We start from the raw sequence: 288,358 nt of genomic DNA, 5'->3' as shown, positions 1-288,358 counted from the left end.
AGAAAGGAATATTATCAGAAAAGTGTACCTCCATAGCCAATCATCTGACACCCTTTAAGTGATCAAAATTAAGGATATTTAAAGCATGCATTAATCGTTGATTTCCAGTTAGTTTTATCCTATCAGGGAGTAATCCCCCTTTTCTTTCTTTCTTTTTTTTTTGTTATCTTTAATCTACACTTACATGAAGAATATTATGTTTACTAGGCTCTCCCCTATACCAGGTCCCCCCTATAAACCCCTTTACAGTCACTGTCCATTGGCATAGCAAAATGTTGTAGAATCACTGCTTGTCTTCTCTGTGTTGTACAGCCCTCCCCTTTCTCCAACCCCCCAATGCATTCTAATCTTAATACCCCCTTCTTCTTCCCCCTAACTTATCCCTCCCTACACAACCATCCTCCCCAGTCCCTTTCCCTTTGGTACCTGTTAGTCCATTCTTGGGTTCTGTGATTCTGCTGCTGTTTTGTTCCTTCAGTTTTTCCTTTGTTATTATACTCCACAGATGAGTGAAATCATTTGGTATTTCTCTTTCTCTGCTTGGCTTATTTCACTGAGCATAATACCCTCCAAGTCCATCCATGTTGCTGCAAATGGTAGGATTTGCCCTCTTCTTATGGCTGAGTAGTATTCCACTGTGTATATGTACCACATCTTTATCCATTCATCTACCAATGGACATTTAGGTTCCTTCCAATTTTTGGCTATTGTAAATAGTGCTGCGATAAACATAGGGGTGCATCTGTCTTTCTCAAACTTGATTGCTGTGTTCTTAGGGTAAATTCCTAGGAATGTAATTCCTGGGTCAAATGGTAAGTCTGTTTTGAGCATTTTGATGAACCTCCATACTGCTTTCCACAATGGTTGAACTAATTTATATTCCCACCAGCAGTGTAGGAGGGTTCCCCTTTCTCCACAGCCTCACCAACATTTGTTGTTGTTTGTCTTTTGGATGGCAGCCATCCTTACAGGTGTGAGGTGATACCTCATTGTAGTTTTAATTTGCATTTCACTGATAATTAGTAATGTGGAGCATCTTTTCATGTGTCTGTTGGCCATCTGTATTTCATTCTTGGAGAACTGTCCAGTTCCTCTGCCCATTTTTTAATTGGATTATTTGATTTTTGTTTGTTGAGGCGTGTGAGCTCTTTATATATTTTGGACGTCAAGCCTTTATCAGATCTATCATTTACAAATATATTCTCCCATACTGTAGGGTTCCTTTTTGTTTTATTGATGATGTCTTTTGCTGTACAGAAGCTTTTCAGCTTAATATAGTCCCACTTTTTCATTTTTGCTGTTGTTTTCCTTGCCCAGGAGATATGTTCAAGAAGAGGTCTCTCATGTTTATGTCTAAGAGGTTTTTTCCTATGTTTCTTTCCATGAGTTTAATGGTTTCATGACTTACATTCAGGTCTTTGATACATTTTGAATTTACTTTTGTATATGGGGTTGGACAATGATCCAGTTTCATTCTCCTACATGTAGCTGTCCAGTTTTGCCAGCACCATCTGTTGAAGAGACTGTCATTTCGCCATTGTATGTCCATGGCTCCTTCATCAAATATTAATTGACCATATATGTTTGGGTTAATATCTGGAGTCTCTAGTCTGTTCCACTGGTCTGTGGCTCTGTTTTGTGCCAGTACCAAATTGTCTTGATTACTATGGCTTTGTAGTAGAGCTTGAAGTTGGGGAGTGAGATCCCCCCTACTTTATTCTTATTTCTCAAGATTGCTTTGGGTATTCAGGGTCTTTGGTGTTTCCATATGAATTTTTGAATTATTTGTTCCAGTTCATTGAAGAATCTTGCTGGTAATTTCATAGGGATTGCATTGAATCTGTATATTGCTTTGGGCAGGATGGCCATTTTGACAATATTGATTCTTCCTAGCCACGAGCATGGGATGAGTTTCCATTTGTAGTGTCGCCTTTAATTTCTCTTAATAGTGACTTGTAGTTTTCAGAGTATATGTCATTCACTTCTTTGGTTAGATTTATTCCTAGCTATTTTATTCTTTTTGATGCAAATGTGAATGGAATTGTTTTCCTGATTTCTCTTTCTATTGGTTCATTGTTAGTGTATAGGAAAGCTATAGATTTCTGTGTGTTAATTTTGTATCCTGCAACTTTGCTGTATTCTGATATCAGTTCTAGTAGTTTTGGGGTGGAGTCTTTAGGGTTTTTTATGTACAATATCATGTCATCTGCAAATAGTGACAGTTTAACTTCTTCTTTACCAATCTGGATTCCTTGTATTTCTTTGTTTTGTCTGATTGCCGTGGCTAGGACCTCCAGTACTATGTTAAATAACAGTGGGGATAGTGGGCATCCCTATCTAGTTCCCGATCTCAGAGGAAAAGCTTTCAGCTTCTCGCTGTTCAGTATGATGTTGGCTGTGGGTTTATCATATATGGTCTTTATTATGTTGAGGTACTTGCCCTCTATTCCCATTTTGCTGAGAGTTTTTATCATGAATGGATGTTGAATTTTGTCAAATGCTTTTTCAGCATCTATGGAGATGATCATGTGCATTTTGTCTTTCTTTTTGTTGATGTGGTGGACGATGTTGATGGATTTTCGAATGTTGTACCATCCTTGCATCCCTGGGATGAATCCCACTTGGTCATGGTGTATGATCCTTTTGATATACTTTTGAATTCAGTTTGCTAATATTTTATTAAGTATTTTTGCATCTACATTCATCAGGGATATTGGTCTGTAATTTTCTTTTTTGGTGGGGTCCTTGCCTGGTTTTGGTATTAGGGTGATGTTGGATTCATAGAATGAGTTTGGGAGTATTCCCTCCTCTTCTATTTTTTGGAAAACTTTAAGGAGAATGGGTATTATGTCTTCTCTGTGTGTCTGATAAAATTCTGTGGTAAATCCGTCTGGCCCGGTTGTTTTGTTTTTGGGTAGTTTTTTGATTACCGTTTCAATTTCTTTACTAGTAATTGGTTTGTTTAATTTTTGTGTTTCTTCCTTGGTCAGTCTTGGAAGGTTGTATTTTTCTAGGAAGCTGTCCATTTCTTCTAGGTTTTCCAGCTTGTTGGCATATAGGTTTTCATAGTAGTCTTTAATAATTCTTTGTATTTCTGTGGAGTCTGTCGTGATTTTTCTGTTCTCATTTCTGATTCTGTTGATTTGTGTTGATTCTCTTTTTCTCTTAATAAGTTTGGCTGGAGGCTTATCTATTTTGTTTAGTTTCTCAAAGAACCAGCTCTTGGTTTTATTGATTTTTGCTATTGTTTTATTCTTCTCAATTTTGTTTATTTCTTCTATGATCTTTATTATGTCCCTCCTTCTGCTGACTTTAGGCCTCATTTGTTCTTCTTTTTCCAATTTCTATAATTGTGATGTTAGACTATTCATTTGGGATTGTTCTTCCTTCTTCAAGTGTGCCTGGATTGCTATATACTTTCCTCTTAAGACTGCTTTCGCTGCGTCCCACAGAAGTTGGGTTTTGTGTTGTTGTTGTCATTTGTTTCTATATATTCCTTTATCTCTATTTTAATTTGTTCATTGATCCATTGATTATTTAGGAGCATGTTGTTAAGCCTCCATGTGTTTGTGAGCCTTTTTGTTTTCTTTGTAGAATTTATTTCTAGTTTTATACCTTTGTGGTCTGAAAAATTGTTTGGTAGAATTTCAATATTTTGGATTTTGCTGAGTCTCTTTTTTGGGCTAGTATGTCGTCTATTCTGGAGAATGTTCCATGTGCACTTGAGAAGAATGTATATCCTGTTGCTTTTGGATGTAGAGTTCTATAGATGTCTATTAGGTCCATCTGCTCTACTGTATTGTTCAGTGTTTCCGTGTCGTTACTTATTTTATGCCCGGTGGATCTATCCTGTGGGGTTAGTGGTGTGTTGAAGTCTCCTAAAATGAATGCATTGCAGTCTATTTCCCCTTTATTTCTGTTAGTATTTGTTTCACATATGCTGGTGCTCCTGTGTTGGGTGCATATATACTTAGAATGGTTATATCCTCTTGTTGGACTGAGCCCTTTATCATTATGTAGTGTCCTTCTTTATCTCTTGTTACTTTCTTTGTTTTGAAGTCTATTTTGTCTGATATTAGTACTGCAACCCCTGCTTTCTTCTCTCTGTTGTTTGCCTGAAATATGTTTTTCCATCCCTTGTCTTTTAGTCTGTGCATGTCTTTGGGTTTGAGGTGAGTTTCTTGTAAGCAGCGTATAGATGCGTCTTGCTTTTTTATCCATTCTATTACTCTGTGTCTTTTGATTGGTGCATTAAGTCCATTTACATTTAGGGTGACTATTGAAAGATATGTACTTATTGCCATTGCAGGCTTTAAATTCATGGTTACCAAAGGTTCAAGGTTAGCCTCTTTAGTATCTTACTGCCTAACTTAGCTCGCATATTGAGCTGTTATATACACTGTTTGGAGATTCTTTTTTTCTCTCCCTTCTTATTCCTCCTCCTCCATTCTTCATATGTTGGGTGTTTTCTTCTGTGCTCTTTCTAGGAGTGCTCCCATCTAGAGCAGTCCCTGTAAGATGTCCTGTAGAGGAGGTTTGTGGGAAGCAAATTCCCTCAGCTTTTGTTTGTCTGGGAATTGTTTAATCCTACCATCATATTTGAATGATAGTCGTGCTGGATACAGTATCCTTGGTTCGAGGCCCTTCTGTTTCATTACATTAAATATATCATGCCATTCTCTTCTGGCCTGTAGGGTTTCTGTTGAGAAGTCTGATGTTAGCCTGATGGGTTTTCATTTATAGGTGACCTTTCTGTCTATAGCTGCCTTTAAAACTCTTTCCTTGTCCCTGATCTTTGCCATTTTAATTATTATGTGTCTTGGTGTTGTCCTCCTTGGATCCTTTCTGTTGGGGTTACTGTGTATTTCCGTGGTCTCTTCGATTATTTCCTCCCCCAGTTTGGGGAAGTTTTCAGCAATTATTTCTTCCAAGATACTTTCCATCCCTTTTCCTCTCTCTTCTTCTTCTGGGACCCCTATAATATGGATATTGTTCCTTTTGGATTGGTCACACAGTTCTCTTAGTATTGTTTCATTCCTGGAGATCCTTTTATCTCTCTCTATGTCAGCTTCTATGCGTTCCTGTTCTCTGATTTCAATTCCATCAATGGCCTCTTGCATTCTATCCATTCTGCTTATAAACCCTTCCAGAGTTTGTTTCATTTCTGCGATCTCCTTTCTGGCATCTGTGATCTCCCTCCAGACTTCATCCCATTTCTCTTGCATATTTCTCTGCATCTCTGTCAGCATGTTTATGATTTTTATTTTGAATTCTTTGTCAGGAAGACTAGTTAGGTCTGTCTCCTTCTCTGGTGTCTCTGTGATCTTTGTCTGCCTGTAGTTTTGCCTTTTCATGGTGATAGGAATAGTTTGCAGAGCTGGGACGAGTGACAGCTGGAAGGACTTCCCTTCTTGTTGGTTTGTGGCCCTCCTCTCCTGGGAGAACAGCGACCTCTAGTGGCTTGTGCTGGGCAGCTGCGCGCAGACAGGGCTTCTGCTTCCTGCCCGGCTGCTATGGAGTTTATCTCCGCTGTTGCTGTGGGCGTGGCCTGGCTCGGGCAGCTACTCCAACATGGTGGAGTCGCGCTGGAGCAGGAGCTGCTGGGAGGCTATTTATCTCCGTAAGGGGCCTCCCTGCTCCCTGCAGCCCAGGGGTTAGGGTGCCCAGAGATCCCTGGATTCCCTACCTCTGGACTAAGTGTCCCGCCCTGCCCCTTTAAGACTTCCAAAAAGCACCCGCTGAAACAAAACAACGACCACAAAAACAAAAAAAAAATGGCCGTTTGCTTTACTTTTGTTCTCCGGTGCTGGCCTCTGATACTTGCTCGCCGGTCTTGCTGCCCTGTTTCCCTAGTATTAGGGTCCCTGTCCCTTTAAGACTTCCAAAAAGCACTCGCCACAACAAAACAACAACATCAAAAAAAAAAAGTGGCTGCTCACTTTTCTTTTGTTCTCCGGCGCCAGTCTCCGATACCCGCTCGCTGGTCTTGCTGCCCTTTTTCCCTAGTATTGGGGTCCCTGTCCCTTTAAGACTTCCAAAAAGCACTCACCGCAACAAAACAACAACAACAAAAATAAATAAATAAATAAAGATGGCCGCTCGCTTTTCTTTTGTCCTCCGGTGCCAGCCTCCAGTACCTGCTCACCGTTCTTGCTGCCCTATTTCCCTAGTATCCAGGGCCCCGCGCATGCACTGTGTCTGCGCTCTGGTCCAGATGGCTGGAGCTGGGTGTTCAGCAGTCCTGGGCTCCCTCTCCGTCCCGCTCCAACTCCTCTCCTCCTCCTGTGAGCTGGGGGGAGTGGCGCTTGGGACCTGCCTTGCCGGTGCTTGTATCTTACCCCCTTTGTGACTCGCTGTGTTCTCTCAGGTGTGGATGTGGTCTGGATGTTGTCCTGTGTCCTCTGGTCTTTATTCTAGGAAGAGATGTCTTTGTTTTATTTTCATAGATATACGTAGTTTTGGGAGGAGATTTCCGCTGCTCTACTCACGCCGCCATCTTCTGTTGCAAGTTTCTTAATTCTATAATAGTAATTTTAATTTAATTTGACTATTTAATTTCCATTAGTGTTATATCTTTCTCATTCATATGCTTTTGTTTTCAATTTGTATCTCTCTTTTTCTAACCGCTGTAGTACTAACATGTATGTAAATTGAGTTATAATATTTCCCCATTAAAACTCAGACCTTGCTCTATCTAATGAATTTTAAGGTTTCCTTGAACTATGATACTAGTTATTTTGGGATTTTTTGAAACCTGATTTTTCCTGAATGGATGTTGATATGGATTGAATTGTATCCCCTACATAGTTCACATGTTGGCGCTCTAACCCCCAGTGTGAGCATGTTTGGAGAGAAGGCCTTTATGGAGGTTAACTTAGGTTAAGGGAGGTCATAAGGGTGATGCCCTAATCCAGTAGGACTGGTGTCCCTGTAATAAGAGAAAGAGAATCCAGAGGCTCTCAGAGGGCAGAGGCCACATGAGCACACAGCAGACAGGGGACTGTCCGTGACCAGGAAGAGATGCCTCATCTGGCATCAATCCTGTCGGTCCTAGCGGACCAACACAGATCCTCTTGAGCTTTCTCTTTATACTTTCTCCTGAACTAAATAAATTTAGGAACATCTGTTATGCATATGAACAGTCTACATTCTCCTGTCTCATTGTTTTAATTTTGTTTCTTCCTCTGCATTTAGGAAACAGTATTGAAGTTGCTCTCCACCTCACTATCTGATTTTTCTTCAGAAACATTTCCATTCTTTGTTGCCAGTATGAATCTCCATTTTAATATTGTACTTTTACTTATTTGAGACCCTTATTTTACTTCATCTATCTCCTTTTTTTTGACCTATTCTGTTACTTACACTTCCATTTTGTTCACTTCTCACCTCAGTTCTCTCCACATGACCTGTTGCCTCTTTGCCAAGGAGGACTGTATTTATTTATTCTGTGCATTGTCCCAGATACTTTTCTGGTATTTTTTTCTTTCTTGGTATCATTAATATACACTTACATGAGAGACACTGTGGTTACTAGATTCCCCCCATTATCAAGTCCCCCCCCCCACATACCCCATTATGGTTACTGTCCATCAGTGTAGTAAGATGCTGTAGAATCACTGCTTGGCTTCTCTGTGCTATACTGCCTTCCTTGATTTTTCTGGAATTTTTATAGATTCCAGAATACATCACTTTTGGAGTTTTGCTTTTCCAGAGTTCCAAAAGAGGGTTTTTTCCCTCCTTATTCTGCAATGATTTTAATAGCCTACCCTTAGTTTCTATCCTTACCCACTCCTGAGCTAAGGAGACCTATACAGACAGAAATCATTTCATTCTCCTCAATCCTTGCTCCTGCTCACTGTCCTCATATATGCAGTTGAAAGATGGTTGATGTAATCTAAGAACCTTTCTCCTAGTTAATCTGCTTCTTTCTTTTACTTCCCAGTTCTCTGATACCTAAACTGACAAAGGGGAGGAAAAAAATAAGTTTCCCAGCTTGTCCTTTTACTGGGTCTGATGTTCCAGAATATTCTCTCCCCACACTCCATTCCTATTTCCTTTCCAGAGGTGTGCTGGAAGTTTTGCACTTCTCACAAGCTGGAGAAAATCAACCAGTGGAGAGATGAGGGGCAGGAAAAACGGTATTTTCCTGTCTCACTGGATAACAACAAAAGGATATAGAGAAACATTCACCTTTCTGTCTACAAGTAATAATTCTCAATTTCTGAATCAGAGATATTCGGGAGGCATGGACAGAGATTCTCTCCTTGACCAAACTCGACTGAGGCCCCTCTGTACTGTCCTCTTGACTGGGCCCTAACTTCCAGGCTTTCCTATTCTTCTCTGCAGTGTCCACTTTTAAATCCTGCTAAGTCAGTTTAGCCAGAGGCCCCACCCTGGATACCTGATCAAATTCTGAGTGCGCCGCCACCCTCCAGGGGATGTCTGACCACACTGCTTGCCTACAGTAAAAATTCTTGTTAGGTCAGTGTAACCAAAATCTCTCCTTCCCCCTCATGTTCCCTCTTAGCAGCTTTCCATCCATCGACCGCATGCACACACCCTGCTGCTTGGCTACACATTTCCCCTGTTCCTTGTCTTCGGAGTTGAAGCCAGTCTCTCTTCCCTGCTGTACAACCCCGTGAAGCAGTCCCTAGATCTATTGCACGTGGTCCTCCCGAGTAAAGTCAGCCCCACCATTCCTTAACAAGTTTCATGAATAATTTTTTCTTTACCATCCCAGACCCTCTTCTTACTTTTCAGGTGGTCAGTTTTATGAAGTCAAGGTGGGCTGGGTTGTATGCTGTACCTAAATAGTGTGCGTGCCCGTGCGTGTCATTGCGTCGATTCATTGCTTACTAATGTAAAGAAACATTTTGCACCAGAAACTTGTTACTAATGATAGGGGAGATTTTATTTGAATTACTGTAGTAGAGGAGAGAGACTTCAGTTCAGTTGAGTTCAAATGAGAACTGAGCTCAATTCTGAATACAGCAAAGACAGCTGGGGATTTACTGCCTAAGAGCAAGAATAAAGGGGTCCGTGGAAAAAAATTTCTAGGTGGAGACATCAAGGGTAGCGGGACTTTTGCTAAGTGGGTTTGACAGGTTTCTTGCTAAAGGCAGACGAGCACCCAGGATATCAAAGGTGGGGGCAGGGGTGAGGAACTTGATCACATATCAAGGATTAGGGGATTCTCATTAAAACCTGGCTCAGAAAGCCACAGACTCAGAAGACCAAGGTGAAGGCCTCGCCATGAATAGGGTTCAGAGGAATCTGACTCAGGTTTGGTCAAGGAAGGGGTCTTCGTCAGAAATGGCATTAATTCCTTCTAGATGGCATCATCAAGCTATATATTAGTCTTATTTTTAATGTTGTGTGTGTTCCTCCTGTGCTATATTCTCATGGATATGCTAATAAGAATATAAATACTGAGAACAGATAATCAGATATCCTTTCCCAGAACTTTACAAGCTTTATTAGAAGGCAACAAATGTGCTGTCAGTGCCATATTTCTTTCACTGGAATTTAAAATAAAAAGAGGAATAGGAGCTCAAAGTTCAATAACACATTCAGGATGATAATTTTATTCCTTTTTCTGCTTTTAGCTCTTCCCTGTAATTAATCAAATAAATAATTACCTTTTAAAATGCTTCCTCAAGTCACTTTTAATTATTTTCTTCCAGAAATAATTCACAAACTTAAAATTGTAAATAAAAAACATGATGGCATAAATGGTATAGATATTATAGATTTAGATAGATAATTGAGAAGAACCATATATATGTGTGCATGTGAATATACCAGTGTGTTTAGACAAATGTTCCTTTTTTCAGAGCACATATCTCAATTTGCAGTTATGTATACATCAGTGCAGGCATGTAATGGAAGGCTATTTTACAATGTCATAAGAGCAGGGATCATATCTGCTTTTACTAATCCCTGTGCCTGGTATATAGTAGGCACTCACTACATAGCTGTTAAAAGAATGAACAATTGAATGGATGAATGAATCAGTGAATTCAACTAGTATCTATTGTGTTATTTCTAATGAACAAAGTAATATAATGATTAAAAAGCAAGCTCTATTATTACTAATGAACTGATAGACTGACCAGATATGTTGGGATTAGACAGAGCTGAATAGTGACAGGATAGCATAAATTAATAAATTATATGCATATGTATAAATTAATATTTAACAAATAAATATACTGAGAAAGCATAAATTAATAAAGAAAAGGAATATAGGAGGGAATACTTATTAAAGAGAGATAACATGATGTGTTAAAAAAAAAAACTAGCTTTAATTTGAAGTCCTGTCTAGTTGTCAGTCCCAAATTTGTGTAACATCAGCCCGAAGCACCTGACCTTCTCAAAATGCAGTGTTCTGGCAAAGTTCCATTTGCCCTTTCAGATCCACTGGTCCTTCACCACCCTGCTCTGTAACTTAATGGGGTGGCTATTGTGGAGTACATGCTGGGCTTGCTTGCCCTGGCTCCCAAATGACTTTGACTTATGAAGCAATAGTGGTAAATCAAAGACAGAGAGGATGGATGTGTATTTGTTCCACTGGCTTCATCTCAGTTGAATCTATATGGCCTGGCTGCATCCCTGAACCAGGTGGCAGTCCGGTAAGGCAGCCTTCACCCTCTGGATTCAGGTAACCCCCTCTCGCTGCTCTTTGCTCCTTCAGGGTAGAAGGGACCAGTGACTTCTGCAGTTGCTGGCTCTGGGGTAGAGCTCTGTCCCATGGGCTTTCCTCACATAGAGACCACACACCTGTAAGCAAAGTATCGAATGAGCCACATACTTCCTGCCAGGACTCTGACCGCCATACCCAACCTTATTAAATTGAAATGGGGATAATAAAATCTGCTCTGTCTAATTTCTGGTATTGTCAGGGGGAAAACCCACATAATGTAATGTTTTTAATGTAACTGGAGGATGATAAAATCATACACGAAAGTCAAGGACTGTCATTATAAAGAAGATCAGGCCAGGCACATGGAAAGTATTCAATTTGCTGAGTGCATTAATAATGTAATGTAATTCATGGTCTCATGAATAGTATGAGTAGACTGGCCTTTAAGTATTTTTTTAAGAGCACCAAAAATAACTCATCCACTGCCTACTTCAGATTGCTGAGATCATTAACAGAAATGGTAGCCTGCAATTATCAGTTCCCTAGGACTCTCCCAGGCCCTGCGTGGCAGTGTCTCCAGTAAACACAACAACCCCATTTCTCAGATAAGAGAAATAATATTCAGAAACATTGAACAGCTTGCTAGTAATGGATAGAAAGGGTTTAAAGCAAAGATCAAGCTGGTTGCAAAGCCATCATTCTGACTATTTCTCATACTACTATTTTGGCATTACTTATTCAAGTTGGAATTATCCTGTTATCTGAAGAGTGTGCATTCGTTTTATTTATCAGCAGATGTGAGTTAAATAGATTAGTATTCAGAGGAGGTGTTCTCTCCTGAGTTCTTGAAAATATGACATTAGGAGATAATGTGAAGCTGGAGCTATGGATACTGGTTTACCACGAGGATTATGGGATTATGAAGGGCATGGCTGGAATGATGCAGAGACAAGATTTTGCCTCTTTGTTATCGCAAAGCCAGTCTTGCTTTTAGCTATGCATATGCTTTTTAATAACCAGGTAGAGCTTTCAATCTTAATATAAGATGATTGTCCTAATGCATTTCATCTGCATCACATTTTCATAATGCTATCAGAATTCTAAAATAGAGCCAGGCAAATTAAAAAATCCTTATCACTGCTTTATCCTTCAAACTCCAACTAAATAGTTGAGCTCAAAGCACTTATAACAGTCACAGAATAAAGAAATCTCTTTCAGGATGACATTAGCCATAAAAAATTAAGAAACATACCAGATACATTGGAAAAATAAAAGCTGCTTAGAAATGTAGTGAACAGAAGCATGTGCTGACCAGACTGAATGGCCTCAAATTTTCACCCTCTTTTGTTTTTATCTGATGCAATAAGTGGTACATGCCAGCTGCTAGACAAGTTTTACCCTTTCTGAACTTTGTAATGATCTACTATTCTTTGTTCGTGTAACATAATTAATACAATTACAGCGACACTACTAATAATTAGTGTGATGTTTTAAAGCCAACACAGAACTTTTCGGGACTCTGCAACTTTAGAGATTATTTTAATATTTCATCTCAAAAGGCTAATTTGATTTTCTTCAAGCTTTTAAACAATGGCAAACATATTCTTTTTAATTTGCCTGTTTTCTGTTTTCCTTCCTCAATTGTAAGTGGCAAATTGTTTAATAATATCAAAATTGCAACCAGCTTAAATTTGCTGAATAGAAAAAGATAGCAAGAATTAATAGCAAGATGAAAAATACTGTAAGAAAATATATATTACTCTAGGAGTCTGAAGACCTGGTTTGTACTTCAGACTGTGCCAGTTCCTAGAAGGGGACATATCACTTAACCTCACTCGGATTGCCATTAGTAAGATGATCTTACAGCTGTGAATGGAGGGAATGTAACTTGCCAACTGTGAAGCATGATAGTAAGTGATTCATTTTATTATTAAAAAGTATGTATTTTTCCAAAAAGTCCAGGGGTTTTGCAGCTAACTGTCCCTTCTGCTTTCCGTCACAGAGCAAATAAGGAATGGAATCAGAATTTGAACACATCTTTAACCTAAATCATCATGCTCTGTCCTTCCTATTGCTTATGTGAAGAGCCCAAACAATTAACTAAGTTTTCTTAACCTCAGCTTTCTGTGCATAAAATGGGGGTAAAAAATAATAGCTCACAAGGTTATTTTGAAGATCAAGTTAGCCAAAAAACAAAAACAAGCAAAAACCAGCAAAGCAGAGGGCTGGAACATGGTGGATGCTCACCACTGGTTGCATCTGAAATTCGGAAGGGTAGCAGATTGTGTTTAACAAAGATGGATGAACCAATATCCACTCCATCGCACGTGCTCTCTGGGATTACAATCTGACACTGGCATCATCCGGTCCAGTAGCGATCTCGGTCCCTTCCCTTTCATCTCAACCAATAGCGTGCAGCGGAAGTGACCGGAGTGGCTTCTGACGCTGGGTGGTAAACGGCAGAGTGGTTCCTACTTGCTTCCCTCAGTCTTGGACCACTCCTGAGAAGTAAAAACACGTCCACAGAAAGGCGTGTACAAAATACTCACAGTTGCTTTACTTCTAATAGCCCTGAATGGGAAAACTTCCAAGGATCCATCAATAGGTGAATGCATTTTGGTGTATCTGTTGAATAAAATTCTATTTTGCAATAAAAAGGAATGAATTCCTAAAACACAACATGAGCAAATGCCCAAACCCCGTTTTGAGCAAACAAAGTCAGGCAAAGTGAGCATATACTGTATGATTCTATTTCAGGAAATTCTAGAAGTGGCAAAAATTAACTGAGAATGCGAAACTGTGGATCAGAGGATTTCCAGGTCCTGGCATTCGTGTGTATGTGTGTGTGTGTGCACGTGTGTGTGTGCATGGGTTGGGTTGGGGGGTTGACTGAAAAGAGACATAAAAAGAAATTTGGGGGATAATAGAAATATTCTCTATTTTTCTTTTATTTTGGTATCATTAATCTACAATTACATGAAGGACATTATATTTACTAGGCTCCCCCCTTCTCCAAGTCCCCCCCACATCCACGTTCACAGTCACTGTCCATCAAAATAGTAAGATGCTGTAAAATCACTACTTGTCACCAAGTTAACAGTCAATGTCCTTCAACATAGTAAGATGCTGTAGAAACACTACTTGTCTTCTATGTGTTGCACAGCCCTCCCCGTGTCCCCCCAACACTATACATGCTAATCTTAATGCCCCCTTTCTTTTCTTCCCACCCTTATCCCTCCCTTCCCACTTATCCTCCCCAGTCCCTTTCCCTTTGGTAACTATTAGTCCATTCTTGGGTTCTGGGCTTCTGCTGCTGTTTTGTTCCTTCAGTTTTCTTTTCTTCTTATACTCCATGTATGAGTGAAATCATTTGGTACTTGTCTTTCTCCGCCTGGCTTATTTCACTGAGCATAATACCCTCTAGCTCCATCCATGTTGTTGCAAATGGTAGGATTTGTTTTTTCTTAGGGCTATGTAATATTCCATTGTGTATATGTACCACTTCTTCTTTATCCATTCATCTACTGATGGACATTTAGGTTGCTTCCATATCTTGGCTATTGTAAATAGTGCTGCAATTAACATAGGGGTGCATCTGTCTTTTTCAAACTGGAGTGCTGCATTCTTAGGGTAAATTCCTAGAAGTGGAATTCCTGGGTCAAATGGTATTTCTATTTTGAGCATTTTGAGGAACCTCCATACTGCTTTCCACAATGGTTGAACTAATTTACATTCCCACCAGCAGTGTAGGAGGGTTCCCGTTTCTCCACAACCTCGCCAACATTTGTTGTTGTTTGTCTTTTGGATGGTAGCCATCCTTACTGGTGTGAGATGATATCTCATTGTGGTTTTAATTTGCATTTCTCTGATGACAAGCAATGTGGAGCATCTTTTCATGTGTCTGTTGGCCATCTGAATTTCTTCTTTAGGGAACTGTCTATTCAGTTCCTCTGCCCATTTTTTAATTGGATTATTTGCTTTTTGTTTGTTGAGGTGTGTGAGCTCTTTATATATTTTGGATGTCAAGCCTTTATCGGATCTGTCATTTTCGAATATATTCTCCCATACTGTAGGGTACCTTTTTGTTCTATTGATGGTGTTCTTTGCTATACAGAAGCTTTTCAGCTTGATATAGTCCCATTTGTTCATTTTTGCGTTTGTTTCCCTTGCCTGGGGACATATGTTCAAGAAGAGGTCACTCATGTTTATGTCTAAGAGATTTTTGCCTATATTTTTTCTAAGAGTTTTATGGTTTCATGACTTACATTCAGGTCTTTGATCCATTTCGAATTTACTTTTGTGTATGGGGTTAGACAGTGATCCAGTTTCATTCTCTTACATGTAGCTGTCCAGTTTTGCCAGTACCATCTGTTGAAAAGACTGTCATTTCCCCATTGTATGTCCATGGCCCCTTTATCAAATATTAGTGACCATATATGTTTGGGTTAATGTTTGGAGTCTCTAGTCTGTACCACTGGTCCGTGGCTCTGTTCTTGTGCCAGTACCAAATTGTCTTGATTACTGTGGCTTTGTAGTAGAGCTTGAAGTTGGGAAATGAGATTCCCCCACTTTATTCTTCCTTATCAGGATTGCTTTAGCTATTTGGGGTCTTTGGTGTTTCCATATGAATTTTTGAACTATTTGTTCCAGTTCATTGAAGAAAGCTGTTGGTAATTTGATAGGGATTGCATCAAATCTGTATATTGCTTTGGGCAGGATGGCCATTTTGACGATATTAATTCTTCCTAACCAAGAGCATGGGATGAGTTTCCATTTGTTAGTGTCCTCTTTAATTTCTCTTAAGAGGGACTTATAGTTTTCAGGGTATAGGTCTTTCACTTCCTTGGTTAGGTTTATTCCTAGGTATTTAATTCTTTTTGATGCTATTGTGAATGGAATTGTCTTCCTGATTTGTCTTTCTTTTAGTTTATCCTTAGTGTATAGGAAAGCCACAGATTTCTGTGTGTTGATTTTGTATCCTGCAACTTTGCTGAATTCCGATATTAGCTCTAGTAGTTTCAGAGTGGAGTCTTTAGGGTTTTTTATGTACAATATCATGTAATCTGCAAATAGTGACAATTTAACTTCTTCTTTACCAATCTGGATTCCTTGTATTTCTTTTTTTTTGTCTAATTGCCGTGGCTAGGACCTCCAGTACTATGTTGAATAACAGTGGGGATAGTGGGCATCCCTGTCTTGTTCCCGATCGCAGAGGAAAAGCTTTCAGCTTCTTGCTGTTCAATATAATGTTGACTGTGGGTTTATCATAGATGGCCTTTATTATGTTGAGGTACTTGCCCTCTATTCCCATTTTGCTGAGAGTTTGTATCATGAATGGATGTTGAACTTTGTCAAATGCTTTTTCAGCATCTATGGAGATGATCATGTGGTTTTTGTCTTTCTTTTTGTTGATGTGGTGGATGATGTTGATGGATTTTCGAATGTTGTACCATCCTTGCATCCCTGGGATGAATCCCACCTGGTCATGGTGTACAATCCTTTTGATGTATTTTTGAATTCGGTTTGCTAATATTTTGTTGAGTATTTTTGCATCTACGTTCATCAGGGATATTGGTCTGTAGTTTTCTTTTTTGGTGGGGTCTTTGCCTGGTTTCGGTATTAGGGTGATGTTAGCTTCATAGAATGAGTTTGGGAGTATTCCCTCCTCCTCTATTTTTTGGAAAACTTTAAGGAGAATGGGTATTATGTCTTCCCTGTATGTCTGATAAAATTCTGAGGTGAATCCATCTGGCCCGGAAGTTTTGTTCTTTGGTAGTTTTTTGATTACCACTTCAATTTTGTTGCTGGTAGTTGGTCTGTTTAGATTTTCTATTTCTTTCTGGGTCAGTCTTGGAAGGTTGTATTTTTCTAGGAAGTTGTCCATTTCTCCTAGGTTTCCCAGCTTGTTAGCATATAGGTTTTCATATTACTCTCTAATAATTCTTTGTATTTCTGTGGGGTCCGTCGTGATTTTTCCTTTCTCATTTCTGATACTGTTGATTTGTGTTGACTCTCTTTTCCTCTTAATTAGTCTGGCTAGAGGCTTATCTATTTTGTTTATTTTCTCAAAGAACCAGCTCTTGGTTTCATTGATTTTTGCTATTGTTCTATTCTTCTCAATTTTATTTATTTCTTCTCTGATCTTTATTATGTCCCTCCTTCTGCTGACCTTAGGCCTCATTTGTTCTTCTTTTCCAATTTCGATTATTGTGACAATAGGCCATTCATTTGGGTTTGTTCTTCATTCTTTAAATATGCCTGGATTGCTATATACTTTCCTCTTAAGACTGCTTTTGCTGTGTCCCACAGAAGTTGGGGCTTAGTGTTGTTGTTGTCATTTGTTTCCATATATTGCTGGATCTCCATTTTGATTTGGTCATTGACCCATTGATTATTTAGGAGTGTGTTGTTAAGCCTCCATGTGTTTGTGAGCCTTTTTCCTTTCTTTGTACAGTTTATTTCTACTTTTATGCTTTTGTGGTCTGAAAAGTTGGTTGGTAGAATTTCAATCTTTTGGAATTTACTGTGGCTCTTTTTGTGGCCTATTATGTGGTCTATCCTGTTGCTTTTGGATGTAGAGTTCTGTGTCTATTAGGTCCGTCTGTTCTAGTGTGTTGTTCAGTGCCTCTGTGTCCTTACTTATTTTCTGTCTGGTGGATCTGTCCATTGGAGTGAGTGGTGTGTTGAAGTCACCCAGAATAATGTATTGCATTCTATTTCCTCCTTTAATTCTGTTAGTATTTGTTTCATATATGTTGGTGCTCCTGTGTTGGGTGCATATATATTTAGAATGGTTATATCCTCTTGTTGGAGTGAGCCCTTTATCATTATGTAATGTCCTTCTTTATCTTTTGTTACTTTCTTTATTTTGAAGTCTATTTTGTCTGATACTAGTATTGCAACACCTGCTTTTTTCTCTCTGTTGTTTGCATGAAATATCTTTTTCAATCCCTTGAATTTAAGTCTGTGCATGTCTTTGGGTTTGAGGTGAGTCTCTTGTAAGCAGCATTTGGATGGATCTTGCTTTTTTATCCATTCTATTACTCTGTGTCTTTTGATTGATGCATTCAATTCATTTACATTTAGGGTGATTATTGAAAGGTATGTACTTATTGCCATTGCAGGCTTTAAGTTTGTGGTTACCAAAGGTTCAGGATTAGCTTCTTTACTATCTTACTGTGTAACTTAACTCACTTATTGGGCTATTAAAAACACGGTCTGATGATTCTTTATTTCTCTCCCTTCTTTTCCTCCTCCTCCCTTCTTCATACGTTGGGTGTTTTGTTCTGTTCTTTTTTTAGGAGTGCTCCCATCTAGAGCAGTCCCTGTAAGATGCCCTGTAGAGGTGGTTTGTAGGAGGCAAATTCCCTCAACTTTTGCTTGTCTGGGAATTCTTTAATCCCTCCTTCCTATTTAAATGATAATCGTGCTGGATATAGTAGTCTTAGTTCGAGTCCCTTCTGTTTCATTGCATTAAGTATATCATGCCATTCTCTTCTGGCCTGTAGGGTTTCTGTTGAGAAGTCTGATGATAGCCTGATGGGTTTTCCATTGTAGGTGACCTTTTTTTTCTCTCTGGCTGCCTTTAATACTTTGTCCTTGTCTTTGAATTTTGCCATTTTAATTATTATGTGTCTTGGTTTTGCCCTCCTTGGATCCCTTGTCATGGGAGTTCTGTGTACCTCTGTGGTCTGAGAGGCCATGTCCTCCCCTGTTTTGGGGAAGTTTTCAGCAATTATTTCTTCAAAAACACTTTCTATCCCTTTTCCTCTCTTCTTTTTCTTTTGGTACCCCTATAATGTGGATATTGTTCCGTTTCAATTCATCACTCAGCTCTCTTAGAATTCTTTCATTCCTGGAGATCCTTTTATCTCTCTCTGCATCAACTTCTCTGTGTTCCTGTTCTCTGTTTTCTAGTCCATTAATGGTCTCTTGCATCTCGTCCATTCTGTTTTGAAGTCCTTCCAGAGCTTGTTTTATTTCTGTATTCTCCTTCCTTAGTTCTTGCATATTTCTCTGCAAGTTCATCAGCATGGTTATGACTTTTGTTTTGAATTCTTTTTCAGGAAGACTGGTTAAATCTATCTCCCCAGGTTCCTTCTCAGGGGAAGATGTAGCAGATGCCGAAGGTGTCTGGGTTAGTCTTGTCTGGATCATATTTTTTTGCCTTTTCATGTTGATAGGTGCTATTGACTGTCGGCTGGGAGGGCCAAGCTTTTCACTTGCTACTGGCCTTTCTTTACTGGGACAACTGCGACCCCTAGTGGCTTGTGTTGGGCAATTGCGTGTAGACTGGGTCTTTGTGTCTTGCCTGCTGGTATGGAGGAAGCTCCCTTGCTGAGGGCGTGGCCAGCCTCAGGCTGCTTCTCTGCTATGGCCACGCCCTGGAGGTGTAATGGACGGGGGGAGGGGCTGTTTGGCTGTTTACCTCCGTGAGGGGTCTCAGAGCTGTTGCCCAGGAGGTTAGTGCGCCTGGGTTTCCCTGGAATTTCCAGCTGCTGGACTGTGACCTGGGTTGTTTCCATCCAGCTGTGGCATCCCTGTCCTTTTAAGACTTTCAAAAAGCACTCGCTTTTCTTTGTCACAGGGGCATCAGCTTCGGGACCCGCTCAGACGTCCTGCTGCCCTGTTTCCCTAGTTTCCAGCCCTCCACGCATGCACTGTGTCTGCGCTCTGGCCCGGATGGCTGGGGCTGGGTGTTTAGCAGTCCTGGGCTCCATCTCCTTCCCGCTCTAACTCCTGTCCTCCCGCTGGGAGCTGGGGGGAGGGGCGCTCAGGTCCCGCCAGGCCGGGGCTTGTATCTTACCCTCTTCGCGAGGCGCTGGGTTCTCGCACCTGTGGATGTAGTCTGGCTGTTGTCCTGTGTCTTCTGGTCTCTCTTTTAGGATTAGTTGAATTTGTTGAAGCTCCAGTGGCTCAGTCGGTTAGCGTGCAGTACTTATACAGTTGTATTTGTTGTATTTTCAGAAGTATATATGTTTTTGGGAGGAGATTCCCACTGTCCTACTCATGCCACCATCTTGGCTCCACCCTCCAATATTCTCTATTTTGATTGTTGGGTTGTGGTGGTGGTTACACAAGGTGTACATTTGGCAAAGCTCAAACCATGTAATTAAAGTGCCTGGGTTCTAGCCTATTTAAATATGCCTTAGCAAAGTTGTTTAAATTTTTTTTAAATGAGCTGACATGTTAGCCCCCAATCACACTGAATTTAACTTATTTGGTGTGGCCACATTCCAACCCACATATGACCTATGTTCTTTATAGGTAGAGAGATAGATGTAGGAATATATAGGTATATATATGTGTGTGTGTGTGTGTGTGTGTGTGTGTGTGTGTGTGTATATAGGTGTATGTATTTATGTAGGAATACATCTTGTGAATGGAATCAACCTGTTCTCTGTAATGAGAAAAGTTACTCCAGTACCAAAGCATCATTTTCTTTTCATTTTATAGTAAAAATATGGATGTGTTGGAAAAGGAGGCCTGGTGCACTGTTAGTGGGAGTATCAGCTGGTGCAGCCACTGTGGGAAACATTATGGAGGTTCCTCAAAAAATTAAAAATAGAATTATATATGGTCTTGCGATTTCACTTTGGGGTATTTATCTAAAGAAAATGAAAACACTAACTCAAAGATATATGTACCCCCATGTTCATTGCATTATTATTTGCAACTATGGGGGGTGGTGTATGTACACAAGGCATTTTTGCCCATAAAAAAGATTAAAATCCTACCATTGCAACAACAGGATGGACCTCAAGGATATTGTGCTAAGTGAAATAAGTCAGAGAGAGAGAGATAAATTCTATATGATCTCTCTTATATGTGGAATATGAAAAAAAACTACAGATGTCTATTAAATGTTAGTTCAGCTGCATTAAGTTGTATGTTTTATAATAAATGCTAAAGAAGATTGTCTCACCTATGATGTGCTGCATTAAGTGTAGCAAGATATATACAGATAGTTTATAAACTTCTGATTGTGATGATGCCTTAAGAAAAGGAAAAATTAAAACATCTTTATCTCTGATATGAATCATATGTTTCCATCTTTGATTACAAAATAATGACATGCACCCATCTGTCACACACAAAAAATTAAATACTATGAAATCTCTTGAAATACTTCACAAGCAGTGGCAATTTCACACTGAGATCTTTATATGACAGCTGATGTCATTTCATATCTAAAGTGCATACTCATAAAAAAAAAGTACAGAGAGTAACAAAGGGCTAGTTACCTATACGAGAATAAAATTCACGTACTTCACTATTCTCACTTAGGCATTTTTACTGCAGTAATGACACATGTATCTTTGAAGCCCCCGCATCAAGTATTTGCACAATCCTAATTCTTTTCCTGGAGAAATAAAGGAAGGAGGGAAGCAGGGGAGGGAGGAAAGAAGGCAAGAAGGAAGAAAAAAATCTAGAGCAACTGCATAGCCCTATGGGGGAAAAAAAAAAGCCTGGGCCATCACTTCACACTACCCATAAAGGTTAACTTCAAATTGATCATAGACCTAAACACAAGGCCAAACTATAGATTTTTTAAGAATGAAACCTGAAAGAAAATGTTTGTAATCATGGGGTAGGCAAAGATTTCTTACAAAAGACACAAAAACATGAACTATAAAAGAAAAACATATTGGACTTCTTCTTTGAAAGACACTTTTGAGAAAATTAAAAGGCAAGCTACAGACTGGGAGAAAATAATAATAAAAAGAAAAAATGGCATGGAATATAAAAGACTTAACAGACAAGAGAAGCAATGATAAAATGTTTTTGTTTTTAAAGCTTACTTCTAATGGAGCTAAGGTAAGACACTGCAACTCTATAAAGACATCCACAGGGAGGGGATGGGACTGATTTGGCAAGAATAGGGTGAGTTCCAAGAGGCTATATTTTTAAGAAGCGTGACACATTTTGAAAAATACTAAATCATCGGACAAAATAAGAATTGGTGACATTAGAATCTTGTACTGTCCAATGTGATAACTACCAGCTATTTAAATTTAAATTAAAAAATTAAAACTTTAATTCCTCAGTTACATTACTTATGTTTCAAGTATTCAGTAGTCAAAGGTTGCTACTAGTTAATATACTGGACAGTGCAGAAATAATTCCATCATCTCAGAAAGTTCTGCTGGACAGCTGTGGCTTAGATATTTGTCATCTAAGCCATTTAGATATGTGTCATCTTTAGACAGAGAAGATACTCAAAGATAATCACTGTGTTTGTAGGATGAGCTAGGTAGGTGGAGGGTCCAACATTTGGAAAAGGGGATGCAGGATTAGAAGCAAATTCCTGAGTGTTGCCTATCATCTTTCTGTGTCAGTTCAACAAGCATTTATTGTCTACCTGTGTAATAGCTACTGTGTAAGTGCTCAAGAGAATATCTAACAAATATATTACTCAGTCTGCACCCTTGAGGAGTTACACTCCTGTGTGTGTTTAGACTTATAACTAAAATCCAACAGAGAAAAGAATTAGAGAAAGCAAACTAAACCCAAAAGCTAGTAGAAGGCAGGAAATAATAAAGATTAGAGTAGGGAAAAAAAATGAAACTATAAAAATGCAAAAGGATTAACACCATGCTCATATATTAAATAAGAAATTCAAGGATAGAGTAAAATTATTTATTTGAGGATTGAGTCATGAGCCCCAGTCAACTAAGGAAATCGGAACGATTTTAGGAGCACTTACTAGGCAAGGTGCTATATAAACATCTCAAATAATCCATTTAATCATCACAACAACCAAATTAGATATATATTTTAATTATTCCCATTTTATGCAGAGTACAAGCAAGACCTAGCAAGCTAAGGATCTCCAGTTAGGTGTTGCTAGGGAATGGAATAGCTAGGATTGGAACTCAAGATTATATTGCTCCTAAAATATATTCTTTCCATCATATCACATGGCCTCTCACATGTAGTGTTGTCTGGCTTAGAGAAATGAATATAAAATAATTTGCATGAAATTTTCTTGCCAGTGATTTTTTTCTTAATACAAGTGCTCTTATTTTCATTTTTCAGCTATTTCCAAACTGAAAAACACTCTCCTGAAAGAATGTACCATTGTTCTTGGAAGAAGACATTTTCTATTTATTACCATTAAAAATTGTTCTTCACTTCTGAGATCAAATATCATAAATTTACTCAAATTTTTAGGGAGGAAGTGAACATTCACATGAATGAACCATACTGTTATGAATTTATATCTGTGGAATTTATTTTCAGTTCCTCTGATTTCATATCATAATTTGATAACAATTGACAAATTTCAGTGTTTCTTCTGTCTATGTACAGGAGAAAAATATTAATTAAAATAGGCTACCCTGTTCCACCAGCTTATAATCATAGCAAATAAATATTTAATTATTCAGTAATATATGTGAAACATATAAGATAATCCTTAGCTTTGAGAAAATTTGTGTATTTCTAGTGAGAATATCTGGTAGGAATCTTTCAAGCTGAAATTAGCCTGTTTCAAGTTTCATATGGAAAAAGCAAAGTACAAGTTTCTCTAAAGTATGCCTAAAACTTGATCTGCCTTTCCATGGTGAACTTCCAAAATGTTTGCCTCAAATGATTTCTGCATTTTAAAGCCTAAGAGATGGCAAAGATTTTCAAACCACAGATAGATAACTGGCCACAAAAATACATTTCAAAAACTTTGTCATCCACAAGGTTGAACTAAAGGTTCCATATCATACCTACATCAGTTTATGATATTGCTATGAATAAATCATTTATGCAAGTGACTTCTGGAGGTGTGAATTTTGTCTCTGACCATTCCTTCCATTATGGACAAAAGTATTTTCAAAGTAGTCAAAACCTCTTTTGTTATCTCAGTTTCCTTCCTAAGTATTTGCCAAGCCCAAGCTTTCTGTTTAGAGTGGGACATCAAAATAAACCTTTTTTTTTCCTGAAATAAAGCTCACCTCATTGATGTGCAGGCTGGACTAAGGATCTATGCAAGAAAGTAATTAGCCTAGGACCCTCCAGTTGTAAACTGAAAATAATGTCAGTTTAAGATTTTTACCTTCACGTGATGTCAGTTACCTTTCTGCCTCTAAAAATCAAGGTCAACTTTATTATGCTGTAAAAGTCTGTTCAAATATTTTTATGCAATGAAATGGCAAACGCATTACAAATAGGCAGAATGCACATGTTTACAGAAATATGTTCACGGATCAGACACAAACATTAGTTTATTATATTTGAAGTTGTATCTGAAATTGCACATGAACTGTATATCTGTACCTAAAGCAAAACCTGAAATAAGTCACTGAATTTTCGCCTTAATGTTATTTACATAAACTACCTGACACAGACATTGTTTCATTCCTTCATTCCTTCCAGTACAGACTTTGGAATCAGCCAGATCTGGAATCTAATCTCAGCCATGACCCTCATGTCAACCTGAGTGAATTTCATCTGTTGAGTCTCAGGTTGTTGTGAGAAATAATGTTTCATTCTACAAATTGTTCAAATACAAAAAAATAGAGATAAAAGAAAAAAATTATTGAGCCTTTTCTTGGCCGTGGCATCAATAAACAGCTTCCCAAACAAACTACTGAGAACTAATCTATACAGTTTGTTTTCCAAAATATTTGCCTGAACATGTCTATCAACCAGGGATGAGAAAAGGCAATCCATTATAGTTTAAATTTGCAAAGGAAGAAACCAAAAAGTTATATTCTCTTAATAAGCAGATTTTGTTAAGGGCTCTGGAAAGCAAAGAGCTGCAAACTGAAAATGTACTGATTTTTTATGACCTTCAAAAAAGAGTAAGATTATTTGAAGTCTTTGTTGCGCCTATCTCAATAAACACCCACTTTCATATACTTTGCTCTTAATATGACAGAAATGATACTCAGTGGATTAAAATGTTACTCTCTCCAGGAATATTTGCATCGACATGAGGCTTAAATAGTGGTATCTTAAGTTTGAGCCAATGAATTGAGTCATAAGGGTGCTCCCTGTACATCTGAAATGTTACTACAATTGGCCAAATGATTAATTCTTATTAGAGAAAGCACCTGTGGTGAAGTTCTGCCACTTTTTTTTAAGGTTTGCATTTTTTTGTAGCACCCTATATAGATTGAAGTAGGAATCCAATATATTTTTCTTTTTTTCATGCAATACCAGCTGTTTTAAGATAGCTTTTTTATCCTAGTGACTTACGGTGTCCATTCCATGATATTTCGAATTTCTTAATGTTGTATACACTTATTTGGAAGAGCTCTGTTCTATTATACTGATCAGTATGAGCCGCAGTCCCATTGTCTGGATTAGTGTAGCTTTATATTATGCCTTGCTATCCTCAGGGAAGTTCCTCTGCCTTTATTCATCTTTTTTCAAAAGTGTTAAGCCTCTCATATCTTTAATCTACCATGTAAGCTTATCATCATATTGTAAATTAGAAAAATTCTGTTGGAATTGGAAGGGAATTGTACTGACTCTTTATATCAATCTGGAGAATAGCCCTTTTCAGTATGCAGTATAATTTCACCATCGATGTTATCTCTAAAAATAGTCAGATTTTCCCCTGGTGGAGAATGATATATGTATCAGGTGTTCTGATGCACAGAGGCAGATCCATAAAGCCAGTAGTGGGACTCTTTAGATTTTAATAGCTTTCTACCCGTTAGTAATCAGGAAAATGCAAATCCAGACCTTAGTGAAGTGCTGTTTCATCCCTCATCAATGGCTGAAATTTTAAAATTGGGTAATATGAAGCTTACTGAGAATATGGTCCAGCAGGAAAGTTTATACAACACTAGTGGCAATGTAAATTCTTAAAACATTTTGAAAAATAATTTGGCACAATCTCACAAAGTTGAACATGTGAAACCCCTACAACCTAACAATTCCAATCCCAGCTATAAACTCTAAAGAACCTTTCACATGTGTGCACCTGAATGAAATACACAAGGATATTCAGAAGAGCATCAGTAGGAGAGTAGAGGAATACAGTGGTGGTATATGTGTTCACTGAAATATAATACAGTGGTGAAAATGAATAAATACAATTACAGGTAACAATATGGATGAACATTAGAAAAATAATATTGAATTTTAAAAGTGGGTCACAGAAAACTGCATATACTCTTATATCATTTTATACAACCTGAAAATAAGCAGCACTAAATAATGTAATATTTAGGAGGCATATGCATACAATAAAACCACTTTTTTAAAGTAAGAGACTGATAAACAATAATAAACACACAATTTACTTCTGGGAGGTAACAGGGAGATGGGATATGAAAGGAAACACAGGTTAAAAATAAGGGCATTGATAATATTCTCTTTTCTTCATTTGAGTGATGTGTTCATAATTATGTATGTTATGCTCTTAACGTATATATACTATCTATATTTTGTCTTTATTATTTACTAAAAATATTATAATTTATTGACAGAATAAGTGACAGAATAAGTGTGTGTTGGTTCAGGGTATATTTCTGTGAAGTAACACCTTTGGAAAAATAAATCAGTGTTATGATTATGTGAAATTAATATTTTTAGAGCCTAGGTGCTGGATGGTGAGCCAGGTGGTTCAACAAAAGACCACAAGAGAAACTGAAGTAGAGAAGTTTATTACTGAGGAGTCTGGACAAAATACATAGCATACCTCGTGGGGCCACATGGGGAGGTCAAGGCAGGATGCAGGCAGAAGGTGGGGCAGAATGAGGGCACGGTCTGTCATATTAGGGTCCGTGGGTGGAGTCCTCTGGGGTTCCAAAGCTGAGGCTGGCTTGGTCAATTCAAACCAAAAAGAGTGAGATTTTGGAAAGCTCCACAGGGGACTCATCCAAGGAGCCCAGAGGGGATGCCAGGGCGACAAAATCATGGAGTGACTCAGCTAAACTTTCAACAGTCAGTGCTCTTTGAAGAAAAATTTATATCTTTAGTTTTTAATGTACATTGGGTAAAACTCACTATGTTGGTACATAATCCTGTGGGTTGTGACAGTGCATAGCAGTGTATGACCACCTCTACAATGAATATACAGAAGAGCTTCCTCTCCCCCTAAAATTCCCTGTCCCACTGTCCTTCCTCACCCCCAGTCCTTGACAGCCACTCCTGTGTTTTCCATCTCCATATTTTTCTTTATCCAGAATGTCATGAGAATGGAATCATAATGTATACAACCTTTTGCATCTGATGTCTTTCATTTAGCATTTGGAGTTGAGCTTCATCAATAGTTTGTTCCTTTTTTATCCTGAATAATATCCCATCATATGGATCTGCCATTTTAGTTATATTTCCCCAACTGAATGCATTTGGAGGTTTCTCCACTTTTGGTAATTATGAAAAAAATGCCATAAATATTCATATGCAGGCCCTTGTGTGAACTTAATTTTTAACTTTCCTTGGATAAATCCCTAAGAGAGGGATTGTTGCGTCCTATGGCCCAATATACTTAACTTTATGAGATCTGCCAACAGAAATTGTTTTCCAAGTAGTTCTGTTCTGCATTCTACATCTGCATGATGTCATAGAGGTCCAGTTGCCCTGCATCCTTGCCAAGACTTGGTTTTCTCAGGGGATTTATTATTATTGTTGTTTGGTTGGTTGGTCTTACTATTCCAATAGGTATGAAGTTATATTTCATTATTATTTTTTAATTTGCATTTCCCTAGTGACTAATGGTATTAAGCCTCTTTGCCCATCTGTATATCTTCTCCGGTGGAGTGTCTAGTCAAATCTTTCACCCTTATTTTTAATTTGGTTGTTTCTTATTATTGATATTTGAGAGTTCTTTATATATGCTGTATACAAGTACTCTGTCAAATATGTGATTTGTAAATATCTTCTCTCTGTGGCTTGTCTTGTATTTTCTTGACTGTGACTCTCACATATAAAAATCTTGCAGTTTGATGAAGTGAAATTTAGTGATTAAGTAATTGGGTGGAGAATCCTATTGATGTCAAATAGGTGAAACTGGTTGATAGTGTTGAGTCTCCTGTTTTTTCTATCTGCTTATTCTGTTGACTACTGAAAAAACAGAGCGTTAAAGTCACCAAGAATAACTGTATTTACTGCCTCTTGGTTCCGTGATTTCTAGCATCAAATTTAGAGCCATTCAGGTCATTGTCTCCATATAAATAATGTGTTATTTTTCTATTGTTACTACCAAACATTTTTCTTTGGTTTTTAGCAGTTTGGCTATGATGTGTCTGAGCTTAGGTTTCCTTGAGTTTATCCTGTTTGGCATTCATTTTTGCTTCTTGAACCTATCAATTTATGACTTTTACCAAATTTGGGGATTTTTTAACCATTATTTCTCCTAATAATTTACCTCACCCATCTCTCCTTTGAGTGATTCCACACTCTCCAACCACAGTGATTCCAATTACATTAATTTAGGACATCTTTGTATTGTTCAGTTCTTTTTTTTACCTCTCCGTTCTTCACATTGGATGGAATCTATTGATTTCTCTTCCATTAACTTCTTCCTCTCTGATCTCCATTCTGTTATTCATCTAATTCAGTGATTAAAAAAAAATTCACAGTATTTTTTGGTTAAATTGTCCATTTGATTATTTTCATAGTTTCTATTTACTTGATAAAAAGTTCCAACTTTCCCTTCACTTTATGTGCTTTTATCTCACTGGAACATATATTCTTCTCAAATCATGGTCTGATAAGTCAACATCTAGGTCATCTCAGGGTTAGAATATGACTCTCTCTTCTCTTCAGAATTGGTCACTTTTTCTTGGTTTTATGCTGAGTAATTTTGGACTGTATCCTATGCCTTTTGAATACTATGTTTTAAGACTCTGTTAAAATCCTCTGCAAAATTCTGATGTTTCTATTTTAGCAGGGTTCAAGAAGGTTAGGTTCAGAATGTAAGTCTTGCCTTCTATGGCAACAATCATAATGTCAGTTCAGCTTTCAAAACCTTTCCTACACAGCTTTGTGTTCTAATTATGTGCACTAAGGCAGTAGTCTGGAACTTATTATTATAGTTCATGTCTCAGCCCCTTTGCTGTGTCTCTTTGGGTTTGTCCCAGGTATGTTCAGTCTGACATCTGTGCTCATTTATACTCAGAATTAGAACATTTGTTTCTCCATCTCTAAGATTTTCTCCACATCCTTGGATCGCAGTAGGCTCTTTCCCCAGACCTTTGGCCTTCACTCAGAAAGATGGCCCTTCACTCGGAATTTTAGCTGATCGTGCTGCCAATGTACAGTTTACAGTGCCTATGGCCACTCATAGGGCAAAGCAAGAAACATAAAAGGTGAAGGAAAAATAACACCACCTCCCACATACACTCTTCAGATTACAGGGACCTTTTTCTGGTTTCTCTGGTCAGAAAGATGAGGTTTCTCCCAGTATTTAGCTGCCTTCCCCACTGCTGTGCAGGCCCATTACTGGGACTGCCTTCAAGCAGGCCATGAGAGAAACAGAGGAAAAGTGGACATTTCCCACACTCTTTGCTCGCAGTGGCCCTCTGCCTGGTCCTCTCCCCAGAAAAACAAAACAGGTGGGGTTTTGGCTGTCGGTGCTCATCGCACTGTTCTGCAACTTGGACTATCACCTGCTCAGCTCTGGGTGAGGAAAGAGGAAAAGACAAAGCAAAACCACTTTCCTACAATTGTTTCTTCAAGTGTTGACTCTCCTCCTTGCTGTGCCTACCCGTCCGTATTTCTCAGTGTTCTCAGGTAGTTGTTTCTTATTTTGTCCCAAGTTTTAGTTGTAGAAGGCTTACTTGGCACTGAGTTCTTATTTGAGACCCTTCCCCAGGCAGTTCCCACAGGGCAACACAATGAAGGCCAGACGTTTACCTGTGCTTCTGGTGGACGTACCAAAGAGAGGACACTCACATTAAAGGAGACTCTGATCTTTGTAGGTCACTGCACATCTTCCCCTCCAGAGATTTGCAGAGAGAGGTAGACTGATTACTCTCTAGCCTGAAATGTAAGCAAAAGTCCCCAGGAAGTAGAGGGAAATTTTACTATCCTTGAATCTCTACCTTTAGGGAGACAAAATCTTTAGCTCCTAAGGCATGTTTGCTGTTCAAACATGCCCTTTGTTTAGAAGTCCCAAATCATGCAGAAATGTAAAAAAATTCAGGCAGACTTGTCTCCCAACACCAGGAAGAAAGGAAGGGAGGGAGGGATAAAAGCAGAAAAGGAAGAAAAGGAGGAGGAAGAGGGGTGGGGGGAAGAAGAAAAACAATGTAGAAAGTGGGCAGGTCCAAGAAGAATTAGGCTGTTTTCAGAACCACAGCCAAAACTGCATCACGCAAATCCACTCCAGTGAGGACACTGAAGGTGCCACCAATAAATCCAGACTTCATATCATGTCTCCTGTTGGTTCTGGAAACCAGTTGCTAGAATGCTAGAAGTGATGAAACTACGGAAAGTCTGGTCCTGGAAATATGATATTGCTGCCACTTTTGCCAACAACTGTCCCAGACACATACGCTGCTAGCTCTGCAGCTTTGCACCAAAAACTCTAGATTCAAAATCTGGGGGGAGTGCCCCTGAGAAGAGGAAGATGGGGCAGGTGCGCCTCCCCAGCCTGAGAAAGGGAGTGTCTGCCATCTTCAGGTTCTGGAGCCAGTGGAGGGCACTGTGTTATGCCAAGAAGAAAGATGCCCAAGTTAGAGCAACTCCCCAGACATAAGAAATGCAGCAGCAAAGGGCCAAATAGCTACTACAGACATTTTCTTATTACTCAAATTGCTCAAACATAGGTTAAAACCAAAATATCACTATCATTTCCCACATGTAAGAGTAAAAATACTTCTTTTGGCAGGTTGAGTAGGTTATTAGAGAAGAGAAAACATTTACTGACACAGTCAAAACAAGTTAGATGTTAAAATATGCTTGTCTTAGTTGAGCTTATGTATTTTGCTATATCCATGGCTCTTGACAGAAGGAAATGATAGTCAAATGATATTTTACGGCAGCATCACTGAAATAAAAAGTAAGTGCAAAAAACATATGCTCTTTCGGATATTTTATCAGGAAACAATCAATTATCCATAAAAATAAATAAATGCATATAATATACATATATGCATATATGTACCTATCTATCTATATATACACATAGAAAATCATACTTGTTCTAAGCAGGTCAGTAAGACCCTTTTAAAAAATGTTTCTAAGTCAATGCTTTTCTTGAGTTGAAGTCCAGTACGAAAAGCCTTTCCTCCAACAACTGTTCCTGAATAGTTTTGATTTAATTATTGAAATAACATTGTTAAAGCTATGGATGCTTAATTTTTGCCTGACGTTTTAAATTCTCTGCCTTTCTTTCAGAGTAGGAGAGAGACAAGAGACAAAGAAATTGTGTCAAAAGTATCAGCTAAGTAAAGAGAGAAGTTTAGTACTTGACTATTTGAACCAAACAGAATAGAGGTTCCCATTTTATATGCCGTGTTCTATTGAATCTAAGATCTGCCATGATCCTTTAACAATGTTCCCTTCAGAATTCTACATTTTATGTATTTCGATGTATTATATGTATATATATATATATATATATATATATATATATATATACATATTTCATATTTCTTTTTCAAAATGGTAGGGATCTAATCCATAACTACAAAAGCTCTTATCCTTGAGTCATGCAGCATTTAAATACCTTTTTAAATATTCTTGATGAGAAATAAACACAAGTCTGAAAAGTCTGTTTTCCTGGAATAGAATTTTATGTTTCTTTTCTTTTTTATTTCCTTTTCTTGTGGGGAACGGCAGGCCAGATAAAATCATTAGTACGCGCTCCAACACCTCACCTCGGAGACTCAAAAGGAGGGAAATGACTTTAAACTAGCCGCTCAGAAGGGGGCCACCCCAGAGAAGTGGGGGGAGGTGATCTGGATGACAATGATCAGGAACTACAATAGTTGACTTAAAAACAAGTCTTGAAAGAACCCCTGTAGAGGGATGAGAAGAAACTCTGATACTGATAAGTGACTTTTGCGTATAAGCATCACACATGTGACACCTCCTAAAATCGTTTCAAGAGTCTGCATGAAGAATGGATATAGTTTTGTCATCTTACAGATAAGTAGAGTTTCAGTGAGGCTAGACACCCTTCCTAATGTTATCTATTCAAATGACAGAAGTCAGATCCAAACCCATGACTATTTGGGGACAAGGCCAAATGTAAGGTCTTTATAGCATCTGCTGCCTTCATGCAGTTGGATGGAAAGAATCCCAAGTTGGGCCTGTGTTCCTCGTTCTTTTTACTTTATCCCATATAAACTCTCACCTCTGAGCTCACATCCATTTTCAGCATGGTGAACTGTTAATATTATATTTGGAAGATGTGGCATTCCTAGCCAACTTGTAACTCTGATCAAAACAAATGCTGAGGAGGAGGAGGGGTACAGCCTCGACCCTTTAAACAGTTAGAAAAATAATTTCTGCTCAGTTTTTCTGAAAAGAAATATTCCAGCCCACACTCTGTCCTTGCGAGTAGAATAAATGCCACTTTCATGTGAAAATATTACAGAAAAAAGCTGGCTTCATCTGCACCTGCTCTTCAAGTAGAAGTCCTGTTGGCAGTGTCACTCAAAGCATTGCTTTGGAGTTCTGGGCTCATAGGACAAGCAAAAATCTCCATTTTTACTCTGCAGAGACCTAATTTCACTAACACAATAATTGAATTTCACTAGGAGCAGCAATTGGAACAAGTTGAGAGAATGCATCATGCTTCCCAGAACTTAACTCAAATCTAATGCACATTTTACAGCTGGGGGACTTTGGGGAGTGGGGGATGACACTTATTAACAAGTAAATATATGTATTTATATTGTCATAGTACAAAAACTTAAAATTGAGTTTTCAAGGAAAGAACAAAATATGGTAAAGAAAAAGAAGTAAGTGACACAACAGGAAATGTAGATGGTTTAGAATTTGGGATTGGTTTCCTCATCTCACTTCTATTCCTCCTTTGTACTCATACACTCACACCCATTCTCATCCCACTCCCACCCTAGGGATCCCTGCCAGCTCTCTACAACCTTCATTAGCAGAGTGTTAAGTCACCCTGCTAGGGAAGGAATTCTTCATCGACTTTGAAGCCACCCCTTTTCTGTGACACTTGTTGATACAGAGGTTCATTTACTCTATTTTGCTATTACCTGCTTAAATGTTTTGGTAGTTGTCAACTGCTACAATCCAATGACTGCATTTACGGGTGCCCCTTTATACGTGATATGTGCTACATTATAATGATAGCTAATTGTCCTGAGCAGTCATTACATTGTCAGGCACTGCTCTAAGGATTGAAGACTTAAACTATCCTATTTACCTTATGAGGCTTATATGATCACTAGGTCCATTTTATAGATGAGGGTAGAGATATGAAGAAAGTTGCCTAATGTTATAGAGCTGGTAAAGGACAGAGCTAAGACCAGAGTCCAGAGCAATTTACCATCAGAGATAGAGCTATTATTCTACCCTTGTTTCCCTGCCCTTTTGTATAGAGCTTACAGTTAAGGAAGCAATTGAAATAATTTTTAGGTAGTATCTTTGGATTCAGTTAATTAGTACCAACATAATTCTTCCCATCTGTCAGCTCTCTGTGCATCTCTCAGCCTCTTAACCAAATCCCCAAAGCAATTTTTAAATTCTCCTAGATAAACTTTGAGATCAGAAACTGTTTAACCCTGTAGATACTTCCATTTTTATAGAATTGTAATGAAAATATAAATAAATAAACTGGAAAATTGGTACTTTAGAGTACTCTGGGAGACATACCATTACAATAGCTATTTTTTTAAATAAACTCATCATTTTTGTTTTATATGACAATTACCTTAAGTGTGTTTTTGTTGTCATTTAAATTGTGCACATTAATATAAATACGCAGAGCAAAGAGAAGTAAGTAATTTGCATTTTGTAAATGTAATTAGCATTAATAGCATGTATGCACTCTGAAATTCTAGATGATATAGTTGCATTAATTCTCTTCCCCTGATAGATTTAAGTGATTCCAGAATATATTCCTTTCTAATTAGATTGTTCTAACAAGGATAACTCAGTTTGATGAACATTTAGAGCTCAATAGAACAGAACTTCTGGAACTCTAACAACATAATGAGATATTTTTTAGCTTTCTGTACATCAAGCTTTCAAAGATAGCTTTAAAATTATTCGTATAATACTTGTTTGCTCCTGCTTAGAAATTTCATTCTGAATAAAGTGAATTTTTTTAACATACCAAAGAGCAGCATGTACCCAAGGAATGACTAAGTAATTGTGTGATTTTTCAAATAGGTTTTATGCTCTTATGTAAGAAAAGAATCCATTTAAAGAATGAAAAAAAGCTCAGTTAGTAGAATTCGATGTGAACACTGAGCATAGTATAATTTTTTAAAGATCTTCAATAATTCCCAAGAAATACATTTAATCACCAAAATGTGTATCTTATTTATTAATGTTGTATTCTTTTCTGTTCTATTATACCTTATCTTTTTTATATAGTTCAGAGGTTAATAGAATATCTGACTTTAATACACTATAGCCTTTTTATTTATTAATTAAAGTGATTCTTAACTACATCACCAAAGCTAGTAAATCCTCAGATCTTAAGATTTAAGATTAAGATCTAACTTATATTTTTAAAATGTTACTTACAAGGGACTTTATTTTATATTGTGCTCAAAAATTGGAATTTTCTAATTCCATTGACCAGAAGGCACATGTGCCCCCATCTGATTATCTGTGAGGTTTTATCTCCTCAACCCCTTTTCCCTTTTTTAAACTTTTCTAGGATGGTCACTCAAGAAAATTTGCCCACAACCTAGCATGAAATTTTCATTGTAAAGACAGTTTACTTCTGCAAATAATGATTTGCAATCAGTTAACTAACTTGGAAAACTGACCCCACTTTTCACATTGGACAACTTACAAGAAATAAATATAGGGAGAAATACATTTGTGTATATGCATATGGTGTTTTCACATAAATTGTCAAAGGATTCTAGATCATAAATGATATTGGCTAATTTTTTTCCTGCCTTATTTATGTTTTATTTTCTCTTCCTTGCCTATTTCCCAATTAAGTTCAATAATGCTATACAAATCAGTAAAATATCCACGGGAACTTTTTGAAGAGATGCTGTATTTCACTTGTCTTAGTCTCATAGGGCTATTATAATGTTATGGCTTTTATAACTGGAATTTAATTTTTCACAGGCTGAAGTCCAAGATCAAGGTGTTGGCAGGGTTGATGTCTTCTGTGGCCTCTCTCCTTGGCTTGTAGATGGCCACCCCCAGGGCCCCCTTGCTCCATTGTGACATGACTGCCCCTCTGAGCACATGGTCCTGGTACTTCTTGGTATTCTAATCTCATCTCATAAAGACACTTGTCAGATTGTATTATGACCTTATTTACCCTTAATTACTTCTTTAAAGGCCCTGTGTCCAAATGCAGTCACATTCTACGCTACTAGGTTTAGGACTTCAACATGTAACTGTGTGTGTATGTGTGTGCGCGCTCATGTGTGTTGGCAAGGAGGGGAGTGATGCAGTTCAGCCCACAATGTGACTAATTATTTTTGTGCTGAAGAATCCACTTTCCCTCACACTAGTACCCTTCCAGATGGAGAGATTATCATTATACATTCCTGCCTCTTGGTCCTTGAAATGGTCAACGATATGTAAGCAGAACTTTTAAACGCCACCTTGTGGCTCACATTACCTTTTCCTTGGGCAGCATTACGGATTAAGGCTGTTGTACTTGTCTGGTTCCTACAGTAAAGATGATGTAGACCAATCAGCCACTCACCTTCAACAGATTTCTATGGTGAGCAAGAAACACTTCGTTGTTGATATAAGCAACTGGTATTTGGGGGATCATTTGTTTGTGTAGCCTATATCTCTTTCTGATTAAAGTGCATGTGCATATACATCATTGATAGGTTATTAAATCCTGCCTGGTTCTTTATACCCTAACAGTGAAAACTGAGTCCCTGGTCCCTCATTTTGTTTGCATTGTTTTTTTAAACAGGTAATCAAATTTTTTTATTGATTGATGAAATGCGCTTATAATGTTTTATAATTAGATGTTTCACTTTAAATCCCAAATCCTGTGCATTCAGCCGTCTTCTCGAAGGCTTCCTTTTTCAAGACATGTAAAGAAAACAAGTTACAGCTTCTACTAGTGATTTCATGGTTAAAAGTGAGTATAAGCAAGAAAGAAATTGAGTATCAGCATGCTGATCACTGTTCCTTTAACCTATGTTTGAACCACTACAGAATATTCAAGGCTATTTCTGTAACTGTGTGTGTTTGAGATGTATATGTATGAGATGTTCTGTAATTTCAAGTGTATAAGGTGTTCAATCTAAATTATGGTACATATACTTTTATTTTGGTATATATAAATTGTGGCATATATAATTATATATATGTATATATATGCAATCATTAAAATGATATTTGTAGTTTCTATGACAGGGAAGATCAATGCTGTTTTAGAGTAAGACATGATATATACAAAATAATGACAAATTTGTCTATACAAAAATTCTTAGGAATAGGAAAACAATTGGAAAAATCTAGGAAACCCAATTTTGATTGCAGCATCTTTGTGTAATAGGACGAGTGACTTTTTTCTCCTTTTCCAACTTTCTTATGTGTTTCCAAATTTTCGCATTGAGCACACATTACTTTTAAAAATAACTTTAAATAAAAGTAATACTTGTGCAAAACACAGATATTCAAATCATACAAAAAAATGTTTTAGAAGTCACTAACTGTAAACAAAGATTGAAAACTACCCTAAACATTTGCAAAACATACAAAATATTTATCTGCTCATATATACTGAACAGGAGAAAAGGAAGAGGAAAAGAGAATGTGTTAGTACAATGTATTTCTTTTAAAGTTAATTCCTATTAAAATTTATTAACTGTATTTTATTGTATTTCCAAAAAAAAAAAGAAACTATACTAAAATTGAGTGTGTTTCTCAATTTCAGATAAATATTTTTAAATGACGTGAGTTAATTAGCTTCTTTAAAAAATGCCCCTGAGGGCATTATGATTAGCACACATAATGTAGTGGGTGGGGGGCATGGGGAAGGCAGTATAACACAGAGAAGACAAGTAGTGACTCTATAGCATCTTACTACGCTGATGGACAGTGACTGTAATGGGGTATGTAGGGGGGACTTGATAATAGGGATAGTCTAGTAACCATAATGTTCAAGTAATTGTACATTAATGATATAAAAATTTAAAAAGATGCCCCTGAGAGTAAGAATAGAGAAAAACCATTGTGAGTTTTCATCACATGTCGTTTCTCTACTCTAAAAAATGCTGCCTTTGCTGTATGTTCCTCTTCTTTCCTCTCCCAACATCCTATCATGTATATTATGTCTCCTTGAATGAGATTTCTAATGCTTACATTTGGTTACACAACCCAAAATTTTCAAATTGAATTTGCTTTTGCTCCAAATGGATTCTGTGTTCCCCACCAGCCCTTTGTCATACACTTTCCATTTCTAAACTCTTTTAGTTGGCTGGGAGTTTTAACATCAAACAGTTTTTTTAAAGGAGGGATTTGTCCATGATCTATTATCTGAGATTTTTCATGTTCAAGGAAATCTGCCTTTTGGATAGAGACATTTACTCTTGGGTCAGGCTTTCTTTCTTAGGAGGATTTGCTTGAAGTGTGTGTTGCTGTGAAAAAAATTGAAAGCCAGTCTGATTTTCATTGCTTGGAGGTGACTTGTTTTAATTTCCTAGAATCCTGAGGAAGTTTTTCATTATCACAGGTGTTCAATTCCTTAATAGGATATACAGCAATGACAACTTTTCTGGGTATAAACGATGCCCTTTAGAACTGTAGAATCAGTTTTTCTGAGTTTTTGAAAATTATGCCATATTATATCAGATAACTTTTTTTGTTAAAGTATCCTTGATAAACAATCTTATGAAGATTTCACATGAGTAACATTGTCGTTTCAACACTTACCCATATTATCAAGTCCCTCCCAGACCCCATTGCAGTCACCATCCATCAGAGTAGTGAGTTGCTATAGAGTCATTACTTGTCTTCTCTATGCTGTACTGCCTTCCCCTTGACCTACCGATAATGTGATTGCGAATTGTAGTGCCCCTTAATCCCCCTCTCCCTCCCTCCCCACCCAACCTCCCCTCCCTCCCTAGCCCTTCCCCTTTGGTAACCGCTAGTCCCTTCTAAGGATCTGTGAGTCTGCTGCTGTTTGGTTCCTCCTGTATCTGATAACTTTTTATGTTCCATTTTTTGGAGTCAATACATCAGGAACCCCATGTTTATTTCCAGCCATCTTTTATCTGTTGTCATAAGCTTTTGTTTTATGGGATTCCTATTCTTTAAAGATTTTCTGTTTACTACTTGAAACATTGTAGGATTTGTCTCTATTCCTTGATCTATCGTTCACAACATGCTCCTTTTTATTCTTTTTTTTTCTTTCTCATTGTTGTGTCTGTAGTATGTTCACATAGTTACCATGTAATCTGATACATTTTCATGGTAAAATAAAGGCAGCTCTGTGCAGACCAGCTTTTTTCTCAAATACGCTAGATGAACTGTCTTTGACACGCTTCCCATTAATTAGAAAACTATGTATCATCTCCTATGAGCTGTCATTTGAAGATTAGGTATTATTCCATCCCCTTTTCCAAATTTCTTTTCTGACCCCTCTGCTCAGGCTCCGTCAATAGCTGTCTTTACTCCCTTATCCACACCCCCATGTAAGTGCACCAGTGCAATGCTGCCACCTTCAGGCTCCAGGTTACATACAACTGGAAATTATAAATTGATGCCTTCCTTAAAGGAATTACGTTATTTCCCTGTAGAGTGTAAATTAAGTCAGGTTCAAAAACAGTATTCCTAGGGTTCATGCTCTCCTTCTAATTCCTAACTGTTTTTCTAGCCTTTTGAGTTCAGCATATGTTTTGCATGGTCCTCGGGAAGCAGTCAGTGCACCCTTGGTGTTCTCACATCTGCCTGATTCCTCCCTTGTTATGACGTAGGGACTGGCCTTTGGAAGGTTATGCATTTGTCTCCAGGTGACCTATGCTCTCTTGTCTGTGGACTCCCAAATGTTTATTTGCATATTCTGGAAAACTCTTTTGCTACCCTGTGCCCTAGGAATATCAGCTATAGAGACAGAGATAATCACCATTTAGGATTTCATGCTGATGCAGTGTGTCTCCTTTCTAGAATATACTTCTCTCCACTTTTCCACATCCTTCTCATGATTCTCATCTTAAATCCCCACTCTGCTCTAAGCCCAATTCCCCAGGAAGCCTATCATCACATTAATCTCTCCTTCTCAGCAATGAGTATAATTGAACGCTTAATTGTTTTCAGGTTGCTTCAGTCGTGCTCATTTAGATTTATGATTATTTTTAAAGCTATTGAAGCAAACACTTCTTTCATTTTCTCCAAATTTTCTAGCGCACCCAGTAAATACTCAATAACTCCATTAGTGTTCTTTATGTTAGGTACATCTAAGCATTCAGTAAAAATGAGAACTAACATAGTTATCCCTTTCTCATTCCTTAGCAGGACATAGAGGAAAAGTAATATTAATCTTGAGAACTAACTCTTCATAAAAGTAACCTGGCAATATGCTATATTATTCTTAGTACATACAAATGTAGGTAGCTTTTGCTTTACACAGTAGTGCATAGTTGTAAAAATGTGCAAACTGAAACCATGCAAAGCAATCTTAATAACTGGAAAAATTATGCTTGTCCAATGACCTTTAATGTTTTTATCAAAATAAACACTCTTACTATCGTTATAAATATACAGGGAAATAAAAAAAAAAGTAAAATGTGTGCATTTTGTACATTGTAATTTAAAAGAGAAAATTAAGAAGTAAAGTGTTTTATTTCTTTGCAAAAAAAGAAACCTTAAGAGTAGTTTGAATAGTGCTTACTTTCTTCTCACTGTATACTTCATGATACGGAACAAGTGTCTTTTCTGTGCCTTGGAGAACTATAATACTCCATTCCAAGTTTGGACCACTTAATTTATTTATCTGTTACACACTCAGTGTTACAAAATATCTCCAAGAGTTCCTTGAAAGTGAAGTTATTTGTCAGCATCACTTCCTCTAGGGCACTTTCATCCCTTTTCTCACAACCACATTCCTCATTTGTGTCTGTAAATTCACCTTCACAGACTTCCTCTGCCTCCATCTCCAGTCTTTGGAGTAGCAAAAATGTCAGCGTTCCTGTTACCAGCTAGTTTTTCTGTGACCCCACTTTTGTTTGGTGTGAATCTCACTTCCTGTGTTACCACATCTTGTGTCTTTACTGCACTCTTATCTTTATCGGCGAAATCTCTCTTCCAGTGACCTTTTTGCGAAATATAATACGGGTTTATCACTGGGAGACACACTTTGCTGTCTGTGCAGGAAATGACTAACCTGCATAGTGATCAATTACCCACAGATTTCAGGAGAAGTGATGTTATTGGTCACTGATTAGGATGTGAATCTTCAATATAAGTAGCGATTGGTGGACTGAAGGACGAGCAGCTAAGTTTATACTTGATGCAATTCTTCACGGTTAACATAAAGCAGTAACTGAGACTTGAACTGTGGTGCTGGGGGACTTAACGAAAAAGCAGTAACTGAAATGTGTGTACATCTGGACTATACAAAATGAGATTGCTTGTCCTTGGTTGCAATACTTTTTAGATTGGTCATTCTGTAATTTCCAGGAATAAGCTTCTTTCTCTTCTACAAATTCTAAGATAATTGATCACCTCATTTTATTTAAATATCTATTTTGTCCTGGTGAACTTCTATTTACTGAAATGCTTCACATTTAAAGAAAATGCTTAGCATGCAAAGAAAACACCAGTTCTCTTTTTACTTTATCAATATTTATTTTAGCTCAGCACTTAAACTGGGTGCCATGCCACCTATTCTGTTATTCCAATATCGGCACAACTTTCTTCATAAGCTGAAGCACCTGTTTACTTAAGTAAATTCTAACTTCCCACATTTGCATAAAAAATCCAGTTATCCTGTTATTTCTATCTAAATTATATCTCTCATGTTAAGTGTTTCCAAGAATCACCTTATTTGGGGCACAATTGTCTTAAAATTTCAAAGCAAACATCACTTAATTTATTTTCCAGTCTTAGTTTATTGTTCTCATCACTAGACTCGTCAATATGTTGGCAAGGACATTTTCCTTGCTAAAATGAAGAGTAGCAGTATGGAGTCGTTGCAGGCACAGTCATCTAGAATTCAGGTGATCTGAATTCTACTCCTTGCTCTTTCTGAGCAGAAACTCAATTTTCCTGAGCATCTGTTTCCTTATCTGTAAAATGATGTTCATTTGGGAAGGGAAGGAGTCTATAAAGTAGACAAGTTCTATATTTCATTGACTCTGTGTCCTATCCTGATTGAAGTTACCTTTTCCTGTGATACCTAAAATTTTTCTTTAGTATCAATCTTGAAAACATGCACTTATCTCTAAAATATCTCTGGTAGCCTCTTCATCTCAACTAGGAGTATGAATATGTTGACTTTGAGATGCGTGCCCTGCCCCCACAATGATCTCAATTATTCTAAGCACTCCTCACATTCAAAATATAGCATATAATAACCCAGTCTATTCCCAAAAAATCAATCATATAAGTAAAGATTAATTCTGATATAACCAGACAATCATAGATTGTTAAGTTGTGTGGCCCTGTTGATTCATACACAATCAATAGAAAACACATTTTTCTTTTGTTTCACTTAGGACATTGTATCAGAGGCTATAATCAGAAAGACAGATTCCTCAACAAGTATTTACAACAGAAGGGATTTATTGCAGAGATTTCATTTTACATGGATGAGGAGGGCTAGGAAGGTAATGGTGAGTAATCCTGGATATTAGGACCAACACGAAGCCCTCACCACCCCGAAGCAGGAAAAACACAGAAGAGGCAACTGTTACCACAGGGCAAGGGCCAGAGTCACATCCAAATGCAGCTGAATCATGGCAGGACTGTACATGGGGAGCTGGAACCGCAGAGAAGGAACGGCCCCACCATGTTGATGCCGGAGGAGGGGGGAGGAAAACACCCTTGCTTTCTCCTCTCTGGCTGCACCCCTCAAACCCTGTGATCCTACAATTTCTAGCAGTTCCTTAAATCAGCTTGTACTTCCTAGAAAAATGATCAGATTCTACAATGAGTTCCTCAAAGGGAGACTTTCTTTACATTTCAGTTCATACTGCACCTTACACTATCGCTGAACATCACACTCAACAATGGCTAAGCATGAGCTATGTCATAAATGTTTCATCTTCAATTATGTATTTCCATATTTCGTACTTTTTTTTCTCCTGAGACATAATTGACAGATGCCCACCAATGTTGTTGATACATAGTGAATGTATGTCATCATAAAATAAGAGTAAGTAATACAGTTTTACAGTTTTAAATTTCATTTTTATACAAATGTATATATGTTCATTTATACAATTCACATATAATAAAATGTGTCTTTCTAAGGTATATAATTCAGTGAGTTTTGTTACCATCACCACTATCCAATCCCAAAATATTGTCATGACTCCCCACAGAAAACCTGTATGCATTAGCTGTCATTCCCGACCCTCCCTTGTACCCAGCCTCTGGGACCCACTCGTTTTCGGACTTCAGAATTGACCTATTCTGTAGAATTCACATACATGGAATCTTACAATATATGGCCTCTTGTGTCTAATTTCTTTCAATTAGCGTAATGTTTATGTTTATCTCTGGAAATCTCCTTTTCTAGTTTTATGATTTGACCTTTATAATTATTGTCTTTTATCTTTGAAAAGAAAGCCTTTTATACAATAACATGTGCTTTTAATTTGATGGCTCTTATAACAACCTCAAATTATACCTGTTATGGTTTTATCCTGATAGTATGTGCTGTGATATTGAGATTAAAAAAAGTTGAAAATTAAATTGAAAATAGAACAATAAGATAAATATTATCAGGCCCCTTTCAAATTTTTATCTGTTCTCTGTAATGGAGGGAAGATATATATATTGATATAATAATACATTATAATATGTTAATATGTAGAATATATAAACATTGTTATTATATAGAGTAATTTTCTTTTTAATTAGTTGAATCAGATTAATATATCAAGTCACTTCTTATCAAAATATACCCTGAGTTTCCATATTTTTTTTTCATAAATTGTAAAATGGCATTAAATAAGCTATTTATTTATAGGAATGGTTACCAGGCATGGTAGTAAATTTGAACTTTGAGGGAAAAATGTAGGGTTAAAACAGCATTATGTCACTAAACATTTATTAAGGAGTTCTTTTAACACACACTTCAAAGAGTACTTAAAGTTATCAGTGATAACAATTCCTCACCTTTTCATAAAACTAAACATAAGTTTTATGCTCAAATTTGCATCCAAATATGAAGAAATAATTCTATAAAAAGTAAAAAATACAATCAATCTAAATTACATTGTTCTCTCTTCTCTATTTGAAAATGTTTATTGAACTATGGCCATGACATTACAAGATTATCCTAAAATTGAATCAATAAATGAAATCTCTGTATGCAAATAAGTCACAAAATAGCATTTGCTTATACAACGAAAACATTATTACAACAGTGTTATGCAATCCCGTATTTTGGCTCATTGATTTGCTTCCCTGCTCACTTTCATATGCACATCTGCTGACATAAGATTTATCATCCATCTTTTAATTAAATTGTTGAAGCATGATGGAGGAGTCATGATTGCAAGAGTAATGATTGCATTTTATTCTCTTATTTGGCTAATTTTAGGACAGTTTGAAAACTTTTTTGGAGATAAAAGCCTAATTGAAACTTATTAAAGTTTGCAAAGACATTAATATCTTTTGATATTAATCCCAGGAGTATATTTTATATAACTGGCATTTTTCATATTTCCTATGTTATAGCTTATAAACTTTCAACTAGTTTATTACTCATAAATTATAAAACCTCAAAGCTATAATAGACTCAGTGGTCATATAGTTGTAGAAAGATCTATACCTACCATCAAAGGCAACTGGATGCTTGTTCTATTGTAAAATATTTTTATGTATAAAAATTCTCTAGTTCTTTGACCAGTCTTTTCAATATACATGATAGTTTTGGCATGTTATTATATCCACTATAACACTCAATATGCATAAATGCTGAAACTGGAGGTACCTACAGATAAAAGAATTAGGTGCCTCTCTGCTCTCTGGGGGCTCAAAAATTGCCGCTTTACTGATACCATTCTTGCAGCCACAACCCCACCTTATACCTAACTGGAATCAGATGGATTCTGAGATTTAATCCAGTTTATCACTTCATCCTGCTATCCTTACATCTCTTCATTTTTTTCTAGTCACATGGTATCTTTTTTAATCATGCTTTAGATGAATTTAGATTCAACAAATACTTTCTTTCTGCACAGCATAATGGAAACACAGAGAGGCAATATTGGGGGGAATGACGCGTGGGCTCTGTCAATAAGGATTCCTGATTTTCTAGGTAAATAGACATGTTTAAAAGTATCTTTAACACTATGAAGACTGAAATTAGTGCTACAGTAAAATTGGATTTTACTTCCAGCTGTACCATTTAACATTATGACCTTGAGTAAGACAGTAAATCTCTGAAAGCCTTCATCTCCTGATTTGTAAATGAGATAACCTATGCAAACCACTTCATCTGGTGCCTGTCACACTTCTGGAAAAAAAAAGCCACTCTTAGCTACTTGTTATTTAAATATTAATCTGTATTACTATGAAATCAAGAGTACTATAGGATGCTATGAAAAATTCCTTCCTCTGTATTTTATGAAATGTCTGCATTATATAATAACTAACTAAATTTTTATTGTGTGTATTAGAAATACATAGATATAGAAATGATAGGGGAGATTCATGGGTTTATCATGATTTTTCACATGCATTCATGTTTCTCTCTACCTATCCAGTACCAGCCTGTGACCTGTTACTGCCTTTACCCATAGGAAATTTCCACCAATGCTATCATTTATTCAACAAAAACACAGTAAAATTTTACTGTGTACTAGGACTAGATGTAGAAATGGGTAAGTCTAAATTTGTGTCCTTATAGTCTTGGTGGGAGAGTAATAAAAATGTAAACCAAACACTGGTCGTGTACAAGGGGGATGTGCTGGTTCTAGGAACCTTCCAGATGATTGTTGAAATGGCTGCCTCCAAGTGCTTGGAGTTTCTGGTTGACTAATGACTTTCCCTTGTCTCTTTCCCTCATTCTCCAGCCATTCTGCCAATACAGGACAGTTCAGAATTTTTCCTTATCAAAGCTATTTCCTCCCAAGCAGGGGTTGTTTCCTACTTCATGCTATGCTGAGATCTGATCCAGGGTATAGGGCTGGAGACAATGAGGATGAAAATACCATCTTCAAAGCATTTGCTCCAGGTAGAGTTTTTGCAGTGTCTCCAGGCAATGGGCAACTGCTGTCCTCCAGCAAGGGGATTGCTTATGCCAACCTCGAGAGTTCTGATGGTTAAAAATTCTCAGGCTTGTTCATACAAATGCCATATTTCAAGGCTTATGTGCAGATAGTTTACTTGGAAAGTGATTTCAGGTAGCAAGAGACAGGGGGCAGTGGAAGTGAAAGAGGGAAAGGATGAAAGACAACACAAAGATGTATCATCAAGGAAGCCACGGCTGGAGGAGACTGATGCTCAATCCTGGAAGGCCACGTGGCTTTTATGAAAGATTCAGAATGATCTTCCAGGATGACAAAACGGAAGCATCTCTCCATCGGCTCTCATCTCCCAGTCGTCAAGGGTCTCCTGTAGTGTTCATGTATCTGAGGGTATCTCATACCCTGGCGTGAGGCACGCCCAGAGGCAGTGAGAACTACATGGGACAGTCTGAGCTGAGGCTTTGCCCAATGCACCAGTGTAAAGCTTGGAGGGATTGATCATTAAATGTGTGGCTGAACGGCTGTGTGTGTGGAGATTTGGGTGGAACAGAGAGAGGTGTCTGAGTGTGCTATATAATAAAGGGGTGTGCTCCTATTCACCATTTCCCACTATATGATACATATTCCCTAGTATCATTTGTATTCTTACTCCTTATACAACTTTCATGAGTACTTGTTTTGTCTTGCAAAAAATATATAAGCTCTTCCAAGGCCAAGATTTATTATTTTTTTTACATATTTAAATTCTAAGTTCATCCGGCAATATACTCTGTTCCCGATAGTAGCATGTTAATTAAATATATAGCTATATATAATATATAGGTACATATAAATTTTATATAATGTATATAGAAGCATGTTGATTAAATGTGTAATTAATATATTTCCAACATCTCAGATATTTTACTTCCCAAATAATTTACTTTAAGAAACTTTTTAAAAATATATATTATCTGTTCAACTAGGCCATAATCCTAACACTTTAATAGAAACACTTTTTTCTTTGCATATGTTAACTGTTGTGATCATACTGTTACTGGAGACGGGTTCTTGGTCATCAGTCTCCTCCAGCCGTGGCTTCCTTGATGATACATCTTTGTGTTGTCTTTCATCCTTTTCCTCTTTCACTTCCACTGCCCCCTGTCTCTTGCTACCTGAAATCACTTTCCAAGTAAACTATCTGCACATAAGCCTTGAAATATGGCATTTGTATGAACAAGCCTGAGAATTTTTAACCATCAGAACTCTCGAGGTTGGCATAAGCAATCCCCTTGCTGGAGGACAGCAGTTGCCCATTGCCTGGAGACACTGCAAAAACTCTACCTGGAGGAAAGAATTCAAGAACGAATACAAAAGTGGTTAAGCTTTAGGAGTTTATTGAAAAATAAGAGTTTGAAGAAAAGCAAAAACACACACTTGAGTTGCACGTGGGCAGATTCAAGAGGGAGATGCCCGATGACACAATATGGAGCTTTCTTATGTAAAGGGAGAGGAATATTTACTAAGTGGAAATAGAGTTCCAAGGGAACAGGCAGAGTCCCTTCTGAGTTCTGGCTTACTCCCCCCTCACACAGGATGGGGGAATTTTTGGCTGTATTTGTTTTGTTTTTCTCTGGAACTGTTGGGGCAGCCATCCCCTGACAAGGGGTGTCAAATTCACAATGCCAGTGTCATGGGAATGGGAGAATAATGCATTTTCAGTTGATATTTGAGTCATCTTCTCCATATTGAAACCAGCCAGTCCCAGCCGGTTGTTACCTGCATTCTCCACATTCCGCTTAAGCCGTTCAAGTACCCATTTCCCACTCCCTGCTCCTCTGGCTGACTACCTACTCTAACAAAGCCATATACTTAACTTTGTGTTCTTGAAAGTAGAAATATTAAATAGGAATTAATTAGCACTTTTAAAAAATAGTAAGCATATTTACCATAACATTTCAAACATAATAGTAGTGAACAGTTAGGATAATTAATAGACTAAATTATTAGTTACCATGTCTAATGGAAAAGAGTTGTGACTTAAGTAATCTCTAAAATCATTTATCTTTGATTTTGGAATATATTAAAAACAGTGTCTTGCACTTAGGTAAATTCAAGAGTTTTTGCTTAAACTGATATTAAAATATCTTTTTTCTTAAATTAAGAATAGACCTTGTGAAAGTGATATCCATTATTACTGTTGAGAGGAATTTAAGATACAAAACCACACTGAGGGTAATCCATGCTTAAATAATTGTGGCCATATGTAATTTCCCTGTTTCTTTCATTTTTTTCACAAGTAGATAGAGATGTAGACAGACCTAATAAAGAATTCATTTTTACATACCCAAACTTATGGTTTAATCTACAGTAAAACTCTTTCCACTATCATTTTGTCATGAGTGTAAGGTTGAATTTTCCAGAAGTTATATGACGTGTGGTATCACAACAGATTAAATGCATAAACAGTATGAGAATATAGCTGTCTTCTATTAAGCCAGACATTAAGAAGATGGGCAAAAATGTAAAACAATGTCACTCTTTCACTAATATTTTTAAAACACAGGATCAGGCAAGTTTAATTTTAATCATATTGGCTTTAGAAAGCCAGTGAAGGTTTTCATGCAGTGACATAAATGTAATTCCTCTTGGTAATGGATTGGGTTTATATAGAGGGAAACTAGTAGAAATGTTATTATAGGAGTCCATATGCAAAATGATAAGGACCAGTGCTAGCATTTTAGGATTTCAAGCCTGAATAATGGAGAAGAACAGAGTAGCATTAAGGGAAACTAGAGCTAAGAAGTAAAGATAAAAATATTAATAGTGATGATAAACCACCACTGGATATTGAAATGGCTTCTGGGTCATAACTCCTAAATTATATTTGGTATAATTTAAATACTAAGTGTCTTTTTTTTATCATATTAGGATATTTAATTTTGTGATTTCATAAGCAAAGTATATGAAAAGTTTAAAAATTAATTTGAATAACTGTTGAAATCTCCATTTTCAATTATGCCAGATCACTAAAAGTTTATTATAATTTCCACATTGATATACACTATTGGTCTATTTCATTTAATGGTACAGAAAATACAGTTCTTGTTGATTTAAAATTGTTAATTCACACATTATTATCCCCTTTCTATGTGAAGCTTGAATATTCCTGAAGTTGCTTTATTCTTAGTTGGAATGGAACTATCTATGCAGTTACTAAAAGCCACTGCTGAACAACAGCTTTTATATCATTGTACAAAATAAATCCCTCATCCTGAAATGCTTTTCCTCTTAATCTTTAAACATTCCATATATGTTTCCCTTTTCCTGTCCTTTATGCATTCATTTAGATATAATTCTAATGAGTACGATGATTTTTGTTAGTAATAAAATCAATGTAGATTAAACAGCATTAACTAATAAATTAGGGTACTTAAATTTAGAGCTTTTTGGTAAGTCCTGGTTTTAGCCCAGAGAAATATCCTCTGACATGTTTCTTATTAATTTAGCTCCTGGAATGTATGATGAACTCTTGCAGGAAGCCAACTGACTTTGTCACAATATTCTACCAATATAATTTAACGATTGATTGTAATTCTAGTTAAAGACTTATTTTTGTTAATATGATAAAAACCCACACTTAGCTCAGAACTCGTGTTTTCTTTTCTTAAACTATCCATTCTTTCCTTGGAAACAACAAAGTTAAAATGAACATTTAATGAAATACAATTACTGGTATGTGAATACAAGCATCTAAGTTTGCTTTATTTAATGGGTTTAAGAAATAAATTGGGAAGTAAGTTGTGCACCTGGAGATTCAGTATATAATTTACTTGTTAATTTTAAAAGTTCAATTCAACGTTTTACATATAAATTCAAAGGAAAAGATAATTGAAACAAAGAAAAAGATAAGTTAAATTGGTCACTTGTATCCCAATAAAGTGCAGCATTTTTAAGCCATGAGAGCCACAAATAAAAATAGCATTGTTAAGTAAGTATTCTGCAGCTAATTTACCTCTGTCTAAACTCAGACAGTTTGTTTGGCATAACAAAGATAGTGAAATTATCTCTTCTGCTCACCTGGCTTCATGGATTCCGTTCTGGTGTTTTTCTGGCTCTGTGGAACACGTCTTCAATTATTTGAGAATTTCAGACATATTGTCTACACACTTCTCTGACCCTTTTGGATTCTTTTTCCTTTTAAAAAAAATTTCTACAAATGGCTTGAATTAAATAGCTTTGGTAATTTGCCATTATTCCTACCTTTCTTTTATATCATTCCATTAAGATCAATTGCATTTTCTTAGTGAGTCTAGAAAACCCTGGAAGCATTTTGCCAAAAAATCAGCCAGACTTTGGAGTTTAACCTCAGAGCATCTGAGATACAAGAATTCAAGAAAATAGTGTCCTCCTCCCTTCCTACCCATAGTGGCCCCCCACTTACTCACAGTGAACAGGTCTTTGAAGCCACGTGTCTGGCCTTGACATATGCTCCGTTGGCCTCTCCAGAGGAACTCTCCTTTCCTACTTGGAACATGCTGAACAAATAAGCAAGATGCTGTTTGCGACAGCCAAATGTTCAACATACAATCAAACCATATGCTGGAGGTCGTTTCTGAAAACATCCCAAACACAAACATAGGTTCTAAAATGTAATTGCTCAGGTGCCTAATCTTTAGTACTATAATTCCATTTGGTGAATCTTATACTAGACTATTTGCTAACACTGTATTTCAAATATGAATTTCTATTGACTTCAATAGAAATTCTAGGGAAGAAATCAAACAATAATGACAAGATCATATGCAAAGGGTTTTTATAAACACCGCCAAATTATATGAATAAGTTATATGAATAAGTGTTTTAATACTATGGGAAGTGATGTTAGGTTGAGGTTTAACAATATTTCATAAAAATAATCTAATTCTTGCTGACTATACATAGTTCTTCCAATATTTTAGTTATTAAGATACAGATAAAAATAATTGAATGTAATTTATCAAAATATACAAAATCACTTTTATTCTGGATTATTTCTAGGAGTCTGTGGGTAAAATTACAATATTTCCAGAATCTCTCACCAGGCCTTAGTGCATCTCCAAATCAATAGGTGTTTCCAAGGGGGAATGAGGGCATATCAGGACCGGAGAGCTTGGGTGGGACCCCGTTTTTTGCAGCCAGGTCACAAGAGACACAGGTGAGCAGAAGTGGATGACTCCTTGTATGCAATAAATGGGTTTCTCCCACTTTATTTCTCTCTTTGTCTTATTTTGGTTTCAAAGGTAATTTGTCCCAGGCTGGGAGACAAATTTTCTGCCTGGAGTTATAGACTTATAAAAAACTTGTTTTAAATAGGCAATGGTTTGAAAAATACTAAAAGTACTTATATATACTAACAAATGAATTTGTCTAGGAAAATGAAAAAGGGCAACTGGGATTAAATACCAGGGCCTAATATTTCCAACCATTGGATTTTAAACTGTGTTTCTTGAAGTTCTAGGGGTTTTCCCTTTACACTTTCCTCTGCATGATCCATATGGGCATCTGTATAATAGTTTGGGGCAAAAAATGTTGTTATGTGCCTGTATTACACCATATCACTGGGAATGTGGGACTGAAGTCTCTGCACAATTCCTTCTCCCTGATGGGTCTTATCTCCACATAGCTGCTAGCCCGTTCCTCCCACGGAAACATGCTGCATACCTACGCATGTTTCTGAGATAAGGACTGTGCCCCGTCATTTCTTTCTTCACCCTACCATTATTTCCCTAGTGTCTGGTAGAGCAGGAGAGTTCATGTCTGGATTCAGTTTAATATTTATTGAGCACTTATGATCACAGTGGGAGTTGATATATAACATTTACAATATTAAGCACTCTTCTAAATACTTTGTATGTATTCACTTCTTTCATCTTTATGGTGCTACTGCTATCCTCGTTTTACAGATAAATAACCTGAGGAGTAGAGAAGTAATCTGATTATGGTCACACAGCTAATTAAGGTAGGGCAGGGAGTATCAGCTCAGAGCCCATGCTCCCACACACTCTGCGGTGTTGGTGTAGGGAGTACAGAGATAAATATAGCTCAGGCTGTTTACTGTTTAATAGGAGGGAAAACAAACATATGTTCAGTATAATGTTAAATGATGATGACATTAGCAAATATTAATAGTTTATATGTTCTGAGCTTGTAAGAGTCTCCTTATATGTATTATTTAATCCTCACAATAATCATATGATTTTTTTTTCTAGGAAATTAAAACTATGTTGCCAAGATGATAAAGAACAGATTAGCACCTGACTGCAGTTAGCTTAGCGCTGATACGGCTCTCACAGGCCTTTTAGTGTTCCTCTCTGGAAAATTTTAAAAAGTCACAGACCACCAACAGCAGACAAGACTACTTGGTGACAGTGACAGAGCAGCACAAAATGAGCCCCTTCCAGAATGCTGTTCATTTTTTGATCAACTTTAATTTGTAGCTTTCATTCATTCTTTTCACCTTCTACACAATGATTAGTATGGTATCTTACCATGGAGCTTCCCCTGCTGACAGGTCCCAGTCAAGTGCAAAACCACACTTGCTGGCATCCTCCCCAAAAAATGAAAAGCAAGCTTAACTCCTATAACAGATCTCTCCCAACACCCCGTTACTGGGACTCCCCACAGCTCCTCCTGGTGAACTATCTTCCTTATCTGCAATGAATCAATAAACCTACCTTTTATTTCAGGTGTGTGTTCGGCAGGCGGATGTTAACAGAAATGGGGATTCTACCAGTGAACGGCTGAGATTCTCACGGTTGGCCCAGGATGCTAGACTCAGTCATACCATGCACATTGGAAGCCTCTTGCCATCTCTGCCTGTTCAGGTGTTCAAGGTGTCACCCTGGCCACAGATGGGAGGTAAGTTTCACTCCAAACTGAGCTCTGATTAGTATTTCGTTGTGTTTGTTCAGGTCTGGGTTTGTTTTGTTTGTTTGGGAACTTAGGAACGAGTTCTCATGGGATGTTTTGGTTGTATGATCAGATTTATACTGTTTTTGAGTTGTCTGTCTGGCTTTGTAATATTCACTTCTATGGTCTGCTTGTTTGGTCTATACGAGGAATAGGCTTTAAGGAGGGGAGGGACAGAGACTTGGTAAGTCTGTTCTTAAGACAGCGCTGTGGAAGGAGGTGTCCAGAAGGTGTTCTCAGACTGGTGTTCTTGGGTAAAAGTTGCTTTAGACTACCATTTCAAACCTTGTAAGGCATTCCCTCTCTGTCTTTCAGGAAAACATTTATTTGGATTTATCTGCCCAGGGTCAGGGGATTTTGTCTGGCCCTGATCAGCGCCAAGTTCCAGAGTAATAGGTTGCACAAACACTAACGTAGCTGACCACAGGCACTCTCATGGGGCCTTCTCAATCTAAAACCCCACATCTTTGGGGCCAAACCCAGTTTTTAAAAATGTTTCCTAAATATAATGTAAAATTTCCCAGAGATAATTTGGAATTGCAGTGAGTACTGGGGGGAATTTTGGATGTTAGCAGAATGTTTATTTGATGGCTCGCTTAGAATGAAAGGGGAAAAAACATTCATGAGGAGATTGTCTTGCCTACAAAAAAGATATTATTTTATTTGATGTAGAAGACTCCTCTTCTCTTCTATCTCTATACGTCGGTACCTCAGGGTTCCATAATCCCTGGCTTTTAAATTGTCTAGCTTGATAAAATTGTCAAGAAATTCTCTGTCTTGTGTGTGTGTGTGTGTGTGTGTGTGTGTGTGTAAATGGGTCAAATGGGTTTTTCTGAATCTGAACTTGTCTTTCTACTGAATGCTAGAGTTACAAATAAGAGAGGAAGACAAATTTCTAAGATGCTGTGTGATGGCTCGCTTAGAATGAAAGGGGAAAAAACATTCATGAAGAGATTGTCTTGCCTACAAAAAAGATATTATTTCATTTGATGTAGAAGACTCCTCTTCTCTTCTATCTCTATACATCAGTACCTCAGGTTCCATAATCCCTGGCTTTTAAATTGTCTAGCTTGATAAAATTGTCAAGAAACTCTCTGTCTTGTGTGTGTGTGTGTGTGTGTGTGTGTGTGTGTGTGTAAATGGGTCAAATGGGTTTTTCTGAATCTGAACTTGTCTTTCTACTGAATGCTAGAGTTACAAATAAGAGAGGAAGACAAATTTCTAAGATGCTGTGTACGCAGAGTAACTTAGAAACTGAATATGGGTGGTAGCATGGCTGGGCAGAATGAGAAAAGGTAATTAACAACATGGTGGCATCATTAATTTCAATAAAGAATTTAAGACAAGTTTGGGGAGGAAGGAGCAGATGATAAATTTTGATAATGTTGAGTATATCTTAATATAGATGTTTAGTTGATATAGACCTTAAATTCACTTGTCTGCAAATAGACCAAAGTGAAGGCCACTCTCACAGTTTGCAAGGAAAAAGCAAGTAGCTCTTTATTCTTTTGGGAGGGGTGGCTGTATGGGCAAAAAGGTGCACATAAAAGTGAGAGATTGAAAACCCAGGAGGTAGATTTATTTGTAAATTCCTTTTTTAAGAAGGCAGCATAGCAGAGTATATAATAATGGCTATGGAGCTAGACTGCCAAAGTTCACATTCCTGCCTTTTCTCATTATAAACTGAGTGAGAGCTTCTGGACTTCATTTATCTGAAAATTGTTCTAACAGGACTTATCTGATGAGACTGTTGGGGAGCAGGAGTTCTTAATCTGGAGTCCATGAAATTTCAGGGCATTGGTGTGCCTTGAATTGAAAAAAATTTAACCTTATTTCTATCAACCTCTTAAGAAAAGCTTTGCTTTTTTAATAATGAAGGCAGAGAACAAACCATGGCAGTGTTAGCAGTACATATGTCTATTTCCTGTAAAAATTGCCAGCATTTCTTATCAAAGTCCAATGGTAGCAGATATTTTGAAATATTATCATCACTACTGCAAAATTACTGTATTTGTTAGAATTGTCACTAGAAATGCTGCTAGATCATGTGATTGCAGAATTTGTTTACATCCCTCATGCCACTTAGCTGGCCAACCATTTCACAATTCTCTGCCTCTTAGTCAATCATAATCACATTGAGAAGCGTAAATGTGTATACGTTGGTTCTCACTTCTGCCTTTCTTTCTAGCATTCCCAAAATGTTTGCTGACCACCAGGTGAAAGGTGATTGTTTCAGTTAATAGTATTTAATTGTAAGTGATTCCTTTATAATCCTATGATTTTAATTTATGTTTTACTATTTTAAGACTGGGTCAATTGGCTTCATTAGACTATCAAAAGTGTTCATGATACAGTTAATGAAGAAATCTTGGGTAGAGGAATAAAAGGGTACATATGAGGAACTAGAACACTACCTGGCCTCTATCAAACATTCAGGTCTGCTGCAGTTCTTTAAATGTTCACAGGGCAGCAGCTCAATTAAGTCGTACTAAGTTTTGCGTTCAGAATGTCTAGTAGAGCGCTCTGCCCTTTGGCTCTCCGTGAATGCTGAATGAATGAAGGAAGTGATGTGTGGGTTGCTCCTTGGGCCCCTCGGGTGCGGCTGCAAGGAACAGCTGTGAAGTTGTGGGCGGCTTCTATGCATCCAGGGGACTCTGGATTATGTCGCAGGGCTTCAGAGGGCACAGTATGTGAGCCACAGCTGTGTCCCCCCAAAATGACCCAATGGTAAGGGAGATGGCCTTTGGCTCAGTGGGGCTAATTTCTTAAAGATCTCCTGCATCATCCAAGGCGGCAGTTAGGCTTGTCTGAGGCTCCAGGTGAAGTGTGGGACTAACAGGTCCCTCGCAGATTCCTGGGACCTACTTAGTGTGGTGTCAGGAGCAGGGCGGGGCTGGGGTAAGGTGGGCGAGGAGCCCCGTCATCTCCCCGCCGCGCGAGCGCCGCACGCGCGCCCAGCCCCTCGCCACGCCCACTTCCTGCTATTTCGCGGGCTTTCCCAGGTCCCCTCTCCCGGTGAACCGGATGCTCAGGCAGTTTCCTCTCCGCGTCCTCTGCGGCCGCCCGGGTGCCTGGCGTCGCTGCGGGAACCCACGAGGGCTCAGGCGGGGGCTCCCGGCGGCGGGTCCGCAGGTGTAGGCGCCGGGAGGAGCTGGGCGCCCACGGCTACCGAGCGTGGAGGAGACATTGCCCTGCGGCGATGGGGGCCAGGGGCGCTCCTTCACGCCGGAGGCAGGCGGGGCGGCGGCTGCGGTACCTGCCCACCGGGAGCTTTCCCTTTCTCCTCGTCCTGCTGCTCCTCTGCATCCAGCTCGGGGGAGGACAGAAGAAGAAGGAGGTAGAGCGGTTCCCCTTGTCGTTCCTTGGCGGGCTGGGACGGGCCTCGTTGCCAGACAGCGTCGCCGCGTTGCTAGGCAGCCGGGCCGCGGGGCATGGGCGGTGGCGGCCTCAGGGCCGGAGCGGAACCCGTGCGCTACCTTTGCGCGAGTCCTTTGGGCCCCAGAGTCTCAGGTGTCGGGTGAGCGCAGCGCTTTTTCGTAAACAGCCATGAGGCATCCTCTTAGACTCTGCTGCTTAGCACCGCACACCTTTCAGTCCGAGGGCGTTTTGATCTCGGAGGCCGAGCTTTCAGGCCCTGGAGTCAATAAAAGGTGTCCTGGATGTGAAAAAACGCTTTAGGTGTATTTGCAAACCTAATGCCCGTTACCCTGCTCTCCTGGTTATCCGTTTCAAGATGCAATAGAGCATGCTGAGTATGTTTTAAGTTATTCTGTCTTCTTAACTATGCTTTTAAAGTTGTGTTTATTTTTCTTTATGTTGAACTCAGTGTATGATTGTGAGAATAATAACCTCACATTACGTTGTGCTTGAGTGTGATGTTTAGATCACCTGATTTCAATCTTCTAATAACTTTGATGAGGGCGAGGTCCTTGAAGTGACTTGTTTTTAACGGAGCGTTGTGAATATCAATTCAGTTAACCTGGGAGAGTCAGTCAAGGAGGATCAGAAAAAAGTTGTTTTAGAAATGTAAGGTCCTAATTTGTACATCGTTTTAATAAGAATATTCTCTCTACACAGTTCAAGATGGTTTTTCCAGGTGAAGTTCTACACACACGTGGCTCAAAATCTTACTCGGGTTTAAAACACTCCACAAAACAGCCTCATTAGCAAAGTAATTCTTTGTCTTTCTCTTTATTCTTTTCCTGGAACAACCCTGAATTCAGTATTAACTTCTTCCCTTTAGCTTTTTTGTTTTAACATTAAAGTAGGCCAGAGAGAATTCTTGGGGGAATTCTGGTAAGAGGTTTAGAGAAGCACCACAGTTAACACTGTATTTACAAATATATATTAAAGATGTATTTTCTAACATTTGGTATATTTGTACACCACTTTTCAAGAGTTTTAGATTTCATAGTTTTTTGTGAGAAAGGACATTCAGAAGTAGTACTGTTTTTGTTACTGTTTTTGTTCTTTGTAGATTACCAGAGTAGAAAGCAATAAAAAACGATGGGAAACTCCATGGAAATTCTGATGTTTTCTGTCCTAGAAAGATCCCTGTGACCACAATAACTTGCAGTTGAAAGCAAAAACACCCAAAAAGAGGTCTAAAAAGAGTTTTTCTTCAAAGCATCTTAGCAACTGCAATTGTAAGGCTACTTTAACATGTGAAAATATTTGTTGTTTTAATATAATTGTAAATAATGATAGCATCTGTTTCCACTAAAAATGAAATGTGGTACTTTTCTAGGGGTATTCTTGGGTTGTTTTCATGATATGGGGCTCTTTCTTCTTGCTGAGTTTAGAACCTGATTCCCAGTATAAGATTTGACACCATTGACCCAGAAAGTAGAGCAGTTGGAACTTAATTTCTATAGTAAATATTACTGGCATAAGTACCAGAGTATTTGGCATGAACGGTATATTCCTTCCTTCTGCGGAGGCCAGATTTAAATGTAATGTAGAGCGTGGAACCAGGAATGGACTTAAGTTGCTTTTAAAAAAAGTAATAGTTATGGCAGTAATAGTTACCACCATGTTTTTGAGTCAGACAGATGGTCCATTTACAACTCAACTCCTATCTAATTGTGATATCAGGCAAACCACTTAATTCCCTGAATTTTAGTTTCTTTATTTTAAAATACAGATATAAAACCTACATCTCAGTATTGTCATTGGGATTAAATAAGACTTTGTCTATCAGTGTTTAGTGCAATGCCTATAACATGTCAAATGATCAATAATTGTAGCCATTATTATGTGTTCCTCATTTGAATGAAGCATTAGACATGATGAGACCCTAAAATGTAATAAAAACATTAAAAAATTTTTTTGCTAAATAAGTCAACTTTAGAATCATTGCAAATTATAAAGTTACTGGAATAAATTGTCTATTACCTATTAGCTGAGCTTTCCAAACTCTTACATTGTTTGAGAACTTCCCAGGAGGAGATTTTGCATCGTTTTGGAATTGGTGTTATTTATGGATTTGTGTGCGTGTATGTGTCTGCATATGTTGTACATATCTGTTTCTTCAGGAAGACATTTTCATTCATTAAAAAATAGTTTTGTTATAGTCTCTATTTAAGAATATAGTCAAGAGTAGGCAAAAAAACTGGAGATTTTTATAGTCACTTTCCTTAATTTCAATGAAGACAATCATTAAAAACAAATATTTGGATCGTTACTCATGTTAAGTGATATGAGTTTGTGGGAGACTTTAGCTTCTTAGTAACTATCATTTGCATTTCTAGTGCATCATGCATTTCTTTTATTGTGTCAGTTTCTGTTTCTTACATTGTTAACACTTATCAGTTAATCAGCTTCAGTTAGAATTGTTTTAATGACCTCTTCTGATAATATAAAAAGAACTCAAATTCTGTAATTCTTTCCAGTGGACTTACTGACTGCCGTCATCAAAAGTAGCTATTATAATTTACATTTTCAGCAAAGAAAATGATTAGCTAATAGTCTCTGACATGTAGATGACAATGAACACTCAATACAAAAAATTGAGCAGCTTATAATTATTTTTTAAGAGAGAAGTAATATGGTTGCCTAAGTGAAATGAAATATTTCTATTGCTTCTGACATCTGTATGTGTGTCATTAATGTTTTTAAGTACATTTTACACTGAAATGTATGTATCCAGTTATTGTTAGTGGCATAGTCATGGGATAGAGACTTTACATTCTTAGAAAGTGACAAAAAGGGAGAGGATGGCGCTAAGCAATGGATTTTACCTTTCAGCAAAGAAATTAAGTGAAAGAAGTTTGTAAACATACGAGCAGGCCTTTAAGAAATGCGTAGTAATTATACATTGACGCATACGGAGATTATGCTGATGTCAGGTAGCTGTTTCATAGAGGTTAGACGTTGTGCACAGTAATTCCTTGAAGAGTGATTGGAAATGACAATTCTTCTTTCAGGAGCCAAAACTCCTTGCCAAGAACTGTGAAGGCTTAGCCTGCTGCAGTTTCACTGATGATGGCAGAAGGCATGGGATTCCTGGGTCACAGGTGGACGGTTTAGTACAGCAGTAGACTCGCCAGAGTGTCAGCATTTGTGCTGATGATGCAGGCCAGGTGACACCTGCAAATGTCAGGAGTTTTGTAGCAGGAGAGGAACTTGGAGTTCAGGGAACTAATACCTTTTATAATGGGCAGTAAGCTTGTTTGACCTCTGCACTAGAGAGAGACATTATCTTTATGAAGCTGGAAAGTAAACAAACCTGTTTTTAGGATACTGGCTTGTAAGGCTGTGTGATATATGCAAACATCCTTGAAAAGATGGTCCAGAATAAAGTCAGTCAATACTTCTGCTTGCAAATTCAGTAGAAATGCTTGAAAAATAGTTTTTCTAAGAGACACTAACTTTGTCAAAAGGGAACATCTCAGAATATTTGCCTCACATACATATACCACCACCATGTTCTCTCCATGTGTGTGTTCTGTTCTACCTGGAAGACACAGAGAGGAAAGAGCGGAAACATGTAACTGGAGCCACAGATTCAACAGCTGTTTTAACTTTCTGCCACATACAATTCTGCATTTTCTCTTTAGTGTTCTCTTAAGTTTTCCTAAATACTTAGTATTTCTCTTAAATATTCAGTGAGTTTGGATGTGTGATCTGTATGTCTGTAACTGACATTGGCTACCTTAGTAAGCTCTGGGGTTTACTTGGTGTTTCAGACTATCTTATGATTGTTTCTTTCCATAAAACTCCCTCCTGGAGCCTTATGTTAATCCCATCAAATAGATGATTTACCTTTGGCTAAGTGTAGGAGTGACTATGTCTGCCTGCTAGAGAACAGGCAGATGATAAGCAAATGTGTATTGGTTATATAATGTTAATGTTTTGCATACGTGTGTGTGCATGTGAGCGTATGTGCATGTGAGCATGCATGCAGATCAAATAAGTAATAGTATATCCTCTATCCAGTTATATTTTTTTCCATTTCTCCATATCTGCAGCTTTCACACTGAGCATATCTAAAAGAGGACTCTACCCCTTCCTTCTGCCTCTCTGGCCCATCTGTTTTCTCATTGCTGTTAACAGTGCTGTTTAATGGGGAACAATTTTTAACATCCTCAGACCTCATGTTTTAAGTAATTGTTAGCCAGTATAACTTCTCTTTGTAATTTTTATCTTGTATTTTGCTCATTGTACATGAGAGACTGGCTTCACATAATTTCTTGGGGAGTTGTGCATGGATTTAAAGGGAAATCTTACAATAACAGGATTCTTCTATTACACATAGGTATGTAAATATATTTAGTTTGAGTATTAAAACCTCCAAAATGTTATTCAGAAAATAGCTAATACAGTTTTTCATAAAAGTTGATATGTTTGCCTGCCTGCCTGCTTGCCTAGTTGTCTCTATTTTTATTTAATACCAGAATAAAAGGCAAAAGTGAGCTTATAGAGTGCTTCAAATACTATGACAGAAATCTTGACATAGGAGAATAGCATCCTGAAGCCATTAAGGAACTGAAAGAAATTAAGAATAAAAGGAAGTCTTTACTAGCATATTTATTATTACAGTTTTGATTAATCATATAAAGATACCCAATTAGTTTGGCATTTGGGGATAAGAAGAAATTTTCTATGACTATTATGAGAGCTCAACTACCTTTTATAACAAGGGGCACTTGAGAATAGATAGGTTAGATGAATTGTGGTATTGATGTTATTAAATGGAACTCTGTTTATTTTAGAAGTATATTTTTAGACATGGCTTAATATGTTGTCAATCAACCCAATGTGTAGAAATATTTTGGTTCAGTCTTCTCTGCTTGGAAACAAAGCAGACCATTGGAAAGTTCATATAGGTTTTGTAGTAAAACTTAAGGTACAGAACTGAGTATAAATTGTGGAATCTGTTTACCATTTTTGTTAAATATTAAGTTAAATGATATATCTTAGTATAATTCATTCACTTTAACAAACTTGGAAGTGGGAAGTAAGACTAAATTATATCAGAAAATGGGGAAAAAAAGATAGCAAGAGAGCAGATAGAAGTTAGAAAGCCAGGCATTTCGCACATATTCTACATAATCTTCATAGTATCTTTGCATGGATTGTGGCAGACAGTTTTGTTTGCCTTACCTTTGGTTTGATTTAAATATTAGGAGAAACTGGGATTGTCCCAAGCCCCAAGCATTTTATTAGGCAAAGATTATCATGATTATCCAGTACCTTGCGAATTACTGGTTTAGGACTGAACACGTGGTACAAGTAGGCAGGGCTTTTGGCTAGTTCCCTCCTTCCTCATAAAGGACACGGTGAGGATGAATGTGGATATGTGTATGAGAATGTGATGCTTAAGTTGCTGAACCTGTCTTGTAACCTGAAAATGCAAGCCTGAGGGCAAAACCACCAAGTTCAGGCTGGCAGGCAGAAAACTGGGAAGGGTGTGGGTACTCAGTGACATGACTTAACTGGCCTTACTGTTGCTCTGGCTGTGGACGCCTTGCTTTGTGAATTAGTACATTTCCTTGTTGTTTAAGCCATTTTGAATTGGATTTCTGGTATATCTGTATTTAAAGGCATCCTAATGAGGAAGGTCATCTTGGATTAAGGGCTTTACCTATGATTCTACGCTTCTAGTAACTTAAAAATTACCTAGCTATCTGCCCCTCTTTGTCAACTAGATATTAAATAATAGGAGATGATAAGTATATAGAGCTCTTCCTTATCTTTGAACATCAGTGGTCCGTATTAGATGAAATCTGTATGTGTTTTGGTGTCTTTGGAATGAATTTTCCATGTGTTCCATTTACTAAATTGCCATTGTTTTAATTGTATGGATTGAAGTTCTCAATTTAAATATAATTTGTCCAAAAAAATTATAGGGAAGAAGTTGGGAATAAATTTATTATGTGCCTTGAAAGCTCTTAGCCCAAGAACGAAGTGGAAGAATCAGTTATGACTCAGATACATTTGCTGTCTGCTGTTTTCTATGTGAATACTTAAAAAATACTCATTTCTTTTCCTTTAGTGTAATGGATTGGTGCGTAGTTTCATTTTAAAGACATAACAAATAAAATATAGGAAGATACTTCAATTTCAAAAATGTTCATATTTTAATAATGTTGTTTTGGTTAACATTTGAGTTAAGATTTAGTAAAAGAAAAATTGGGAGGAGAGTTTTGTGCGATGCAGATGGGTCCATGTTCTTCAAGAGCTGGAATTTCCACAGGGAATAAGGGATTATTCTCATACGTGTGAGAGGAGTGGGTGTGCTGTGTCTTGCTGTTGTTTCCTGTACATTTTTCCTCTTGGAGACTTTATGGGGAGAAAGTGGCTGAGTCAAGGTACAACACTGTCATAACTGTTCTGTAATTCAACTTAGCATCCTGTTGATGGCTGTGTGAGTCACCTGCTCTGGTGTCAGAGCATATTCCGAATCATAGGGTAGAGTCACTGTAGATGTGGTGTTTTCTGTCTGTGTGTGTGGGGGGGTGTTGTGTTGTTTTTTGTTTTTTTGTTAAGACTGCATTATAGATGTTAGAGCAGGAAAATCAGGTTTCTGGCTAAAAACCAAAGTACAGAGTAGAAATTAAGTTTTCTGCCACCAGAGTTTATATTTCTATATATCCATGCTCAGTTATACTGTCAGGTTCTTTATTTTTTCTTCCCCTTTACTACTTTGATGAGACAATCCCTTTTTCTGTTTTTCCATAGCTCATGTTTTATGAACTTTGTCTTCATGGGTACTTGTTTTTTAAACCCTAAAACAAAGATTTGGCAGATGTAAAGCAAACCTACTAATACTGCTTAGACTTGACCCTTCCCTCTGAGAGCATAGTTTACATTTATGTTCAAGCCATCTGTTTATTCTTAAAACTGATTTAAATAAAATAGACTAAGGAAAGCCTACATCCTAAGAGTCAGAACTCTATAACCTACATGGGTTAAGAAAGTATGAGAGTATGTTTCTTCCCATTTTCCTTCCAAAACCTGTGCCTCCTACAATCCTGAAAACTAACTGAAGCAATTTCATGCATCTCTGTGCCAAAACCAGAAATCTGGGCACGTTTCATTTAGTCTCAAACCTTTACTCACTTGTGACATTTTTTTGCCCTCCTCTTCCCCCACCCCAGCTAACGGTATCCCCTGAGACTTCTCTGACCAGTGTTGTCTTTAAGGAGTGGGGTTGTGTGTGGACAGGACACACAGGGCCCTTAGGGTGCCCACAGGCCAGTTGGGGGAATCTGTGGGTGATGCTTTCTGGCTGGTTTGTATGCAGGCTTCCTGATGGAATATGCAAGATAGCAAGGATTGCTTCCTTTTACCTTCCTGTAACTCTGGGGGGAAAATCCCGGTCAAATACTTTTGAAACCAAAATTAGTCAAAGGGAGATAAGCAGTCGTCCACTTCTGTACCCCTGTGTCTCTCAACGACCAGGCTGAAAGAAGCAGCTTTCACCCAACCTCTCCAGACTAGATAAGCCCTTACTCGCCCTAGTAATTACTTATTATTATTGTTTTTATTAAAGAATCATTGATATACAATCTTATGCTCAGGTTTCACATGAGCAACATTGTGGTTACTACATTCCCCCTATTATCAAGTCCCCACCACATTCCTCATTAGAGTAACTGCCCCATCAGCATAGTAATTACTTATTGGTATGGACATGGACTGCTACTCTCCTTCCCCTGGAAGCACCCATTTATGGAGATGCACTAAAGCCAGGTGAGAGATTCTGGAAATATTTCAGTTTTACCCACAGTCCCAAACAACATTACCAACGTTTTATCTGCTGCTCTCTTGATTTCCTCCCTCATTCCAGTCATGGATATCCCCATTTAATGCTCTGGACGCTGCGAGAGAGAAACGAGTTTCTTTGGCCTCACCTCCCGCAGCTGGGGAAGCTGGTCACTCACCTGCTGTCCCCCTCCCCGCAAGAGAAATCATGGGCAAGAGGCCGTGGTGAGCCCTAAGCTGTGCCATCGTGGGAAAGGGGTGATGCGCACAAAGTTAGGCTGTTCCTCTTACCTACTCCAGGCCACCCAAACTTGAGGTTTTTTTTTTTTTTTTTTCTGTAATGGAATGCTGGAACTTCTCTGGAAACTGGGGCTTCCATAAGGGCCCTTTCATCTTTGGGTGATTGTCGAGTCACTGTTCAGCAGCTGCTCCTGGGTTGTGGTCAAGAAGGGCTACACTGGGTCACAGGCCCCTACAGTATCCCAGCCAAGGCAGAAGCCTGCTTGCCTGTTTCCCGATGCACAGATGGGCGAGACCCTCCTGGGTGCCTGAGCATGTGGGGTTGGACCCCACAGCTCCCACAAATGCACTCTGGTTTGTGGATGGATGCTTAAGTTTTTTCGTTGAGGGGAGGGAAGGATAAAAATGAGAGGCATCATAGGCTGAATGATGCTGATGTCATTCCAGTTTCCTTCTTTTTGAAACCTTACCATGATTGGCTTTTGTGACTTGACTCTTAACTGGCTTTATACCGGAATGATGGATAGCATAGATAATTACGATACCACTATCTCCTCTACTATATAGTTTGCTATTGATTTTAATTGTCATTTTTCATTGGCCTCTAATCGACATTCTGTATAATTTGGTTTCCTCCCTTTCTGGTCATTTGCTCTCTCATTCTTTCTTATTTTACTGTTTGGTATTGTTATAATGGAATTAGAATGGGTAAAGCAGGCAATGTGAATTCTAGCCACATTGTTTATCTTTGCAAGTTTCTATTTGGACCACAATTTCTTTCTCTTTTTTTTTTAGATAATTATTTTTTATTGAAGGGTAGTTGACGCACAGTATTACATTACATTAGTTTCAAGTGTACAACACAGTGATAAAACATTTATATACATAATTCTAGGTTCCAGCTATCACCCTACCAAGCTGTTACAATATCTTGACTATATTCCTTATGCTATACATTACATCCCGGTTACTTATTTATTTTACCATTGGAAGTCTGTCCTTTTTTTTTTTTTTTTTTTTTTTGTGAGGGCATCTCTCATATTTATTGATCAAATGGTTGTTAACGACAATAAAATTCTGTATAGGGGAGTCAATGCTCAATGCACAATCATTAATCCACCCCAAGCCTAATTTTCGTCAGTCTCCAATCTTCTGAGGCATAACAAACAAGTTCTTACATGGAGAACAAATTCTTACATAATGAATAAGTTACATAGTGAACAGTACAAGGGCAGTCATCACAGAAACTTTCGGTTTTGCTCATGCATTATGAACTCTAAACAGTCAGTTCAAATATGAATACTCATTTGGTTTTTATACTTGATTTATATGTGGATACCACATTTCTCTCTTTATTATTACTATTTTTAATAAAATGCTGAAGTGGTAGGTAGATACAAGATAAAGGTAGAAAACATAGTTTAGTGTTGTAAGAGAGCAAATGTAGATGATCAGGTGTGTGCCTGTAGACTATGTGTTAATCCAAGCTAGACAAGGGCAATAAAACATCCACGTATGCAGAAGATTTCTCTCAGAACGGGGGGGTGAGGTTCTAAGCCTCACCTCTGTTGATCCCCAATTTCTCACCTGATGGCCCCCCTGCGACTGTGCCTGTCTTAGGTTGTTCCTCCCTTGAGGAATCTTACCCGTCTCTGGCTAACCAGTCATCTTCCAGGGCCATACTGGGAAGTGTAGAGTTGGTAAGTGAGAGAGAAGCCTTATTGTTTGAAATGGTTAGCTTTTTATTTCTTTGCGTATTTATGCCCTGTAGCTTCTATGCCCAGCATTTGTCTTGAGGTATCTTTACCACTTGGAAGAATTATGATACTCGGTAAATTTGATATGAGGCACGAATTCTATTTAAGGGTTGTAATTAGGAAGGAAGAAGAAAAGCTATAGAAGTAGCAGGCGGAAGAAAACATGGGAAGATTGATTATTTCTGTGACATATCTTCTTGTAGAGTAACTTCAGCATGTATAGGTTTTAAGCTACTACTTAAATTGTGCACACACAATAACATAATAGGAGTATAGTTACATAACCAAAGCATATCTGTAATTACCAGCCATCTCCAGTGAAACCAAGAAAACCAGTTAGGCACCTTAGGCATTTGTGAAAACTTATCTATGATATGGTGGATATTGTCCAACTGAACTTGAACAGTCTGAGAGAAATCAGACAAATTAAAACAACCCATTCCTGGGGAATGTTCACATCCCTTATGTTCTTTTAACAGTAAATAGTCTGTAGTTGTAAGATTTTGGAGCGCTACAATTTGCACTTCTCCTAATTCTTGGTTGAGTTCCAACAGTATAGATCCAGTCAAATTTGTTGTTTTACTGTATGCACAGGCCAGCTTAGATATCTCCTTCCTCATTCCCATGGCAAGTCCGGGGCTGGTGGGATGAGTGCATCTACAGCTGTAGCAGTGCGTGGATCTTTGTTGGGGTTTTTTAATGACCATCTTCTGGCATGAGTCTTCCAGAGAGTGCTGATGTTGGAAGTTCTCTTTCATATCGTATCTTAGTTCATTTTCGGGGTAGCCCAATTAGGCTTTGATCTTCTGTATAAACGCAAACAGACCCTTTGCCTACACTTTTATATGCCCTTTATACCCTTGTGTAGAACTCATTGGAGGTTACCACACAGGAACTGCCCTTTTTTTTTTTTTTTTTTTTTGTTTTGTTTTGTTTTTGGGTATCACTAATCTACACTTACATGACGAATATTATGTTTACTAGGCTCTCCCCTATACCAGGTCTCCCCTATAAACCCCTTTACAGTCACTGTCCATCAGCATAGCAAAATGTTGCAGAATCACTACTTGCCTTCTCTGTGTTGTACAGCCCTCCCTTTTCTCCTACCCCCCCATGCATGCTAATCTTAATACCCCCTACTTCTCCCCCCCTTATCCCTCCCTACCCACCCATCCTCCCCAGTCCCTTTCCCTTTGGTACCTGTTAGTCCATTCTTGAGTTCTGTGATTCTGCTGCTGTTTTGTTCCTTCAGTTTTTCCTTTGTTCTTACATTCCACAGATAAGAGAAATCATCTGGTATTTCTCTTTCTCCGCTTGGCTTGTTTCACCTGGCATAATGCCCTCCAGCTCCATCCATGTTGCTGCAAATGGTTGGATTTGCCCTTTTCTTATGGCTGAGTAGTATTCCATTGTGTATATGTACCACATCTTCTTTATCCATTCATCTATCGATGGACATTTAGGTTGCTTCCAATTCTTGGCTATTGTAAATAGTGCTGCGATAAACATAGGGGTGCACTGATCTTTCTCATACTTGATTGCTGCATTCTTAGGGTAAATTCCTAGGAGTGGAATTCCTGGTTCAAATGGTAAGTCTGTTTTGAGCATTTTGATGTACCTCCATACTGCTTTCCACAATGGTTGAACTAACTTACATTCCCACCAGCAGTGTAGGAGGGTTCCCCTTTCTTCACAGCCTCGCCAACATTTGTTGTTGTTTGTCTTTTGGATGGCAGCCATCCTTACTGGTGTGAGGTGATACCTCATTGTGGTTTTAATTTGCATTTTTCTGATAATTAGCGATGTGGAGCATCTTTTCATGTGCCTGTTGGCCATCTGTATTTCTTTTTTGGAGAACTGTCTGTTCAGTTCCTCTGCCCATTTTTTAATTGGATTGTTTGTTTTTTGTTTGTTGAGGCGTGTGAGCTCTTTATATATTCTGGACGTCAAGCCTTTATCGGATGTGTCATTTTCAAATATATTCTCCCATACTGTAGGGTTCCTTTTTGTTCTATTGATGGTGTCTTTTGCTGTACAGAAGCTTTTCAGCTTAATATAGTCCCACTTACTCATTTTTGCTGTTGTTTTCCTTGCCCGGGGAGATATGTTCAAGAAGAGGTCACTCATGTTTATGTCTAAGAGGTTTTTGCCTATGTTTTCTTCCAAGAGTTTAATGGTTTCATGACTTACATTCAGGTCTTTGATCCGTTTTGAGTTTACTTTTGTATATGGGGTTAGAGAATGGTCCAGTTTCATTCTCCTACATGTAGCTGTCCAGTTTTGCCAGCACCATCTGTTGAAGAGACTGTCATTTCGCCATTGTATGTCCATGGCTCCTTTATCAAATATTAATTGACCATATATGTCTGGGTTAATGTCTGGATTCTCTAGTCTGTTCCATTGGTCTGTGGCTCTGCTCTTGTGCCAGTACCAAATTGTCTTGATTACTATGGCTTTATAGTAGAGTTTGAAGTTGGGGAGTGAGATCCCCTCTACTTTATTCTTCTTTCTCAGGATTGCTTTGGTTATTCGGGGTCTTTGGTGTTTCCATATGAATTTTTGAACTATTTGTTCCAGTTCATTGAAGAATGTTGCTGGTAGTTTCATAGGGATTGCATCAAATCTGTATATTGCTTTGGGCAGGATGGCCATTTTGACGATATTAATTCTTCCTAGCCACGAGCATGGGATGAGTTTCCATCTGTTAGTATCCCCTTTAATTTCTCTTAAGAGTGACTTGTAGTTTTCAGAGTATAAGTCTTTCACTTCTTTGGTTAGGTTTATTCCTAGGTATTTTATTTTTTTTGCTGCAATTGTGAATGGAGTTGTTTTCCTGATTTCTCTTTCTGTTGGTTCATTGTTAGTATATAGGAAAGCCACAGATTTCTGTGTGTTGATTTTGTATCCTGCAACTTTGCTGTATTCTGATATCAGTTCTAGTAGTTTTGGGGTGGAGTCTTTAGGGTTTTTTATGTACAGTATCATGTCATCTGCAAATAGTGACAGTTTAACTTCTTCTTTACCAATCTGGATTCCTTGTATTTCTTTGTTTTGTCTGATTGCCGTGGCTAGGACCTCCAGTACTATGTTAAATAACAGTGGAGAGAGTGGGCATCCCTGTCTAGTTCCCGATCTCAGAGGAAATGCTTTCAGCTTCTCGCTGTTCAGTATAATGTTGGCTGTGGGTTTATCATAGATGGCCTTTATTATGTTGAGGTACTTGCCCTCTATTCCCATTTTGCTGAGAGTTTTTATCATGAATGGATGTTGAACTTTGTCAAATGCTTTTTCAGCATCTATGGAGATGATCATGTGGTTTTTGTCTTTCTTTTTGTTGATGTGGTGGATGACACAATTTCTTTCTTTATAATTAAGGGATAATTCCTTGCACAGGTTTTTGAAGGCCAAATGAAATAACATGCTAACTTCATGAAATATTAAGGGCTTATAAAAGTTCTAGAAAATGAAATATGGGTCTTGTTCCTTAGATGTAAACGTGTTCTTGGGCAAGTCACTTAACCTTTGAAGCATCAGTTTGCTCAAATGTAAAATGAGAGCATTGAATAAGATTAGGCTTTCTGAACCTGGAGAAGTTTCCCATTGGCCCTCTGAAATTATATGTTTTTCATTTGTAGCATAAGTGGGTTTTTCTGCAGTGAACATCTGTAATGTTTATTAGATATTTTAAAAGTTAGAAGCTATCAAATCAAACATTTGTTTAGACTTTCTAAATGTGTGGTTATATGAAATTTAATAGAAGAATTACTTATGGTACTTTTTTCTATAAATTAAAGGTAATTTTATGTCTGAGAGCTTGAATCATACTAACAGTTCTGTTCTGATTTGATTACAATGTCCATATCATAAAGAAGCTTAATATTAATTTTTAACAACTTGGGTTACACGATCCATAGAGAATAACTAAAACTTACTGTGACTGAGTGATTTAAGTTTTTTTACTTGACTATAAAATATCAATTAGATTTACACTTGACTTATCTTTTCTTCTTTCAAATATGTAATCTAAAATGCCACAGATTTTGTACATTGCTGTAGTTTTCCAAGTACTGCATTGGTGCTGTATCTGCAGTAACTCCTGATGGACAAAATATAGAGGGTTAGTCATTTGTTTGAATACAATCCTAAGCACTGCACTGGTCTCTAGTGTTCTAAGTACATATTGACAATAGAAACATCATTTTATAATGTGAAGAGGAATCGGTGAGGGAAATAAGGTATTGCTTTCCTTTTCTCTGTGCCCCTTTTCCTTGTGAAGCTGCTTCTGTACAGTTAGGTTAGCCTTATGTCATTTCTCTGCACAGATTGTAGTCTTTTTGTTTTTGCATTTTCAGAGGATTCTGTCATGTCATGGTAAGTAGGTACCTGTTCCCAGTGACCTGGCTATATTGTGTTTTGTTACTCAAACCGAAACTTCTTTGGTGTGGGGACTTCCTAGTTGTGTCTTGCCTTTGTAATCATAACAGAAACCCAAAGTAGATGAGCCTTTTATTTTTTATGACTGGCTGTTGATTTGATAAGTATGTTGTAAATGTTTTTCACATCATGTCTTTCCTTATTATTTTAAGTAGAAATAATATTTTTGAAGTAAGCAGTAAAGAATAAATTTGAGGGTTGTCTCTCTGAAATATGGCATATTTTCTGAACAAAGGGGCCAAGTACTGATGTTTCTCTAAAATGTAATCTGTCATTCCGTTTTTTTAAACAGATATTTGTTGATGAATACTACATGTGAGACACCATGCTGGGTTTGGAGGCAGAGTGGTGAATAAGATAGCCACCTGATATCTCCTCTAGCTGACACCTCCTATAGCTCCACAGCCCAGTGAGAGATGCAGACAGAAAAACAGGCAATTAGAAGGTGTGAGAAATGCATAAACTGGGACCATTGAGTGATAAGGTGTTACGGTAGCACATTGGGGTAAGCTGAAAATGGAAGAGATGCACATAGGAGGTAACCTAATGAAGGGGAGAGTGCTGTAGGCAGAAGAAGTAGCACCAGAAGTATGAAAAAGCACAACAGATTCAGGGGACTCAAAGTCATTCAGTATGGCTAGGCTGAGAAAGCACAGGCTGGCAGAGGGACAGGGCTGAGGCTGGAATGGAAGTCAGAAGCAACTCCTTAAAGAGCTTGCCAGCCATGGTAAAGAATCTAGACTGGATCCTGGAATCAGTGGGAGGAACTGAAAAGTTCTGTCTCGGAGGTGAGGAGATGAGGTTTATATTGAGAAGGATTGCTCTGGCTGTGCTGTGGAAAACAGCTTGGTTGGGATGCAAGGTGGGAGGAGGGGCAAGCAGTCTACTCAAGAGGCTAGTGCGGAAACCAATGTGAGAGGCAGTGATGACTTGACATAGGCTGTAGCTTTGAGAATGAAGAAAAATAACCAGATTTTTGAGCTATTTAGGAGCCAGACGAGACAGTTCTTGGTAATAGATTGTGTTTTGGATAAGGTAAAAAGGATACAAGAATGACAGCTATATTTATTTGTAAGAGGACTATTCTGTTTACTGAATGGGAAACAGGATAAGGAAGGGATTTTGGAAGGAAGATAATATGTTCATTTTTACCACGTGAGATACCTTTGCAAATCTAAACAGAGATTTTGAGAGGCTGTAGAATGTATGGATATGGACTTTTGATGTGGGCTGAAGACAGAAAGGATTTGGAAATCATTAGCATAGGTGGGAATTTAGGTGGTTAGAAATCAGCCAGCCAGGGCATGTACAATGCAAATAAAAGAACTAATGCAAACCCTCAAGGATACCAGTATTTCAGTGCCCTGCAGAAGGCAAGCTTGCCGAAGAGACCAAGACTGCTACCAGAGAGCTAGGAAGAAACCAAGCAGGGTTTGGCTGTCACCAGAGACTCCCTCAAGAAGAGAGGTCACAGTGATAAATGGTGACTACTGAGAGGCTCAATAAAAACTGGCAAGTCCTTTGGATTTAGCAAGAGCAGTTTAACTGCAGTGTTAGGGTGGTCACGGGAATGTAGTGGGTTAATGAGTGAGTGGGTTACGAGGAGGTGGAGATAGCTGCGCTTCTTATCTAGCACTTTGAGGTTAATGGGTGGAACGTTAAGGGAGTTGAGAAGAGGCTGAAATGAAGAAAGTAACTGTTTTAGAGCCAGGTGGCTGAGAAGGTAGGAGGAAGGAATGGGAATTAGAAAACTCTCGGTGGAATTGGCTTTCTATAGGAATGTGGTAGTTCATAGGGCTGTTTATAGAAATTTGACATGCACATGATAGCGTTGCACTTTCCCACCTTGTGAACTCAGGCCTGGTTGTGTGACTTTCTTTGGCCAGTGGAATGTGAGCAGATGTGTTAAGTGTCAGTTCTGGGCAGAAGCTCCAAGAGCCATTTCATGCTTTGCCGTATTCTGTTTTCCTCTATCACAGTGATGGAATGTTTGACATGGTGGATGCTTATCAGCCTGGTCCTTGAGTGACTAGGATGAGCAGAGCCTCTCTGCCAACCCAGAAGATGGAGAAGTTCACCTTTATTTTTTTATATACTGAGATTTGGAGCTGTTAATGCACTGCATGTAATCCAGGCTGTTTTGATTGTTGTAAGGAGTATTGACCTCTCTCACATTTTGATGGGAGGAATGGCTAAAAGAAGGGGATGCGTACAGGTAAACTGTTCACTTGTTAAGGCAGAGACCTCGATTTTCTCTATGAGATGGGAGGAATAAGCTGGCAAGACTGGGACAGTGGATATAATTTTAAATGGCTAGAATGGGTAGTAGATGATTTATCTAGAACTATGTTAAATAGCTAGAATAAGTGATTTTACTCAGAAAACAGAAGCATTGCTAAATCACAGGAAGGGCCATTTAATCTGGGAAATCATGTGTTTAATACAATCCTTGTTTGATTTTCTTCTTTTCCTCTATTCAGCTTAGAAGGAGAGCTAGAGGGACAGGAAAAGTAAATTGGATTAATCCGGGGTTAGAAATTTTCAGGTGGGTGAGATAGAAAGAATGGAAAGGAGAGATGAAGATAGGCTATGGAGTGAATGATGTGAAAAATAAAGACAGATCTGATAGGAGAGCAAAGGTGCTCATGGGAGTGGAGGGGTAGGTGTGTTGTGGGGGGAACAAGAATGAGAGAACTGGAAGAATAGGTTTTTGTTAGTAGTAGCTTGAATCAGTTTATTGTTTCAGAGATGAGAGACCCTGGTGGGTGACTGACATGAAGTTGAGGTTCATTACTGGCAATGATGAGGGTAAGTGCTGAAAGGCTGGGGTGTAAGATGGTTTAGTGGACTCCATTCAATACACAGAGTGACAGGAGAAGACAGGGTAGTGACCCTGGAGTTCATTAGATGAGCAAGGTGGAGGATGTTCTGTTCTGAAGGTATGATTCACTAGGGTCAGGAGTTGAACGTGAGGATACAGAACTACAGCTCACTCTTTCCTTGTCTCTGAGTGGAAGTGAGGAGAAAGAACGGTTTCCATTTTAGTAGCTCTGAAGGTTCTAGCAAAGAGTTTAAGGGAGTTCTCATCACAGATACAGAGCTGTAAGGAATTAGTTGTGATTTTGGAAATTTCACCTAAGCTTTTCTTAGGAGACAGTATTGCAATCTGAAAATGAGAAATTGTTAGGCAGTTAACGGTAACCTTCATTTCTTTTGTATCTTCCTTCCAGTGATTCAAACGTTACGACATTTTTATGGGTCAGATAAACTTTTTCATATTTGTAGTATTTCACAGATGAATGGCATATTGCTTCTGTTTAAATGATTTTGTGGAAATTTGGCAACATTTGCTCTTTAGCAAATTGCAGCCCTTTATTTAGCAGCATCAACTATAGCTAAATTTCTTAGACTGCTTCAGGTGTGGATCACTTTATGAGCCATAAGCCAACATGAATTAATAATTATACATAGTTCTCTGATTAAAAATATATTAATAATGTGTGATTTTTGGATATAAATGACCACAACCAGTAATAAATACAAGTAAGAGTAAATTTTTAAGTAAGCTTTCATACCTAAGAAGGAAACGGAAGAACAGCAGCAATAACAACCAGGTAGCAGTCTCAGGCTTCAGAGATCTTGGAGACAAAGTCTCTTAATAGCATTTTCTTATAACCAGGACTGTCATTACAGAATTACTGCATGAGGTTAAATATTCAGTGATTTACCAACCACCATTGATTGTCTCATGGTTTTCTTCTGAGATGTTATCATTTGAAGATTGTATAAAAAATGTCCTGTTCTGGAATAATTTTATTTCTTAGAAAGTGTGGGGTAGCTAATAACTGCTTTGCAATTTATCTTTTCTATCACTCTTGTCTCCTCCTCTGAAGCTGAATAATCCCCTGTAATCATTAAGAAACAATATAAGTACAAAGGTGGTTTGTGAGTATATTAGTTTTCAATTGATTCATAACAAAATACTGCAAATTTAGTGACTTAAAATAATGTTCATTTTTTATCTCATAGTTTCTGGAGGCTGCAAGTCTGGGCACGGCATAGCTAGGTTCTCTATGCAGGGTCTCCCAGGGCTGCGGTGCAGGTGTGGCTGGGCTGTGCTGTCATCTGGATCTCTAGGTCCTCTTCCCAGCTCATTCAGTTGGCAGGATTCAACCCCTGCCTATTGTAGGTTTGAGTTCCTGATTTTCTTGCTGGCGATGCCCTGGCAAGTCTGTGAGACTACCCTCAGGTCCTAGCCATGTGGCTCCTCCACAGGCTGTTCAAAACATGGCTGTTTGCTTTCCTCCAGGCCAGGAGGGCTGCCTCTCTGACACATCCCCATCTTCTAAAATGCTCACCTGAGTAGGTCAGGCCCACCCAGTATAATCTCCCTTTTGAGTAAGTCACTTAACTGATTAGGAATTCTGTATCTGCAAATCTTTGCCTTCTAAGAACATAATTATGGGAGTACTCTTCCAGTCTATTCACAGGTCTTGTCTGGACTCAAGGGGAGGGAATTACAAGGGCATGGGTCATTGGGGATTATTTTAGAATTCTGTCTACTAGAGGGGTGGAGGGGGTGGCAAGCTTGTACTTCTAGAATTTAATACAATTTTAAATGTTGGCTTAAAAAAATCAACATGGATATGGTATGACAGTCAGTGTATATATAGGACATTATTTTATGTAAGGTATTTAGCAGTGACTATAAAAGTAAAGTGGTCATAATATGTATGTATGTCAGTCAGGGTTCAGTCAGAGAAATAAAACCAAAAGAAAATGCACATGATGTATGTATGTACATATCTGAATTTGTTACAAGGATATGACCTTATGCAATAGAGGGGGCTGCATAACGTAGTCTCTGCAGGGATACTATTTGCATGTTTGCTGCTGGGGCTCTGGTCCAAGGGCAGGTGGGAAGAGAATATGGCTGTAAGATGGGGTGGGGAAGAACAAGAACAAGCTGCAACCTGGGAGAGTGGAGTGAAACCATTCTCAGCGTGAATGGATTTAAGGCTTATAGTTCTGAAATTGCATAGCATTGAGAAAATAGTTTACAAAATAAGTAGCTGGAAATGATAAGAATTATTTTAAATAACTCATTTATTTTGTAGGTGCAGGATACCAGTTAAACTGATAAGTTTGGAAGACTAATAGTTTCTTAACAGGGGCAGCTAACAATTAAAATTTAAAATTAGAAATTGTCAGTCTGTCTAAAATTTATTTGTTAGGTAGAATATATTTTATTTATTTATTTATTTAAAGAATATTATGTTTACTAGGCTCTCCCCTACCCCAAGTCCCCCCCCACAAACCCCATTACAGTCACTGTGCATCAGCAAAGTAAGATGTTGTAGAATCACTACTTGTCTTCTCTGTGTTGCAAAGCCCTCCCCATTCCCACACCCCCCACATTATACATGCTAATCAAAATTCCCCCTTTCTTCTTCCCCACCCTTATCCCGCCCTACCCTCCCATCCTCCCCAGTCTCTTTTCCTTTGGTAACTGTTAGTCCATTCTTGGGTTCTGTGATTCTGCTGCTGTTTTGTTCCTTCAGTTTTTCTTTTGTTCTTTCCCTCCACAGATGAGTGAAATCATTTGGTATTTGTTTTTCTCCACTTGGCTTATTTCACTGAGCATAAAACCCTCTAGCTCCATCCATGTTGTTGCAAATGGTAGGATTTGTTTTCTTCTTATGGCTGAATAATATTCCATTGTGTATATGTACCACATCTTCTTTATCCATTCATCTACTGATGGACACTTAGGTTGCTTCCATTTCTTGGCTATTGTAAATAGTGCTGCAATTAACATAGGGGTGCATCTGTCTTTTTCAAACTTGAGTGCTGCGTTCTTAGGGTAAATTCCTAGGAGTGGTATTCCTGGGTCAAATGGTAAGTCTATTTTGAGCATTTTGAGGAACCTCCATACTGCTTTCCACAATGGTTGAACTAATTTACATTCCCACCAGCAGTGTAGGAGGGCTCCCCTTTCTCCGCAACCTCGCCAACATTTGTTGTTGTTTGTCTTTTGGGTGGCAGCCATCCTTATGTGAGGTGATACCTCATTGTGGTTTTAATTTGCATTTCTCTGATAATTAGCGATGTGGAACATCTTTTCATGTGTCTCTTGGCCATCTGTATTTGTTTTCTGGAGAACAGTTCCTCTGCCCATTTTTTGGATTATTTGTTTTTTGTTTGTTGAGGTGGGTGAGCTCTTTATATATTTTGGACATCTAGCCTTTATCAGATCTGTCATTTACAAATATATTCTCCCATACTGTAGGGTACCTTTTTGTTCTATTGATGGTGTCCTTAGCTGTACAGAAGCTTTTCAGCTTAAAATAGTCCCACTTGTTCATTTTTGCTTTTGTTTTCCTTGCCTGGGGAGATATGTTCAAGAAGAGGTCACTCATGTTTATGTCTAAGAGATTTTTGCCTATGTTTTTTTCTAAGAGTTTTATGGTTTCATGACTTACATTCAGGTCTTTGATCCATTTTGAATTTAGTTTTGTGTATAGGGTTAGATAATGGTCCAGTTTCATTCTCCTACATGTAGTTGTCCAGTTTTGCCAGCACCATCTGTTGAAGAGACTGTCATTTCCCCATTGTATGTCCATGGTTCCTTTATCAAATATTAACTGACCATATATGTTTGGGTTAATGTCTGGAGTCTCTAATCTGTTCCACTGGTCTGTGGCTCTGTTCTTGTGCCAGTACCAAATATGGTTTATTGAGTATTTTTGCATCTATGTTCATCAGGGATATTGGTCTGTAATTTTCTTTTTTGGTGGGGTCTTTGCCTGGTTTTGGTATTAGGGGGATGTTGGCTTCATAGAATGAGTTTGGGAGTATTCCCTCCTCTTCTATTTTTTAGAAAACTTTAAGGAGAATGGGTATTATATCTTCTCTGTATGTCTGATAAAATTCCGAGGTAAATCCATCTTGCCCAGGGTTTTTTTTCTTGGTTAGTTTTTTGATTACCATTTCAATTTCTTTGCTGATAATTGGTTTGTTTAGATTTTGTGTTTCTTCCTTTGTCAGTCTTGGAAGTTTGTATTTTTCTAGGAAGTTGTCCATTTTTTCTAGGTTTTCCAGCTTGTTAGCATATAGGTTTTCATAGTAGTCTCTAATAATTCTTTCTATTTCTGTTGGGTCCATTGTGATGTTTCCTTTCTCATTTCTGATCCTGTTGATGTGTGTTGATTCTCTTTTTCTCTTAATAAGTCTGACTAGAGGCTTATCTATTTTGTTTATTTTCTCAAAGAACCAGCTCTTGGTTTCATTGATTTTTGCTATTGTTTTGTTCTTCTCAATTTTGTTTATTTCTTCTCTGATCTTTATTATGTCCCTCTTTCTGCTGACCTTAGGCCTCATTTGTTCTTCTTTTTCCAATTTTGATAACAGTGACGTTAGAGTATTCATTTGGGTTTGTTCTTCTTTCTTTAAATATGCCTGGATTGCTATATACTTTCCTCTTAAGACTGCTTTTGCTGCGTCCCACAGAAGTTGGGGCTTTGTGTTGTTGTTGTCATTTATTTCCATATATTGCTGGGTCTCCATTTTAATTTGGTCATTGATACATTGACTATTTGGAAGCCTCCATGTGTTTGTGAGCCTTTTTGCTTTCTTGGTACAATTTATTTCTAGTTTTATACCTTTGTGGTCTGAAAGGTAGGTTGGTAGGATTTCAGTCTTTTGGAATTTACTGAGGCTCTCTTTGTGGCCTAGTATGGTCTATTCTGGAGAATGTTCCATGTGCAGTTGAGAAGAATGTGTATCCTGTTGCTTTTGGATGTAGAGTTCTTTAGATGTCTATTAGGTCCATCTGTTCTAGTGTGTTGTTCAGTGCCTCTGTGTCCTTAGTTATTTTCTGTCTGGTGGATGTATCCTTTGGACTGAATGGTGTGTTGAAGTCTCCTAAAACGAATGCATTGCAGTCTATTTCCTCCTTTAGTTCTGTTAGTATTTGTTTCACATATGCTGGTGCTCCTGTGTTGGGTGCATATATATTTATAATGGTTATATCCTCTTGTTGGACTGAGCCCTTTATCATTATGTAATGTCGTTCTTTATCTCTTGTTACTTTCTTTGTTTTGAAGTCTATTTTGTCTGATACTAGTACTGCAACTCGTGCTTGTTTCTCCCTATTGTTTGCAGGAAATATCTTTTCCCATACCTTGACTTTTAGTCTGTGCATGTCTTTGGGTTTGAGGTGAGTCTCTTGTTAGCAGCATATAGATAGGTCTTTTTTTTTATCCATTCAGTGACTCTATGTCTTTTGATTGGTGCATTCAGTCCATTTACATTTAGGGTGTTTATCGATAGGTATGTACTTATTGCCATTTCAGGCTTTAGATTCGTGATTACCAAAGGTTCCAGGTTACTTTCCTTACTGTCTTAAGAGTCTAACTTAACTCACTTAGTATGCTGTTACAAACAAAAGCTGAAGGTTCTTTTCTATTTCTCCTCCTTTTCTATTTCTCCTCCTTCATTCTTTATATATTAGGTATCAGATTCTATAGTTTTTCTCTATCCCTTGATTGGCTTTGGGGATAGTCAATTTAATTTTGCATTTGCCTCGCAATCAGCTGCTCCACCCTCCCTACCATGGTTTTACTACCTCTGGTGACAGCTGTCCAACCCTCGGAACACTTCCATCTATAGCAGTCCCTCCAAAATAGACTGCAGAGATGGTTTGTGGGAGGGAAACTCTCTCAGCTTTTGCTTATCTGGAAATTGTTTAATCCCTCCTTCAAATTTAAATGATAATCTCGCCGGATAAAGTAATCGTGGTTCCAGGCCCTTCTGCTTCATGACATTAAATACATCATGCCCCTCCCTTCTGGTCTGTAAGGTTTCTGCTGAGAAGTCTGTTTTTAGTCTGATGGGCTTTCCTTTGTATGTGATCTTATTTCTGCCTCTGGCTGCTTTTAACAGTCTGTCCTTATACTTGATCTCCCCCATTTTAATTACTATGTGTCTTGGTGTTGTCTTCCTTGGGTCCTTTGTGTAGGGGGATCTGTGGATCTCCATGGCCTGAGAGACTATCTCCTTCCCCAGATTGGGGACATTTTCAGCAACTACCTTCTCAAAGACACTTTCTATCCCTTTCTCTCTCTCTTCTTCTGGTATCCCTATAATGTGAATATTGTTCCGCTTGGATTGGTCACAGTTCTCTCAATATTCTTTCATTTTTAGAGATCCTTTTTCTCTCTGTGCCTCAGCTTCTTTGTATTCCTCTTCTCTAGTTTCTATTTCATTTAATATCTCCTCCCCTGTATCCAACCTGCTTTTAATACCCTCCATCGTGTTCTTTAATGATTGGATCTCTGACCTGAATTCATTCCTGAGTTCTTGGATGTCTTTCCGTACCTCCATTAGGATGTTGATTATTTTTATTTTGAACTCCCTTTCAGGAAGAGTCACGAGGTCCATATCATTTAAATCTTTCTCAGGAGTTGTATTAACAATTTTACTCTGGACAAGGTTCCTTTGGCGTTTCATGTTTGTATATGGCGCCCTCTAGTGTCCAGAAGCTCTATTCTGGAGCTGCTGAGCCCCTGAAGCAATGTCAGGGGTCGCAGGGGTGTGGTACTGGGGGTAGGAAAGAGCTGTTCCCCACCTCCCGGCTGCTGTGCCTGTCTCCACTGCCTGAGCCAGTGGGCCAGGCACACAGGTATAAGTTTTTGTCCCAGAGCAGCCGGATATGGATCCCTGCTTTCCACAGGCAGCCGGAATCCCAGTCTCCCCAGGAACTCTGCCTGTATTAACTTTCCGACCCAGTAGTCATGTGAGTCTCATGAAAGCACTATGAAATGTAGGTTTGTGCTCCTAGCGCAGATCTCCGGAGTTAAGCATTCAGCAGTTCCAGGCCTTCCACTCCCTCCGTGCTCCGTTTCTCTTCCTCCCGCCAGTGAGCTGGGGTGGGGAAGGGGCTTAGGTCCCACGGAGCCACAGCTCTGGTACGTTACCCCATTCGGTGAGGTCTGCTCTTTTCTCCAGGTGTGCAGTCTGACACCGACCTCTTTCCTGTTGCTCTCTCAGGATTAGTTGCGCCAATTAAATTTTCTTATTGTATACAGTTTTAGGAGGAAGCCTCTGTCTCTCCTGTCACGCCACCATCTTTAATTCAAAACCTGGAATATATTTTTTAAATACATTTTCCTACATGAAGAAATTTATAGAGTTGTTTCCCTCCCCACCCATCCCATTATAGGATAAAACAGTATTCTATCAGATACATACTTGCAGTTGCAAAAAAGAAAAATGATTTATTTAGAGTATTAAGTTCAGGTGTGTTTTATTTTTATGGTTGAAATTTCATGTATCTTTGTAAGGCCCATAGATGTAGACCCTGCATAATCAAATTAAGTGTATTAATATTTTAGAGAATATTAAGAGGATAACTAAGTTTGGGATATTTTTCAGTTAATATTTCTCTATCAGCTAAAATAATAAGAATAAAAATGATTTCTTTTCTGTCTTGAAAGATTCATTCTAGCACTTTACCTTCATTCAAATGCAAACAGACTGGTATTATAAAAAAGTAAATTATGGAATCCATTGTCTACATTTTTATTACTAAGTCTGAATAGTGTAGAATTTAAAGATAATAACCTAAATAAAAGTGACAATTTATATGGTTATTGGCCTGCTTTGAACAATACATGCATCTTTTTAATAGCTTCTTTTGTTTGTACATATGCAGTGACTACCTGAACATATTTGTCAACAACTTTTAGGGGAGCTACTTCTCATGCTGCTTTCTTGCTGTGTCTTTCATAATTTTTTTTTAGATTTTATTATATTCTAAATTCTTTGATGATTGTCAGAGCTGTTTACCCAATTTGTTTTTCTTCTTCATACATACAGGCTGAGCTACATATTCCAGCTCCCTGCACATGTATTTAGGTCCATAGGATAGCGTTCTGGGTGGTAGAATGTGAATGGAAGTGATCTGGGTCATCTCTGGCCTGCCCCATAAGTCCCCCAGGCTGTGCTAATTGTCCACTACCACCTTGTTCTTGGTCGGAGGACTCCCCTGTGTGGTGTCGTAGCTTCCCTGTGAGGGTCTGTTTAGTGCCGCTGAGGTCGAAGGTACCTACCTTTGGAAGGTGGAAGAGGAGAGAGGCCACTGCTCCTCAGAAATAGTTGAAGCAGATTCATGGACAGATGCAAGGTTTGAAGCATCATTCAGGGAACTCCCGGATGACCACTGTGTTAGTTTCCTATTGTTGCCGTTGTGAATTATCACACACTTAGTGGCTTAAAGCAACACAAAGTTATTTTCTTACAGTTTTGAGGTTCAGAAGTCCAGAATCGGTTGTATTGGACTGAAATCAAGATTTCTGCAGGGCTGATGCCTTCTGAAAACTCTGAAGGAAGGATCCTTTTTTTTTTCCCCGTCTTATTTCAGCTTCTTGGGGCTGCCTGAATTCTTTATGATTCCTTCCTTGCATCATCCCAGCTTCTTGCTTGCCTCCTCACATACACTGTTTACTGATGCTCTGCTTCCCTAATGGACTGTTTGGGGTCCACTTGGCTAATAAAGGAAACTCCCCACTTCAGGATCCTTTACTTAATCACATCTGCACAGTTCTTTTTTACCTGTTGAGGCTGGGGTTCTTGTGGAGTCAAAGAATGAATTTTGCCAACACCCAAGGTAGGAGAGCTAGAGAGAGACTTTTACTGAGAGATACAGTGAGAGGACAGAGCTCCTGGCTCATGCCAGGAGGGGACAAGAGAGCCCTGGGGTGGTGTGTTGTCTAGGGGACTTGTAGGCTGTTGAGGATTTTGGGGAACTGAGGGCTTAGGGTGTGGACTTGTATCACCTGCCCTGCCCTCAAGGTGGGCTGGGTTGTCTGTTTGCTAGCGCTGTTTACAGTGAAGTCATGGGTTATGCTGAGATACCCTTGCTGAACACTCAAACATTCCAGGCCAAGTTGCTCCTGGCCTTTTGACATTTAACTGATCTCTGAAGATGTCTGTATCCCTAGTCTGATATCTTTACCCTAGAGAATTAGTGTGACCTTGACTTTGCATAATACTTAACAGTTTTGATAGGGACTTCTTTACATTGTTACATTGCTTTGACTAAATACCCTGCCTTGCTTTTTCTGGAGGCCCTCACCCTACTCTGACTATACCCAAGGTCCCTGTCTCACTGTGATATAATTAATTAAAAGAAATACATATTTTGTCATTCAGATGACCAGGTATATAATTCCCAGGTATATTAGGTCTTCATCCACAATTCCTGATATACATCAGAGCCTTAAAGGTGAAATGGGTGTCTTGTCATGTTAATGAGAGACTCCTGGACCCGCTGGAGGCTGGAGGTTGAAATCAGTCATTGGCCATGGTTTAGTCAGTCATGACTATGCAGTGAAGCCCTCACAGAAACCCCTGGGAACAACATATCTGTTTCTTGCTTCCTGTATCTCTGTTGAAGCAAGCTATGCTTTGGGAACTAGAAAGCTTCTACATGCCACCTAGCCAGGCCCTGAGCTCCACGAGGATAGAAGCCCCTTTATTTGGGAACTTGCCCTATGTAGCTCTTCATCTGGCTGTTAACTTGTGTCCTTAACGGTATCCTTTATTAAACTGGTAAATGTAAGTGTTTTCCTGAGTTCTGTGAGCTGCTCTAGCAAATTAATTGAACTCAAGGGGGAGGTCATGGCAACCTCCAATCTGTAACCGATAATGAAGAGCACAGGTAATTGCCTGGGGCTTGTGACTGGTGTCTGGAGTAGGGGGTAGAGGGCAGTATTATAGGACTGAACCTTTAACCTGGGGAATCTGGTGCCGTGTCCAGGCAGATAGTGTCAGAATTAAGTTGAATTCTCAGACACCCTGCTCGTGTTTGAGAATCGGTTGGTGTTGTGCATGGTAAGACCCCCTCCCATACACACACATGCACAGGAATGAAGTCCAGGAACCTAAAAGGGTTTGTACTGCTGTGTATGAAAAAACATTACCACGTGAGGAAACATGCTCCATGTTCCTGGGAATTAGGATATGAACATCTTGTGGGTGTGGGGATTGCATCGTTTAGCTTATTGCAACTACTCACTTAGCTGTTTCAGACCAAGATACTTGGTGGAAGCCTTAAAGAAATCTAAGGGCTTCTGAGAATTGTCTGCTTTGGTGCTGTACACTAAGACATTTGGTACCAGCTTTCCTTACTTGAGTTACCTGTACTTCCCAACACTGTTCTAAGCTTCTTCTAATTCCCTGTATTAAATATCTTTGTATTTGTAATTCATGGAATGGTTTCTGTTTTCCTGACTGAATGTGACTGTTAACAAAGCTCTGTCTGTATGCCTGTTTAGCAGTGTAAAAAGTGACCCAGAAAGCCATGTGTTGCAGAGGGCAGAGGGGGCATCAGCCTAGGTGTCTGGGAGTGGAGTGCTCTCCCCGCTGTCCTGAATTCCTCTCTGGACTGATACATGGTTATAAGCCACTAAAATTTTGTGCTTTATTTGGTACTACAGCATTGCAGTCTAGTTTATTCTTATTAACAGAGATGTATGTTGAAAACGAAACACTAAAACATTTCATCTTTCTGTGTATTAAAACACACCTGATTTAGAGTAGTAGATTTTCCTTGCATTTACATTTATAACTCACTATCATACAAGAAAAACAGACTCATAACATTTATCTCCATTTATTAAAAAAATCACTGTCTCAGCCTCTTAACTAATTGGTATGCATTCCCAGTTTCTTCTCTAGATTATGTTACCAGATGATGGTACTGTTTGCTTATTTAGAACAAGATGTGCATATAATATGCTGTAGGGAAAATGGAACTTTTATGGCCAGGATTCTTGCTTGATTCTAATATTGTCTGTTGTGTACATACTTAGCTTGCTTGCATGCCCACTGGTGGTGAGCTGTTTACCAGCTGACAGAGCCACCTGGAGTGAACAGTCAGTCACAGAAGTGTCGGCTGGGGGAAGGACAGAGGGGAGCAGGAAGCAGAAGTAGCAGAGCCCATGCTGGGAAGCAGGAGAGAGCGGAGCCTGGCTGAGGGAAGCCGTGGATCACCAGCCTAGAGAGAAGGGCAGAGGGAAGCCACAGAGCCCCTTGCAGAGGGCAGGAGGGAGCAGGAGTCAAAGCCATGGTTGGAGGCAGTGCCTGGGGAGCAGAGGCTGGAGCTGGGGCCAGACCCACATGGGGCTTGCCACTTGTAGACAGCCGGGTGACCACTGTGAGAATAAGGCTTGGTATGATCCCCTTTTTACCCACAACATGTCTTTGTCATTATTTGGTCTTATCGAATTCATAGTAAACTTGCCCAGAGCGGGGAACCCCTCCACCTAGAGCATCATAACATTTTCCAATGTCTAGACTAAAGCAGATAACTCGAGCTATTTCTTGCATGATACACCCCTTACTCATGGGGGATCCAACTGTTTGATTGACAGGGTATTTTCATCATCAGATTAAGAATTTCAGATTTCTGGAAATCATAAGCAAATTTCAGTGGCTAGTTTTGAGGAACACACCTTTAAAACCATTGTATTGTCTCATTTATTCTTCTTGGGACCACATTAAGATGAGACCACTTGACTAAGTTGAGAGATTTTTGTCCCAAGGTGACATATCTGACAAGGGAAAGAGCTGGACCTCAAATGCTGTTCTTCTTTCTGACTCCGAATTCACTACTTTTTCCATCCAGTATGCCTCAGAGCAGGCATATCTTCTTATTTCTTTTGCCTCACAGAAGACACATATTCCTGACAGCTGTAACATGCAGCACATTTTGTTGTAATTTGTATTGTGTTCCCTGTTGGTCTTTACTTAGTATTGGCTACTGGGAGGGGCATTTATTGAATGCGTCTTGACTAAGACAATGGTTTGGCCAATTTTGGGAATACCAAAGCTTCTAGTTATAGCTCTTTCAACTCTGTCCTTTGGTTAAGTCACTCTGTGTTTCTGGGTCACAATACTTTAGTCATTTAAAAAAATTAGAGTTGAGCAAGATCAAATATGGCTTTCAACTCTCACATCTTACCAATCTTTTTAGTGAAAGAATTGAAAAATACTTCAGGGCAGTAGGGGAAGCTTTGTTTCCAAAAAGAACACTGAAGTTAATATTTTTTCAATTAAAAAAATATTTCCTTTTTCTTTAGTTAGCTACAGTTTATCACTATCCTGGTGCTATCATAGTATGTTTTTTTCTCTCTCAAATATTAGCACAATGTCCTTTATATTATTCATCTCCAAACTTCCCATTGAACTTAGTCCAGTATCTTGCCCAAATTAGGTGCTTACTTAAATAACTATTTGTATAACAGAGTAGTTACAAACATTTCTTAAATATACAAGGTCCCCCTTCACTGAAATTAAGTAGCACTTGAAAAGAGAACAGTTTATTAATCTAGTTTAAATGATAAACAATATTCCATAGAATTGAAAAAAACTTTGGAGTTATCTATGTAAAATCAAAACTATGAAAATTCATTCAATTGATCATGTGCTTAAAATTTAGCTTTTAATTGCAAGTCATGACTTGTGAATGAGTAATTGCTGACATATTTTGCTGTGATTTTTCTCAGTAAAATTATAGCATAATAGGATATCTTCAATTAATGCTTGGCTTTTGGAGCATGATTCTAGTGGTCATTTTCACAAAAATATTTTCCGGTTTACCAGTTTTCTCAGGGGCATCTCTCAGTTCTTTGCTACTCATAACATTCTTTTTTGAAGTACCTGATGTCATCCTTGTTGTTTTTCTCTTTTCATATGTTAATTGTTATAAACTCTGACAGATTCTTATTTGTCAGTGGTTTTGCATAAAATTTGAGTAGTTCTTCTGCATTAGTTTTTAAGAACCAACTTGATGAAATCCTTTGTCTTTTATAAGATTAAAGTCAAGTGAGAATGACCAAGAAATCGTGACATGGTGTGTTGGGATACAGGCGAGGGTGAAGAAGGGATGGATGTCTGCATAGGGACTACTTGTCTAAGTAATTGGTTCCTTAGTGAATATACTATAAATAGCTTTGCCTCTGTGCAGCTTTGCATTGTTTTGTGGGCCCATATTGAGCACTTAGGTCAGGAGGACCCGTAGCGCATGCTGGGCTGAAAGCTGCCATGAAGTTGCTGAGGTGAACGGCTTGTTTGTGTTTAGGTTGCCGCTAACGAAAGGACACATTAAATAGGATGTGGCACCTGTTATTTTTCTCCTCCGTGGGTGTTGCTTTTTCCCTCCTCTCTCTCTCCATCTTAACAACCCCCTCCTGTTGACCACATAGCTGAGTACATTACTGTGTGAGGCTAGTCTTACCACTCATCCCACTTGTCATATTTGGCACAGGGTTGGACAAGGGGCTTGGAGTCATTCACTGGGATTTTTCTAAGTGCAACTTGCAAAGTTATCCTGCTAATTAGTACATGAAATTGGAATAATGTCACTTTAGGTAGTAGCCTTTCCCTTCTGGCCCAGAATACTCTGATGTACAGAAGCTGAATAGATACACAAAAAGGAGATTTTGACCAATTCAGTAAATACTTGAGCACTAACTTTGTACCTGTCTATTCTAGAGGTCACCAATACAGAAAAAAAAACACAAAACACATAAAAATTGTCTTCCTAGAGCTTCTGTGGCTGGAGGACTGACAACAAATTACTGGATCTAGTCAGCCTGATGCCAGATCTATCTCCAGCCTTCCTTGTTACCTGCACTTATATGGTCCCTTCTGGCCCAAGCTAGATTAAATTAAGCTTATATCATTTGTAATTAAAGGCACTTTAATAAATATGAAAATGTTTTTTATAATTTATTTCAGCTTTTATTAAGATAATACAAATTTTAAAATGCATAAATTCAAATTGGCAAATTTGGATAAAACTTTGATATATACTTCATACTTCTTTCTATTTTTGGTAAATGGGGATTGCCTTGGCCTTTATGTTTTTCTCATGTTCCATTCTGGGCCTTAACCTCATGGTTTTCTGGTAAAGCTCTTTGGTTGACTGCTTTCTTTAGTCATTCAGGAAGACATAACTGTAAGATGAATTCTAACCAAAATAAGCAGGCAACGAGAGGCAACAAAGAGCCAGGCAGTTTATTTGAGCGCAAAGTTCTCTGGTCTGGCTATCACAGGCCGGGGAAGTCACGCCCAGGAGGGGAGGCAGGGAGTTTTTAAGAGAACGGAAGGGAGGGGGAAGTGGGCCGCGCTAGGGGTATGTGGGGAATTTTTTATTGGCTCAGGGTCGGGTGATGGACAGCCAGAGGTCTCCTTCTGGATGGAGGGGGTCTGCATCTGGGGTTTGTCGGCACATCATGGGACTAGAATCCAGGAAGAGCTGTTCATTCCTTCCCCATACGGCACAGAGCTACTTGGTGCTGTCTCTGCTGCACCTGCATTGTCCTCGCCCTTCTCCATCCAGTGCCTCCAGCCTTATAATAACTATTTGTTTAGTAAATGTTTCCAGGTAAACCTGCTTTAGACTTGATAGTTATTTGGTCAGTCATTTTTGGGGAGTATTGTATGAGTACTTGTGTATTAAATAAGACACTTTTGAGAAATCAGTATAAAATTCAATTCCTTAATTTCTTTTATTACTATATGATTAAGAATATGTGAAACACAAGCCTATTTGAAGTCTCACAATTAAGTTGAAATATTTTTTTCGTAGTTGCTTCTTTAGATGCATTTTGTTGGTATGCTTCAATGTAGTTTATAATAAGGCAATGATAATTACTGCCATTTATTAAATACCTACTCTGTGCTATGCTCTGAATGTTTTTTATATCATCTCATTTAAGCACCACAACAACCTAGTACAGTTTTATTTTATAGATGAGGGTCAGAGAGTTGAAGAATTTGCCCCAAATCGTGCAGCTAGGTTGTGCCCATATTCAAATGCAGAGTTGACTTCCAGCCAGTTCCTTTTAATTAACTGCTGTTGTATCTGTGCCTTTTTATACTGGAGCCAGAAATGTAAGTGCTTATCTCTAGTGATCTGTAGGTGAACCTCAAGCTGCCTGATTGTTCAAAATGTCTCTGTGATCTCATATTTTGTATTACAATATTTTGTAAACTTTGGTTTCTATTCTAACATGTTAGTTTTTTTGAAAAATATTTTTTAAATGTAATTGTCTATTTTTTGTACTTTCTATTGTTGAATATAACTACTGCCTCAGAATAATATATACCATGTTTTTCTTGAAATACCATCATCAAGTCACCCCTATGGTGCCTAAGTTTATTCTCTTTGAGAAACGAGAGAATCAGAGCTATATTGCCTTCCAGTAGAATCCGCACCAAAAGTTACTACCAGCTTCAGTCATACAGAGTTTGTATATGTCAAGCAGTTTAATAGTTCCAAAACAGCAGTGTCATGGCACCTGTTAGGTTGATTTGCTACACTTCCATAGGTTCTGCTGGATAGGAGACAGGTTGCCCAAATGGATTCAAGGAGTTTATTACTCCAGACCCAGCGGGCAGTATGACTTCAGAGTTCGAATTCCCTTCCCCCTCACATCCCTTGGGGGCGCTGCAGAGGTGGGCCTGGTTGACGCAGTGGTGCACTGAGTGGGGCTGTGTCACTGCTGTGGAACCCTGAGTTTGGGAAACAGCCTTTTAAGAGGGGGTGCTGGCAAGCAAGTATAACCTTTCGCTGCAGGAGATGCATCTTTATTATTCTGATTAGGAAATAAATCAGTCCTCTGACCCAGGGGGAGACCCTCTCTCTACCTTCTGAAACTTTGTTTTACAAACATTACTGAAAAGATATCCTGGAAGAAAAGCTGTCACAACATGTGCAGAAACTGGAGATTTGTCTCCCAAGTTCATGCCATCTTGTGACTTCCCTGGTCCAAATATGTGAGGGAAATTTTTTTTAACATTTTGCATTCCTCATTGTTGCTAGCAAAAGTGTACAATTATAAATACAATAACACAACTCTGTTAAAATATGAATTTCTAGAAATTCGTATTAACATTTTAAATGACAAAAGAAAGGTTAAAGAAAATAAAAGTTAAAGATGCTATCCATAACTTGTAAAGATACATATAGCTAAGTGGCCTAGTAATTGATCATCAGAATTGAAGCATCTTCTGGAATGAAAGGGAATGCTTGTAATAATTACCCCATGAGAGATAGTATGAATAAACTGGGACTGTTTTAAGCTTATCTGATGCAAATAGCCTGAATGATGGTATTTCCCAAAGACACGGTAAGTAGTATATTTTGGTTTAGATAGTTCTAAAAAGCAAGTTTGCCATCTTACACAGTGGATCTTAGAGTTAACAAGCAAAATAAAAATCAAAATAACACTTTGTTAGCTGTTAATCATGTCAGGACAGTTTGCTCCATGCTAGATTTTTTGAAGTAGAATGCAAGTTTTGAACTATCTGATTTTCATTTGGTTATGTTGTATGGTTTGTCTTTTTATTCTTTATTTGGTAAGTTATTGTCATCTTCTTTTTCTTGTGTGTGTGTGTTTGTGTGTGTGTAGGTGTGCTTTAGTTCTTTGAACATACTTAAAAGACATCTTTGAAGTCTTCATTCAGTCCAGTATCTGGACCCACTGCGAAGCAGTTTTTCTCTCACCTGCATTTTTTTTTCCCCTGTGCAAGGGTCACACTTTTTCTTTGCATTTCTTTTTGTTATTCCTATGCATTTTGTTAAAAACTCAGTTTTTTTAGATATTTTGGCAACTCTGGATTCTGACTAGCCTTCTTTCCCCCAGCTTATTGTTTTTATTTTTTGTTTGTGTAGTGGCTTGCATGGATTAATTCTCTGGAGTCTTATTTCCCCTGAAATGTTCAACCCCTAATTTTAGCGCTTAGTCTTTTTCCTCCTTGTTCTTATTTTTAAGCCAGGCTTTCTAGGAATTGCCGGTGATTGGTTAGAGGTTGTGATGAAGAGCCCAGACCCAGTAAGTCTTCCACCCTTTGCCAGCGGAGCTGTGGGTGGTTTGAGGAATGTTTTCAAAGTTGAGGGAGTTTTCCTGTCTGCTCTGCCATGGCCAGGGATCAGCAGCTGGTGAGTGCTTTCCTGGTTATTCCTGAGAGCGTGAAGTATGGTGTATATGTGCAGCTTTCCAGACCACTGGGATTGGGTGTAATCTTAGCAAGGCTCTTTCTGGCTGCCTTTCCCTGAATCTCTCTGCTAAATTTATGACTACTGTATTGTTTTCCTTGCTGCTGCTAGTATCTACTTTTTTCCCTAATTGCTTGCCAGTTTAACTTCTGTTGATTTATGTAAAACCTCCTGCAGTGCCCTGGAGCTGCTGTTTCTCCTGTCTTGCTTCTCTTCTGTGCACAGCCTCTGTTGTGCTACCTTGGGCTGGGGTGGGGGAGGTGGGGGCCTGTTTTCCCCGAGTGCCTTCCACCAGTAAGGGCTGGGGCATGGTTGTAGGCCCTGGTCTTCTCGGCTTGCCTCTCTTGTGAGCAGCGACTGGGCAAGTGAAAGGAGCTGCCGCCTCCTCTTCCTTCCAGGTTTCATCTGCCCAGGTGGAACTTCTGCAGCACAAAGCTGGCGTGGGAATGGGCGCAATTTCCAGTTCAAATGCCACAACCTCCTGCTGATCCTACCAAGATTCAGGAGATTTTCTTGAATAAATGCTTCTCAAATTTTTACATGCCCTTAGGTCAATTTCTAAAGATTTTAATGATTGTTTTTGGTAATTTTTACCACTTTTCATTCTGCTTTGCTGAGGACGAAGGTCTGCCAAACTCCTCTCAGAGCCATTGTGGAAATCCTGATTCTAGAAGGCATCTTAGAGATACACTAACATGCAGCTGACAGATAACGAAATTAATACATGGGAAGCTAAGGGACTTAATAATTCTATAAACTCGTTGGTTTAGATGAATCTGGCCTTGTTTTTTTCCCTCCTCAATTTAGGTTCTACTCATTCTGTAATTCTAGGGGCTTCCAAACTATTATTAACTTGCTATCAAAATTCAAGACTTTGAGATAGTGTGGTACATACTGAAACCAAACGAGCTAGGATGCGGCTGACAGAGCTGTGAAATCTTTTCCCTGAACGTGAGGGTTGGTCTCAGAACCTAATTAGTGTGCCCTCTTCTTCCACTGTTCCATGGGTACTGTTAGCTCCAGGATGAGTTTTCTGCCAGATAGGGGAGGTCACTTCTTTTGTTACAAATATAATATATATGATGGCAGTGCTGCCTCACTAAGAATGGCCCGATTAAAGATGGTAGTGCCTATTAAAATCGTTTTAGTTTATGAATAATTATAATAATAGTTAATTTTTTTAAATAGGAAGAACAACACTCATAGTCTGTACCTTCTCATAATTGCTACTTCTGCATATTATTTCTTGAGTTTAAGACATACACAGTTGACATGTTGAAGTTAAGGTTTTTACATGTTCTTGAAATTAAATGTAATAATACTTGAAAGACAATCAAGATTTTTCTACTTAGGATTGGCTTGGCTATTTGTGGTCCTCTATGGCTCCACATGTGTTGTCGAGTTGTAGAACTGTTTTTCTATTTATATGAAAATGCTGTTGAGACTGATAGGGGTTGCCTATCAGTCCTATCTATGAATCCATAGATCACTTTGGGTAATATAGACATTTTGAAAATATTAAGTCTCCCAATCCATGAACATGAGATGTCTTTATAAGTTTTGGGGTTTTAATTTCTTTCATCAGTGTTTTATAGTCTTATAGTCGTCAGATACAAGTCTTCCCACCTCCTTAGTTAAGCTTGTTCCTAAGTATTTTATTGGTTTTGGTGCCTTTGTAAATGGATTTACTTTGCTATTTCCTTTTCAGATGGTTTGTTGTTAGAATATATAGAAATGCACACCATTGTTGGGAATGTAAATAGAGTAGCCACTATGGAAAACAGTATGGAGGTTCCCTAAAGAACTAGAAATATAACTACCATATGATCCAGTAACCCCACTTTTGGGTATTTATCCAAAAGAATTGATAACAGCATTTCGAAGACATGTATGCACTCCAGTGTCATTGTAGCACTATTCACAATAAACAAGATGTAGAAATAACCTAATGTCCATTGACAGATGAATGGATTTTAAAAAGTTGTATATACATTCAGCCTTATAAAGAAAAGGTGACAACATGGATGAATCTTGAAGACATTATGCTAAATGAAATGCCAGCCACTGACAGACAAATATTCCACTGATGATGAGGGATCTAAAATAGTCAAACATATAGAATCAAAGAGTGAAATGGTGGTTGCCATGTGCTGGGGGAAGAGCGAATTGGGGAGGTATGAATCAATAGGCATGTTTCAGTTAAACAAGATGAATATAAGCTCAAGGGATCTATTGAACAACATTGTACCTCCAGTTAACAGTAATGCAGTGTACCTTTTACAATTTTGTTAAGAGGGTAGACCTCATGTTAAGTGTCCTTATCATAATAAAATTTTAGCTCTCACCAAAAAAGAGATTATTCTAAGCACCAATAGCAAACAGTTATGAATGAAACAGACCTGACTGATGGTCCTGTTGCATTAAGGTACATCCTAGGCTGTGCTTCCTCACGTCCCTAAAGTATGTTTTCTGACTTCCTACTCAGGAAGCATTCAGTAATGTCAATTGACTAGGCTGACAGGACTGAACACCTCTGGTGGGAGGACTTGTCGCTGCTGTTGTGGTTTCCCGTTTCCTGCAGCCTACCCTACATTCCTTCCCATCTTGGAAAGTTGAAGAGCAATTTCTTTTTTTTTCTGAAGATGCCTTAGAATTTCTCTATAGTGTCTCTTGATTCTAATGATCTTGTGATCCTAATTTGGGTTATAGCTGCAGATTGGGAATAGGGCCCTATAATTTCTGGCAGATTCTTAAACTTCAGTTTTTAGCAGATTGATATTTAAGAAAGTAAAACAGTGTTTAAAAATCCAGTAATGAATAGATAAACTATTATTACACGGGATTATATACACACATTTCTGTATCATTCTTTATCACTCTAAAGATAATGAACAATGGATTGGTTAATTTTATTTGTCAAATGCTTATCTAGTTACTACTATGTGACAGACACTATTGTAAGCATTTCACAAATACAGACTTAGCACTCTGATTTTCTACTCATTGTAATGCATTAAGCATTTAATATTTAATGACAATAATTATAGGATTCAGTACTGTTGCGGGTTCTCCTCTAAGTTTTCTGTTTAAACAAATTCATCATCACTTTATAATAAAATGGAGAGCAAATAAAACTTAAATTTAAGAGCTTGAGTCAGTACAGAGAAGATTGACAGTGACAGTAAAGAGACAAAGCCACATTACATGAGGGATGTTGAAAGTAATTTGGCAAGTTTAGCTTAGAAAACGAAAGATAAAGGCTCATAGTTGTCCCCTTTGATTTTAAAAATGTGTCTCCATGGTCAGCTCATTCATTGTAGCTCCAGTATGTGACACACACTCTCTCTCTCTCTCTCTACATATATTTATACATACTAAATATAAGAAAGTGTGTATATACCCTCAATATAAGGAATATATATGTATACACAGTCAGTATAAGGAGGTTTGTATATACATATACTCAAATAGAAGGAGTGATTTTGAAATATTAGCACTATTTTGTAATGAAATCAGCTGTCGAGATAACAAGCTAATTTTGACTAGAAGTGTTCACCTTTGATGATAAACTGTCAGGATATTGTACATGCAATATTGTGTGGGAGGGTTAATTAAACTGCATCTATTCCAGTACCAATTGTGTTCTTTTTTGGGGGGATTGGTAATGGCTTATTTTTAAAAAGTGAAAATTCTTTCAGTTGTCTTTCTTGGACAACTCTTTAAAAGGGTACACTATAAGAAACATGAGCTATTCATGTATTCCAAGCCAAAAAAACCTCTATTTGAAAAGAGAGTTCTATTAAATGTGAGGATATGTTTTTGGGAAGGAAAAATAATAAGTAGGAATTAAGAAGGGGAATATCACCTTAGTAAGCGGAAGTGCTAAATCAAATCTGACAGGTAGCGAAACTAGAGGCCCTGTCTAGTAACTGGGCAGTGTTTTTCAAGAAAATGTTGTTGTAATTAGCTACTTACAGGAAGTGTGATCAAACACAGAGGCACGACTGATTAATATTTCTGTGGGATTTCAAAATATTTAGGTGCTTAATTGGTAAAAAACTTATTTAATATTTCTTTAACATATTCTCAAATGTGAACCTCATAAATATATTACTATAGTTAATTTCAGTAACTAGATAGAGGACATAGGTGTTTATCAGTGAATAGTTATAAAATTGTTAATCAGCAAAGCATTGACAAAGGAAAATCATCAGTGAAGACAGGAGTATTTTGGTTTTTTTAATTCTGTTTATATTGTGAAAGTAGAAAAAGATTCCATTTACATGTAAGAATTGTCTTATTTTATCTGCCTTGATTAATTTATTGATCATTAAATGTGTACTAGCACTCTTACGGGTATTTACATATTTAAAGGCAATCTAAAGGTACAGAAAGTACATCCTATTTTAGAGACTCTTTAGTGAGGGAGACATATAAAAACTGTCAACAGTGTGATAAGTGGTAGGTAGAATCACTTTATGACCTGATGAGAATAAGTTCATTTCTGCATGGTAACCAAAAAGACTTCTGAGTTAGGTAATTGGCTGTGTTTAGTTTCGACTGTCAAGGAGGAGTTTGACATGTTGATGAAGGTTTTGCATTGGTTCTGGAATATGTGTTTGTGCTTGTGTGTGTGTGTGTGTGTGTGTGTGGTGGTAAAGGGAGGTGAATGGAGAATCCCTGTGTGTGTGTGTGCATGTGTGTGTGTGTGTGTGTGTGTGGTGGTAAAGGGAGGTGAATGGAGAATCCCTGGTGGTAAGAACAGGTCTCACAGATGTACAACAATATGAAAGTATTGAGTTCAGGGAATTTCAAATAGTGAGACCTTTTGCATGTGCAGGGTTCTGTTAGGATTGACGTAAAGTGAGGTTGGATGGGTGTAAATGAAGGCCAAAGCATGAATGGTCTGAAATAATGTTCACAGCTTTTGAAATTTGCACTGTGGGAGATGTGAAGATGTTGAATAATATACAAATGTGTGAGACATTACATATCTGCATTTGGAATGATAATTTATGGTAGTGTAGAAGGATTTGGGGTTGGGTAGGTTTTAAACATAGGACTCCTAGAATAAAGGCCAATTAAGGCTGTGAAAGTACTAGTTTGGAAAAGATAATGAAAGGCTGCTGGTAATATGGCAAAAGGAATGAAGAGAAGGGAATAGAGTAAAACATTTTAGGAGGTGACATGGCTGCTAGGGTATAAGGTGTAAGGAATGAAGGCGAGTGGGGATTGCAGAATGGATTCTTTGTTTCCGGCTTAGGCAACTGATGAACTCACTGGCATTTGGAATACAAGGGTAGGAAGTATATTAGGGTACATGTGAGTTGAACTTTACACACATGGCATTTGAGGTCCTTGGCAATTTCATTTAAAGTTCAGGAGAGAGGTATAGATTTGGGATCTGTAATAGGTGTTATAAGTGTGTAAACTAATGGGTGAAACCATGAATGTGGATGAGATCACTGGGAAATTCATATAGAATGAAGGGACCAAAGAACCAGAATTTCAAACAAAACCAGTAATGAAGGCTGAGAAGAAAGAGTGAAGGAGTTAGGAGGAAAACTGGGACAGTGTGGTGTCTCAGAAACTAGGAAAAACATTTTAAGGAAGGAATGACGAATGGTGCCAAAAATTATGTTCGAATAAGGGAAAGCCAGAAAAGTATACACCATATTCACTAGTTCATTTTTAGTTTGTCAAGGACAGTTTGAGTGAGTGATAAGTGTGTAGGATTGAATGCTGCAGTTTAGGAGTGAATTCAAGATAAAAATACTTTACCTTTTAAGGAACAGGGAAGGGAGGAAGAACACAGTTAAGTAGAAATAAATATGAGTTTGAGGGAGGAATTTTGTTTTTACTTATGGTTTTAATGGGAGAGACTTGCCAAACAAGAAGATGTGTCTATATAAGAAGAACATCAGAAGGAGCCAGTAAGATTCGATGAAGATATGAGGGTGCAGTAGTAGAGGGCTAATAATTAATCAAGGTCCTGGAATGATCAGATTCACCAGTAAAAGGGTTATCTCTGAGCCCTCAGGAGATGTACCTCTGGATGAGGACAGGAGTAGTTAATGTGGATGCAGATGGTTTGTGGTGAGAAGTTGAAGAACTTTATACAACATGACCTCACTTTTCTCTACAAAGTAGTGACAAGTCATCTGGGTGCCAAATATTATAGATCAAGGCTAAATGCATCTATTGCTGTGGGGCCAAGGCTGATAGGAACAGGCAGTCGGGGAGGAGAGGCAGTAGGCATTTAATTGATGCCAGCATTAGTTTAATGCAGTGGTTCTCAGGGTCTTCTTTAGACCAGTAGCTTCAGCATTACCAGGAGCCTGTTAGAATAAAAATTCTTGGGCCAGACTGACCTACTATCCTTAAAACTCTAGACTGAAAAAAAAAAAGAAAAGCCCTTCTAATGATTCTGAAACCATGCCAGAGCTTGAGTACTGCTTGTTTTATACTCAGCCAGCAATTAACTATACTTTGACTACTTTGAAAACCACTGCTTTTATCTTTTCTTCTTTTACTGAGTATAGATACACAATATATTGGTTTCAGATGTACAACATGGTGATTTGACAGTTACCTACATTATTAAATGCATACCCTAATAAGTGTTGTTACTGTCAACATACAAAGATACTACAGTATTACTGACTATATTTCCTATGCTGTACTTTTATCCCTGTGACTAATTTTTATTTTAATTGGAATATTGTGCCTCTTTGTGTCCTCTATCTATTTCACCCAGCCTTCCACCTGACTCTATGGCATCCATAGACACAGTCTCTTCTGTGTCTGTGAGTCTATTTCTTTTTTTTTAAAATTTGCTTTGTTTTGTTTACTTCTTTTAGATTCCACATACAAGTGAAATCATGTGGTACTTGTCGTTCTCTACCTGGCTTATTTCACTTCGCAAAATACCCTCTGTGTCCATCTGTGTTGTTGCAAATGGCACACTTTCATTCTTTTTTATGGCTGAGTAATATTCCCATGTCTGTATGTACTATATCTTCTTTATCCATTTATCTATTAATGGATACTTAGGTTCCTTCCATATTTTGGTTATTGTAAATAATGCTGCAGTAAACATAGTGCATGAATCTTTTTGGATCAGGGATTTTCAGATAAATTCCCAGATGTAGAATTACTGAGTCATATGGTATTTCTATTTTTAGTTTTTTGAGAAACTTCCAAACTGCTTTTCATAGTTACTGGACCAATTTACATTCGCACCAACAGTGTGGGAGGGTTCCCTTTTCTCCATATTCTTGCTAACACTTGTTATTTCTTGTCTTTTGGAGAGTGGCCATTCTGACTGGTGTGAGGTGGTGTCTCATTGTGGCTTTGATTTGCATTTCCCCTGTGATTAGTGATGTGTGGATCATCTTTTTGTGTGGATCATCTTTTTATGTGCCCATTGACCATCTGTATGTCTTCTTTGGAAAAATGCAGTCCAGTCCTGCCCATTTTTTAATCAGATTGTTTTTTTGATGTAGAGTTGTATGGATATATATATATATATAGTATATTTTGGATATTAGCTCCTTGTTACATACAGAATTTGCAAATATATTTTTCCATACAGTAGGTTGCCTTTTCATTGTTTTTGTGGTCCTTTGCTGTTGAAGAAGCTTTAGTTTGATGTAGTCCCACTTGTTTATTTTTGCCTCTGTTTCCTTTGCCCGGTCAGACATAGTCAGAAAAAATTAGTGTTGCTAATGTTCAGTAGATTCCTGCCTGTATTTTCTGCTAAGAGTTTTACAGTTTCATATTTCACATTTAGGTCTTTAATCCATTTTGGGTTTATGTTTGTGTTTGGTGTAAGATACTGAGCTACTTTCATTCTCTTGCATAGGACTGTCCAGTTTTCCCAGCTCCATTTATTTAAGAGGCTGTCTTTTCCCCATTCTTACCTCCTTTGCCATATATTGACCATATGTATGTGGGTTTATTTCTGGGTTCTCTATTCTGTTACATTGATTCATGTATCTTCTTGTGCCAGTGCCATTCTGTTTTAATCACTGCAGCTCTGTAGTATAGCTTGAAATCAGGGAGTGTGATACCACCAGATTGGTTCTTTTTTCATTGCTTTGGCTTTTTGGGGTCTTTTATGTTTCCATTTGAATTTTAGGATGGTTTGGTCTAGTTATATCATTGGTATTTTGAGAAGGATTGCATTAAATCTGTAAACTGTATTGGGCAGGTTGACCATTTTGACAATTTGAATTCTTCTATCCATGAGCATAGTAAAGCTTTCCATTTAGTTGTGTCTCTTCATTTCTTTCATCAGTGTCTTATAGTTTTCAGAGTATAGGTCTTTCACTGACTTGGTTAGGTTTATTCCTAGGTATTTTATTTTTGATGCAATTGTAAATGGAATTGTTATCCTGGTTTCTCTTTCTGCTAGTTTGTTGTTAGTATGTAAGAATGCAGCAGATTACTGTATGTTGATTTTATATGCTGCAATGTTGCTGAATCCAGTTATTAGTTCTAATAGTTTTTTGATGGAGTTTTTAGGATTTTCTGTATATAGTATGTCTTTAGCAACTAGTGACAAGTTAACTTCTTCCTTGCCAATTTGGATGCTTTTTATTTCTTTATCTTGTCTGACTACTGGGGTTAGGACCTCCAGTAGTATGTTGAATAAAAGAGTGGACATCCATATCTTGTTCCTTATCTTAGAGGAAAAGCTTTGAGCTTTTTCCCATTGAATATGATGTTAGCTGTGTATTTTTCATATGTGGCCTTTATTATGTTGAGGTATGTCCCACTATACCCATTTTGTTGAGAGTTTTTACCATGAATGGATGTTGAGTTTTGTCAAATGCTTTCTCAGCATCTACTGAGATGATTGTATATTTTTATTCCTTTTGTTAATGTGAGGTATCACATTGATTGAGTTGTAGATTTTGTACCATCCTTGCATCCCTGGAATAAATTCCACTTACTCATGATGAATGATCCTTTCGATTTGAATTGGGTTTGCTACTATTTTGTTGAGGATCTTTGCATCTAGGTTCATTAGGGATACTGTTCTGTAATTTTTTTTGTAGTGTCTTTGTCTGGTTTTGGTATTAGAGTAATGCTAGCCTCATAGAATGAATTTGGTAGTATTCCTTCTTCTATTTTTTGGAAAATGTTAAAAAGAATAGGTTTTAGCTCTTCTTTAAATGTTTGTTAGTATTCACCAGTGAGACCATCTGGTCCTGGAATTTTCTTGGTTGGGAGTTTTTTGATTACCAGTTCAGTTTCACTACTAGTAATCAGTCTGTTCAGATTTTGTATTTCTTCCTGGGTCAGTCTTGGAAGATTGTATTTTTCTACAAATTTATCCCTTTCTTCTGGGTCATCCAATTTATTGGCATTTAATTTATCATAGGATTCTCTTGTAATTCTTTGAATTTCTGTGTTATCAGTTGAAACTCCTTTTTTTGCTTCTGATTTTGTGTACACTTTTCTTGATAAGTCTGGCTACAGGTTTGTTTGCTCTTGGTTTCACTGAATTTTCTCTTGGCTTTTTTAGTCTCTTTCATTTATTTTTGCTCTGATCTTTATTATATATCTCTCCTAACTTTGGGCTTTGTTTTCCTTTTTCTAGCCTCTTTTGTTGTAACTTTAGATTGTTTATTTGAGATTGTTGTTATTTCTTGAAGTAGGTCTGTATTGCAGTGAACTTCCCTCTGAGAACTGATTTTGCTGCATGCCACGTATTTTGAACCATTGTATTTCTGTTTCCATTTGTCACCATGTATTGTTTGATTTCCACTTGACCTGTTCATTTATCCATTGCATGTTGATTAGCCTTCATGTATTTGTGGTTTTCTTCCAGTTTCTTCCTTGTAATTGGTTTCTAGATTCATACAATTGTGAGCTGAAAAGTAATTTATATTAATGCTTCATATAATTAAAATCTTCTTTAAAATATAGAGACTTGTTTTGTGCTGCCCTAATATGTGATCTGTCTGTGTAATGTTCCATGTGCATTTCAGGAAAATGTGTATTTTGTTGATTTTGGTTGGAATGTTCTGTATATCTCTGTTAAATTCATCTGGTTTAATGTCATTCATTGGCACTGTTTCCTATTGGTTTTGTGTGTGGATGATCTATCAATTGGTGTAAGTGGGATAGTGATATCACCTACTATTATTATGTTGCTGTCAATTTCTTCTTTTAGGTCTGGTAATATTTGCTTTATATATTTAGGTGCTCCTATGTTGGGTGCATAGATATTCACAATTGTTACATCCTCATGTACTAATCCCTATATCATTATGTAATGCTCTTTGTCTTATTACTTTCTTTTTGAAGTCTATTTTGTCTGTTATAAATAGTGCTTCTCCTGCTTTTTATTTGCTCTGTGTAGAATCTTTTTCCATCCCTTCACTTTTAGTCAGTGTATGTCTTTGGGTTTGAAGTGAATCTCTTGTAGGCAGCATATAGATGGGTCCTGTTTTTATTTTTTTATCCATTCTGCAACTCTGTGTCTTTTGATTGGTGCATTTAGTCCATTTACATTTAGGGTGATTTTTGAGAGATAGGTACTTACTGCCATTGCAGCCTTTATAAAGTTTTGTGGTTATCAAAGGTTCAAGGGCAGCTTCTTTACTATCTATCTAACATTCTAACTCAACTTGCTTATTATGCTATTTCAGAGGTTCTTTTTTTTTTCTCTTTTTTTTCCTCCTCCACTCTTTACATATTAGGTGTCATATTTAGTACTCTTTGTGTGTTCCTTGACTGCTTTGTGGGTAGTTGGATTTTATTTTGCATTTACTTAGTAATTAATTTGTCTAATTCCTTTACTGTGGTTTTATTTTCTCTGGTGACAGCTACTTAGCTTTAGGAGTACTTCCATCTAGAACAGTCCCTTTAAAATTGTGGAGATGGCTTGTGGGAGGTAATTTCTCTCAACTTTTGCTTATCTGGAAATTGTTTAATCCCTGCTTCAAATTTAAATGATCTTGCCGAGTAGAGTATTCTTGGTTTGAGGCCCTACTGTTCCATTGCATTAAATATATCATGCCACTCCCTTCTGGCCTGTGAGGTTTCTGCTGAGAAATCTTATGATAGCCTGATGTGTTTTCCTTTGTATGTGATCTTTTTTCTCTCTGGCTGCTTCAATTTAGAACCATAAAATTTCCTGATTTAGGATAGGTATAAGTACTCTGGGATTTATTATAAGATCTAAATATAAGATATACACATACTCCTGGGTTATTTTATATCTGTATCTATCTATCTATCTATCTATCTATCTATCTATCTATCTATCTATCTATCTATCTATCTATCTATCTATTCACACATACATATACATACATACATACATATGTAGTGTCAGTACTTCAAATTTGTCACTCTGCTTTCTTCTTACTGGAATTATTTCTAGTTAGAAATGTGCTGTTGTCCTTGTCTTTGTTCTTTTGTATGCAGTGTGCCCTTTTTACTGGCTGTTTTTAAGATACTCTCTCTAATACTGGTTTTGAGAAATTTGATTATGCTGTACTTTGGTGTAATTTTTTTCGAGTTTCTTGTGTTTGGGATTTGTTGCATTTCCTAGATCCGTGGATGCGTAATTTGGAAAATTTCAACCGTTTATTTTTTTCAAAAATTTTTTGTCTCCTTCTGTCTCTCTTTGAAGACTGTGATTACCCATTCTTGCTGCCACTTTAAGTTGTCCCACAGCTCATTGATTTTCTGTATGATTTTTACACTTTAATGTTTTTTTCTCTGCTTCAATGTAGACATTTTCTCCCTCTTTTATTGGCCTGTCTTCAAGTTTACTAATCTTTCTTCTGCATTCCCCCATCTGCTGTTAACCCCTAATCATTGTGTTTTTTATCTCAAATATTGAAGTTTTCATCTCTAGAAGTTCACTTTGGGACTTTCTAAAAATATCTTTGATGTCTAACATTTTGATCAGAGTTAATACAATATAATGTGCTTCTCCACTAATTTTAACATTTCTCTCAGTTTTGGGTTGGTTTTGATTGATCAATTTTTCTCCTCATTGTGAAGTGCTTTTTCTTGCTTTTTTACATACCTAGTAACATTTGGATTTCAGACATTGAAAATTTTACCATGTTGGATGCTGGATATTTTGTATTCCTATCAATGTCATTGAGCCTTGTTTCAGGATTCAAGCATTTTATATTCTTCTTGATCTTTATTATAAGATATAGTAGGTAGTAACCAGAGCAGCATTCACTTTAGGGATCATTCTGCATTACTGAGGCAAGACCCTCAGAGTACTCTGCTGCATGCTCTGTTAATTAGGAGTGTTTCAGTCTGGCTGGTGGAAACAGGCACGATTCCTGACCCTTGTGAGAGTGGATATTGTTATCATATGGCTAGATCTTCCTGGCTTCAGGTAATTTCCTTACATGCACGTTTTGATCAATATTCAGTTGAATACTTAAGACACACCATTAGTAGACCCTTAGGTTTCTCTCTATGTAATTTTCTCCTCTCTAGTATTCTCTCTTGTGATTCTAGCTGGCTTGGTTACCTGAACTTTCAGTTCCTTCTGTGTAACTCAGGGAGTCATCTGAGCTGCACCCAAATCCCTCCTTTCTGTGTCTCAATCTTGAATCTCTCTCAGAGTGGTAAGGTGGAACAGTTACACTGCTTATTATTTTCCTGTCATTTCAGCATCAAAAAATTATTGTTCAATATATTTTATTTGCTTTTGTTTGTTTCGGGGGGTTGAGTAAGTATAGTCCCTGTTGCTTATCATTGCCAGTGATGGAAGTATTATATTTGTTTGCTTTCTGAAAAGCATTGTAAGATTGATAGAAATCTTAGAAATTTTTAAGGGAGTTAGTCTTCAGCATAGTGCAGTACAATGAACATTCAAATTCGCTTTATATTTCTCTGCAGTTGTCTGAGAAATTCAATGTAAGTAAAGGTCTTTCCATTATGTGTATGGAAATCAAAGTAGATTTTAAATAAATTCTTTTAACCTTACAAATTGTACTTCAGCCCTCTTTGCTGTTAAGAATTAAAATGACAATCTTAATAAGTTCAAGGTATGCTATAGGGAGTTAGTGATTTTAACGAATGACTGTAATTTAACCAATTTAATAATAAAGCACCAAGGGTATATCTTTAACATATTTTTCCAAGTCTTGAGAATAAAAGTTTTGTGTAATAGAGCTTCAAGATGATAAGCAGTATTCTCTAGACATAGTTGGACAGTTTCTAATCTCTCACCTAAAGTGATATAACATTTTCTCAGAATGAGTTTACAATAGGCAGTTAAAAAAAACCTAAGTATTCCTTCCTATTTTATAGTCACATCTTCTAATTGGGAACATATAATCAATCTATAATGATGAGATGAAGTTTCTGAAATGGATGTCTTTTTTAAAGTTGATTTTATTTGCTAACATAAAGAATAATTGTGTGTTTAGGAGCATTTTGCTGAAAAATTATTTGGAACTTCAGTTACTATGCTTGTAATAGTAGTAATTATAGGCTAGTTATGGGGTACATTTCATAAGTTGTAATATTAATTTTTATACAGTCTATTTCTAATGTCCTCATATATCAATTACAGTTATATTTTCCCTATAAAATCCCAAGTTTCATCAACTTGTAAAGAAGTTTTTAAAGTAGGATATACAGTGTGGATATTGGGAAAATTTACTTTAAATGAATAGATACCATTTTTTGTTAGGGATTAAATATAGTCATTATTCATAGCTCCTTTTGTGTCTTCACTGTTCCATGAAATGAATATTTTCAATTCAATCATCATTTCAAATAATAGAAGACATGTTTTAATTTAACATATTAAATTGTCCATCATAGATTGTGATGGAGGCTGTGCAATAAATAGGCAGCAGGGTTGATAGTCCAGTTCAAAGCTTGGTCAGGTGGCAGCAGTTGAAAATAAACAGTTAGTCGTAGAAGGCTAGGAGAACATGGAGCAGTTCATCAGAAGTAAGAAATGTTGCCTGAGAACATAAACAGGAATAACGGGTAGCACAGTGGGAAGAGGTCAGAAATACAATGAAAAGTGAAATATGGAGACCAGTTAGCACCTTGCTCTAGGTCAGAATTTTGACAGTGCCAAAAGGAGCTAACTTAATAATAGAGATATGCTGCAGATTTAATGGCAGTAACTTAAGTCTCAGTCCAACCCAGGCATTGTCTATACTTACCTAGAAGGCCTTTTGAACCTAGGAGATTCAAACTAATATCATTTGGTTTATCTGATTATAACCTGGGAAAATATTATTTTGAAGGTAAGCTTTCTTGGGCCAGTTATGTTCTGGGTTCCTGAAATATTGGTTGCTGGTTTCAGTTTATCAGTATGCTTAGTAATTTGCTGACTTAATTCATGTGTTTTTAAATCTTTCTTTAAGTTATTCTTTTCAATACAATGAACCTTGAGTTAAATGAAATTCTTTGCTATCGTTTTTTAAGGGATTGAGCATATAAAATACTAACAACCTAAAGTATTGGTTTCATAAGCTTAGTACATTGCAATATATAATCTAAACATATATTGAAATTAGACTGACACTAGTTAGAAAAACCTTTATGAATGCGTTCTTGGAAAATGGTGACCAGTTATCTGTCATTGGAATTAAGGACATGTACTGAAAGCATATGTCTAAATCTTAATTTCTTGCCCTCCAGCTTATTCTGTACTTTATTACTGGTCAGATTTGGCTTAGATCTTTAAAGCAATTGGAATTCTAATTTGGTAATAAGGGAACAAACCCTTTAGTCAACATTGTGCATCCTTTTTAGATTATAGTATATTATAAATGTTTATTGGTCACTAATATATATATGTATGCATAGTCACACACACAAATGCTTATTTTCTGGCCCATCATTGACAGTTTCCAGGTGCTTTTCACATAAGGTTGTGTTTTCTAGGTTCAAGATATAATTGACTGTGGGCATCTAGCTCTTTGTAAATTTCAAGAGTTTCTGGTTGGAGGAAGGTTTTGGAGAGCATCGTATAAATTGGGGTGTTATGTAATTTTTGTCATACAATCTAAAACCTTAACCTCTCCAACACTTTAGCCAGATGCTTGTTCATTAATACATTGAAAGTTTCTCTCTTAACTCTTCTTTTTCATACAAACTATCCCTTTTTACTGAAATTTTAATTGAGTTACATGACCTTTAAATTTATTCTAGAGATGTCATATTTTGTTACAACTTTTATTTTACTTTATAATCAAAACTAACGTTTTTTTTTGTTGTTCCATTGCATAATGTACCGTAAGTAGAAGTACTGAAGTGGATTTTCCAATCTTTTTTTCTTTCTATACTTGAAAACAGATTTGAGCAACTTTTTAAAAGTCAGTTAATTTCAAGTTACTCTTCATTTAACCAATATGCAAATATAATTCAAAAGTTTGCCATTGACTTGATAGTCAATATATGCTGCATTATTTAGGACATCTTAATCAATATTTTCCATTTTTACATATGGCTTTCCTCTTACAAATGTTTAATTTTAGTATAGTAGGACAAAATTTCATGAAATTACGTAGGATATGTTCATGTTGCAAGTGCTTTTGTTTTAAAAATTATTCTGTAAATATATGTTTGACCTATAAAATTCTAATTTGTTGTCTAAATATAGATTCTGTTAGAAAGCTATAGTTAGTCCATTCCATGGAAGAACATTTAGCTGGCAATGAGGGGGATGCTGTAGTAATAGTGATTGAGAAAAATGTTGAATGATTAAATTAGAAAAAATATCTGTGCTTGTAGTTAAGGATAAATAGGCTTGATTAGGATTTAGGTAGGTTTAGGGAACGTAAAAAGAATGTTAATTAATTTTAAGGAGAATTCGAGATAGATAATTTTCCTTGATTAAATTTTATCATTGTGACCCTCAAATGTGTTAGGCATATAGACAATATTGTTTTGTTTTCTCTTAGTGAGTTACAGGTTAAAATAAATTGGTTGGACAGTGGTGGAGAGTTGAAGAGGTGATTCAGTATTGGTCATGAGTTATGAGGTGTGAGATATTGTTTGGTCATGTAAGTTACGAGCTGAAATCACTCTATTCTCAAACCCTCTTTAATAAACATTTCAGCAAGCTGCTCTAAATTCTGCACTTTTTTGTTTGTTAGTATTGTTGATTTTTCTAATAAAGAAATTTGTCCTTGGTAGGTTGGTTACATGTAATATCAATGTGAAATTGCTTCATAACAATAGAAGTGACTGATCTGAATTACTTAATAATAGCAATGATACATATTGAGAGTTTATGTGTGCAAGTACTGTATGAAATACTTTATGTGTTTGGTGGAAATATATTTTCTCATTTCATTTGGGAGAAACACAGGGTCACTGAATCCAGGAGAAGCAATTAAAACTATAGGTCTGCACTGCTTACAAACTCTAAGATCTGGGCTGGCTTTGGTCATCAGGGGTTCCTCCTCACAGGATCCACAGGTAGCAAGTCTCAAATGGGGTTATTAACCGGAAGATTCTTACGAGCATGCGGTTTTAAGCTATTTTAGAGGACTGTGATTTTAATAAACAGTATTTGCATTTATTCATTAATTATAGTGGCTGTCTACTTTGTATTTGTCAGTGTATAAAATGCATTAACAACCCCACCCCACAAAAGAAAACCACAACGTTTCCCCAAACTATTCTGTGACCGGGCACTCAGAGTAGGGATGGAAAGGACTTTGAAGCAAAAGGTTTATAGATTGAGGGGATCTGAGGAGAGATGTTAGCCACTGAGAAAGGGACCATAGTGTGATACTCCCACCTGGCAACCCAAAACTTTGGAGCGAAGCTGAGGTCCCATTCTTTGGAGAATTTTTTTGGTTTTTAAAAAGGTAAGCCACAGATCACACAACTGATCAGAGCTAGAACGTGGGTTATTGAGCAATTTAGCTTTAAATTTGATACTTCCTATATACATTTATTCTTATCCACTTAACAAAATCTGTGGTTCTGTGGCGTGGAGACACATTGCTTTAATGTTAGGTTCAAGCTAAATCTGAGGAGACTTTATGAAGGAAATAGCGGTTGAGTGGTATTTTGAATATAGTGATGATTCTAATGTATTGAATGCTACCGATTAAGCGATTGCCTGAGTTTCTGAAGGAATGATGAGTTTGGGGAGTGATGATTTTTCTAGGTTTGAGGATAAAAACATGGTAAATGTCCCATATTTCTGCTACGATTCCTATAGCTATACCTGTCACTATACCTGTCATTAAAGTATGAGTTTTTATTGGAATGCATTTATATTTTTTCAGTGGTGATACAAATTATATTAACTGAAACATATGATTTTACTATGTGTGACTATAATGTTTGAATTCCTTCAGTTTACTACATTGCTCTATGATTTGGGCAATTTTCCCTTAGGAAGATTTGTTTTTCCACATGCACTGTGACTGATTATAATTTTTTAGGAAGTGGTACATATTTATTGCATTTTGTGGCTTGCTTTGTACCAGATTTTATGAATACAGCCCTACCTTGGAGATACTGTGGGTTCAGGTCCAGACCACTGCAGTAAAGCAAATATTGGAATAAAATGAGTCTAATGAATTTTTTAGTTTGTTAGTTCATGTAAGTTATATTTATACCATACTGTAGTCTATTAAGTGTGCAATTAGTATTATGTTTAAAAAACCAGCATACATACCGTGAAAACATTATTGCTAATAAATGCTAATCATCATCTAAGCTGCCAGCAAATCAATCTTTTGTCATAGAGGGTCTTGCTTCGATGTTAATGGCTGGTGACTGGTCAAGGTGGTGGTTGCTAAGGGTTGGGATGGCTGTGTCAGTTTCTTAAAATAAAGGCAACACTGAAGTTTGCCATACTGAGTGCCTCTTCTTCTCACAAACAATTTCTCTCTAGCATGTGATGCTGTTTGATAGCATTTTACCCACAGTAGAACTTCCAAAATTGGAATGAAGTCTTGCAAATTCTGCTGCTGCTTTATCAACCAAGTTTATGTAATTTTCTAAATCCTGCTGTCATTTCAATAATCTTCACTGGGAGTATAATCCGGCTCAAGAAACCACTGTCTTTGCTCATCCATAAGAAGGAACTCCTCATCTGTTGAAGTTTCCTCAGGAGATTGCAGCAATTCAGTCACACATTCCAGCTCTACCTCTAAACCTAGTTCTCTTGCTATTTTTACCACATCTGCAGTTACTTCCTCTTCTGAAGTTTTAACCCCTCAAAGTCACCCATGATAGTTAGAATCAACACTTTCCAAACTCATATGAATGTTGATATTTTTATATCTTCCCATGAGTCATGAATAATCTTAATATTTTAGAATGGTGAATTCTTTCCAGGGATTTTCAGTGGGGACAGAGGAATCACTGTTTAAGGCAGCTATAGCCTTAGGAAATGCATTTATTAAATCGTGAGACTTGAAAGTCAAAATGACTCCTTAATCCATGGGCTGCAGAATGGATGTTGTGTTAGCAGGCATGAAAACAACATTGATCTCATTGTACATCATCTCCATCAGAGCTCTTTGGTGACCAGGTACACTATCAGTGAGCAGTGCTATTTTGAAAGGAATCTTTGTTTCTGAGCAGCAGGTCTCAACAGTGGGCTTAAAATATTCAGCAAACCATGTTGTAAACAGATGTGCTGTTGTCTAGACATCATTTTTCTATTTACAGAGCATAGGCAGATTATGTAGCACAATTCTTAAGGGCCCTGAGATTTTCAGAATAGTAAATGAGCACCGGCTTCAACCTAAAGTCACCAGCTGCATTAGCCTTAACGAGAGTCAGCCTGTCCTTAGAAGCTCTGAAGCCAGGCTTGACTTCTCTCTAGCTATAGAAGTCCTAGGTGGCTTCTTCTTCCAACAGGAGACTGTTCAATCTCCAGTGAGAACTTGTTGTTTGGTGCAGCAGCTTCCTTAGTGATTTGGGCTGAAGCTTCTGGATGACTTGCTGCTTCTCCATCGGCACCTGCTGCTTCACCTTGTGCTGTCCTGTTACAGAGACGGCTTCCTTCCTTAAACCTCCTGAGCCAGCCTCGGCTAGTTTTAAACTGACGCTTCCTCACCTCTCTCAACCTTCATAAAATTAAAGAGAGTTAGGGTCTTGCTGTGGATGGGGCTTTGGCTTAAAGGAACATTGTGACTTGTTTGATCTTCTATCGAGACCAGCTCAGTCTTTCTCCATATCAGCAATAAGGCTGTTTTGCTTCCTTACCTTTTGTGTGTTCACTGGGGTAGCACTTTAAATTTCCTTCAAGAGTTTTCTTTTGCATTCACAACTTGGCTGTTTGGCTCAAGAAGCCTAGATTTTGGTCTGTCTTGGCTTTAGACATGTCTGCATCACTAAGCTTAAATCATTTCTAGCTTTTGATTGAAAGTGACAGATGTGTGTCTCTTCCTTTCACTTGAATGCTTAGAGACTTTTGTGGAGTTATCGTTTTGTCTCGGAATAGGGAGGCCTGACGAGAGGGGGGACTGCCCATCAGTGGAGAAATCAGAACACGTGCATCATTTATCAGTTAAATTTACCATCTTATATAGGTGTGGTTCATGGTGCCCTGAAACAATTATAATAATAACACCAAAGATCACTAAGTACATATTACAATAACAAATAAAATAATTAAAAAGTTTGAAATATTGTGAGAAGTACCCCATATGTGACACAGACACACAAAGTGAGTAAATGCTATTGGAATAATGGCATTACTGGACTTGCTGGACAGAAGGTTGCCACAAATCTTTAACCTGCAAAAAATGCATTATCTACAGAGCACAAGAAAGCAAAGCTCACTAATACAAGTCTTGCCTGTATCTTTGCTTTGTCTGCATATACTATATAAGAATTTGTTGATATGATATTGTGGTTATTTTTTATTGTGATTTGTTTTTTAGTTGCCAGAATTAAGTGGATTACCAGTATTCACTTTTACATTGCAATTTGTATTATATGGGACTTCATATTCTAATACATTTATTGTTTTATTGCTTATTGTTCACACAGAACTACTTATTTCCTGTGGATTCTGTGTAGACTATATGATAAAATTTGAATCCTGTGGATTCGGTGCGGAATATACAATAAAATTTGATTAAATGAATTTTAATACACATACAATGAAAAATGTTTAATAGGTTTTACTTCCCTACAGTTTGTCAAGTGGATTGTATCTTTTTCACCTTTATATATTATACTCGTTTCAAGTATTATTGAGCTTATTTAGAGGCAGTTCCTCATGGTGGCCTAAGGAGGTAATGCAGTGGCCTGAGATAAGTAGCATAGAGTTTGCAGTCAGCACAAATAGCAATATTTTGGTCTTGTGCAAATTTTCTAATCTCTGTAACAATACACATGCACACACTCACAATATCTCTTAATACAGTGTCTAGAATAGTATGAGTTCAGTATATTTTAGCTGTTTTTATTACTTGTTATTGTTAATTATATTTGTTTTATACAGAGAAAAAAGTCAAAGTAATCCATAGAAAAATAAAATTAGATTACCTCATATAATAAAAAATAAGTGTAAATAAAATTTTAGTGTTACTAGATTAGGAGAATATTCTATGTTAGAGTATACAAATTATTTTTAGGTAAGATACAAAGATGTACAGATTGTCAAGGAACAGATTGAATCTGACCACAATAAAAAACATCTGTATGACAAGTCACATTTATGTCAAGTCCTAGATAATAGAAGGTAGTTGCCAGTCATGTAAATGATTAATATTAATTACTAATAATCACTAATTACTGTTACAACACTAATACAAATTCATAAGAAAAGACAAGTCAGTTGAAAAATAGGTAAATGATCTGTGAACATGCACTTCATAGAGGAAACCTGAATGGTTAATAAACTTACTAAACTGCATATAATATAATTGAGGAAGATTGAGGTGTCATTTGTTACCCACCAGCCTGAAAAAAGTTAAAAGTCTGACAGTTGTAGTGTTGATTAGGATGTGGGAAAATGGGGTCTCATACATTGCTGGTAGGAGTGTAAATTAGTATAATTAGCTTGAATGAGCAGTTTGGCAGTATCTTGCAATTGGTTACTAACTTTTGTGTGCTGTGGGCAAATTTGATACACACTTCCTTGCAGAATAATTTTTAATTGAATAAAGTATATAGTAATATAAAGGAAAACCACATTGAAATATCGTTATCAAAATATTTTTAAAATGTGATGCAGTAGTATGTTTATGAGATCATTTTCTAACAAGACTCTAAAGCTAGGTCTGATAACTATTGTAATTTCAAAGTAGTGATGAGTATAAATAATACCTAGAGTTATCAGCAACAAATGGAACAGAATAGGAAAATAACTGATTTCTATTGGTTTGAAAGTCACAGGTACTGTTAATTCTACTGTGTTTTGTTGCCTGCATTTATAATTGAAGTGTTAAATTTTATATGGAGACTTTTGAAAATAGACATGTATTTTTCCCTTTCCAAGTGAATGATCTCCTTGAATTGTAATCATGGAAACTGTAGAGACCCAATTTAAGACCCAATTAAGAACTCTTGTAGAGACAGTCTCTAAGTCATGAAAAATGATCATGATTGTAGCATTGTTTATAAGAATTAATAAACAAGTGGGAAAAAACTATATGGCCATTGTTAATGGAAATAGAAAAATGTAATGTGATATATTAACATGGAATTCTCTATAACGATGAAAAGTAATGAATTATACCTATATGAGTCAACATGCCTACGTTCTAAAACAAAAGTTTGACCTAAAATTTTTAATATGATATTGGAAGAGAATATTATGCAAATTAAAAAACACCTAAAGGAGTATATTGTATATTGGTTGTGATTTTATGTACCTGTTGTATGTGTATAGATATAAAAATAGATGGGAAAGAAATACTTTACTTGAATGATAAGATACTACAATGTTTTAATTCTTTTAAAAAACCTCAAATATTTCAGATTGTTTTCAAATAAACCTTACTCAGCAGCAATTGTCGTTTAGAAAGAGTGGGTATATAAGTGTTTGCTTTGTTATTCCTTGTATTTTTATGAATGAAAGCAGTTCTCAAAATTCTTAAAATAAAAATTATAAAGTATGATAGTCATTATAAATAGACATTGTAATAAGGCGGTGGTACAGACATAGGTTAGTTAAAAAGGGGATTGATGTGTCATTTGCTTTGGTTGTGTGTGGGTTACTGATTACACAGTTGACATTTTGTGATTAATAAGAGGATTTGTTTGCTTTTTGCTTTTCTTCTTAGATTGTAAAAGTAAGCCTTTGAAGACTGACTGGTTGATATTAATGGTAGCAGAGTGGAAACTCTATTAACATGGTTAGGACTGTGTTACTCTGCAGTAACTTAATAGCCCTAACTGTGTCCCTTACTGTCATGTTTATCACCAGAAAAGCTCAGAACTTTATCTTACTAGACCCAGGAAAGGGTTTTATTTGTTAGGCTTTTACTGGTTTCTTGTATCTCTTCTCTCTGATGGTTCACTAAATTAGATTTGAAATGTTGGGAATTGCTTTCTTCAGTTTCTTAGTAGACACATAAAATCCTGGTTATCGAAGAACTTTTGATACATACTCCAGGTCTTTTTTACTGAAATGAAATTAGGTGTTCATCAATAAAGATGCTTGTAGTGGTAACTCTGCAAGTTAGAACACAAGAGTCCCCCGCTTTCCGTGGTTTCAGTTACCTGTAGCCAACTGCAGTCTGGAAGCAGAAGATCCACCTTCTGATGTAGAGACAGAAGGTCATTAGTAGCCCAACACTGTGTCACAACGCCCAAGTCATCCATCCGACTTCATCTCATCCAGACATTTTATCATCTCACATCACAAAATGGGTGAGTCCAGTACCATAAGATATTTTGAGAGAGACCACATTCACATAACTTTTATTACAGTATGTTATAATTGTTCAGTTTTCTTACTAATTATTGTTAATCTCTTCCTATGCCTAATTTACAAATTAAACTTTATCATAGGTATGTATAGGAAGAACATAGTACGTGTAGGGTTCGGTACTAGCCGTGGTTTCAGGCAGCCACCGCAGGTCTTGGAATGTGTATCCCTTGCAGATAAGAGGGGAATTCTGTGTAATGAAATGCCCTCATTTTCTCAAATACCAACCTGACCACAAGTAAGGGCTGAAGTGAAGTGAGCACAGCTCCCAGGAGAGTGGAATCAATCACTAGATGGGGAGATTAGTATAGGAACCGCAGAGGCAGGCAGTAACTGATGCAACATCTGGCTGTGGTAAATATTTCTTTCTAGAGGAATCAGAATTTCTTGTCTTTTAGCTTCTCTTTTGAGTATCTTTTTCATTGTCTCTTTCCACTTGGCAGTAACTGTCATTCTGCTATATATAAAGTAATACTGGTGAACATTTCAAACAAAAATTTATAAAGCAGAGATAAACATATCTCTGTAATTTTCTCCTCTAGAAATAAGCCATTATTGATTTGCTATATAATCCTTTCAGATATGTAGCACGTATGTAAAATAAGTTGCATGGAAAGGCATATATATGTTTTTTAAAAATATGAAATAGTACTTTAGATGGTGTACTGTCTAAATCATATTGGATTACTTAAAGGTAAATTGTAAATATCCTTTTAGGAAATCTGTCTCATCTTGTTAACAACTATAATAGTGTTCTGTTTCATGCCATATTATGATGTAACCAATCTCCTTTTTATAGGCACACAAACTTCCAAATATTTGCAGTTAGAAAACAATGTGCAGTTAATATCCTTTTACGTAAACGTGTGTCCCTTGTCTTCTTATTTCTTTAGGATAAATTCCTAGAAATTCCTAGAAATTACAGTACTAAAGGACAGACACATTAAAAATGTATATGTATTATTAGCATGCCCTTGAAAGATTATACTGATGTTTATCATATTGTGTCCCTTAGTATTTCACAGTGGTATTTCTAACAAAATATTATATGCCAAATAAAACAGAGTGTTTTTATACTATTTTTACAGAATATTAATAGTAATCATTGGGCCTTTTGTTCACACTATTTCTAAGTTTGAATGATCAGCTTTCATCCTGGGTTTCTGTCTCTGATCACAATAGCAAATGTAATCTAAGAAGAGTCATTGTCCTGCTACAAGTGTATGGAGAAGGGTGTGTGGACCAAGGGCTATGTTAGCCGTGAGGGAGCTGTGTGAATTTGATTTCTGCCTTTCCAGTGTATTGTTCCATTACTTAATTAGTTATACAAGTATTTATTTATGAGGTAGTCACTAGGCTGGTCACTGGGGACACAGTGATGAATAAGACACTGTTTTGGACATTAAGTTCTGGGCTTTATTTTAATAAGGCAGTGATGTAAACTGATGAGTAGCTGATAACAGTGTGTTAAACCATGTTATAAAATGACATGTTTGTAAAATGTTACACTATAGTAAAAGGCAAAATAGAACTATTAAAGATGAGAGCAAGAAAATTTCACTGAAACATTTTACCGCTCAGAAACAACTGTCATTAATGTTGGGTGAATTTCATTTTCCTCCAACATTTTATTATGAATATTTGCAAACGTACAGAAAAATTGAAAGAATTTTACAGCGAATACTCAAACACCTACCATCCTGATTCTCCAGTTAACATTTGACTGTGCTTGCTTTCACGCGCCCATCTTCCCTCTCATCTACCAGTTTGTCTTTTTTTTAATGCATTTTTAAGTAAATTGTGTACCTGAGCATCCTTCCTTCAATGTGTGTAACATTATCTATTGTTTTGAGTAACACCGTGCTTTAATTAAAGCCTTTACTGAGTGTATGCTGTAGAAGATGTGGAAATTTTGTGTTCTTATATTTCCTCCTAAATTCCCTTCCTAACTCTACATATTTAATAAATTGCTTTTTCTAATTATGGAACATAAGTGCTAGAAATCCTGAGGGACTGTACACCTTACCCAGACTGGACTATTTTTGGGAGAGAAAGGGACTGTTATTAGTGGATATACTAGGACAGCAAGTACAGTCTGGGGACTCTTAGACGCAAACCAGGATGGTCAGACTGTCTAAAACAATAATTGCTGGAGTTGCTTATTCTTAGTTTTACATTTACATGTGTTGGTATTTAATGAATCAAACACGATAGTCAACATATAGGCTTTTACTATAGCTTTATTTCCTGAGGTTGTGATTTTGATTCACCTCTTGGCTAGGTTTTATCCACAGCTTTTCCGTTCCTGAGTTCTTTTATTTTGATTTATCTCTTGGTTGGATATTATCCTCAAGTAGTCCCCCCTTCCCTCCAAGAAAATTTTAATTTGTAATGAATTCATTAATTTTTTATTGCTTTGTTACCTTATTTTTGTATTTTTAATAACTAATGTGTTTCAATATGATATTGTCCTTAATATTATAGTGATAAACAGAATAATAGCAGAGGCATCTCATACTGTCTTGGGGATGGGGTATGAGATTAGAATATTGTCTCTAAAATTACTCGATGTTTTCTACAAAAGCTCACCCTCTCCTGACAGTACTAGTTTTGAAGAAATAGTTTGGTCGTCATAGTGCAGGGAAATACAGAATCATCATTTGAACTTGAACCATCCTATCATTTTCTGTTTTTAAAATGGACATTGGTGCCTTCTCATTTTTAAAAGGTCACAGTATATGCCATCTTGTGGATGTTTCTATGCTGTCTTAACTACACAGAGTTCCCTGAGGTGTGCATTTTTTTTTTTAAAGTTTCATTTTCTGGTGGGAACAGGGTCTTAAGATTCATGAGCATCACTCTCTTCAAGAGACCAAAAGGAACCCCCAAACAGAGAAGGCGGTGAGGGCTTGAAGATAGTTCTGACTGAGCGCACCTGTAGCAGGAAGACAGAAGTCCTGAAAGAGGAGGACAGATGGCCACGAAAAGGGAGGTACTTCGAAGGGACAAATGCATGCAACCTTGTCCTTAAACAAGGCCATATTCCTGTCACAGAGAAATGCAGCAATGGAACAAACCCTCTTTGTAGACTATAGCTCAACCTGTTATTCTTTCTTAGTAGATTTTAAAAGCTTGAATACACATCAGTCAAATTTACTTTCCTTACTGAACATTTCTGTGATGTTACCTTGTAACATTTTCTTCTGAGAATTTGCTCTGCCTCCTTTATAAACAGATGCTCTTGAAAGTTTGAATCAACCCTGAAGCCCTAAAAAGCTCCCTTCCTGGAGCATTTTTTTTGCTTCTCTGTACCAAGGTGACTAGTTCAAGATGCTAGGAGATTTCTCTTTCCTTATATAGTGGTGTTACCACTTCAGTTTGTAGACGCTCTTGCTTAACATTTTTATCTCAAATGCAACGTGTGCATTTGACTATTAGGCTGTTAGTTGCAATAATTTTTCTATAACTAAAACCAGTAAGCTTCTGCAATGTAGCATAGAGTAGGTAGTTTGGAATAAGACTGGGAATACTGGCTCTACCATTTACTACCTATATAATCTTAGGTTACTCAGCCTCTCAGGGCCTCTGTTTCCTTGTCTCTAAATTGCTATCAGTGATACATCCCCCTCCCATAGGATTGTTATGAGGATTGATCGATTTACTGATATAAGGGCATTTTGTACAGAGCCGTACATGTAGTAAGCATGTAGTCAGCATTAGCTATTGTTACTGTTACTACTGATCTTTAAGACATATTACTGCTGTGTTTACAATACCTTTCCATTTCTTTGTTTTTTAAATTTCTTGACTTATTTAATTGTTAATACAGTTGAGTATCTTTAGAAATTGTTGCTGTTTTGTCTGTTTATTTTTTCCCATGGATAGACATGTATTTGATGTACTGAAAATATGAATTCTCTTTTTCACTGTAGAAGTTATTGACTTAATCTTTTTCGAAATTGGAATGTTTCTTTTTTAAAAAAAATAGTAACTCTAATAACCTTCTGTATCACTTACCATGCCGGGGTGTTCTGTCTGAGCCAGTGGATCAGCAATACCTTTGCCGTAGTAATGGTTGTTTGAGGTTTGTCAAATGCAGAAAAGTGAAAGAACTCACCAAGTGATGGCAATTGTTGGGTTAAGATAATTGTTGTACTTTTATTAGAGTCTGTTGCAAGTCATACAGTTCAGTGTGGGGCAATGGCAAGAGCTGGCATTCTTTAGACTTCAGTTTCCTCGTGTAAAATAAGCAGATCTGTTTCTTTCTATAATTGTCATCTGAGTGTAATAAGGTGTCATATGTGATGTCCATAACCAGGTACTTAGCATACAAAATATGTTGAGGCAGTAACTAGAGAAAGGTGAACTTTTTTTTGAGAAATACCTCATTGTTTTTTGTCATCTAATATTTAATCTGAATATAAAATTCTTCTGAAGCTCTTTGGTACTAGCAAGAATAGAACTGTGGTTCTCACTGATGTGTTGTTTTAATTTATTTTCAAAATATGTGGGAAATTTGGCAGGAATTGTAGACTACATACAGGATTGTAGTGTTAAGATCACCCTTTGTTGTTTGATGACCATAAAAACTGTACCACTACTAATACTGCCTTAAGTTGTATAGTACTTCATATACTTTGCAGAGATTTTTATCTACCACGTACTATCTGTCAATAAATGATCTCTACGTTTACTGGCGGGTAGGAAGTTAGTGGATGAGTGCATAGTTTCTGAGAGAGAAAGCGACTTGCCCAAGCTCTCCTGTGTAGTGACCAGATTAGCCTTTTTCTTCATGTACATTATTCCTTGACTTTGCTGGTGCGCTCAGGTGTAACTGTAGGTGTCTCAGCAATTAAGATTTACTTGGTGGAAGCTTACAACAACAAATTAATGTAAACTGTATATTCCTTATATTTCTTAAACATTATTTTTCTTGTCTTTTACAACCAGAACATAAAGCATTTCTTTCTTGCCGAGGTACTTTTCCCATAACTTTGTGTTCTTATCAGTGAGGAACATATAATGGTCAGAGCTTATAGGGTATGTGACATGCTTGACATACCTACATGGAATACTTTAAAAAATTGTTACTGAAAGGTAACTTACATACAGAAAAGTACAGAAACCATACCTGTGGAGTCTGATGAATTTTTGAGACTGACACTACCACAATCCCAGAAATCAGCCATCTGCCCACTTTGGTTATTGCTCATTCCCATCCCCAACGTGAACTACAATTTGACTTTTATTTTTGTGGATTACTGTTCATTGTTTTTGAATGGCTGAGGCTATACGCTTTCACTCTTCTTCATGTTTGTGAAATTTATCCAAGTTTTTCAAGTTGTTGTAGTTTGTTCATTTCTGGCACTGTAGAGAATCTATTACATGAACATACCATGATTAATCCATTCTACTCTTGATGAACTTTTGGGTTGTATCCAGACTGGAGCTATTAAGAATATTGCTGCTATGGACTGCACATATGTATCTTTTGAGGGGCATTTATATGCATTTCTTTTAGATGCTTATCTAGACATACACTTGTTCATAGTATATACTGTAAATACTTTTCAAATTGGTTGTACCATTTTACACCCCTCTCATCAGTGTAGGGTTTCCTGAAATTGTTTCCTTTGTAGCTTTTCTGGTGGGTGTACAGTATTTTCACACGATGGTTTCAGTTTGCATTTTCTTGAGAGTACTCATGTTGAGCCACTTTTCTTATGTTTGCAGTTAGGTATCTTCTCTGGAGAAGTGCCTGTTCACATCTTTTTGTGCTTTTAAATAAATCATATAGTCCGCTTTTTTCTTATTGAAATGTAAGTTCTTCATATTGTCTTGTTGATACAGGGTCTTTGTCATATATGTGTATTGCAAATATCTTGTCTCATTTGTGATCTGCCGTTTCACTCTTTATGGTAGCTTCCAAAAATAATGAAGTTCAACTTAATCAGTTTTTCCCTTTATGGTTAACACTGTTGTCTTTTTTCGTTTTGAAATAAATATATATCCTAAGACCACAAAGATGTTAAACTTATATTTACTGCATTGTTTTGCCTTTCATATGTAGGTCAGAAATCCTAACTGGGATTAGTTTTTCTGTATGGTGTGAGATAAGGGTCTAGATTCAAATTCACATTTAAATATTGCCCTTGCCTTTCTCGGATGGTGTTTATGTAACTGTACTGGTTTATGGTTCTGCTGAGCTTCGTCTGAGAGTAAAATGGGGTTACCAGGAAGCTGCCTCATGAGGTCCTATGGGAACGCTGGGAGCAGAGCGAGTGGGAGGAACCGAGAGGTGCGGCGGCTGCCTCCAGTGAGAGCTCTGCGGCACTGATAGTTTTATGTAATGCTCTCGCTTTACTTTGGATGCTGAAAAAGGGTAACCTGTGAAAATATTAGCCAGAATCAGAGATTGTGTTGGATATGTCAATTTTTAAAATTTAAATGTGTTCATTTCACATTTTGAGAGACTAATTTTGCTGTCTTGTAAGTAATGTATTTGTAAAAAAAAAAATCGTAATTTCTGTGGAGAATCCACAGTTAAGCTTTATAATTGGTTCTGTCATACCTTCTTTCAGTCATTGGGAGCATCTCACTGCACCGACTAGAGGTCATCTTTTCACTTATCAGATCAGGAAAATGGCTCGGGGGTTAAGTGCTCTTTTGTACCGATCGGGATTCGGAACTCCAGGCTAGCATCCACCATTGCGAATGTCAGTGTGCAGGTCGCTGACTCCTTCGTCTTTCCTATCATACCCACTTGGTTGCCTTATGTACTGAGACTTCTGAAAATCCTCAGATTACCTAGTACCAAAATTATGCTTTCCGGGAGAACTGCATTTTCCGTGCATTACCTCACAAGTATGTTATGTTCACTGAGGTGCTGAGCATGTGAGGACAAGGACAGAACTAATCTAGGTAGAGAGGCGGGTTTTAGCATGGGCCCAGGCTCACTAACTAACTAGGAAGCAGAGCACTCCCTTACACCTCCAGCCTCCCTGTCCATGACCTTTAACTTCTTTTAAACCAACTTTTTTCAGATGCATTTTAAATAGCAAAAAAATTACCTAATTCAGTGATTTTTAGTAACTTTATCAAGTGATACAAGCATCACCACAAATCAGCTTTTGAACATTTTATCCCTCCAGTAAGAGCCCACGGTTAATGCCTGTTCCTTCCCCAAGGCCCAGTTTATTATGTTTTATTCTCTATAAATTTGTTTTTTCTGGACATTTCCTGTTAATGGAATCATGCAGTATGTGGTCTCTTGTATCTGGCTTCTTTTAGGGACTGTAATATTTGTGAGGCTCATCTGTGTTGTCACATTTATCAGTGCTTGTTCAGTCCTTTTTATTTCCCAATAGTATTCTGTTGTATGGGTGTACCACATTTTGTCTGTCCATTCACCAGCCCATAGACATTTAGGTTTTGATGACATCACAATTTAAAATCATGCTTCCATAAAACTGTAAATTGCTTTGGACAAGACGTAGTGATTTGTGAGCTATCAGATTCTCCTTTGCCAAGATTATGTAGTACATAATAGTTTACATGTGAGTCAGAATCCTCAGGTTAGAACTTCAGTTTCCAGTTTAGTCTGGACATGAAGTACAGGTAATCAGATTGATCTCTTCCATATATTATTACTTTCTAAATTGAGAATCTGGCACTGACTCTCTTTAATCATGTGTTCCAAATTCATTTTTAATAGTCAATAAGTTTGCTATTATGTTTGTCTGCTGTGTTGTTTATATATTGGCACTTTGAAAATTCATTTTCCTATATTATTCTAACCTTTCTGCAACTGACAACTACATATTAATTTGTTTATTTGGCCTAGTTTTTTCTACACATGAAGCATGTTTACAAAGAATTACTTTCTAAACCTAGTCATGAAGTAAATTGGAGGAAATTTTATAATGACTGTCTCACTGTGTAGAAAGTCTTTTGTTTAAATAGTTCGCCAAATTAAAAAGGATTGCATATGTGTATTTGCATGATATAAAATACACATACATATAAACATGTATAGTGTACATACACATTCTCTCACACACCTATTACATAGATAAAACAGCATAGGAATCAACAATAGAAAAGCCAAATTTGAATCCCTACTTAAGTACTTATTAATTTGATCTTGTGTAAGTAATTTAGGTTCCCTGGGCCTGAATTTTTTCCTCTATAGAATGGGGTTGTTTTTATGGCACCTGAAATGTGGTAACATGGGGCCTGCCTAGTACCTGATACATTGGAAGTTCTCATTAAATATTTTATTCCTTTCCATTAATTTTGAGCCTCATAGTTTGAGTGTATGGATGATAATGCAAAATCTAAAAACCAAACAATTGTTACGATTTCTGTAATGCTCTGGTTTCATGCCATTGTATAGTGCTTTATCAGTGATGATAACACTGACATTAGTGAGGTGGGACGGCCAAAGTTTTCATTTAATTTAAATAGGTTTTATTTTTTCCTTTGTTTATACATATATGTATTTAACATAAATGACCTGTAAACCTTCTCATGTTTCCGTATGTTTTTCTAGTGTGCACAGATGAGAGAATTCAGAAATAGTGGGTCAAAGGTAAATATATGAGGGCATTTTCAGATGCCTCTAACTACTGGATTGCTTGCTTTAAAATAGGGAAAGGTGCTTGAGACAAAAGATATAAAAACTGATCACTTTGCTCCTTATGTGTAGAAAGTAGATTAAAGATAGATAACCTAGCACAGTATAGTATAACAGGCTCAGAAATGAATCCATAAAAACAAGTAGAGGTCTATTCTTTCTTGCCTTTTAATAGTGACTAATTTCTATTTTGGAAGCTTATAAATGATGTTTATTTGTATATAAAATTTTAACTCCTGGAAATTTGCATATGGCATGTGCGTTTGTTGGATACCAATTTTTTTATTGAATTTAACATAAATTCAAATATTTTTGAACTACTAAAGCCCAATTGGAAACATCTTAGGTTCTTCCCTATCTTTATGTTGTTTTTGTAGATAGAATTTACAAGTATTTCCCGAATTGTTACAAATTTTGAATGGAAGGACAGCAGAGCTCCTACTTGAGTTACACACTGCTTCAGTATCTACTTGTCCTCTGGACTTTCCAAGAATCTAGAACTACAAAAGTGGTAGGACATGATTCTTATCCTTGAACTGAGAGTGTGGTAGGAGAGGTTCAGCCAGATCAGGCTACGGGGTGGTAGGTGGCCTGGTAGAAGCTTGTAGAAGGAGGGACTGTCAGTCTCTAGGGCTTTATGAAAGAGCTCTTGCATGTGGTTATATATTAGTTGTCTCCTTTAGGACAAGGATAAATTCACTAGGGAACAGCAGTGGAAGAGGGGTAGCTATTTCTTCTTTGATGGCATGGTGATATAAAAGGTATTTCAGAGATTGCCTATAGCAGTGGCTTCTCAACTTAGTCTTAATGTTAGAAAAATTCAAGAAATGTGTTACAAAAAATACTCTCAGCCTGGGTATGAGACGTATGAGGTGGTATAGATAGAGGATGAGCTAACAGCTGGAGATGAAACTAGTAATGAGGCAGTTAAGGCCGGACAGAGAGACTTGGTCGTGTGCCTTGTATTTTTTTATTGTGTCAGTAGAGTAAGATATTGTCTTTCATGGTTATATAATGCCTTGATAGATAGATGTTTGTATAATAATTTTTTTTTTGAACAAGAAAAAACAGTAAGATTATTATAGAAATCCAAGAGTAATAAAAAGGAAAGTGTGTGTGTGTGTGTGTGTGTGTGTGTGTGTGTGTGTGTTGGGGTGTTTATATTTAATGAGAAAATACACTAAAATATCCTAGGAACTCACAGATAGGTAACTGTTTCTTAGACCAGTTCCCTTCTGCGCTCATTAGGGGATCCTTTTGTTTGATTTTCCGTCTGCAGGTTCTGTCTTTGCATAGAGGGTCACAGCTCCTGTAAATAAAATATTATATATCTTAATTATTTTAATATTTGTTTAAGGCTGATAAGAATTTATATATACTGAATTGATTTACTGGATGTAATAGTAAATAACTGATTCGAAAACAAACTGTTTTAAGTATATCACAGTTTCTGTAAGGTGAACACTAGTAAATTATGCTTTACATGGAAAATACCCTCACTTTGTTTCTCAGAAATAAAAGTGGGAACATTTAGCCAAAGTCCTTGTACTTAGTTTAGCTGTTTTGTGTGTTTTGATGAGGCAGAGCACTATTTTCTAAAATAAGTTTTACTTCCCTTTCAGTTTAATAAGATTATTACTTTGTATGGAAATATATCCATACGATATTTCTATTTTTCTCTGTTTACCCATGTTGTCAGGATTACCTTTTTTTTTTTTTAAGACTGAGTAATATTTCTTTGTGTATCTATCCATTCATCCATCTACACACACACACACACACACACATATACCACATTTTCCTTATCCATTCATCTGTCAGTGGGCATTTGGGTTGTTTCCATCTCTTGGCTATTGTGAATAGTGCTGTAGTGAACTTGGGGTGAAAATATCTCTTTAAGAGTCTGATTACAATTCTTTTTGGATAAATACCGAGAAGTGTGATTTCTGGGTCATATGCTAAGCTCTCCTCTTTTCCATAGTGGCTGTACCATTCCACGTTCTCCCCTTCTGGTATACATGCCCAGTTTCTATGAATAGTTCACAAGGAGCCACTTGTATTTCTTTACTTGAAAGGGAGGGAAAAGAGTTTACATTCTCCCTAAGTTTTAGTGTAGAGCTTGCTTTCATGGTACAATTTAAGTCTTTCTCCCCTGACTATTGGTACCTGCTTGGTTTTCCAACGGTAGGGAATTCTTTTCTTGTAAGAATACATACAACCCATAGAACTTTTACTTGTGAGACTTTTTCAGGTCGAATGGATGATCTGAGGACTAAGAGCATTCCCCACAGAAGCTGGTGTGACTTCCTTCCCCTCTCCCCCCTCACCCTAGAAGAGAATCTTACTAGTATCCCAGCTCCATGTGTATTGTCTACTGTGCCTCCCCACCATCCTTCTGCTTGTCCACGTTAGCCATCCCCCTGACTTTTAGCACAATCAGTGCTTCCTGGTTTTGACCTTAACATAAATAGAATCAGACAGCATTCTTTTGTATATAAGTTTCTTTCACTTAGCTTTGTATTTGTGAGATTCCTCCATGTTGTTGCATGATAAAGCTTAGAGGGAATTTCGCAGTTGAGTTAAGGCTCCCTGGGCAGCCTTTCCTAGTGAGGGTTGTGTTACGGCTGCAGTTTTTGTTTTTGTTTTCCCCTGTGCTGTTTGGCTCGAGTAGAGCAGTTATATTCAATGTCTTACTTAGTTGCCCCTTTTCTTGTCCTTTGGGTAGAGAGAACAGGCTTTTCTTGGTGCTGTTTTGTGTGTAGCCATTGATGGTCTTGGATTGCTGACTTCTTTCTCCAGCAACCAGTCTAGGATATGTGAGGAAGAAAGAAAATCCAGGGAACTTACCCCCATGTCTCTCTCAATTCCTGGGGTCCTTGAGCCAGTCTTCCTCTCCTCCCTGCTTTCAGAGCCTTCTTGTGCTTTTTTTAAAATAAAATAACCAGAGTTTTCAGGTGTATGTGGTGGAAGCAACAGGGAAAAGCATGTCTGTTGCATCTTTCTGGAAGTGGAAGTCTCTTTTCCTTTTGATGTCTGTTTTATAAACCTTTGTGATCATCAGGAAAAATGAAATGAAAATCTTTTATGCATATATGGTCGATTAATATATTCATCATCAAAAGGATAACTTTAAGCAGAAGTTAATTTGGAGTAAAATATAATCTCATGTAATTCTGTTTATGTGAAGTACAAACTGAAGGACTATAACCCTGTGTGATTTAAATTTCTGTGTTTAACTGCAGAATCTTTTAGCCGAAAAAGTAGAACAGCTGATGGAGTGGAGTTCCAGGCGCTCAATCTTCCGAATGAATGGCGATAAATTCCGAAAATTTATAAAGGCCCCGCCTCGCAACTATTCCATGATTGTCATGTTCACTGCTCTTCAGCCTCAGCGACAGTGTTCTGTGTGCAGGTAAGTCATGCATTTGAAAAAATTTTTAATTATTATTGCATAAAATATATTTTATTACATTTAAGCAACGTTTATAAGAGATTTAAAAATCTGTTCAGTGTTATAGTTTAAAATATATTTAGCTTAGTACATTTAAACAAATGTTTATGACAATCAAATGTTTCTTCAGTGTTATAATCAACTATAACTGTGCATTTAAAAGTAAGCTCAAAATCAGTGTATTCTAGAACATGACTTTGATATGCTTTTATTGTGTTTATTGTGTGACATATGTATTGTCCAATCCAGATGTCTTCATAAAACAGGTTTGCTTCTTTATGTCCTGTGTAAAGGTAAATATGTGATTGAATTTGGTTTGAATATTGCCTTGAAAGTGACCTAATTATGTCTTTTGAGCAATGAAGTAAACCCCTCAAGCATAATCTATTTTAACAGTTTTATAGAGAGGACGTGGTAGAAGCTTGTAGACCCTAAGGAGGTCCATTCACTTTTCGATTCCTGCAATGCTTAGAAATTTCTTCCTATGTTATAGAAGTAAACGATTTGCAATGAATGAAATATTTTTCAGTGGGAACATACTGAAGGAAGTCTCGGGCAAGTACAAATGTAATACATATATGCTGCTTTTTAAATGAAACTTTTTAGTTTGAGACAATTGTGGGTTCAGATGCAATTATAAGAAATAATAGAGAGATTTTCCTTTATACCATTATATCTCTTAACCTGTGTTCATCAGTGGCAATACCTCCCAAACTGTAGCGGTTATAGTGCAGAAGCACAAGCAGGATACCAGTATTGATGCACAGTAGGAGACAGAATAGTTCCAGCCCCTAAGAAACTCTGCCGGTGCCCTTAATTGCTACTCCTCACCTCCTGCCTGCATTTGTTCTCCATTTGTATAATTTCATCATTTCAAGAATGTGATGTAAAGAGAATCATACAGTATGGGACCTTTTGGGTTTGTTTTTTTTCCCCCCTGAAAATCCATCCAAGTTGATGCATTTATCAAGTTCATTCTTTTAGTTACTGAGTGCTATTCCATGGTATGGACTTACTGTAGTTTGCTTAACCATCTATCTGCCTGGTTAAGGAAAGCTGGGCTGTTTCTAGTTTTTGTCTATTACAGATATAAGTGCTATGAACATTTTGTACAAGTTTTTGTGTGGAGTGAATTTTCATTTCTCTGCGATAAATGCCAGGGAGTGTGATGGCTGGGTTATTTGCTATTTTCATATTTAACTTCCTGGAAAACTGCTAACACGTCTTCTAGAGTGCCTGCATCGTTTTACTTTCCACCAGCAGGGGAGGAGTGATTTGTAGGTTTTCATATCCTCTCCAGTATTTGCTGGCATCCCTGTTTTATTTTGACCATTCTGGTAGGCATGTAGCAACATCTCACAGTGTTTTTATTTGCATTTCCTTAATGCCTAAAGGTGGTGAATATCTTTTCAAGTGCTTGTTTGTCATCTGTCTATCATCTCTTTGGGGAAATAGCTGTTCATCTATGTCTCTTTCCCATTTCTATTTGTATTTTTTTTTTTTTACTGCATTTTGAGTGTTTTATATATTGTAGATACTAGTCTTTTATTAGACATGTGGTTTTCATGTATTTTCTTCTAGTCTGTGGTTTGTCTTTTCATGCTCATAGCAGGAACCTTTGCAGATTTTAAATTGATAAGTCTGGCTCATCAGCTGCTTTTATATTCTTTTTGCCTTGTCCTACATCCAAAGATTTTCTCATATGTTTTTTTCTAAAATGTTTATAGTTTTATGTTTTATATTTTGATCTGATTTTTGGGAGAAGCATTTAGTTTTTCATCATTAATATTAGCTGTAATGATGTGTAGATGTTCCTTATCAAGTTGAAGAAGTTCTTCTTTAATGGTTTGGAAGTTTTTATCATGAATGAGTTTTGGATTTTGTCAATTTTTGGTGTAAGGTGATAAGATTTTTCTTTTTTAGGCCATCAAGATGGTAGATTACATTGACTTATTTTTTTATGTCAAACTAGCCTTGAATTTTGGAATAAATCCCACTTGATTGTGGTGTGTTATTATTTTTATGTATTGCTGGATTCTCTTTGCTAATACTTTGTTGAAAAATTTTTCATCTAAGTTTGTGATTGATAGATATTGATCTGTATTTTTCATTTTTAATACTGTCTTTGTCTAGTTTTGGTGTCAGGGTAATATTGGTATAAAATTAGTTAGGAAACATTCCATCCCATTTATTTTCTGGAATAGATTATGTAAAATTACCCAGTTGAGAAGATTGTGTTAATTCTTCTTTAAATGTTTTATAAATTCTCCAGGGAAACCATCTGTGCCTGGAGTTTTAAAATTACATATTTCATTTCCTTATTGGTTAAGAACAATCCAACTTGCCTGTTTCTTCTTAGCTGACACTTGTTCTGTTGAAGAACAAACATTTTTTATGTGGTTTGTCCACATCTGCACTCTACATTATTTATTCATCTGTAGACTTTAGAGTTCTAAATAATTTCAAATTCTAGTAGAAACTGAAGTTACTGGTGACATGGGTCAATGAGAAAAGACAGTTTTGCTCAGACTTGTTTGCAGCAAGGGAATTTCAGTGTAATGAAATTTTCAACATAGGATCTTATCATGACCTAATGATGAGTATATGTTGGGGTTGGCAAAAAGTGAGTACAGAAGATTAGGAGCAAAAGTGTGGTAAAGAACAGCACTTGAGATGATCCCGAGTTACTTCCTATCAAATCTGAGGACCAGAACTCAAGTGGACATTAACACTATTGTCAGAATTGCGCTAGTGCATATAGATAGGCTATGTGTATATCTTAAGCGATGTTGTAAAGCCCCAGTCAGAGAAAAATCTTACCTTCGTTGGGATTTTGGTGTAATGGGTCAGTTTCTACTAAAAATACAAGTCTTCTGGCATCCTTTAATACCATATATATTTGAGTGAAATCATTTCCTGTTGAAAATTGCACATATCGACTTCCTATATTTGCTACTATTAAGCCTATTTTATTGATCTACTTTTTGCAGCTGTAATCTAGAAACACTTTATTATGTAAGTACTCTTTTCACAGTTACATAAAATTTTAGGTATTGTAACAGAAACCATAACATAGTGTTAAATGTTGTGTGCTTTATGTGTTATTTTACCTAATGCATTATGTTGTTAAATGAATTGTTAAGTATGAAGCTTTATATTTTAATGACACATATATCAGAATGACCTTTGTTTATTACAGTCTATTTTGTGATAAACTTTAGAGTTTTAGAATAATTTTAGAGTTAAAAAACATCGACATTACTGGCAGAAGTTCAGATAATTCACAGATCAAGGTGCGGTAAGGTTGTTAAAGAAGGAAGCAAGAAGAGGTGAATTTTCAGAGACAAATAAAAAGTGTGGGGCAGCTATGTAGTTCCCATACCTGGACATTCTGATTTAATTTTGGAGGGGGGCCAAGGTGTTGATACTTTAAAAAATATGAGCTAGGTTATTCTGATATGCAACCATTATGTAGAAAGTGAAGGTAAGAAGGTAAGGTCCATGATTCATAGCTTTCATTTATTTTTATTGAGCTGAAATGAGAAGGCTTAAGTAATTGAATGCCTATATAGCATTGGAGATCCTTTTTGAAACAAGAATACCCAGTCTTAGTGAAGAATCTGTAAAATTATTTTTTCTCCAATAATCAGCAATTTAAGAGCAAGAACACCATCCTAGAGATGAACATACTTGGTTTTATATTGTTAAGTGGATCAGCGGATGATTTGAGAGTGTTAGTGAGAGTCCATTTGAAATGTTTAGCTATGGTTTCGAAGTTGGGTGGGGGTCAGAGAAAGCCAGGGGGCAGGTGATTATCTAGGTGTTATATAATCAAGCTAGATTTTCACAAGAATGCAGAACAGTTTTGTGTAAAAGTAGGATGGGGTGTAAAATTAAGTTGTTATAAAGGGTTTACTTAAAGAGTAAATTGCTGAATTAAAACGTAGATGACTCGTAAAGAAGTTTGAGGCATTATATAGGCTGTGGTAATGTCTATATTATAAACATGTATGTTGAAATTACTCAGGCTAATAGTGGAACTGGAGAAGGAAAATGTGAGCTGATAGGAATTTGTTAGATGAGGACAAGTTTGTATTAGGGTAATATAAATTCAGAGGAGGATCTGTTAAATAATCATGGTAGAGCAGTGGTGTGAGATCTGTTATTGAGCTGAGACCTATATGATGGTGGGCAAAGTGGATCACAGAGAAGCTGAAAGGTTCACAGTTTCAAGAAAAATTTTCAAGGAAAATTATTTAAACTATATTCCTGTATTATTTATCAAGCCTCAAAGGGGAGTTGTAGATTCATTGAGGAAGACAACGTATCATCAGTGACCATCTTTTTTTTTTAAACATGTATTAAGTTTTCCTGGGTCGTTCTGTGCCAGTGTAATTTTGGACCATTTCTATAATACTGGTATAATTTTTATAATTCTATAGAGTCACTGAAAAGTTCCTTACTATAATTTAAAAACCTTAGTGCTTTCCTTTGTGAGACTTTCTTGCTTTTTTCTTCAAGAAAAACAGACATTTTCTTCTAGAATTAACTCACCCTTAGGTTCTCCAGTTGCTTTTCTTTGCTGAAAGGCTGGTGAATGAGCTATTGGCTTTCCTGTAAGCCCTCTTAGCAAATTGTTCTTCTTTTCCTTCACACAGTCAGTTTATTCACAAATTTTAGAATTCAATTCTCACCTTCCTCAGTGCTAACATCAAACTTCTTGGCCAAATAAAGTTGTTAATTAAGGCTACTCGACACAATTCTCACCTCCCATAAGTGATAACTCCAAACTTCCTTTATCAAATTGTACTGTAGGGAATATTCCCCATAATTGCTAAATGTTTTAGATGTAATCTACCACAAAGTTACTGATCTCTTCCAGAATTCACTGAAAATTCTAAGATGATCGAGTCAATAGATGTAAGAAAAATAATCCAGGTGAAGGGAAATCAAAAAGTACATGTAGACTGAAGCAGGGTGCATGTATGACCAAAGTTTGGGGATATGCTGGAGATTAATATATTTTTGGACTTAAATGAAAAAGATAGTAATAACAGAGGTATTTTAAAGAGGAGGGTGAATAATTATATTGACATACTAGATATTAACTGGCTAAACCTTCTTCTTCTAGCTAAATAGTGATTTATTTACTCTGTGTGAACTATTGGGGTCCTATTTATTTATACATAGAGTATCTTAGGTCATTCTCACCAGTTTGAAAGTTAGCTCAGAAGAAAATCCATTTTATAGCTAGATGAGCGCATCAAAGCTGAAAAGGTTATGTAATTTGTCCAAAGTCGCACAGCCAATACCTGTCAGGGTTGGGATTTGTGCCTGCAGAGCTATTAGAATTTAATGGCTCCTTTAGGTGTACAGTATTCATCATTGCCTTTACCCTGCAAACTGTAATTTTCACTTTGCTTTGCGTTCCCAACTAGGATTATTAATCTTTTAGAGCAGGGATCCATCAGCCAGCATTTCTTTAACTCATTAGATCATGATAAGCTTTTATTCAGAGAAGTAGCTCATCACAGGGACCTGTGTACTGGAGACAGCAGGCCAAAACTGTAGAAAAGAGTTCTTCAGACTTTTGTTTTACTACAGTGAGACCGTGTCTCTTAGAAGATTAGATTCTAAAGTGAGCACAGAGGGTGAAAATCATGTAGAGATAAAATCACCCTTGTACATCACCTCATGCACTTGTAAGTGCTTTATAAATGGTTTTGGGGTTACAACCCTTATCATTTCTCTATTCCATAGATAAATAATGTTTCTCTATGGTCTAATTCTTAAAGTTCTCTCATATGCTTGGCTACCTGAACAAAGTATTTCACTTCTTTGTCAAAGACTGGAAAACTCATGCCATTCACACACTCTTTGCTTGGCCTGGGTGGGTAATGTGAAAACTGTTCCAGGCGTGATTGAATCCGTTTGAATCCATTTCAGTCATTTAAAATCAATTTCAATCATTTAAATCCATATGAATCATTTAAAATAGATGATGTTCTAGGATTATTGCTGAGCTCCATCTAGTTTAATTAGTTAAAATTGAAGGCAGATGATGTAACTTCACTGAATTAAATTTCTTTCTTCCTCCCTTCCCTCCTCAGATTGGATAATAAGCCCAATTCTTTTACTGTTTTCAACCAGTGAACTTTCATTGTGTGTGACAGTATTTGTTGAGGTCTTTCTATTTTCTATTAGAAAATTATTATATATTGTAAAATTATAATGTATTAGAAATTTCTATTAGTCCAGCTTTAGTATTGATAGAAACTAGAAGCAGTAGTACAAGGACACAAGTCTGCTGTGTAGGAGGGAAGGGAGGACCCCGTGCAAGGGGCTGCTGTCCACTTGTTCATTCTTTCTTACCACAACCCTACGTCATACGTGGTCACCTGGTCTCCCTCTGACACTATTTATAGAGGTTGATTAATTAGGGTTTTTATGAAGATACATTTTGTGATAGCTGTGTGATATATATGTGACCATAAAAGTCATACATTGAGATTTTGATAGGAATCTGTTACCTTATAGGAAGTTTGATTAACATTAAAGAGAGAAACCTTATTTTTCAAAAAAACCTAAAGGTAAAAAATCACATTCATCATGGGAAATGTTAAGTATGTGTGAGTATAGGTGAGTTAATAAGCTCTTTTAGTTTTACATAACCTTTTTAAAAGGGTTATAATATTAAAAAGTTATAGTATTTGGTTAAAGTGACTTTTTTGTTGTTTCTATAATAAAAAATAGAGAAGATATTTAATAGAACAGATTTAACAGAACTCTGCCCTGCAGTTCCTGCCTGTTTTCCTGGGCACCTTCGGTGCAGCTTCACTGCCCTCTTCAGGCTGCAAATGAATATATTACAACTATTTGCAGTATTCTCTCACTTCACAAAGTTAGGTCTCTGATCTTCCTGTGAACCATCAAAACAGAAAACTTTTTTTTTAGTTAACAGGTGCTCAGAGCATTTGTGGATTTCAGCTTTCAAGTTCAGAGGGCCGTGAGATCTGAACTGCTAATAATAAGCCCTAGTGAAGTCCTTGTTAGTCCTAGCTGATACAAACACATGCCAGAATTCTCTAGTTAGCTAGTAAAAGCGGCTTGTGTAGACAGTTTTGGGGTTCTTTGGGGCTCTAGACTCCAAAAGAGAATGTATAAGAAACAGGTCCTATCTTCATTAACACACTCTTTTAATAGCCTTATGTATTATTATCCCAGTTTGATCATTACAATAACATTCAGAGTGGTTTTTAAACATTCATTTTTCTCCTGCTCCAGTGTATGATACACATTGATGCCAGATACAGCTTTCTTAATTAGTATTTTGCATAATCCACCAATTTCAAAACACTTGGAGTTGTTCAGTGTTTACAGAATGCAGACAAAGTCCTATTTATCTTTCCACTGGAGGAACGCTTCCAGTCTCTTCTCTACTTGTTTTCTAACATGAAGCTTACATTCTGTTATTTGAACATATAATACACATTTCTGGATAGTCTTTGTTTATGCTGCTTCTGTTTGTTACCTTAATAGTCTCTGCCTGTCCTTTCCTGCTTATTATAATTTTACTGACTCCACCCCTAATGTAAATATGCTCATAGAGAAGGGCTTATTTGGTTTAGCTACTTGAGAAAATTTTACTTAGTTGTAGGTTTGAGTTTGAATATGAATGCATTTTTAGATAAATGGAATATATAAAGATGCAGTATAATATATTTACAATTTTAAAACATGATTTTTTGCTGTTAATTGCAAATATTCTTATAACTTGCTTGATGTCTTATTAAAAAATCAACAGATTTAAATTGTATGAACAAGAGATGACACAGTACGATTTTATCCTCTAGAATAACAGTTTGTCAGTTATTTAAAGGGTCACACCAGGTTCTTGGCCTGGTGTGACCAGGCCAGTGTGACTTGGCCAGTTACTCAACCCTGCCCCCTTTATATAGCACCACAGCAGCCATAAGTAATGTGTAAATTTATTTAATATGTATATATATATTAATAATAAAAGTAAACTTTAAAAGTCCAAATTTTACTGTTCATAAATAAATTTTTTACTATTTAAAAAAATGACCTGTTTTATTAAACAGCTTTGTTAATGCTTGAATACTGATGTTTCTACTCTGCCCCATTATCCTTACCAGGCAAGCTAATGAAGAGTATCAAATACTGGCTAACTCCTGGCGCTATTCCTCTGCATTCTGTAACAAGCTCTTCTTCAGTATGGTGGACTATGATGAGGGGACAGATGTTTTCCAACAGGTAAAAGAGTTACATTTTACTTTGCTAATAGTTTTGTGTTTTTTTTTGCCAGACAAGTTAATAAATACAGTAAATTCACTGCTGAAATTAAAATAGTTTGAGCTAATATTTGTCATTGCAGTTTTTACCATTGAGTAACTTTTGCATTGTAGAGGAAATTAATGTTTTTCAGCATGCAGTGGCAAACTATACAGGGTGTAAGTGCTATTTTACTTCTATTCTCCTCATGCAGGAGATAGAGATTTTATATGTAGTAAGCACTCAATATTTATTTAAAAGTGTTTGTTCTGTGCCATGGATTGAATTGTATACTTTCAAAATTCTTATGTGGAAGTCTTAAGCCCCCATATGACTATGTTTGGAAATGGGGCCTTTAAAGAGCTAAGTAAGATTAAGTAGGGTCATAAGGGATGGGCCCTAATCTAGTAGGACTGGTGTCCTTAGAAGACACCCTGAGTGTATGTGTGCAGAGGAAAGGTGATGTGAGGGTCCTGCAGGACAACAGCCACCCTCAAAATAGGAAAAGAGGTAAGAGATCTTACAAGAAATCCTACTGGCACCTTGATCTTGAACTTCCAACCTCTAGAACAGTGAGAAAATAACTTTCTATTGTTTAAGACAGGCTGTTGTATTCTATAGCAGCAGCACCCCAAGCCGACTAATACACAGCCCTCTCTAGAGAGAGCAAGGTACTGAGTTGTGGCATAAGAATTTTTGTTACGGTTGTGTCATCATTGCTAACGTTGTTCTAAGTGCTTCATGTGTATTTTTTCACTTAGCTTCATAGTGGCATGATGAGGAAGTTAAGGTGTGGAGAGATGAATAGGGAGCTAGATTTTGAGGTCAGCAGTGTAGCTCCTAGAGCCCCACCTCTTAATCATGCTGTTACCCTGCAGTTACCAATGCTTTATCACTGCTTGTGTCTGTAATGTAAGACTTACGGCAGGGCCTGGCAGTATTGGGTCTCGGTCTACTATATTTTTCTGACGTGACATTCGTTGGCATAGTGCTTTACCAGGTCCTGGAAGAGCATATAGTTTTATAATGAATGAGCCATTGGTGAGTAGCCTTGCTATTTACTTCCAGGTTGATTAGTCAGTCAGTCATGTTTCCTTTTTGTTCACCTATTCAGCAAATACGGAGTAGCTACTCTCTAGGAGTGATGAATTGACAAGGAACACATACATAGTGCTGCCCAGAAGAATCTTACTGACTAAAGAGCATATGCACAGATCTTCCTCTACTTACCATGGAGTTATGTTCTGATAAACCCCATTGTAAGTTTAGAATGCATTTAACCTATTGAATATACAGCTTAGCCTAGTCTACCATAACATGCTCAGAACACTTACCTTACTCTATAGTGGGGCAAAATCATCCTTTATATTAAAACATTGATTATCTCATAATTTATTGAATATAGTTGACCCTTGAAAAATGGGGGTTGGGGCATTGACCCCTGTGCAGCTGAAAACTTGCATGTAAGTAAGTTTTGACTTCCCCAAATTTCAATAGCCTATTATTGACTGGAAGTCTTACCACTAACCTTGTAATAAAGTATGTTAGGGAAAAGAAAATGTTTTTCCAAACTATTGCAATTCTGCAAAAAATTTTCCAGTATTTTTATTGAAAAACAACTGCACATGAAATTCAAACTGTTGTTCAATGGTCAACTGCACTGTAACTGAAAGTGAAAAACAGAGAGGTTGTATGGGCACAGGTTGCTTACCTCATGAGTGCACAAGATTTGAAATATGGTTTTTACTTGATGTATACTGTTTTTGCACCATTATAAAGTTGAACCATTGTAAATTGGGACGTCTGTAATTTCAAATACCCTTATGAAGGAAAATATAGTACTGTTAGAACCAACTCTTAGTTACTGTAACTTACAGGTTACAGAATCTTAGGAGAATTGGCCTTAGAGGTCATCAGATGAAAGTACTACTCACGCTATGACTGAGTCCCCTCTGCCATACAGATTATATTGTCAGATATAATCATTGAATTCTTGTATATGCTTTAGATAGAACTTTTTTGTAAAATTTGGCATTTGAAGTCAAATTTGTTTTTAATTGAAAAGAATCAGCAGAATTCTGCATATAAAACTGCTTTATATTTGCTGAAACCTGGCCTCTGGCTTCACAGTAAGAGTTTTTATTTTAAAATGCAAAAATGCTAGCAGTTAATGAATTTTATGGGAAATTAAACTCTCCAAATACAGGAAAGTACACATTTTGCTTTCCTCGAGAACTACTAAAATCTTTCTCATGCTTGTACCCTACTCTGTGTAGATGTACATTGTAATTAAGATGAGGGCTTTGAATTATATGTTTTGTTTTTTTAAACTTTATAAAGTCCTAGGATGGTAGTAGGGAGAGGGACTTCCTTCCTTGTAATGTTATATTTACCTGTTGGCTGTAGTGTCTCTTGTGCATCCATCAGGGAAGCATGTAAGAACAAAGTCTGGAGTTGGAAAAAGCAGAGAGAACAGAGGAATTGGTAACTGTTTCCTTTTAAGTTAAACAAACAACATTACTAAATATCCATAGCATGTAATTTAATTGCACTGCTGTATCTTTTCCTTGATGTAAACTGTGATCTACAGTATATGTTATTTAGTTTTGCTTTTCATTTTCTTTCCTGGAAAATAGTGAAAGATAAGATATTGCCAGTCAGGGTCTAAAATCTCCTGGCCTTTCATTGGAGACATTTTTCCTAATTCCTGAGCAGCAAGAATTTATTTATGTATTTTTTGCAGTTTGCTCAATGCAAATTTATTATATTGTTAGTAAAACCAGTTAGATGACTGTCTGTTCTATTCAGTGCACTTTTGAAATGAAATTACCTCTGGAAAAGAATTGTAAGATGTAACCATTTTAAAACAGTTGTTTGATTAGAGCAAAAATGTTAGCCTCTATTACAGTCATCATCGTTTTTAAAAAGTCTACATTTAACTCCTTAAGAAGCAAAATAGTATATGAAATCAGATTAACAAGTTTTATCTTGAAGAAACTGTAAAATGTTAGTAACTATAATTTCCCAGCAATTTATATGTACCAATGATCTATTTTTGTATTTCATGTTTTACAGCTGAATATGAACTCTGCTCCCACATTCATGCATTTTCCTCCAAAAGGCAGACCCAAGAGAGCTGACACCTTTGACCTTCAACGAATTGGGTTTGCAGCTGAACAACTAGCCAAGTGGATTGCTGACAGAACAGATGTCCATGTAGGTTTTTATTCTCCACAGTTTTACTAAAAGACTTGTTTGGTTTGTTAGAGCAGTATAATAAGGCCACAGGATAAAAAGAGACATTCTTTTTGATGTCTCTATAGAACATTTATATAGAAACTGATAGCTATAAGGTATACTGAGTTAGGTGAATTTAAATGTTTTTTAGAATAATGAACCACTAAGAAGTCCATGAGTTAGGTACAAAGTACTGTTCAGTGGTATCAGTGATCAAAGAAATTCTATTAAAAAGCAAGATGTATAATTTGGGCAAACAGTAATGGTTAAATTTGAAGGTTTCATGTAAGAAAATTCCCAATACTATTCTTGGGACTATAAGTTGGTATCAGTATTCTAACAGTATGTGCAATGAATGTCTTTAACAATTCCACTTCTAGGAATTTAACCTAAAGATATAATTGGAATTGGGGTGATTCAAGTATTTAGGCATGGGATTTTGTTTAAAAATTAGCATTCAGTGGAAAAAATGGAAAACAATATCTTGAATAAATGTACTATAGCATGGACAAATGGAACAGAAGCTCAAAGTGTAATGAGTGGTAAAATAGGATAGTGTGATCTAGAATTTTGTTTTAAAGCATAAATGTAAGTATAGATAAATGGACAGTTTATTTAAAAAGTAAAACTTAGAATAATTTCTGATTACTATTAATTCTTCATAAAAGTTACTAACATTATTCTAACCTACGTTGAATTTGAAAATTTAAAAAGTTTTACGTACCAACATAAACCTTTAGCAAACCTCTTTTCTTAATATTTTACCCTTTTTGCATTGTTATCTCTACTCCTCTCCCCTACCCTGTATTTCCACACATAATTTTTTTCTTTTCCTAAGACAGTTGGGTTATCAACACTGAATATATTTTCTTGCCTCCAGAATATCCATTTAGTTGTCAGGGTTTTTTTTTTTTTTTTGTAGCATCTTTTAATCTGGAATATTTCCTAGTCTACCTTTGTCCTTTAAAGACATTGACATTTTGAATCTCTGCTCTTTAAATAGATTTATCCTTATTTGCCTGATACTTGTTTATGATTGGATTCTACTTAATGCATTCTTGACCACAGTTGTTCTAATCAAACTTACAGGTATATTATGTCTATCCCTCACTGATGTTGATTTTTTAACATGTGGTCAGGTATTTTCCATTTCTCCATTGTACAACTACTGTCTTTTTTTTTTTTTTACCCTTCTCTCCCTGGTAATTAGTAAGCTGCCTGTTTGCACAGAGACACTTCATATTCTATTTATAGAATATGATTCTATTCCTCATCAAAATTTTCTCCTAGACTTAGCATCTATTGGTGATTTCTTGCCTGAACCAGAGTTTGCCAGGATGGTTACAAATGATGATGATCTCATTCCAGTACTCCCTCCATATTTCTAGTTGGCTGTTAGCATTCTACTGTAAGAAAGAGTCCTCCCCGCCTACCAACCAGTGAGTCACTGGTAGGAACTTATGAAGTGAGTGATTTTATTCTCCCATGGTTTATAAGTTATTACACTTAAATATTTTGGTGCTAAAATTTTTCTAGATCTGACTGGTAGGTCTCCTTCTATATTTCCTGGTGAGCTTCTTCTTGCTGTATCCATGTGACGTCTCTATCACATTCTTTTAAGCATTTACTTTCCTGATGTAACAACATATTCCTCCAGGCTCATCTTGTATCTACCCTGCCAGCACTCAGAAAACCAAGGCTCCAAGGAGAGATGACTAACTTTTTTTTTAATGGGGAATGTTACTGGAACCAAGAGCTCTTTGTACTTTGAAAACATGAGTTCATACCAATCATGTCTACTTTTTAAAATAGCCTTTATACTTAAAAAGGTATTTTAAGAATGTGATTTTTCTGATTAGGGACTTGTATGTAATTAATGTGTGTGTGTGTATATATAAAACTATTACAAGTCAATAAGGAGCAAAACATCTGAAAGTACATTTCTGCAAGGAAAATATCCAAATGGCCACTAAGCACATGAAGAGATCTCATTGTAGTTTTGAAAAGATACCACTTCAACACTCACTAGGAAGGCTGGAATCAGAATCGGTAAGTATGAAAATGTACTGGCAAGAAAGTGGGGAAATTGGAACCCTCCTACCCTGCTGAAGAGAATGTACAATGGCATAGCTACTTTGGAAAACAGCCTGGCTATTCCTCAAACCGTTAAACATAGCACGACCATATGACCAAGCAGTTCTACTCCTAGGTCATATGTCCAAGATAAATGAAAGTGTATGCCTCTGCAGAAAACTTGTGCAAGAATGTGAATAGTGGCATTATTCATAATAACCATGAGGTAGAAACCATCCATTATCAGTTTTTGGGCATTGGAGGTTAACAAATTGTAGTATATCCATACAATGGAATATTCAGCCATAAAAAGGAATGAAGCGCTGACATATGCTACAGTAAGAATGAATCTTGAAAACATTATACTAAATGAAAGAAGACAGTTACAGAAGACCACATATTGTATGAAAGTCCAGAAAGAGACAAGATCAGTGGTTGCTAAGGACTGCAGGGGGAGGGGAGTAAAAGGGTAATAAAAGGGTTTTCTGTTGATGTGGCTCAGATGTTCTGCCACAGACTTCTGCAGATATAATAAAAATCAGGTATGTGTACATTTTGAGTAAGGGATATCACAGTAAAGCTGTTCAAGTCTTTAAAATGTCCCAATCTGGAGTAATATAAATACTGCATCCCCAGCTCACCCCTATGCTTTACTAGATCATCCTGTGTTCTGTGGGCGAAACACAGCAACTCTGGGTTGAATAATGTTTGCATATGTTTAACTATATTCACCTAAAGCAAGTCTTTTTACATATTCATGCATGATGTTTTAAGGCATATTTTTTTGACTTGAGCACCTTTCTGAATTCTTTGTGTTGAAAACTGGAAGCACTAGAGGTGGTCAAGAGAAAAAAGTTGGTGTTTTCCTTTCACTTCATTTTTGCAGATTCGAGTCTTCAGACCACCCAACTACTCTGGCACCATTGCTTTGGCCCTGTTAGTGTCACTCGTTGGTGGTTTGCTCTACTTAAGAAGGAACAACTTGGAATTCATCTATAACAAGACTGGTTGGGCCATGGTATCTCTGGTATGTTACCATATTGTACCTTTTTCCCCTAAGTAATAGTGCAACTGTATAATGTCAAAAGGAGCCAGAGTATTACTATAATGGCAATCAAGTCTGAATAAGAAGAAGTAACTTTTAAGTTCACTGTCATTCTAGACTGTACTCTTTTTCCTTCTACTTTTTGCTGTCAAAATGTAATGTCCTTGCATACCTAGCGTATTGCAAGTGCTGAATAATATATGTTGAGCACATTTAGAAATATAGTAAGAATAATAATGAGTAGCTTGGAGTCTCTTATAAACTAAAGCATTTTGCATTTTGAAATGTACTCATTGAGCTGTATTTTTTTCCCAACTGTTTCTGTGTCTCTACTGTGTGCCTGATATAGGTAGGTACCGGAACATAAAGATAAGACATGGACCATGCCTGTAAGAAATTCACTGTAGGGATACAAACTAATCCACAGATAAATACAGTATAATTTTCTGCATGCTTTGATGGAGGTAAACACAGAGTATTATGGGAATATGTAGGAAGGACCTAACCTTGAGTTAGGAGTCATGACATGCCTCCCAGAGTGTGTGATACGAGCTGAATTTTGAAGAATAAATAGAATTCAAAGTAGTTAAAACCAAGTCATCAATGTAAAATGCCTAGGATATACTTCAGAAATGGGAGCAAGACAAGAAGTGAGACATGATGCTGGAGAGGAAAGAGTTGAACTGTCTTCAGTGTGCAGGGCTGAGGTGTGTAGATTTTATCTCTGACAATGGAAAGCCAGTTAAATATTATAAGAGAAAAAACAGGATCAAATTTATGTTTTAGAACAATCACTTTGATAGCGAGGTACAATCAATTGAGAAGGTTAAGTCTGGTCACAGGAAAACTAGTTTGAGCATTATACTAAGAGAATTTTTTTTACATTAAAATTTTTGGCATAAAAAGAGGCTTATAAATACTAACCTGTCCTTATCATGCAAATTTAAAAGTTACCTGATACATAGGGGGTGAGCGTTTTTCTCTTTGCCTCTCTTAAAAGACGTGTAAGGCAAAATATTGTAACACTGGGTTGATGGGCTTACTGTGTGTGTGTATGATGGGTACAGTATCAACTTTAAATTGATTGGGTTAAGGTAATATTGTAATCTCCAGAAAGAAAAGAAGAGAATTACTGAAGGAGAAGGAGAAGTTAGAACAACAGAGTTCAAATACCTAGATAAATGTAATATTCTACTTCTTTTGAGATTTAAAAGTATGTTTGGAAATTGAAAACAAAAATTATAACACTCCCATAGAAGAAAATAAGGGTACACCTCGTTTAAAGAAGTTCTCCATTCCAATTAAAGTGGTAAAATATTGAGATTCTGAAAAGACTGAAAAATTACATATTTTGTATTTCCTAGTGTGACTAGTATAAAAGATATCCAAAGAATAGTTAAATAACCCAAAAGAAGGAAGTAGGGGAATGATAATTTAGTAATTGTGATATATCAATAATTATGTTAAGCATAAATGTTCTAGTCCTATCCATTAAAAGAGACAGTCAGAATAGATTTAAAATAAAGTATGTGACCCAATTATAGGATGTCTTCAAGTAAACCAAAAATTAAAGGATGGGTAAAGATAAACCATGCAAATATTACATTAGAAGAAATTGAAGTGGCTGTATATCAATATCAGACAAAAGATTAAAAGAAATTGACTGGAGAACAGATAAGAAATGGGGATACAAGGGCTCCCACCCAGAAGGAAAAGAGACAGATATGGGGGCAGAAAACATATTTCAAAGATAGTAGTCAAAAACTTCCTTAATGTGGGGACAGAACAGACATCTACGTTCAGGAAGCACAAAATGAGAACCCAAGGAGGCCCACACCAAGACACATAATAATGAAAATGTCAAATATTAGAGACAAAGAGAGAATCTTAAAAATCCCATAGAGCTATCAGTTTTTTTAAGTGGGAACTTTGCAGGCCACAGGGGAGTGGCACAATATAAACAAAAATATTCCCCTAGCAAAGTTATTATTCAGAACTGAGGGAGTTTCCCAGACAATACTTAAAGGAGTTCCCTGCCACTAAACCAGGCTTAGAAGAAATGTCAAAGGGACTTCTTTATGTGGGAAATAGAAGTAAAACTAAAAAAAGGAAAAGAAAAATCCCTGGCAAAAAGAAGTATACAGTAAAGATAGGCAATCAATCACTTTTAAAAATAGTATGAACTTCAAAAGACAAAAGTTGTAAAATTATGCAAAATTAAAATATGTCAATTATGACATATGTACAGAGAGGGAATAACTTAAAAAATAGTGCTTTTTAGAAAGTGTTTGAACTTATGACCATCAACCTAATATATGCTGCTACACATATAGGATGGTATGTACGAACTCATGGTAACCAGAAACTAAAAACAGAAAGGAACAGAGAAGAAGTACAAAAACCACCAGAAAACAGTTACCAAAATGGCCACAACTACATACTTAATTACTTAAAATGGAAGTGGACTAAATGCTCCAATCAAAAGACATAGATAGCATGGCTGAATGGATAAAGAAACAAGACCCAGCTATATGCTGCCTACAAGAGACTTACTTCAAGCCTAAGGATACCTGTAAACTGAAAGTGAAGGGATGAACAATGATATTCCATGCAAATAGAAGCAAAAAAGGAAAGCTAAGGGTGGCCAAAATAGACACCGTAAAAAGACTGACAAGAGACAAAGAAGGGCATTACATAATGACAAAGGGATCAGTCCATGAAGAGAATTTAACAGTTGCCACAAAACAGTCTTAGTAAATCTAGAAAGATTATCCAGAGCATCTTTTCTGACCATGACAATATGAAACTGGAAATCAATTAAAGGAAAATAACTGCAGGAAAAAAAAATACATGGAGACTCAAAGGCATGCTACTGAACAGTCAGTGGATCAGTGAAAAAAAATTGTAAATGAATTAAAAATACTTGGAGATTAAAATAGAAATGCAATACAAAATCTTAGTACATACCACTTATAACTGTATGCACCAAAGAGGTTTAGTGCAAAAGCAGTTATAAGAGGGAAGTTTATAGTTTTATAAGCCTACCTCAAAAGTAGGAAAACTCAAACACCTAAAGGAACTAGAAAAAAATAAAAATAAAACCCAAAGTTAGTAAAAGGAGGGACCTAATAAAGGCCAGAACAGATGTAAATGAAATAGAGACTAACAGGAAATAGAGACTAACAAAGAAGTAGGAAAAAAAAAGGGCATTTGAAAAGATACCCCAAATTGACAAACCTATAGTCACACTCATCAAGAAAAAAAGGATTCAAATAAATGAAAGAAAAATTGAAAGAAAAGTTACAACCAGCACCATAAAAATGCAGAGGACTAAGATAATTCCATGAAAAATCATATGCCAACAAAGTGGACAACATAGAAGGAATGGATAAATTTCTAGAAACATGCAGTCTCCCAAGACTGAACCAAGAAGAAATAAATAGAAAATCTGAACAGACTGATTACTAAATGAAAGTGAAGCTGTAATCAAAACACTCCCAACAAAGTCCAGAACCGGATGGCTTCACAGGAGAATGCTACCAGACATTTAAAGAAGAGCTATTACCTATCCTTCTCAAACTATTGCAAAAGATTGAAGAAGGGGAAAGGAAGCTTCTAAATTCATTTAACATGGCCAGAATCACTTTGATACCAAAGCCAGACAAAGATGCTATACATAAAGGAAAATTACAGGCCAATATTTCTGATGAACATAGCTGCAAAAATCCTCAAGAAAATATTATCAAGCGAAATTTAAAAACACATTAAGAGGATCATCCATCAAGACGAAGTGAGATTTATTCCAGGATGTGGAATATGTGTGGAAGTGGGATGGTTCAATATCCTCAAATCAATCAATTTGATATACCACATTAATAAAGGTAAAGATAAAAACCATATGGTCATCTTGATAAATGCTGAAAATGCATTTGAAAAATTCATCATCCCTTCATTATAAAACCTCTCAACAAAGTGGGTGTACAGGAAACTTAAGTCACCATAATAAAGACCATATATAACAACCCCATTGCTAACATTCTCAATGGTGAAAAGCTAAAAGCTTTTCCTCTAAAATCACAAATAAGAAAAGGATGCCCATTCTTACTACTTTTATTTAGCATAGTCCTAGGAATCCTAGCTTCAGCAATCAGGCTAGAAAAGGAAATAAAAGGTATCCAAATTGGTAAGGAAGAAATATAGTCATTACCATTTGCAGATGGCATGATACTATATATAGAAGACCCTAAAGACTCCACCAAAAAAAACTCTTAGAATTAATAACTTAAGTTGCAGGATACAAAATCAATATACAGAAATCTGTTGTACTTCTAAATGCAGATAATGAACTAACAGAGAAATTAAGAAAACAATCTCAGTTACAGTTTTATCAAATAGAATAAAATACCTAGGAATAAATCTAACCAAGCAGATGATCTGTACTCTTAAGACTAAGACATTGATGAAAGGAATTGAAGATGACACAAATAAATGGAAACTAGTGCTCATAAATAGGAAGACTATTGTTAAAATGGCCATGTGGCCCAATACAGTACCTATCAAAATCCCTGTCAAAAAGGCATGTTACACTGAAGTGGAGCAAATAACCCTAAAATTTGGAGAGAAACACTGAAGACACCAAAGAGCTAAAACAATCTTAAGAGAAAACAAAACTGTGGGATAGCATGCAACCTGGTTTTTATACTATACTATAAAGCTACAGTAATCAAAACAGCATAGTACTGGCACAAGGCACATGCATAGATAAATGGAACAGATTAGAAAGTCCAGAAATAAACCCATGTCTATACGGTCAATGAATATATGACAAAGGAGGCAAGAATATACAATGGGGAAAAGACAGTCTCTTCAATAAATGGTTTTGGGGAAACTGGACCTCTGTCTTATACCATACACAAACTCAAAATGGATTAAAGAACTAACTATAAGACTTTCAACCAAAAAAACTCCAAGAAGAAAACAGGCAGTAAACTCTTAAACATCAGTGTTAATTTGTTTCTGCATCTGTCTCTCCAGGCAAGGAAAACAAAAGCAAAAGTAAACAAGCAAAACTACATCTAACTGAAAAGCTCTGGCACAGCAAAGGAAACCATCAACAATGCAAAAAGGCAACCTATCATATAGGAGGATATATTTGTAAATCATGTATCTGATAAGAGGCTAATATCCAAAGTATTGGGCAAAAGAAACTCAATAATCTTTTTATAAAATGGGCAGAGGACCTGAACAGACATTTCTCCAAATAAGGCATACACATGGCCAAAACACACATGAAAAGATGCTCAACATCACTGTTCACCAGGGAAATGCAAATCAAAGTACTGTCTCACACCAGTCAGAATGCCTAATGAAAATAAAAATTGTTGGTGAGTATGTGGAGAACACTGCTGGTGAGATTGCAAATTGGTACAGCCACAATGGAAAGCAGTGTGGAGTTTTTTTCAAAAAATCAAAAATAAGAATACCATAGAACCCAGCAATTCAACCTCTGGGAATTTACCTGAAGAAAACAAAATCATTAATCCCAAAAGAAAATATGCACTCCTTTGTATTTCACAGAATTAAAATAGCCAAAATATGGTAACACAGAAATGTCTATCAACAGATGAAAGGATTAAAACGTTGTACATATATACTCTGGAATACTACTCAGCCATAAAAATGAATTAAGTCTTGCCATTTGTGGTACTGTAGATGGACACAGTAGGTATGCTAAGTGAAATAATTCAGAGAAAGACAAAGACCATATGATTTCACTTATATGTAGATTCTAAAACAAAACAAATGAACAAAGGAACAACTGAAATAGACTCATAAACAGAGAGAACATGCTGGTGGTTGCCATAGGTGAGGGGGATTGAGGAAATAGGTGAAAGGGGGAAAATTAGTGAGAATGTTTGCTATCTTGATCTGACTGTGGTTACATTAGTGTATACACATGTCAAAATTCACCAAGCTGTACACCATAATTTTTGTATTTTGTTGTATGTATCTAAAGATACAATAAACCAATATTAAACTTGTAAGTAGAAAGAGAATATAACAATTGTAAATACCTATGCACCTAACATAGGAGCACTAATATATATAAAGCAAATATTAACATAATTAAAGGGGGAAATCCATTGTAAGACAGTAATTCTAGACAACTTAAACACACCACTAACATCAATGGATAGATCATCCAGGCAGAAAGTCAATAAGAAAACTGAGTTTGAATGACGCATTACACCAGAAGGACTTAACAAACGTATACAGACATTCCATCCAAAACCAGCAGAATACTCATTTTATTCAGTGCACATGGAAAGTCCTCCATGATGTATCACATTAGGCCACAAAACAAGTCTCACTGAATTTAAGACTTAAATCATACTGACCACAACCACATGAAACTAGAAATCATTTACAAGTAAAATTAAGAAAAACACAAATACTTGGAAAGTAAACAACATGCTACTAAACAGACAATGGGTCTATGAAAATATCAAAGAGGAAATATTAAAAAATACCTGGAGGCAAGAAAAAGGACACACAGACATTCAATTCTTTGGTATACAGCAAAGGGAGTTATAAGGACATTTATAAGTATACAAGCCTACCACAAGAAATAAGAAAAATCTCAAATCTAACCTTACTTCCAAAGGAACTAAAAAAGAAAAACCAAAGCCCAAAGTTAGTAGAAGGAACTAATAATAAAGATCAGAGCAGAAATAAATGCAATAGAGATGAAAAACAAATAGATCAATGAAACTAAGTGCTGGTTCTTTGAAAATATGAGTGATAACCTTTAGCTAGACATACCAAAAAAGGAGGAAGAGGACTTCATATCAGAAGTGAGAGAGGAGAAGTAATAACTGACACCACAGAAAGACATGAGATTTCTAATAAAAACGATATGCCAACAAAGTAGATGAAGTGGATGCGTTCCTAGTAAATGACAGTCTTCCAAGACTGAATCAAGAATAGAAAAGCTGGACAGACCCAACACTAGTAACAAAACTGAATAAATAATCAAAAAACTTCCTAGCAAACAAAACTCCAGGACCATATGGCTTCTCAGAATTCTACCAAACATTTAAAAAAGAGTTAATACATAATTTTTTCAAACTATTCCAAAAAACTGAAGAGGAAGGAATGCTTTCAAATTCATTGTATGGGGCGAGCATAATCCTGATAGCAAAACCAGATAAAGACACTACAAATAAAGGAAAATTACAGGGCAACATTCCTGATGAACATAGAAAAACCCTCAACAAATTATTAGCAAACCAAATTCAACAACACATTAAAAGGATCCTTCAAGGATGCAAGGATGGTACAGGATCTGTAAACCAATCAGTGCAATATACCACATTAACACAATGGAGGATTAAAATCGTGATTATCTCAAAAGAGGCAGAAAAACAAATTTGATAAAGTTCAATATCCATTCAAAATAAAACCATCAACGAGTATGTATAGAGGGAACATACCTCAACATAATGAAGGCCATCTTGACAACACCACAGCTAACATATTTAGAGTACAGGTTTTCAGTTTTTCCTCATCAAGATCAGGAAAAAGACAAGGATATTACTCTTGCCACCTTTATTCAACATAATACTAGAAGTCCTAGTCACAGTAATCTGACAAGAAAAATGCATCCAGATATGGAAGGAAGATGTAAAACTGTATTTGCAGTTAACATGGTATTATATATAGAAAACTATAAACTTCACCAAAATCTGTTTGAACTAGTAAATGAATTTCGTTCAGTTCCAGGATACAAAATCATTATAGCAATATCTGTTGCATATATAAATAATAGAAGTGTCAAAAAGAGCTATTAAGAAAATAACCCCATTTACGATTGCATCAAAAATAATAAAACATGTGGGAATAAATTCAACAAAGGGGGTGATGATGTTGAGGAAAGATACACAGTTCACACTGGATGGGAAGAATAAGTATTGTTAAAATATTCATACTACCCAAAACTATCTACAGAGTCAATGTAATTCATATCCAAATATCAAAGGGAATTTTCACCAGAACTAGAACAAATGATCCTAACTTGTGTGTGGAAACAAAAAGACCCCGAATAGCCAAAGCAATCTTAAGAAAAACAAAGGTGGAGATATCACACTTTCTGATTTCAAACACAAACACTTTACTAACACAAAAAATAGATACAAAGATCAATGGAACAGAGCCCACAGCTCAGAAATAAACCCATGCTTTATATAGTCAATTAATCTGGAACAAAGGAAGTAAGAACATAAAATGGGGAAAAGTCAGACTCTTCAATAAATGGACAGGTACATACAAAAGTATGAACCTACATTACTGTCTTACACTATACATAAAAATGAACTCAAAATGGATTAAAGGCTTAAATGTAAAACCTGAAACCATAAAACTTTTAGAAGAAATCATAGGTAATAACCCTTGGACGTTGTGTTTAGCAAAATTCTGCATATGTCTACAAGCAAGGGAAACAAAAGCAAAAATAAACAAGTTGGACTACAGCAAACGAAGAAGCTTCTAACACAGAAAAGCAAACCATCAACACAATGAAAAGGCAACTTAGTTTAAGTAAGAATATATTTGCAAATGATTTATCTGATAAGTGGCCAATATTCAAACTATATAAAGAACTCACACAACTCAACACCTAAAAATAAATAACCAAATTCAAAAATGACCAAGGACCTGAATAGACATTTTTCCAGAGAAGACGTACAGATGGCCCACAGACACATGAAATGATGCTCAGTATCACTAGTTGACAGGGAAATATAAGTCAAAGCCACAATGGGGTATTAGTTCACACCAGTCAGAATGGCTCTTACTAAAAAGACAAGAAGTTATAAGTATTGGTGAGGGTGTGGAAAAAAAGGGAATCCGTGTGCACTGTTGGTGCAGCCACTATGGAAAACAGTACGGAGGTTCCTCAAAAAATTAAAATAGACGTACCATGCGGTCCAGCAATTCCATTTATGGGAATTTACCTAAAGCAAATGAAAACACTAATGAAAAAAGATATATGCATCCCTATGGTTATTACAATGTTATTTATGATGTCCTAGATATGGCAGCAACCAGTGTCCATCTATAGAAGATATGGTACGTACACACACACACACACACACACATGAATATTATTCAGCCATAAAAAAGAATGAAGTCTCTCTATGTGTAACAATGTAGGTGGATCTAGAGGCTAAGTATGCTAAGGGAAATGAGTCAGATAAAGAGAGATACTGCATGATTTCACTCAGATGTGGAATTTAAGAAGCAGACATGAACAAACGCACAACAGAAAAACCCAGAGAGAGCCTCATAAATACAGAGAACTGGTGGTTGCCAAAATTGAGGGGTGTGGAGAGATAGGCCAAAAAAGAGAATGATACTCTCTATATCTATCTATATGTCTGTATTTACAGCAGATTGTCATTTTGTACCTACTACCTTCTTGCAATAGCCGTTCATCCCTTCACTTTAATTTTCAATAAAAAATTAATAGTCTTTATGACTGATTTGGATGTGAAGGTCAGACTTAGAAGAAGCCTAGGCAAGTCACCTTGCAACATCCGTGTTCTGCAATAATGGCCAGAGTTTAGAAACTCTAACAGAACATTTGTGGCTTTCTGGTAGATAGAGAAAAATGTAAATTTGAAGTCTGGATTTTTAAGGGTAAAGATGATAAGATTTTTAAAGGAGTTTTAATATTATTTTCTCATATTTGGTAATTGAGTTAAAATAGTTACACTCTATTTAATGAAATTAAATAGATGCTATGTTGATCTCTATCACCTTAGTCATTAAGGTGGAAAACATATTTTGGGTTTTGCTCAGGCCGGTTTTCAAGTCTTCATTCAGTAAAGTTACCCAGATTTCTTTGTACAAGCATAGTGCGTTTTGCAAATTATTGTTGAACAGTTAACATCTTTAATATTAAAACTGCAATATCATGCCAAATCTTCAGTCTACAAAAAATCTGATGTACCCTCAAATGACATTAGACTCTCTGAATTAGACTCATTCTCCCTTCTCAACAACAGCCCCAGAATTATTGTTTTAAGCTTCTAAAAATTGGCATTTCTATTTACTGAGTCTCTTCCTTCTTTGGGTCTTGTTTTACATGCTTATTCCTTAAAATAACTATGAGAAAAGAACTTGTATTATTCTCATTGTACAAACAAGGAAACGAAAATACAGTAAACTCAACTTGGAGAAGCTCACATAGCCAAAAAATGATCAACTGCTATTTGATCCCAAATGTGTCTGACTTCAAGTTCTGTACTCTTTTTACAATGCTCATCTTCTCCAAATCTCATATGTTGGATGTTTAACCCAGTGGATGCTGTACGCCATTATGACTGCAAATAAATGCCTAAGGACATTTACGTGGTGCCTAATGTTAAATACTTCAGTAGATCAATTTTCTCGCACCCTGTGCTACATCTTGCAGATTTTTTATTTCTGTTTTGGATCCTTGAAAGCTAATTGACTTGGCATAGCAGAAGATACTCCCACATTCACAAACACGTACTTGAGAAGGAAATCTTGGCGGGTATGACTGCTCCTCACTGTCAGCCTCTTAGAAGTCAATAACAGGCTGCAGAGAACACACTTGTTTTCCCACAATATATTTTCAAACTCTACCCTGATGATAAAATGTTGAATTTTTAAAAAACTTCTCTTATAACACTATTCTGCCTCCGTCTCTGCTATTTTCATTGATACACGGACTTGTGGTGTCTTTATCTGTTGATGGCTTAGGGAAACTATTTAAATCATTTAAACAATAAGGCTAAGTACATAATTTCAATCTTCTTTACCATTTTCTGCCTGAGAGCCACCATTATCATTATCACCACCACCACCAAACTTGATTCTTTGTTTATAAAGACCGTTATAAGTGAAAAACTGGATTTGTTCATTTCCAATCCTTCTTACCCTATTTTTGAGATATCCTTACAAATTTAAGAGGCTATCAAAATGCTGATCCATTTATTCAGATTCTCAAATGTCTACTTAAAATGACCAATATCCCATTTTCCTTTGAAAAAGGACAGTATATTTTTAAAGAATATTTGGCAAAATATTGTCATGTGAGTTGGAGAAGCTCTCATGAAAGCCTTGGATTGCTCAATAAATGGAAAGCTGCTAAAGTAAAAGTAGTAATGAACTATACGAGAGCAAACCACTTCTGTAATATAAAATATCATATGGAAAAGGAGAATAGTTCATGAGGAAAGTTTGGTAAAGGATCTCTATCTACATGTTCAAGTCTTAGTGAAAAACAGTGCTACACAATTAGCACTTGTGTCTTTTTACCACTTAACGTGTGTAAAAGTACCTCCCAAGGGATTACTTATGGTCATCAGTCCTTAGTTCTGGGTAGACAGCATTCTGAGACTGGTTGGTACCTTTTTTTCCTTTTTCATTCTCATATTCATATTATTGTATATGATGTGCAGGTAGGATAAGAATCAAGTGCTATGCTGTTGAGATAAAGGTATTCATACTGTTTCAGGTGTAGGATAGAGAAGGAAAGCTTGCAATTCCTTGACATATCCTTTATTTAAATATTAAAACATGTAGATATTAGAACTTCCTGGTTCTGAGTTAAAAAAAAAATGAAGTCAGGAGTATTCTTTAGTTCCTCCTAGTCCCTTGCTTCTATAGCAGGAAAAAATGCTGTTAACTCATATTTATAGCTGCTGCTGACTGTTTATGGAGTTGAATGTGCATTGGTTCTGGTTTCCCTGCTTTCCTTTCTTCCCCACCCCAAAGATAGAGGATGATGGACGATAAAATACACATTATCTGCTTCACCATCATGTGTGATTGAGTAAAATATTGAACTACACTGCTATGTAACATTAAGAGCTGTAGTAGGATAGATACATAGTTTATGGTGTTCAGAAAGAAATTTGATTCGTGATATCAAATTGAGTTAAGATGGTATGTAGCCCATAATGCACATCTGTGTGGCAACCTAAAGCTCTTCCTGGATGGCCGTCATTTCAAGCCATAAACATAAGTGTGATGAGTACATTCATTTGGAGTAATAGAAATGACTAATGGATGAATTCTCTGATGTGGCTGTCTGCTGTTATTCTGGTCATTTATACCACCTGTTTATTAAGTAATAAATGAGTCACTATTTATTTATATAAACATAATTTAAAGACATAAAATATAAAAAGGATCATATAAAATGTACTGAGAATAAGATGGTGGTGTAGAGAGCTTGAACCCACCTCCTCCCACGTTCACACTGAATTCACACCTGCACACACAGAGCAGTTCATCTTGAGGAAGAACCGAGGACTGAACAAGTACCTTCTACACAACAAAGGATAGGAAGGTCACATAAAAAAATGACAGGAGAAGCAAAGAGATATGGGAACACAGGGAATCCTACCCACAGCACAATGACCTACAGAGGGACAGAGATCACTGAGGAAACTGGACACCAATTCCCTGCCCTGGGGCATAAGACAAAAAAAAGCCCTGCTTTAAAGTGCATCTAGACTATTAAGTACAAAGAAAAAACCCAAATCATAAAAGCAGAGCACCTGCCACTTGGCAGGGAACATCTGGAACTCCCTGTGGGTCAGAGGTCCGGAGAGTGCCGCATTTTGCACTCCTTCCTCACGTTGACGGTGGTGTGGAAGCAGCCCGGGGCACACACCAACAGCCTCTCTGACGACCTATGTCAGTTTGATTGTGTAAGTTTTGTGAAAAATAAAAGCTGTAGATTAATATATATTATTACAAAATTTTTAGGCTCAGTTTTCTTTGGTATCTGCTCATTGTGGTGTATCAGTAGGAATGTCTTTCTTGTGACTGTTCAAAACTACAAGGCAGATCTGACTTCTGACCAAATGACAGTCTCGTTTATAACCACTGCTGAGGCAGATTAAGATTAGCAATGACACAGAGAGCAGAAGCTAAGCAGTCACTCCATGTACTGGTTATTCACAGTGAGACTTACTTAATTGTGACTTTATAATAAGTAGAAGATTCAGGCACCTACATTCAGAGAAAAAAATATATAAGCATGCCTATCCATGTATGAATAGTTTGAAAATGTTCTGTGAGTTACTGAGGCTACTGCCTGTCCTCATTACAAGAAACTAACAGATAGATTCACAAAAGTGTAACCTAAAAACATAGTCTTTTCATTATTTTGTTGCTGTAACTCCTAACCCCAACAAAAAGTACACATTTAGCTATATACAGAAATGACCTATTTGCAATAGACATATCTAGCTTCAAAGGGCCAAATGACTAACTGCCTGATGGGAAAAACTATTTAGAGTCATGTGCAAACATTTTTCCTTGGGAAAATATATTATCAGTAATTAATTGCTTCTTGTAAGGAGAACAAAATAATAAACCATAAAGAGTATCTATAGCATGTTACATAAGTTTATTCAACTATGTTTGGAAGAAAAAGGAGCTCATTTCATTTGGTTAGAAGTCAGAACTGCCTTGTAGTTTTGAATAGTCACAAGAAAGACATTCCTACTGATACAATATATATTAATCTACAGCTTTTATAATTTATTGGAGACAGAAGAAAAATTAAGGTGTGTGATTCATCCTATGATGCAGATCATCAGTGTCATAAGGCAGAAAACAGCTTTTATCCTAGTGAGATTTACTGTGATAATAAGGTTTGGGTTATTAGATTTTTTAAGTGATGTTTATCTTTGATGTTTTTAATTGCAGATTCTTAGGATACTTTCCTTTGTGTTGAAATGAGTGTAGTAACCACTACAAATGATTTGTAGGGAATCTATAATACACAGAAGCACTACTATCAATACATGTTATTCTATCTATATATTACATTTTTAACAAAAAAGGTGTGGAGTACCTTTATGGTCCTTTTGGCCACCAAGAAAAGCCTCTTAATACTAAAGATTTAATTTCATGGAAAGGAATTACATATTGAGGATAACTGCATCAATGTGATATATCAGTAGGAATGCCTTTCTTGTGACTATTCAAAACTACAAGGCAGATCTGACTTCTAACCAAATGCAATGAGCTCCTTTTTCTTCTAAATATAGTTGAATAAACCTCTGGGTCAGAGGTCTGGAGAGTGCCATATTTTGCACTCCTTCCTCAAATTGAGAGTGATGTGGAAGCCAGCTTAGGACAAACACCAATTTCACATTTGACCTAGGCAGCTTTCCGTCCTCACCTACACCCAGAAGCATCAGCTGGAGAGTGAGGTCAGGCCACAGCTGTCTTGAGGGCACAGAGTCTGTCGCCGCTGACACCAGGAGCATGCACCCTCACCACTGCAGCACCATGGGCTACACCCAGGAGCTGTGTAGGAGGGGCTTCCCTGGATCCAGTTATTGCCTTGGGCCAAACCACTGCTGCACTGTAGCTGTGACTGTGAGCCAGTGGCCTTGAGTGTGAGGTTTTCTTGGGGGTCTCCCATCCATGGGACTATACCACAGGTGTGAAGCCTGTCATGCCCACCCTTGCAGAGGGTGTCTGGGAGACTGCTGCACTGCAAGCATGGAACTGATGACTGCAGAGGTGATGCTTTCCATGGACTGGGCCTGGGCCTGGGGCTGCACTGCAGGTACAGAGCTTTTTCCTGCCCACCCCTGGAGAGCACACTTGAGCTGCTGCTGCACCATGGACACACAGCCAGTATCTGCAGAAGAGGGGCTTTTCTGAAGCCATACCTGGACCTGGAAGTACATCATGGGTATGGAGCCACTCGCTGTGCATGCCTGGGAACATGCCTGTGCCCACTTCCTCCCTGCCAATGTGGACCCCATCAGTATCTACTCAGGAACCCCTACAATGGGGACCCTCTTACTGCACACCCCTCCAACCATGCTCTCGGAGTGCTAACACCAACACCCTCGGCTCATGCACACCAGGCCTCCAGCAAGCCATCAATATCTCCCAGGCACACACAGTTCTACCCAGGGGATCTTCCCTACAGAAGGCCCGTCAAGACTGGAAGAGGTAGCACTTTCTACTAATTCATAGAATCAAGCACAGAAAGTTAAACAAAATGAGGAGACAGAGGAATATCCCTGTAATTAAAGAACATGGCAAAGCTAAAGAAAAAAACTAAGTGAAACAGTCAAACAAACTAATGGATAAAATGTTTATGTTAATGATTATAAAGATGCTTACCAGATTTCAGAAGAGTGGAAGAACTCAGCAAAAACCTCTATAAACAGATATAAAATATAAAACAATGCATTGGGGATGAAAAATATACTAAAGGGAATCCACAACAGATTAGAGGGTGCAGAGGAATGGATTAGCAGTCTGGAAGACAAAGTGGTGGAAAGCACTCAAAGTGAATGGCAGAAGAAATAGGATAAAGACAGATAAGAAAAGGAGCTCTGGGACAATATCAAATATCCAAACATTCTCAGTATGGGAGTTCCAGAAGGAGAAGAGTGAGAGAAGAGTAGAAAAGTTTGAAGAAATAATAGCCAAGAACTCCCTTAACCTAAGGAAACAAAAAAGACATCCAGGTCCAGGAAGCAGGAAGAGCCCCAAACAAGATAAACCCAAGGAGGTCCACACCAAGGCACATGGTAACGGAAATGTCAAAGATCAAAGACAAAGAATCTTAAAGCCGAAAGAGATTAGAGAAACATGTTATCTATAAGGGGAACCCCATAAGGCTGTCAGCTGATTTTTAGCAGAAACTCTGCAGTCCTGAAGGGAATGGCATGATACATCCAAAGTGCCGAACGTAAAAACCTCTGCAACCAAGAATACTCTTCCCAGCAAGGGTATCATTCAGAACGGGAAGGGTGATAAAGAACCTCATAGATAAACATAAGTTAAAAGAGTTCTCTAACACTAAACCACCTTACAAGAAATGGTAAAGGGTCTTTTTTAGGAGGAAAAGAAAACCCCTAACTAGAAGCAAGAAAAATACAAAAGCAAAAATTTCACCGGTAAAAACAAACATATACCTGAAGTAGTATATATCAGTCACTTGAAAGCTAGTATGAAGGTCTAAAAGACTAAAATAGTGTAATCATTACATCTAAAAATGAGTTAAGGGGATCACTAGGTGAAAAGGTGTAAGGGCATCATCTACGTAAAATGTGGAGGAAGGGAAATAAAGTGTCAGAGTGCAGCTGAACTTACATTACCACAACTCATCATAGATTGCTTTATATGTAGGATATCTTATAAGTGCCCATGGTAACCGCAAGACAAAACCCTATAATGGATACACAAAAAACAAAGAGAAGGGAATCCAAACATAACACTGAAGAAAACCAAAATGCCCAGGAAACATTGATCAAAATGGCAATAACTATAAATGTATCAATGATCACTGTAAGTGAAAATGGACCAATGCTCTATTCACATGCTTGTGGATAGGAAGAATTAATGTTGCTAAAATGGCCATTCAGCCAAAGCAATGTACAGATTCAGTGTAATCCCCATCAAAATCCCAGTGGCATTTCCACAGAACTGGAGCAAATAACCCTAAAATTTGTGTACAACCACAAAGGATCCCAAATAGCCAAAGCAGTCTTGAGAAAGAACAACAAAACTGGAGTTCTTCTTTCTTAAGATTGCTTTGGCCAATGGATCAGAACAGATGCTCAGAAATAAAACCATGTCTACATGGTCAATCAGTATATGACAAAGGAGGAAAGAATATACAATGGGTAAAAGACAGTCTTTCCAATAAATAGTCTTGGGGAAACTGGACCTCTCTGTCTTACACCATACACACATAAACTCAAAAGAGCTAACTATGAGACCAGAAACCATAAAACTCCTAGAAGTCAACATAGGCTCTTGAACATCAACATTAGAAATTTTTTTTTCTGGATCTGTCTCCCCAGGCAAGGAAAACAAAAGCAAAAATAATCAAGTGGGACTACATCAAACTAAAAAGCTTCTGCACTGCAAAGGAAATAACCAACAAAACTAAAAGGTAACCTACTAAATGGGAGAATATATCTGCCAATGACAGATCTGAAAAGGGGCTAATATCCAAAATATGTAAGGAACTCATACAACTCAACAGCAAACAAATAATATGATTAAAAAATGGGCAGAGAACCTGAAGAGACATTTCTCCAAAGATGACATACATGTGGCCAACAGACCCGTGAAAAGATGCTCAACATCACTAATCATCAGGAAAATGCAAACCAAAGCCACAATGAGACATCATCTTACACCAATCAGAATGGCTAGTATCAACAATACTAGAAATAACAAGTTTTGGAGAGGAAGTGGAGAAAAGGGAACCCTTGTACACTGCTGGTGGGATTGCAAATTGGTGCAGGCACATAGGAAAGCAATATGGGTATTTCTCAAAAAGTAGAAATACTACATGACCCAGCAATTCTATTCCTGGGAATCTGCCTAAAGAAAACTAAATCATTAATTCAAAAAGCTATGTGCACTCCTGTTAATTGCCACATTATGTATAATAGCCAGGATAGGGAAAAAACCTAAGTGTCCATCAGAAGGTGAATGAATAAAGAAGACATGGAACTCTTATATAATGGAGTATTTCTCAGATACAGAAATGGAAGAAATCTTGCCATTTGCAACAAAATGGATCTGGAAGGTATTAGGCTAAGTGAAATAAGTCAGTCAGAGAAACAGCAATACCATATGGTTTCACTTACATACAGAATCTGAGAAAACAAATGAACAAAACACAAACAGACTTAAAAACACAGAGATCAGACAGTTGGTTATCATGCCTGGGTGGAGGAGAGCAGGTATGGGTGAAATAGGTGAAGGGGATAACGAGGTACAGACTTCAAATTATAATTTAGTCACAGACATGGGAGTATACATAGGGAATATAGCTTATAATATTGTAATATCTTTCTATGGTGACATATGGTAGCTACATTTACAATGGTGAGCATTTAATAATGTATGTAATTGATCATAACTCAGTTGTTCATCTGAAAGCAATATATTGTATATAAACCATATTCCAATAAAAATAAATGTAAAGATGTACTTAGGATAGTCTTTTTCTGTACATTTATTACTTAATTTTTCCCTTTCACTATCAGCTTCTTTAGTACTCAGCTAGTTAAGACATTTTAAAACTGGAGGTTTATTTACATTTGTTTTACAGAAGAAAACTAAAATTTTTGCATTCAGACCTTTGTGAACTGCATAATATGTCTATTATATTACAAATATAAACCCAAAAGAGTTGAAAGCATGTAATGATTATTTTCTTTTTCTCACTAATAAAATATGAAAGTAGGTTTCCCCTATGAAACCTCTTATGTTAAATCTCCTGTGAAACCCCCTATGGCCAGTGCAGTTCTAGTTCTGTACCAGAGGTATGGAAACCCTCAGATGAGAGAAAGATACCATGTGGTTGTGTTCAGTTCACTGTTACTAAATTGCCTGCCTATTATGTAAATGCTAGACGTATTGTTCACTACAGTGAGGTATGGATTTGTATCTTTTTTTGTATTCCCAGTGCTTAGAATTGTTACTGTCATGTAGAAAATACTTGTTGAATGAGTAAAAGTTAAATGGATAAATACAGTTAGGTTTAGGAAACTTAAACACACAGTTGTTATGTTCACTGGTATTTATGGCATTGTAAGTCATGGCCAGAATTATCACCTTAACTTATATTACTTACATTTCAATCAGTTTTAGAATAAAGATTTGTGTTTCAGTACATTCACCTTTTCAATGTTTATTCACATTTATCCAATTACTGACCATTAAACAAGAGTTTGAAAGCCTACTGTGTACTAAACAACTGTAAAAAAAAAAAAAACACGTGGAAATGAGAATACCTCCCAAAAGGAACTACCGTAAAAGGTGTTCTTTGATTATTAACTGCAATAAATACCTGAGTAGCTTTTGCCTTAATGCAAAGCATTAGTCTTTATTCCGACTATGGCCTGAAGCCATTGCTCAATAAGAATAGCTTCTGATATTATATGGACTTAAGACACCTGAGTGTACTGTTGATTGTACTTCCTTGTGCCATGTTGTATCTGCATTCAGTGTTGGTTCTTCCATTTCAGCTTCTGATCACTTCAGTTTATGCTGCAGTAGTTTCTTGGCTATTTTGGTATTAAAGAAGTACAGAATATGAAATTGTGAGACTTAAAGGTACTCTGACATGGTAGATGAGGAGCCAGCTTGAATGTGGGTCTGTTGACTATTCATCTGTTGTTGAATGTCAAATTAGATAGCTTCCAGTTTAGTAAGGTTGGTTACATTTGTATTCCAAGTAACTTTATTCATATTTGCATGGGGTATTGACTATCCTTATATATTACAAAAATATCTCTCTGACAAAGGTTAGTATTGTAGGATTATAAAACCAAAAGAAAAAAAGAGTGTGAAATTTACATGCCTGGTAAACATCAAAATTTGACTTTTGCTTTCGATTGAGATGAAGCAGACCATTGCTTCTGTTTAGAATAATTTAAAAGGAAAATCACAATGAATAATCTGTTTGAGCACTGGCGATCTGCCGAGGTAGTGTGAACCGTAGGGGCTTAGACTCCTGCAAAGAAAAGCCTGGGGGGAGTGAGTCGTCATCTGCAGCTACTTTGTCCCTGTGAGCAATCGTTGATTTGGGCAACAGTGGAAACTCAAGTGTACTTCCTGCAAATGTCTACTAAGATAAAACAGAAAAGCAAGCAGGGCTTTGGCAGGGACTTCATGAGCCTCAAGCACATGTAGAATGTTTGCTAAAGCCCTAAGCAGAAAGTCTGAAAAGCAGAACAGGGTATTGTGCAGTTCTGTGAATTAAAAATTACAATTCAGAACCTACGGGACTCTTACTTGAAAACCTTCAGTGTCTGAGGTCAGTCAGAGGTAGACTGAGCTTTATCAGAGCCATCACCCAGCTATGACTCAGTACATTCCTTGATTGGGTCAAGGTGATTACACATTACTAATAAACTTTGCAATATTAAAGAAATTGGACACCTTTAAACCAGTAAACCAAACTAACATAAAGAGAGAATCAGCATACTCTAATTTCTATTAGGGTAATTGAATCCAGTGTTAAAACTTTCGCATAAAGTGGTTAATTCTTCCACACATTTAAGAGTTAATACTAATCTTATGCATGACCCAGTAATTCCACTCCTAGGAATTTACATAAGGAAAACAAAATCCCTGATTCAGAAAGACGTATGCAGCCCCATGTTCATCAACGCACTATCTGCAATAGCCAAGGTAGGAAAGCCCCCTAAGTGTCCATCAATAGATGAATGGATAAAGAAGATGTGGTACATATACACAATGGAATACTACTCAGCCATAGAAAGAAAAGAAATCCTCCTATTTGCAACAACATGGATGGATCTATGCTCAGTGAAACAAGCCAGGCAGAGAAAGACAAATACCATATGATTTCACTTATTTGTGGAGTACAAAAACAAAGCAAAACAGAAGGAACAAAATAGCAGTAGACTCGTATACACCGAGAAGGGACTAGTGGTTCACCAAGGGGGAGGGGTTGGGGAGAGTGGGGGGGAGGGGGATTAAGGCGCACATTAATTCGCAATCACAATATAGGTTGGTCACAGGGACGGTAGTACAGCATGAACACAGTTAATGATTCTGTAACATCTTACTACGTTGATGGACAGTGACTGCACTGGAGGGGTGAGGATCTGATAATATGGGTCATTGTTGAACCACTTTGTTGTACATTTGAAACCAATGTAAGATGTATGCCAGTGATACTTTAATTTAAAAAACCATAATAAAGGAATAAAAAACAGTAAATAGAGAACGAGGCATTTCTCTATTTTCAGAAGAATAACTTTGATTCTAAAATCAAAGTTATTTTAAAATAAAAATTTCTATTTTAAAAATAGAAAAATGATAGACTAGTCTCTTTCATGGATGTAGATACAATTATTCCAAACAAAATACTGGAAATCAGAGCAATGAATAAAAATGATAATAGAACATTATCAAAAATGATAATACCATAATAAAAATGATAATAGCATTTCAGTAATGCAAGGATAGTTTAATGTGAAAATTTATCAAAATCATTATACTATATGAATATCATCTATATTAAAATCTCATGATCAAATTAACACATGCGTATAAACATTTATTAGATTTAGTGCCCATCAGTAAATAGAAAAAAAAAACAGAAGGGAACTTCCTTACTCTGATTAAGACACTTGCCATAAATATCGTATTTGGTGATTTACTGAAAATCCTAAGGTAAAGAATAACACACAATGCCTATTCTTCCCTATGTACTGGAGACTCTGAACAGAGGATTAATGCAAAACAAACAAAACAAAAACAACGAAAAATGGAAACATCCATGCTGGAAAAAATAAAGCTGACCTTATTAGCAAATGATTTAGTTGTTTTTTTAGGAAAAAGTAGACTTGATGAGTAAATTCTGTAAGGGTTGATAAATAAATATAGTCAATATGCAAAAATCAATTGTATTCTGTATACCATCATGAAAGAAAAAAAAATGGAATTTTTTAAAAAAGCATCCATTATCATAGCATCAAAAATATTCATTAGTCAGTCTAACAAGACATTTTTAAGAAGACTTAAATAAATGGCAGATGCAACGTGTTCATGGAATAGAAGAACCGACACTGTTTAAGGATGCCCATTTTGACCTCTGACTAATTCTCAGATTCTTCAATGGAATTGACAGAGGTTCTAAACTCTCTCTGAAAATGAAAAGGGTAAAGGGTATAGTAAAGACAATACTGAAGGAAAGGAACAATATTGGAGAATTTACCCTCAGTGATGAGAAGATTTATTACAGATATTTAATAATTAGGGCTTTGTGGTATCTGTTTCACAGAAAGGCATATGAAGCAGAATTGACAGTCCAGAAATAGACTCCTATTTTATAATGATGATTTATAACAAAAGTGACCTTGCAGTGCAGTGGGTAGGTACATTTGCAATACATGGTGAAACGTCTACTGGGTATCCAAATGGGGAAAAAATGAATTTCAATTCCTCTACCTCACAGGATATGCAAAAAAAATCAGTTCAAGATAATTGAAAAAGTAGATGTGGAATGTGATCATTAATACTTTTAGAAGAAAATGTAGGATGCATCTTCATGATTTCTAGATGGGCAAGGATTTCTTGAAACAACAGAAGAAGAGGTAAACATAATAGAGGAAATAGTAAACTGAACTACATTAAAATTAAGAACTGTTTGCCAGAACACACCATTAAGACAATGAAAAGGAAGACAAGCCACAGGTTCTGTGAAGAATTATATGCCATGCATATATTTAACAAAGGATTTGTATCCATAAACGTAAAGAATCCAGAAACAAAGAATTTTTACAAAACAAAAGCAAAAAGGTAGGTAGCTGAATTTTTAAAAGGGAGCAAAGACTTGCTGGGTACTTTACTAAAATGTCCAAATTTCAGTAACATGAGACAGGATATTCGATTTCATTGCTCATCAGAAAAATGCAAAATAAAAGTACAATATGACCTACCTCACCTTTGCCAGAACAGCTAAAATGAACGCACACACATGTGCATGCACACAAGCATAGTACCGGTTGTCACTAAGGATGTGACTCAACCAGAACTCTCATGTACTCCTAGTTGGAATGTAAATTTGGTCTAACCTCCCGAGAAATGTGTTTGGTTGTATCCAAAACTGAGTATGCACGTAACACTTACAATGCAGCATTTTCAAGAAAATGTCCTTTCCCCCTTTGGAGGGTTGTGCTGGTAGTGGTTAGGACGAGGCATGAGGACTCAGGTTTCTAATAGTATTCCATTTCTTGATCTCAGGGCTGCTATTATGTTCACATTGTAAAGATTCATTGAGCTGTACCGTTATGAATCACATCCTTTTTTGTATATTTTACTTCAAACGAATACAAAAATTATAGTTATATTAATAGCAAAAGTTAAAATTTCCAGATTAACGAAAGTTATGAAATGGTGAACATTTCAGTTAAAACCGAAAAAAAAAAATCAATTATGCTTAAAGAAATAGCCACAGTTATGTGAATAATTATAAATACTGTAAATACATGTAATTATAATACTGTAGGTACATACTTCAAATGACTCAGCAGAGTATACCACGTGTAAGCCTGATTTTGTTTGATTGAACCAGTTCTTGGAATCTTGAATGAATATGTATTAAAATGAATTTTTTAAACTATATAACAAACCTTAGATAGTATGGCCATTGTTATTTAATTTTAACATCTCATTTTTTTAAAGAGAATTTGAGCATTTTCTCATATGTGTTAGTAAAATTTGTAATATTGTTTCCTTCTTAATGCATTAAATCGCAAGACCTTGTATGGATCTAATAACTACCATAATGTTGAAGTAGTTAGGAGTATAAACAGTATTTTGAAGTATTGACTATGTTGTAATCTGAAAATGTTACTGTGAAAATACCTATTTCCCTTAGTTACAAAAATCGCACACACTGCTAAAACTATTGTGATCCTTCTCCTATATTCATAGTTGAAGGAAATTAGATATATTTACTTAGAGTGAAAATGAAGATTTGTTTTTATCCCATTTAAATACAAGCCTCCTTCCACCACTGCACTCTATGTATGGACCTCTGGCATCTGTGCTGCTGTATCATCTGAACTGTTCTGCTTACCTAAGACTAGCACTTGTGTTCTAGATCTTGTCCCTTCTTTCTGCTCAGTGATTCTGATAATAATTCTCTCCTCTTTCACGGTTGTTTTTTCTCTTATTACTGAATTATTCTCATTATCAATGCAGACATCCCAATATTCATCCTAAAGGGATGTAACACTGTTTTCACTTCCAGATGTTACAGCACCTGATCCTCCTCCCAGCAAAACTCCTTGAAACAGTTGTCTATGTTCTTTCATTCTTTTCTCATAGGGCTTTTGCCCCCACTCTTCCACTGAAAATGCCCTTGTCAAGGGCACAGGTATTTTCCAGGAAACTAAATTTGATTTTTAGTTCTAGATCTCCATCTCACTGAACTTTCATCGGTATTCACACGATTGTCTCTTCATCCTCAATCAGTTTCTTCACTTGCCTTCCAGTAGGCCACACTCTTGTGATTTTACTTCTCTGACTGCTCCTTTTTAATTGCCTTTGCTTGTTCATTTTCATCTACTACGTTTCTTATTTGGAGTGACCAGAGGTTCAGCTCTTGCTCGACTCTGTTCTGTCTACATTTACTTCCTTGGGTACCTCTTCCAGTTTTAAAGATTTAAGTCCAATCCAACCATTGTTGACTTGCATTTTAATGGGCGAGCTGATACATGATTTTTAAAAGGTAGTGTCATGACCATTATTTTAAAAAATACAGTATTCTGGTATTCTTTGCTTTACACATTTTAACATTGCACCCTGTTTTCCAGTGTATAGTCTTTGCTATGACTTCTGGCCAGATGTGGAATCATATCCGTGGACCTCCATATGCTCATAAGAACCCGCACAACGGACAAGTGGTAAGTGCATGTTCTAAGCATCAATATACTGATCTTTAGTCCTATTTATATAGGAATCAGAAATTGTTTAGTGTTTAGTAAGAAAGGGCAGGATTCTTTTTGTAAATCTAAACATATGTTTGCTTCTCATTTACTTTGTCATATACATACACACGTGCACATGTACAATATGTTGATTTTTTTTTTAAGATGAGGTATGGTTTAGTGTTGATTAAAAAAAGAACTACAGTGTACCTACCACATCAAATATACATGCATAAATTATTTTTTCAACTTTTAATACTGTTATGGCAATAGTATGTAATGCCACAGGAGGAAATAGGATCCGTTTTGTAACCAGTGTCTCATCAATGGTAATTTAATTTAATTCAGAAGAGATTAATTAAAACATCATTAAGAACCCAGCAGTCATTTTATTAGAATGCTGGGCACTGTTTGCCACAAAATTAGAAGTGAAACTGATGTGCAGTTAAATGAGTAGCATTAGAACTGCTTCTGAATGTACACAACTCAGTTTTTTGCCTTCCCTTTCCTCTTGGTGGCTGAGAAATCCTGTAATAGATCAACTTTGAAAAATGCATCTCTGAGGCTTAGTATGAGGTTGGTGAAGATAAAAACTATTTGAAAATATGACATTCTTCTCTTTCTCCTGGAAAATATACAGATTTTGAGGAACTAATGTAATGATACCCTTCATGTGACCCTCACCAAACTCAAACCAATTGTAAATTCATAACCAGTTTTCTTTTATCTCTTCTGTCTGCCAGTCATTTTTACCTGCTGCTGGATTCTTTGGAAATATGTGCCCAATATAATTTCATTTCATGCATAGATACTTGAGTAGGTATCCCTGAAAGATAAGATCTTTAAAAATCATAACCATAATAGACCACAGTCTCTCCTAGAATAATAATGAATTCTTAATTTCAAAAATTGTGGTTCTGGATATAATAAAATTATCCTTTAGAAAAATAATGTTATAAATTCTCTATAAATATAAATGTATAATGTACACTTCTGAGAGTTATTCTGCATTGTTTACAGTGCTTCAGGTATCTTTAATATTAAAGAAACCCAAGTTACTTATTTCTTCTTAATGTGACTTTCTTAGAACTTCTTTTTGGAACTGTCATACAGAATATAATTCCCCTTATTCATGGCATGCACCCTGCCTGCCCACTCAGGTTTTGAGGGTTAAAATGATCAGCTGTAAAGTATTCAAGATACAAATTATCAGAGTAAGTCATTGATACTACATAATAATCAATTTTATCTAGTATTTTTATCAACATTTTAAGATTTCTCCTATAGATGACAGGAAACAGAGCCAGACTTATACTCTTTGGACAATCAATTGCCATAGTACTTTAGACATCATTTGCTACGTATGTGTATTTTTGAAATCTGTCACTACATTTGACCCTTGAACAACACAGATTTGAACCATACAGGTCTATTTATACTTCAATTTTTTCAATAAATATATTGGAAAAATTTTTGGAGATTTGCAACATTTCAAAAGCCATTTTCTTTTCTCCAAATTACATTACTGTAAGAATACAGTATATTATACATATAACATACAAATATATCTTAATTGACTATGTTATTCAAAAGGCTTCTGGTCAAGAGACTATTAGTAGTTAAGTTTTGGGGGAGTCAAAAGATATATAGAGGAGGCTAGTCTAACCAAGATGGTACTGTAGAAAGAACCTGAGCCCACCTCCTCCAACATACACACCCAATCTACACCTCTCAAAAATGAGAGCAGAGTAGGGACTATTGTTTACTTGTCCCTGGACACTGCTAGCATGAAGGGGAGCATGGTGATCACTGTTTCCGTGTCCCCCCACTAGGCCCTCCTAGTGTGGAGGAGCAGCACGAGTGACACTGTTCACAGTCCCTACTCACATAGATCAGGGTGAACACACCAGCTCCAGGCATGAAGGAGGTGACCTCCCAGCCCCTGCCTACACCCAAACATGCCTGTCACCAGCTGTACCACCACTGTAGTACTAGCCCAGTGATCATGTAGATTCACCCTACCACTGCCCCTTATATCCCTGGCTGCCACATTTGCCTGACCTCAGCCTAGTGCCTCCCTGGAAACCACAGAATGCCTATATCCACCACCAACCACCCCATCAGCATGGCCTGGCCTGGTGCCTACCCAGGAGACCCCAGGTCATAGCTCTCTGCTCACAGATGCCCTGTCAGAGAGGGTTCAGCTATTCACCCACCTGGGAGCTCCCTGGACTTAGAGCTTTTCAACTCTGGCTGCCCTGCAAGGGCAGCCCTGACTGGCAACCACACAGGAAACCCCTGTCCCATACCCTGGGAGCCCTGGACTGAGACACCCAGTCCATGCCCAACTGGCCTCCAGCCAGCCAGCTGTAACCACCAGACACACAGTCTACCAATGGTACATTCTTACACAAGGCCACCCTTCAAGAATGGGAGAGGTAGTGCTTTTGCCCAACCTATAGAAACAAACACACAGAGTCAAAAAAAATGAGGAGATACAATAATATGCTTGACACAAAAGAATATGACAAAACATCAGGTAAACAACTAAATATAACAGAGTTTAACAAACTACCTGACAAAGAGATAAATGGTTATAAGATGCTCCACAGATTTGAGAAAACAGTGAATCAATTCAGTAAGAACTTTCACAGAGACAGAAAATATAAAAACCAATCAGAGATAAAGAATACAATAAACCAAGTGAAAAATACACTAGAGGGAATCAATCAACAGCACATTAGAGGAGTAGAATGGATCAGTAATTTGGAAGACACAGTAATGGAAAGTACTCAAGTTAAACAGCAGAAAGTAAAAAATTATAAAAAGAAATGAGAACAGGTTAAGGGAACTCTGGGACAACATAGAATGTTCTAACATTCACAATATAGGAGTCTCAGAAAGATGAGAAAGAGAAAGGGGTGGAAAACATATTTGAAGGAACAATAGCTGGAAACTTCCCCAGCTGAGGAAAGAAAACAGATATCTGAGTCCAGGAAGCACAGAGTCCAAAATAAACCCAAGGAGGTCCACACCAAGACTCATAATTAAAACGCCAAATATCAAAAAGAATCTTAAAAATAGAGAAAAGCAACAAGTTTTTTTTCTACAGGCCAGAAGGGAGTGATGTATGATGCATTCAGTGTTAAAAGAGAAAGAACAAAAACCAACAGTCCTCTACCTAACAAGGTTATTCTTCAGAATTTAAGGAGAGAGAAAGAGCTTATCAGATAAATAGAGGTTAAAAGAGTTCATCACCACTACCCCAGTCTGAGAAGAAATGTTCAAGGGAATGTAAGAGGAAAAGACATACCTAGAAGCAAGAAAATTATGGCAAAGGAACAGGTATCAAAGGTAGACCAATCACTTAAAAGCTAGTATGAAGGTTGGAAGACAAAAGTAGTAAAATCATCTACTTAGAATTAAGGGAATCACTGAGTAGAAGGTGTTAAGAAGGCAACATAGACATAAAATGAGCAGGGGTAGTTAAAATAGTGGTGCTGTTCAAACTTAAGTGACTAACAACTTCACACAGACTGCTATATATGTAAGGTGTCATATATAAACTTCCTGGGAACCAAAAACCAAAAGCCTATAATAGGTAAAAAAAAAAGGAATCCAAATATAGCACTAATAAAAGTCGCACACCCATCAACAATTACTTTAAATGGAAATGGACTAAATGCTCCAATCAGAAGACAGGGTGACTTAATCGACAAAAAAAGGATCCATCTATATGCTTCCTGTAAGAAATCCACTTGAGACCTAAAGACACAAACAGACTGAAACTGAAGGAATAGAAAAAGATACTCCATGCAAATAGAAATGAAAAAAAGCTGGAGTATTGGTACTTAATCAAACAAAATAGACTTTAAAACAAAGATTCTTATAAGATATAAAGAAAGACATTGTATATTTATTTAAGGGCTTAATCCAAAAGAAGATAAAACAATTGTAAATATCTGTGCAGTCAACATAGAAGCACCTAAATACATAGAGCAAATATTAATAGACATGAAGGGATAAATCAACAGTAGTATAATAATTGTAGGGGACTTGAACACCCCATTTACACCAACGGATGGATCACCCAGACAGAAAATCAGTAAGGAAACTGGCTTTAAATGAAACATTACACCAAATGGCTTGACAGATAGATATAGAACGTAACACTGAAAATCAGCACAGTACACATTCTTTTCAAATGCACATGGACATTCTCCAGGGTAGATCACTTAGGCCACAAAACAGGTCTTAATAACCTTAGGAAGACTGAAATCATAGCAAGCATCTTTTCCTACAACAATATGAAACTAGAAATCAGTTACATGCAAAAAACTGGAAAAACACATGTGGAGGCTAAACAGCATGCTACTAAACAATGGGTCAAAAATTAAGAAGGAAATAAAAAATTACTTGCAGAATGAAAATAGAAACACAATACGAAAAACCATTGGCATACAACAAAAGCAGGTCTAAAAGGGAAGATTATAGTGTTACAAAGCTACCTCAAGAAACAAAAATCTCAAATGAATAGTATACCTTAAACTTGAAAACAAAGAACAAAGCCCACGCCTAGTAGAAGAAAGGAAATAATAAAGATCAGAGCAAAAATAAATATAGAGACTATAAAACAATATGAAGGATCAATGAAACTAACAACTGGTTCTTTGAAAATACAAACAAAACTGATAAGCCTTTAGCTAGAGTAAAATCAAGACTAAAAGGATGAAAATTAATAAAATCAGAAATGAAAGAGAAGTCACAGCTGACACCACAGAAATGGAGCAAATTCTTAGATTACTATGAAAATTTATATGCCAATAAATTGGACAAGCTAGATGAAATGAATAAATTCCTAGAAACATACAGTCTCACAATATTGAACCAAGAAGAAGTAGAAAATCTGACAGACCCAATTACTAGTAACAGAATCTTAAGCAGTAATAAAAAAATCTCAGCAAACAAAAATGTAGGAACAGATGGCTTCACAGGAGAATTCTACTAAACATGTAAAAAAGAGTTAATACCTGTCCTTCTCAAACTATTCCAAAAAAATTGAAGAGCAAAGAAGAGTTCCAAAATCACTCTACAAATCTGGCATCTTGATACCAACACCAAAGGCATTACAAAAACGAACATTATAGACCAGCATCACTGATGAACACATACGAAAAACCCTCGACAAAATATTAGCAAACCAACTTAAAAAATACATTAAAAGCATCATTCACTATGATGAAGTGGGCTTTATTCCAGGGATGTGAAGATGGTTTAAAATCTGCAAATTGATGTGATATACACCACGCTAACAAAAGGAAGGGTAAAAACCACGTGGTCACTTTTTTTTTTTTGATATTCAAGATCTTTATTGATTTAAACTACATAGTCATTTTTATAGGGGCTGAAAAATTCATTGTCCATTCATGATGAAAACTCCCAACAAAGTAGGTAAAGAGGGAACTTAGCTTAACATAAGAAAGGCCTTATATTGCAAACCCATAGCCAACATAATCAGTGGTGAAAACCTTTCAGCTCTAACATCAGAAGCAAGACAAGGATGCCTACTATCACCACCTTTATCCAACACAGTATTTGAAGTCCTAGCCATAGCCATCAGAAAAAGAAATAAAAGGCATAAAAAGGTAAGGAAGAAGTAAAATTGTCACTATGTGCAGATGACAAGATACTATATTTAGAAGACCTAAAGACGACACCAAAAAATTACTAGAATAAATGAATTGAGTAAAGTTCCAGGATATAAAATCTGTGTACAGAAATCTGTTGTGAATAATAATGTGAACTAACAGAAAGAGGAATTAGGAAAACAATTCCATTTACAATTGTATCAAAAAGTATAAACCTAGGAATAAATTTGACCAATGAGGTGAAAGACCTGCACTCGAAAACTGTAAGGCATTGATGAAGGAAATTGAAGATGACACAAATAGAAAATTATTCTATGCTCATGGATAGGAAGAATTAAAACTGTCAAAATGGCCATATTGACCAAAGAAATCTACAGATTAAATGCAATCTCTATGAAAATCCCAATGGTATTTTTCACTAAACTAGAGCAATAATACTACAATTTGCATGGAACCACAAAAAATCCCAAATAGCACAAGCAATACTGAGAAAGAGGAACAAAGCTGCAGGTATCACACTATCTGATTTCAAACTACATTACAGAACTATAGTAGTCAAAAAAGTGGCACCAAAAGAGACACACAGATCAACAGAACAGAATAGAGAGCCCAGCAGAAAACCTACAGCTATAATAATAATTAACATATAACAAAAGGCAAGAATATACATTGAGGAAAATACAGTCTCTTCAATAAACGGTGTTGGGGAAACTGGACAGCTACATTCAAAAGAATGAAACGACCTCTGTCTTACAACATACACAAAAATACTCAAAATATATTAAACACCTAAATACAAGACCAGAAACCATAAAACTCATAGAAGAATAAATAGGCAATAAACTCTTGAACATCAGCATTAGTAACTTTTTTCTGATACATCTCCCCAGTCAAGGGAAACAAAAGCAAAAACAGACAAGTGGGACTACATCAAGCTAGAAAGCTTCTGCACCACAAAGGAAACAACCAGAAAAACAAAAAGGTAACCTGCTGTATAGGAGAATGTAATTGCAAATTTATGTCTGAAAAGGGGCTAATATCCAAAATACATAAAGAATTCGCACAACCCTAACACCAAAAAACAAATGATCTGATTAAAAAATGGACAGAGGACCTGAGCATTTTTCAAACTTATGATGTCCAACAGATACATGAAAACATGCTCCACATAACTGATCATCAGGGAAATTTAAGTCAATATCACAGTGAGACATCACTTCACACCAAGTCAGGATGGCTAATCAACAATATTAAAAATAAGTGTTGGCAAAGATGTGGAGAAAAGGGAACCCTTTTGCAGTGCTGGTGTGATTATAAATTGGTACAGCCACTATGGAAAGCAGTATGGACAATTCTCAAACTAAAAATAGAAATACTGTATGACCCAGCAATTAATTACACTTGCTGGAAATTACCCAAGGAAAACAAAACCATTAACCTGAAAAGATATATGCACCCCTAGGAGTATCATAGCACTATTTACAGCAGCCAAACTATGGAAGGAACTTAAGTGTCCATCAGTGGATGAGTGGAGAAGGCAGATGTGGTGCATATACACATAGAATATTACTCACCCATAAAAAAGAAATATTGCCATTTATGACAACATGCATGGACCTAGAGGGGTATTATGCTAAATGGAATAAGACGGGTGTTAGAGGATAGGTGAATGAGGTAAAAGGAAAAAAAAATAGAATGTTTGATATCTTGATCTGGGCTAGAGTGTCATGAGTACATACACATGTCAGAATTCATCAAGGTACACTAAGGCTTGTGCATTTTATTGTAGGCAATTCAATTTTTAAAATATTTTAATTTATATGCAGATTTTGACTGTGGGGGAGTGGGTGGTCAGTGTCCTTAACCCTTGTGTTGTTCAAGGGTCAGCTGTGCTTAGAGAAATAATTTGAGTAACTTCAATACTCAAAATTAAATTATTTTAAATAAAAATAATTGGAAATAATTATCAAGCAATAAAGAGTTCCCCTACCTTCTAGTCTTCCTACCCTCTTTAAAAGTGCATCCCTTTCCTCTTATCTTCCTCCCCATACCCATACTTTCTCTTTCCTGTTTTTTTCCTCTGTAGTATTTCATCTTCTTGTAACGTGCTATATAAATTACTTATTTTATGTTATTGTTTGTCTTTTGCCATGACCAAAATGTGATGTAAGTTCCTTACAGCATTGCTTTTTATCTGTTTTTGTCACTGATACACTCGTTTACATAGAGAAAGGCCTGACACAAAAATTTGATTACTATTTTGTTAATTATACTTAAAATTATAAATTTAAAAAATATAACTTTTCATTTCTGCCTCTTAATGTTAATCAAAAAGAAATTTCATCAACTAAAAAACATATTAGACATTGCTTTTTATTACTGTTCATGGTTTGTTAAAATACATGAAAAATTTACAAACATTATTATGAAATGTTACAACTTATGTAGGAAAAAAAGAGTAGTAGTTTTCCTCTATGCTTTGGTATTTTGGCTGGGACCCTTTCAAGAAAAGACAGGAGTACAAGAGAAAAACAGAAGTGGATTAAGATGTATACTTCATGTATATATGGGATATACTCAAGGAAAATGACTAACTCTCAGAGGTGGCTTAGAACTCAAGCTTAAATACCATCTTCTGCTAAAGACAGAAAATTGTTGAAGGGAGGCCAGCTGTGTGGAGGTGACCAGGAAAAGAGGGGTAAGCAAAAGAAAGGTTTATTAAGCAGATGTAAATCAGCAGGTGTCTTTTCCATGAAAAGAGTCTAAACTTGTCTCCAGGGATTATTAACTTTTGTGCTTTTCAAAGGAGGCACACCTTTGAAAATTTATGTCCTGCTTTTAGACAGATGGGGGAGAGCAGAAAGCTTTTCTCAGCTGCATTCAGCTCAAAATAATCGTTACACCAAAGTGACATATTTTAAGGTGTCGTTTTTCCACCCTTCACTTTCACTGTAATCTCTAATTTCTTACCATTTTAACTACTACTTTGCTAAATCATGAGGTCCTAATCCCTTCACATAAAATTTACTGGAATATGTTTCAAACAAGTTTATGCTGATAATGGTGAAACAGTAGGTGCCACATATTTCTTACTAAATACATGCTAGACACTAGACTTCAAAGATAAATATTTAGGCTATTAGATGAATATTCCTAAAGCATTCCTTGATAATAGTTGTAATACTAATATGCACAGACCTGCCTTACTAGTTGTGTATTCTTAAGTGACTCTCCATTTCCTACCTGTCATAATTGTCTTTTTCAACATAACTCTACTACTTTGCAAAGAAACTCAGTGTTAGCCTACTTGTACTGTTCTTTTCCACAAAAATACATGCTTTATTTTGCTGCTTCCATTCCTGGAATGTCCTCTATTTCTTTTTTTTCTTCAGTGGTCCATTTATTGATACCACTGTCTTTTCACAAAGAAACTTTCGAAGTACAAAGTATATATGCCAGTACTGCTTTGAACTTAATTATTTGCCTAGAGAGTACATGTGTGTATATCAGTGATCAATGATTATCCTGTATATGTATATAAACATATATATGTCATCACTACTGAGTCAAAGAGTCAAAACACGTGGTCTTTGGTTGCTTTGCACTATCCACTTTACCTGCGACATGCCTGGTAACTGGGTCACAGACTCTCCAATGAAGGACCGTTTAGATTTTTCAGGGGAGTTACATGGAAGGAGCTAAAGAGCTTCATGATTGGATAAGATGCTGTTTGGGTGGGCTCACGACTGGGCCGCAGTGTAAGTGACAAAATCTGAGAAAGAATGTGTAAGTTTAAACTCAGGCCAAGGACATCCTCCCCTACACAATTCACTGGACCTCCTCTTTAAGGGGGTTTTCTGCAGAGGCTCACTAGACACCAAGCATACCTCTACTACCATGATTTGCTGCCTATCTCTTACTATCTTAATAGCCTTTCTTCATGAGGCCTGGTTTGGTAATGGATAATCACAATACTTTACAAACAGACAAAGAGCTGCCTGTTTACCTAAAATGAGTCAAAAAAAGGATTTTGGTGGCTTTCCTGTCAGATCATAGAAAACTGAGGCTTGTTGGGGATGGTAATGAAGAAAGTTTTGTATTGGGTCGGTGAAGCTGAGCACTGGTTGATCTCTAAAGCTCCTTCCCTTTTGGATTCTATGATGCTAGGTCTCTTGTGTACTTTATGATAACAGTTCAGAATATCCATAGTGTTTTAAACATTTCCTTCCTATTTGTTGGAAAGGCCAAGTTAACTTCATGTCATAGTAGGACAAGGATGTTGCATCAGCCCAGGTCCCTGCAGGGACTGAGGCCTGAAGATACCGAGTAAGAGCTACCAGGGGCTGGACAATACGCATTTTTTCCCCTTTGTCCAGAAATATACAGGCAAAGAGAAACAAAGAAAACAGGGTTGATCTCTTCCAAAGTTCTGCGTCTTTACCAGTTGTCTCATTAGGAGGGAGTTACTTAGTCTCTGTGTTCGATAAAATGAATCTAATACTGTTTTTCTTACCTTGTAATTGTTTATTAGATAAAATATGATAATAGATATATAAGTACTTTTAAAAGTTGAAAACATGCCTGTCTTAATTTGGGCTCCTCCCACAACAAACCCAAAGATTACACTTCAAGTCAGGATAGTTTATCCTGGAGGCGAAGGAAACATGGGAAAGGAGCAGGGCCCTGAGTTCAGGAAGGAAGGGCAGCCAGGAAAGATAGGCAATGCAGCCAGGTAGTGCGACGGGCCACTGGAGCGCAACACTGCCGGGCCTCTCTGGGAGCCTGCGTGTGACACACACATCAGTTTTCCAGTCCCTTGGCGAGGTATTTCTGTGCTAGCTCTCATCAGTCACTTGTTGAGCACTACTGCCCCCGGGGAAGGCAGCAGTTCTCCACACTGCTGGATTTCAGCTGTCAAAGAAAATCAGCGAGGCAAAGTAAGGTGCGTGCTGGTCGTGGAGTCAGGCTGAAGTGTTGAGGTTGTAAGGGCACCGGAAAACAGGCAGTGCACTGGTAGACAGTGTCCACTACAACTTTCTTTAACACGCTAGATTTATTCTTTTTTTAAAAAAGTCAATTCCAAAGCAGAGAAAAAAAATCATGAAAAAAGGCCTGCGTTTGAATTGGCATTTTTAAGATACGATGCTCTGAAAAAATAGCAACATAATACTCAAATTGTTTCACCAATTGTGAATAGTTTTTAAAGCCAGTATGTGTCTTATAAACAGTCCTCCAAAAAAAAGTGTAAAAAAATACACACGTTTAAGAATATCTATACTATCAGAAATTATTTTTGTCCTTATTTTACATTTTAAAAATTCTAATATAGATGAACAATTTGTACCTTATAGAAGGTTATTATTGATGCTCCGTCAACAGGGCTTATGTTTTGAATTATATTTTCCAGAAGGGGTATACTCTGCAGTTCTCTCAGCTTTTCATCCCTGCCCATTCCCCTTATAGACAGCAGTATACACTCAGGGGAGCCCTGGTCAGAATGGCACACAGTTCGTGGCCTCCACAGAATCAGTATATAATAGGCCTATGTCAGCTCTGTACTTCTGATTCTAGCTTTATAGTTAGATTTTATTGCTGGACTAAGCCAATTGGGTCAGACAAGTTTAATAAAAGAACTTAGGGTATATTGTTGGGTCTTCATTCAGCTTTTTGTTTTGTTTTGTTTTTTAAGTAAACATATTTGTAATTTTTGGTGACTGTTCACATTTTCATATATTAATTGTAGGGTAAAACATGTCAACAAGGATCTAAAAACGTTATCAGAGTAAGTTTCACTGTAGTGAACTTAAATATAATGAATACAAAAAAATGCAAGAAAATGAGCAGTGCAGGCAGTATGATGCTGCGCTGGTTTGCAAATTTGTCACTATTAAGATGCTATGTAATGGCACAAGTCAAGCACTTATGGTCCACTTAACAGCATGAAGTCATCATGAAAACAGTCATTACTGTGTAGCCGAAGGGAAACTGTACAACTGTATGGTTACACAGGACATAAAAACATTTTCTGTTGTTAAAAAAAAACAATCATCTAGAACGAAATGTATTTAGTGAAATAAAGCTTGTACTTAGGTTATAACTACCAACATAGATAAATATTTTGCTCTTTTTTTTTTTTTCAAGATTTGGCTTTTAGCTGCTGCCTGAGTTTTTATAGTTGCTGCTATGGGTTTACCATATATAATCCAAAATTTTTCATTGCATTATACTGCAGTTGTGAATAAAGGTAAGAGCTATGTTCTAGGTACACATGCAAAAGGTCATGCTGCTTGAACAAAAGGTATCTTACAGTATGGGAGAATATATTCATAAATGATTCATTTGATAAGAGGTTATCATCCAAAATATATAAAGAACTCATATTCCTCAATACCCAAAAACCAAATAACCCAATTAAAAAATGGGCAGAGGACCTAAACAGATAACTCTTCTAAGAAGAAATGCAAATGGCCAATAGCCACATGAAAAAATGCTTCACATTGCTAATCATCAGGAAAATGCAAATTAAAACCACAACAAGATATCACTTCACACCAGCTAGGATGGCAACTATCTGAAAGAGAATAACAAATGCTGGTGAGGATGTGGAGAAAGGGGAGCCCTCCTACGCTGTTGGTGGTGATGTAAATCGGTGCAACCATTGTGGAAAGCAATATAGAACTTCCTCAAAAAACTAAAAGTAGAAATACCATTTGACCTAGTAATTCCACTCCTAGGAATTTTTCTGAAAAAAACAAGATCCCTGACTCAAAAAGACATGCATCCCTGTTTACTGCTGCACTATTTACAGTAGCCAAGATACGGAAGCAACCTAAGTGTCCATCAATAGATGAATGGATGAAGAAGAGGTGGTACATATACGCAATGGAATGTTAGCCATAAAAAGAAAAGAAATCCTCCCATTTGCAACAACATGGGTGATCTAGAGGGTATTATGCTCAGTGAAATAAGCCAGACGGAGAAAGACAAGTACCAAATGATTTCACTTATTTGTGGAATATAAAAAGAAAGCAAAACAGAAGGAACAGAACAGCAGTAGACTTAGACACCCAGAAGAAGCTAGTGGTTACCAAAGGGCAGGGGATTAAGGGGCACAATAATTCATAATCACGACATAGATCAGTCATGGGGATGGTGGTACAGCATGGAGAATACACTTAATGACTCTATAATGTCTTGCTACATTGATAGACAGTGACTGCATTGAAGGGTGTAAGGACTTGATAATATGGCTGAATACTGAACCACTGTGTTGTGTATTTGAAACCATCATAGGATTGCGTATCAATGATACTTCAATTAAAAAAAAAATAGTGGGCGTGCTGCCTAATCTAGAATTGATCATTAGTGAAACACTTTTCTGCGTTCCGGGCAGCCACTTTCTCCAGTGCCTCAGGGATTTATATATGCTAGCTCTTTGATGGACATATCTTAGTCATAATTTGGAATTGTATAGGCTTATTTAAACTAAGTGTAATTACTTCTAATAGAAATATTTACAAGGACATTCAGTAATTTTATTTGTAATGCTCACAGCACCAGCAAAAAGAATGTAATCATACAATGAAAATTTTTAAACAAAAAAAGTCAGACAGTAATAAATGATATACTGAAGAGATATAGAATACTTACGGTACAGTTTGGAATTCAATTCTGCTCTTTCACTTACTAATTCTTCCATCTAATACATGTTTGCTGAGAGCCCATTAAGTGCAAAGTACTAAGCCCTAATGGTACAAATATATCAAAAAGCTCACAAATAGTGACTGGAAAGATGGGTTTGCTCAAAGTCTCAGTCATTAAAGCTTCACTTACGATTGCATTGCATGGAACTGGAGACTAGAATTGTTTAGAATTTTGCCTCAATACTATGGTCACTTTGTTGCTGTGATCCTGCATCTTATACCTTTGCCTTATATTTTTTTATTCCTTTTGGTTTTTATTTTTTCATGTCTATCTGGCCTTTGGTAAACCTGCTTGCCTTTTATCTCCAGCATTTGTTACTGCTGCTCTATGCCTTTCTCCACCTGGTTTTGACTCCATCGTCACAATATGCACCCTTGATCCTAAAGTCTGTGCTGGAACCAATCCAAACTGCTCCTGTACTTCTTTCAACTGTCTCTACCTGTAATCCTGGCAGTTAATTAAGAAGGACATGTGATTTGTTTCCTTATCTCCTGTTAATTTCTTTATCTTCTGTCATTTCACACATGATAGATATTAAATAAAGAATAGATGAATAGATGAATAAATTTTTCTTGCAAACAGGAACTCATTATATTTTCAGTCTTCCAAAAATATTAAGTGTATGTTTTGATAGGGTGGTTTTTCCTCCTAAGGTTTGTTTGTACCTTGTAATGAAAACCTGGAAAGCATATACACAGCTGGATTACAGAATTACAAAATGAGAATGTGTTTTTAATATGTGAAACTTAGTCTAATGACAGTTAAATGTTCTCTCTGAGAATTGAGAATAAATGGGATTTCAGAGAAGAAAACGGAAAGCGAAGAAATGATCTTCCCACAGAGAAAAGGATGCATTACTTCCTAACTGGCTCATATTGTTTAAATTTCCTCCAATTTTGGAAAATTATTAGCACATTGGAAAGAGTAATGCACTAAATAGAATCTTGTGGTCTAAAAACCAAGAAAATTATTCTCATCCTATCAATAAAATTGAGTCCGTTTTGGCAAACCTAATTCATAATAAGCATATACATTCCAGGTTTCTAAAAGCATTTCAAAGTTGTATATCTACAACTTCAAAATAAGAACTTGCGAATTTCATATTTCACAATGTTTCTTGTTCAGCGCATGTTTTCAAGCACCATTATATTTTGATTCTATAAAATGCTAATCAGTGATTTAAATACAATTGTTTTTTTTATAAACTTTATGCAGTTAGCATTCAAAAATTCTTATTTCAATATTCATGTTATCCTCATCACTTTTAGATTAAAAGATTAGGATCTATAAGAAAATTTGTAAGATGTAAGTATTAGGTTACATTAAGATATCTTAGTGTTTATATATGAAGAAACTTTGTTCCCATTAAGTTTTAAACACCATACAACAACTGAAATAGACTGTATCCATCTTAACACATTAAAAGATTATATTGTAGACCAAATCATGATTTAGTTTATAAATGACTTCTAAAAGTTCAGAATAATTAACAATTCTAAAGGAAAAAAAACAATTAATAGGCACTGGAGAGATTTCCCATTATTTTGGATGAGTCATGTTGAATATTTGAAAATAACAATAGATTTCTTTCTCTGCCTTTCCCTCTATTTCTGTCTCTCTTATTTCATCCCTCACCCTAAATATTATTAAACTTTTGGTGTCATATTAGCTAAATACTAAAAATAAGCTAAAGCCTGTGTTAGAATTGGATGCAGATAGAAAAATGGGTCAAATTTACTTTATTTTCTATTAATCCTGGTTTACAGTGAACACATAATGCATTTTATTTTATTGTAAGTGTCACAGTCTTGGACTGACATTCATCCTTTCTCTATACTTCAGAAATTCTCTTCCTCCTAGTTTGAGTGTCTCTTTGTTGATGAAGTCATTTCTTCATGCCCTTAGAGGAATATAAATTTCTCCTATTCTGAATGGCCCTGGTAGTTATTTATCTATCAATTCCTTTCAGTCTTACATCTTTTTTGCATAATCTTGTCTACTACTAAAATGAATATATCTTGACCACAGAACCAGAATATTACTCATCTTTATAGACTTTATAAGACTATATATATATATATATATATATATATATATATATATATATACACACTTGAATGAATGAGCAAGCCAGAAACTATGCACCTGGTTTTGGAAATGACCAAACCTAATGGATTGTGTAAATTTTATTCTATACTTAGGCTGATAATGCTGCCTGTATTCCCCTAGCTATTTATAAAATGCCAAATATTTTGTTATATTTTTGGCTTGCCTGTTTTTAGGTTAATCTGAGAAAGTAAGCGCTTCAAACAAATTTTATTCTACTCGCTGACTACATACAATGAAGAGATAATTATTTAATGAAATTATTTCTAGCTCTATACTATATCTATAGTATGTTTAATCACTTACCTATACAGGTTCTAATTGCTCATTCCTTACATGTCCTTAAGTTTAATCTGTTTGAAAGATTTGGCCTTATTGAAAAGGTATTTAATTTGAACTTATCTCAAACCATGCATTGAAATATGGAATAATGCTATAAAATGTTTAAAACAATTTTAAAATATTGCTTCCTTCTCCTATAACATGCAATCTTTTATTTTACCCCTGAACATAACTTTAAAAAATGCTGTTTTAAGTCTCATTCCTAAAATGACTTTTATAATAGATGTACTAGCAGAGCTGCTGTATTAATAATGCAAAAATGCTTTAATTCTCTCCCAAGGAAGCAATTACTATGAAAAGCAACATTTTATTTCTGCCAAGAAATAAAATTATTGTGTCCTACATCAAATCTTGCAAGAACCTGTCAGAAGCTCTGAAGGTTAGGTAACATTAGTTTTCTTTCACTAAAAGAATGAAAACAGTAATTTTTTTTTACAATGAAGGGAACATTGTGAAATAAGTAATCACTCACCACCTGTTTTATCCGAAATTTGACTTGCAGTGTATATACTTATTAAATCTTTAATTCAGAGTTTCAACTTAAAAATGTAAACTATGAATCTTCAAGAATGCCTTTCCTATTACATGAAATTGTGTCACACCACTGTACTTTTTCTTTGAGGCCATAGCTGTCCAGTTAAATTTGATTGGATATGCAAACTAATGCCTCCAATTCCTTCTCATACATACAGAATTATATGATACCAAAATACCACATACTTTTTAAAAAACTTAGGAGTCTAAAAATGTGTAAAATTGCACATACAGTAAGCACAATACTACTTTCTATTGTTCTTAAGGAGTCCTGCAACTGTTGAGTTCATACCTCCTATCTCAAGCCTCATACATGAAGAAATGTCTGCATTATTATTGTGGTAATCTCTGTGGCACCTAATTGTTTGAAACCATTATATCTCAAAAATAGTATTTTCTATTAGGTTAATTATAGTACCTAACAGTATATTTTGAGAAGTACTTAAGATATTTCCTGTGTACCATCCTCTCATTTTTATGTGAAGTGTTTTCATACCTTTCATTGTGATATGTGTTCATGATATTCTTGTGTTGCTTGTATTTTAACTTTTGATAAGTTAGAAACCATTATTTTTCTCCAGTTTGCATATTGGTTAATAGATTAAGTTCTGGAAGCATGAATCATCTTCAGCAAATTTAAATAATTAACAGGTTTATTAAAATACACTGTAAGTAATTAGCTATCATTTAACTATAATAACTCTTCAGTGAGTTGTAATTTAGAGTTTATTACTAATTATTAAGAAATGACTAAGGACGTTCTCATTTTAGAGAATTTTTTTTTCTCAATTTTCTCTAACACTTCTTTCATTTGCCATGATTCTAGAAACTTTTAAACCTTCATGATGCCTCTATTACTATTTCATAATTGCTAGTAAAACTATGGAAATCCCGGATTTTTTTAAGTGTTCATCTATCAGTAATCAAAATCTATTAGAATATATAGCATTAATAGGGATAATTATTATTTTAATTATTTGAGATAATTAGTGACTTTTAAAAATGCTAATTGCAAAAAAGTTATGACATAGGAGAACCCAGACTCTCCTTTCTCTTCAACAAGGATCAATGATTAGCTGGCTGTCCACAAATTAAAACATCTCTGAGAGATCTATTTACAGAATACACTTAAAGTTTTAGCAACAAAGAAAGAAAAAACGTGGGAAAAATGACACAAGAACGAAGGCAGCTTCATTTTGCATTTATTATCCCATCCCCCATGCCAGCACTATTAAGCATCTAGAAGGTACTTGCAGTTGCAAAGGGGCAAAGAAATCAATCCCCTCACCTACAAAGGAATACCAGGGTGAATGAACAGCTTCTTCAGTCTCTTGGGGCACTGTGCAACAGTACTTCAACTTCTCCTCACCCAGACCAACAAAGCAAAGATATACAGAGCAAGCTAGAATCAAGGAATAAAAACAGGAGCTATTCTTAGCAGACACCCAGTGGGAGAGATTGGTTTCACACAGACCTGCCCTGTGGACAAACTTAGCAAATGTTAAAACTATTGAGGAAGCCAATAGTCAGCACAGCCACCATGGACCTCCTGCACATTTTCCCAGCTTTCACCCCATAGGTGTTTGCATTTGCTGATGCCAGCCATCTGAATTCCCTTTTGTCCCCACTGGAGCCTGAGAACCATACTAGCATCCATCCCAGGCTCCTGTGGCTGCACAATTCTAGACACTGGTTGCCTGAGTCCCTCTGGAGCCTGGGAGTCACTTTGACAGCCAGTTTAGGGCTCTGCAATACAAGATGAAAGCCTAGACCCTCTACCAGCCCCTACCACCATGCTCAATGGCCTAAAGAGACATCACACTCCCTGACCTGGTACCAACATAAGCCCCACACTTGGTGCCCTGGACCACTTAGACCCATTGTGCCCAAGTGCACAGGTGAAAGTCTTTCCTTACCAAAGTCAGTCCATAACGTCTAGAAGAAGGGACTGCTTCTTAAAATGCGTAGATACCTATGCAAGTCTACGAGGATCACAAAAAATCAGGAAAACATGACTCTACCAAAGTAAACCTCCAGTAACTATCTCCAAAGAAATGGAAACACAAGAATTGCCAACACAGAATTCAAAATAATTGCTCTAAAGATGTTCCAAAAACTATAAGAAAACTCAACTAAACAATTTAACAATACCAGGAAAACAATACAAGAAAAAAATGAGAAGTTCACCGATGAGATAGAAAACATTAAAAATAAACAGAACCTTTGGAGCTTAAGTATACACAATGCTTAACTGACTCTAGGAGAGAGTGTCAGCAACAGAACTGACCAAACAGAAGAATCAGTAAGATAGAAGACAAATCAGTTGAAGTTATCCAATCAGAGGAAGAGAAGGAAGAAAGCCTTGGATTTATGGAACACCATCAAGGGAATAATGTGCACATCACTTGAGTTCCACTAGGAGAAGAATGGGAGGAAGGGTTAGAAAGCTTATTTAAATAAATAATGGCTGAGAACTTCCCACAAATGGGGAGAGATTTGGAAATCCAAGTTCTGAAACTAATAGTATACCTTAAATTTCAATAAGTCAAGACCTTCTTTAAGACACATTTTAATAAAACTGTCTAAAACCAAAGAGAGAATTTTAAAAGAAAGACAAAAAAATTTCCTCATACAGTGTAATCCCTAGAAAGCTGTCAGTGGATTTGTCAGCAAAGACGTTGCAGGCCAGTAGAGATGGGGTGATATATTCACTAAAAATAGGAAGAACTAAAATCAAACTTAGGAGAAGGAAGAAAGAAAAACAAGATTGGAGCAGAAATAAAATAGAAATCAGAAAAATAAAAGATCAGTGAAAATAAGAGCTGGATTTTTTAAAAGGTTAAAAAAGTATTGACCAGCCTTTACCTAGAATATCAGAAAAAATAGAATTCAGATAAAGTTAGGAAGAGAAGATATTGAAACTGACATCACAGAAATGCAAAGGCTATAAAGAGACTACTATGTAAATAACTATATGCCAACAAATTGGATAATCTAGAAACAAATGGATAAATTCTTAAAAACCTACAGCTTACTGAGACTGAATCGTGAAGATACAGGAAATTTAAACAGACAAATAATGAGTAAGGAGATTGGATCAGTAATCAAAAGCCTCCCAACAGAGAAAAGTCATTGATCAAATAGTTTTACTGATGAATTCTACTAAACGAGCAATTAACATTAATCCTTCTCAAACTCTCCCAAAAAACTGAAGAGAATGAAACACTCCCAGACTTATTTTACAAAGCCAATATTACTCTGATACCAAATCCATATAAGGACACTACAAGAAAATTACAGACCATTATTCTTGATGACTATAGATGCAGTCTTTCTCCACAAAATATGAGCAAACTGAATTCAGCAGCACATTGAAAGGATCATATACCACAATCAAGTGGAATGTATTTGAGATGCAAAAATAGATCAACATATGTGAATCAATAACTGTGATACACCTCACCAGTAGACAAAAGGTAAAACCGTACAATCACATCCATACATTGCAGAAAAAGCATTTCACATTTTACAACAACCTTTCATGATAAAAACACTTGATACAAAATGGCCACCCTACCCAAAACAATTTACAGATCAATGCACTCACTATCAAAATACCAACAGCATTTTTCAATTAACTAGAACAAACAGTTCTAAAACTCCAGAAAAATAGGGAACTGAAAAGGACTCCAAATAGCCAAAGCAATCCTAAGAAAGAAGAACAAAGCTGGCAGCATTACACTGCCTGACTTGAAGCTATACTACAAAGCTACAATAATCAAAATAGTATGTTACTGGCACAGAACAGAACCACAGATCAATGGAACAGAATAGAGAACCCAGATATAAACCCATGTATATATGGTCAATTAATATATGCTAAAGGAGCTGTGAATATGCAGTGAGGAAAAGGCAGCTTCTTAAATAACTGGTGTTGGGAAAACTGAACAGCTACATTCAAGAGAACGAAATGGATTACTAATTCCATACACAAAAGTAAACTTGAAATGGATCAAAGACCTGAGTGTAATACATGAAACCACAAAACTCTTTTAAAAGAAAACACAGGCAAAAATCTCTTGAATATAAGTATGAGCAATTTTTTCCTGGACACATCTCCTCAGGTAAGGGAAATAAAATAATAAATGAACAAGTGGGACTACATCAAACTAAAAAGCTTCTGTACAGCAAAGGACACCATCAGCAAAAGGCATCCTACAGTATGGAAGAATATATTTGTCAACAGTTTACCTGGTAAGGGGTTAACATTCAAAATATATAAAGAACTAATACACCTCAAGACCCGAAAAACAAATAACCCAATTAAAACAATGGGTGGAGGACCTAAACAGACATTTCTCCAAAGAAGAAATACAGATGTCCAACAGGAGCATGAAAAGATGGTCCATATCACTAATCATCAGGGAAATGCAAACCAAAAAACCACAGTGAGATATCACCTCACAACAGTTATAATGTCCACTATCCAAAAGATAAGAAATAACAAGTTTTGGAGAAATGGGAACCCTCCTACGCTGTTGGTGGGAATATAAATTGGTATAACTTGTGTGGAAATCAGTATGGAGGTTCCTCAAAAAACTAAAAATAGAACTGTTTGACCCAGTAATTCCACTTCTAGGAATTTACCCAAAGAACACAAAATCCCAATTCAAAAAGATATATGCACCCCTAAGTTAATCACTGCATTATTTATAATAGCCAAGATATGGAAGCAACATAAATGTCCATCAATAAATAAATGGATAAAGAAGAGGTGGTACATGTACACAATGGAATATTATTCAGCCATAAAAAGAAAAGAAATCCTGCCATTTGCAACAACATGGATGGATCTAGAAGGTATTATGCTTAGTGAAATGAGCCAGGTGGAGAAAGACAAATACCATATGATTTCACTCATCTGCAGAGTAACAAAGCAAAGCAGAATGAACACAAGAGTAAACTCATAGACAGTGAAAAGTGACTAAGACCATGGGGGAGTGTTTGGGATGGGTGATGGGGAAGGTGAGGGGGACAAAGGGGCATAAAAATTCTCAGTCATAAGTTTGTCATGGGAATAGTAGTACAGCAGAATATAGTCAGTGATTCTATAACACCTTTCTATGTTGACAGATAGTAACTGCACTAGTGGGGGGTGAGGGTTTAACAATATGAGTAACTTTAACCACTTTGTTGTGTATTTGAAACCAATTTAAGGTTGTATATCGATACTTCAATAAAAAAAGACACTCAACAAATTGGGTATAGAAGGAACATACCTCAATGCAAATAAAGGCCATATATGACAAACCCACAGCCAACATCTTTCTTAACGGTGAAAGGTTGAAAACTTTTCCTGTAAGATCAGGAAGAAGAGTATCCACTCATCACTTCTATTCAACATAATGTTGGAAGTCCTAGCCAGAGCAATCAGACAAGAAAAAGATCATATGATTTTATCTTTCATTCTATTAGGTGTATCACAGTAATTGATTTACATATGTTGAATATCAAAAGAGAAGAGGTAAAATTGGTTTTGTTTCCAAATGTTATGAGCTTGTATGCAGAAAATCTTAAACTCCACCAAAAACCTGTTAGAACTTATCAACAAATTCAGTAAAGTTGCAGGATAGAAAAGCACCATGCAGAAATCAGTTGTGTTTCTATACACTAACAACAAAGTATCTGAAAAAGAAAGAAAACATCCCTATTCACAATAGCGTCAAAAACTATCCTTTGAAACAAATTTAATCAAAGAGGTGAAGTATCTATATATTGAAACCTATAAAACTTTGACCAAAGAAACTGAAGAAAACACAAACAAATGTCAATATGTTCTGCTTTCATGAACAGAATGAACTGATGTGTTTGAAATATTAATACCATCCAAAATGGTTATAGATTCAATGCAGTCACTATAAAAATCTCCCAATAACAGTTTTTCACAGGAGTATGAAAAAAAACGCATAATTTGGAGCCAGAAAAGATTCTGAATAGCCAAGCAATCCTGAAAAAGAAGAGCAAAGCCAGAGGTAACATACTTCCTGATTTGAAGCTATACTCTAATGACGTAGTACTCAAAATAGTATAGTACTGGCATAAAAATGGACACATAGACCAAGCAAACTGAAGAATCCAGAAATACACTCTCATAAATGGTCACCTGATATTTGAGAAGGGAACTAAGAAGACTTGATGGGGAAAGGATAGTCTCTTCAAAAATGATTTTGGGGTAACTGGATCACCACATGCAGAAGGATGAAATTAGACCCCTACATACTCCACTCACAAAAACTTGAAGTGGGTTAAAGACTTAAACCTGAGACCTGAAACTGAAACTTCTACAAGCAACATTTGGAAAAAGTTTCCTGACAGTGGTATTTGCAATGATTTTCTGGATGTTATACCAGAAGTACAAGTGGCAAAAACAAAAATTCAAGCGAGATTACATGAACATGAAACTAAAGAACTTCTGCACAGCAAAAGACAGCAAAAGAAACCGTCAACAAAATATAAAGACAATTGTCAGAGTGGGAAAAATATAATCAAATCATATCTGATAAGGAATTAACATCTAAAATATATAAAGAACTCATACAACTTGAGCAGAATACAAACAACCTGATTAAAAATGAGCAGAGGTCCTGAACAGACATTTTTCCAATGAAGACATCCAAATGGCTACAGGAATGTGAAAAGATGCTCAATATCACTAAAAGATGAGTATCATGAAAGGATGCTCAATGTCAGGGAAAGGCAAATCAAAAGCCACAGTGAAATATTGCATTACACTTGTTAAAATGGCGGTTATCAAAAGTACAAGAGAGAACAAATGTTGGTGAGAATGTGGAGAGAAAACAGAACCCTTATACATTGTTGGTGGGAATGTAAACTGGTGCAGCCTCTGAAAAACAGTTCCAAGGTTCCTCAAAACATTAAAAGTAGAAATACCGGATGATTCAGCAATCCCACATCTGGGTATTTGCCTGAAGGAAATGAAAACAAGATCTTGAAGCAATATCCACATTCCTTTGTTCATTGCACCATTACTCACAACAACCTGCTGTCCTTCAGCAACCTATGTATCTGTCAATAGAAGAATGTATAAATAAAACGTGACATATATGTAATGGAATATCATTCAGGCACGAGAAAGGAAATCCTGCCACTTTTGAATGAACCTTAAAGGCATTATGCTTAATGAAAAAAACCAAAGACAAATACAGTGCGATATAACGTGTGTAAAATCTCAAAATAAAAAAATGGCTTTAGAGAAAGAGTAGATTGGTGATTATCAACAATAGTGGGTGCAGGAAATGGGGAGATACCTGTCAGAGGGTACAAACCTCCAGTTACAAGGTGCATAAGATTCTGGGGATATAGTTTATAGCAGGGTGAAAATAGTTAAAAATACTGTATTATACACTTGAAAGCTGCTAAAAGAGTAGAACTTCTATACCACACACACACAAATGTGACAAGTATGTGACAGTGTAGAGGTGTTAACTAACACTATGGTGTTAATCATTTTGCAGTACAGACCTACCTCAGATACTGTGGGTTCAGTTTAAGACTGCTACGATAAAGCGAGTCAAATGAATCTTTTGGTTTTCCAATGCATAGAGAAATTGTGCTTACGATATACTGTAATCTGTTAAGTGTGTAATAACATTGTCCTTTAAAAAAGTATATACCCTAAGTAAAAAGTACTTTATTGCTAAAAAATGCTAACATCATCTGAGTTTAAATAAGTTACAATCCCTGATCACAGATCACCATAACAATAATAATGAAAAAAATTTGAAATATTATGAGAATTACCAAAATGTAAGAGAGATAAAATGAGCAAATGCTGTTGGAAAAATGACACCCATAGGCTTGTTGAACATAGGGTTGCCACAAACCTTCAATTTGTCAAAAAGGCAGTATTTGCAAGCTGTAATAAAGCATAGCACAAATGAGGAATATGGCTCTGTGTACGTGTATCAGGTGAGTAGGTTGTATACTTTAAACTTAGTGCAGTGTTATATGTCAATTAAATTTCAATAAAGCTGAGAAAAAACTGCAGAAACAACACTTTTAAAAAAAATGCTGTTTGCCCCAGAAAGAATCTTAAAGAGTGAAACTTAGTAATGGCAGCTAGATTTTCTAATGAATTTTAGATCTGATAGTGTGTGACTTACTTGCCTTCCTCTTAAGCAGCTGGATAGTAGTGACAATCCATTGGAATACTTAAGAGACTTGTTAGCTTCATGCAGTTTACAATGAGTACAGACTTTGTATTAGACCATAACTAAGGAAAACTCTAATTCAATGTTTTATAAAGCACTTAGAGGTGAAATTTAACTTGTAAAATAGCTTTTTGATTTGTTTTGACCAAGTGGTTGTCCTTGCAACAAATGTCATAGAAGCAAGAGTTGCATAAACAATAGAAAGCCATATAAAATATCTTACTAGCTCAGTCCTTGTAAGCAAGATTTAGGTTAGAGGGTATTCTGATATTGCAGTCTATTTATAGAATTCACTTGAATAGAATCCATTATTCGTTATAGAGATTGAATACCTAGTTCTTGGCACGTTCCTTAGATCAAAAAAAAAGACAAGATCACAGTGACAACAGTAAGCCTAAGTGTCCAAATCCACTGAAATCCAAATAATATGAGTCTAGGACACTAATGTTACTGACTCAGAAAAAATGAAGTTCAGTGCACTGTACCACCAGGAATATTTACATTCCAGATCATTTCAATTGAATTCAATGAGTAACTGTTGTGTGCCTTTCCCTCTGTGTCACAACAATATCTGAGCTTAATTCTTGCATTCACAAATTTCACAGTTCAGTCAGGGATGCAGGTAAATATATAGTTCCTTTCTTATACAATGTGACAAGAGCTATAATCATGATAAAAGCAAAGTGCTATGTGAGCGCAGGGTGAAGGAGAATGAAAGACCTTTCCGCTCAAGCTGAGTCTTATGGAAAAACAGCATCAGTTAAACGACACGTGGAGAGTGTATTTAAGATAGAGAGGACAGAATGAACAAATGCCATATGCTTCACTCAGAGAACAGAAAGTCATTTGATGTGATTAGTGCCTGTGAGTGTTGAGAAAGGAGGCCGAAACGGTAACTCAGTGCCAGGTTACACAGGCCTTAAAGCCTCATGGTAATTTGCTCTTAATCACGTGAACAGCAGGAAATCGTGGGATGCTTTGGAGAAAGATTTGGATGGAGTGACCTGAGAGAACGTCTAGAAGTTTTTCATATTGCACGGCTGCCCCCTTTCCTGTGGTTAGAAAGAGCAGGCTTTTGTTGGAGGATTTTTCTGCCCATTGGTGCTTCTGGCTTGCCTGGCTTCTCCATTATCATCCAGTCCTGGATATTTTAATTGGAAAGAAGACCCAATGAACTTATTGTATTGGTCCTTGGTTCCTGAGGTCCCTAACATATGATTTCTTATACTTTTTGGAGTATTCTTACGTTTGCTTTATATATAACATGCAAGGTTTGGGACAGTGCTTAACAGGAGAAACAGGGAGACACACATCTACTCCACATCATTCAAAACCAGAAGTCTTAAATTGACTTATAAAAATTTTAATTGAAGTAAATGTACACAGATCTTAAATGTACAACTTGATAAGCTTTCTCATATATATATGTGTGTATATACATATACATATGTCATGTACGTGTGTGTGTGTGTGTGTGTGTGTGTGTATCCCTGTAATACTCAAGGTATAGACCATTTGCATCCCGCACAAGTTTCTTAAGATGCTCTTCCATTCCCACTCCTCACTTACAGGAAGCTACCGTTCTGATTTCCATCACCATAGGTTAATTTGCCTGTGCTTACAAATTTTTTTTAAAAATCATAGTATTCCATAACTTTTCAACATGTTTTTGAGATTGAAGATTTGTAAACTGTTTTGTGAGTTTATATATATTTTTGTTATTAAAAAAGTTAAGCCATAGAACAATATATTAAATGTAATGTTTTAGGAAAAAGTTAATTTTAAGGTAGGTGAAACATTTTGGCAGTGAGGTGGGCGGTTGGGGGTTCAGTGTACAAGTAGGTGCATGGAGATGTTGAGCGTGCCCAGTGTCATCTGACAACCTGTTAATAAAGCAAAGCTGACTGTACTGGAACTTACTGTAGTAAGAAAGCCATCACGGTGTCTCAGAAGTAGGACATAGAAATAGGATATTTATAGCATTTTGTGTTATGGACTCAAATGGTTTAAGGTGAGCTGTTCAAGGCAGGCAACTGATTTGGATTATGCAAAATTTTTTGTAGAAAATTTAGGTTTGCTGGACACTGAGGGTGAGAATCTTAAAGTAAGCTCTTTGTCCAGGTGTCTGAACTGTTGTCTTTGATAAGTTATTCTGTCCAAATTTCCTGAATTAAACAGGGTTTTTTTTTTTTGGTTTCAAAGAGTTCTTTGAAAAAAGTACTAAGTCATGTTGATACAGATGGTCTCGTTCTCAGAGATAAGTTAAAAGGCTGTTGATGAATTTCAAGTTATTAGGGCTGCAACCAAGGTAAGAGCAATGTGATGAGAATGAAAGAACCATTATGTAAGGAACCAGTACATGTGTGTGGAATAAAACTAAAGAGGTTCTGTTTTCAGGGCCTGATGGGGCTTATTTTTATAGACTTTTTTCTTTAGCATTTATTCTTCAAAGGCTTTTCATAGATCTTATTGATGGTAGAGATTCTTGATGTTATCAAAGCCAGAACCCTCAATTTGAGTAAGTAATCTTTTTTACAGCATCCGTATTATATAATAGTTGTTGAGCCTCCTCTTAAACAATTTAGGTAATAGAAAACTTTCTTTCTCAGGAGACAGCCAGTTTTAGTTTTGTTGGGAAACTATTTTTGTTTCTCTAGTTAAAAATTATTCCTTTGAAATACCTAATGCTAACTACTCTCCTCCACACCCCCAGAATCTCATAGAATAAGCACCTTCTAAGTGCCACATATCAGCTGAACAAATATTTGAGGTAGGTTATCATCCTGGACTCTTTCTGGGCATTCAATTTTAAGTTCCTTCACTTTTTGTAAATTGGCCAGTTTTTCTAACTGCTGCCGTCCTGGTCACTGAAAGGTTAATAACTGCAGTGTTCACATTTGAATTCTGTGCTGCAGATGTGTTCTGAGCAAGGGGAGCCTTTACATGTGGGTATCAGACTTATGTTACTTGAAAAACCAACAATAACAAAACCAAAATGGACTCTCTTTGAACTTTAATAGCAGCATCCAGCTGTTAAACTCATGATTCACTTGGCTTCAGCATTACCATGCATAACAGATAACAGAAGGCAGTGGGTAATGGAATTCTAGAGATGTGGGTTGAAACTACCTATTCATTTGCATAATACTTGGAAATATATTGCCCCTGTTTACTGATACAGAAAAAAATACCTGCTCTTTGCTTCATATCTGTGCCATCTAAAAGTGAATGGTGCAGTGGGTTCTGGGAAAAAGATGGTGGTGTAGGAAGGACAGCAAAAACCTCTTCCCAAAATCACAGAACATGAGAATACAGAAAGTGCAACCATACCTAAAGGTGACCTGAAGACTGCAGAATGGACTGGCTACATCTGGGGAAGAAGAGAAGACCCTGGAGAAAGGAGTAAGTGGCAAAACCATGATACGGCGGGACCCAAGCCCTGCCCCCACCCCGGCCCACAGGCAGGTGGAAGAGGAACAGCGCAGGGAGGGAGTAGAAGCTCAGGACTGCTAAACACTTGGCCCTCGAGATCTGCTCCGGGAACTCAAACCCACATTCATGATGCTCTGGAGATTAATGTGGCTGGACAACAGACACAGGCTGAACACTCAGGCAGGCTGTGATCCCATTTTCCTGTGGAGAACAGACACGCTCTACAGGCCCCCCTGAGAAAGAAAGCACAGTGGACAATTTGAAAGACTTCCCAGCAGTGAGGGGGCAAGGATTACACAGTGCTGTCTGCTTAGGAGAAAGGTCAGGTGGGCAGTACTTCCCCGGCCTGCCCTCACTCAGCGGGCTGGGAGCCCTCAGGAGCTGCACACACTCCACTGCCCTCCTGGGCAACACAGCCCAGAGGCCAGCCAGCAGTGAAATCAAACTTAGCTCCCCGGTAGGCAGAGGGAGAACCCCCAGCTTGCTCAGCCCTATTTTAGGCCAGCCGGGGAGCTACATGGGCAGCCCAGCTCCAGGAGCTACTTCCTCCCAGCAGGCACTGGTCCTGTTTGCAGTGGCTCCTGCCATTGCAGAAGGCCAGACAGAGGGTGTCTCTGCCCTCAGCTCCTCCGGCAGGGCAGCACCAGCACTCCTCCCCACACGCATATGTGGCAGCCCCCCCAGGAGCCCCTTCCTCCCAGGTGGCGCCTGTCCTGCTTGCCTGTGCCCCCTGACACTGCTGCAGGCCAGGCGGGGGTGGCCCTGCCCACAGCAACTCCAGTGGCGCAACTCCTCCTACCATCAGCCAAAGGCCCACACAGCCCACCTGAAATCAGATCATTACGAGAGCCAGACAGGAAGGTGCCCTTCCCACTGCACATAAACAGCTGGGGCTCCCGCACAGGAAACTGAGATTCTGGGCACTAGAGAGTACCTCCTTCCTAAAGCTATTACTCCATAGGGAACACTGAAAAAAATGAAGAGGCAGAGGAATTTGCTCCAAATAAAACTACAAGACAAACCAACAGGAGGGCTGAGTGAAAGTGAAATCACCAATATTCTTGATAAAGACTTCATAGTAAAAGTCATAAACATGCTCACAGATCTATGGAAAAATATTCAAGATGTCAGGGAGGACCTCAACAAAAAGATAGAAGACCTCCAGAAAAGTTACTCTAACTGAAAAATACAGTATATGAAATGAAAAATACAATGGAGGGAATTAATAGCAGGCTTGCACATGTTGAACAAGTTATAGGTGACTTGGAAAGTAGGGACAAAGCAAACAATGAAGCTGAAAAACAGAAAAAAGGATCTCTAAGAATGAAAGAATAATAAAACTGTGTGATCAATGCAAATGGAACAATATTTGCATTATAGGGGTACCAGAAGAAGGAGAGACAAAGTGATAGAAAGTCTCATTGAGGAAATAATTGTTGAAAAATTCCCCAATATGGAAAGGAAATAGACACTCAGGTCATGGAAGTACAAAGATCCCCCAACAAAAGAAACCCTAGGAAGACAACACTAAGACATATAACAATTAAAATGGCTAAGATCAAGAACAAGGAGAGAGTACTGAAAGCAGTCAGAGAGAGAAAAAACATCACTTACAAACGAAACCCCATCAGGTTTATCAGCAGACTTCTCAGCAAAAACAGAAGGGAGTGGCATGATGTATTTAATACAATGAAACAGAAGGGCCTTCAACCAAGAATACTCTACCCAGCAAGATTATCATTTAAATTGGAGGCAGGGATTAAACAATTTCTAGATAAAAGTTGAGGTAATTCACCATGACTAAATGAGACCTACAGAATATGTTAAAGCTGCTGCTCTAGATGGAAATGTTCCTAAGGCTAAATAGCTGTCACCAGAGAAAATAACCCCACAGTAAAGATAATAGACCAATTTATTACCAAGCAAATACAAAATTAAATCAACTACTCACAAAGGTAGTCAAAGGATACACAAAGAGTGCAGAATATGACACCTAATATACAAACTGTGGATGAGGAAGATGATGATGAAGGGGAGAGAAAAAAAGTACCTTTAGATGGTGTTTGAAATAGAGTAATCAGTGATTTGAGATAGACTGTTAGATAGTAAGGAAGCTATCCTTGAACCTTTGGTAAGCACAGATCTAAAGCCTACAGTGGCAGTAAGTACCTATCGATCAATAATCACCTTAAATGTAGATGTACTGAATGCACCAATTAAAAGACTTAGGGTGACTCAAGGGATAAAAAAAAATCCATGTATATGCTGCCTTCAAGAGACTAATTTGAGATCCAAAGACATACTCAGGAGAAAAGTGAAGGGATGGAAAAACATATTTCATGCAAATGATAGGGAGAAAAAAGCAGGAGTAGCAGTACTTTGTTGGCCAAAATAGATTTCAAAACAAGGAATGTAACAAGAGACAAAGAAAGACATTACATAATGATAAAGAGGTCAGTCCAACAAGAGGATATAACCATTATAAATATCTATGCACCTAATATAGGAGCACCTAAATATGTAAAACAGATAACTAACAGAATTAAAGGGGAAATAGGCTGCAACACATTCATTTTAGGAGACTTCAACACACTACTCACTCCACAGGACAGATCAAACAGACAGAAAATAAGTATGGAGACACAGGCACTGAACAACACATTAGCACAGATGGACTTAATAGACATCTACACAACACTCCACCCAAAAGCAGCAGGATACACATTCTTCTCAAGTGCACATGGAACATTTTCAGGAAGAGATCATACACTAAGCCACAAAAAGCCGTAGTAAATTCAAAAGGAATAAATTGTGCCAACCAGAGTTATGAAGCTTGAAGTAAATTATGCAAAGAAAACAAAAAGGTCCACAAACACATGAAAGCTTAACAACATGCTCCTAAATAATCAGTGGATCAATAACCAAATAAAAACAGAGATCAAGCAATACATGAAAACAACAACTCAACAGCCAAAACCTGTGGGATGCAGCAAAGGCAGTTCTAAGAGGAAAGTATATAGGGAAGGGAAAATGGGATTAAGAGGCAGTATAAGGTAGGTCACTGGGATGGTAGTACAGCACAGAGACTACTATTAGTGACTCTAACATCTTACTATGCTGATAGGCAGTGACTGCAATGGAGGGGGTGAGGGCTTGATAATATGCGTGAATGTTGAACCACTGTTTTGTGTATGTGAAACCATCATAAGATTGTTTATCAATTATACTTTAATAAAAAAAAGTGAATGGTGTAAGAAAATATTTGTGATGAGTGTGTAGGTAAAAAACACACTTTGACAATTCAAATATGAAAATCTTATTGTATTTTTTAAGTAATCCCTCTCAAAGAGTTAGTGATTTCAAAAGAGATTAGAAAGTAGGGTCAGCAAAAGCCCTTAAAGTCTAATGACTAGACATTTTTGGGATTTCTTAATTAGTTAAAAAGCCTGTGTCCTCTGGTAATTGACCCTTAGACAGGGAGAGAGAACACTACCATTGACATTACTCTTCCTTCTTTTTTGAAGCTGTAAACAGCTCTGCAAAGGAGGCAGCATTGAAACTCTCTTGGTACAGTTTAATTTAGATCCTAGTACAGGGAAGAACTGCTGAGATTCTCGGTTGTGGATTCCCAAATAGATGGCAAGATCTCCTAGTTGCCTGGCTTATTATTAGGTAGGGAGTCTTTCTAACCTAGTCGAATTCAAGGATTTTTGTAGAAAAAAATAGCAGGGAACATTAGTATAGCTATAGACTTTAAAAAGATGGGTGACTTGAGCCTCATTAATTACAGAATAGAATACTATAGAAATAGGTTTAAAATAAATAATATATTTCAACTATCCTACACTAACTGTTCATTTCTTTTTCTGATCTGAACAGTAATGTTACATATACATATGTGTGTATGTCAATTTACATTAACTTAGAATAAAGTCTCCATGAAACCAACTTTTTGGGGAATACAATAAAGCTACAAAACTGCCTTTAAATGACTCTTCCTAACATGTTGACAGCTTGCTCTCATAAAACTCAGAAGTCTGCATGCTAATCTGGAGCATGACTGTAGATGATAGATCAGAAAAAACAAGGTCTTTGTTCATGTCCTCTGTGTAGTACTACTGCTTGGCGGTGGTGATGGGAGGTCATACTCAGTCATTCATATATCTTAGATATGACAGAAATGGCCTCTCTTTCTGCTGTCAACCCCTCCTTCGTGTTCTGCTAATTATAATCAGGTCAAACCCTGCATTCTCTTTCCTGCTCATAAAGCTTGAATCCCTATGGTGGAACTCAGTAAAGATCAAATTCACCCATTTTCTACTACGTTGTAATTTTGGATTTTGGATGTTAGATGCTTATATTGTACATAGTTGAATCTCTCCAGAAAGTCAACAGTGAGCCTAACAGACATAGCCATCTTTTGTACTTAATGGAACTAAATTGTGATCTAGATTCAGGAACTGCAGCAAAGTATTGTGTAATGTTCCTCTGAATTTTCAGTCAATAATAATTAAAAATACTAAGGCATACATAAGGTATCTTTCTATATATATTTGTATATATGTATATATATTTGTATATATGCTGCTTATTTTCATTTTAGAGCCTAGGAGTTTATTTATCAATAAATAAAGGTCAGTTAAGGAAGCCAAGAAGAAGAAGAAAATGTTGTTTCTCAAGAACTGCTTTCTGTTTTGACGCTTTCCCCAGGAAATGGCAGATTTCTCATAGCATAGGATCTAACAAAGACATTGTTAGGTATTAAAATACTGGTTCCTAAGTAAGCTAATTAAGAAAGTACACTTCAGACTTTCTTCATGACTTTGCCCCTAACAGTCAAACAGATGTCAGTCTTAATGTGAATACTTCAAAGGGGTTTGAAATGTCAACAGAAGCTTCCATTCTGAAATCCTGCTGGCAGGAATTTCAGATATGAAACTATAAAACATACATGAAGATAATACTACCATGTATGTTTTATAGTGTAGCCTACCTATTTCGTATTGTTTATATTAAAATATGGTCTGTAATTCAAGATAGATATTACTACAATGATAATTAATACAAATATTAATAAGTCCTTAAAAGTCATAATTATGCCTTTTGAACTCTTGATTATGCAAACAAAGGATCATGAACATCTTCTTAACTGTCCAACAATTTCAACATTTTAGGAAACTCAAGTACTTCTCAAGACGCATATATGAAGCTACTTTATTCTACTCTGTATTCCACTGCTTTGTGCTTTAAAATTGGGGACGTTGTAGGTGAACTCATGAAACTAATTCAGCCATCCAGAGCAACATTGAAACAGTGATAACTAGAAAAATGCTAGTTTTGATTATTGAGCTTATGAATTATAAATCATTTGCTGACTGTAAAATAAGTGTATTTCTTGAGTTTTGGACTCCCTATTTTTTCTGAATACAGGTTTTGTTTTCTTTTTGAGTCATTATGTCCCTCAAAGCTGTGGCACCATTGTTTAGTATTGTATTAAAAGTGCCAAACCAACCTAATTTTATGTATAAGATTCTTTTCTTTGAGATTGAGCTACTTTCATAAGTGCCTACAAAGAGTAATTGAAGTAGGCAACAAGCTAAAGTAAATGCATATACAGCTGACAAATGCTTTTGCCAAGCTATTCTCAAAAGCTTTAAATTTACATTTTAAAAATCTGAAATTGAAGTCTCTGGGCTTTTGTTTCCTATTGTGAACTTTGAACTTCTGCTATGAGTACCATATGACAGTATTGGATACAATATAAACATTTGTAAGTTGAATGGCTAATGTTATTTTTTTAAACCCTATTTTAGATTTTTTCAGCAAATAATTTTAAGCATCTATTATATCAAGCACCACTAAATACTGGAAACCAGAGAACAAAATAAGTTTTTTTCTCTTGATGTGCTCCCAGATCCACAGGGGGAAATAAGGTCTAAACAGACACCAATCACACAGCTCCCTGGGTTGAGCAGGAGGCTGAATATGGCTCTGTGGGAGCAGAGACGCAGTGATGCTTCCTGCTGGAATCAGTCTCCAGGAGATGAGGAAGGGGAAAGAGAAATTCAAGAGCCAAGATCATTAAGAAGGATTTTGACAATTGAATAACTAGGTGTATTAATTTTTTAGAGCTGCCGTAACAAAGGGCCACAAACTGGGTAGCTTTCTAAAACAACGGAACTTTGTTCTCTCTCAGTTCAGGAGGCCCAGGTCTAACACCAAGATGTTAGCAGAATTGGCGCCTTTCACAGGTTCTGAGAGAAAAGCCATCCCACGCCTCTCTTCACCTTGGTGATTCCCAGCAGTCCTTGGCATAGCGTGACTGTGGATGCATCTCTGCCTTCACCTACTGCTGCACCTGCTCTGAGTTTGTCTCTTACAAGGATACTCTCCTTGGGTTTAGGGCCCACCCGAATCCGCTATGATCTCGGCCCTAATTACATCTGCAGAGACCCTATTAGCAAATAAGGTCACACTGAATTTCAGGGTGGACATGAGCTTTGGGGGACACTATTCAACACCCCACGACTGGGCAAAGTAGAATAAAGCAAAGAAAATGCTTAAAGGCACAGAAGTATGAAAAGTTACTGGGAGGCTCAGGGTAAGGAATGTAAATAGAGTAAATTCAGTACTGTTGGAGTGATGCTGAGGAAGCTCGCTGGGCACCGATTTGGAAAAGCCCTGTGTGCCAAGCTAACATGTTCAGGCTGTCTTCTGGAGGCGCCTGGCTGCCAGAAGCCTGTCAGCCTTTGAGTTACCTGGGCAGATTTGTATTTTAGGAAAGTGACACACAAAACTGTTGGGAGACCTTGGCAACAGATGAGGGGTGCCCGAATAAAACGGATGAGGGGTGACTCTAGAGTGGTAATTATTGAACTGTGTATGTGGTAAAATGAGCAGAATTCAGAGAGGCTTGAGATGATTTTGAGGTTGGTTTGGGAGGCAAGCTGATAATGTGTGCCGACTAAGATTTTTGGTGGGGGAAGAAAGATATAACATTGAATTTTTAGGTAGAAAATTGAGTTGGACAATAAACAGTTACTTCAAAACACTTTCTGTCTAGCATTATCTTATGTACTTTACAGATTAATATGCACAATCATGGTCCTGTTTCAACTGTTGGCAAACATTTGCACTGGCTTACAAAAAAAAAAGAAAAAGGTAAAGCAGAAAACAAATCAGTGTATATGCAAGTATAAACTTAGTGGTTCTGACTTCGAAATACTTCAGAGTTTCAGATTAGAAAAACTATTAAGAATAGAGCACTGTGAAGCTTCATTGAGAAAGTGGTAGTTAGATTTAAGTCATACTCGTCAGTTCAAAAGACGATAGAAAGTACTCCAACTGACAGGTGAGCATACCTTAGAATGGAAGACAGCACTCAAAATGGTGTGAGTTATACAGGAAACACAGCCTGACTAGAAAAGAGAGGGCAGCCAAAGTTAGAGCATATTAAATTTGGAAAGATACATTGCAGTCAAGATCATCTATATTGGAAGGTCAGGTAGGCAGATTGGTTAACCTGCATAGCTGATGGGTTACCACTGGTTAACAAGAGAGTTTTCTTTTAGTAATATTAACTTGGCAGCAAGTTTGGGGTGAGAGGGAAAGATATACCATTGAATTTTTAGGTAGAGAACTGGGTTGAACAAGGAATCAACAGGTATTTAGGAACACTGCCTGTCTAGCATTATCCACACAATACAAATCAGTCTTAAGCAAGTATAACCGTAGTGGTTCTGCCTTATAAATACTTCAGAGTATCTTATTAGAGGGAAGAACACCAATCCAGAAGCTTTGGCCCAATCCAAGTAGGAGATGACAACCAGCAAGCACTACTGGAGAAGACGGATTTTGCCTATTTTGGCTACTTTCACATTTCCCAGTTCTCCTTTGGCTTATTGAATTAGATCTGGTTGATTCATCTTTCTGCATTTTTAAATACCTTCTGCATTTTGTTTCCATTCTGCCTGACCCACTGTCCCCATCAATGTTGCTCCAGGCAAAACTCTTGTGAGCCATCTAAATACACTGTATCTAAGGGCACAGGAAAAGACTGAGCCCTGTGAAAAGGTAGATGATGATGAACGACCTCTAATGCATTAGAAGCTTTACATGTTACCTCCTGCAGCCAGTACAGTACCTTTAGGTGAAGTAGCCACTCTCATCCCCAGTTGCAAGTGAGGCAGCTGGACTCAGAGACGACAACTCAGCGTGATCCAAGTAGCGTGGCAGGGGACCCAGACGTAAGTGCACGGCCGGGCTTCAAAGTCACTAACGGAATGACTCACCTGCATCCTTCTCTGGCTGCAGCCCGTAACCTTCTGGCTTCCAGATTCAGCTTCCGGACGTGAGGTGCAATCCCGTCATCTCCTTACCATTCAGAAGTCTTCAGTGATGATTTTAGGCCTATAAAATTAAAATTGGGTATTGTTACGTCTCCCTTTTATCAAAAGCCCTCCACAGGTAGTGACAACCTACAGTGCCATCCTCATCACTGACCACTTCCTTCCTGGGCCCAGCAGGGCTCCGTCCACCCTTTGCCTGCCTTGGCGCTCCCCCAGCCTGCCCTTTCTGGAGAGGCTCATTTTCTTCTGTCTGTTGGAATTTTACTTTAGTTTTATCTAGTTCTGATAGTATCTTCCGAGAAACCTTGTTCACTTCTCCATTCTTCTGCTTGCTTTATAGTGCTTGGATTGCTACTCCTTATGCCTCTTCATTTTTGTTTGTTTTGTACACTTACTTAAACTAGATGATAGGCTTCTTGAAGCCACAAACTATGACTTTCTAACTTTTGTGTTACCTAGTATAGGGCCTACCTTTTTAAAACTAGATAAAAATAAAAAGCGAAAATAAGTGAGTCCTCATTCTGTATCTGCTTGCTGGACAACTGGAGCAGAAGGCTTTAAAACAGCACATTCATCGAATGGCCCAGAAGTGCCTGTGGCAGGAAAGGGCATTGCTGAGATAATGAAGAAATTACTTTGGGACCTTCCCACAGTGTTTTTCTAGTTCTGTTCTGCAGATAGGCTGCACAAACCCCCAGGGTACTTAATAAAATGCAAATCCCAGAAAATGAGATCCATAATTGTATCTTTGTAGCAAAATTACACATATTTAGGCAAATGCACAAGTCATAAGTGTGTAGCTTAATTTTCATGAAGAAAACACACCTATGTAAATAGCACCAGAACATGAAATGAAATGTAACCTGCATTCCAGAAGCCACTCCACACCCCGCTGCCCTAACTAATCCACCAACTCAAACCACCCCTCAAGGGTTTTCTCAGTTTTATGTACAATAAATTTAAGGGCTTCTGCTCTGAATCAAGGCTTGCTCCTCCTAATGCAGACATAACAAAATTATTCCTGAAACTACTACCACCTTCTTCTCCATCCCATTATCTCCCCCCCTGACCAGCCTTCTTCTTTGCAATAAAAAAGTCAAGAGAATGTTCTGAAGAATTCTTCCAAGCTTCTCCTCAGTGTTGAGATCCTTAAGCTCACTGATTACATTCTGGGGTGATCTCTCCCTTCTCTTGTAGGATTCCAGAATTAGTCCATTAGGCTTAGAAACTTCTGCCTTTTTTTTCTCAAACATTATTTGGAAGATTGAGAGAATAAACATCATTTCAAAGTTGCTGTACCATTGGTAATGCATTTTACTTTTTCTAAATCAAAAGCTCAACTCAGAAAAGAGGTTACTAGGCTTTAGAGGGGGGTGAAAGTTATATAGATATATATTTAAGTCACTTTACGTTATTTTTGGAATTTCTGTAGTTTAACATCATCTTCAGATAAGTTTGCCATTGAACTGTGCAGGCCTGTTTTACTAAGTGAATTAAGGCTGTTCACAGTGTTCTCTGAGTTATTTAGTTTGCTCAAGAAAATGTCTTTTAGTGAACAATAGTGCCTTGATTGTTTGTATTCATCAGGATAATGCTAATTGCCAATATATTTTATCTGTTTACTGAAGTAAGCTTTCCACTTGGGAAATTTTAGTTGACAATTAGAGTTACTCTACTGTTTAAGAATCTTATTTAAGACACTGTTCCCCTCCCCTCAATTTGATAGTCAGGTTTTTATGGTTTTTGGAACTGAAAGGAGATCATAAACAAGAAACTAACTTTATGAATAAATGTTACTGTGATTTGTTAAAGGAAAATATCGCAGTTAGCCACCATATGATATATTAATTCCAATTAAGTAGGATAAATTATAATTGCTCAGCCCTTCATTTTCAAGAGCAAAGAAACCTCATTAAGTTGATTTGCACAGTTTCTGCAAATGATGTTACATTTTTTATTTCTTAGCGTTGAACATTATAATCTGTGTCATTTATACTCTTTTTGTAAAATGTCATAGAAAACAGTCACATAGTAACTTTGAAAACTAAGATTAGAGAATTAAACGACTGTTGAAGGTTAGCTAAATCATTTTCTGTCTTCAGACTTGATAAACTTTTTATTTCCCTTTGATCAGACACCCATGCTGTTGACTGTTAGGACACTGGCTTCCATGTTTCTCTTTAAACTGTAACCTACCTACCCATTCCACTTACCTGTTCCTTTGGAAACTAGTACTCGGAATCTCATCAAAACCTGTGACAATTCCAAAACCAAGATCTCAAGCCTGAAAGTACTATCACTGAATTCAGTTTCTTCTCTTATTCCTGCTTATTCTGATCTTCATTTCTTATCCATTTTCTTAGCTCTTTCCTATTTTCCTATTCTGTCACCCTCTTTTAAGGGACGTAACTGGTCTCCCAAGGACAGTAAGATCAACCTTTCTTCAGAATCTCTATCCTCTTTCTTTTTCCAACCGTATCTTCCATGCTCATACCCATTCCTGTTAAGCTCTACAGTCTACCTAGCTGCTGCTTATAAAATTTTGTGGAAAATTAAGTTTTGATTTAATGTGTTCTGCTGTGTTTATTCTGAAGATTCTCAATACTTCACCTCTATCCTAGCCTTCACATTGATTAGATGACCTTATTTTCTATGTGACACACCAAAAGATTTGTCTGTGCCCACCAAGTGACTTAATTTCCTGGTCACGTAGTCTGGCTCCTGTATCCTTCAGTTCATTGAAAATCATGCCCACTAAGGCCACCAGGTATTCCATTTTGTTAAATCAGATGACCATTTAAGTCATTTTTAAAATTTGTTACGTCCCTAGCATTGGTAACCAATTCTTATTTTTCTAGAATATTATAAGCTAATTGTTGGTAAGAGTTAATATCTTTGCCTTCCTTTAAAAGAAATGTTGAGCCCCACATAATCCGCAAATACTTTATTGTAAACATTGTAAAAGAGTCAAATAATACAGACCTATATGCAAAAATATATACAAGCCTCCTTTTGTTCTTCTTTCAATTTGTAAAAATTTGTTCCACAGGTAACAATGGTTTACAGTTTTGTGTCGATCTTTCTAACTGTTTTTCTGTGCTTTTCCAAATGTATGCACGTATAAGTTTACGTGTTTGTAAACATGTAAAATTAATAAAATAAACTGGAGGAGATACTTGGAAACAATATATCCAATAAGGGGTTGATATCCAAAATTTGTAAAGAACTCATATAATAAAAAACAATCTGATTAAAAATGGGCAGAGGACCTGAAGAGACATTTTTCCAAGGAAGGCGTACTATGAACAAATGAATGCAAAGGTGTTCAACATCACTAATCAAAGAAATGCAAATCAAAACCACAATGAGATACCACCTCACACAGCCAGATTGGTTAATATGGAAAAGGCAAGAAATAACAACAACTGTTGGTGAGGATGTGGGGAAGAGGTAACCATCTTACACTGTTGGTGGGAATGTAAATTGGTACAGACACTGTGGAAAGCAGTATGGAGGTTCCTAAAAATCAAAAAATAGAGATACCTTTTAACCTAGCAATTCTTGGGTATTTATTGGAAGAAGAAATTTGCAAAAATATATGTACCTTTATTATATTTCAGTATTATTTACAATAGCCAAGATATAGAAACAAGCAAAGTATTCAATAGATGAATAAAGAAGATGTGGTACATATATACAGTGGAATATTGCTCAGCCATCAAAAAGAATGAAATTTTGCCATTTGCAACAAAAAATATAGAGAATAGAGATTTATTTTGTTTTAAAATTTTCATTTTTGAAATCCAAGTTTATAGAAGTTATGCCATCATTTAAAGATAGAAGAACAAATAGTGCTCATAACTTCTTTCAGGTCATAAAGTGTTTTAAGTACCTCAGATGTCAGTGTTAAAATATAGACACATTTTTAGTTATATGTGATAAAATGTAACTGTTGGAAATGCTTATTAGAGAGAGAGACTTTGATAGCAACATGGTTCTGATATAATTATACTGATAGAAAGTTGCAAGCTATGTTAAAGCATCTGGTATTAATCCAAGCAGATATTTCAATAATGAATAAATTCCTAGGTTATATTTCTTTCTTAGCATGAATGGTAAATATACTACAGTTTCTTGTTCTCTACCAGCTATTTTAGGGTTTCTATTTATTTAGTTTCATTAAGAATCATTAAAAAAACATTTCAAGTTTTTTCAACAGGGTTCTGTTTTAGAAAAAAAATGCTTCCTGAATATAAATGAAAAACTCATAGAAGTAGTTTACTACAGATACAGTAGACTCATTTGTTTCTGCTATATTTTCCAAATAATATTTCTTTGAAAATATGCCTTTCTTTTGTATTGACCTGTAATTTTATATAACTTCAAAAATGCAAAGACCTTAAATCTATAATGTGAGTTTTGACTGTGCTTAAATATTCTAATGGAAAATTTATTAATGCCCTTTTTTCCCTGTGGGGCATTTCTGACTAAGGACAAATCTGAGGGATTTTTTTATGAATTAGCCAGGTTTTTTTTTTTAAAGCCATATTAAAAAAGAGGTTGCTCTTAGTCTTTAATAAGGTATATACTTACAGTGTCACACTCTCAGTGGGTGACGATAAATTCTGAACTTGATATTTGTAAGCTAATGTAAGATATTTTTAATCTATGAAGAAAACGCTAATGTTTTAAAAATTACCAATTTATGTGTAAAAAATGGATTCAGTGCATATAAGTACTCCCTCATAATACAGTAGTACACAAACATATTTGTAATGCATTCATTACTAATGATGATTTTTTTGAATTATATGCTTATAGTACATACTAACGACCACTTATTGTTAAAATTCATTGGTATACATAAAAAGAAAAGAAATCCTACTGTTTGTAACAATATGGATGGATCTAGAGGGCAGCTCAGTGAAATAAGCCAGGCAGAGAAAGACTAATACCAAATGACTTCACTTATTTGTGGAGTATAACAATGAAGCAAAACTGAAGGAACAGAACAGCAGCGGACTCACAGACTCCAGGAAGGGACTGGTGGTTACCAAAGGGGAGGAGTTAGGGAGGGAGGTGGGGAGGGAGGGAGAAGGGGACTAAGGGGCACTGTAATTCGCAGTCACAATATAGGGCAGTGCGGCACAGAGAAGGCAAGTGATGAATCTATAGCATCTTACTACACTGATGGGCAGTGACTGCAGTGGGGGGTGGGGGGGCACTTGATAATATGGGTGAATGTTGAAACCATTGTGTTGTTAATGTGAAACCATCATAAGATTCTATATCAATGATACTTCAATTACAAAAATGGAAAAAATACTCCTTGGCATAAAGTTGCTTACTAAATAAAATTACTTAGTGAGCTCAATATAAATCTGGGAAGAGTAATCTCTGGTTTTATTAATTTTAAATAAATACATAGTTCTTTAAATCATCACTCTTTTCCTCTAAGATTTACACATATAATTTCCTTGGTTTAACTCTTATTCATGCCATTCTGAGGAATTTAACTTCAATGTTAGTTTCATTTGAGAAGTTTTAAAAAATAAAGAATTTTTAATAGATATTCTTTTTTTAATTTCAATCCCTGAATTACTCTAAATATACATATTTTTACAATCAATTTACATTTTACTTTAGGGTTTAAATGCATTTTATATCAGAATTGTTTTAAAACATGTTTAAGCAAGTATTTAAAGCCTGTTCTCTTTTTTAAAGTAACATAAATGTGTTCTTTTGTATTCTGTATATTGTTTTCCTGAAACAGATTGGATTCTGAACTTAAAACTCTCATGAAAGTTCTGTTCCTTCAATTTCAGTCTATGGTAACTTCCCCTTTTATTTTATTCTAAAAGTCGTTGAACACATACATAAACCAAGAGTCAAAATTATAATGTCTTTATTAAATACCACACAACTTAGTATCTACTTTTATTAGTTTATGAACTCTTTAGTCATGTAGCAATTTTCTCAATGAGAAAAACACTATTATTATCCCCATTTAAAAAGGAGGCAACTCAAGGATTCAAATCTTGGCATACTATATGTACAGTGTTAAGCACATCAAATCCTGGCATGTTAAATGTACAGTGTTAAGCACAGTGCCCTCATTTTTTTTCTCTTGTCTACCAGTGATAGGATACCTGTGCACATACACTATATTTCCTTTTGAACAAAACACCATGTAATATAGTTTCTTGTTTTCTTAATTTTGTGGAGTACAATATCTCTAACTCTTTGGTACTAAATAGATATTTGGATTGATGACTTACTGATTCAAAGATGTTTGACTTATATTGCCAAGAGCTTTGAATGGCCTCTAAGCAATTTTAAATATTTTAAGATTTGTGAGCAATAGACTGATGAAAGTGGTGATTTTTGGAAGACTTAACTAGAAGTGTGAGATTGGAGGTTAAGATTAGATCCCAAAATCCAAGCACGATACGATAAGCAGTCAGACAGAATCAGTTGTATCACATTGACAGAAAATGGCAAATACAGAAGAACAAGTGTTCACTGGCTTTATGATGAATGTAGGCAGAAATGTCAAAGCTGAACTGAGATCATTAGAAGAATCGTTGTGTTATTGACAGAAGCTCGGAAGTCTGGCCAAGATAAATTAGTCTGTGTGGAGAATATTAATACGTATTGGAAAAATCTTAGAATGTGAGGATGTTCAAGTGGGATATTCAAGTGGATATATCCAGTTAATAGTTACTCCCTAAGATGTGAGATTACAGGCCTGAGAAGGGCTCTTTCATACAGAAAAACTTTAGAACTAAAGAATCATCAAAAGAAAAGATGTAAAAAGAGAAAACATTCATGGACAAATAATGTAACATAGCTCTTTTATAATTAAGATGTTAGTTACCATTTTATGACCTATTTTACTACACATGAATATATACCTCAATACGTAGATTTTTATTTTAAATCCATGTAACCCCAGTTGAATATAAATGCTCTATATTTGTATTACTATAGATATGTACCAAGAATTTGGACTTTAACTAAATTTTTACTACATTTTCTATCAGCTATAAAGGTGTAATCTCCTTTTGCATAAAAACACAAAGGAAAGAAATGCTATTGTTCTTCCTTTAAAATGTAAGCAGACTGGACTTGCCATTGGCCTTCTTTAAACTTCCTGTGTCCCTCTGCTGTGTGCATTGGTGACCTCTCTGGTTGCTGCTTTTGTCCCCACTCCCTGATAGTCTATTCTTAGCATATATGATATTATTCTTCTGCTACAAAACTTCCTATTGTGGCTTCTCATGTGACCCAGAGTAAAATCTAAGTTCTCAACAACACACTGACCTCACCGAGTAGGGATATCTGCTCTGTTCACTGTTTTACCTCAAGTGCATAGAAATATACCTGTCACATGTCAGACATTCATAAATACTGGCGGGATAAACAACAATAGCTAACAATGAAGGCTTACTTTCTGTCATGCTTTCCTACAAGCTTTAAATCATTATAACCTTGTTTTAAGATTAGGAAAGTTAAGCATCGGTGGGTTACATAAGGTGCCTAGTCCTTCAACAGCTGCAATTCAAACACTGCAGCCTGGTTTGGAACCAGAGCTCCCAGCCTTTGGAACTTGGTACTTCAACTGCGTTTGGTGCTGAAAGTTTTTATAGTAGAACCTGAAGTTGTATGTCAGCCTGTTACATACAGAATTCTTCGCATATATGCGGATTCACATCACTAGTAAACCAACTGAATATAAAGATGAATGTTGTTAATTTGCAGCCTTCAAATAGTAAGCCTAAAGAAATAGAAAACTACATCAAGAATCTAATGTCTCATTTGGCAGATTAGCAGATTCAGCCAGTAACGTCCATCATCACTTAAGCCCACCCTGCAGGCCTGCAAAGCCACGGTACTATCATCTGTTATATGGCTCTGACATCAGAATCCTTACCAGTGGCATTCTCATTTCTTAGATGGGGCTCATTCTTCATAGCATTGCACTTTATTTCACATCAAATGTCACGGTCAAGTCTGTGATACCAAAGATTTAGAGGCAGTGACTTCCCAGACTTGCTCATCAGAATGCAGCGGTCCTGGGCACACAGAGAAAATGGTTGACCCTGGACTTCTAAAGCAGTTGGCATTGGGCAAACATTAGAGAAAGCATCGTTAAGACAATATGAGAGAAGTTTCACGGATACAAACTAAAGCTATCTGAAGAACTAGACTAGGAAAACTGAAAGAGCAGATACTCCAGCCTGATGTAATGGGACTCCGACTCAGCAGTATTTGGCTCACATGCCAGTCAGTGAGGTGGGGACAAGAATACATACAAAGTCTAACAATCAGAGGATCACCGAACAGATATGGTGAAAGGTTCCTTACTAAGCAGTAATTGCCTGTCATCATCCATGTGAATACGCTTAGAATTTCTATCAAAGAATTATTGTCACGTGAGTACTAAGAACAGAGATGTGGACATCCATTTTTAAAGATACATCAAAAAAATAAGAAAAATTTAGAGATGGACTATGCTTCAAAAGACAGAGATGCTTGTTTATTTTCTGTTTCAATATGTTTTACAGATTTTGCTTGTTAATAACATCTTTTCTATCACCTAATAGTTCCATAAGTAACAAAAAATTATTTGTACCAGGAAAATGAGTTACAGAGAGGTTAAATGGCTTTCTTGGGGGAAACCAATTCAATTTATTTGCAAAGCTAGAATAGGGCACAGGGAAACTGTTCCTAATATGTTTCTTCAGTTAATCACAGGTGCAAAATATTTGGTGATATGAAATGAGTTCTGTTCTTTTTTAATACAGAACGATGGAAATTTTAGTTGTTTTCTTGTTCTTGCATTTTGGGTTACACTTATAATAATGACATGAGAATATTGAACTTCCCTAATGGTTGTTTTTCAAGAATAAAAAAGAAACACACATTTTGATTATATTATACTTGTCACGTATGCCTGATTTGACAGCCACCAAAGCTTTTGTATTGTAGATTTACATATTCAACATATTTCACATTAAAAGCAATTCAGCTGGATTTTTAAATGCTGGAGAATATAACAAATAACTTTGCACTTTGAACTTTTTATTGCTTTAGTTACAAAAGAAAAGTTTATGAGCGTGATTATGCTATGCATGTCAAGTTTTCTTTTGTTACTAAATAAAATGAAAATACAAGTCTAGAAATCTATTATCAACAAAATATTAATTACTAAAATTACTTAGAAGGTGAGCCACAGAACCTTTTAAATTTGTGCTGTATACTTATTATGTTATCATATTTTATTCTTCCAACGTTTTGAAAGTACGGTAGATGTTTTTTTTTAATCTCATTGGTCATAGTATCCATTTTGCTCAAAAAATAAAAAGTGCTTGTCCAAACATAATTTATCCCCATTAGCTGTCTCACTAGTGTCTGGGCTTTTTGTGGTGTCTTGACTAGGGTTATTTTGCAATATCCTAGGAATTTTCCAGCCCTGCGTCCTGTGTTCTTGTTGGCTTACCTTTCTAAGGAGGGACAGTTGTAAGGAACTATGTCGGCATATTCTGTTTATGCTTTATGTAATATTGACTGGCATTGTTTTGTTCTGTTTTGTTAGTCCTGACCTACAACACATACCTAGAATATATGAACTACCAGGCTCACTGGCACTGTAAAGCAGGTAAAGCTCGCGGGGAGAGAGCTTTCTCCACTTACTCTCAGGGCTGACAGACGTGGAGAAGGGTTTGAGACCAAGCACCTGGTCCCAGCCAGGGGCCACAGTTAGCCACAGACTGCCCCCGGCTCCACGTCCCTGGTTAGGAGCTGCTAACCCCTCCCCTGGTTCTTTCATTTCCGGTATGCCCCGTTCCTACCATGTGTTTTGTAGCAGTCTAGAAAATCTCTGAGGATACTGGGCAATATTTGAAATTTGAGTCTTAAGACATAAGCTGTGATCCTATTTGTCGCTCACCTGCCTGATAAATAGTATGTGGTTTCTTCTGTGTCTTGGGCCCAATTTACAGCCAACATTGTTTTTATAAGCTTGAATCCATGGTGCTTCATATTACTACATTTGAAATAGCAATTATTTTATTGTTTTTTAAAAAAATCTCATACTGTTTCCTCTGAATATGTAGCAATTCTTTAATTATAAAAAAAAAACTTCATATTAATAAGGTGTTTTCTGTGAATACGTAGCCTTTCTGACAGCTTTTATAGGATTATACTTTCCCCTTTTGCCATACAGCCTCTTTCAAAATGTAGGTGTAGAAATTCTTTTCAGTTCATGAACAGTGCAAATTTCTGGTCCTACTGCAGACCTATTATAGTAGAATCTCCATATATGGGGTTGGAACATATGTTTTTTTAAGAAATACTCCAGGTAAATCTCATGCACACACATTTTTGAGAATCACTGAGTTGTCAACCTTTTTGATCTTCAAAAAAGAAATTATATAGTGGGTCTTGGGCCCGTGGAAGTTTCAACACTCCACAACTGGTCATGCAGTAAATTCAACTGGAATAGGGCTAAAAAAATGGCCTAAAATTTCAGTTAACAAGAGACCAATGGCTTAGTGCTAACAGCCGGCAGAGTATGTTGACTGGCAACCAATCAGATTTATCACTGTTTTCATGAATAATTTTTATTTCATGTCTATTATGGACATTTTTTAGCTTAAGCCAAATAGTAAATAAAGTAGTTAGGAATTTCATGCACCAGATATATGTAGCCTCTGGGAAAAATCAAACACAGTGGCATCCTTTGCCTCCTGGATGTAGATAATACCCATTTACATCTCTTCTTTCCCACAAACCCAGAAGGACTGGGCCGAGTTGCTGTATGATCTCTGTTACACCCGCCATGTGGTGTAGCAGCCTAGCCAAACCAGTGCTGCCTCAGAGAAGTGGATGTAGGTTGATAAATAAAAAGAAGAACCTTAAGGAAAGGGCTAGAAATGTGTGACTATCGAGAAAGAGAGAAATCTTTTATTAGAGTGTCGAAGTGGTAAGTATGTTGGGATTTCACCTTTGTTTTGTGCAGTCACAGTGGTGACCCAGGATCCCTCCCATGCCGTTAACCAACCTCACAGAAGCCAACCTGCCCACCTGCCTTCTCCCGTTTTGTTTTTATGCAAGACGTAATTAATTGGTCCCATCTTAAGCAGGATTATAATACCATGTAATGGGAAGATGGCTGGATGCCTCTTAGTATTTCTATTAATTTTAACACTGCAGTAGATAGTGTATCTTAACTGTTCAAAAGAATCCTTTCCCAGATACATTAGTATTCCCAGAAAGAAACTAAAAAGGAAATAAAGATTATTTCATTTTAGTATTCTGGGTACCTTAGCACACAAAGGAGACTCAGAACTAGGGTGTCATTACTAAAATCCTAACTTACATATTTTGAACCACTAAATTATTTCTTCAAAGTACATAGTAAAGAAAAATGTGATTGATTCCATTATACACAAAAAATGGATCCCGCATTTTTATATAGGTTTTGACCAGGAAAGTAATGGCTTTTCTACTCAGAACTCTTAAACAGCCAAAATTAATTTCAGAGACAGATAATTTAAAAACAGTAAGGCAACTGTTTTAGAAGTACTATCAAATACAAGATTTTCATACCATAGTCTTCTTTGTTGATAAATTACCACATTTCCTTTTTTGTTTTTTTCTTTTTGGCTATTGCAAAGAAAAGTGATAATGTGCTTTTGTGATTATCACTTAAAAGATTTTCTTACATTTCAAGTGTCTAGGGTCCTTGTCCTGGGAGGTAGTACATGAGGAACTGAAAAAGTTTTATTAGAGGATTCACACAGGTAGTTTGTTGTGATGTGTGCAAGAACGTGGAAAGAAAATGGGCAGAAAGAAAATGTACACGTCATTTCACACTGATTTGAGTCAAACTACATGGAAAGATTGGAGAGAAAGAATTCATGTAGACGGCAAAAGTAATCACGGCAGCGTGTCCTCTGACTGTTGACAAGTTCTTGGTTCATTTTGCAATCATGTATTTTAATGGAAAGAAGGAACCAACAGTGCTTTTGTGGATTTGACCTTGAACTGAGACAGACTGTCCTGTCATTTGGGTTAACACCCAACAATATCAAATCTTAGTCTCATTCATTTGCCATTTTCTTGTCATTAATGATTCTTTTGAAATAACTTACTTTATATAATGATTAAAAATCAAAACCACTTCCATCTTTCTGGGATCGGTTTAAACACACTTAATTTTTTGGTTTTTCTTTTTTTTTTTCTAAAATGGAATTTATATCAAAGCAGATAGAGGCAATATATATTTTATTGATGAAATAAATATATTGATGAATAAAGGAGAAATAAAAACTAACTTGAATCCTATATGTTATTGTCCTCAAAAGAGGTATTTCCTGGTTTATATATATTACTGAACAACTTTTCGTACTCTGCTTATGTTACCTTTGTTTTGTGCAGTAACAGTGGTGACCCAGGATACTTCCTTGCCATTAACCAACCAGTGGGGTTTGGTTTTGCTCCAAAGCCCATTTAACTGACACAGTGTTTCATTAAACAGGTTGGTTGTTCATGTCTTGCTTTTACTCCAAGGCTGAAAATTTTCACACCAGCTTGGTATCTTAGAGACTGGAAGTATAAAAAAGTTACTCACTGCTGGGAGAATTGAACTCAGACCTAATCCACTGTTAATTGATTAACAGTAGACATAAACCAATAGACACTATCCTCATCTGTGAGCCATGTGACTAAGATGGAGTAAAATCTCAGTTCATCTGAATCTTAATTGTAATAATGAGAGGATAACATTTATTGACTGTTGACGCGGTTTTACACCTGATGTTAAATATTTTACATCAGTATCTAATTCATTTCTCACATTTTGCTTTTTCCATTATATAGTGGGGCAGATTTAGATTTAGAGTAATTTTGTGTTACAAACTCAAGCATTTTGATTGAAATCCATTTTATAAACTATTTTACCACCCAGTTTTATTGATACAATCTATTTCAGTGTCTTTATTTTACAGATTAGGAAACTAAGACCCAAATAATTGAACCAACGAAGATTAACAACTAGTTTCTTAAACTGAATGGATATTATCAGCACTAGAAACCAAGACTCCTGGTTCCAAGTTCAGTGCTTTCTGTTACAGTAGCTGCCTTCTCAGACCACAGCCTGTTTACTGACACTGGTCATTTTTATTTTCAGAACGTTAAGTGTATCAAAGGACCTCTTAATGCTTACTTACTACCAATTTTAAAGTAGTAATGACAAAACAGAGCATAGTAACTGATATCATCTTGCCAGGAGTTTAGGAAAAAGTTAAATGGAATGAGGTTTCTTTCATTTACTGACATATATTTTATTTACCTTATTTCCATTTCCTTTTCTGATACTTTTATGTGAGAAGTATTACTAATTTTTATTTTGAAGTATGTTACTTGAAATGAAGATATTTGTATATATTTATATTATGCTATGCAAACTTCAACTCATCTAATTTTTCTTCTAAAAAAATTAGCCTTTCAGTAAGTCATGCTAATAAACTTTATGATAAAGTAATTTTTATGAACCAGTCTTTTCATTTTATTTTTGTTCATGTGCTCTATGAAATATTCAGTAGGCTGGACAGTGAAGAGCATTTATACTAATGGTTTGTCAGAATATTTGTGTCTGTGGGAAAAATATGTATATATCCAATATCAAAGATGATGCAGGTTTTCTTCCTGATTGATCATCTGATCTTCAAATGCATTGTGCTTACAAATACAAGCTAAATATATAATTTAGGCTAAAATGACCATTAGTTAATATTTCTTTTATGAACATCATTCTAAAGCTGCAAAGGAATTAAATATTTCTTCTCTCAAAGGATTTTCAAACTACATCATCAGTTCAATGCAGATTTTTAAGACCAGCTTAAAATCATGGGCCTTAGTTCAGTGTTTAAGTCACTGCCTTAGGTGGCCCCATAAATGAAAGATACCTCTCTAATACCGATGCTCAGGGCCCTGAAATGCCCATTTGTCTATTGTTCTTGTGTTTGCTCTTACAGCTTCCAGTATGTGCCAATCATCTCTCTGTTGCACTTTGGTACACAAAATGTGTTCTCATAGTTTGAATGTGTAAGCTGTGAGAGCACTGTGTTTTTTTGTTTTTTGTTTTTTAATTTATTTTCTGTTTTGTTATGCTGGGTCCCCATTGCCTAAATCAGTGCCTGGTACAAAATAATTACTCAATAAAAATTTGTCGATGAATTCCAACTCATTCAACCCTGAAGTCTTTTGGAGTATATGGTCTTAAACTGAATTTGAAAGATGGACAAAAAAAGTCAAATGTGAGTACAGGTTCCTGAATATCATCTTTTTAAAACATAATTTCAACACACTAAATTCACCTGTGAAAACAAAATCAATTTCTGATAGGTATTGAAGCATGCCCATCTAATATTTAGAATATACAAACTGGAATAGAGTTTAAAATGATATAATCCTTAATTATTCTTTATTATTTACTATAGAAAAAGCCAAGTGCTGTACTAATTTTTTAACATGGCATTATCTTACTGGATTTTTAGGACCATATTTTGAAGACTTTTCCTAATCCTATGAAAGACAAAAGATCACTGAAGTTAAGTAATTTGTTCAGGATAACAGAGCTGGCAGCTAGCAGAAGCAGGACTGTCCCCCAGCCTTCACTTCATACTGCCCCATGTATATGGGAACTAAGCCACGGGTTTTACAGATGAGTTACAGTGGATAATGAGTCTCCAGGGACCCAGTGTGGGCTTGTGACCTGCTGTGCTTTTCCCTGATGGAGGTCTGTGGATTCCTTGGTGCTGCAGCTGGAAGCAGAGAACAGATAGCATGATATATTTCTCTCACCCTTGGAGGAAGAACTGAAGGACTCCGAGTGAAGTAATGATGGAATCTGATTAGTTTAAACAGGATGAATGTGACTGACAAACTGTAGGACAGAGGCAGGGAGAACAAAGGAGGCCATTGCAATAATGCAGGCAAGAGATGATGCCGGCTTGGACCAGACAGTAAGTCTTGGACCTTATCCTAAGGCTCCTTGGCTAATGCTTCCTGGAAGCAGTAGAAAGTGCTTGAGTTCACAGTGGACTTTGAAAGTGGAGCCAACAGTGTTTTCAGAATGACTGGAGATGGGTGAAGGGAGGGAGGGAGGGAGGACAGAAGAAGGGACACAGATGATTCCAAGGTTTTGGCCTAAACAACTTGAAAAAATTAAGTTGATCTTTCTAGGATAGAAAGGGAGGCATATCGAAAGTTTGGTTTTGACCATTTAAAGTTTTAGACTTCCATGTAGAGTCTATTCATAAAGACTGTTAACCTTGCCAAGTGGATATATATATATCAAACCAATATTCAAGTCTGAAGAGTGGGTTGGAGATATATATGTGGGAATCATCAGTATAGAAATAGTAAAGTCCTGAGATTATATGAGAACACCTGGGAAGACTGAGAATAGAGAATTGGGCTCAAGTATACAGAGCTCTGAGATATTGCAGAATTTAGTTAGGATTATGGTGGGAATATCCTAGGGGCCTGAGGAGGAAGTAGAGCCAGTGAAGAGAATCAAGAGTGAAATCCTAGAGGTCAAGTGAAAAAAATACTACAAACAAGGAGAGTGACCATATGTAGCACATTCTTCAGATCAGTCAGATCTAGACCAAGAGACGACCACAGGATCTGAAATGTGGGAGTCCACTGCCGACGGTGACCAGAGAAGGTTCTACTGCTTAGACAGAAAAGTTCTGAAACTACTCACCTTGAAAAATCTAAAGTTCTTGCTTCTTTAAATTGTGATTCTAATTATATTTAATTATGTGATTGCCAGATACAGCTCTTACAAAATGCTTCGCTAGATTATCTCCCTGTCTTTTGATAAGTTATTATAATGAGATGGAAAAGGCATGGACCTTGAAGGTCATCAGACCCAGGTTTCAGTCCAAAATTCTACCAGTTACTAGTTATACAACCTTAAGTTAGTTAATTTCTCTAAATCTTGGTTCCCTCATTTGAAATATGACCTGATAGTGGTTGTTTGGAAGATACAATGGGATAACACCTATGATGCATCCAGTCAAACACCCCACAAATAACAAGGTAGTATAATGAGTAAGAGCTCAGGATCTGAAATAAAGCTGATCTAATTTCAAATCCGTGTTTGCATAATTAGAAGTGAAAAGTTGGGTGACTTTCTTCACCTCCCTTAAGCCTCAGTTACCTTACCTATGAAATGGCTGTAATAAAAATGCCTACCCTGTAAGACTATTAGTATTACATAGGATATTGCATATAAAACTTTGAAAGTGTCTAACTAAAATGAGTGCTCGATAAACGGTAGGAATTATTATTAACACTTGGTATCGTTGTATTTGTTATTAATCTTCCTGTCATACATGAACAAAACGTTTGTTTCTTAATTCTGAGGGTCTTAGTTTCTAATCATAATTGATGTCAAGCACAGTTTGTATTTGTTTTTGTTTTGCTACCTGTGTTTCTCATAATTTCACTATTGCCATTTATTAATAATGCTTAAAACCTTAAATGATTAGCTAGCAGCTACATTATAAGCTATAAACTTGTACCCACATAGGGACATTTAAATGAAAGAGTCAGGAGACAACATGTGGATAGGATTCCTCACAATGTTCCTGTAATGGGAGTGAACCACAAATGACTAACTTTTCGCCAGTTTGCTTGAAGCTATGCTTAAAAAACACATGCAGACACACGGTTGGCAGCTATGCTATGAATTACTGAGAAATTAGAGATGGAAACCAAGACAGTTTGATCAGAATATAAAGAAGAGCCTTGATATGAAAATACCAAGACAGTTTATGACAAAGCACAGAAGATTTAATATACTTCAAAAAGATCATAGGAATCATCTGATTCAGTTACTAATTTTATAGATGAGGGATAGTGAACTTTTGAGATTTGGTGACATGTCCAGTGTTTAAGTCCAAGAAGTGATTTTCTGACTCGAGATAAATGCTCTTTCCATTAAAGCACATGTGTTTTTATCCATTCTATTTTAAAAAATAGAGGAAAATTTTGAGAGGACCAAAGTGGTCCTTTCAAATGATACAGTTACGCTTCATATGTGATATGAAGACCACCGATTGAGGACACTGATTTATATTGTAGGTGGCCTTTTTTCCCCAAAACATTTTTTATAAACAGAAACCTGGAAAAGAACTTCTATTTAAAGCAACTGTATAGCAACTAATTTCCATAAAAGAAATTAACAACAGAAATACTGTGGGAATCATTTCTTAGAAGCAAAATATCCTAGATGGAGATTTGGTTCAGATTTTCTAAAACTGACTGGTATCAACTAATATAGTTCTTATTACATATAGAAAACTATACATTTCCTCAGTTGGGTAAAAATAGTTTTAATAACTGTATTTTGAAAAAAGTCTATTTAATGCCTTAATGAAATGAATGTATTTATAAGCTATCTCCTTATTTTAAAAACTTTGATAATATGGAAAAATGATTTAACATTTAATTGATAGGTCATTTTGGATTTATTTTAAATGGTGAAGAATCAGCAAGCTTAGTTGCACTAATTTGCATCTTACATCTTGCAGTAATTGTGAAGAATCATTACACTATGTGTATGTGTTTGTGGGAAATCTCTTAAGTTACATTGTTTACTCTTGATATTGTTATTTTCTACAGTTTGCAGAGTATCATCAGCCAAGACTTTCATTTCTTACTCCAGTTAACTGATAACTATTCAAAAGAACTATAAATAGGACCCTAATTAGTGGTATTTCCAATGTTTGTCTTAATGGCACAAGACTACACAGCACAAAACAAACAGCTACAACAAAAAAACCTACCCCAAACTCTCCATTCCCCAGATTGTAATTTTTGCCTCTTTGTCTTGTTTTATAGAGCTACATTCATGGAAGCAGCCAGGCACAATTCGTGGCAGAGTCACACATTATTCTGGTACTAAGTATCCTTTCAAATATGATGGATTGAAAAGGACAAACCAAAGCTGCATGCTATTGATGCTTTTCCTGACAGTAAATAACAAGCCTTTAAAAAACATTAAACTTAAACTTTACTATATGATTAATTTTTAAATTCCTATGCTAATTATTTCCTATTACAATATAATTTGGTTTTTATTCTCAATCATTAATGGACTATAATTTCTCTTTTACTGACTATTCAATTTCAAAGTATTAGCTTTTGCTTCACATTGATTATCTCTGGTTTGAGTTTTTTGTGACCTTGTATGATTTTCCCCTACATGATGTTAATGGGGAGAAAAAAATGTCCTATATTATGTATAAACTATATATATATAATTATATATACATATATTATGTATAAATATAAAAGTATAGAATATGAAAACCAGATAAAAGAATGTCTTAGTATTGGTCCCTTATTGGAAGTCAGAAGAGAGATTTTGGGTAGTTAAACATCTCTTTTTAGAACCTACAGGGCTAAGTGTTCTGTGTCAGATAATCCCATGCAGTTTATGGTTAGGAGATACAAGGTTAAAGACGACTGTAGCTGGACAGGAAAGAGGTAAGGATCAAGAATCTAATTGAAAAGACATTCAATATTCTTAGAATAAAGTTACTTTTTGGGCAGAATGCATTTTGGGGATCACTGATGTTTCCATAGCGTTGTGAAAATGTTCAAAGGTTAAATTTAGCATCGAACAAACATATTGAGCTATTAGCAGGATTTAAAGTGCACCGATAGTATCTTTTGTAAAATTTTATTACTTCCCTGATAACTGAGATTCATATTCAAATGAAGCAATGTGGACCAAGTTTTCCAGTATTTAAGGGATCTTAGAATTCATCTAAGGCCAAAACTTCATTTTATAGGTAGAAAAATTAAAATCCACAAAATTTAATAGACTTGCCTTAGGTTAGAGGAAGAACTAGGATTAGAATTCACTTTTTCATTGTCTGTTAAGTTTTATATGTAGTATTTTACTATGTTCTGTAACATAGGAGTTCATGAGTAAATGTCACCAGTCATGCCGCCTTTAAGTTTTCATTTTTAATCTGGATGGAAAAGACTTACCTTTTTAATACCATTAGTTCCTGTATTTCATTACCTTATTATAAACAGTACATTCTTTAATCCTCCAGCAGATATGTATTTACCACCTTCAGTTTATTCAAGTAATCTTGAGTACTTTGCACACTGTGTTCTGGACAATACATCAGGTGCTGGTACAAACTGAGCCTTCCAGTAACGACAGTGGGGGAAAAACGTGGAACGTGCTTAAAGCACTTCCAGTTCTCAACGAGCTCACAACTGCCTCACTTGTAAGCTCAGGATTAGCAAACTAACCACGTGGCATTCCTGTGTGGCATAGATGAGACAGCACCCACTAAAGGCTGTTGAGTTGGTTTTCTTCCTTCCTATATTCCCATGTTTCTTGCTCAAGACTGTTGGTCCCAGATAGCATGTACAAATACTTATGGGTTGATTCTTTAACATTCAGTCAGAAAAACAAAAACAGGACTATGTTTGTTTGTTTTAAATTGGAATTGGAATTCTAAAAGTTACATTAGGAACACAGTAAATGTCTTAATTTTTCTAGAGAAAGACTCACTGAACCCACCCAAGCATGTGTAATTCACAAGATAATAAAGACACCTCTTAAAGGTTTGAAATTGGAAATAAAGCTTGAAAAAGCAGTGTAAGACCCCATCTATATTGCAGAACCAAACACTGTCCTTCTGGAACTCACTGCGCAGCACTGACCATCTTCCCTTCTGTACAGTTCTCGTCATTCTTATCCCTTCCACTCTCGACTCTGCACTTACTTGGGGGGCATATGTGGATTTGTGAATATCTATAGCCCATTCCTTCATTGCATTTGTTTAGTTGCTCATGTGATTTAGGGCTTCAAAATTAAGAAGTTACAATGATGAATATGTTTGCTCTAGTTTGTCTCTTATTTTGTAATTGGCAATATCTATATTTGAGTAAACATTCTCAAGTTTTGTGATCTTGATCAGTAACTACCAGGTTTTTGTTTTCCATCTTTAATATGGTAAGAGATTAATACTTGCTGCACGTTATAGGGGTCTAGCTGACAAAATGAAATAGTCTGTGCAAGAATATATATAGGATCATCCCCACCTCCTTATTAAAAAAGAAGGACAAGGCCATATTTACTCTTAATTTATCTTTTCATTATGTAAATGCATTTATAAAGCAAAATATATTTGTATTAAAAGCACAGTGGTAAGAAAACAAAGAATTTTTTGCAGGTAACTTTTTAGTTCTAACTTATTGGTATATTGTAGGGGCTTTTTTTCCTCCTCTTTCAGTCCATGATATATCATTTTAGCAGTCTACTTTATTCAGAGCAGTTAGTCTGTTAAACACATCACAAGTATCTAGCAAAAGAGTAAAGAGCTGTGAGGAGACCATCGTGTATGGCAGGAGTTCCCTGAGGTCTCATTTCACGGCTCACTGTTATCAAACCAAGATTTAGGATGCAGAGGAATTTGACAAGCAGTATGAAGTCGTCCATATAGATTTTTAACAGTAATACACAAAAGAAAAGTTTCTTGTTCCTTTTATGCTACCAGAATTATTTATTGCTTTATTTCTCCTATGATTTTTATTTTATAGGCAACTGTCAAAAAAAAATTTCTTTTAAAGTAGTGGGCTCATTAAAATTATCAGTAAAGTTGAAAAGTAGTCATTATATAATAATTTCTGATTTTACTTTCTCTTAGCAGAGTCTTCTCATTTTTTTAAACTTATGTAATTTTTTTTTTAATTTGCTTGTGTATTTTTTTTCCCTTTGTGCAAAAAAAAAAATGTATATTCCAGATGGTTACTTTTTTGTTTATCTGTAGAGAACATTTCTGCCTTTTGGTTTTCTCCTCCTAATTTAGTAAGCCAGATCATTAGATGCAGTTGTTGTACACAGAATGTTCTTGATGAAAACCTAAGAACAGATGGATGGTTTGATGTCATAGGTTACAGACTCATATTTATTAATAAGATTTTTCTCCCTATTAGTTGTGTTTGCTTTGTCAGTACCTTAGAGGGGCACAATCCTAGCAGTCTATGAGAGACAGCTAAAAGGAGTAAGAAATATTATGGCCTTTTACTGTGGAATATGGTAACTGTCTATGAATAACTCATATGATCCTTTATATTTTTCCCAGTAACAATTCTTTTTTTCATTTTATTTCTCATTCTGTTATATGTTTCAACACCTAATGTAACTATAAAGTATTTGCTGTCTACTGCTAGAAAACAGAAGGTTGACTGAAAGAAAATAATTGTAATCCAGTGTGACAAATGCTATAACCAGTGCTTGGAAGCAGCAAGACAGGATGGAGCAATTTGATGCCTAGAGAACTTGAACTGTCTTTTCACCTGGTTTTGATACATAGGAAAGGACTTTCCCAGACAGAGAATGAGCAAGGGAGAATATTCCAGAAGAAGGTGCAACAGATGTAAACACATAAAAAGAGGGAGAATACACACAAATTGTGAAGAGGAGATTGATGAGTGGTTACTTTAGCTGGATAATGAAAATCTTCTCAAATACATTGCTAGGAAATTTGAACCTTATCTGAAATCACCAACATACGGTCTATGTGTGCTATTGGTACAGGACACACAAGTTCTAGGATTGGCTTTACTGTCCACTCTAAACTCTGACCTGTCCTTTAATTCTCCATGTCCTTGAAGTTCTGGGGTCTGAAGAAGATGATGTGAGATAAACATCAGTTGCAAGTGAAAGTGCTGATATAAAAGGCAAAGGTTATACTAGCAATAACAATAATTTTAAATATTTTAAATACATATTCTTATAAAGATCACACTTTTCCTATAAGAAAACAGTTCTTTCCCACTTATTATGAAAGAGTATGATTTTACTTTGCATTTATTTTCAATCTGATAGAGAACACATTTCTTGTATTTTCATGTTACATCCAAGAAGAAATGTATTATAGAAGAAAATTAATGATGGATGCAAGTTGAAGATAATTTTAGTTAGATCCTCTAAGTCTCCTATAATGTGCTAACATTTTTTTCAACATCTGTTCTCATTTGTCTTTAAATCGACAATCTTGATTTTCTTCCTAGATACAAAAGTAAACTAACATCATGTGCAATTGAGAATGGATTATAATGTAATGCAAATGTATTTGTTACTAGTTCAGTAGGCTGCTCAGATGCTCAGTGCCTCTGGGTATTGTATATAATTTACACAAATAGCAGTTTCTGTTTTCATGTGGGAGCATGTCAATATTTTGACATGAAATACTTTTTAAGCAGAAAAATGATTGACAGGATCAGCAGAAAACCCATAGAGTGTGTACAGTATGAAGTGTATTACTATGCTTTTAATCGATACAAGTGTGCAAAGTAATACATATACTAGATCGTGTGTGTGTAGACATAAGCATTAATAATCTCAGAACAATAGGAAAGTCTCAGAAACTTTATAGTTTATCCACTACATATTTGCATCTCTTAATCCTCTTTTAATGTTGGAACTCTTCAATAAGGCGCAGACAAATGGCTACACCATCAGTTTAGTGACAGAAACACATCTGCTATTTCAGAGTTAAAGTTAGAATCACCCAGATTCGTAGGTCTTTCATTAGTCAGCCTCCCATCCAGTGAACAAAATGCTGCACATTAAATCTGACACATGATCATCTAGCTTCTTCCTCTTTCTAAAAATGAATGCTCTAAAGAATTTTTATGTTACAAATTTGATTTTTTTCCCAAAATGTTAAGCATTATGTGGGCTTTTTTCATTGATACATTGGAACTTAAGCTAAGTAATTCTCAACACTCAAAAGCTTTAAAAGTTAAAAGAGATGGAGTTTTGGTTAGTTTAAAGCTATTTTAGTTTATTCATATATCATAATTATAGCCATCAAGTTTAAAGTAGGTTCATAGCTCTTTTCTTGGTAAAGCCTAGAAATACCACTTTCACAAGAAACATTCTCATAATGAGATAAGCTTGTTCTCTGGCACTATTTGCTTTCTAATAAAATATTTTACCTAGGGGTTTTAAACAACCTATAAATAGTAGTCCCTTTGTTTTAAAATCCCTTCTTTGGGGCTATAGGCATAAGGGTTTGCTAAGTTCTTGCATTTCTCTATTTTCAAGTTAAGAAAAAAACTAACTTCCTCTCAGCTTTAACAGTTCATAGTACTTTGGCACTGCCTCAGATCCTCTGCAGCAGGAGTTGGCAAACTGAAACTAGTGTGGGCCAAATCCAGCCTACTTTTTTGTAAGTAAAGTTTTATTGGAACATAGACACACTTATTCATGTATAATTGTCTATGATTACTTTGCACTGCAACAGCAGAGTAGTAGCAATAGATCATAGAGCTCAGCCAGCCAAAAATATTTACTTTCAGCATTTTACAGAACAAGTTTGCGAACTACTGCTCTTTAGGGTGTGGCTGATGAAACAAATACTCTCAACCTAATTACCCCCAGGACAGTTGCTATTACTCTTTATCTTTCATTCCCTATATTTCTCTTCTTTACTATTTGTTTTGAAGAGATGAGATTATATTGGTTATATACAGTTTATTTTCATTTGACATAAAATTCTTTGTAGACACTGTATACAGACACAGTGTTAAAATAGAACTAGCTGTTTTGTAACTTTATTCTTCTCTGTACCATTTTCATATAAGCCTGTGACATCATCCTCCATCCACACACACACACACACACACACACACACACGCCTGTAACTTTCACTCACTAGCTTTGTGGCTTTGCAGAAGTAATTCACACCAGTTTGGGCTTTAGTTTCCTTCTTTTTAAACTCAGGATAATACCTGTGTCTAAGTGTACTTGGTAATGGTAACGAACTGAACCAAACAAAGTTTCTGCTCTTTAAGGGCTAACAGTGTAGTGGCCAGAAAGACAGTAAGTAAATTTAAAAAAATGAAATCTGAAATTTCTTTCAAAACCAGTGTATAGAGAAAAACAAAGCAGGAAAAAGGAAGTAGAGAGGTCAGAGGCGACTTCTCTGATGTCATTAGGACAAACACCTCAAGGAAGTGATGGAGCGAACTGTGTGGATGTCTGCGAGGAGAGCATTTCAAGCAGGGAAACAGCAAGTGCGGAGATGCCAAGGCAGAGGGGTTCTCGTGCTGGGAGAACACCTATGACCAGAGTAAGAGCAGACAAGCGTACAGAAGTATGTGCAACGGGACAGGGTGCAAATAATGGCCGGCCTTGAGGCTATTTTGAGGTCTTTAGAGTTTACCTAGTGTGAGAGAGAAAGCAATGGGAGTGTTCTGAGCAAAGCATCACGGGGCCTGGCTTAATCTAAAATATTAGGAAAAAGAATGTTTTTAAGACAGGGATAGGAATTAATTTCATAGGAAACCATTACTGAAAATCATATAGCAAAAGATGAGCAATATTACCATATTAAAATAAAAACCTTCTATATGACAAAACAATTTTAAAAACAATAGAATTATGTCAGTGTTGTGGCAGAATGGGTCGTTCTTTTTTTCTGTCTCTTTGGTTTACAACTAACTGGACATCCATAACCAAACAAAAGAGGACATATCACATGGAAGAAAGAGTAAGCAATTCGGAGGATAGGAATTCAGAAATGGCTCAGTTGGAAGAGAAGAGAAAACCGAGGTGTTTAAAAAGAGAAGGAACCCTGCAAGAGCTATCAGATTCTATCAGATAAGGAAATACAATAGTGCATCAGAGGAGAAGAGAGGAAGAAGGGCAGAGATAGTCTATTTAAAGAAATAATATCTGAGGACTCCCCAAACCTGTGGAAGGAACTAGATATACAAGTCTACCAAGCTAAGAAAACACCTTATTAGCTCAATTGCAAAAAGAACTTTTCCCAGATGCCTTATAATACAGATGACAAATACCAATGATAAAGAATTTTTCAAAGTAGCCAGGAAAAATAAAATCTATGAAGGAACTTTCACTAGACGATCACTTTACTTCTCAGCGGAAACTCGACATGCCAAGAAAGATCGAATGATTTATTCACCATATTGAAAAATAAAAATAGCCACTCAAGAATACATTAACCAGCAAAGTTATCTTTCAGATATGAAGAAGAATAAGGACTTTTCCCAAATAAAAACTGAAGGAAGTCACCACCACAAGACCTGCCTTGGAAGAAATGCTAAAAGGAATTCTTCAAGATGATAGGAAAAGATGCTAATTAGTGATGCACAAAAACATAAAAGTAAGGAATACTCTGTTAAAAGTTGAAGGGGATTAATGGGCATTATGATTAGCAATCACAATATAGGTAGGTCACAGGGAAGGCAGTACAGCACAAAGACAAATAATGACTGTATAGCATCTTATTATGCTGGACAGTGATTGCAGTGGGGTGGGAGACTTGGTAATATAGGTGAATGTTGAAACCACAATGTTGCTCATGTGAAACCTTCATAAGAATGTGTGTCAATGATACCTTAATTAAAAAAAAAAGTTGACAGAGAGTCACAATTAGAAAAGTGTAACTCTTATTTAGAATACTGTGTTAACCACCTAATTACAGTATAAAGGAAAAAGCATTAAAAATAACCTTTACTATTATTTCTTAATGAATTCACAGGAGAAAAAGAGGCAACTTGTGCTGTCAAAATATAAAAGGGGAGAAACAAAAGGGTGGAGCCTTTATAGGTTAATAAAAATAAGATACTCTGCTGATAGCAACTTATCTGTGGAATGTTTCATGTAAGGCTCATGGTAACCACAAGCAAAAATCTTAAGTACAGATAGGAAACATAAAAAGGAAGATTGAACAATTCACTATAGAAAACTACAAATTTACAAAGGTTAACACAAAAGAGGGAAAAAGAAACAATGGAGATACAAAATAACCAGGAGGCAAGACAAAATGGCAGCAGGATGTTGTAATGGTCTCACCTTTTCCTACAGATACACATATAACAATAACAATATTATACACACACAGCAGTAATAGTAGTATAACTCTATTTGGGTTCCCTCACCTGACTCTAGTGTGTAAGTATGTGGGAGGGGTCTTCCCACACATAGTACCAAGTAATTCTCGAACACCAGCAGGGTGTCCGAGAACTCAATTCTCATGCCGTCTGCTGGGAGACAGCACCAGATTCCCCAGGTTAAGGGCTCCGTCCTACGACTGCCCTGTATCCCCAACTCCAGATACCAGTTGCAAGCCCCAGGCAGTTACCTGTGCTTCTGACCTACTGGCTATAGACTGGAGGTTCCCATAACCTTCCCCTTGGGTTTGATTAATTTGCTAGAGGGGCTCACAGAACTCAAAATATTTACCAGTTCAATGAAGGATACCATAAAGGATACAAGTTAACAGGCAGATGAAGAGAGACAGAAGGCAAGGTCCCAAATAAGGGGGCTTCTATCCTTGTGGAGCTGGGGGCCTGGCTCGGTGGCTCATGGAGGTGTTCTGGTTCCCCAAGCATAGAAGCTCCCTGACTGAGAAACAGGATCCAACAGAGCAGAGAGCGATAAGCTTGTCTCAGAGGGTTTTGTGAGGGCTTCATTGCATAGTCATGGTTGACTAAATTATTGGCCACTAGATGATTCAACCTCCAGCCCCTGCCCTTGGGTGGGGTCCAAAAGTCTCTCATTAACATGACAAAGCACCACTTTATCTTTAAGACTGCAGTGTTTTCAGGAACTGTGGATGAAAACCAAGTGTACCTGGGAAATATGTACCTGGTCATCTGAATGACCAAATAGTTTTTTTTCTTGTGACTCATTACCAAAAGTCCTCACATATTAATAATCACACTAATTGTAAATGGACTGAATTCACCAATCAAATGGCACAGAATGACTGAATGGGTTAAAAAACAAAAAGCAACCAACTATATGTTGCCTGCAAGAGATTCATTTCAGGTCTACAGACTCAATGTATGCTCAAATGATGATGTAGAAGAGGAAATTCCAAGCAAGTGGAAACCAAAAGAAAGCAGAGTTAGATCTACACATATTGGACAAACTAGGCTTCAAGCCAGAAACAGTAACAGGAGACTAAGGAGGTCATTGCATAATGATAAAGGGGTCAGTACATCTAGAAGTTGTAATAATAATAAATATGCATGTGCCTAAAACATCAGAGCCCCAAAATATATTAGGTAAATACTAAAATATCTGAATGGAGAAATAATACAATAATATTAGGGAACTTCAGTTTCCCACTATCAGCAATGGACGGGTCATCCAGATAGAGAATCAACATGGAAGTGTTGGAATTGATCCATATTTTAGAACAAATGGACTTAATAGATATATGTAGAACATTCCATCCAACCGCAGCATAATAAACATTCTTCTCAAGTGCTACACATGGAAAATTCTCCAGGATAGGACACAAAACAAGTCTTAGCAAATTTAAGATTTAAATCATACCAACTCTGTTTTCTGACCACATGGTATGAAACTAGAAAACAACCAGAGGAAAGCTGAAAAATCTACAAATATGTGGAGCCTAAGAACACTTCTAAACAACCAATGGGTTAAAAAGAAAGTAAAAGGGAACTTAAAAAAAAAAAAAAAGCCTTGAAAACAAATGAAAAGGGAAATAAAACACATCAAAACTAATGGGATGCAGTAAACTGTCTGAAAGGAAACTCTAGCAATAAATGCATATAGAAATGACAAGGATCTCAAACAACCTACCTTTACACCTCAAGAAGGTAGAAAAAGAAGCTCAAAGTTAGTAGAAGGATAGAAAAAATAAAATACACAGTATAAATAAATGAACTAGGGAACAAAGAAACAATAGAAAGGATCAGTGAAACTAAAAGTTGATTCTCCAAAAAAATAAAATTGACAAACCTTTACCTCAACTACAAAGAAGAGAGAAGACTCAAAATTAAAAATGAATGAGACATTACAACCGATACTACAGAAATTCTTAGATTTCTTTCAACAGTTATATACCAACAAGTTTCATAACCTAGAAGAAATTGGTACTTTTCTAGCAACACACAACCTACCCGAATCAGGAAAAAATAGAAAATATAAACAAACCAATAATGAGTAAAGATATTGTATGTGTAATCAAAAAACTCCCAACACAGAAAATGGCTTCAGTGTAGAATTCTACCACACATTGAAAGAATTAGCACTAATTCTTTGCAAACTCTTCCAAAAATATTAAGGAATAGGGGACGTTTCCAATGTCATTCAACTACCCAGCTTACCCTGATACCAAAACCAGGTAAGGACACCACAAGAAAACTACAGATCAATATATCCCTGATGAAACTAGATGCAAAAATTGCCAACCAAGTATCAGCAAACCAAATTAAGAACACATAAAAAGTATTATAAACCATGTCCAACTGGGATTTATCCCTGGGATGCAAGGATGGTTCAACATACACTAATCAATACTTGTAGTATATAATGTTAGTAAAGTGAAAGGTAAAAAACACATATTGATCTCATAGAGGCAGAATAAGATTTGATAAAATAAAAAATTATTTCATGATAAAAATCCTCAGCTGATTGGGTATAGTCAGAATATACCTCAACATAATAAAGGTCATATACAAGAAACCTGCAGCTAACATTATGCTCAATGTGGAAAAACTGAAAGCTTTTCCTCTAAGATCAAGAAGATAAGGATGCCCAGTTACCACTCTTATTCAGTATAGTGCTGGAAGTCCTAGCTTGAGCAATTAGACAAGACAAAGAAATAAAAGACATGAAATTGGAAAGTGAGAAGTTAGTTTTTTGCTATTGGCAGGTGATACGATCTTATATATGAAAATTATAAAATCTCAATCAAAAAACTTGGAATTATCAGTGATTTCAGTAAAGTTGCAGGATATAAAGTCAACATACAGACATAAGTTACATTTCATTACACTAATGAAGAAACATTTGAAAAATAAGTAAAGAAAATACTATTCCGTTCACAAGAGCATCAAAAACAAAAAATTTCTTAGAACTAAATGTAACTAAGGAAGTCAAACATCTGTACAATGAAAACTATAGTAATTTGCTGAAAGAAATTTAGATTCAACATAATCCCTATCAAAATGCTAAAGGGATTCTTTACAGTAAAAGAAGAAACAATCCTAAAATTTGTATGGAATTAGACAAGCCCCCCCAAAGCCAAAACAATCCTGACAAGAACAAAGATGAATCACAGTTTCAGGTCTCAACTGTACTACTGAGTTACAGTAATAAAAACATTAATAAGGGCATAAAAATAGACCAGTGGAACATAATAAAGAGCCCAAAATTAAACTTCTGCATTTATGGTTAAGTAATATTTGACAAGGGAGCCAAGAACACTGAATGGGGAAAGGATAATCTCTTCAACATATGGTGTTGAAAAAACTGGATGACAATAGGCAGGAAAATGAAATTGGACCCCTGCCTTACACCACTCACAAAAATTAACAAGAAATGGGTTAAAGACTTAAATAGAAGGTCAGACACATATAAAACTAGAAGAAAAAAGGAACAGGGAAGAAACTCCTCAACATTGGTGTTGGCAGTGATTTTTTTAAAAATATGTCACCAAAAGCACAAAAACAAAAACCAACCAAATTTGACTACATCAAATTTAAAAGGTTCTCTCATTGAAAGAAGCAATTTAAAAACTGAATAGGCAACCGACAGAATGGGAGAAAATATTTGCAAACTATGTATCACACAAGGGGCTAATATGCAAAACATATAAAGAACTCATGCAGTGTCAACAAAGAAACAATTCAATTAAAAATGTGGAACTAGACATATTTCTAAATAAGACATTCAGATGGCCAACAGGCACATGAAAAGATGCTCAGCATCTCTAAAATCATCAGGGAAATGCAAACCAAAACCACAATGAGATTCCACCTCACACTTGTTAGAATGGCTATTGTAAGAAAAAGAAATGACTAGTGTTGTTGAAGATGTAGACATGGCATTAGCAATATTTTTCTGGATCTGTCTCCTTGGGCAAGGGCAACAAAAAAGCAGTTGGGACTACTTTTAATGTTTTGATCATTTTATTATTAGCAATGCTTGACGACTCTGGACTGAGGGAAATTTATATCAGGTGATTGTCCAAAATATTTTTTAAATACACAGATCCTCGAAGTTAATCATACTTACAGTATGAACCTTTCACTCTCTTGCATTATCCTTTTCATGCTATCACTACAACTGAAACTCAAGGAATTCAGGAATGATCTAAATTTTGGTGGTTTTCAAACTGCTTATCGTGGATCCCTAAGAGCTCAGCAGTGGAATATGCATGTGTGTTGGCCAAGGGTTGGCGGGGGAGTAGAGTAGTATTGCATAGGCTGGAAGCGGCTTTTCCTTTGTATACATTAAACTTCCAATTTAGATTGTTTGTTTTCTCCAGAAAAGAGTGCATAAGGATTCCATAAAGAATTGCTGTAAGTAGAAATAGACTGAAAACCATTTGTATAGAACAGTCAGTGTAAGCATAATGACCTAACTGGAGAAGTCAGGCATTTATTACCCAGAAGTGGGTAATATGATATTGAAAACAGATTCAAATATAAGTTGTATAGTTTCTATTAAACAAAAGTTTGGATGGTTATGAACATAGTACAACTCTGCAGAACCTCCTCTGACCTTCTCCACTTAATTGTATAAACACAGCCAGACAATATCCCTTGAGCTTTCCCCATTTGGAGCAGAAGACACGTAGAGGCATCCCGGGCAGGAAACTTGTGGATGCTGGTTGTACATACATAGCGGTAGAAATGAATAAAAGAAATCAATAAAATCGGGCAAGTTCTGAGGAATTTCTGAGCTAAAATAATTTTAGTTTTCATTTTTTAAACCATTAGTCATTTGAGCAGAATACATAATATTTTTCCAGAGTTGATGAGTTCCTAAATCTTAACGTTAGTCTATGTCAAAAATATTTTTAATAACATGGCAAGGAATGTTCTTAGAAAGATTTTGAAAAGCACCCATCATTTTCTTAATCTATGGCATCTTTCAGCATGGAATAACTGACAATGCACATCCTGTAGCAAGCAGACATAACTTTGTGCAGAAGTAATTTTGTGTTCTCATTCCTAAAATACCAAACAATTCAACTGCCTAGACGAAGATCCTGCTAAATTTGTTAGACTGTTTTATTGTGATGTGCTTGTTTACTTTTGCAAGGCTTGTAAATTTCATACCATTAAATTTCCCAAGTGATATAGTACCTTACATTAATGAATATTTCTTAAAATAATCTATTAAACAACCACTAGAAAGTCAAGAAAAAAAGCTATGCATATAAACTCACTGTGAAAAAGGGTGGAGAGGTGGCTTATAGTGAATATATTCTAAATCTAATTCTATGATTTTCAATGAAATGTACAACTGTGACTGTAAATAGTGTACATCTTTAGTATCATTTGCAATCTCACACTGCTTTTGGAAGTCCATATAATTCATACGTGCTATGAAAGTCCTAAAACTTAAGAGGATAAAGAGCATTTAGAATTAGACCTTCAAAATCTCATAAATAATGTTTCAGGTTCTGTGTCTTAAAAATTAAGTCACATTTAAATACACAAAGAATGTTAATTTTATGTTCTGCTATAAAGAGAATAAATTGCATTTACCTCTGTGTGCATTTGTAATGTAACCATTCCGGAACAGAACACATTATGGTCAGATCCAGAAAAACTAACAGATTTCATTCCCATCTATTCCTCCTGTTTCCTTGACAACCGCCACAGATGCTGCTATCACCATGGGGATGGTCCTCCTGAATGAAGCGGCAACGTCCAAAGGCGATGTCGGGAAAAGACGGAGTAAGTCTCTGTGTTGCTATGTTTATAATTTTGTTTTAGTTTTAAGATCACTTAAGTCAAATGGGAAATATAAAAAGTCTTTTGTAAACATAAACTTGTAAAGAAATGTGGTTGAGGAGGTTGCAGTGGGTTTTTTGGGGGGCTGTGGGGGGTTTTTATTTATTGGCTGTGTATGTGCAAATACCTGAAAATTAATTTCTTCCAAAATGAGATTGGGTGATTTTCCGTGGAACTGCATATAAAGGAGCGCCGTCATTTACCCTTGCCAGGGTGCTCTAGACCCACCTTTACTGAAGCTGTGGTCTCCGTAGTGATGTCTGCACTAGGAGAGACAGAAAATTCTGTAGGCAGAGGCTTCAGCGATTCTATCAGCAAATGGTATTATGCCCTCTGCGCCTCAAGAATCAGGCGTGTACTGAAGGGCACAGCTCGGATGGAGCCGTTTTCACATAGCTTTTGTACTGAAATATACATTCCAATCATCTCCGAATCTCTTTGCATCAACATTTAAAAAGAGAATTCGACCAAGTTCTAGTATTTTCTCTCAGAGCAAGTTAACTGTGTATTATCCTTTGATGGAACTGTTCCTCCCATGAAGGCGTAGAAGAAAATACATTTTTGTGAAGTAACATATTTTGGCAGGAAAAGGGAAGAACATGTGGGAAAAATCTGCCCTGAGGAACATAGGTTAGGAAAGGACAAGGACCTTAAATTCAATATCTCTTGCGACGGACCTTTCTATAATTAATATCACATCCCTATGTGGTTCTATGATTATACCTCCTCAAACATATAATTAAAAAATTTCTCAATATGCTTTACATTTCTGAACCCTTGTTTAAAGCCTGTAATTTATGTATGAGGGGCACAGGTATCTGGGAAAGACTAATATTTATTAAGTTTAAAATAAAAATCCAGGCTTCCTTTCTTCATGGGCATTTTAGCTAGGGTGACATACATGTAAGTAAAGCACTGTGACTTCTCAGTATTTAGGTGTCAAGTGTTGACTTTGTTTCTGATGATGCTATCTGTGCACCAGTGTAAAGTAACAACAGAAGAAACAAATATTACTTTGTTTACTTAAGCGTTGTTTAGAGCATCATTTTACAGTGTGTCTCTAAATAATGTGATCTTGGGATTGACAAATAACATTTATGAGGATATATTCCTATGTAGTTATATATTTATCACATACGTTGTATCAAAGTAAGTAATGGTAAGAAATACATAGTGATTTTTGAATCTCACAACATTGGTGATACTGAGTTTCTAAAATCACTACTTCCAACCTTCCTCTTGGCAGATGTTTGTGTGTGTATCACTCCAGCCCCCACCACTGCCAAATTATTCATCCGTTATGTTGTATGAGAGAGAATGAAAGAGACATAGGAAATCTATGTCAAAATTATTCCTTTTGATTCTAGCATGATTTGTATTTTTCATAAAATGCAGCTACTGTGAAGATTATTGCCCAGGTCAGAACGTTTGGTGTCGTCATAGCATTTTCCTCTGACAAGTATGTTGCCTTGCACGGGCTGTGCAGCTGATTCAGCCATTATGGATTCCTCCCTCGGGTCCACTCCTTGCCCTACATGCAAGTACTTGAGTTGCATTATTTTGTCCCTCTGCACAGAATCAAGTAAATATATTGTTTTACTTGATCACATATTTTGATCCTCACTTCCTATTCTGCGGAACCAAATCAGGTTATTGAAGAGTAGCAAGGGGAGTGTTATTCAGCTTCTGGATTTTTTTTTTAAAACAAAGGAGATACAGAGGAAAGGAAGTTTTTCATAAAAATACCAAATGTGGTAAGGCATAGGGTAAGGATACCAGGTAATTAATTGTAGGTTTACCAAGACTATTGTGAGCAAAGGTGTTAATATGGACATCTGGTTAGTGCCTCTTATCTTGGATAGTCTACAATTGTTTTCAAAAGGTGTTTTTCATTTTGTGATATTCAGCAACCTGTTTTTTACTTTATTTTCTGCCAATATTCATTTGAAATTCAACTGCCCGAGCATTGTCTGAAATGATATGTCACGAGGCTGCAGGTGAATGCGATGAAGCGCTCTTGACTTAACAATTTGTACTCAAAACTGAGGACACTGTTCGTACAGTGTTGAATGGAAACTGCCAAGTTTCTAGACCTTTTTCTGCTGATTTCCAGCATTGTAATTAAACCTAGTCCAGAATTTTTAAAAATATATTTCATCATTATAGGAACATACAGAACTGTTTACTTTCCTTTGTGTTCCTCTGCCTTCGTGTGTTTAATCTCTTTCATCTTGTCTTCTCCTTCCTTTCATAATTATTTCAGGTATTTTTCTGTGTTTTTTAAGAACTCCGTGAAACCAGTGAAAGGATACAAGTACTGTGCAAATGTTTAATTCTTAGAAACGCTTAGCTCTTTCTTACTAAGCGATAACTGTAATTTCTACTTATTTATAGATTTCAGTGAATTCAGTTTATTTAAATGTTTTTTCTTTTATTCTAAACATACCTGTAATTGACTTATATTTTTAAGCCTTTAAATTTTATGAACATGTTTAGATTTTACTAGTAATAGCAATGAATCTTATTTAATATCCAAAAATACATATGCAAATAGATATTTTATTATATATATATATGATGTCTTTATCATACACACACACACAGACACATATATATATATATATATAATTTCCATTACCTGCTTACTTTCAAGTAAAATCTTCCTAACCATAATAAAAAAAGAAAGAAAAAAGTTATTTCCCTATTGACGACTTGCCTGGGATAAAGTCACACTGAACCCCGAGGCCACAGCCCAGCACCCGCCCCGGTACCACCGCCTTCTGTTCCTTTGTCAGGAGGAACAGTGAGTCTCCGACGCTGTTTTTCTCCCCCTTTGGCTCTCCAGGGTCTGCCTCCCCTCCCTCTCCCAGGCTTCTGTTCCCAGTACGCTAGGATGAAGTATCTCTAACTAACAGGCTTTTAGTGAAACAATAATATGAAGTCTCATTTCTTTATAAATATTGCATGGCATCTGACCGGAATCAAATAACATGTAGCATCCTAATACTGCAAATGTATTTTTTGCTAATACAGCCAGTGCTTCATAGTGCAGAGGCTAGTGATCTTGTTTGTGGTTTATCACACATTTGATCCCTGTGGGGCATTGTAGTACTTGTAGGAGCTCTGTAAGAGAAGAAAACCTCCCGAAGATTTAGAACAGTCACTTTTGTTGTTTTCATACTCCAAATAGTATATCTTCATTGAGAAGAATGTGGAAAATAATGAGTACGTTGTATTTTGGGGTATCTGGTTTGTTGTACCTATATATGCCATGAACCATTAAATGTAAGTATACTGCAGTTAATTAAATGTATTTAAAAAATATAAACACTTGGGTTGCATGTGTCTAGACACTAACGGCATTTTCTGTCTCTTTCTAGTCATTTGCCTAGTGGGATTAGGCCTGGTGGTGTTCTTCTTCAGTTTTCTACTTTCCATATTTCGTTCCAAGTACCACGGCTATCCTTATAGGTAACAGCATACTAATATGAATGTTCTCATTTTTAACAAATAGAAAAAGACAATGTCAATGGTTAAAATATATTTAAGGATTAATGTAAAGTAGCTAATAATTTGTCAAGTGATTCTAAACTCAGTTAAGCAAGTTTTTAAGCAGCACGTATTCAGCATAGACTATACAAAGGAGCTATAAGGTATGGCTCCTCCTCCAAGCAGTGGTTTCCTTTAAGAGATGTGTGTTATATGTGTACATACACATATGACAAAATGTTTAAGCTTTGTGGAACTTATCAAAATTTTGTCTTCTCTTGGTTATATTTATCATGATTTTGACCTCATTTGCAGTTTTTTTCTCTCACATAAATCTACTGTTCAGTAGCTTTTTTAAATAAGAAAAGCCAATTTGGAAGGGAAACTTAAATGACAAAATGACCTCTGGTCACTACAGGTTGTCATAATAAATATCTCATAAGATTTTCACCAACATAACTGTCATAATCGGAGGTGGGAAGATGTTGAAAATTCATTATGAGACCACATTCGTGTAACTGCACTATAGTTCTGTTAAAGCGCTCTAGAGTGGAGGTGTCCGATTACTGCTATATTTAGGCAGGTTGTCAGTTTGAGTGGCGATGGCCTCATAGCCTCTGTCGCTGGTGGAGCTGATTGGGGCAGCCGGGAAGTGTTCCTGTGGGGCCTGTGCCCCTCCCGCCCCCGCTCTGGCAGGAGCTCATGGGATTTGGGGTCAGGGTCCCCTCTGCAGTCTGTGATGTGGATGAGTTAGTCACAGATGTGCAGTTTATGAATTAGGCATAAGTTCACTTCTTGATCACATTCCTCTCTCAGCTTCTCTTAAAGGAGTCAACATTCCACTTTCTCCTTCTCTAGGGAATAATTCTAGTAGCTTCATCTATCCTGCTCTCTAATGGGGAAGTAAAGGCCCTTCATTTCCTTTCTCAGAGATTTTGAAGACTCTCTGCTGAGATAGTAGATAAAAGCTCATCATACCTTCTATCCCTTCCACATGTGAACTGTACAATTATTTTAAGGGAGTTTCTACCCAGACAGCAACAGTTTATACCTTTCTCTGGAGGCAAAGCTAATCCCATAATGGAGAGAGCTGATCAGGAGGTTATAGTGGAAGGACAAGGCTCTGTATTTTCTCATATAAGCAGAGCCACATTTTCCAGTCTCTTCTTCCCACATCCATTACAAGTAAATATACAAAAAAAAAGAAAGAAAGTTAAAAAAACATGAGAGTCAAATCTGAGCTGTGGGATCATCTGCCTTAAATCCTGGTTGCAATGTCAGTGAATTTTTTAAAACATTACTTCTGAGAGCAGCAAGATTAGTTAGACAAAAATAAAGTCTCTACTTTCTTCATTCCTTTCTTAGCAGATAGCGAGCCAATTTTGCTTTTGAAAATGTGAAATGATCAGACTAATCAAATCCAAGATTAAACATACCCAAGAAACATGAAGTTATGTCTTTCCTTCCCCTACCCTGGGATTGAGAATCACGGTTCTGTATGATCTGAGTCTTGGTTGGACACACATGTATTCTACAATGTAATCTGTAAATTAAGAGAAATGGAAATCTTCTACGTCTTTTATCTAGGATGCCACAAACACTTAAAAGTTATTTCATTTGATTTTCTAGCACTTACAGTGTGTTAAATAAAGGCTGCATCTCTATGTTTATGAAAGGTAAAGGATGTAGTAAGATTCTTAAATCCTATTTAGTTGGCGGGCAGAAAATGAAGGAAGCTCAAGAGCAAATTCCAGCTTTCCTTGTATATCAGAGCATTTAATCATAACTGGAGTGTCATTCTTTATCTAGATTGTTCTCTCACATATAATGACTGGGAAAGATAGGAAAGAATTACATTTTTACGAGTTCCATAGAACAACATTACATATGACAGCACTATTTTTGTTATATGAAGAGCTTAAGTTTGTACTTTTTTCCAAGGAGTAGTTCTCATTTAGTACAGTAACTCTCCGATAGTCTAGTTCTTTACCAGGAGTGGACCTATAAATCACGTGGGAAGCTTTCTAACATACATACCCTAGGCCTCACCTGGATACACACAGTGAGCATTCTGCACCGGTGCACGCCTGCTCATTTTGTTTCCCCATGTACGTGGCACTGAACACTCATACCGTGTAACAGTCCCCCTCCTTTGCCAAGTCCCCACCAGGCTAAACAAGGAACGGGCTTGCTGTCAGGTGGCCTCTCATGGGGCTGGAAATGCCAAAAAAATTTCTTGTAAGAAGTGAGAGGTGGAAATCACGCCCCTGAGCGGTTTGTGAGTATGAAATTTAGCATGATATAGATGAAAATCCACAAGAAGGAACTGCAGAAAAACAGAATCAGAACAGAGCTAACAAAGGGGCTTTAGGAGCCAGACAGCAATGCTGAGTACGGTGTGGCTTCACCAAGAAATGAAGGCGGGATCCTGGCTGTCCAAGCAGCCCTTTCCAACTCTGTGTCATTTGCTGTGTCACTGCGTGACTCAGTCACCCAGCTTGTCCACTGCCCACGGATTCTTTCAGCCTTACTCTCTCACCACATCACACTGAAGCCTTCCGGTATTCTTGTCAGCCTCTCAAGAGCTTTCATGTGATCCGGGTTTCTACGCTCCGTCTTTCCCATGGATACAGTGGTGAGCTGTGTATTGCCCTCCGTGAATCCTTACACACTCCTGCATCATCCCCCTCTGCGCACTCACTTAACCTCTGCTGCTGTCAGTGTGTAGAGGATATACGCTCCCTTCAGTGCATTTCCAGCATCCCTCTGAGCTAACAAAATATACTACAGGGAAGCCATAGGAGCAAAACAGTAACAATTTTACATTTGTACAGTTGTATTCCTTTGCGTTAGTCTAGTACATGGATGTATGCAACAACTACCTTAATACCGGTATATGTTGTTTTGGGCTTTTTTCCCGTTGTATCATTTTCCTTCTAAATAAGGCTTCTTTTGTTTTTTCTATGAAATGTGATTAGTTCTCTTGTGAATGATCATAACAAATAGATAAACATCAAAAGCAGGGGTTACTAAAAGAACTGCAGAGTTTATATACCAGAGATTTGGATAAATCCTGAACTAAATTCTAAAAATCTGATAGTATAGGGAAAAAATATATGACTAGTTCACTGGAGAAAAAGCAAAGTTGATGGCGGAAACATAAGGCAGAGAGGAAATAAGTGAAAGAAAGGAAAACAGAAAAAATTCTGGTAATAGTTGAAAGATGAGATGTTGATAAAGAAAAAGAGGCTTTTTCCCCCTGAACTACCCTGGTGAGAAGCCTGGTAAATTGTGAACATAGCATCACATTCTTCCCAGTCACTTTGCAGTCCCAGAAACATTCATCTGTGGCACCAGCATTATAGTACTTAATAAAAACAAACAAACCTTTCCCATATCGGACGGTGACAGTGTGTAAGGAAGGAGAGAATGAGATACAGGACACCGTCATTACAGGAAGAGGAAAATCTGGAAAACATTCTCCAGAAGGAATGTCCTGGCCTGAGTACTTGTGAAAAAAAATTTGTGGATGTCCGTCTTCAAAGAAAGTTAGGACCTACTGTATTGAGTCATAACCCCTGGGGAGCAAGAGCTAAATCAATCCATTCATTCATGCAGACACACAGTGCAGTATGCGTGCAGAAGAAGAAAAGCGTTTCTCAGCCAAGACTATGGCCCTGACTTTGAGATGAGCTAAGGACAAATAGTTATTTTCCTTCAAAACATGGAAAACCTCCCACTTTTGCCTACTTTAGACAGTACTTTGGGTAAGACTCCTGGGATATTCTTGAGTAAAAATGAACATTTGAACATAACACCATGTACTAATTTAAAAATAACTTTTAGCCAGAGCATCAACTCCAATGCCAAAGTACTCACATGGGTGAAATGCCTTATTGAGGCTTCTATAGCCTTCACTGCCTTCCTTTTAAATTTTAACTTTTGCACCAAAAAATACCATGATACACACAACTATGTCCAGAATTATCTTTATGCTAATTTTTGCTTTAGTCCCTTACAAATTATAAATCCCTTTTATCTTCAACATTTAATTTCTTCAATATTGAGTGATCCTTTTAATTGATTTTGATTTTGATTTTAATCTTAAACCTCACAAAACCTTAAGTATTTATGCCTGTCATCAGGCATCATTATGTTTTCTCAATACTTCACACTGCTATTCTTTTTCTTGGTTCTATGTACTTGCTGAAGGGGATAAAAGTCTACTTTAAATGTTTATTCTATTTCCTTAAATCTTCCCCACATTTTAGTCTTAAAGGGTTTTTTCCCTACAGTAGCAATATGTTCCACACCATTTCACACCACTAAATTCTTCCAGAATGTCTTTTAAGTTTCAGTAAGCAAACTTCCCCAATTTAGATCTGTGTGACCTTGGACATGTTACTTAACTTTTCTAAACCTTGGTTTTTCATTTGTAAATGGAAAATATTTTATCTATTTCACTTGTCTATTATATTGATGACAGGAGAGAATGCATGTGAATCCCTCAGCATGTTGCCTAGTACACAAAGGCACATAGCATTAATTACTCAATAAATATTTGATGCTAATTACCATTAATTCTGATATAAATATTTTAAACTCTTTTATATTTAATCTACTTCTCCTAAGCAGGATTTTTCCTCACACTGAGTATTAAGTAACTGTTGTTTTCTATCTGTATGATACAGTTGAGTGAAGAGCAGATTTTCCCTGAACCTTTTGATGAACTTAATTGGGCTTCTGAGTCCCTTGAAACTACCGGGGAAATATCAAGATTATTAAGAATTTGATCTAATTACCATCTGAGCCACAGTTCAAAAGAAGAAATCATATTCCAATGGTAGCACTAAATTCATTTTATGTGTTAAATAAAGATTAACTTTAGGACTTACCGCATTTTTTTAAGAAGAGCAAAATGTTAGTAGCAATATATGATAGTCTTAAATTATGTCATTACTTTCCCAATATTTTCCACTGACACACTTTGACCCATAAAAGTTTTCTTCAAAAATTTTCCGAAAATATGTTTATGACACAGGTCTCTCCTTTAGTAGGAAAATTACAGGAACATTCTCTATTAGTTCTATCACTTTGCTTCAAAACTCTAAAATCTATTAGTTGTGAGAGGTACTGTGGCATAATGGGAGAATAATACATAGAATCAGAAGACCTGAGTTCAATATGTATTTTGTATATTAGTTAGGAACTCTGTCTCTGTGGTCACACAATTCTGAGTTTAAATCTTAGATGTTCTCTTCACTGACTTGGACACTTGCAGTTAGTTACTTAAGTTCTCTGAGTATCATTTTTCCTCACACCTAAAATAGTGTTTTTATGGTGTTGCAGACATGCTTAACTGTTAAATTTGTCTCTTACCGTGTCTCTATCTTTTGCAAGATATTTAACATTGTTAAGCCCATTTCTAAACTTGGCACCTCCAAAGGTTGTGGGGGTAAATTATATAATCAATTTGTAGGGTCTGAAACACAGCCTGCTCTCACTAACTGAGTTGTCCCACCTACCTCTTATCTGTAGCAGCCATTTAGCACTTGATAACTGAGTAGCACTTCATGACATTACGTTTTTCATTAAGTGTTCATATATAACTTATTTTTTGAGTATTGAATTCCTTTTCATTCTAGAATATTATAAGGTATTTTATAGAAAGATCCTTGAAAATCTAGTAGGTGCTCTTCACATACTTGTTAATTGAATTTGCTTATTTAAAACATTTATTTAAATTCATTTCTTATCAAAATGCAACAGGAACCATTAGGGTAGAAACATAGGAAAAGAGCCCTCGTTTGCCGCACTGCACAGCTCTGGGGCACGGACATACCCGATGACACTCCACGGAGTTGTCGGGTCGCTCCCCACACCTAAAGGGGTTTGTGGTGTGTGGGAAGATAATCATTCCAGAAACCTGAGCTCTAGAGATAGTTATTGCAACCTCACATTGACTCTGACCTGGCTGGCATCAAAAAAAAAAGCAGAACAAAAATATGTATTAAGCTTATAATGGACATGGAAACTATCTTCCCTTGTCTTAAAAGGTACTTGTAATTCATGATGCCCTTGGTTATTCTGAGAAATGATGAATAAGGAAAAAAGTGGATTGACATTCAGTAAGTGCAGAGTAACAGTTAGAAATGAATGAGAGTCCTACAAATGGTGAGAAGGTGTGACAGCAGACAAGCACAGCCAGGCAGAAATCCCCAGGATGTACAGAAGGTCAAGCCACCTTCATCTCTACATCTTAGATGTAGATCTCATCTGTAGCAGGAATAGAATACAAAATTTTGAGTTGTACAAAAAACTAATACAGAAATGGTATCAGCTCACAAACGTACCACTGAGAGGAGTTTCCCCGGGGCCGCCTTTCTCGTGCGGAGTCCCAGCTCAGAATGACAAAGGGCCGAAGAGTCGGAGACGGTGCGGTGCCGGAGGTGCTGGAGTGCTGGTAAGGCACCGGTGTCTCGCCCCTTATTAGTTTATCAAGATAAGGAATGTGCTGCTAAGTCTTGAAACGATACTGTGTAAATGGAAATTGAATCTGAAGGACTATTTTTTCCGTATTGTTGTATTTCACTGTGGTGCCCTGGGAAGTGATCTGGACACTGAGTGAGCAGATGTGATGGGGAGCATGGCACTTTAACACTGTAACCCAAGGCAAGTCTTTTCATCTTCTCAGAGCCTCCGTTTTCCTCATTTTTCAAATAATGACCATAGTATTTATCTCAAGTAAAACAAGTTCTAGCAAACTCTTGTTTTGCAAACATAAGACAACTTCGCTGTGAAATCTTATATTGCAGTCAGGCTATTGCACTCAGCGGCCACAGGGACAAGTCCTCGGATAAAAACTGCCAGCAGTATATACTCTGACCTATGGAATCAACTGTTTGGAAGCACAGTATATTTTATTAGGCAACAATAGTCATTTACATGCATATTCCTTCCAATCTAAACAAAATATAATTCCACTTGGTTACTTTTCTTTTGTTACTTTAGGGAGAAAAGCAGAATAGTTGACAGAATATATTTAATTCTGCCTAGAAAAAATGTAATCAAATCTCTTTTCCCCCTAGTAATATAAACCTTAATATCCAAATCAATGAAACAAAAGTCTTCTATATAGGCATTAAGTATTTTTTTTAAATCAGCATTTGATGATTTCAAAAATAGATACTAGGAACCTCTACATAAATCCAAAGTAATTTTTGTAGGAAATTCAGAATCCAGTTTTTTAAAATTTTGCACAGCACATCCCAATGCCCCCGACCTCAGAACGCAGGGTCTGAGCTGACATACACATAAAAGGCAGCCCTAGAGGGCTGTTTCCTGGGTGGAGATGCAGCTTCCTGCCGGGCAGCCCCTCACCATTCAGCAAGGCACTGCCGACCGGAGGGAGGAAGCCCCTGTGGTCTAGGGGGCTTTTTGTTCTTCACCTACCTACGCCCCAGCCCTACCCCCCATACTAACTTTGTTAGTTTTCCCCCAGATGTAGTATTCATGTTCCCGACCATCACCAAATTATAATAACCATGTCATCAAAACTCTGACTAAGTGCCCTTTCTCCGTGTAGTCCTCTGTGGAGAGAAGTGGCCTCCACAGTGGCTATACTTGACAGCTCTGGCCCTGTGTGACTGAATACAGAGAGGTTTCCATTCCCAAAGATGTCCTTCCCTTCTCCTAATCAAGTCCTGAATTTCTTTAGGCCTTTCTTAGATCATTTACTTCAGATTTCCAGACTTCCCTGGATTCAGTAATCTTCTATGACTAAGAAGAGCGCTCCAGGGCATTTGGGTAAGAGGTCCGGCTAGCAGCCATAACGTGCTGCTCCCTTAGCACTTGTCAATATAAAGGTTAGAAACTCCTTAAGGACAATGAGTGACTGAGTTCCACAAACAAACAGGAGTGAAGATTCAACCAGTGGCCTATATTCATGCTGAGTAAAGAAGCAAGGTCTTTCCTCTACATTCTTCTGGATTCCAAAATGAAATCAGCAGCTGCTGCCTAACCACAGACGTGGCTTCTATGACACAGAATGCTGCTGTGTAACCAGGTCTCCCTGACCCTGCCCCAGTTTGAGAACAAGAAAAACAGTGCACAAGAAAATTCTATGAGCTAACGATCTCAGTAGAGAATAACCAGCTCCCAGTTGGACCAAATTCATTCATTCAAGAACACTGTGTGCATTCCTTTTTTTAAGAACACCAAGAACAAATAGAATAATTAATTCAAGATAAGTAAAAACAAACCGCAAACCAATATTTGGTGCCTGTTCAGATACTTCAAACAAAAAGAAAGGAGCACATAAGCTTTACATACAGTGTGGATCCCTGGTGATCAGCCAGTAGCCAGATCCAGACCCCTCATTCTCAACCCACGTAACCATTCCAGCATTTTAAATGACCAGCTACTCTTTGAAACGCAATACCCTGGATTTTGACACTCTTACACCTTCCTTTTTCCTTTTAGATTGCTTCTCAGTCCCAATATATGTGTTAAATCCTGACTTTCCTCCTGAGATCTAGAAGCAGACCTGAATATCACATTAGCCCCTCACCTTCACCAGGTCCAAACCCACCCTCACCTCTCTCCAAACCTGTTGCCTTCCTCCCCACGAGACATTGTTCTCACAGTCATACAAGGTGGAAACCTTGCAGTTATCTTGGCCTCCATCACTTTGTATTACCACCTAGGCTGTCTTATCGGTGTTGGCAGTATCTTCAGACTATCGTCCAGCCTCCTAACCTCCTTACCCTAGAGTAAGCCTCCCCTTACCCTAGAGTAAGGCAGCGTTATTTCTGCGTACACACAGGTTATGTCACTTCTTCGTCAAAACACACTAATAGCTAACAAGAAAGAGGGAAAAAATATGTTCCTTCTGCAAGATACAGATAAGCAAAATGAAGAAAATAAGATTTTTCATAACCCCTCTGCCCAGATTATGAATGTCAACAATTTGGCTGGTATGTATTCTGAACCTAGGAAAGAATTATACCATATATATTTCACGGCATTTTTTTTCTTTTATACTTCAGAGTATACTTCAGTGCCATTAAATAGTCTCCTGTGGTATGGTTTTTCTAGCTATATAATAACTCCAATGTATAAATCACTCTAAAAGTTCTTTTAAATTTGGTTCCATTCAACATACCCTCTGCTTCAGTGCCACGGTCAGCAACTGCTCTCTGTGGCCGAGTCCAACCCACCGCCCAGTTTGTGTGCCATATAAACTAAGAATGTTTTTTACAATTTTAAATCATCAGGGGGAAAAAATGGAATATTCTGTGGCATGTGAAATTTATGGAGAATCCAGACTTCATTGTCTGTGAATAAAGATTGATTGGAGCTCAGCCAGATTCATTTCTTCATGTATCATGTGTGGCTGTTTTTTTTCACTCCAACAGCTCAGCTGAGTAGCTTCCACAAAGATGTATGATCCACAGTTTTTAAAATGCTTTCTGGCATTTTTACAGAAAATGTGCTGACTCTGGGTTTAGTCATATTGAACACAATGCCTAATGTATTTTCGCACTTGTTACCTGCCCTCATTCAGCAGCTGTAGCCTAGGCCGTTGTCCCTTCATTTCACTTGTTCTCAAGAGTTTTGGTTGGTTTTGTTTTTTAATTCCCACTCGCCATCCTGTCAGGCGTGCTACTGTGTCACATCTGAATGTATCCAGATCGTACTCTCTAAAGAGAAACACGATGGCCGTGACTTCCAGTCATTCCATTTCTTGCAATGACCTATGCACCATATTCATGTACACAGTAGGTGACCCATGAATCTTTGCTGGACATGAATGAGACTGACCTTTTTGTCCTGAATTTGTGAAAAGAACTGACACTTTTCTGTAGAAAAATGTATTTTGAATATCAAATAATGCAGTGGCTGATGACCTTTTGGAAGATCACTTTTCAGCAAGCCAAGGACCGCATTTCTATTCAGACCCTGAGTGTTTGCTAGTGTGAGGGAGCAGCTAGGAGAGTGCCAGCCAAAAGAAGTGTTTGAGATCTTCGCCCCATTCCTTTTCTGCAGACACAGTGCCCTTCTGCATCCCTGATGGGCTTTGAGCAGCGGTCGAGTTACACCGACCTGAAGGGTACAGGGCATCCCTCAGCTAGAGAGGGCATCCTGGGGGAGTGTTTGGGCATGTCGGGCCTGCTAGGTGACCTTCCTGTGCACAGCTCAGCACCCTTGCCAAGAGCCTCTATCTTCTGTTGCTCCCTGACTTAAAGCTGACCATGCCTGAGCTTATTTCAGCATAAGCTGAAGGTCATGATGGCCAGTGTTATGCATGTGCAGACCACCATGACCTGTACTGAGATTCACTGATGATGGGGTGGAGGGGAGTCCAGACAGAAGCTGACGGGGTCACCCAAGGCTGCTTCACTCACTGAGGAAACAGACTACAACCCTGAAAGTCCATTCCAAATAAGAGGAATACATCCAGGTTTTGGTGTTCTCAGCAGTTTTGCATGATACAAAGCATTTTTTACATTCTGGTGGTAAGCATTATTAGGAAAGATTATATCCAAGCACTGTTAGAAGCATAAATCTATAAGAACTGTTATATTATACATCACAATTATTAGACAGGTAAATGTGGTAGAGGAAAAAAATATATTCAGACCCTGATGGATAGGAATGAGAGATTACTCTCTTGAGTGCTGAAATCAATATAAAATGTTCACACTGGAACAGACCCTGAACATTTAATATTTATATAATGAAAGTAAAAATCAACTATTGAATAACCTAGAGAATAATAATTCATAGTTTTCTAAAAAACGTTTTAGCTAAGAAAACATTTTTGACATTTTTTTGCTTCAAGTCTTTCCAATGTCTTGAACAAACACTTGTAAAGTTCTTACCACTTTTTATGAAAAAGATTACTTTAAATATAAAAGGACAGGAAGTACTGTTAGAGTTATCCTTTATTGTACGACAACTAAGAGAAGGATAAGTTTAAGGCTCGGTATATATTTGTCACTTCATAATAAGATAAACAAAAGATTGTGATAACAGCCTTTTTAAAAATAAGTATGCCAGTTGGAAAAACTAGCATCAATAAATAGCGTGGTAACTGGGGATTCTTCAGTCTATTTTAATATTAAGAAAACATGAAGATCCTGTTCTTCTGTGTATGTAGCAATATGTAGAAATCATAGAACCTTCTTAACCTTTCTAGCTCCAAAAAGTTAGGAAATATAAAACAATGATAAAGGGTTATATTGCTATTTTTGCTTTTATGGTGGTATTTTTAGCAATGATGAAATATAATAGTGCCCGTGGCTTGAAGAGTTTAGACCTGTCCTTTAAAAAATGAAGAAAAAACTAAATATCTTAAGCTTAATAATTTTTCATACTATTATTACAGTTTAAAATATTTTATGATAAAGTTTTGTTTTTTCATTAATCCTCATATTCTTCAATTGCCTTTATCTTCAGGGCAAGCGTGTAATTGAAGAATGCCCAAGAATTCATCTACAAGTGACACCTCTGTGCGTTCTGCCATTGGTGTTGTTAAGGATTATGTGGATTGAACAGCAATTGTAGTTTAGAGCTCTGAGGAAGTTTACTGTTGACATTCTTCTTCATGAAGATTGTTATCCGTGCTGAACTTAAGCCACAACTTGTTATTGTAAAACACAGAAGCCATGTCTTTTTGTGTCTATATATCAGCATGTGGTTTCTATCTTTTCACTTAATAATTCCTCAGAAAAATTACACAGTAACTATTTTAGCTGGTACTGAATAATTACATTTTCATTGATGTATGTAAAATGTGTTATATAATATTATACATGAATATGTTATATAATATGTTATAATATATTTTAAGTATATATTTACTTTTAGCACAGAGTATCACTAGAATCATAAAATATTATCCCTGGAAAAAACCTTGAAGATCTCCCAGAACCAGTGGTCTTTTCAGTAATAAGTAAACCGAGGTTCAGAAAGACAAAGCAGTATATGCCTAGAATATTGTAATTTAAACATCCAAACATTAAACTTAACTAGTTCAAACAGCTTTCCAATTACATGGCTTTTCAACTATAGCAACCATTTATTTCATTTTGGTTTCAATATTTAGTTAAAACTTGTTTTGTCTCTGGTTGTTCTACAAAGTTATGTTGTCAAGACTTACAAAAAAAAAACAAAACTTGCCATATGTTAGTAGAAAGGTACAAGTATCAAACAAAAGCCTAGTAAACGTTATTTCAGTTGACTGACCATTTTACAAACCTAAATAAATTTTTGTTCATAGATTAATGCCTTGCTTAGGGAAGTTAGGTAAGAAAATTAATAGTTACCTTTTACTTTTATTCCTATATGTATAAGCACCTATTTATGTTGTTTCATCAGAATCTGATGACATCTTTATTATGATTTATATATTCTTTTTGACTGTTTAATATAATGATATGTTTCATTTAAAAAGATCAATTATTGTTATTTTATAGAAGTGAATGAGTTATGGATTGAATGATATGGAAAAATATTTTCTTTAGGACACTGACATGACCCACTTTGTTTCAATCCATTCCCCTGCTTTCCCAGCAGTTGAAATGATTTAATTACTTGTCTATCCAACAGTGAGAGTGACTCACAGAAGTAGAATATTTTACCCAAGCTTAAACCTAAGTTCAAGTTCTTATCAGCGTCTTCTTCCGCTGCTGACTTGTGCTCCGCATAAGCCTGAGCCCATTCCAAGAACTTGTTGAGAAATTGCCCAGATATAAAAATTGGAATGAGGTGAATTAATATAATTGTGACATTTCTATATTATATGTACATGCACTAATTTAGAATAGAATAAAAAGCATATTATGTTTTCCTTGTTTTCAGTATATAATAATTTTCTTTCTTTTTCAGCTTTTTAATTAAATGAAGCCAAGTGGAGTTTGCATAAAGTGAATGTTTACCATGAAGATAAAGTGTTCCTGACACACTAGTTTGACTTCTTGAGCTCATTGCCTTGTTGATTGTGATACTCTAGCTTATTCTTGTACAATTTTTTTTAAATGTGAGTTTTCCTAGTGAATTTAATTTATAGACGTGGAAAATGATTACATGTCATATGAGCACTGAAAAGAACAAAGGAAACATTGAGGTGTTTTCAAACATATTACATTCAGTGCATTCCAATAGGATTGAATGGAATAAATGCCCATGTAATAATGAATTCATGTTTAGAACTTCCACTCATCAGTAAAAAAAAACCACAATGTAATAAGGGAAAACTATGAAATGTATGTTAAAGAATTCTTAGGGTTTTACAAGATAAGTATATGCATGAGAATATGTCACGTACTGAAAAATTAAACTTACTGTTCTTTCAGTATAAAGGATGTGTATGGTTATAAACAGCGTTTTGTTCTTATTAATCATAACCAGACAGGGAACTGGGTGAATATTACCTACAACTTGGATCCTAACCTGGGAAATGGAGGTTCTCCTCAGGATGTAAATGTACAGGAAACATGACTGAATCAACGTGCCTTAAAGGCATCGGGCAGTGGGAGCACACACGGAACTCGGGATTAATTCTCTCCCATTTTAGAAGTGTCGTCCAGGAATCCAGGCTCACACCCACCAAACTACCCCACTGTGGCCGTTTTCCCCTTGTGTTATATAGAAAGAAGCTTGTCATCAGAACCTCACTCCTTGAATCCAGACAAAGATCAGTTATCTTAGTATGAGCAGGTGACTCAGTGAAGCTTTCTGAAAAACCACATGTAGGGGGTCTAACCATTATTACGTTAGTGTGTCCTGTTTTAGTTTATAAAGCCCTTTTCACGTATGTTATGGTATTTTCCACAATCCTTTAAATTGGAAAGGAAATGTAAATTGTATGACATATAAATATTAGAAGTTTGAAAGCCAAAAACTTTAAAACAGAGCTTGTAACTGGGCTTTCAAACTCTCGAACATGGGTTTTTTATTTTCTGTGGTGGTACCTACAGAAGGATTTAGAAACAGTTATTTAGCCAGTTAAGTAAATATTTTGCTTTTCTTTTTCAGGCTTTTAAAAAAAATCTCGATTTCAGTAAGATCGAATCAGACCATGGGGATCTCCGTTAAGCTGGGAGTCCCAGGTACACAGTCTCAAACAGGAACCCAGTGTGCTTCTGCTGAATGTACTGATTTTGTACCTATGAAATTCCATTTAAAAAATGGGCAGTAAAGCCTACAGAGGCATCTGAAGTTAAATCCCAGAGCAGCATGTGTTCTACCAAGAAGAAAGCTATCTTTTCAAATCATAATATTCAGTGAAAACTGCATAATCATTCAGAACTATATTAACCTTATCACATATTCCCAAATCTGCTATTAAAAAGCACATTAATTCCTGCAGTTCCTGTTCAAAAGATTGATAAATTTAGTATTGGAACGGCTTTTATGGAAAAGCAGTAAGTGATCATAATCATGTGTTTAATGCCTATCCTGGCCTATAAATCTTAATCCACTGAATATTTTCACATTTTCTGAATTTCATTCATAACAGACATTACAGTTTGAGGCTGAAGTTTATAGACTCACTTTTCTAGCAGGTAAACATTTCTTTATTAATTATAATTTTGTCTGTCCCCTTAAAGCTCAAAATTCTTATGAACAACATACATTTAATCTCTCTATAAAGCTTAATACTGTTGATCATAACCAAAGTCAGTTCTCAGATATGACGGCCAAGAATTTCCTTACTCCACGTTAGTACACATTTTCTACCTGTGTTATATAATTTGCTCTGAACATCAAATATATGCCAACCATGGTAACATTTTTCTTTTTTTTGGATTTCAGTTTGAAAAGCTGTTCTTTCTCTACAGACAATTGTAACATTATGGAGGTGATTCTAGAGGGAGATAAACTGCCTCAAGATAAATTGTTATCCAAGTATTGCAGGCAAACTATAAAGAGTAGCTCAAATGTAGTTTGCTTTCGGAATGTAGCATATGGAAAATCATGTACATATGTTATCTTTACCTTTGCCAAAGAATTTAAATCGTAAAATTTGTATGTAGTATGTTACATCCACCAGTGTCACTTTTTAACCAGATTACTATATTGAAGACTCCCTTAAAAACTGATTATTTGTTTAATAATCTCCAGTTAGAATAAAAAGAACTACTTTCCTACTCAGTTGGAGAAAGATCCTAATATAAAATTCCCTCTAAAGGAGTTTAACTTATTATAATAAAGTGTTGCATTTTGCTCGGCATATACTGCTCCTTACGTTAGATATTCACATGAGTTAGCCCAATAGCATTGTGTGTTTACTGTAATGCCCTCTTACACATCAAGCCATATGCCCTGTCCATTGCAGTGCAGCAGGCATGGTGATTTGGGAGATCAGCTCTGGTCACCACAGAGCTTGACAAATCTTCCCTTTCTTGCTATCATGAGAACCTTCCAAAGAGTATGTGAAGGGAGGGGTTATTTAAATAAGGCATGACAGATCATCATTTTGAAGTCCAAGGCATTAAACACTGTTTAAAGGACTGGTAACAGGGGCAGACACGTTAGCTAGAGCATCGAGGGACCAAACTCCTGGAAACAATGTTCCACAGAGTCCAGAGAGCTAACATTAAGTTTAAAATATTAAAACAAGATTTTTTCCTACTCCAGCTACAGTCTATACTGAGTCAGATCAATAATATATCTAATAGTATTTTTTCTAATAGTGGGAAAAGGGTAAGCATAGCTGCTAGTCACCCTCTAAAGGTACAAGCATGTACTGTCAGCTCATAAATTCCCATATGTAATTCATGAGCATCTGTCATTTATGAATTTTTCCTTATTCCTTTATCTACTTTTGTATCTGAAATATATGTGAATGTTTTTGTCATATAACTGGAGAGTTTAAGTTTTTACACAAAGTTTTAATATAACATCACACATTCAAACTATAGTTGACCCTTCAACGACACAGGTCTGAACTGGGCAGGTCCACTTATTCACAGATTTTTTTTTTTTCAATAAATATATTGGGGCTTCTTCCAGTCTGTGAGGACCCAGCAAGGAGATGGCTGTCTCTGAACTAGGACGTGGGCCCTCACCCACCACTGAATCTGCTGATGCTCTTGAACTTCCTCACCTCCAGAACCATGAGAAATAAATGTCTATTGTTTACAGGCAAAAAAAAAAAAAAATATATATATATATATATATAGGGAAAATTTTTGGAGATTTTCAACAATTTGAAAAATAAATGTTCTTTCTCTAGCCTATTTTAAAGATACAGTATATAATTCATATAACATACAAAATAAGTGTTAATTGACTATGTTATTGGTTAAGGCTTCTGGTCAACAGTAGGATACTACTAATGAAGTTTTAGGGGAGTCAGTGTTACATGTAGATTTTCACCTGCATGGGGTGGTGGAGGAGTTGGTGCCCCTAACTCCCACGTTGTTCAAGGGTGAGGTGCATAATAGGGAAATCATGCCCCATTCACTCAAATGTTGGTGTGTCGACTTCCATTGAAAATTGGCAGTAAAAATGGTAGAATTCTATGAGACTGCCCCCTCCCTAGAAACACTAGACAAAATGGCAAAAACTGTCGGAATGAATTTTGTTGAACATTTGGAAAATAGTCAAAAGTTTACAGCAACCAAGTGAATACTTAAATAAATGGTAATGGAAATGTAGAAGGGCAGCTTCATGACATTTTATCTTGTCCTTCCCCAGTCCTCCTTCCCAGTCATCAGTGGTCTGGAAAATGGCAGCCTGTGTTAGTGGTGTGGGTGTCTGGCTGTAGAAGCAGCAGAAAGGACTTTGTTCCCCAAGAAGTAGTGTTTGTTTTGACCAGTCTTGAGGCTTCTGGGAGGAGTGATGCAAGGGGCTTGCCTTTATTTCACCTGACTCAGAAATTAGGTGGAAAAGTGGTGATGTATAGAATGTTTCTCTAAAACATGACAAGGTAAATAAACATGCTGCTGCCTGGGGCAAAAGATAACAGGTGGAACATGCTATACTAGACACCGAGCTGAACACCTGAGAGGAAAAGCTAGGGAGTGAAGTATTTGGAGAAGAAGTTTTGAAAAGCTCCCACATATTCTAAGGAATCAAAGGACCCAGGCCAGGTTGCGTCCTCAGAAAATGCCTGAGGAGACCCCGAAGCTTTTCCCTCTTGCTCCAAGCCCAAGGAGGAAGTGAATGCCGACACAGTGGCAGTGTGAGCCCCACAGGTAAGTGTGGGAGGGGTGCCGCAAAGAGCGGGAGGCGATCTGCAAAGACCAGGATACTATTTTCTTTTGTTTCTCTTTCTTCCTTTCTGTCTCCAGGCATTTAAGAAAAGCTCTGTTAAACCACTAGCTGACCACTAAACTAATGGTACAGAAACTTCACAGACCACACATGACAAAGTAGGTTTTATAAAAACAGTTTTGAAATGTCACAAAACAAACTACAACCCACAGCAAGCAAACAAATCTGGAGAAAGAAAAGAATCCAGTTTTCAGAGTTCATCACACTATAATATTTAGAATGGCCAGTTCACAAAAAAAATAGTAAGAAAAAAAAGCATACAGTGAAAAAGGTATAGTCATTCACAGGAAAAAAAAAAATTACAGAAACTGTCCTTGACAGGGCCCAGGGGAGAGACTCCAGCACACCCCTGGATCAAAAGCTCCAATACTGGGTGCACTGGAGATTGAGGAGGAGCAGTTTCCCTTCGCCTGTGTCACCTCATTAGCATAGCTCATGGCCAAAAGAGACACACCCTCAGCCTACAATTTCTTCCATGGGAGAAGATGAGAATATAGTGAATGAGTGCCCAGGTTTCCCCACTGCATGCGACACTGATAAGGAGCCCACTTCTTGCCCCACCCAGAACACTGAAGTGATCTGCAAGGCTGAGGGACAAGGGGGGACTGGGAACACAGTGGAGTGGCCATGCTTACAGTCAGTGCTTACTAAGCATTTCACTGACTCCATGAACAGAAGCGGAGGATGCTTTTGGGGGATGCCTCACTGGCAGACTTGCTCCAACAGTCCAGCACCCCATGTACCTCACCCACACACATTACTCAACACCTGGTGGCTGCCTCCTGGTAGGTGGTGGGCATGAACCTTTTTATTAGAGGGCCAGTGAGCGTATACAGAATGCTGATTCTAGGGGACTTGGAAAAAGCCAGCAAGCAGCATTTCAACACACAGCCCAAGGGAAAGTAAATGGGAGGCTCTTAGAACATGGCCCAGCTTTGAGACTCAGAGAAGGCATAAAATCTTAAAATCCCACCTCCCATCTGCCAAAGAGGGAACAAGAAGTTTGAAACAGGAACATCCACAGCAAAGGTGTGAGAATGCTTTAGTATCCCTAGCGGGCTGACGGGTGTAGGCATTAGGTATTCCTTTCCCAAAGCCGGTCAGTAAGGAGTAGATGATGTGACTACAGCTCCAAATGCCAACCAGCAACATGACTGACTTCAAGGAACATGAAGTATCAGGAACACAATTCTCCAGTGATCTGTGAACTGCCTGACAAAGAGTTCAAATAATTCTTTTTTAAGGAAGCTCACTTTAAGAGAACACAAATATACAACTCAATGAATCAGGGAAACAATATATAGACAAAAGGAAAAGTTTAAACAGAAATAAAAAATAGGGCTAATTTTTGGAGCTGAAGAATACAATAAATGAAATCAACAATGTAATAACAACAGCAGACTAAACCAAGCAGAAAACCCTGTGGGCTCAAAGATCTTTAGTTTCCTAAGCATAGGACAATAATGAAAAGGGAATGTAAAGAGTGAAGAAAGCCTATGTGAATTATGGAATGCCACCAAGTAAAATGTATGCATTTTGGGAGTTCGGGAAGTGGAAATGATAAAAAAGATAGAAAGCTCAAAGATATAATGACTAAAAACTCCAAATGCAGGAGAGAGAAGGATCATTCAGGTTCATAAATCTCCTTATTCCCCAGATGCAAGCCAAATAGGTCTTTATCAAGATATATTATTACAATGATGTCAAAAATCAAGATAGAGAATTTTGAAAGCAGCAAGAGAAAAACATCTCATTCAAGGGAATCTACGTAACGTTATAAGTGAATTTCTCAACAGAAAACTTGCAGGCCAGGATGATATAATCAAAGTGCTAAAAGAGAAAACCACCAGCCAAGAACACTTAACTTGGTAAAACTGCCCTTCAGAAATGAAAGATACTCATAGATGCAAAAATAACATTTGGCAAAATAAACATCCTTTTCATGATAAAAATTCTAAACAAGAGAGTAGAAAGCCCAGAAATAAACCCATGTATACATAGTCAACTAATATTTCACAAGGGCACCAAAAACACGTAATGAGAAAATGATGGTCTCTTGAATAAATGATGCTGGGAAAATGTGATAACGCCATATCAGGAGAGTGAAATTGTACCCCTACCTTACACCACTTACAAATATTAACTTGAAATGGATTAAAGACCTAAATGTGATCCTGAAACACAAACTCCTTGAAAAGAGAAAATCGGTCTCAACAATGGTTTCTTAGATGACACCAAAAAACACACACAAAAGAAATTGAACTCCAAAGTTAACTTTTGTACAAAAGGCATCAAGAGTGCAAAGACAATCCACAGAAATAAAATATCTGCAAATCCAATTCGTTAAAGATCTAGTATCCAAAATATATTAAGAACTTTTACAAATCAACAAAAGACAAAATTCCCCCCCCCAAAAAAATTTTTTTTTAAATAATTGTGTATCCCCCAAAAAAGATATGGTTCAGTCAATACCAGTACCTCAGAATGGCTTATTTGGAAATAGTTATTACAGGTGTAATTAGCTAAAATGAGGTTATACTGCGGTAGAGTGGGCCGCTAATCCAATGGGTGGTGTCATTATGCAAAGATGGCCATGTGAAGACAGACACAGGGTGAACCCAATATGAGCACAGATAAGTGGCACGACACATCTACAAGGTAAGGAATGCCGAAAATTGCTAGCAAATCACCAGAAGATACAAAGATTCCTCTGAAGATTTCAAAAGCAACATGGCCCTCCCAACACTCTAATTTTGGACATCTAATCTCCAGAACATCATGTTCATGAATTTCTGATGTCCTATGTTATCCAGTTTGTGGTCCTTTATTACAACAGCTCTAGGAAACTAATCCAGTGGGCAAAAGACTTGAGTAAACATTAAGACCAACCAATGGGCAACAGACGGATGAAAAAATGAATAATGTCTTTAGTTACTAGGGAGATCAAAATACAGCGAGATACTACTTTACACCCACCAAAGTGGCCATAATTGAAAAAGGAACATAGCAAGTGTAGACAAGGATGTAGAATAATGGGAGCCCTTATACATTGCTGGTGGAAATATCAAATGAATGAGCTTCTTTTGAAAAACTCTAAAGGTTTCTCCATGAATTAAACATAACTACCATATGACCCAGCAATTCCACTCCTAGGTATCTATCCAAAAGAATTAAAACAGATGTTCAAACAAAAATGTGTACATGGGTGTCCATAGCAGCACTATTCATAATTGCCAACAGATGAAACAAATTGAATCAGCTGATGAATGAATGAACAAAAAGAGTATTCATAAAATAAAACATCTTGCAGCCATAAAAAGGCATGGATTTCTGATACATGCTCTAACATGTTATACTCAACGCAAAACATTATGCTAAGTGAAAGAAGCCAGACACAGAAAGCCACACACTGATGATTCCATTTATACAAAGTGCCCAGAATAGGAATACCCATGGAGATAGAAAGATTGCCAGAGGCTTGGTGGGAAGAGGAAGAAGGGAGTGACTTTACTGGATTTAGGGTTTTCCTTTTGGGTGACAAAAATATTCTGGAACTAGATATTGGTGACTGCAAAACACTGAATGTACCTAATGCACCAAATTATACTCATTAAATGGTTTAAATGGTAAAATTATGTTTAAATAGTCAAATTATTTTACCACCAAAAAAATAATTATACATATAGCTATTTTAAAATTTAGGGGCAACCCAGAATCAATGCTATTCAACAAGGCATGGTCTCAGCCAGACTTTAGATTCAAAATTAGGTATAATGCCTACATTAGGCCATAAAGGTAAATACAGAAATATACATACATGTATATATAAATAAGATATCCGTAATGTTGAAAGGCAACATTTAATTCTTTTAAAGAAAGGAAGCATTATTCTGGAATGTGTGTCTTTTTCCCCGCCTTGTGACTGCCTGTGGGAGTAAAGAGATTGATTGGTGCAGAAAGCAAGAGAGAACACGAACAAGATAAACCGATACCGAGAAAGGAAATCAAATGATGGAGGTGGAGGTTAATTAAAAGCTTTTCAGTTCTGAAACTACTGTGTACTTTTTATATATAGAAAAGAAGGGCTTATCTGATTCCCTGCTTTTCAGATGCACTGCAGTGTCTGTACAGTAAAGCACTTCGGGCTTTTCACTATGCAAAGGACCTTAGTCTTGAAGAGTATCCGACCTGGTGATTACCGTGATTTTCAACTGATTGTGACATGAGACTCACCCTCATTTTAAAGCTTTTTTTTTTCTTAATTTCTGATGTCTCATTTTCATGTGATCATGTAGCTTTACTTTTTTCTATGACCCCTCAGAGGAAGAAGACATGCCTATCTTTAGCATATATATTTTACTTCCTTTAGGATAGGGTGAATATCCTAGAAATTTGGGCACAGGGCCAACCATTCCTGTGGGAGGGAGGCTGTCGCCTGGCACCTTAGGAAATACTATTTTTTGAAGAATCTTTGCACTACTTCATGTGTCACAATATGTGCTTTTCAAAATTCAGTCCTATCATCAAAATGCATGACTTGGACTTACTTGCTTATGTATAGTTTTTCTTATTTGTAAGTTTCAATACAGCACATAAGCCTCTGTATTACAATTATTTAGTGTTTAAGTAGGGTTAAAATGTATCACTATGCTAGATAATCAATTTCAATTTTTAACCTTCTTTTGGGGATTTTTAGGAATATTTTTGCTTCATCCTTATTGTCAGTAATGAACAATGAGCTATATTATCATTTAATTATTTCTTCATAGATGGTTTTACATGCTACCACTGCAAAATACATATTATTTTAAAGTCTTCTTTGGATAGTGTAATCATTTTAAGTGATGTCTTCAAAAAAGATTCTATAAATCTCTGTAAGATTACACTTTTTACTATTATGTGAAAAAGGCAGAGTAGCATGATGGAAAAAAATTCAAACTAAAGTCCTACTTAAGTATAATTATGTTAATTAAAAAATCATTTCACTTCTGGGCGTTGCTATCTCTGCTTTTAAAATAAAGTAGTGGCACTGCACCTACTGCAGGAATGTTGTGAAATCTAGAAAAAATATTTTACACATTTCTTTAAGTCCCACAAAGTTTTTTTTCAGCTAGATACTTTGAAGACTGGAAATACAAAGGAAGACTTTTTCTGGCCCTGTCTTAGAAACTAGAATTGTGTAAGTCAAATAAAGGATAAGTCTACTGCTGTTTAAAATCCCCAACTTCCAGGCATATCAAGAATAAGATCTCAGAGAAAGTATATCCACACCCCAGAAATTCAAGGTATTATGATTGCCCATTTGGGGATATGAGGTGTTACCAAGCTGTTTCCAAAGATGACCAAAAAAAGAAGCCTACCTCGCCTCTGTGACTCCCCGGAGGTCCTTACCTCGCTTCTCATTGCCCACAGAGGAAGACTGAATTTTATCATATCTCAGGGCCAGTGCACAAAAGTTATGGGTAGAAGATAAACATGTCTATATGAACTTGAAAATGCAATTCAATTTTGCCCTCTGCTAGATGTTAGTGGGTTAAAAAGGAAAGACATAATCCCAGAGCCCAGATATGAAGTATATAAATAAGAACCCATCACCTCTACTTTTTTAAAGTTTTACACATGAATTATCTCATTTGATCCTTACAGCTTCATGTAGTTGATAACGCAAGTGTAACTACATAATTTCTGGATGTCTGAGGCACAGAGAGGAAAATAAATGCCCAAATATTGGTAGACTGCAATACCTATTAATTAACTGTTCCTGATTCATCCTTTTCTTCTATTTGAAACTCATTTTTAGAAGATCATACACACACATAAAAATGCACAAAGAGTATGGTGAGAAAGTGCTACCAGAAATATGAAACATTTTTGTCAAGAATGGTTTCATTTCAGGGTCCTGGGAATATTATGGACAAGAAGCCAGGCAGAGATCTTTGGGTTCTAATATCAGGTGCTTTTGACTAGCATCCACTGCGCCACGGGACTAAATTCAAGCTTGACTCAAAGAAGAGAACTATTAACAAAAATTTTCATTAATGCAAGCATCTTTCCCTTTCTATCCTGCTGCCAACATTTAGCATCACCACGCTGAGCACAATACAAAAGATGCTTTATGCTGTTCATGTAAAACCATTATTTACCTAGATTTTATGCCAGATTGGGGAATGCATAATTCTAAATGTACTTTGCCTCAAATGTACCCTTTCTTTATAGAAAGGAGACTAAACTAGCCACAGGAAAAGGTGCTGATCACATAATGTGATGATCTGGAAGTGAGATACAGGAAGAAACTATGGAAATCATTCTGCCTCAAGTTGCTAGATATAGAACAATGAGTACAGAATGAGGCCTTTAGAAGTTTTGTCTGAGTTTATTTTCTTTTTTAATATTAAACCAGAAAGTTTCTTTATTTCACTACAGTATCTACCACCTCATATAAGCTTAACTTTAATAATACTTCAGTATCATGGCTGGATTTTTCTGTTTTACGTTCATGTACATCTGGGAAAAGTATGAGGAGTGGTCCAGCCGTAGCACTATCTTTTTTCACAACACTTCTAGCAACAGAGGAATAGTATAGTGTTTTAGATTATAGAGAAATACTGATCAAACAGATCAAGGGAAAAGCCCGTGTGTCTCCAGCATGAGAAATGAGGCCCTTGGACAGAGGCTACATGACTGAAGTGTCAGGAGGATGGAGAAGAATTGGGTAGCAATCAGAGAGAAACTCTGGAATTAGAAAATTTACTGCCAATAAAGAACCCTGATTTCTATTGCTTAGTGAGTAGCAATATTTAATAGAGAAGAACTATCATGGAATCTATGAACAGCGTCTGTTACATAAAAAGAAACATTACACCAAATTTACAAAGAAAAGTCAGCCATTAAATAGTGTAACACAATAAAAGTAAAGACATTGGAACAAAGGGAGTAGTAGTTTACATAAGATGCTATTATTGACCCCTAAGCAATGACAAGCATGATTTTGCAAACATACTCAGAGGAGTCACTCGTGTGTTTAAAAGTTGTAACAAAAACCACACGTCAAAAAGTATGTGGTAATGTTAAAACAAATGTTTTATTCTCTAAGCCAATTATTTTTTACCCCTGTCCTAATGGCAAGGGGAAACATCATTTTGTTCTAATTATTAAATTCCTTTCCAGCCCTTTCTTATCCATATGAAATAATGTTTTCTTTAATGAAGTTTGCTTTCTAGCTTTTTAAAAGAATTTGTCCCCTATCCCTATTTATATCTATATCTAATCTGAATCCAAAAGTTTAGTGAACACCAACTTTGCTTTGGGATCAATAACCCCTGTAAGGTCCAAGAATTTATCACAGGGGTTGGAAGGGGAACTTTCTGGAAACGTTTCAGGAGATCAAACGACCTTGAGCTTCCGCGTATGTCCACCAGTTTGGACCCCTGCCATTCCCCCTCCTACACCAGCAGGAACAAGCCACGTGGTACCTAGGGTCTCAGCATCCCCTAGAATGATTTTGAGACAAAGAGTCAGAGGTATGAAGAACAGAATTGGTGATACAGATTCCTGAGCAGAGAATCCATTATTTCAGGGACATGTTCTTTCTCCAACCACGTGATCAATCAAATACACGAGAATTCAAGAAACAAAATGCTCGGCACAAGAAGAGATCAGTGGGGGTTAATACAACTGCTGTATCGAAGTTGTCAAAATGGCGTTGTGAATAAAGTAACATCAGTTTTTTTTTAAATCCTTAAGAAAATACATTTAGAATTTCAGGAATCACAATCTTACTACATCCCTTCAACTTACAATGGTAATGACTAAAACGGAGGAGGAGTAAAAATTCTTTAATCCCAGGGTTAGATAAGGCATTAATTTTTTATACCATGTTATTTTTTAATTCAATACTTATAAAAAAGATACGTTATTTTGATATCAAAATAAAATAATAAAAAATACGTTAGTTATGAAAAACAAAAATTTTCATGTTTTAATATTTGTAAAATCAAAAATCACTTGGAAAAATCACATGTGCTTCTGATTAAAACTCATGAAACCAAGGAGATCTTCCTCAACCTGATGAACAGCATATACGGAATCCCTCCCGCAGCGTCACACCTCAGGACAAAGCTGTAGTGCTTTCCTACTAAGGTCAGAAACAAGGCAAGAGTAGTGTTTCCCACCATTTATATTCAACAACATATTAGACAGAGGTCTTAGTACAGTTAGGCAAGAAAAATCAAAAGCATCCAAATTAGAAAGGATTAAGTAAAACTATCTCAATACCCAAATGACATAATTGTCTATGTAAACACTCCAATAAAATCAACTAAAAAAAAATTATTAGAACTTAATGAGCTTAGGAAGGCTATATATATAGGAGACAAGACCCAGTTTACCCAGTGTACTTATTTATACCAATATAGAAAAGGAATAAATCAGAACTGAGACAAAAGACCATTTACAATACTATCAAAACATTAAATACTTTGGAATAAATCTGCTGAAAGAATACAAGATTTATACACTGAAAATGGAAATATTGAGAGAGATGAAAGAAAATCTAAATATGAAGAGATACACTGTATTAATGAATTAGAAAGCTCAGTATTGTAAGATGTCTATTCTCCCAGATATATTTATAGATTCAGTGCAAACAGAATCAAAATCCCAGAAGGCTGTTTTTTTTCTTGTGGAAAAAAACTGACAAGCTAATTCTAAAATTGATACGGAAACGCAAAGGACCTAAAATAGCCAGAACAACTTTAAGAATAAGGAGGAGAAATTACATTAATTGATTTCAGAACTTAATATACAACTGCAGTAATCAAAACAGTGAGATAGTTGCCTAGAGATAAAGATATACATCGATAGAATAGAGTCCATAACTAGGACCATAGACATGGACAACTGATTTTGGACCAAAGTTCAAAGGCAATGTAATGGAGAAAGGACAGTCTCAGCAAATGTTACTGAAACAATATCACATGCACAAAAATTAACTTTGGTCCGTACTTCATATCCTATATAAAAAATAACCCAAAAATGGACCACAGGCCTAAATTTGAAACCTAAAATACAACTCCTGCAGGTGTTGCTAAGCTTGTATTTAAAAATTCATAGATACAATAAAAATATGATTTGTAAAACATCAAATTGACAAATTAGACTTCATTTAAAATTAATAATATCTACTCTTCTAAAGATACTGTTAATAGAAAGGAAAGACATACCACAGACTAGGAGAAAAACTTTGGAAAGCATGTATCTGATAAAGGACCTGTATCTACATAAAGAACTCTCACAATTCAAAAAGAAAAAAACCCAATTAAAGAATTTAAAATGTTTTAAAGAGATACTTAACCAAAAACAATATCGTATTAACAAAAGAGCATATGAAAAGATGCCTGGCATCAATAGTAATCACAAAAATCTGGAGCTGAAGAATTCAATGAATAAGATGAACAATATAATAGAGAGCATCTAGTGTGGTAGAACGGATAGAAGATGGAAGAGGTGTCTTAGGATAGGAAATTTGAAGTAACAGCAAAAGACAAAGGAAACAATAAAAATGACCAAAGAAAGCCTGCAGGAGAAACTTTACATATTTTTTTATTCCATTATCCATAATTTGAGTATGTTTTTGCCAAATTCTTCTACTGCTGAGAACTAGTAACTGAAATACACCTAAATGTATTTTTTCAAAGGGCTGGGAAGGCATATGCCTAGCAGGAAGTTGATAACGGCGAGTCGTGTCCATTTCTGAGTTGGCTGAAACTGTCACAAGGAGAATTCTTATTACCTAGATATCTTCCTGCTTGCAAAAGTCCTATATTCTCATCAGGAGCCCATCAGTACTTAGAGTGGGAGGGGAAAGCCCTCCCCCACTTACTACCCCACAAGGTAGCCTTGGTGGGCAGTCCAGTGAGTATCCTACTCGGTTTTCTTCAAGGCACAGTCATCTTACTTTTTGAATGTCTATAAAAGTATTTTTTCATTAAAAAAGAAAAGCCCTCATAATGATGTAAAGATGTGAAACATGTTCATGAAAGTCTGTTAGGTGAAAACCCATTAGAAGAAAAAATTTTATGCATTATTTGTACGACCAAGTAAGCAGAATAACAAAACCTTTGGGCAAAGAAAACCTGTAAGGAAATGCTCCCAAAACTAAGCGTGTTTTTACTGAACAAATATTTTGAAAATAATAATTGTAATAACAAGAAAAACCATCACCACCATTTCCACTCAAGACTCTAAGTTAAAAAACTTTAATCATATTTCTGCTATAACCAGACACGAGTGACCTTGAGAAGTGTCACAGAGCCATTTATGAAGTCATAGTTCTCATCTGTAACAGGAAAGGTTTCACTGAGTGACAGCTAAGGTCCCTTTTAGTTCCAAAGTTGCTTTTTTGTATGATTCAAAATGAAACTTCCAAGAAGTTTTCATGCATTATTAAATGGTATGAAAAGACAACATATAGCCTATCAGTGTATGATTTTTCCCGTAGCTAAAATTAGGCTACCAATGGTGTCTTTTTCAGAAAAAAAAAATACCTTAGATATTACATATTATTTCATACAGCCAGTGTTAAATTCTGAGATATTTTTTCAACATGGTTTAAAAAGTAAGGAAGGTAGTTTTTACTATCAGAATCACACACACTCACTGCAGAAGAATGAAAATATCAATGTGCTGGGTCATCATGAATGAGAACCGATATTTGACAATGAAAGTAGGCAAGAAATATCAAAGGCAGTGGACCAAGGAGATGGTGATTTGATTTGTGTGAAATCCCGCCAGCAGATTATCTATTTATCACTGATTATATTTCCTGGAGTGTTTGGGTCAAAGTCTTTTAAAATCTTTCCAGAAAATACATCATTTGAAGGGATTGTTTATATTGCCAATGAGAACATTCTTAGAATAATTAGACCAATATCACCGAGTGCTGTGTATATCCTCGGCAGAACCAGTCACTTCTTTCTCTTGTGCTATGTGTTCCAAAAAAGCAGAATTTGATGTTCTCCCCTGTTCAGAGCTGTTTTCTGTACTGCATCTTAGTCCACGACCATCAGTATCCATCTGACTACAGGCGTCTATCTCTAGGTTGCCTGTTCCCCTTTATCCTAGATTGAGAGGGTCTTGGACAATAGAACCCACTTCCCAGGGTTAGTATTAAAAACACAGCGCATGTAATTCCTTCTTCTTCTTCAAAGGTTAATGCTTGCATGGTTGAAGTTTAGTGATAAGCCCTAGTATCTGTTAAGGAAAGTCACCATGTTCCAGCTGGAGAGATGGAGTTTTGTAGTGATGACAAATACATGCTCTTTTTCTCTCTTTTATAAAGAGTAATTCAGGAGGGGAATCTAACTTTCGGGGGAATGTCTCCAAACTGCCCTGAGCCCTCTGTCCTGACCCCCCGCCCTCTGCACAGCAGTCACCTTCGCTGGGTGACAAGGGCTTTAACAGACAATAGCAGCAGGGACCTTTGAAAGCCAGCCAAAAATACTGGGGAGAAAATTCTAGTTTGAAAGATCTTAGTCTAAACCAAACTAAAATCTAAATAAAAAAACACACTAACTAAATTAAACCATGATAACTTTTCCATTAAAATACATACTTCCATCCTTGGATGGGAACAGGGGTGGGGGCCGGGGGGCAGGGGAGCAAGTGCTTATCTAACAGTTAAACTTTAAAGCTGGTTAAAAGAAAATCAGGTCTTCAGGCTGCCCATCCGGAAACTGATGGAAACATCAATGTCGAGTACTATGAGGTGAACGCTTTAAGTAACAGGCATCTGAGAGAAATAATCAGACTCTTATTTCAGAATATGCCTGGAAAACTCTAAGCACTATGGATACAGGACTTAACGGCAGTAATGATGTGGCTGAGAGATACTAGGATCCTCGTCGTTTTAGAGCAGATAGGCAAGTTGGAAAGCCACCCTCCTATTAATGAGAGTCCGGGGCTTGAAAGAAGTCATCGTTGGTGTTTCTCAGCCGTTTGGGGATACAAGGTAAGTCTCACTGGCAGGTGTTAGATGATTAGGAAAATTAAGCAGATGGTGTTGGCAAACCATGCTTCCCCTTTCCCTCAACTGGCAGGAATTCCCACCCTCAGGCTTAGCTTCACATATGCTTATTTAATAAAGCTCCTGCCATTTCAAGGAAACTGAATCAGGGTCATCATTCAAGCATGCCCAGAATGATAAAGAAATAGCAGCACCCACATTTTCTCAGAGTGTTAGGCAAAGACCTCTGTGTTTCCTGCGTCACTCATAGCTGCCACGGTGGATTCCACTGAGGTGCCCCATGTCACCGGCCCAGGGGGGAAAGTGCGTGTGTGTCTCAGTAGCTGTTGGCAGTGTTGAGCACACTGCAAACTGGGTCTCATGCACTGTGTTACCACACGACCAAGAGCAGCCAAGCCTGCCTGATGTCTCTGCACAATGAAGTAACAGAGAGCACCATTTCCAAGAAAGGTGTTTCCCTTTGCCTAAACCCAGTCCACTTTGGTAACATTATGTCTGCCTTTTAAACGTAGGCTTATTTGATTTATCAGCTAGGAGACGGCTCACAAGTTTATTGACAGGATCTTGTACAGATGCCTAACTAAGGCTATTAGCATAATGGAGCCATTAAGTAACACTGTCAAATTTCAAATCCTCCTAACAAAAGTAAAGATTACCTGTGACTGTATGCATCCATTATTATATATACAGATATGCAATTAAAATACAATCAGTTCTAAATATACACAGATATGTAATTTAAACGCAATCAGTTCTAAATCTATTACAATGAGCAAAAATCTGTTCATTCAACAGAGATATATGGCACATGCCCCATGAGCCTGGCACTAGGACATGCACTGGGCTACGATAAGGAACGAGACAAATGCAGTCCCTGCTCTTGAGCTGATGAATGACAAGGAGAAAGAAAAGCAGATGGCAGCAAAAAAGAAAATTATAGGCTTCTGTGAGTATGTAAGAAGGACACCCTGGCTGTAAAAGAGCAGAGTTGCTATGGAAATGCCTTGTGGGACCCGGAGGATTGAAGGAGTTGGCCAGGCCAGGCACACAAGTGGGAGAACTCCTCCCAGAACCCAACATGAAGGGGCATCAAGGCCTGTTTGCAGGGATGAGATTGGCTCAGCAGGGCTGAGAGGCCATGAAGGAGCAGAGTGGTCAGAGACGTGACTGGAGACTCTGTGGAAATCGTATCACGAAGGAACTGAAACCTCCTTCAGGAGCTGAGGCCAAGTCCAGCTGCGAGCCACCAGAGAGGCTCAGGTAGGCAGCGGCACAGCCAGATCTGCATGTTTAGAAAGAGCGCTTTGCTGCCAATGTGGGGAATGGGCGGACCGGCGCGGGCATGAAGGAAGGGGTGCTCCATGGCAAAAAAGGGGGGAAAAAAAGGAACTAAAACCAATGTAATGGATGTGGGGTTGGAAAGAATAGAGATTTTGTCTTAGAAAAAAGTTCAGCACCTCCCACCACCCAAATATTTAGGAGAGTCACCGGCAGAATCACCTTCACTGAAGCTGTCTCCCTTTTCTTGGTCCAGCGGCTGGTACAGATGATAAAGTAATGACCTTGATTTGCCTTTAAATGATTATATGTAATGGTACATAGCGATAAGCCTATCGTTTATGTACAAATATAATAGGATATACCCTTTGAGCTGTTTTTACATTAATATGTATGCACAGATCTACCCCCCCGAATGTCTGGCATTCACTTAGTCGTGAACCTGGGCTGGGCATCTCCTCATCTGGCTCCTGTTTGCTGCGGGCCAGCCCTGCTAGACTTGTTTCCCTTCATATTAGGCCTCATTTTCTCCCAGTAAACTTCACAGCATTGCTTTTGCTGAAGTACAAAACTGTTCCCTTTCTTCCTATCTTTACATATCGGAACAAACAAACAGACAAAATTTAAAGTAAGAAATCCAGGAAGCTCATTTAAGCTTTGTTGTTCACGTTTTTAAGACGAGCTAGTTTGATCTTGTGACACAGCCGTGGGTCTTCTGTGCTATTTTTCATCATCTTCACAGTAAGATATGAACGTCCTTCTCTGTCACTAGTTTATAAGCTGCTTCTAACAACAAACTGGCTTCCGCGACATCACCTATGTGGTCGGCCCTCATCCCACTTCCCTTTCTTGACTGTAGAGGCTGTAGGTGCTTCCCATTTGGGTCATCTGTCCTATTTGGAAAAGGAGAGTGTTGCAGTTTATGGGGTGGATGTCTGCTTTCCTCTTTGGATTTGTTTCAGAAAACAAGTGAATCTGTTATCAGCCAACCTCCGAGATGCACACATGCCTGCATACACACTTTTAAAGGGAGTGACGAATAATCAATATTAACTGAACGCCTAATATGAACCAAGCAATGTTTTGAAACTCGGCAGTGCATGAGGTAGAAAATACATCTGTTCACACATTTCCCTATGAGAAAACGGGAACATCCAGACTCCTAAATTCATAAGAAAAACCCACAGTGGGACATGGGAGAGAAGCGGAGAGAGACCTGTCTGCAGACATAAGCTGAAGTCAGGATCTGAACAGTGACCAGGTCACCTCACATCTGTGCCTACAGCTGAATTTAGCCTGAAGCAAACGCACAACCATGGAGGAGAGTCTCATCTGAAATTCATGATCACAGACCTCCAGAGGACCCGACACTACTGGAGATCACATTACATTTTCCAGCGCATTCCATACCTACGATTTGTTCAGACCTCCAATACTTTTTTTCTCACTCTGGGCTGAGGTCTCTGCTTCCTATTTCATGGAGAAAATGAAAACCACCAGAAGAGGCGCTCCCCAGTGCCCACGGCCGCATCTACCCGTTTGCGCCGCCTTCTCTTCTGTCCCTCTGGCTGTACCTTCCGGGCTCCCACAGAAGGCTACTCCCTGCACTCTTCCCTGATCCTTCGGCCTCTGGCTTCCCTGACTTACCCTAAAGCAGGCCCCACTCCCCCGTCTCTCCCGTGTCTTCTGTATTTCTTTCTCTTCCTCATCAACCCAGTCACCGTTCCAGCCTGCCTGAGTACAGAGACTGCTTCCCAGCATACAGAGCAACAGCCAAAGTCCTTAATGGCTACAGAGCTCACCAAGATGCGGCCTTGGTGCTTTTGTGACTTTAGCCCGCCTCCTCCATCCCTCTCTCATTCTACTACAGCCACACTGGCCTCTCTGCCATTCCTTTAACCTCACATACCACATTTTCACCTCAGAGCCTTTGCACTTCTTATTCCAGTCTTGACCTACCTTCCTCCAGATCTCCATGTGACTCACCTCCTGCTTTCTTTGTTCAAATGATACCCTGTTTATTTAAAACCCTGTTACCCTGTCATTCACTGTCTCCTTTGATGGCTTTTTTTTTCTCCTTTCAAATCTATCATCCATTGAAGCAAAGTATGTTTCATTTATTCATATAGTGTGTGATCTGCCCTTACATACTCCACCAGAATAGAAGTTCTATAAGAGCTGGATTTTTCTTTAAAACACTTAGTTTCTTGGGTTTTGTTTGATTTTGTTTTATTATTGATCTATCCTCACTATGTAGAAAAACCTGGCATATACAGAGTCTCACTAAATGTCTGCTGAATTGAAGGCATGCAAGGACTTAGACTTACAAAGTCTTGCCTGGGAAGGAACATTCCAGACAGAAGGAATAGCTCATACAACAGGCCCTACAAAAAAACAAAGAGCTGGGTGTGTTTGAGAAAACCAACAAAGAACAGTATGGCCCAAGCAGAGGAGGAGGGCGGAGGGTGCTTCAGTACCTTCCTCCGGACTGTTGCCTGGCGTGTCCTGGTGCTCCTCTGCCTCCACTAGGTAAGGCTTCCAGTTACTGAGTATTGAATGAACTGCATATTTCATGAAAGGTGAAATGAAATGGGGTCACTTAAGTCAAGGGGTTTTACAGTGGGACCGGGAGGCCATGAAGGAGATGGGCTTTTAGGACATCCTTGCTGAGGGAACCATTAACATACTCCTAGGACAGCCGTGCCCCTGCCACCTGCTACAGCGAGGGACCTCGCTGAGGGACCCACTATGTTCAGCTGAGATTAGTTTTCTGCTGACAACTATCAAAATTATTTATAAACAGCATATATAAATATTCCACTTTTCCTTTAAAAATAACTTTTGGGAGGCAGAGCCAAGATGACGGTGTGAGGAGGACAGTGGGAATCTCCTCCCAAAAACATATATATTTTTGAAAATACAACAAATACAACTAATCCTAAAAGAGAGACCAGAAGACACAGGACAACAGCCAGACTACATCCACACCTGCAAGAGCCCTGTGCCTGGTGAAAGGGGTAAGATACAAGCTGTGGCCCGATGGGACCCGAGCGCCCCTCCTCCCAGCTCCCGGCAGGAGAAGAGGACTCGGAGCAGGAGGGGGAGGGAGCCCAGGACTGCTGAACACCCAGCCCCCGCCATCCGGGCCAGAGCGCAGACACAGTGCATGAGTGGGGTGCTGGAAACTAGGGAAACAGGGCAGCAAGACCTCTGAGTGGGTCCCAAAGCCGATGCCCCTGTGACAAAGAAAAGCGAGTGCTTTTTGAAAGTCTTAAAGGGACAGGGATGCCTCAGCTGGATGGAAATATCCCAGGTCACAGTCCAGCAGGTGGAAATTCCAGGAACTCTGGGCACACTAACCCCCTGGGCAACAGCTCTGAGACCCCTCACGGAGGTTAACAGCCAAACAGCCCCCTGTCCATAACCCCTCCATGGCCCCGCCATAGCAGAGCAGCTGCCTGAGGCTGGCCATGCCCTCAGCAAGGGAGCTTCCTCCATACCGGCCGGGCAAGACACAGAGACCCAGTCTACACGCAATTACCCAACACAAGCCACTAGGGGTCGCAGTTGTCCTAGTAAAGAAAGGCCAGGAGCAAGTGGAAAGCTGATTGATGCGTCAATAGCACTCCACTGCACCTATCTACATGAAAAGGCAAAAAAATTTGATCCAGACAAGACTAACCCAGACAGCTACAGCATCCGCTACATCTTCCCCTGAGAAGGAATCTGGGGAGATAGATTTAACCACTCTTCCTGAAAAGGAATTCAAAACAAAAGTCATGACCATGCTGATGGACTTGCAGAGAAATATGCAAGAACTAAGGAAGGAGAATACAGAAATAAAACAAGCTCTGGAAGGACTTCAAAACAGAATGGACAAGATGCAAGAGACCATTAATGGACTAGAAAACAGAGAACAGGAACGCAGAGAAGCTGATGCAGAGAGAGATAAAAGGATCTCCAGGAATGAAAGAATTCTAAGAGAGCTGAGTGACCAATCGAAACAGAACAATATCCGCATTATAGGGGTACCAGAAGAAGAAGAGAGAGAAAAAGGGATAGAAAGTGTCTTTGAAGAAATAATTGCTGAAAACTTCCCCAAAATAGGGGAGGACATGGCCTCTCAGACCACAGAGGTACACAGAACTCCCATGACAAGGGATCCAAGGAGGGCAACACCAAGACACATAATAATTAAAATGGCAAAGATCAAAGACAAGGACAAAGTATTAAAGGCAGACAGAGAGAAAAAAAAGGTCACCTACAAAGGAAAACCCATCAGGCTATCATCAGACTTCTCAACAGAAACCCTACAGGCCAGAAGAGAATGGCATGATATACTTAATGCAATGAAACAGAAGGGCCTCGAACCAAGACTACTATATCCAGCACGATTATCATTTAAATATGAAGGAGGGATTAAACAATTCCCAGACAAGCAAAAGTTGAGGGAATTTGCCTCCCACAAACCACCTCTACAGGGCATCTTACAGGGACTGCTCTAGATGGGAGCACTCCTAAGAAGAGCACAGAACAAAACACCCAACATATGAAGAATGGAGGAGGAGAATAAGGAGGGAGAGAAATAAAGAATCATCAGACCACGTTTATAATAGCTCAACAAGCAAGTTAAGTTAGACAGTAAGATAGTACAGAAGCTAACCCTGAACCTTTGGGAAACACAGACTTAAAGCCTGCAATGGCAATAAGAATATACCTTTCAATAATCACCCTAAATATAAATGGACTGAATGCACCAATCAAAAGACACAGAGTAATAGAATGGATAAAAAAGCAAGATCCATCCATATGCTGCTTACAAGAGACTCACCTCAAATCCAAAGACATGCACAGACTTAAAGTCAAGGGATGGAAAAAGATATTTCATGCAAACAACAGAGAGAAGAAAGCAAGTGTTGCAATTCTGGTATCAGACAAAACAGACTCCAAAAAAAAGAAAGTAACAAAAGATAAACAAGGACATTACATAATGATAAAGGGCTCAGTCCAACAAGAGGATATAACCATTAAAAATATATATGCACCCAATACAGGAGCACCGACATACCTGAAACAAATACTAACAGAACTAAAGGAGGAAATAGAATTCAATGCATTCATTCTAGGAGACTTCAACACACCACTCACTCCAAAGGACAGATCCACCAGACAGAAAATAAGTAAGGACACAGAGGCACTGAACAACACACTAGAACAGATGGACCTAATAGACATCTACAGGACTCTACATCCAAAAGCAACAGGATACACATTCTTCTCAAGTGCACATGGAGCATTCTCCAGAATAGACCACATACTAGGCCACAAAAAGAGCCTCAGAAAATTCCAAAAGATTGAAATCCTACCAACCAACTTTTCAGACCACAAAGGCATAAAACTAGAAATAAACTGTACAAAGAAAGCAAAAAGGCTCACAAACACATGGAGGCTTAACAACACGCTCCTAAATAATCAAAGGATCAATGACCAAATCAAAATGGAGATCCAGCAATACATGGAAACAAACGACAACAACAACACAAAGCCCCAACTACTGTGGGATACAGCAAAAGCAGTCTTAAGAGGAAAGTATATAGCAATCCAGGCATATTTAAAAAAGGAAGAACAATCCCAAATGAATGATCTAATGTCACAATTATCAAAATTGGAAAAAGAAGAACAAATGAGGCCTAAGGTCAGCAGAAGGAGGGACATAATAAAGATGAGAGAAGAAATTAACAAAATTGAGAAGAATAAAACAATAGCAAAAATCAATGAAACCAAGAGCTGGTTGTTCGAGAAAATAAACAAAATAGATAAGCCTCTAGCCAGACTTATTAAGAGGAAAAGAGAGTCAACACACATCAACAGAATCAGAAATGAGAAAGGAAAAATCACGACGGACCCCACAGAAATACAAAGAATTATTAGTGAGTACTATGAAAACCTATACGCTAATAAGCTGGGAAACCTAGGAGAAATAGACAACTTCCTAGAAAAATACAACCTTCCAAGACTGACTCAGAAAGAAACAGAAAATCTAAACAGACCAATTACCAGCAACGAAATTGAAGCGGTAATCAAAAAACTACTAAAAGAACAAAACCTCCAGGTCAGATGGATTTGCCTCAGAATTTTATCAGACATACAGGGAAGACATAATACCCATTCTCCTAAAAGTTTTTCCAAAAAATAGAGGAGGAGGGGATAGTCCCAAACTCATTCTATGAAGCCAACATCACCCTAATATCAAAACCAGGCAAAGACCCCACCAAAAAAGAAATCTACAAACCAATATCCCTGATGAACATAGATGCAAAAATACTCAACAAAATATTAGCAAACCGGATTCAAAAATACATCAAAAGGATCGTACACCATGACCAGGTGAGATTCATCCCACGGATGCAAGGATGGTACAACATTCGAAAATCCATCAACATCATCCACCACATCAACAAAAAGAAAGACAAGAACCACATGATCATCTCCATAGATGCTGATAAAGCATTCGATAAAATTCAACATCCATTCATGATAAAAACTCTCAACAAAATGGGTATAGAGGGCAAGTACCTCAACATAATAAAGGCCATCTATGATAAACCCACAGCCAACATCATACTGAACAGCAAAAAGCTGAAAGCTTTTCCTCTGCGATCAGGAACAAGACAGGGATGCCCACTATCCCCACTGTTATTCAACATAGTACTGGAGGTCCTAGACACGGCAATCAGACAAGAAAAAGAAATACAAGGAATCCAGATTGGTAAAGAAGAAGTTAAACTGTCACTATTTGCAGATTACATGATATTGTACATAAAAAAACCCTAAAGACTCCACTCTGAAACTACTAGAGCTAATATCAGAACTCAGCAAAGTTGCAGGATACAAAATTAACACACAGAAATCTGTGGCTTTCCTATACACTAACAATAAACTAATAGAAAGACAAATCAGGAAGAGAATTCCATTCACAATAGCATCAAAAAGAATTAAATACCTAGGAATAAACCTAACCAAGGAAGTGAAGGACCTATACCCTGAAAACTATAAGAGACTCTTAAGAGAAATTAAAGAGGTCACTAACAAATGGAGACTCATCCCATGCTCCTGGCTAGAAAGAATTAATATCGTCAAAATGGCCATCCTGCCCAAAGCAATATACAGATTTGATGCAATCCCTATCAAATTACCAACAGCTTTCTTCAATGAACTGGAACAAATAGTTCAAAAATTCATATGGAAACACCAAAGACCCCAAATAGCTAAAGCAATCCTGAGAAGAAGAATAAAGTGGGGGGGATCTCACTCCCCAACTTCAAGCTCTACTACAAAGCCACAGTAATCAAGACAATTTGGTACTGGCACAAGAACAGAGCCACAGACCAATGGAACAGAATAGAGACTCCAAACATTAACCCAAACATATATGGTCAACTAATATTCGATAAAGGGGCCATGGACATACAATGGGGAAATGACAGTCTCTTCAACAGATGGTGCTGGCAAAACTGGACAGCTACATGTAAGAGAATAAAACTGGATCACTGTCTAACCCCATACACAAAAGTAAATTAGAAATGGATCAAATACTTGAATGTAAGTCACGAAACCATAAAACTCTTAGAGAAAAACATAGGCAAAAATCTCTTAGAAATAAACATGAGTAACCTCTTCTTGAACATATCTCCCCGGGCAAGGGAAAGAAACGCAAAAATGAACAAATGGGACTATATCAAGCTGAAAAGCTTCTGTATAGCAAAGGACACCATCAATAGAACAAAAAGGTACCCTACAGTATGGGAGAATATATTCGAAAATGACAGATCCGATAAAGGGTTGACATCCAAAATATATAAAGAGCTCACACACCTCAACAAACAAAAAGCAAATAATCCAATTAAAAAATGGGCAGAGGAGCTGAATAGACAGTTCTCTAAAGAAGAAATTCAGATGGCCAACAGACACATGAAAAGATGCTCCACATCGCTTGTCATCAGAGAAATGCAAATTAAAACCACAATGAGATATCATCTCACACCAGTAAGGATGGCTGCCATCCAAAAGACAAACAACAACAAATGTTGGTGAGGTTGTGGAGAAAGGGGAACCCTCCTACACTGCTGGTGGGAATGTAAATTAGTTCAACCATTGTGGAAAGCAGTATGGAGGTTCCTCAAAATGCTCAAAATAGAAATACCATTTGACCCAGGAATTCCACTTCTAGGAATTTACCCTAAGAATGCAGCACTCCAGTTTGAAAAAGACAGATGCACCCCTATGTTTATCGCTGCACTATTTACAATAGCCAAGATATGGAAGCAACCTAAATGTCCATCAGTAGATGATTGGATAAAGAAGATGTGGTACATATACACAATGGAATATTACACAGCCCTAAGAAAAAAACAAATCCTACCATTTGCAACAACATGGATGGAGCTTGAGGGTATTATGCTCAGTGAAATAAGCCAGGTGGAGACAGACAAGTACCAAATGATTTCACTCATACATGGAGTATAAGAACAAAAGAAAACTGAAGGAACAAAGCAGCAGCAGAAGCACAGAACCCAAGAATGGACTAATAGTTACCAAAGGGAAAGGGACTGGGGAGGATGGGTTGGAAGGGAGGGATGAGGGCGGGAAAAGAAAGGGGGCATTGCGATTAGCATGTATAGTGTTGGGGGGGCACGGGGAGGGCTGTGCAACACAGAGAAGACAAGTAGTGATTCTACAGCATTTTCCTATGTTGAAGGACAGTGACTGTGAACTTGGTGACAAGTAGTGATTTTACAGCATCTTACTATGTTAATGGACTGTGACTGTGAATGGGGATGTGGGGGGGACTTGGTGAAGGGGGGAGCCTAGTAAACAATGTCCTTCATGTAATTGTAGATTAATGATACCAAAATAAAAATAAATAAATAAAATGTCTTTTGTTCCCTGGGGGGACAGAATTTGGGGTGCTACCTGAATCTGTGCTCCCTAAATTCTGTCCCCCCAGGGAATACTGGAGACCGCCAGATGAATGTTTTTGTTTTCTTTCAGTTCTGCCTCTTTTCCCACTTGACAGTTTCAACTGCAGCATGTTTGAACATTATATGTTCTTCCCCGTGGTGGCCACTAAATGATCTGCCGCAGGACCTCACCACCACCCTGGCCCTTGACAGTCAGACTTCGTCTTGTTTTTTTCTCTCTCCTTGCCCATTTTTTTCTGAGGACCCAGTCTTTTTTGACAGTATTTTTTTTTCATCCAGTATAAATATTTTATTTTTCTCTAATAAACTCTATTCTAGGGAGATGGCCATTAGGTCTTCCATCTTGCCCTCTAACTGGAAAACCAGATTCCATTTTTTTTGTATAAAACTGGTGATTCCTCTCAAATAGACAGATAGGTCTAACATATTTGAATTCACTGGATTTGTGGTCAAGAACTATGATGGACTTGAGATTGTTTCAAATATACTTTCAAGTGAACTAGTCAGCCTGTCACAGTTTCTTGGACGTAGGTGAAAGACATTAGACTCCTCATCATAGACAAAAGGGCAGTTTGCTACTTAAAGCAGTAACACTAGTCAGAACAACAGCTTTTTCTGCTGGTTTCCCAAGATCCAGTTCTGAGAGAGGAGCAGAAAGAGGGCCAGGGGGTGCCTGTACATGGTGGGATTTTAGGAGAGGAACCCGAAGCTTTGAACCCCAGTTTTTATACTGGGCAGTACACATGTTTTCTCTTTGCTCCACAGGGCAACATTACCTGTGTTATACAGGGCAGTAAATATGCCTGCCTGTGGCTCCAAAGGGACAGACTATCTCTGTCTTCCATGGCTGATTTCTGCACAAACTTCCTTTACAAGATAATCTAGAGCAAAAGGAAGTCAGTGCCCAGCTAACAAGATATACAGGACTGTGAGAGGCCCATAAAAGATTTATCTCCTAATGATACCCACCCCTCCTTTCTATGCCATCCTGGTATCTCACACACTTTCCACATGTCACTCTGATTGCTTTTTTACATGACAGAGGCTGGAACAAATTCCTTAGTGACTCTTACATAGCATTTAGTCGAGACGATTAACAACAGTCTCCAAGTAGCATGATGACCTCACTCATGGCCCCAGGAATTCCAGACCCACATCTGAACAAATCCCATAGGCCATCAGGGTTTACCTTAGAAATCCAGATGGCTTCCTAAGTTTCTGTATTTACCTCTCCATCTAACCCAAAACATTAATCCAAGCACAGTCGGATGTATTAGCATTTGCACAGAAGAGCAGTGCCCTAAAGCAGAAAGTATGGGCAGTTTTGTCATTCATAACAACCCTGGCCAGGGAGCTGAAACTGACCTGCTGACCTCTAGGACCAAGCTGCTAGCAGTTATCACCAGCTCAAGTCAGGGACAGTTCTGATATCTACCTGGAGATTTACCAACCTATTAACTGCCTGCAGTTGGCATATAAATAATGGGTTAGCTTCCCCTCAAGGAAACTCCCCCGATTAACCAAGAGGAGCTTCGTTTTGGAGAGATCCCTGAGGTCACCTGAGAACTCTCAAGTCTACTGGAGGTGTGAGGCGCCATGTTTTCAGAAGGGAGGTAAGAAATGCGTGTCTTCACACAAGAAGCATAGACCTGGGAGGACATGGTGACTCCGGAAAGAAGGTGTAGTTTACACAAGTCGGAACAGTACCGGAACCAGTTTGTGTGCAAAGGCAGCCAGGGCCTCCCACGTGGCCCCCCAGCTAGCTGGTGACCGCCAGGGCTGTCAGTTCAGTTTGCATGTGATAATCCTTGTTCTGGAGGGATTGCTTGAGGTTAATGGGTCCAACCTGTCCTTTAGGTTTACACCACCAGTGGCGTGGCCTTTGGCTACCCCACAGAATGCCCCAGAGTCACACAGACAGACTGGAACAGCAGCTGTGCGACCAGAAAATGCATGAATAGTGCTGAAGTGCCACCAGCATCCCGACAGGGGGGCAGAAGTTCAAGGCAGGCACTCCAGACAACGTGGCCTCCCTCCCCTCCTGACAAACTGTTCCACCTCTAGCAGGAGTCACTTGTCTGGCTCGGATCAGCTGCCTCTGCAATGCAAGGGCCCTTTCCTCAGCACCCAGTCTATGTTTGCAGATCTGTCGCCGGGCTGGTATCACAATGGACCCAGGAAGCAAGGGTGACCATCTGGTGTTTAATTCCCATTTGGTCTCACCGGAGAACAGGCTCTTACTGGGTCTCTACAGAGGTACCCAGACATTTTGACTGGCAGCTGCGAAGTATTTCCCCACTTCTTGAGGGCAAAAAGGGCTGTCATCACTGCTCACCTATAGTTGTGCAAGTGGCGTACCGAACAGCTGTGGCATTGGGAACAGCCTAGTGTAACAAATACGACAAAAAATATATAACAGAGTTCACCAAGAGCTCACCGTAACCAAGTCCAGAGCCAGAGCTATAAGAATGCCCTTGAGTGCTGTCCACTGGCTCTTTCCAGTCCATAGCGTGGGCCTGTGCTGAGCCCTCCACATACTCCATCACCAGCAGTCACAAAAGCCTTAGGAGGGAGACAAGCCTACTGCAGCGGCCATTTAACCGTAATAACGAAGTTGAGATGGAGAAAGGTGAACTAGCCTACCCCGTGTCACACGTGTTGTAGCACTTGGATTTGAACCCAGATCTGATTCAAAATCTGGGGATATAACCACTTGGTTAAGAAACAAAATTCAACTGGATGAATTTTAATGTTCTTACTGGCTATATTCAACAATTCATGAATCAGGCAACACCCGGTCTAGCAAATAGGAAGGAGGTCCAAAGAGGCAGAGATTTTACAGGCAGAAGGGAACAGGAAAGGGGAAGTAGTACTAGGTAAGGGGGCAGTGAGCACCCTGTGAGTCACTTTCCTTACAGGGGATGGCAAAGCCCAATCAGGCAGGCTGCCTACGGGCTGCTCACCAGGCCAGCTGCACAGATCGGGTCTGAGCGACTTTAAAGAATCCATTTCCATCAGCACTGAAACTGTAACTAAATCAGTTCGGTGATACGTGGTTTGGCATAAGCGACTCCATTTTGAGTCTGTTGTCTTTTTTTTTTTTTTTTAACAATTCCAGTCTTTCCAAAATATTAATGTTAATAACCAGTTAGAGTTAAGCTGTTGCTTATTTTTAACAGCATCTAAGTCTACTATTTCTCATCTTCTAATACACACTAATTTGCTTTCACCGCAACTTCACACTTAGGTTGGGCTGATAAATAAAGATGGTGCCAGATTCATATGTTACAGAAAAGACAGTTCACTTCTGCTTTGTCAGGAAACAACTCACCCCAAGCAAAAAAAAAAAAACACCCCACAAACAAATATACTTCCTTCCATTCCCACACAAGGCTTGGGTATCTGTTAAAAATCCCAGTGCCTGAGACATGCTTCAGATATGTCACTCCCGTATTCAGAATCTACCCTGGATTGCCCTGCACAAAGGAGGAAAACTCACCAGTGAGAAAAGGGAACAATTAAAATTAACAAAGACACACTTGCCAAACTAACAAATTAGAAACACACAGTTTTGCAAGCGTTCGTTTTAAGAAGGCTTCTATCCTTCCAAGTTTCTTCCCTGTGAGAGGCAAATAAAAAAACCTCAAATAAATGTAAACATTTGCATTGAAGGGTATGACTAAAAAGGGCCTATTAAGTCTGGTGCAGAATGAGTACTGAGCGTTTCCTGTAAATAATGCCTAGCAGACTGGCGTGGGCTCATTAATGCATGATAGCAATGCGCTCTGAGCTCATATCCTAAATTAAGATGCAGGAAAGTCCACAGCAAAGTTGCCTGGAAATGAAGATGGGAGAAAATATAACTATATCCCCCAGCTACTAATAAAATTGTAACTATAATTATCCCTGATGGTTTGCCAACAGTCATAGACGCTCAGATTGCTGCAGAGAGAGGCATTTACTGAGGATAGCAAACCAATCTATTAAGCCCTTCAGTGAGTCTGATGCCTGTCATGCTTCTCAACTCTTCAAGGATAAATTTTTACTGTGTGTCTTAGTGCTCTAAATCCTGAGAACATTCTAGAAGACTGGTGGTATGAGGCTGAGAGGGGATAAGAGTAGCAGTTTAAAGAAAGCAACAGTTCATATTTGCTGAGAGCATGTCTGCTGAAAACACCATATTCTTGTGAGGAAACAGTTTCACAAGTTTCATTGCAGGAATAGCTGAGCTCTGCTGTTATCTTGTTTTTAACTAGCATTTTTGAGGATATAAAACAAAATGGCTTGTGCATTTCTGTATCCTGTGGTTTTTAGTAACTATGACAATGGGTCTCCTTGGAAAATAATTTTGGACAATGCCTGCCTAAGACAGGGTATCAGAGCCTGAGAACTGTAGGCTGTGCAATGCACCTCCGGGCTGTCCACATCTTTGTCCACATCATGTAGGAGCAGATGAGGAATACCTGAGTCCTCAGGTAAAGCACAACATCCACTGGACACATTTTTGTCCACCCTAGAGAGGCAGAGTGTCACGGGAGACACCACGCGAAATCCCACCTCGTAGTCATGAAGACTCTCAGAATCATCCGGTAATGAATATTTTACGTCTTTCTTGTCAGAACACTTGGGATTACTAAACTGTACTGGTTGTCCATGGTTCTCAAGTAAATTCCACTAGATTCGGGCTCACCTTCTCATATATTAATTGCATATACTGTAACAGGAAGAAACATGAATTATTACAAGATTCCTATAAAACATTCCTCTGCCTGGAAATTAGGCTTGCTTATTTAAAGACAGAATATCTCTGCTAGGTTACAGAGAAGAGCTGATCCTCCATACTTCAGATAAGTAGAAAAAAAAAATCCTCGGGATTGGACATCTTCATGGAAATTTGTTAAGAGAGTTGTAATTGGATGGCGTCTTAGCTCAGGCTGCCATAACAAAACACCACAGACCACCAGACATTTCTTTTCTCACAATTCTGGAGGCCGGCAAGGTCGGGTTCTGGGGAGGGCTCTCTTCCTCACCTGCAGACGGCTGCCTTCTCGCTGTGTCCTCACATGACCTCTCCTGGCGTGTGCTTGGAGCGGGCAAAGGAACGGTGCAGTTTTATTGGGAAGAACCCCTATGCCAACCGAGACATCTAGCAATGCTGAGGAGATGCAGAAAGGAAGACAGGGGTGCTATGGCAAGAACTGTGCTGGTTTTCCTGCAGCCGTGCAAACCGACGTCGGCACGGTTCCCCGGATGCGAAGAGTAATAGGAATCCTCACAGATGGTGTTTCCTTTGTTTTTAGACCTACATGGAAAATCCTGTTTTCCTCACATGTGGCATAGCTACAACTGCATTTACTCAACAAACACAGGGTTAAGCGCTTTTTTTTTTTTTAATCCAGAAATCTCTCTCTACTGGTCATATAATCCACACTGTGGTCAGTCCGAGAAACACTAATCACACAGCAGACAGAATTCTTAGGTAACTCAAATGAAGCCTATCTTCCCAAAAGGAAAGCTATTTGTGGAGTCACATACCCCGGATGTGGCTAAATGTAGCAGAAAATTGCTAATTATAGTCACGTTTGCTGGTCATTCCAGCATCAAATTTTTTAAAATTAATAAGCATAAGCATTTATTATGTGTCCACTATGTCACCTGCAAATAATTGCTAGATAAAAGCAGTATTCACTTTATCTTTAGGTAAATGTGTGTTTCTTACGAATGACCCATGTAGATACTGTCTGAAAGAAGACAGAAAAAAATTAAACGATAAGGTCAGTGTTGATACTCATTCCTTTCTTCTGAAAGTTCACCCTGCTTAGACCATCATAATCAAGGCAGAAAGTGAACAATAAGGGGCAGGCAAATCACCTTCAAACTGTTCAAAGAGTGCTTCATTTTTGAAAATAGCATTTCTCTTTTAGGCAAGGCAATTTTGTGGGGTTTTTTTTTAATCATTCCTTTTCAGGAAAGAGAAGTAAAGCCTAGAAAGAAATATTACATTGAAATGCTTACATGTCTTAGTAAATTCAGTGTTAATCATTGTAATTAGACACAGTCAAGGCAGTTTAAGCCGCTAGGAAATCTGTTATTGTTATTAGGCTATAAAATATAAGTCTATGTGTGACTGTAAAGATGTAACTTCATTGAACATTTTAATTTCTGAAATCAAATAAAACATTTCTAATCTAACTTCATTCAACATTGTAATTCCTGAAGTCAAATAAAATATTTCTAATTAAAGACGGGAAAAGTCACATCCGGCAATGAGAACTGAAGAAATTAATATGACAACAAAGTATATTTCCTCATACCAGGTTGAAATAAAAACTGGTAGGAAATTTCAATAGCATAAGGGCTAATGTTTATACTGTTTACAGTGCTCACACTAATATCTTTTCATTTTATTATTTTTAATAATTCCGATATAGTGTTGATATACTATTATATATATATATATCAACTATACATATGTATATTTATATAGTTGATACTTATACTGGTTTCAGGTGTTCTCCATAGTGATTGGACAATTATATACATGATGAAATGCTCATCACTGTAAATGTAGTTACCATCTGTCACCATACAAAGTTATTACAATATTATTGACTACATCCCTAGGCTGTACTATCATTTCTATGACTTGCTTATTTTATAACTGTGAGTTTGTACCCTATTTACCCATCCCTTCTCCACACAACAGTATCATTTAGAGCCTCCTACATATACTAGTTTACCAACGTACTATTAAAGTTCTAGTCCATATCACTTTTATTATAAAGACTAGGGATGCTTTATTTCTGACCTGTATTAGAAGACTTGATTGTATAACAATTACCCGCCATCTTTAGCGCATACTTCCTCTCTGTGATAAAATATGTTCCCTAAAGAACTTAATAGCATAGTACAGACTTTGTATCACAAATTTTACCCTATTATCATTTTAATAGTGAATTTTATTTTCAAATAGTAAACATAAAAAGAACATAATCATTTTGAAAATATACTGTACTATGAGCAATAGGGGATAAAACGGATGCATTCACTCAGCTGTTTCAGCCTTTCTTGGTGTTCCTTTGCATTTTACTACTACACATGAATATTTTTTTATACTGGACAAAGAAAATACTACAAATGAACTGTTATTTTTTTAATTGGAAAAAAAAATTAAGGAGATAGAAAATTTCTTTCTATATATACCTTGGGTGGCCATTTCTGCCCCCAGTCTGAGTCCAGTGTATTCAGAACTCTTTAACTTACCACCTTCAGACTGGTCATTATTATGTCTCCCATGCAAATAAGAACATAAAAAACAGAAGCCGTCATGCAGAAGTCCTTTATACCCTCAACAGCTAGAATGCCAGGGGCAGCAGATGGAAATCTGCCTGACAGCCTCTCATTTTTTAACAATTTCCAGGCTGCGGTGCATGTGGGTGTTCGCAGTAGCCGCCCACCGCCCCTGGAAACGCTGCCTTGTTTCTGAGCTGCCTGTCGCGTGGGTTGCTAGCTGTGATTTCACTGCCCCTGAAACTCCCCAACAAACTGTCTTTCTGAATGGCCTTTTTGCAGACTACAAACATACACAGTTACAGAGATAGAGATAACACAGATTGTTACATAGGTATATAATTTGAGGGTTCTCAGCATTTGGCCTTTTTTTTTTTTTTACATTCCGCCCAGTCTTATAGAAAACATTCAACTGTATATCCCTCCTGTTTAGAACCTTAATGTTTTTCAAACTCTAATATGTGTACAAATTATCCAGAGAACGCATCTTAAATCATCTCGTTAATATGCAAATTCTGATTAAATAGATCAAGGAAGAAAGCAGAGCTTTCGAATTTCTAACATGCTCCCAGGGTATGCCCATACTGCTGGTCCATGCCTCTCACTTTTAGTAGCAACTGTGGGGACAGGGTGCTCACGGCTTGGTCCCTGGGCCAGGAGTAGCACCCTGAGAACTTCTCGGCACTCCAGATTGTCACGCGCAGATTTACTGAACCAGAAATTCAGGCAGTGAAGGCCCAGCACTGCGTGTTTTACTATGTCCTCCAGGGACGCTGAGCCACACTACAGTCTGAGAACCACTGGCTTGGATTATTATATATTAAAATATTTCTCCCACACCAAGTCATTACATATAAGATACTGAATATCATAGCAAAACTCGCTTTGCACAGTGTGAAACCAAAATGTGCCTCATATTCAACCAGTAGGCTACCATGTGGAGAAGATAAAAATAATTCACAATCCTTATTTTACTTGAAAAAATTGCTTTACTTTTAAAAATTTTCTTTTATAGTTGCTATGCCATTACATCCCCATGACTTAGAGTGAATGGTGCATGTATTTTTGCAGACAGCCTAAGGCTTCTCCTTCTGTTGTGTGCATGGGATTATTTTATAACTGGATATTTGTGTCTTTAGACCCCCTGAGAGCTGGTATGTGAATATTAACTTTGTTCCCATATCATGAAAATAGACCAAGGTATTTTGGAGTATCTCACGCAATACAAATAGGTTGTAAGGGAGCTAAGTGAGAGGGAACAGAATCCACCACTCCAAAATATGCCACTTTAGCATGTGGATTATTTTGAGATGAAGATAATTAAGGCCCAACAGATTCAGGGAGAGCTGTATACCTTCCCCATACAGGCTATAAGAATTTAGACAGAGGGCCTGCACCAGGAGAGAGCTAATACGCTAAAACCAAAGACAGCTTTTTATCAGCAAGTCTTATCCATCTGGCACGGCAAGCATGTTTACCAAGCATTTTCTCTTCTCACCCTCCTGTGACATGTCTTCCCCTCCCGGGAGCCCCAGGTCCCTACCTGCTTCCCCTCAGCTCAGGACGGCATACGGGCCTCAACTGCCTGCCTGTCTTTGGGGCTCGTCTTTGCGGCTGTATGTATGCATGAAGTTTGTGTCCTGTTGGTCAGCCTTGTGTCAATTTAACTATTAGATCAGCCAAAGAACCCAGAAGGGAACAGGGGGAAAGTTTCCCGCCCCTACATAAGAATGGTGTGCCCAGAGAACACAGCAGCTTTTTTATGCTGTTTCACCTCCAGGTTATAATGGTAACTAAAATGAACAAAAATGCCTCCTCATGACCATCATACTGTAGAGGGTGTAGACCTAATTGTATTAGATAATATGCATTCTATAATTTACATATATAGCAGCATATACAAAATTAATGTATAAAGACATGTCATTGTTATTTTAGAAGACAATAATGGGAAGAAAAAATTAAGAAGACACTAGGTAGAACAAAGAATATTCTAAATGTAGGAGTAGGGGAAGGGGGAGTAGAGAAAGACCTCACTGAGAAAGCCACTTTTGAACAAAGATGTGAAGGACGTTATGAGGGAAGCATGCAGACAGCAGGGGTGTGGGGAAAACCAACTCAAAGCGGAAGCAATAGCCAGTGGAAAGGCCCTAAGGCCAGAGCACAGCATGCCTGTTCCAGGCACAGTGCCGGGGCCCAGTGTGGCTGAGGGGAGAAAGCGCAGAGGCACTGGAGATGAAATCAGAGTAGGAACCCAACATCTGATCAGTGGGAGCCTGGAAGGACATAGGACTGGGCTCTTACACGTGGAAACAAAGGCACATGAGGGTGCGGGCAGGGGAAGGGAAGGGTGGTAGGGTCAACAGACCTTTTTGTAAAGCACGCAGCTGTAGGACCATGTGGTAAAGGTGAAAAACTCTCTGGGATAGATTATGTTTTCAAGTTTCACTAAGGGCTGTCACATTTGTGGGAACAGCGAAAGCCTGCAGAAAATGGCAGGGTCATTCCCCAGTTACTGATTTCGGCAAGATTTAAAACAGAAAGGAAAAAAAAAAACAGTAATAGGTGTCTGAAGAACAGAGGAGTTTATGTTCTCTTTGATGATGAGCCACTAAAATATTTTGCCCATGGTTTCTCATTGACTTAATTTGCATTCCATTTATTCTACAAAGAAATAGGACACAGGATGCAAGACTACTTTTATTGGTTTTCTTGTCAAGGTTTTGGGAACATCCAACTTAGATGAGAAGTTTTAATTGTATTGTCAGCAGGCATTAAAGCGCATCTTAAGTTGAAACATATTTGCTGCCATGAATATAAAGCTTATAAACAAATAAGTACTCAATGTAAAATTATCTGAGTTTCAGCTAGAGGATTATAGACTAAAAGTTTCAAGAGACTCGAAAAAAGCAAAACGTTATAAGGTATTGTGGAAAGTAACATTCAAATGACTTTATATGTGTTTTAACTATTTCTATAGGAATCAAAATCTGGAGGAAGGATGGTGTACACAGTCATGCAACTACTAGGGGCACAATTTTGAAAGTGTTTTTTGACTCTAGTATATACATTTTCTTGTCTGAGAAACAGTCTCAGAGATAACAACAGGTAAATTTGTGACTGCTATTAAAATACGGCCATGGTTACAACCAGTTATATCTTAGGCTTTGCCTGACTCAGTTAAGTTCTTACTGAGGAAATACATGCATCGCTGACCATCTGCACACCAGCAGCGGCCACTGGTTCCAGGAAGGGCAGCTTCTCAGGCATGGAAGGACGGTGGGTGTTCAAGTCACTCCCAACAGTAGAAAATCAACAGATAGCTATTGCTAGTATGATGCGAGTGGTGGTGTTTTAAACACGTTCTGTCCTATTCCGTGGATTCCAATGTCTCATGCAATGTAAGATACTCTATAATCTTAAAATCAAAGATGATTTTAGTAATGCTAAGAAAAAAAAATGCTGCCATTAATCCAGGACATGATGTTGTGTATCATTGAAAGTTTACGTGTTATACTTGCGGGAAGAGTTTGCTAAGATTTAGATGGTTTACGATCAACCAAAGGAAAATGTAATGGAACTAGATTGGTTGAGATATTCCTACAAGTTCTTCCGATTTGGATTCTGACTCTTCTGAAAGAGCTTTTAACTCAAGGTAGTTGAGTCCTCTGTGCCACGAAGAGTATTGGTGGTGTAGCATTTCTTAAAACAAAACAGATGAAAACATATCACTCTGTATCTGGGGTTTTCTTCTGAGCCTCTGATACCATCCCCCTAAATCCGATGCTGACTCTTCCTGGGGCTTAGCAGAGAGTATAAGCTAATTGCAGTTACCTTATACAACTGTTCTCTCCCTGGCGGTGAATGGAAATGCTGTAAATGTTAGGGCATATTTAAAATTTTTACATTAAAAATGATGTAAAATACGAAAATGTAAGTGATTAAAATGTAAATATGGTATGTTTCTTAGAACCTGTAAAATATGATAGGTGGGAAAACAGAATCATTTTAATTTGATGAGTTTGTATAAGCACCTGCTATCACTACTTGCTGGGATAGATGAAGATAGCTCATTCCTTGATACCAGAGCTCATCAGTTAGACAGTCAACGCTGCTCTTCAGTCACTCCACGTGAGTGCTAACTTCAAAGCATTATGTTGAGGCAGTATAATGAAGTGGTGGAGAGCATGATCTCTAGAGCCAGACTACCTGGGTCTGAAATCTGCCTCTACCACTATTTGCTTTGTGACTTTGAGCACATTACTTAACCTCTCTGTTTCAGGTTCCTCATGATAATCTACCTCACTGGGTTGTTGTGAGGCCTAGATGAGACAATATCTGCAAAGCGCTTCTTAGAACAGGGCCTAGACATGGAAGTCTTCCGTTTTGTTTCTCTGGAGTTGGCATTTTATTTATTTATTGAAGTATAGTTGACATACTTCAAGTATACAGCATAGTGATTTGACAGTATCTACGTTATTAAATGCCACCCCAACTACTGCAGTTACTATGTCAACACAGAAAGATGCTACAGAACCACTGACTATATTCTCCGTGCTCTACTTTCACCGTTGGGACTAATTCATATATGATTGAGATTTTGTGTCTCTTTATCCCCTTCACCTGTTTGACCCACCTCTCCCAACCCCACCCACATGGTAACTACCGGTCATGTCTCAATGTCTGTGAGTCTAATGCTGTTTTGTTCATTTGTTTTGCTTGGACCCCACATATAAGTGAAATCATATGGTATTTGTCTTTCTCTGCCTAGTCTTCCATATTATTTTTGTCCTTTATTAGGAAACTATTATTATCATATTATTATTAGCACATATTATCTGGAAATGTGCAATGTGGTTTAAAGAATTTACTCAACATTGTTAACTAATCTAATACAGCATAAACTGGCTTATCCTGCTAGAATTATGAGATTAAGAAGTCAGCTTTTTACTGACTTGCAATTACAGTTAGTCTTTTTGTGACAGAATATGAATGCAGTATTCCCACCAACTTCCACGGTAAGAACATCTTCCTTCTAGAAGATCCAGACACAAGGCCACCAAATAACATTTTTGCATTATCTAACCCTTTGCAGGAACAAGTTCACATGTGAATATAAGCAGCAAATTAGAGAAGTGAGAAAGATACAGTTTTCTATCTACTAAGATATAAATACAGATAACTCATTTTTAACCACCTCCTGGCAATGTCTTGCTAGTAAATATGCTTTTAATTCAAAAGTTAGTTGATTTTCAGTTATTTGGGTGCTGGTAGACTTTTAAGTGATTGAATTTGTTCAAGTCCATAAGGACCCATTTGAATGAAAAATTTGCATTCAAGTTAACACAGAAATACTCACATAATGTAAGTCCTTTTTGTTTCTTTGTTTCAATTATCTAAAGAGTTACTTATGCAAAGTTTTTCACTTGAGCAAACCAAAGATTCCAGATGACCTCTGGACTTATTCACCAATGTTAAATATTAAGAATGGGAAACCTTGTCAAGTAAGTAATTGAAAAACAAAAATATTCATGAATACCTTGAGATGTACTAAAAACCTAGTGGCTCAGAATTGAAGCAGAAATTGAATGCCTACAATATATTTAATGGTAACAGTAAAGTTAGGTCTGTACTAAGTGTTACTGAGTACCAGAGAAAGACAAGACATGGTTACCCACAAATCACTTCTCCTTTAGCTAAGATAACACATCATGAAACAAGATACACACAAGCAGGCAAGTTAAATGTGATAATTAGAGGGCAACTGATACAGATAATGAGACAATAATGGGGAATATAAAAGATATTAATTGAATACTAAACTATCAGTAAAATGCTTTGTACATCAAAATCTTAGGAAGAAAGTGAATCTTCATGGAGGAGGTGGATCTGAAGGATAGAGAGAATATTAATAAGCAGATGGCAGAAGGGAATTCAAACAGGTAAA

General features: G+C 37.0%; 1 protein-coding gene and 1 long non-coding RNA gene across 7 annotated transcripts; one reads left to right on the top strand and one right to left on the bottom strand.

Annotated features, from left to right (window-relative positions):
- Nucleotides 1–55,030: 55,030 nt before the first annotated feature.
- On the top strand, nucleotides 55,031–248,937 carry TUSC3 (tumor suppressor candidate 3). Of its 6 annotated transcripts, none has more exons than XM_036894311.2 (11): nucleotides 55,031–55,366; nucleotides 124,490–124,659; nucleotides 132,855–132,972; nucleotides 136,066–136,206; nucleotides 139,187–139,327; nucleotides 163,738–163,827; nucleotides 218,119–218,182; nucleotides 231,934–232,008; nucleotides 235,446–235,536; nucleotides 242,164–242,226; nucleotides 248,446–248,937. In XM_036894311.2, exons 1-10 carry the CDS (start codon nucleotides 55,229–55,231, stop codon nucleotides 242,180–242,182), a joined length of 1,047 nt encoding a protein of 348 aa, XP_036750206.1. In that variant the 5' UTR covers nucleotides 55,031–55,228; the 3' UTR covers nucleotides 242,183–242,226; nucleotides 248,446–248,937. The 6 variants fall into 6 exon arrangements, 5 of the variants coding, with proteins under 5 accessions (XP_036750206.1, XP_036750207.1, XP_057361130.1 ...); XM_036894313.2 differs by lacking the exon at nucleotides 55,031–55,366 and adding an exon at nucleotides 55,649–55,668; XM_036894312.2 differs by lacking the exon at nucleotides 242,164–242,226 and having other exon boundaries at nucleotides 55,032–55,366.
- On the bottom strand, nucleotides 135,382–200,697 carry LOC130684420 (uncharacterized). The gene is made up of 3 exons (XR_008998702.1): nucleotides 200,140–200,697; nucleotides 199,210–199,266; nucleotides 135,382–135,438 (listed from the first exon to the last, which is right to left on the bottom strand). It is a non-coding gene; the product is annotated as an uncharacterized LOC130684420 (long non-coding RNA).
- Nucleotides 248,938–288,358: the final 39,421 nt, after the last annotated feature.

The sequence above is a fragment of the Manis pentadactyla genome, chromosome 7, assembly GCF_030020395.1.
Source record: "Manis pentadactyla isolate mManPen7 chromosome 7, mManPen7.hap1, whole genome shotgun sequence".
NCBI lineage: Eukaryota > Metazoa > Chordata > Mammalia > Pholidota > Manidae > Manis > Manis pentadactyla.
This window is presented reverse-complemented; position numbering and strand designations above follow the sequence as displayed.

What these genes read in the sequence shown, in the direction of transcription:
- TUSC3 (XM_036894311.2), top strand. Translation starts at nt 55,229, where the DNA reads ATGGGGGCCAGGGGCGCTCCTTCACGCCGGAGGCAGGCGGGGCGGCGG. An exon ending in CGACAGTGTTCTGTGTGCAG is followed by an intron (nt 124,660 to 132,854) that starts GTAAGTCATGCA and finishes TATCCTTACCAG; the next exon opens with GCAAGCTAATGAAGAGTATC. An exon ending in ACACATTATTCTGGTACTAA is followed by an intron (nt 218,183 to 231,933) that starts GTATCCTTTCAA and finishes CAACCGCCACAG; the next exon opens with ATGCTGCTATCACCATGGGG.